The sequence below is a fragment of the Salmo trutta genome, chromosome 31, assembly GCF_901001165.1.
Source record: "Salmo trutta chromosome 31, fSalTru1.1, whole genome shotgun sequence".
Lineage (NCBI taxonomy): Eukaryota > Metazoa > Chordata > Actinopteri > Salmoniformes > Salmonidae > Salmo > Salmo trutta.
This window is the reverse complement of record NC_042987.1, coordinates 3999364-4287721: the sequence shown is the minus strand read 5'-3', so window position 1 is coordinate 4287721 and position 288358 is coordinate 3999364. Positions and strand designations below refer to the sequence as shown.

Genomic DNA, 288358 nt, shown 5'->3' with positions numbered 1-288358 from the left:
TCATAGAAAAGGTTCATTTGTATTTTTTAAGATGGGCCTCTTTTAATGCTGACCAACCAGATCCATTTTACCCCCTTAATAAACTTTTACTGCAGTGGGCTAAATTTGGGGCATACAGTGTTTCTTGGTAGTCTATACAAAAGTATACACCTCAGGGTTTAATAAAAGAAGACAACATTAACATGTCAGATATAGATTAAATGTTTTCATTTTTTATGAGAAAAAAAATTACACTTTAAATACATAAAAGATCCCAGGTCACTCAACTGCCCCTCCCTATATGTTTTTACATAGATATATATTATTTAAGACTGATATGTATTAATTGTTTTCATTGACATGTAAAAAAATGAAGGCTATTTATCCATTGAGCAGTAGCCATTGTTTTTATTCATACTGTTTGTAGACAATAGCTCCTACCCTCTTAGGGTCTATTTAACCCTCTTATTGTATCAAACCTCTCAGACTAGAAACTATGATATGAAACTATGACCAACTTTGAAGCCATGTCTGTGTGTGTGAGTGATATATTACTCTCTCTCTCTCTCTCTCTCTTTCTACTACCTCTCTCAATGTATACCAAAGTAACAAGTATTTAACAACGTTTCAATGTTTTCTATTGCAACAGCTCTGAAAGACAATGATATCTTTTGGGGGGGAATTATTAATATAATGTGTTACAGTGTGCCTCTGTGAGAACTTTGTCATTGATCCTCTCTCTCTCTCTCTCTCAGGCTATGAAATACAAATTACATGACATTGACTCCTGAGTGTTGAACTTCTGCCCACTATAGCCACCCTGGTTATTATTTGACCCTGCTGGTCACCTACAACGTTGGAACAGCTTGAATAACAATAAGGGGCCATGTACTCTTAAATGTGCACTCAGCACAGCCCTCGGAGCATGGTTCCTCTCTAGTTTTAATCCTAGCTTTATGACTTCTCGCTAGTGTTTCCTAGATGCTGTGCTTTGGCATATGATTTGATTGGTCTTAGGTTTTTAGACTGGGTATCTGTAAAACCTTTGTGACAACTGCTGATGCAAAAAAGGTTTTTTTAAGAAATACATTTGGTTGATTGACAGATTTGTATTATTATAAAAATAATAACAATATTATGTTACAAGTGAGGCATACTCAGAAATGTCAACGTCTTGTCAAGTGTTCAAACCCGGGCCTCATGGATAAAACTTTAAATTAAAGGATGCTCTACAACTTCTCTGTACAGCAGCCCCAGACAATCATGTACAGTCGCTCCAACTTACAAGTTTTACATGGCAGTGATGAAAGCAGCTTATATTATCGCTAATGATATACATTTGATATACATTTTGATATAAATGATTTATATTTGATACAATTACCCTTTCAAAACTGTTGTTACAAAATCACTTCTCATTGTGTACATTTCAATGTTTCACAAACATAAAACAACTATATAGTTAATGTTTCTCAGACTAACACACAGTTGAGTTTCCTATTTACTAAAGAACAGTCATTGAGACAAAACACAAAAAGGTGTAATATAATCTGTATACATGTCATTCTATACTGAAAACAGGTACATTCTGAAAGATTTTTGTTTTTGTTGATGTGATAACAATTTGTATTCATGTCTCAATTTAGGATAATACAGTTTATTTTTATTTTACTTAAATTGTATTATTTATCTTGTCTCATACCATGCTAATACACTACCAAGCAATGCAAGCAGATGTGGATTTAACGCCAAAACAGTGTCTTTTTGGATCAAGAATTGATCCAGAATACCAATAGGCTTGATTCAGATCCTCTTTCCTATTCAGACATCATAGCCACATGCAAATCCATAAACTCTAAAAATAAAACATTGAAATACTGGCAATGTCATTATTTTTGTCACCGTCCATCAATGGATGAATTGCATTATTTTTCTTTGTACATGCACCGAGCTTCCATTGGCTGGAGCTAATCAACATTGTAAATGAAAAAGACTCAAATAAAACATATGTGAAAAGATGTGGTCAATGTAAAGCTTTGCTGTTTTTAATAATTTTTTGTATTTTTCTTTACAACAACCAGGTCTTCCTAACATTTGCCATAACTAGTAAGCCTTACATCCTTACTGTATATGGGCTATCAAATATGCACCTGGGCACACATGGGAGGGGTGGGACAACATGAACTTCTAAGTCTCCTGCCTCGTCTCCTGCCTCAGATAGAAGAGGCGCTCACCCTCGGGCGGATGGTCGAAGACTGCCTGGAAACAGCGGGTGAACTCCTCAAACTGGTCCAACGCCGCATCTCCCTCTTTCCATACGGCGTTGGTCCAGGGCTTTCCCGGTGAGGCACGAGACGAGGGCGGACACCCTCTCACGATCCGACGGAGCCGTATAGGTCCAGTTGGAGAAGGAACCCCTGGCAGTTCGCAGCCTTCCCGTCGTATTTCTGGGGCAGGGAGAGACGAATCCCACTGGAACCAGGATGAAGAGGGGCACTCAGTGGAGACCCCGGTTGTGCTGGTGGAGGTGTTGGAAGAACTCCCTGTCTCTCCCAGTGGTCCATTGTCTGGACAACGCGGTCCATGGCGGTGCCAAGATGTTGGAGCATTGCTGCGTGCTCCTGGACGCGCTCCTCCACCCCTAATACCGGGGTACCTGCTCCTGCTGACTCCATCGTAGTGGACCGTAATTCTGTCAGGGGTGCGTACTGGCGGCAGAGAAGTCAGATGCAGGAGAGCAAAATTGTGTTTCCAACGGCTCAGTTTAATCATCAAAACCCACCAGATACAGAACAATGAAAATAAATGGGTACATAACCAGACGCACACCAGAACATAAGGTGCACAAGCACTGACGACAAACAATAACAGAAAAGGACATGCGGGGAACAGAGGGTTAAATACACAACATTTAATTGATGGAATTGGAACCAGGTGCGATGGAAGACAAGACAAAACCAATGGAAAATGAAAAGTGGATCGGCGATGGCTAGAAGTTCGGTGACGTCGACCGCCGAACGCCGCCTGAACAAGGAGAGGGACCGACTTCGGCGGAAGTCGTGACAATACTGCCTGTATTGTAAGGCTGATTTCTACGCCAAACTTAGTGATGTAAAAAAACACATGACAACTCAAAAACATACTCAAAAGGCAAAGCTTTATAACAGTTCCACCCAAAACAAGCTGCCATTTATGGTTAAAAAAAGGGACTCTGCAAAGAAGGCTGAGGCCACCATGGCATTAGCTATCGCTGAACACTGTTCCATGCTGGCATGTGATCACATTGGAGAAGCATGTAGAGCTGCTTTCTCAGACTCCACTGCTGCTACCCACTTCAAAATGCACAGGACAAAGTGCACAGAAATGATTAATGGTGTTCTAGCACCATACTTTCTGAAAAAGTTGGTCGCAGATGTGGGTGACCAGCGTTTCAGCCTCCTCCTCAATGAGTCCACGAATGTAAGTGTTTCTAAGTACCTGGGGGTTGTGATAAGGTACTTTAGTGACACCAAGCAGACAATTGTATCAACATTTCTGGGGCTTGTTGAGTTGGAGGGAGGAGATGCCAAATCTATAGCCCGTGCTGTTGTGGCTTTCCTCGAGAAGTATTGTCTTATAAAAGAGAAACTCCTGGGGATAGGGACTGACAATGCCTATGTTATGACGGGGATTAACAATGGAGTCCATAAAGTGCTGAAGGAGGAGTATGGCCTCAAATATCTGGTTCTAATTCGCTGTTTGTGCCACTCTCTGCAGCTTGCTGTAAGTCATGTTTCCATCCCTCGTAGTGTGGGGTACTTGGTATGAGAGACTTATAACTTGTTTTCAGTGTCTCCAAAGCGCAGGGAGGCCTACAAGGCCATATATGAGACCATCAACTGTGGGGAGAAACCTTTACACATAACCAAGGTGTGTGCCACACGTTGGCTCTCCATTGAACCCGCGGTTTTATGCATTTTGGACCAGTGGGAGGAGCTTAGGCTGCATTTCGCAGTCACCAAGTCCAGTGAACACTGCTACATGGCTGAGGTTTTATACTCCATGTACAGTGATCCTCAAAACATATTGTATCTGACGTTTTTGAAGTCAGTGCTGGGTGAGGTACAGTTGGCCATCAAGGCTTTTGAGGGAGAGCAAGTAGATCCTCTTAAGCTACTTGACAGCTTGGTTAGCCTGATCAAGTCTGTGAGCAGCAGGGTGCTGAATCCACTGGCAAATGTTGATGTACTCAAAGGGCCAATAGATGGATACATCAGTCCCAAACCGTACCTTGGTTACCTTTTTGAGTCAAAGGCAGCTGAGCTCCACCTTGCGCCTGAGGATGAAAACAATGTCCGAAAGCGGTTTGTAGCCTTCACCATCTCCCTCACTAATGAGTTGAGGGTGAGACTGCCGGTCAACATTGAAGCATTGCAGTACATGTCAGTTTTCAATGTGGAGGAAACTCTAAAGCACAATAAGAGCCCTGGAGAAATAGAAAAATAGCCAAGCTCCTTGGCTACTCCCCTGCAGAGATAGACAAGATTGTCTAGCAATGGCGTGCCATCCATCTTAGTAAATGGAATGAGACAAAAAACACACTGGGCTTCTGGAGTGAGATTTGGAAGTTCAGGGATGCAGCTGATATCAACCCGTTTCAAGAAGTTGCCATGGCTGCTGTGTCTGTGTTGTCCTTGCCACACCCGAATGCTGAAGTCAAGAGAGTATTCAGCCAGATGACTGTGGTAAAAAGCAAACTTAGAAATCGGATGTCCTTGCAGACCCTTAACTCCATCCTGTATATTCGATATAGACTGAAGCTTTCTGGTGAGATATGCTATGAGCACCAGCTGCCTGATAATGTTTTGCAGCTTACTCATTTAAGTCAGCTCCCTCAGTTACTGAACCTGCCATAGACAGTCTTGACCAAAATGACGATGACCCACTCTTTCTGTGAGCCAGCACAGCCTGTGTGTGTGTGGAGGGGGGTCTGGAAAAAAAAACTATTAACCTGAATTAGGGCCAGACTAGTTACCATAATTTTCTCACGTTGCCATTGACAGTTTTTTCTATTGTCTCTTTTTGGTCCATTTAGATCGTTAATGTAGATTGTATACAAAAATATGTAAAAAATATTATGGTTAAAAATGTTCATATTTTACTGTGACTTGTTGTAGGCTCCTAAGTGGACCATAAGGTTAAAAACCAAACCAAATTAAGAAAACTAAACTAAAAAACAAAAACATTTAATAAAATAAAAAAATAAAAAAAAAATAAAGTAACTCTGCCAGAGTGTCTCTTTTGGGTCACTTTTGCCGGTCCCAAGCCCGAATAAAGGAGGACGGTTGGAATTGTGACATAAGAAAAACAAGAATCGACAGAAGAAAGTTCCTTTCTAGTTCTGAACATATTTAGGGTGTTTTTTACTCACAGTTTTGTCTCTCCTACGACGTTATTCCTCTCTCCTACAGCGTCCATCACAATTACATGCACATGGCCAATTATGTAAATTAGGTGATGACGTCATTTAGCGACTTTTAGGACAGCCAATAGCTACTTTCCTTACTGAGGAGCTGGCAACACTGAGTGAAAGAGGTCCCAGCAGGCTCAGACAGCCAGGGAAGACCCGTCTTCAGAGCTCAGGTGAATTTTGCAGTATATTAACAATATCAGTGAATGATACAAAGTTCCATCTTGAATTGATGGCTAGACCCACAGTAGCTACAGGACAGCAGTTGAAGCTTAAAGCTACAGTCTGGGATCTGGGAATAATGGTCATTTCAATTATTGAACCATTGATTCTGTTCTTGGATAATTTACTGAACAAAAATATAAACGCAACATGCAACAATTTCAAAGATTTTACTGAGTTACAGTTCATATGAGGAAATCAGTCGATTGAAATAAATAAATTAGGCCCTAATCTATGGATTTAACATGACTGGGCAGGGGTGCAGCTATGGGCCTTGGAGGGCATAGGCCCACCCACTTGGCAGCCAGGCCCACCCACTGGGGAGCCAGGTCCAACCAATCAGAATGAGTTTTTCGCAACAAAAAAGCTTTATTACAGACAGAAATACTCCTCAGTACCAACATGTAAAGTGTTGCCACAGATGTCTTAAGTTTTGAGGGAGTGTGCAATTGGCCACCTCCAACGTCATTTTAGAGAATTTGGCAGTACGTCCAACTGGCCTCACAACCACAGACCACATGGATGGCGTTGTGTAGGTGAGCGGTTTGCTGATGTCAACATTGTGAACAGAGAACCCCGTGGTGGCGGTGGGGTTATGGTATAGGCAGGCATAAGATACGGGCAACAAACAGAATTGCATTTTATCGATGGCAATTTGAATGCACAAAAATACAGTGAAGAGATTCTGATGCCCATTGTGATGCCCATTTTATTAAGGTATCTGTGACTAACAGATGCATATCTGTGTTTCCAGTCATGTATAATCCATAGATTAGGGCCGAATGAATTTTATTCAATCAACTGATTTCCTCATATGAACTGTAACTCAGTAAAATCAATGGAATTCTTGCATGTTGCGTTTATATTTTTGTTCAGTATAGTATAAAGAATTGTGTCAATTCCATATATTGTATTTCTATCGGCAATGTTTTATGTTGCATATGGACTGCCGCTGCACCCTACATAAAAGCCAACTTATGCTTGATCCGCAAATGTGGCCAGAGGCTCCGTATGGAGGGTGTGATTCAGTTGCGGACCCTCCCAAATGTTTTAACAATGTGGCCAGAGGCTCCGTATGGAGGGTGTGATGCAGTTGCGGACCCTCCCAAATGTTTTAACAATGTGGCCAGAGGCTCCGTATGGAGGGTGTGATTCAGTTGCGGACCCTCCCAAATGTTTTAACAATGTGGCCAGAGGCTCCGTATGGAGGGTGTGATTCAGTTGCGGACCCTCCCAAATGTTTTAACAACGTGGCCAGAGGCTCCGTATGGAGGGTGTGATTCAGTTGCGGACCCTCCCAAATGTTTTAACAACGTGGCCAGAGGCTCCGTACGGAGGGTGTGATTCAGTTGCGGACCCTCCCAAATGTTTTAACAACGTGGCCAGAGGCTCCGTACGGAGGGTGTGATTCAGTTGCGGACCCTCCCAAATGTTTTAACAACGTGGCCAGAGGCTCCGTACGGAGGGTGTGATTCAGTTGCGGACCCTCCCAAATGTTTTAACAACGTGGCCAGAGGCTCCGTACGGAGGGTGTGATTCAGTTGCGGACCCTCCCAAATGTTTTAACATCGTGGCCAGAGGCTCCGTACGGAGGGTGTGATTCAGTTGCGGACCCTCCCAAATGTTTTAACAACGTGCCCAGAGGCTCCGTATAGCTCTGCACTGACATGATTGATTGACGGTAGGTAGGGGTGGGATTTCCTGTTGTATAAACACAACAGCAGTATGAATGCCCTGACATCTGCAGAGGTCGTATCACCATAAATATTGCACAGCCAATGCAGACGTTATGTTGACCATGTAGCATCTTTAACCCTCATCATATGCAGTGGGTATAGTGCAGGTACAATCTGTAAGCCTGTTCCACTTCAAATACTTTTAGGTGTCAGTCCTGTAATATATCAACCATTGAAGGTATGGTAAGTGCAAAAACATATTAGATCAGTGATTACCAACAAGGAGGGAAATGGGTGCATAATAAAATGATGATTAGGCCCTTAGTAATAGGTTGGGGATTGTTATCTACAGTATAACATTTCTACCTGCAGCCTTCTGTGACACTGGAATATCTCCCAACTCCCCAATTATTCCTGTCAATATGCTCACTTGGATAATAGTATGTATCATTGACCATATTTACATGCACACCAATATACCATTATTATTCGGGATACTCAAGTATTCTGTTTTTGAGTTGACGCATATAAACGTCATGTCCCATTTACAATAACCCAAAAAAGCTTGTATCCCGGTTATGAGAAACCCGGATAAGATGCCTGGGATATACTGATCTTAGATGGGATACTGTGGCATGTAAAAGCTTGTTTCCCGGTTATGAGAAACCCGGATAAGATGCCTGGGATATACTGATCTTAGATGGGATACTGTGGCATGTAAAAGCTTGTATCCCGGTTATGAGAAACCCGGATAAGATGCCTGGGATATACTGATCTTAGATGGGATACTGTGCATGTAAAAGCTTGTATCCCGGTTATGAGAAACCCGGATAAGATGCCTGGGATATACTGATCTTAGATGGGATACTGTGGCATGTAAAAGCTTGTATCCCGGTTATGAGAAACCTGGATAAGATGCCTGGGATATACTGATCTTAGATGGGATACTGTGGCATGTAAACATCTCATCCCATTTACTGTTGTTTTTGCAGTCTGCGCAGGCTACGTTTCATATATCATGGGTGCCGTGTGATGTTTTCATCTGATTGTCAAACAGATCACTTAAAAGATTTGGCTACTTGCGTAGTTCGATCCACCATAATTCCATACAAATGTATTTTGCTTGTATGTCGTACTTGACCATATAGCCTACTGACTATTTTTACCACTAATTTAGATAACTTTCTGCTTATAATTTCCAACATGCGGTAAGCCATATTATAATTTCCAATATTTGGTAGGCCATATTACAGTTTCCGACATTTGGTAGGCCATTTGTTTGTCAACTATAGTTGGATACATGCAGTGATGTGAAGTACTTAAGTAAAAATACTTGCAAGTACTACTTAAGTCGTTTTTTGGGGTATCTGTACTTTACTATACATTTTATTTTACTTTTACTTTTACTTCACTACATTCCTAAAGAAAATATTGTGCTTTTTACTCCATACATTTTCCCTGACACCCAAAAGTACTCATTTTGAATGCTTAGCAGGACAGGAAAATGAACCATGTCACGCACTTATCAAGAGAACACGTGGTCATCCCTACTGCATCTGATCTGGCGGACTCACTAAACACAAATGCATCTTTTGTAAATAATGTCTGAGTGTTGGAGTGTGTCCCTGGCTATCTGTAAATAATGTCTGATTGTTGGAGTGTGCCCCTGGCTATCTGTCAAGATGTCTGAGTGTTGGAGTGTGCCCCTGGCTATCTGTAAATGATGTCTGAGTGTTGGAGTGTGTCCCTGGCTATCTGTAAATAATGTCTGAGTGTTGGAGTGTGTCCCTGGCTATCTGTAAATAATGTCTGAGTGTTGGAGTGTGTCCCTGGCTATCTGTAAATAATGTCTGAGTGTTGGAGTGTTCCCCTGGCTATCTGTAAATAATGTCTGAGTTTTGGAGTGTGTCCCTGGCTATCTGTAAATAATGTCTGAGTGTTGGAGTGTGCCCCTGGCTGTCTGTAAATAATGTCTGAGTGTTGGAGTGTTCCCCTGGCTATCTGTAAATAATGTCTGAGTGTTGGAGTGTGTCCCTGGCTATCTGTAAATAATGTCTGAGTTTTGGAGTGTTCCCCTGGCTATCTGTAAATGATGTCTGAGTTTTGGAGTGTTCCCCTGGCTGTCTGTAAATGATGTCTGAGTGTTGGAGTGTCCCCCAGGCTATCTGTAAATAATGTCTGAGTGTTGGAGTGTTCCCCTGGCTATCTGTAAATGATGTCTGAGTGTTGGAGTGTTCCCCTGGCTATCTGTAAATGATGTCTGAGTGTTGGAGTGTTCCCCTGGCTATCTGTAAATAATGTTTGAGTGTTGGAGTGTGTCCCTGGCTATCTGTAAATGATGTCTGAGTTTTGGAGTGTTCCCCTGGCTATCTGTAAATGATGTCTGAGTGTTGGAGTGTGTCCCTGGCTGTCTGTAAATGATGTCTGAGTTTTGGAGTGTTCCCCTGGCTATCCGGAAATGTTAAAAACAATAAAATGGTGCAGTCTGCTTTGCTTAATATAAGGAATTTGAAGTGATTTATACTTTTACTTTTAATACTAAAGTATATTTTAGCAATTACATTTACTTTTGAAACTTAATTATATTTAGAACCAAATACTTTTAGACTTTTACTCAAGTAGTATTTTAATGGGTGACTTTTACTTTTACTTGAGTAACTTTCTATTAGGGTATGTATACTTTTACTCAAGTTCACAATTGTGTCACGTCCTGACCTTAGAAAGCTGTTATTTTCTATGGTAGAGTAGGTCAGGGCGTGACGGGGGTTTTCTAGTTTAGTTTTTCTATGTTGTCAGGTTCTAGTTTTATATTTCTATGTTGGGTTTTGTTTGGGATGATCTCCAATTAGAGGCAGCTGGTCCTCGTTGTCTCTAATTGGAGATCATAATTAAGTAGGCTTTTTTTCCACCTGGGTTTGTGGGAGATTGTTTTTGAGTAGTGTATGTTTCACCGCTGCGTCACAGTTTGTTTTGGTCTTTAGTTTATGTATTGCATAGTTTCACAGTGTAAATAAAATGTGGAACGACACACACGCTGCGCTTTTGTCTGCTTCTCCTTACGACAGCCATGACAATTTGGGTACTTTTTCCACCACTGGATACATGCAGCTTCTCTTCTATCATGACTTGTTGCTCTATAACACTAAATAAAGTACTGCTCACCAGAATATCAACTTACATTGGTAGAATGAATGCATTAGTAATCTAGGGGACACTTGTAAATTTGTCTGTTTCATTTAGGGACTGGGGAGAAAATGCAATAACTCCAAAACAGTGAAAAGATTGGTCCTGTGCAAAATGTCCAAATGTCATCAGTTTGACCGGTTTTAAGGAAATGAAAAGCTGACTTCAGTTTGTCTTGAGTGCATATTTTATGTGGTTGAAATACTGTCTGCTTGCATAACAGTGTCATAGCACATTACACACGCTTTTTCTCAAGAAATGTTGAAAAAAAGAATCATATTTCTCCGCTCCTGTTCACAAGACAAAATTAACATTGGTATCATTTTACTGCAAGAAATGCCTAATTATGTATGAGTTAATATTATATTAAGCTAGATTACTATATTAAGCAACATGTGAGAGGTTATAGGCCTATAGTCAGTGTCCATTTTTCCATTACTATTCCATTTAACCCATATGAACTCAAATAAGGAATATTCTTTTTATTCAAGGATACAGGGATACTCATGAGCAGGATATCAAAGGTGCATGTAAAAAGCTTTTCCCGAATAAGACCTTAAGCGGGGTATGCGCTACTACATAAAATACTGTGTGCATATAAACGTGGTCATTGAGGCAATTCAATGTTGATCTACAGACCTTATATAGTAAAACTACTTTTGACTGATTTGGCCCAGAGAGTGATAGTTCTACACAACCTTGACCACTGCTATCAAGGTGTTCCAAGAATTAGACAGTGCCTTCACATAACAAACCTGACCAGATTTACAGGTCCTATATGCACATTTTTATGGCGAGAGAGTAGGGCATTTTTATGAATTGCCAACTTTGTAGTACAACTGTTTATTAGAAACAATAAATACGTGGCAAAATCAGGAGCCCATGTTGTATTATAACCATATAGAGTTAAAGTTTGTGTCTGAGGTCATGCTGTAATCGGGATATTTTCAACGAACCTTGACTTGGTGATACTTTCTTTGTTATTGGTTCGAAAGGTTCCAGTGTATGTAGGAAACGCCTGGAGTGTCACAGGAGACCCCTGGAGTAGGTTAACACACTTCTGTGTCTAGAGGAACTAAAAAACCCAGAGAATATTCAGAAAAATATTATATCCACCTTTGCATAGATTGAGAAACGCCTCTTGCACGTGTGTAGATCTTTGTTTTGGTCGCACTGTGTGACATGCTGTCAGCCGCGGCCACGGCGCATAGAAACGACTAGTTCCTGCAAAGATGTTGGGAATTGCAAGATGTCTGGCAGCTAAAATCGGGAGGCAATTCCTCACTTGGTGCAAAAAGTGGATTTAATATCTTTATGAATATTCTTAGATTTTTGGAGTACCACCGGCAACTGGACACGGACGTTTATAAGAGACAAGTTTCTTCTAAATCAAGAACAAAGAAAGTATCTGCAAGAAAAATGCTATTCAATACCTCTTCTGTAACGGGTATGGAAGTACGGAGTACATTATTTCATACCCAATTACAAACTGTAGCTGGTTGAATTAGTGGTCTGAAGGTCAGACAGGCTTTTTGTCAACCAGGACCACTTCTCCACTGGAGACCACAGCAGTCTGTATAGTCTTCCTCTGAGCAGCAGCAACATCTCTCCCTGAAAAACACAACGGAACCTGGGTCATATTCACAATCACAAAGCATCTGAACGTAGAAGTGTTGATCTAGGATCAGTTGTCTGTTAAATCATAATGATTAATATTATGGACAGGGAGGATCTGATTTTAGATCAGCACTCCTACTCTAAGACACTTTAAATATGGGCCATGGTGCCCAAGCAAGGCCTTTATAAAGGGAGAACCACTACCTACTTTGCCTGTTGCATTTAGGTTCACAGGAGACCCCTGGAGCAGGGTAGCACACAGATGTACTACAGTGGATGAAAATCTGTCAAGAGAGTACAGAATAAAATAAGTTAGAGAAAGGTAAATAGTATATCAAATAAAGTTTCTATTATAAAAAAGGCAGCCAATTACCCGATCCTTCTGGGGAGACAGAGTGTGATCCGCAAAGGTGAACATCTCGAGGGTAAAGCGTTTGTAGTGATTGGGGTACAGAAGGCCAGAGGAACGTTCCACAGGGACCATGGTGGTCAGGTAATTATCATTCGGGTAGGAACAACTGGGAAGACAGAGAGGAAGAATAGATAGTTCATGTTGCAAAATTTCATCCAACCCTTCCTGTCCAAAGCACTTTACACTGAGTGTACAAAACATTAGGAACAACCGCTCTTTCCATGACATAGACTTACCCCAAAACAAATCAAATTTTATTGGTCAAATACACATGGTTAGCAGATGTTAATGCGAGTGTAGAGAAATGCTTGTGCTTCTAGTTCCGACAATGCAGTAATATCTAACAAGTAATCTAACAAATTCACAACAACTGCCTAATACACACAAATCTAAAGCGGTGAATGAGAATATGTACATATAAATATATGGATGAGCGATGGCCGTGCGGCATAGGCAAGATGCAGTAGATGGTATAGAACAGTATATACATTTGAGATGAGTAATGTAGGATATGTAAACATTATTAAAGTGCCGTTATTTAAAGTGACTAATGATACCTTTAATAAGTCCATTTATTAAAGTGGCCAGAGATTTGAGTCAGTGTGTTGGCAGCAGCCACCCTATCTTAGTGATGGCTGTTTAACAGTCTGATGGCCTTGAGATAGAAGCTGTTTTTCAGTCTCTCGGTCCCAGATTTGATGCACCTGTACTGACCTCGCCTTCTGGGTGGTGGCAGGATGAACAGGCAGTGGCTCAGGTGGTTGTTGTCCTTGATGATCTTTTTGGCCTTCCTGTGACATCGGGTGGTGTAGGTGTCCTGGAGGGCAGGTAGTTTGCACCCGGTGATGCATTGTGCAGATCGCACTACCCTCTGGAGAGCCTTGTGTTTGAGGGCGGTGCAGTTGCTGTACCAGGCTGTGATACAGCCCGACAGGATGCTCTCGATTGTGCATCTGTAAAAGTTTGTGAGTGTTTTAGGTGACAAGTCAAATTTCTTCAGCCTCCTGAGGTTGAAGAGGCGCTGTTGCGCCTTCTTCACCACGCTGTCTGTGTGGGTGGACCATTTCAGTTTGTCCGTGATGTGTACGCCGAGAAACTTTAAACATTCTCCACTACTGTCCCGTTGATGTGGATGGGGGGCTGCTCCCTCTGCTGTTTCCTGAAGTCCACGATCATCTCCTTTGTTTTGTTGACGTTGAGTGAGAGGTTGTTTTCCTGACACCACACTCCGAGGGCCCTCACCTCCTCCCTGTAGGCTGTCTCGTCGTTGTTGGTAATCAAGCCTACCACTGTAGTGTCGTCTGCAAACTTGATGATTGAGTTGGAGGCGGGCATGGCCACATAGTCATGGATGAACAGGGAGTACATGAGAGGGCTGAAAACCCTTGTGGGGCCCCAGTGTAGAGGATCAGCGGGGTGGAGATGTTGTTTCCTACCTTCACCACCTGGGGGCGGCCCGTCAAAGTCCAGGACCCAGTTGCACAGGGCAGGGTCGAGACCCAGGGTCTCGAGCTTAATGACGAGTTTTGAGGGTACAATGGTGTTAAATGCTGAGCTGTACCAGGTGAAAGCTATGATCCCTTATTGATGTCACCTGATAAATCCACTTCAATCAGTGGAGATGGAGGGGACGGAACAGGTTAAAGAAGGATTTTTAAGCCTTAAAACAATTGAGACATGGATTTGTATAGTTCCCTTCCATGGGTGAAAATGTTTAAGTGCCTTTGAACGGGATATAGTAGGTGCCAGGCGCACCGGTTTAGTGTGTCATGAACTGCAACGATGCTGGGTTTTTCACTCTCAACAGTTTCCTGTGTGTATCAAGTATGCTCCACCACCCAAACACAACTGTGGGAAGCACTGGAGTCAACATGGGCCAGCATCCATGCTGAATGCTTTCGGCACCTTGCCGACAAATTGAGGCTGTTCTGAAGGCAAAAGGGGGTGCAAATCAATATTAGGAAGGTGTCCCTAATGTTTTGTACACTCAGTGTATATATAATTTAAAATACATAGTGGTACATGATGCCTTCTGAGGTCACATAACGAAGAGATCTCAAACATAGTATTCAAAATACATACAGTATTAGTAAAAAGAGCAAGACGTATAATCAGGGAGCAGCAAACATGGAAATCCGGATGATATTACTGTAGTTACTCACTCTTCAATGATGAGATCCCACTGGGGCATGCTGGCAGGGCTGGGGGCAGAGGTGGTCCAGCAGTGCTCCAGCATCAGGAACAGGTTGGGATCCTTCCTCTCCAGGATGCGAACCTCAACGTTCACTGGCTGCCTCAAGACTTTAGTGATAGGGTATTCTTCCTCAGTGTAATACAATGTGAAGGATCTCGACCCTGGAAGTCAGACAGGATTGGAAAAACTTTTGTAAAAGTAAAAAAACATTTTTTTAAATCACTTCATGCGTTCAAATATTCCAAATTGACAAAGAACAAGCCTGAAATGAAATGCACGTTACCGTCATTACATCCCTTGGTGTCGCATGTTCCTTTGGCCAGTCTGAGTTCCACTCTGAGGGGTCCTGGAGCAGCAACAGGAGCGGGTGCAGGAACAGTGTTCACCTCAATAACCAGAGCCTCTACTGCAGTGGCAGAGTACTTACACTGGAACAGCAGCCTGGATAGGGAGAAGAAAGCAGTGATACAATAGGATCTTTAAGCATACTGTATCACTACTTTATGGGCTAAATCAAAGTCCTTACACACCTGGGATGTTCTGAATTCCCTCTGGGGAATCAATAAAGTCAATTCAATCTTACAGAGAGAAGACTCACTCAAAATGGCTGTCCCTGGTGATAGAGCCTCGAGGTCCCATCCTCACGTTATAGGAAGATGCCATCCTGTTCTCATAAACCACATAGCCACTTTCTTCCTGCAGGGGAGAGTCCACAGTTAATACTGAGCCAGTGTAATACATTTATATTATCTCTACTCACCTTTAGAGTGGTGCCACAGGCAGTGACAGGGAACTGGTATATGGCAAAGGCTAAAGTGATGCCAACAGGACTGCAGGGGCTGTCATTTCCCCCCAACAGACTGATGGAATCGATGTCTATTTTGGGCGAAGTGGCATCCCTGGCCACCACCACCACAAACTGACCATCCCTGGTACACTGCACAGTCACTGGGGAAAGAGAGGAAAAAGTGAATGTTTTTGAGCATTACAATATTATCTGAGCATTACAAGACAGAAACAATATCAGACACTCACCTGCCTTTCCATAGTAACACTGCTGTCCATTGAAGCAGCAGTTGATAGCCTGACATTGAGATGGAGTAATATCTGGGGTTCCACATTGCACTGTATCCTGAACCTGTACTTGACATCTCTGATCTGGAGTTGTGTTTACTGCTGGCCTCTGGGCTTCTGACCTCTGGGGAGTCTGCAGCTGTGGCCACTGGGGCTCTGGCCTCTGTGGAGTCTGTAACTGTGGCCCCTGGATCACTGGCCTCTGAGGAGTCTGCTGCTGTGGCCACTGGGGATCTGGCCTCTGGGGAGTCTGCAGCTGTGGCCTCTGGGGCTCTGGCCTCTGTGGAGTCTGTAACTGTGGCCCCTGGATCACTGGCCTCTGAGGAGTCTGCTGCTGTGGCCACTGGGGATCTGGCCTCTGGGGAGTCTGCAGCTGTGGCCACTGGGGCTCTGGCCTCTGTGGAGTCTGTAGCTGTGGCCCCTGGATCACTGGCCTCTGAGGAGTCTGCTGCTGTGGCCACTGGAGTTCTGGCCTCTGGGGAGTCTGCTGCTGTGGCCACTGGAGCTCTGGCCTCTGGGGAGTCTGCTGCTGTGGCCACTGGAGCTCTGGCCTCTGGGGAGTCTGCTGCTGTGGCCACTGGAGCTCTGGTCTCTGTGGAGTCTGTAGCTGTGGCCCCTGGATCACTGGCCTCTGAGGAGTCTGCTGCTGTGGCCACTGGAGCTCTGGCCTCTGGGGAGTCTGCTGCTGTGGCCACTGGAGCTCTGGCCTCTGGGGAGTCTGCTGCTGTGGCCACTGGAGCTCTGGCCTCTGGGGAGTCTGCTGCTGTGGCCACTGGAGCTCTGGTCTCTGGGGAGTCTGTAGCTGTGGCCTCTGGGGATCTGGCCTCTGGGGAGTCTGTAGCTGTGGCCCCTGGATCACTGGCCTCTGAGGAGTCTGCAGCTGTGGCCACTGGAGCTCTGGCCTCTGGGGAGTCTGCAGCTGTGGCCACTGGGGATCTGGCCTCTGTGGAGTCTGCAGCTGTGGCCTCTGGGGTTCTGGCCTCTGGGGGGTCTGCAGCTGTGGCCCCTGGGTTTCTGGCCTTTGGGGAGTCTGCAGCTGTGGCCACTGGGGATCTGGCCTCTGTGGAGTCTGCAGCTGTGGCCACTGGGGCTCTGGTCTCTGGGGAGTCTGCTGCTGTGGCCCCTGGATCACTGGCCTCTGCGGAGTCTGCTGCTGTGGACTCTGGGGAGTCTGTAGCTGTGGCCACTGGGGATCTGGCCTCTGTGGAGTCTGCAGCTGTGGCCCCTGGTTCACTGGCCTCTGCGGAGTCTGCTGCTGTGGCCACTGGAGCTCTGGTCTTTGGGGAGTCTGTAGCTGTGGCCTCTGGGGATCTGGCCTCTGTGGAGTCTGCAGCTGTGGCCCCTGGATCACTGGCCTCTGAGGAGTCTCCAGCTGTGGCCACTGGAACTCATGCCTATGGGGAATCTGTAGCTGTGGCCACTGGGGCTCTGGCCTCAGGGCAGTCTGTAGCTGTGGCCCCTGGGGCTCTGGTCTCTGGGATGTTTGCTGCGTTGGCCTCTGGGGAGCCTGCTGATGTGGTCTCTGAGTCTCTGGTCTCTGGGAAGTCTGCAGCTGTGGCCCTTGGGGCTCTGGCCTCTGAGGAGTCTGCAGCTGTGGTATCTGGGGCTCTGGTCTCTGGAGAGTCTGTAGTTGTGGTCCCTGGGGCTCTGGCCTCTGGGATGTTTGCTGCGTTGGCCTCTGGGGAGCCTGCTGATGTGGTCTCTGGGGCTCTGGCCTCTGGGGAGTCTGCAGCTGTGGCCCCTGGGGCTCTGGTCTCTGGGGAGTCTGCAGCTGTGGCCTCTGGGGCTCTGATCTCTGGTGAGTCTGCAGCTGTGGCCTCTGGGGCTCTGGTCTTTGGGGAGTCTGCTGCTGTGGCCTCTGGGGCTCTGGTCTTTGGGGAGTCTGCAGCTGTGGCCTCTGGGGCTCTGGCCTCTGGGGAGTCTGCTGCTGTGGCCACTGGGGCTCTGGCCACTGGGGCAGCCTAGGCGTAGAGGTTGTAATTTGGAGTTGGGGGTTGTTGTATGAAGGAAACCTCAAGTTACGCTGTGCATCAGCACAACATGCAAACACTACCAACAACACAAACCCAAAGGAACACCACCTCACTGCCATAGCTGCTCAATAAGATATAAGCTATCTTCAATAATACAGGTATCTGCAATATTGCCTATACAACCTATACTATCTAATACAGGTTTATACCTGAGTATAATGGAATGCTAGAAACTGCCTCCTGTATTCAAAATGAATCCCTTTCCAACCCTGTGCAATTAAATGGTCAGCACCGTATTGTCTAGACTAGTCAGTGGACTTATCCAGAAACAACCACTAGTAGTCTGTGAAAATAAGAGTAAAATACAAGTTGCAAAAATAGGTCGCAACAAGGAAACAAAAACCAGCTTCAGTGCAGAAAAATTGTTCAACCTCCATTAGGAAGAACACAGCTTATATACCCTGAGATATATGATGTAATACATCACTATGCGTGTACATGTTCCTGTGTGTCCTCAGTCCTTGTACTACGACCTTTAGCGAGACGCTGACTCAAATTCCTATCATGTGCGAACACATGGGCGCAACTTTGGTTTTAGAAGTGGGGGGGACATAACGTTGCGGGAGTCTGGGGGTCCTCAAACTTTGGGGGGCATCTAAAGCTTTTTTCCTGCATTTCTACACAAATATAATATGACCCTTCTAGCTGTCTCTATTTAGAACAACAAAAAGTAAGCAAAAATGCCCACAGTCATCAAGCTAGGTAAGAGATTGTGTTTAAATATGCTTAAGTGGTTAACTTATATGGGCTAGGACCCGCGGTACACACTATCAACAGCCAGTGAAATAGCATGGCGCGAAATAAAAAACAGCAAAAATCTCATAATTTCATTTTCTCAAACAATCAACTATTTTACACCATTTTAAAGATAAACTTCTCGTTAATCTAACCACATTGTCCGATTTCAAAAAGGCTTTACGGTGAAAGCATAAAATTAGATTATGTTAGGACATAAACTTCACAAGAAAAACCACACAGCCATTTTCCAAGCAAGGACATGCATCACAAAAAACAAAAATACAGCTAAAATATTCCCTAACCTTTGATGATCTTCATCAGATGGCACTCATAGGACTTCATGTTACACAATTCATGTATGTTTTGCTCGATAAAGTTCATATTTATATCCAAAAACCCCATTTTACATTGGCACGTGATTTTCAGAAAATGTATTCCCACCAAAACTCCCGGTGAATGAGCACATCAATTTACAAAAATACTCATCATAAACGTTGATAAAATTTACAACAGTTATTGAAAGAATTATAGATATACTTCTCCTTAATGCAACCGCTGTGTCAGATTTTAAAATAGCTTTACGGAGAAAGCACATTTTTCAATATTCTGAGTGCATAGCTCAACCATCAAAGCAAGCTATACAGATCCTGGGGTCAACTAAACTCAGAATTAGTATTATAAATATTCTCTTACCTTTGCTGATCTTCGTCAGAATGCACTCCGAGGACTCCTACTTCCACAAGAAATGTTCTTTTTGTTCGAAATACTCCATATTTATGTCCAAATACCTCTGTTTTGTTCGGGCGTTCAGATCACTATCCAAAGGCATAACGCGCGAGCGTAAATCCAGACACGAAAAGTAAAATAGTTCCATTACTGTTCGTAGACACATGTCAAACATTGTTTACAATCAATCCTTAGGGTCTTTTTAACATAAAACATTGATAATATTCCAACCGGACAATAGCGTATTCATTACAGGGGAAAAGAAGGAGCGGCGCGCCAAATGTGCCTGCGCAGTAAACAACTCACTAGTCCCAGGCAGTCCACTCATTGACTGAGCTCCTATTTTCTGCCCAGTAACAGGAGAAGGATGAAACACGTTTCTAAAGGCTGTTGACAGCCAATGGAAGCCTTAGGAAGTGAAACGTGATCCCACAGACACTGTAGTTTTGATAGGGATTCAAAAGAAGAACTACAATTCTCAGATTTCCCACTTCTTGGTTGGATTTTTCTCAGGTTTTTGCCTGCCATACGAGTTCTGTTATACTCACAGACATCATTCATACAGTTGTAGACACTTCAGAGTGTGTTCTATCCAAATCTACTAATAATATGCAAATATTTGACTCTGGGCCCGAGTATTAGGCAGTTTACTCTGGGCACGCTTTTCATCTGAAAATGAAAATACCCCTATACCTTAAAAAGTTAACAAGACTGAACTAGATCTTTGATAATTTAATATTGTATTGCACCTTTAACCAATAGCCTAACAAATGAACAACTCTTACAAATAAAGTACAAAGACAACTTTTGATTGTCTTTATTAAGACTCCCTCTACATCAAATGTCAGCCAGACCGCCCAGCCAACCCGATCGCCACCACTCTAGTCAATAACTCAACTCTTTCCCCAACACAACTTCCTTCCCATCTCTTTTTATATGACTCAAGGGAAAGTTTAAGAAAACTAAAGCTTAATAATAAAACCACATACACCTACACATTAACGTGCAGAAACACTACGTCCTCCATATAATTCATATCGTTGGCCTAATAGTACTGTAGAGGTATTTTTACTTGCACACAATATAGCTGGGTCACCCCGCCCTGTCCCTAGGGGTCCACGGCTCGGCAGCTCCCCAACCCAACACACCCCACTCATCTTTAGGATCTTAGTGAAACATTCATTATTTTCAGGTGTGTTAGGCCAAGGCCAGAGTGACAACCAACAGTACGGCAGACCACCAGGGCCAGGTCTGCGCAGCCCAGCAGCTAGGATTGCCTAAATAGATATCTCCCATGATGTGGGCATGTTTTCAATACAGTCTCCTTTTGTTGTACAGTATTACATATAAGGCATCCACACCTTATGAAAGTTGCACAGTATACCCATAATCTTGTAATAAATCAAATCTAGTGATACATAACTTCCCATTTTTTCCATTCATTGTGGGAGGATAACCAACCTTCCAATTAATGGCAAATACATTTCTTAGCCGCTGTAAATGCTAGGCTACGCAGTTTCTTCAGATAACAGTCTCCGGTATAAAATTTTTCAAGGAAACAAAAACAGGAAGACGGGAGAATCTGTAGACATGCTGATATAAAAGAACATGCTCTTTGCCAGAATTCAGCCAGCCTTCACAAGACCACAACATATGCAAATATGTCTCCTTTTGTGTTTTACGCCTCCAGCAGAACAATTCAACTTCTATGTGCATGATATTCAGTTTCACTGGCATATAGTACATTCTATGGTCTTAAACTGCAGTAATTTATGTCTGAGAATATATGAACATGACTGGGCATTCTAACATATCTGTATCCATTCATCATCATCAATAGCGTCTCCCAGGTCTTCCTCACATTTTTGTTTTACATGTTTTGTGTCGTCGGGAAAAGCCTCTATCAACCCTTGATGCAGTTTGGAAATCAACTTTAGAGGTTTGTCAGACTGCCTTAAAATAGTTTCAATCTTTGAAGCTTCTTGCTTGTCCAGTGTATACTACACAGAGAGAATAAAGTGTTGAACAGTGCATTCGGAAAGTATTCAGACCTCTTGACTTTTTCTACATTTTGTTACGTTACAGCCTTATTCTATAATGGATTCAATTATTTTCCCCCCCTCATCAATCTACACACAATACCCCATAATAACGAAGCTAAAACAGGTTTTGATCATTTTGATCAAATGTATCAAATTTAGGAACTGAAATTTCACATTTACATAAGTATTCAGACCCTTTACTAAGTACTTTGTTGAAGCACCTTTGGCAGCAATTACAGTCTTGAATCTTCTTGGGTATGACGCTACAAGCTTGGCACACCTGTATTTGGGGAGTTTCTCCCATTCTCCTCTGCAGATCATCTCAAGCTCTGTCAGGTTAGATGGGGAGCATCGCTGCACAACTGTTTTCAGGTCTTTGGCTGGGCCACTCAAGGACATCCAGAGACTTGTCCCGAAACCACTCCTGTGTTGTCTTGGCTGTGTGCTTAGGGTCGTTGTCCTGTTGGAAGGTGAACCTTCGCCCCAATCTGAGGTCCTGAGCGCTTTGGAGCAGGTTTTCATCAAGGATCTCTCTGTATTTTGCTCTGTTCATCTTTCCCTCGATCCTGACTAGTCTTCCAGTCCCTGCCGCTGAAAAACAGCCCCATAGCATGGAGCTGCCACCACCATGCTTCACCGTAGGGATGGTGCCAGGTTTCCTCCTGAAGTGATGCTTAGCATTCAGGCCAAAGCGTTCAATCTTGGTTTCTCACGGTCCTTTAGGTGCCTTTTGGCAAACTCCAAGTGGACTGTTATATACCTTTTATTGAGGAATGGCTTCCCTCTGGCCACTCTACAATAAAGGCCTGATTGGTGGAGTGCTGCAGAGATGGTTGTCCTTCTGGAAGGTTCTCCCATCTCCACAGAGGAACTCTGGAGCTCTGTCAGAATGCCCATCGGGTTCTTGGTCACCTCCCCCGATTGCTCAGTTTGGCTTGGCGACCAGCTCTAGGAAGAGTCTTGGTGGTTTCAAACTTCTTCCATTTAAGACCTTTGTTCTGGGGGACCTTCAATGCTGTATAAATGTTTTTGGTACCCTGCCAAAGGTCTGTGCCTCGACACAACCATTTCTCAGAGTTCTACGGACAAGTCCTTCGACCTCATGGCTTGGTTTTTGCTCTGACACCTTATATAGACAGGTGTGTGCCTTTCAAAATCATGTCGAATCAATTGAATTTACCACAGGTGGACTCCAATCAAGTTGTAGAAACATCTCAGGGATGATCAATGGAAACAGTATGCACCAGAGCTCAATTTTGAGTCTCAAAGCAAAGGGTCTGAATACTTATGTAAATAAGGTATTTCCGTTTTGCTTAAATTTCAACTCAACCTGTTTTCACTTTGTCATTATGGGGTGTTGTGTGTAGATTGTTTTTGTTTTATTTAATCCATTTTAGAATAAGGCTGTAAAGTAACAACATGTGGAAAAGGTCAAGGGGTCTGAATACTTTCCGAATGCACTGTATCTGCAAAAGTTCACCTCTGCGCCGTCAGACTGGTCTTCTCTGGCTGCCTGACCCTGATGAGACCCCTATCACCATCTGATCCTGCTCAGATGAGGCATGACAAAGATTTAACTTGGTGTACATTTATACATTATATTATCCAAGAATATAAATTGTTTCATAATTCAAATGACCATTATTCCCAGATCCCAGACTGTACCCATCAATTCAAGATGGAACGTTGTATCCATTCACTGATTGTTATAATACACTGCAAAATTCACCTGAGCTCCGTAGACTGGTCTTCCCTGGCTGTCTAACCCTGCAGAGACTCCTGTCACCACCTGATCCATCTGACATGATGAGCATAGTGTTGTGTACTGACTGTGCACAATGACAGTGAAGCATGTAGAGCTGTATATACCATGTCACCGTGAAAAGTAGGGAATTAGCTAGGGAAACGGACAGATCAATAAGGTTACGTTGCTATACTGACTCATAAAAACTAAATCGTTTGGCCACTGGTTTCATCATTTGATTCAGGTCTAGTGTGATTGAGACAAAATAATAGCTATAGCTAATGAGCTAGCTAGCTAACATTAGCCAAGCTCTAGCTAATCGTACATCATCAAATTTACTTCTGTTGAAATGGGACAAACATTTCCATACACACAACAGCTTTTAGATACTGCTACCTGACAGATAGCTAAAGGCTAACTAGAGCTGAACTGGCTGTGGTAGCTACTAGCCAGCTAACTAGCTGCTAGTAGTTCATTCACTTCCGTCGAGAGGGGATGAAACATTAGCGAACGTCACATGACAGTTACACTACAAGCTCAGCACAATTTTGTTCTGTCAAACAGCAGTTACCTTGCCAGCTAGATCAGTCAACTAAAGAGTAACCAGTTTCTGCTCTGCTTGCTTTTACAACTCGGTGGAAGAGTGCAACACATACACACTGAACTATGCGCAACACAGACAGCAACTGCCTATGTTCATCTCTCCCGTGCTGGTCCTATACGCCAGCCTTTTAGAAGCTTTGCCTTCACATAGCCTGTCCTCACGCTCTGTGGTGTCCGTGTGGTCCTAAATCCGGCCTGCTGAAAACGGAAAACAGTCCACCCAACTGCTCAGAGGCATCTGCATGGTCCTAAAGTACACTGCGTTTTGTATCACAGTGCAATGATTAAACTGGGGGAGGGGACAAAAATGCAATTTCAGAATGTGGGGGGGAGGTCATGTCCCCCCCGTCCCCCCCGTCCCCAGTGAAAGTTGCGCCCCTGTGCGAACAAGAGAAATGTAAAACCATTCCAAATATTCATTCGACACCCTGAGTGTGTGTCTGGAGACTACAGAATTGACTAGTATGTGAATCATGTTGAGTATCTTCTGTATTTTGACAAGCACACTCATTCTAAATATGAACATGAGTAGCCACTTTTCCCATCCACAGTTTTTATGCGAGTAAAATCATACTGTATAAAAAAAAACAAGACAGCTGTGACGGAAACAGGGATTTTCGGATAAATTTTATAAATGCAGACACATCATTTGTTCATTCTACATGGTGTGTTATCTTTTTGTCTATAAATTAATTATGCGAGAAATGGTGGTGGAAACACCTTTATGCTCAAATATTGATATAATAACCATCATATCGAAGTAAACTTGGAGTCACGCATATGGTGTGTGGTCCTCCCACTAGGACTCGGGAAGCCATGCAGTTTACTAGGCTACAGATGAAATAAATTATGACTTCACAGGGTGGTGAAAGTGCATGGTGATCTTGATGCTCCTTTCCAATAAATATCTGCGGTCTTATTCTGGTGACATGATCGATGCTTGACTGCTATTTGACAAATAAAAATATTCTTGCTCTAATCCATAATAATCTCATCACGTAGACTAGCCTACCCGCACAGACTAACCGCACAGTATCTGCCAGCTATTGGATAGAGCAAGTGCCGATTTTAGCATGTATATCTTGGTGGGGGAAACAAAAAATGTTTTTAGATGCATGCCAGCAAAGCCACAACACAACACAAGACTAAACAACACATGAATTGCACTATAACGGTGACAAACTGTGCCCACAAACTGTTAGGGCCTACATAAAGCTGTCTCAACAGCAGCGCTTTCTTTTCAACACCATGGAGTGAATCCGTACCACTTCTACACCTGGCTATCAGCAGAGCCTTATCTGGCAGCAAAACCATTCATTCAGCCTCATTTACTGCCTTTAAAAAACATAACTGATATGGCTGACTTGCTTAAACAAACGTGGTTTCTACTGACAACTGAGATGTACAAACTATGGCATAAGGGGACGAAGAGCAGATAAGAGGCTATCTGTAATTTTGATTAAGACATTAAAGAGCGAACTAGGACAGACGTAGTCAATATAATTCTTTGTTCAGCACTTTTGAAATGTGCAGCGACAGAATTCAGAACATGGGCCATTCTTACAGTATTCTCCCTGTACAAATCAAATCAAATCCAATTTAATTGGTTGCATACACTTGTTTAGCAGATGCTTTTGCAGGTGTAGCGAAATGCTTGTGTTTCTAGCTCCGACAGTGCAGTAATATCTAACAAGTAATATCTAACAATTTCCCAACATATTCCCAATACACACAAATCTAAGTAAAGAATGGAATTAAGAATATATGCATATTTGGACGAGCAATGTCAGAGCGGCATAGACTAAGATACAGTAGACTTGTATAGAATACAGTATATACATATGAGATGATTAATGCAAGATATGTCAACATTATTAAAGTGACTAGAGTTCCATTTATTAAAGTGGCCAGTGATTTCAAGTCTATGTATGTAGGCAGCAGCCTCCATGTGCTAGTGATTGCTATTTAACAGTCTGATGACCTTGAGATAGAAGCTGTTTTTCAGTCTCTCGGTCCCAGCTTTGATGCACCTGTACTGACCTCACCTTCTGGATGATAGTGGGGTGAACAAGCAGTGGCTCGGGTGGTTGTTGTCCTTGATGATCTTTTTGGCCTTCCTGTGACATCGGGTGGTGTAGGTGTCCTGGAGGGCAGGTAGTTTTCCCCCGGTGACGCATTGGGCAGACCGCACCACCCTCTGGAAAGCCCTGCGGTTGCAGGCGGTGCAGTTGCCGTACCAGGCGGTGATACAGCCCACAGGATAAAAAGTAAAAGTTTGTGAGGGTTTTAAGTGTCAAGCCAAATTTCTTCAGCCTCCTGAGGTTGAAGAGAAGCTGTTGTGCCTTCTTCACCACACTGTCTGTGTGGGTGGACCATTGCAAATAGTCAGTGACGTGTACGCCAAGGAACTTGAAGCTTTTCACCTTCTCCACTGTGGTCCCGTCGATGTGGATAGGGGGGTGCTCCATCTGCTGTTTCCTGAAGTCCACAATCATCGCCTTTGTTTTGTTGACGTTGAGTGAGAGGTTATTTTCCTGGCACCACACTCCCAGAACCCTCACCTCCTCTCAGTAGGCTGTCTCATCATTGTTGGTAATCAAGCCTACTACTGTTGTGGTGTCTGAAAACTTGATGATTGAGTTGGAGGCATGCTTGGTCACACAGGCGGTAAGCAAATTGAAGTGGCCTAGGGTGACAGGTAAGGTAGAGGTGATATGATCCTTGATTAGTCTCTCAGAGCCCCTCTTGATGACAGAAGTGAGTGCTACGGGGCGATAGCCATTTAGTTCAGTTACCTTTGCTTTCTTGGGTACAGGAACAATGGTGGCCATCTTGAAGCATGTGGGGACAGCATACTGGGATAGGGAGAGATTGAATGTGTCCATAAACACACCAAGTCAGAACCGTAATATTAATAAAGGGGGCATATAAGCAGACAATGAAAACTCTTAAAATATTTGATGATTACATTTCTCTAAAACAGCCACCACCAAGTCAGAACAGTAAACTAAGTTATGAGGGGGAAAGGGACCAAATTATTAGAGTGAGGCACCTGGGCTACTAACAGCTTACTACACAATATACACTTAGTATTACTTTCTTAGCTACAGTATGCAGTGCATTCGGAAAGTATTCAGACTGTCACGCCCTGACCTGAGAGAGCCTTTTTATGTCTCTATCTAGGTTTGGTCAGGGTGTGATTTGGGTGGGCATTCTATGTCCTTTTTTCTATGTTTTTGTATTTCTTTGTTTTGGCCTGGTATGGCTCTCAATCAGGGACAGCTGTACATCGTTGTCGCTGATTGGGAGTCATACTTAGGCAGCCTGTTTTCCTTTGGGGTTTTGTGGGTAGTTGTTTTCTGTCTTGTGTGTGTTTACCTGGCAGAACTGTTGGCTTTCGTTTTCTTGATTGTTTTAAAGTGTTTCATTAAATATAATTATGACCACTTACCACGCTGCATCTTGGTCCCCTCTTCCAGACGATCGTTACACAGACCCTTTACTTTTTCCACATTTTGTTACGTTACAGCCTTGTTCTAAAATTGATTAAATAAATAAAAATCCTCATCAGTCTACACAAAATACCCCATAATGACAAAGCAAAAATATATATATATTTTTGCAAATGTATTACAAATTAAAAACAGAAATACCTTATTTACGTAAGTATTCAGACCCTTTGCTATGACACTCGAAATTGAGCTCAGGTGCATCCTGTTTCCATTGGTCCAACAGTTGACAGTGCATGTCAGAGCAAGCCATGAGGTCAAAGAAATTGTCCGTAGAGCTCAGAGAGAGGATTGTGTCTAGGTACAGATCTGGGGAAGGGTACCAAAACATTTCTGCAGCATTGAAGGTCCCCAAGAACACAGTGGCCTCCATCATTCTTAAATGGAAGAAGTTTGGAACCACAAAGATTCTTCCTAGGGCTGGCTGCCCGGCCAAACTGAGCAATCGGGGGGAGAAGGGCCTTGGTCAGGGAGGTGACCAAGAACACGACGGTCACTCTGACAGAGCTCCAGAGTTCCTCTGTGGACATGGAAGAAACTTCCAGAATGACAACCATCTCTGCAGCACTCTACCGATCAGGCCTTCATGGTGGAGTGTTCCAGATGGAAGCTACTCCTCAGTAAAAGGCACATGACAGCCTGCTTGGAGTTTGCCAAAAGCCTCTCTGACCATGAGAAACAAGATTCCCTGGTCTGATGAAACCAAGATTGAACGCTTGGCCTGAATGCCAAGTGCCACGTCTGGAGGAAACCTGGCATCATCCCTACGTTGAAGCATGGTGGTGCCAGCATCATGCTGTGAGGATGTTTTCCGGCAGCAGGGACTGGGAGACTAGTCGGGATTGAGAGAAAGATGAACGGAGCAAAATACAGAGAGATCCTTGATGAAAACCTGCTCCAGAGCACTCAGGACCTCAAACTGGGGCAAAGGTTCACCTTCAACAGGACAATGACCCTAAGCACACAGCCAACACAGGAGTGGCTTCCGGACAATTCTCTGAATGTCTTTGAGTGGCCCAGCCAGAGCCCGGACTTGAATACGGTCGAACGTCACTGGAGCGATCTGAAAATACATGTGCAGCGACGCTCCCATCCAACCTGACAAAGCCTGAAAGGATCTGCAGAGAAGAATGGGAGAAACATCCCAAATACAGGTGTGCCACGCTTGTAGCGACATACCCAAGAAGACTACAGGCTGTTATCGCTGCCAAGGGTGCTTCAACAAAGTACTGAGTAAACAGCCTGAATACTGTGTAAATGTTTTATTTCTGTTTTTGTTTTTTTATCAATTTGAAAACATTTCTAAAAACCTGTTTTTGCTTTGTCAGTATGGGGTATTGTGTGTATACTGATGAGGGGGGGAAAAAAACAATTTAATCAATTTTAGAATAATGCTGTAACGTAACAAAATGTGGAATAAGTCAAGGGGTCTGAATACTTTCCGAATGCACTGTACATCCCTGGCATATTACATCATTTATGCAGCAGCATACAAGACATTTTTGGACTCACCTTGTTGTGCTGTGCCCACTTGGCGCGGTGGTCCTACTTGTGGGTAAATTTTGTTATCAAACTTTGTTATCAAGTCTGGCATTCTCTGGATTGATGGTGCTTTCAAGACACCTGGGAACTCTGAAAAAAAAGATTGAATCATGACGTCAGTGATCTTCAGGTTGGAGCTCTAGAAAGAGGCCTGAGTTCCCGACTTGGAATTCCGAGTTGGATGACCGTTCAAAATGTATTTTCCCAGTCGGAGCTCATTTTTTTCGAGTTCCCAGTTGTCTTGAACTCACTGAAGTCAGAGATTTCCCAGTTCTGAATTTCCAGTTGTTTTGAATGTGGCAGAAGTCATGCTGCATTGACAGCATGGCCAATGTAATCAACCTTTTCTGGCCCATGGTGTTGAATGTTTATCCTTTTAAGAGTGGAAAGGAGACCCTTAAACCCAGACGTGGACCACACACCCACGCCACTGAATAGCAGGCTACTGATTGCTTTGCAATGCTTGCAGTTAGCCACTGATTCCTTCCAAACCACTCATCATTGAATTTGCGATTTCCAACTTGTGTAATGTTTATGTCCCAATGGCCGATGAGCACTGATACGTTTTATCTATAATTTCTAAATCCAAAATCAAATCAATCTAAATTTGCGATTTCCAACTTGTCTAATGTTTATGTCCAATGGCCAATGTGCAGCGATATGTTTTATCTATAATTTATCTTAATATAACAAGGATTGAAAAGGATTTGCCTGTAGATGGTCAACTTGATTCATGATGATGACTGCTTGTCTAGCTTGCTACCTAAGATTTTGAAAGTATTATGTTGACATGATCAGTCCAATCAAAGCTACAGTATTTATAACATGATTTGACGTCAATTTATCTGTGTCAATGACCTTGAGCCTTCTTGGATGGGCACTTCTAATGTAACTCTATGGCAGTACCTAAGGGGCTTGAATTTTCGAATTCTCCCCGTATAGTTTGCGGTGACGTAATGTCCCCATGAGCGACAGAACACTGAGCCAATCACTGCACAACTAGAGAACATTACCAACACCTGCGCTCCGTATTTTCCGCTGGCTGCCCCACCACCACAGAAAGCACTGAGCTAGGCTGAAACACCTGCATTTTGGAGCTGCCTTACTGAAGAAAGCAAAAAAGAGAACATGTTTGTATGCGGCTATATTAACAGATTTTTTTTTTTTTTATTGTTCGCAAACTGATATGTGACACGTATTAACGCCCAAACAACATGCATAACAGGCAACAACAACAAAATATATATTCTTTTTTTGCTTAATTAACAAGTGGGTCTCAAAACAAGTGGGGCTCTGACCTGAATGACAGGTCACCACTGGCTAGAGCACAAGTGCCAAGACCAGAGTAGTCACTTGATATTTAAAGCAACTGTCAGTAGAGTTGAAAATGCAATGGAAACACATTAAACTTTCGATGTTGATTTGGTACATTTGGTACAAGCGAAAAAGTACATTTGTGCAATATGTCATCATGTCCTTTATTTCATGGCCACTTGTGCAGCTGGGCCAGCGCACTTTAATTAGGTCAGGTGGAAATGTCCGACAGATCTCAACTCATTAAAAACATGAAATCGCCACCGAAAAGAGAGCATAGAACTCGCAGATAGCATTCAGGCCATTGCAGCAGTAGGCCTATAACTTCCATCATCAACTAAGTAAAATACATAGGCCTAAAGCTGACAAATTAAAACAGTAGAAAATATTCAGATGAAAATTCTTTCAATCACAATCATATCTCTTCTCCACCTGTCGGCCTCCCTTGTTATCTGTCTTGACTTGAGCTATTACTAGTGAAGTACAACATTGTATCAAATAGTCACAGGGTCCAGCCCGAAACTGTCACTAACGAACTTACAACATTGTATCAAATAGTCACAGGGTCCATCCCGAAACTGTCACTAACGAACTTACAACATTGTATCAAATAGTCACAGGGTCCAGCCCGAAACTGTCACTAACGAACTTACAACATTGTATCAAATAGTCACAGGGTCCATCCCGAAACTGTCACTAACGAACTTACAACATTGTATCAAATAGTCACAGGGTCCATCCCGAAACTGTCACTAACGAACTTACAACATTGTATCAAATAGTCACAGGGTCCATCCCGAAACTGTCACTAACGAACTTACATTGTATCAAATAGTCACAGGGTCCAGCCCGAAACTGTCACTAACGAACTTACAACATTGTATCAAATAGTCACAGGGTCCAGCCCAAAACTGTCACTAACGAACTTACAACATTGTATCAACTAGACTATTCTGGGCCCTCAAAGTTTATTGTGCCAGTGAGCTCGGAACCGAAAGCAGTTTTTTTATGACATTTCCACTGGATACAGTATATGGGATCATCTGATCATAATATTTTGCTCTTTCCCACCAAGGCTTGGTGATTATCTAGGCCGGGAGTGATGGAAAGACTTTTCAAATACTGAGGAACTATCATTTGCAATGGATGTTAAAAAAACATGGGTGGTGGGTGTTGTACGTGGTGAGTTAAGACAATCAGAAATAAGACACTGCCAAATGGGCACTCTCCTACATATGCATATATTCTGGAGACACACCATATCTTCTCCACACCCCCTTTTTTCTTTATGCAACATTGATAATTATACTCAAGACACATTATCTTCACACATAACTAAATCAGCTAGACCTATTGCCATGCGCACTACTCAAATTTGTATTTTATTTATGTTTTATTTCATTTTTGCCTAAAATGACATACCCAAATCTAACTGCCTGTAGCTCAGGACCTGAAGCGAGGATATGCATATTCTTGATACCATTTGAAGGAAACACTTTGACGTTTGTGGAAATGTGAAAGGAATGTAGGAATATAACACAACAGATCTGGTAAAAGATAATACAAAGACAAAAACAACTATTTTTTTGTATTTTATTTGTACCATCATATTTGAAATGCAAGAGAAAGGCCATAATGTATTATTCCAGCCCAGGTGCAATTTAGATATTGGCCACTAGATGTCAGCAGTGTATGTGCAACGTTTTAGTCTGATCCAATGAACCATTGCATTTATGGAAAAAAATGGTATCAAGACTGCCCAAATGTGCCTAATTTGTTTATTAATAACTTTTCATGTTCAAAACGGTGCACTCTCCTCAAACAATAGCATGGTATTATTTCACTGTAATAGCTACTGTAAATTGGACAGTGCAGTTAGATTAACAAGAATTTAAGCTTTCTGCCAATATCAGATATATCTATGTCGTGGGAAATGTTATTATTACTTAGAACCTCATGCTAATCACATTAGCCTACATTAGCTCAACCATCCCATGGGGGATCCACCAATCCTGAACAAATTCGTATTTACAATGACATCCTACCAGGGAACAGTGAGTTAACAGCCTTGTTCAGGGGCAGAACAACAGAGTTTTACCTTGTCAGCTCGGGGATTCGATCCAGCAACCTTTCGGTTACTGGCCCAATCCTCTAACCACTAAGCTACATGCCGCTACCTGCCACCCCAAATTGCAGGCTTCCCAAACACACTTGTGATTTGAAACAGTCCACACCGATTCTTTAAAAAAAAAAATAAGCTAATGATCCTCTGTGGCTAAGTCATGCTCCCTGGTGAAGTATTTTGAATGATTTTATTTAGACAGGAGGAATTATACAATTTTGGCAAAACATCAATTTACTTTAGGGCAATCCAGCATCTTAACAGTGCACTCTGCACCTGCCAACTTTCCTTTCCAATTTGCAAGAGGCTGAAATCAGAGATCTGTAGGCTATAAAAAGATGAGATGCTCATGTCTCCGCCCTAACAATGGGAGTCTTTGTCCCAAAGGTGGGAAGACAGGCAACAAGCTTTTACGGCCCATGTACACTACTAGCGGCACCGCGCGGTGAAAACCCGCTACCCATTCATTTTCAAAGGAAGGAGAGAAATGAGAAGCTGAGTGGGCGGGGGACCATCGGGCGGCTCGAACGTGGCGTGGGAGGCGGTGAAAAAGTTCAGCATTTCCCAACTTTATACAAATAATTTGTGACCCAACACTGAAGACTTTCTTCAGCAAAGATGGCTGACAAGAATACTAGGATGGAAGCAAATGTAAGTAATTCTAACATCATAACGAATCATGCGAAAAATGTTGATAGGAATAAGTTAGCTAATGTAGAGACAAACAATTATACATATTTTTTTGTCATGAAGTTCATTTACAAAAAGCACAATTTAGCAAGCTGGCTGACTAGCTAACATTAGCCAGCTACAGTAGCTAGCTATCTTTATGGGTGTTGTGATATGAGTATGAAATTGTAATTCATGTTGCTTAATGTTTTAGGGACTCCTGAGAAAACCAGCATACCAGGCTGTCGTCTTGTGAAACAGTGGATATAAATAATCTAGCTAAAGCATTTAATGCAAATTTAATGTACAATTTTGTAAGCTTGCCTTGCTGATATTTGCCATGCAATGTAGCTGAAGTAACATAGATAGCTAAATATTTTCTTGCTTATTGTATAATGGAGGATAAAAATACCTGTATGCCTATGGATGTGTAGCTAGTTATGTAGCCGATCTGTGCATGGACAGTGGTTTTAATTGCTTCCCACAGTTAATCATTGATCCCCAAGAAATTGCAGATAATTGCTGTTACATGTCAATATTATAATGTCAATATCAGCTAGCTAGCCTAACTATATATACAAAAGTATGTGGACAACCTTTCAAGTTAGTGGATTTGGCTATTTCAGCCACACCCATTGCTGACAGTTGTATAAAATCGACCACAGAGCCATGCAATCTCCATAGACAAACATTGGCAATAGAATGGCCTTTGGCCTTACTGAAGAGCTCAGTGACTTTCAACGTGGCACTGTCATAGGATGTCACTTTCCAACAAGTCAGTTCGTCAAATTTCTGCCCTGCTAGAGCTGCCCCGGTTAACAGTAAGTGCTGTTATTGTGAAGTGGAAATGTCTAGGAGCAACAACGGCTCAGCCACGAAGTGGTAGGCCACACAAGCTTACAGAATGGGTCTGCTTAGTGCTGAAGGGCGTAGCGCGTAGAAATCGTCTGTCCTCGGTTGTAACACTCACTACCGAGTTTCAAATGGCCTCTGGAAGCAACATCAGCACAAGAACTGTTAGTTCAGAGCTTCATGAAATGGGTTTCCATGGCCAAGTGCCGCACCCAAGCGTAAGATCACCATGCGAAATGCCAAGCATTGGCCGGAGTGGTGAAAAGCTCGCCGCCATTGGACTCTAGAGCAGTAGAAGCGCGTTCTGAGTGATGAATCACGCTTTACCGTCTGGCAGTCTGAAGGACGAATCTGGGTTTGGTGGATGACAGGAGAGCGCTACCTGCCCCAATGCATAGTGCCAACTGTAAAGTTTGGTGGAAGAGGAATAATGGTCTGGGGGATGTTTCATAGATTGGGCTAGGCCCTTTAGTTCCACTGAAGGGAAATCTTAACGCTACAGCAAACAATGACATTCTAGACGATTCTGTGCTTCCAACTTTTTGGCAACAGTTTGGGGAAGGCCCCTTCCTGTTTCAGCATGACAATGCCCCCGTGCACATAGTGAGGTCCATACAGAAATGGTTTGTCAAGATCCGTGTGGAAGAACTTGACTGGCCTGCACAGAGCCTTGACCTCAACCCCATCAAACACCTTTGGGATGAATTGGAACGCCGACAGCGAGCCAGGCCTAATAGCCCAACATCAGTGCCCGACCTCTCTAATGCTCTTGTGGCTGAATGGAAGCAAGTCCCCGCAGCAATGTTCCAACATCTAGTAGAAAGCCTTCCCAGAAGAATGGAGGCTGTTATAGCAGCAAAGGGGGGACTAACTCCATATTTATGCCCATGATTTTGGAATGAGATGTTCGCCGAGTAGGTGTCCATATACTTGTGGTCATGTAGTGTATGAACCTAGCTATGAACCTCAGCTATCCTAGCCGGTTGTATTGACTTCAAAACAGTCTGAATAGCATCAGTGAAGACTATGGGTTGAGTAGAATATAATATAACTTTGTGTCAGGGCTCCCGAGTGGCGCAGCAGTCTAAGGCACTGCATCTTCACTACAAACACCCTGGTTTGAATCCAGGCTGTATCATTAACTGGCTGTGATTGGGAGTCCCATAGGGTGGTGCACAATTGGCCCAGTGTCGTCTGAGTTTGGCCAGTGTAGGCCGTCATTGTAAATAAGAATTTGTTCTTAACTGACTTGTCTAGTTAAATAAAGGTTCAATTAAAAAAAATATTACCAAGCATGAGTTCCCCCACATTGTAGCCTGTACATTGAATATATTCTACCTTGGCAAATAAATTAAAAAATTTAAAAAATAAAGGTGCGGTTCAGGTATGAATGTAGTGAGACATTCTTTTTCAGTCATATCCAATACCAGGAGTATCAAACTCCAGTCTTTGAATGATGCTGTGTCTGCATGTATGTATTACAATTATACTCTTCGACAGTGTTTACCAATCCTGGTCCTGGGATATCAGTAGTTACACATTGTAACTATGCAATAGACTACAACACATGATTTAACTAGTTAAAGGCTGATTTGTCATTCATATGTACAGAAACAGAATTTAAAAAATAGTACACCACACTTCCTATGCATCGTGTAAGTACTCTGAGGTTTATCTCAATATCTAATTTCCTTCATCTGCACTGATCTGAGGACACAGGCTAGGTGTAGTATTTCATCAAATGAGAGACATAATATCAACCAGTAGAGAATGTGAAAGCCTTATTGAAAGAAGTTCATTATCCAAGTGTTATAAATACATTCTACATGCATTATAAATATTAGAATTGTAATATTATAAGTACAAGTTCAATTTGTACTTCAATGCACATCTGGTGTGCATTATAAAAACAGAGGAGGTGGCGAGAGAGGTGTGAGAAAGAGTGTAAAAAACAGAAAGGGAAAGAGATAAGAACAGACGAGCAGGGAAGACAGCATTTGTTTAATGAATTACAGTGCTACTGAACTTCATAGTCTCTCAGGTCATCCCAATTACATAACAGTGTCTCTAGAGGTGTCTCCTAACCAGCCTTGGGCCCCCAGTTGGCCCCAAGTTTATCTTAAGAGCGGGTGAGGTGGCGATGACGGGTCTGGGGGTTGGCATCCTCTCTCACATCAAAACATAACTGCAAACGAGAGACAGATGGAGAGAGAGAGAACATGATTAAGTCTTGTGTTTTTTTTTTCTAAAACCCATCAGTCTTCATAATCATCAGGAGATGAAATGCAAAACTGACCATGGATAAAAAAATCCACAATTTTGTGATATCCAATCTTGTCTCATCAATGCAACTCCCCAATGGGCTCGGGAGAGGCGAAGGTCGAGTCATGCATCCTCCGCACCAAGTGTCAGAGGAAACACTGTTCAACTGACGACCGAAGTCAGCCTGCAGGCACCCGGCCCGCCACAAGGAGTCGCTAGAGTGCGATGAGCCAAGTGTAGTCTATGGTGTTGCCAGAAAACAGCACCCTCTTCGCACACAGATTGCCTACCGTGCTGCGTTGTTGGTCCCCATCCTAACCGCATCCTGCAAAGCAGCAGACATCTCCTCTGGCACATTGCGGAGAGCTGCAGGTCCCCTCCTGGTCCTCCTGTCCATCCTAATGAAGCTATGCAGGACACAGGTAGCCTTAACACATGCCTGATTTCCCCCACAAGGCAGTCCCAGATGGCCCTTGTCACCCAACCGTGCCCAACACGATAACTGTAGGCAATCGTTTTGAAGGAATCTCCAGTTACAAGGTATCTAGGAATATGGAAGATAATGTCATTATTAGACTGTTACATCACCAGGTCATTGTGGATTACTAAAGTATAATATCCCTTATAACAAATCATGATAACATTGGATTGATAGATGCATGTGCACACACGTGCATGTGTAGCATTTGACAAAAGCAGGATCATGTATTAAATAAAAAATACTCATCAATCTACACACAATACCCCATTATGACAAAGAGAAAACAGGTTTTTAGATTTTTTTGCAAATGTATTAAAAATAAAAAACAGAAATCCCTTATTTGCATAATTCCTTTGAACTCTTGGCTTGGTTTTTGCTCTGACATGCACTGTCAACTGTGGGACCTTATATAGTCGGGTGTGTGCCTTTCCAAATCATGTCCAATCAATTGAATTTACCACTGGTGGACTCCAATCAAGTTGCAGAAACATCTCAAGGTTGATCAATGGAAACAGGATGCACCGGACCTCACTGTTGTGTCTCATTACAAAGTGTCTAAATACTTATGTAAATAAGGTATTTCTTAAAGCTGTTTTTGTTTTGTCATTATCGGGTATTGTTTGTAGATTGCTGAGGATTTGTATTTATTTAATCAATTTTAGAGTAAGGCTGTAATGTAACAAAAAGGTGGAAAAAGTCAAGGGAATGAATACTTTCCGAAGGCACTGTAAATTAGGGTTATTATAATGGCCGCAGTTCTACAGGACATAACATGCTTTCCATGTCCTCTGTTGCTAATTATGACAGGGAGGGCCGGAACACTAACAGACCCGGACCATTAGTCTCTAAAACAGTTGGGATTGTTGCTGGAAATAAAAGGTGCTGGGGTATCATTTATAAATGTTGTGTACATACAAAATATACCCCAAACATACGTGTGCTAGTTTTTACGCAAAAGTTGCCATTTATAAAGACTGAACTTGACTTAAGAATGTGATTAGCTTTCCGCAAACTGTAGACCATGTGTATGCACAGTTTATAGTGGTTTAAGTATTATTGCATTGAAAGCAGGCAAGTAGCCTAGTATTTTGTGCAATGGGGGACATGACGACAGCCTTATTCATAAAAAAAACAGGTAGGTCTAAATACAGTACTAGTCAAAAGTTTGAACACACCTACACATTCAAGAGTTTTTCTTTATTTTTACTATTTTCTACATTGTAGAATAAATGTGAGGACTTCAAAACTATGAAATAGCACATATGGAATCATGTAGTAACCAAAAAAGTGTTTGAGATTCTTCAAAGTAGCCACTCTTTGCCTTGATGACAGCTTTGCACACTCATGGCATTCTCTCAACCAACTTCATGAGTTAGTCACCTGGAATGCATTTCAATTAACAGGTGTGCCATGTTAAAAGCTAATTTGTGGAATTTCTTTCCTTCTTAATGCGTTTGAGCCAATCAGTTGTGTTGTGACAAGGTAGAGGAGGTATACAGAAGATAGCCCAATTTGGTAAAAGGCCAAGTCCATATTATGGCAAGAACAGCTCAAATGAGCAAAGAGAAACGACAGTCCATCATTACTTTAAGTCATAAAGGTCAGTCAATACGGAAAATGTCAAGAACTTTGAAAGTTTCTTTGAGTGCAGTTGCAAAAACCATAAAGCGCTATGATGAAACTGGCTCTCGTGATAAGTTCATTAGAGTTACCAGCCTCAGAAATTGCATCCCAAATAAATGCTTCACAGAGTTCAAGTAACAGACACATCTCAACATCAACTGTTCAGTGGAGACTGGCCTGTGTGAATCAGGCCTTCATGGTGGAATTGCTGCAAAGAAACCACTACTAAAGGACACCAATAAGAAGTAGAGACTTTCCTGGACCAAGAAACACGAGCAATGGACATTAGACCGGTAGAAATCTGTCCTTTGGTCTGATGAGTCCAAATTTGAGATTTTTGATTTCAACTGCCTTGTCTTTGTGAGACGCAGAGTAGGTGAGCGGATGATCTCCGCATGTGTGGTTCCCACCGTGAAGCATTGAGGAGGAGGTGTGGTGGTGTGGGGGTTTGCTGATGACACTGTCAGTGATTTATTTTGAATTCAAGGCACACTTTACCAGCATGGCTACCACATCATTCTGCAGCGATACGCCATCCCATCTGGTTTGTGCTTAGTAGGGCTGTCATTTGTTTTTCAACAGGACAATGACCCAACACACCTCCAGGCTGTGTACGGGCTATTTGACCAAGAAGGAGAGTGATGGAGATCTGCATCAGATGACCTGGCCTCCACAATCACCCGGCCCAATTGAGATGGTTTGGGATGAGTTGGACCGCAGAATGAAGGAAAAGCAGCCAACAAGTGCTCAGCAAATGTGGGAACTCCTTTAAGATTGTTGGAAAAGCATTCAAGGTGAAGCTGGTTGAGAGAATGCCAAGAGTGTTTAAAGCTGTCATCAAGGCAAAGTGTGGCTACTTTGAAGAATCTGAAATATGAAATATATTTTTTTTAATTGTGGTTACTACATGATTCCATTTGTGCTATTTCATAGTTTTGATGTCTTCACTATTATTCTACAATATAGAAAATATTAAAAATAAAGAAAACCCCTTGAATGAGTAGGTGAGTCCAAACTTTTGATTCGTACTGTAATAACAAGATGAAGTCAGTTGCCTTTAGTGAGAAGAAAACATTTAATACAAATTGCATCTTTTCATTCTAGTTAGAAATGGGCATATATTTATTTTTTCATATCCATGATCATTTTAGAATAAAATAATTGTAGAGTGGGATGGTTGAATGTTTTTTAGGCTTACTGTTTATGTCTGAAAGCCTACTATAATTTCTAATGTCTCAAGTAAACAATCTAGAATTTCTAAACAAGATACATGTTTTCATACCCATTGCAGAATAAATTCCTCACCACATTTTCTGTCCATGGAGGGTTCATATTCCCGAAGAGCTTTAACCTACAACACATTTCCATGTGCTGACGGGTTGGTTTTTAGCAACAAAAATGACTCACAACTATTCGGGGCAAAACAGACATGGTTGCAATAGATTGCTGACAACATGTAAACTATATTTAGTCTCCAAATGTTTATAGAAAACATAAATACATTTGCACAATGCCTAATGCCTGCTGTAGTTTTTGAAATATTTTTTATCGTTAAGACATAGACAATGTTTCAGAATTCGAGGGCGGTGCAGTATATTCGTAGTAGCCTAAATGCATAACATTATTGCATTCAAATGATTTGTTTACAGGGCCACAACTGTTTTTTTTTCTTTCAGAAACTGTTAGAGAAAATGTCACTGTAAAAGTTTAAAACATTCTGCCAACACCTCCCAGAGACATTTGATCAAGTTCTCCATTGCTATTTCCTTTAGAAATGACCTTGGCCTAATTCCAATACTTCCAAAGTACACAGCAAATAACCCAGCTAGCACAGAACATTCCTGTAACGTTCCCTTAAGGGTCTCCTTTGGTTCTTAGAAAAATAACTTTCACAGACATTCTGGGAACGTTGTGGGAAAGTTGTTATTCTAAGAACCAAAGGAGAACCCTTAGGGAACGTAGCTATTTTTGGTATATTAAAAACCCATTGTTCTGAGAACGTTAAAATAACCTCATAAAATAACAATCTTTTTTTGGTGAATTAGAACCTTTCCGTAATGTTCCCCTGTGGTTCCCGTTTGGTTATTGGAATAAAAAAAGTTCTGGGAACATTCTGGGAATGTTGTATATGTAAAGGCCAATTGATCAAACTGCTGAAAGATGAGATAAAGTGTGTGTGGAGGTGAGTGCATATAATTTTGTAAATAGCTTAATAGTTTTTTATCCCCCCCCCCAAAAAAACGTTTTGAGCTCTCCTTTAGAATGTATTTACAAGACAATTGGTCAATTGGTCATGTGACACCTTGGTCACCATAGCAACTTTTGACAGTTGGGGAAATTACTGCCAGGCAGTTTAGCTTGTTTCAAGTACTGCTAATATTGCTATTTTTATTGGGTTATAATTTTGGATTATTTTGAAACGGATGGCGATATATTTGATTTGTTGAATGACTAGATTACTTGGCTAGTACCTGATGATGGTAACCAAGTCACATGATCCATCATGTAAATAAGGAAGTGATTGCAATTAAATAGTAAAGAGAGGTTTAAAAAAAATCTATGGGATATCACATTATTTCCACTGAAATACATTAGTAATTAATTAAATCGGTCACAATTGAATAAAAAAAGTTACATTTATATAGAAATGTATTATTTTAACATCACTTTCTGTTTTACTTTTAGCTTACTTGGACAGTTTCTCCACCTGCAACATGTGAGTTATCACTGTAATTCTCTACCTTGTATTTTTAAGCAGTTTAGCAGAAGGCCATCACAGAGTTGATAAGTGCGTGAGAAAACAATACATTTATTAAGAGATTAATCCATTTCTGATTCTTTGTCTCATTTGCAGCTCAAGGTGAGCAGGTTTACTTTACTAGTACAATGTACACTCACCAGACAGTTTTATTAGGTATTGCTCCTACAGATACTAGTCCGCTTATCTAATCTGTTGGCTACCGTTGTTCCTTTTCTACAAATGGAGCAATTGTGGGACACCACCACTTGTGAACAGCTACTCAACCTCTAAGGTAAATGTCTTACAGTAACTTGATAGCATTGAAGCATTCACATCAAAACAATGGACATTATTTTGTTGCCATAGGCCCGACCCCTATACCCTATGCACTTGTGAAGACCAGAGATGATTTGATGGGTCTAAACAATATGGTGAAACAATATGGTGAAACTCTATACACTGATCTTTACAGGAAACCTTCTGATCGTAACAGTTTGTTGAGGGCTGACAGTTGTCACCCACTTCCCTTGAAAAATAGTTTGCCCTACAGCCAATCCTGTTGAATCAAAAGAATTAGCAAAAAAACAATTCGATTTCGACAGAAATATGGCTGAGACGCAGAGACGTCAGATTAATACTGCCATTGAGAAAATTCTAAATTAAACGAGACATGACCTTTTTCAAGGTCAGTCTCACAAAAATAAGCATTCTTGCGTTCTAACTACCCGCTATTCAAAGCGCTCTGAACAAATTAAGGGAATTGTTCACAAACATTGGCACATTCTAAAATCCGATGATCTCGGTAATGTTTTCGGACCTTCCCTTGGTCGTATTCTCGCGGGGCAGAAATCTCAGAGACCAATTGGTACACTCTGATTTATCACCCTAAGATATCCCTGAACAACGTCTATTTGCGCCCCTACTGGAGGAAATTACAAGTGTAATGGCTGTGCTCAATGCAATGGCACTTATAAATGTAGATCCTTCAAACACCCCCAAACAGGGAAACAGATCCCAATCAAAGGTGTTATCACGTGCTCCACTAAGCCAGTTATTTATCTTATAACTTGTCCTTGTGGTAAAAATGATGTGGGTAAAACAAAGCGTGAATTAAAAGTACGTATCTCAGAGCATCGTAGTACCATTAGGTGCAAAAACTTGACTTACCCAGTTGCGGCCCACTTTATGGAAGCAAACCACTCGATTTCGTCTCTGCGTTATATTGGCATCGAACATGTCACCCTCCCTAGGAGATGGGGTGACCTTGATAATTTATTGTTAAAACGAGAGGCTGCCTGGATCTTTAATTTAAAGACCCTTGCTCCCTTCGGTCTCAACGTAGACTTTGATCTGAAGCCATTCTTGTGATTATTGTGACTTTGCCATTGTAATTGTTTGTAAGCTTGTGTAGTCTAAATTGAATCTATGATCGTATGCTATCTATTTGTTCTTATTTTAATATTTCTTCTCATTTTAATATTTGAGAATTAACCAATGATATTAGGCCATACTTGGCCATGATTACAGACACCTGTGTGTGTCTTTTGACACTATATAAACGAGTCACCCTGCAGTGTTTGTGATTATACCCTGATGAAGACAGCTTGCCTGTCGAAACGTTAGACATTACATTTTTGCATCTGAGCTCTCAGAGTGTGCGGTTCTCCTTTATTTTCAAGTTTTCCACTCCGCTAGCCAGCACCTCGTCTAAATAGGTGTGCGTTTCTTTTTCCTCTAGAAACTTCCACCTAGCCTATCAGAGGGCGAATTGGAATTATTACCAAATTGCTTACACCTGTCAAATCAAATCCTCTCAGATCTCCTCAAGTGCATAGGGAGTAGGGTCTAGGTTATGGGGTATTCAACTCTTACCCTACGAGGGTCAGAGCCTGCTGGTTTTCTGCTCAATCTGATCAATAATTGTACACACCTGGTTTCCCAAGTCTAAATCAGTCCCTGATTAGAGGGAAACAATAAGAACTGGCTTTGAGGTCCAGAGTTGAGTTTGAGGGGTCTAGGAGTTGATTTGGGATTGGGCCATACTTTTGGTATCAAAACTTTGAAATGAAGTCTGACATACATTAGACATCTGTTAATAATGTTAACATGTAATTCATTTTCTCTCTGACATCTTTCAACCCAACTGTACCGCAAGACAACAGAGGTAAATGGCTTACAGTAACTTCATATATTTAAAAACAATGAAGCATTCACATCAAAACAATAGACCTTATTTTGGTGCCGTCAACTTTCAAATGAAGCATGACATACATTAACGTCTGTTAACAGACATCTCTCCATCCAACCGTGTGCAACAGTCCCAGTCTCTCCACTCATCCCGCAGTCTCCCCGCCCGGAAGAGGAGGACCTGCCCTCTGTGACTGTAAATAAACACTGAAGCATACAAATTGAGTAAAAATATGATGTTCATTGTTAGATTAAAGCTAGAATAGAAATAATAAAAAAGTGGTCTTCCCGCCTCCATTTTGGTAAAAAGCTGAGAGATGGGCCTGTCATAGACAGATTATCTTTTCTGTTGCATTTCTCTTATTTGTTCCTACAATCCTGTCTCTATAATTCCCCTTTTGTATGTTGTATTTTTCACAATGCAGTTAAAAAGTACAAAAATGAACAATAAATACAAATAAAAATAGTAACACAATAAAATAACAATAACGGGGCTATATACAAGCTATATACAAGGAGTACCGGTACCGAGTTAGTGTACTGGGGTACGAGATAGTTGGGTTGATTGATTGAGGTAATATGTACATGTAGGTTTGGTTAGGCGATTGAAGTACTATGCACATGTAGGTAGGGGTAAAAAGCAGAAAGTCTGGGTAGCCGTTTGATTAACTGTTCAGCAGCCTTATGGCTTTGGGGTAGAAGCTGTTCAGGAGCATTGTGGTCCCAGACTTGATGCTCTGGTACTGCTTACTATGAGGTAGCAGAGAGAACAAACTGTGACTTGGGTGGCTGGAGTCTTTAACAATTTTTAGGGCCTCCCTCTGACACAGTGATGTACTGGGCCACACGCACTACCCTTTGTAGCACCTTGCGGTTGGGTGCGAGCAGTTACCATACCAAGTGGTGATGCAGCCAGACAAGACGCTCTCAGTGGTGCACACAGGGCAGGAGATGCTGTGCGGATACAGTTGAAGTCAGGTCACAGGAAGGAAGGGCATTGGTGAATCAGACACAATCGGGTGGGCTCAAGCACATCTCTGTCCCTTAGGTAATAGTTACGAAAGAGATAAATTATTAGTGGCAGCATATCCAAGATCACAAAGTACACCAGCTACAGTATTCTAACCCTGGCACTTTTTAAAAAACCCTTTATGAAGTTTGAGAGTCATGAGTCCGGGTCGACTCCAAAATGCCTCTGCCTTTGTCCCATTAATCTGTGTGGATTTGTTAATTTTTCTTCATGGATTTGTAACAAAGTTATTGAATATGGTAGAAAACACCCTCAAGAGTATGCCTATAATATTGCAATGATTTGGATCATCCGTCCACATGGTGTCTCATAAAAATGTAATTCCACATCCAATCTTTGGATAAGTGGAACACCACGTTCACATCCCACCAGTTGCACATTTCACTCACTCATCTACACTTTTTTAATTAACATGCAAATCTCAATCACATAATGCTGAGACATATGCCAATTGCTTAAAATAAATAAAATGCATCAATAACACAGTACATTAAGACAGTGTGCTGGAAATTGTTTTTATCAGAGGTTCCCTATCCCTACAAGTTCTGGCCTGGTTTAGATCTTATCTGTCATAAAGATATCAGTTTGTCTCTGTGGATGGTTTGTCCTCTGACAAATCAACTGTACATTTTGGTGTTCCTCAAGGTTCCGTTTTAGGACCACTATTGTTTTCACTATATATTTTACCTCTTAGTGATGTCATTCGGAAACATAATGTTAACTTTCACTGCTATGCGGATGACACACAGCTGTACATTTCGATGAAACATGGTGAAGCCCCAAAATTGCCCTCGCTGGAAGCCTGTGTTTCAGACATAAGGAAGTGGATGGCTGCAAATGTTCTACTTTTAAACTCGGACAAAACAGAGATGCTTGTTATAGGTCCCAAGAAACAAAGAGATCTTCTGTTGAATCTGACAATTCATATTGATGGTTGTACAGTCGTCTCAAATAAAACTGTGAAGGACCTCGGCGTTACTCTGGACCCTGATCTCTCTTTTGACGAAGATATCAAGACTGTTGCGGAAACTTTCTGTCCAAAAATTATGCAGAAACATTTATCCATGCTTTTGTCACTTCTAGGTTAGACTACTGCAATGCTCTACTTTCCGGCTACCCGGATTAAGCACTAAATAAACTTCAGTTAGTGCTAAACACGGCTGCTAGAATCTTGACTAGAACCAAAAAATGTGATCATATTACTCCAGTGCTAGCCTCTCTACACTGGCTTCCTGTTAACCTCTCTTGGGTAGGGGGCAGTATTTTGACGTCCGGATGAAAAGCGTGCCCAAAGTAAACTGCCTTTTACTCAGGCCCAGAAGCTAGGATATGCATATAATTAGATTTGGATAGAAAACACTCTAAAGTTTCTAAAACTGTTACAATTATGTCTGTGAGTATAACAGAACTGATATGGCAGGCGAAACCCCGAGGACAAACCATTCCAAAAAGAAAAAAATCAGCCTACCCCAATTTCGATGGCTAACACTTTTATTATAAGGCCAAGTCCTCCCAGATTGCAGTTCCTAGGGCTTCCACTAGATGTCAACAGTCTTTAGAAAGAGTTTCAGGCTGGTTTTTGGAAAAATGAGCCAGAAATTGTAATTTTTCTAGGTGGCTCACATTTTGGCTGTATTGTTTCCAAGCGTGTGGAAGAGAGCGCGTTCTTTGGTATTTTTCTCCGGTAAAGACAATAACGATTCTCCATCTTCAATTTGAGCATTTATTTACATATTAGGGTACCTAAGGTTTGATTATAAATGTTGTTTAACTTGTTTGGAAAAGTTTATTAGTAACGTTTGGGATTCATTTTGTATGCATTTTGATGGAGGGAAACTGGGTGGATTATGGACTGAAGCGCACCAGCTAAACTGAGTTTTTAAATATATAAAGAAGGACATTATCGAACAAAAGGACCACTTGTGATGTAACTGGGACCTTTTGGAGTGCCAACAGAAGAAGATCATCAAACGTGAGGCATTTTTTATATCGCTATTTCTGACTTTCGTGTCGCACCTGCCTGGTTGAAATATGTTTTTCATGTGTTTGAATGCGGGACGCTGTCCTCAGATAATCGAATGGTTTGCTTTCGCCGTAAAGCCTTTATGAAATCTGACACGGCGGCTGGATTAACAAGAAGTTACGTTTTATTTTGATGTATTACACTGGTGATTTTATGAAAATTCAGTATTTATAATACTGTAGTTTGAATTTCGTGCTCTGCAATTTCACCGGATGTTGGCCAGGTGGGACGCTACCGTCATTGACGTGATCTTCCTGTCTGGGTTGGCGCCCCCCCTTGGGTTGTGCCGTGGCGGAGATCTTTGTGGGCTATACTCGGCCTTGTCTCAGGATGGTAAGTTGGTGGTTGAAGGTAACCCTCTAGTGATGTGGGTGCTGTGCTTTGGCAAAGTGAGTGGGGTTATATTCTGCCTGTTTGGCCCTGTCCGGGGGTATCGTCGGATGGGGCCACAGTGTCTCCCGACCACTCCTGTCTCAGCCTCCAGTATTTATGCTGCAGTAGTTTATGTGTCGGGGGGACTAGGGCCAGTCTGTTATATCTGGAGTATTTCTCCTGTCTTATGCGGTGTCCTGTGTGAATTTAAGTATGCTCTCTCTAACTCTCTTTCTTTCTTTCTTTCGTTCTTTCTCTCTCTCGGAGGACCTGAGCCCTAGGACCATGCCTCAGGACTATCTGGCCTGATGACTCCTTGCTGTCCCCAGTCCACCTGGCCGTGCTGCTACTCCAGTTTCAACTGTTCTGCCTGCGGCTATGGAATCCTGACCTGTTCACCGGACATGCTACCTGTCCCAGACCTGCTGTTTTCAACTCTCTAGAGACAGAAGGAGCGGTAGAGATACTCTGAATGATCGGCTGTGAAAAGCCAACTGACATTTACTCCTGAGGTGCTCACCTGTTGTACCCTTGACATTACATTTACATTTACGTAATTTAGCAGACGCTCTTATCCAGAGCGACTTACAAATTGGTGCATTCACCTTATGATATCCAGTGGAACAACCACTTTACAATAGTACATCTATATTTTTTTTGGGGGGGGGGGGGTAGGGGGGGTTAGAAGGATTACTTAATCCTATCCCAGGTATTCCTTAAAAGAGGTGGGGTTTCAGGTGTCTCCGGAAGGTGGTGATTGACTCCGCTGTCCTGACGTCGTGAGGGAGCTTGGGGTGCCAGAGCAGCGAACAGTTTTGACTGGGCTGAGCGGGAGCTGTACTTCTGCAGAGGTAGGGAGGCGAACAGGCCAGAGGCAGTGCCCTTCTTTGGGTGTAGGGACTGATCAGAGCCTGAAGGTACGGAGGTGCCGTTCCCCTCACAGCTCCGTAGGTAAGCACCATGGTCTTGTAGCAGATGCGAGCTTCAACTGGAAGCCAGTGGAGTGTGCGGAGGAGCGGGGTGACGTGAGAGAACTTGGGAAGGTTGAACACCAGACGGGCTGCGGCGTTCTGGATGAGTTGTAGGGGTTTAATGGCACAGGCAGGGAGCCCCGCCAACAGGGAGTTGAAGTAATCCAGACGGGAAATGACAAGTGCCTGGATTAGGACCTGCGGCGCTTCCTGTGTGAGGCAGGGTCGTACTCTGCAAATGTTGTAGAGCATGAACCTACAGGATCGGGTCACCGCCTTGATGTTAGCGGAGAACAACAGGGTGTTGTCCAGGGTCACGCCAAGGCTCTTAGCACTCTGGGAGGAGGACACAATGGAGTTGTCAACCGTGATGGCGAGATCATGGAACGGGCAGTCCTTCCCCGGGAGGAAGAGCAGCTCCGTCTTGCCGAGGTTCAGCTTGAGGTGGTGATCCGTCATCCACACTGATATGTCTGCCAGACATGCAGAGATGCGATTCGCCACCTGGTTATCAGAAGGGGGAAAGGAGAAGATTAATTGTGTGTCGTCTGCGTAGCAATGATAGGAGAGACCATGTGAGGATATGACAGAGCCAAGTGACTTGGTGTATAGCGAGAATAGGAGAGGGCCTAGAACTGAGCCCTGGGGGACACCAGTGGTGAGAGCACGTGGTGCGGAGACGGATTCTCGCCATGCCACCTGGTAGGAGCGACCTGTCAGGTAGGACGCAATCCAAGAGTGAGCCGCGCCGGAGATTCCCAACTCAGAGAGGGTGGAGAGGAGGATCTGATGGTTCACAGTATCAAAGGCAGCAGATAGGTCTAGAAGGATGAGAGCAGAGGAGAGAGAGTTAGCTTTAGCAGTGCGGAGAGCCTCCGTGACACAGAGAAGAGCAGTCTCAGTTGAATGACCAGTCTTGAAACCTGACTGATTTGGATCAAGAAGGTCATTCTGAGAGAGATAGCAAGAGAGCTGGCCAAGGACGGCACGCTCAAGAGTTTTGGAGAGGAAAGAAAGAAGGGATACTGGTCTGTAGTTGTTGACATCGGAGGGATCGAGTGTAGGTTTTTTGAGAAGGGGTGCAACTCTTGCTCTCTTGAAGACGGAAGGGACATAGCCAGCGGTCAAGGATGAGTTGATGAGCGAGGTGAGGTAAGGGAGAAGGTCTCCGGAAATGGTCTGGAGAAGAGAGGAGGGGATAGGGTCAAGCGGGCAGGTTGTTGGGCGGCCGGCCATCACAAGTCGCAAGATTTCATCTGGAGAGAGAGGGGAGAAAGAGGTCAAAGCATAGGGTAGGGCAATGTGAGCAGGACCAGCGGTGTCGTTTGACTTAACAAACGAGGATCGGATGTCGTCAACCTTCTTTTCCAAAACGGTTGACAAAGTCGTCCGCAGAGAGGGAGGAGGGGGAGGAGGATTCAGGAGGGAGGAGAAGGTGGCAAAGAGCTTCCTAGGGTTAGAGGCAGATGCTTGGAATTTAGAGTGGTAGAAAGTGGCTTTAGCAGCAGAAACAGAGGAATAAAATGTGGAGAGGAGGGAGTGAAAAGATGCCAGGTCCGCAGGGAGGCTAGTTTTCCTCCATTTCCACTCGGCTGCCCGGAGCCCTGTTCTGTGAGCTCACGAGTCGTCAAGCCACGGAGCAGGCTGTGATTATTATTATTTGACCCATTTGAACTACTTGACCAAGTTCTGTTATAATCTCCACCCGGCACAGCCAGAAGAGGACTGGCCACCCCTCATAGCCTGGTTCCTCTCTAGGTTTCTTCCTAGGTTCTGGCCTTTCTAGGGAGTTTTTCCTAGCCACCGTGCTTCTGCACCTGCATTGCTTGCTGTTTGGGGTTTTAGGCTGGGTTTCTGTACAGCACTTTGAGATATCAGCTGATGTAAGAAGGGCTTTATAAATACATGTGATTTGATTTGATTTGCTTGATAGAGGGAGAATGTCCATCAAAAAAATGGGGAGACTGGAATAGGATCATGTGCGCGAAACTACCTGGATCAAAACAAGCATGCAAACACTGGCCCCAGAACTATTCCCCAGAACTATTAGACTGTTGGTTTACTAGCTCGTTGAAAGTTTCCTCTAATGTTTCTGCACATTTGCCAAAAGAATCTCTCAAAAACCTATTATAATATTAAAATTGTGTATATATTTAATCGTGTGTTGAGTGTATATTGTGTATTTGTGAGAAGAACAAAATTAGGAGTTTTGTATTAGCTAGCTAGCTTAGCCGGGCTAGCTAACAGCAAGCGTTAGCAGCCACTAACGCTAGCTAACCAAAGCAAGAAGGATGAAGGTAATTCATTATCTTATTACTATTGAGTGTCACTGAATGTAGCTAACTAACTACTATACTAACGTTGGAAAGCACAAGAATGTTTAGTTACATAATGCTAGCTACATAAATAGCATCAGTCGTCAAGCTAAAGTTAACGTTAGTTTGGATAGTCCCAGCTAGCTAGCTACTGTAGGTAGTTCTAGCTAATGGTAGCTAGCTAGCCATTTGGCTACAAATTAAGCAAACATTAATGTTACCTACCAAACTAGTATCGGCATAGACAAAAGTTATCATAATTGTTGCTATCGGTTTGTTTTAATGTTAACGTTAATTGCTTTTCGTTGGCGGAGTTGTAGCTGACGATAGCTACTTAGCTTACATTATTTGCATTTTACAGGGTGTTCACTCACTGCTGTACAACACTATAGAGAAAAATGGGGCAATTCAAGAGGGTGTTACGAAATGAATGTCAAAACGTAGTTTTCGTTGCCCTATGTCATTATAAATTACATAGAATTAATAATTAGCTAGATTGTTCTCTACAATATTATAACCTTAATATACTTGCCTAACACTATAAGGTCATTTTTTTATAATTTAGCTAGTCATGTTGGCAATTGAATAAGCTTTCAAATGATGCCCACCTGACCCAGATTTCTATTTATAATGGACCGTTTTTTGGTTGCGTAAACAACAACAGTATGATGGTGGGGATGCAGAGCTGTGTTCCAACAAGTTAATAAATAAATACAAGCAGGGCATAAAAATAACACCCAGCAAATACGGGGAGATGTAGGTATTGGCGGGTAAGAATGTCTATTTCACCAGCCACATAGGCGTGTGGTCAATTTGTAGGGCTCTACAGTGCAAGCATTATATTCGCATTGAGAATAAAAATGCTGCAGTAGATGTTTTTCAAATGCTGCAGTAGATGTTTTCAAAGTATTTCAGTATTCCTGTTTTTTTTTAGCTGCTAATCGCACAAAGAAATACCAATATGTTTTTCCCCTTTTCTTTTCCCTCTTGAATGAAGCATCTGTATGCAGAATTTGAAGGAGTGAAACATGTGACGGTCGTTCCAACCACTTGGACTGTCAAAACCGATTTAGTAAGTTTCTACTCTGACAACCAAAGCTTGTGTTCTGACCTTTAAAAAAAAGATTATAATATATATTGTTTATTGGGTTATAATTTAAATACACCCCTTCATCAGAGTGTGTATTGCTAATGGGCCAAAAAAGGTAACCCCAAAAAAGTGAAAAACTGTGAACGACCCGGCAAGACATGGAAAATGCAACAGGCCAGAATTCTTGAGACTACAGGTAAAGTGAATGTTTTGAGAGTGATAGCATATATAAAATCTCTATTCAGTATGACAATCTAATAGGGCATGTCTAGTATGGGACTTTACGTTGGGGTTTGGCCTATCATTTCAAACAAGTAACCATTGTAGAATTATTTTGTAACCAGATTATTAGGAAGGAATAAAGCTAAAGGTTGTTTTTCAATGTTTGAGTTTCAACTGCTAGGGATGAGAAGCAACAGGGATACTCGTCTGACTCAAATCTCACAAGGCACAAACATGATTCAAGTTTCATTACCACGGCAACATCCCGCCCTTAATGGGGCAGGTGAACATTTTTGTCTCATCTGTCATATTTTGGTTCAAAGAATGAGGTCACAAAAAATTTAATTAAATTAAACAATATACCACGACTTCTTCTGATACATTTGTCTCACAAATGTTTCTCCACCAAGCTCACATGGAAGACCGTCCCCCAGCAGAGGTAAATGGCTTACAGTAACTTGATAGTATTTAAAACCTCTACAGGATTGGTGTCCCCCCATGGGACGGTTGAGCTAACCTGCGCAAATGTGATTAGCATGACCTTGTAAGTAACAAGAACATTTACCAGGACATAGACATATATGATATGACCAGAAAGCTTAAATTCTTGATAATCTAACTGCACTGTCCAATTTACAGTAGCTATTACAGCAGTGGCAGAAAACCATGCTATTGTTAGAGGAGAGTACACAGTTATGAACATGAAAATGTATTAATAAACCAATTAGGCACATTTGGGCAGACTTCATACAACATTTTGAACAGTAACAATGGCGCCGGAGAAGAAGGCCGGAGAAGAAGGCTGACGTTTTACGTGTCCCCAACCGATTGTGTTTTTTGTTTGTTTATTTGCGTTGTTTGTAACTTAATTTTTTACTTATTTTGTACATAATGTTGCCGCTACCATCTCTTATGACCGAAAATAACTTCTAGACATCAGGACTGCGATTACTCACCACGGCAGAATCCTTTTTTTCCTTTAACGAGTCTGACGAGCCCGACGCGAATGATATACTGCTTTCTCGGGGGCAGGCTGCCTTCTGAGAATTCGTAGGCGATCGAATAAACCTACACTTCCTTCCATTCTGCTAGCAAACGTGCAATCTTTGGAGAATAAAATAGATGACCTACGCGGAAGATTAAACTACCAACGGGACATTCAAAACTGTAATAACTTATGCTTCACGGAGTCGTGGCTGAAAGACGACACTATCAACATACAGCTGGCTTGTTAAAAGCTGTACCGGCAGGATAGAACAGCGGCATCTGGTAAGACAAGGGGCGGCGGACTATGTATTTTTGTAAATAACAGCTGGTGCACGATATCTAAGGAAGTCTCGAGCTATTGCTCGTCTGAGGTAGTGTATCTCATGATAAGCTGCAGACCACACTATCTACCTAGAGAGTTTTCATCTGTATTTTTCGTAGCTGTTTTACATACCACCACAGACTGAGACTGGCACTAAGACAGCATTGAATGAGCTGTATTCCGCCATAAGCAAACAAAAACGCTCACCCAGAGGCGGCGCTCCTAGTAGCTGGGGACTTTAATGCAGGGAAACTTAAATCGTTTGACCAAATTTCTATCAGCATGTTAAATGTGCAACCAGAGGAAAAAAACCTCTGGACCACCTTTACTCCAGAAACAGAGACGCATACAAAGCTCTCCCTCGCCCTCCATTTGGCAAATCTGACCATAATTCTATCCTCCTGATTCCTGCTTACAAACAAAAATTAAAGCAGGAAGCACCAATGACTAGATCAATAAAAAAGTGGACAGATGAAGCAGACGCTAAGCTACAGGACTGTGTTGCTAGCACAGACTAGAATATGTTCCGGGATTCCTCCGATGGCATTGAGGAGTACACCACATCAGTCATTGGCTTCATCAATAAGTCCACCAATGACGTCGTCCCCACAGTGACCGTACATACATACCCCAACCAGAAGCCATGGATTACAGGAAACATCCGCACTGAGCTAAAGGCTAGAGCTGCCACTTTCAAGGAGCGGGACTCTTACCCGGAATCCTATAAGAAATCCCACTATGCCCTCCGATGAACCATCAAACAGGCAAAGCGTCAATACAGCACTAAGATCAAATCATAATACCAACATGTTTTAAGCAGACCACCATAGTGCCTGTGCTCAAGAACATGGTGGTAGCCTGCCTAAATGACTACCGACCCATAGCACTCACGTCTGTAGCCATGAATTGCTTTGAAAGGTTGGTCATGGCTCACATCAACACCATTATCCCAGAAACCTTAGACCCACTCCAATTTGCATACCGCCCCAACAGATCCACAGATGATGCAATCTCTATTGCACTCCACACTAGTGATGGGTTGTTCGCGAAGGAGTCGGCTCTAAGAGCCAGCTCTTGTAGGTGAATGTTGGGAGCCGGCTTGCATAACAGAAGAGCCAAATCTATTTATGAAAATATTTTAAAAATTAAGATATGAATAATCGAAATATTTAAATGAATAGAATTAATTAATTCAAAGAACGAATAGATGCTGTTTGACGAGAGAGCAACTGGGGATGCAGCATGAAGGAATCCCTCAGCAGATGCCATAATGGAGGTGCGGTCCTATTTGGAGGAGCCCCTGCAGATCCTGCAGCTCCTCTAAGCTCGTGGAAGAACAAGGCCTTTGTCTGTTGTAACTTTAATGTGTTACAAAGTTAATGTTTAAGTTAATTCATTGAGCTGTATCTAAAGATATTTTCTTTACAGTTATTTACATATGTAATTGTATTAGAATTTGTGTGTTGGAGATTGAGAGAACTACATACATACTTTGTTGTATTGGTTAGTATTGAATTACGCTTTTGACTGCAAGTTCCAGAATGCCTTGCGACAGGAGGTAAAGCGAGAACGCGCCAGTTATGTACAAGTGACAAGTGATTATCTTGACCTTTCGCTAGCAACTTACTTTTATTGTTTTATAGAATCTAAAGTTGTTAAATGTAACGTGAACAAGTGTTATTACTAAAATAAGCTTTCATCTCAAACCCGACGTCCCGAGTCATTACTTTGAAGATAGTTATTCTATACTGTCTACCCACGGCTTACTAAAGTCATGACAGGGAGACTCTGCATAGTGGCCACATCCGTTCCCTCTGAGAGGGTCTTCTCGAAAACGGGACAAATAATTACTGAGAGAAGAAACCGCATCAGCGCCTCGAAAGTGAGGCAGCTTGCATTTCTGAATGCAAATCTCTCATAAAAGCAAAATATGGTCAGCATTGCTGTGTGCTGCTGGTTATAACATGGCAATAAAGAAGAGAGAGAAAAGAGGGACCAGTTTAATGTTTTATGTAGGATGCTGCAGTTTTCTTTGATATGGAGCAATATTCTATTATTATGTTGTTCAGATTGTATTCGTTTTGAATTGTTACATTTATATGCACTTTGTTTATATACAATAAAAAAGTTATACTTTAAATGCACATGTGTAATAGCATCCTGCTTTTTTACATTTATTTAAATTTGTGGGATGCTGCAGTTTTGCAAATTGTTATTTATTTTTCTTTGATATGGTGCAATTTTCTATTATACTGTTCAGATTGTATTCGTTTTGAATGGTCAGATTTATATGCACTTTGTTTATATACATTAAAAAGTTATACTTTAAATGCAAATATTTAATAGCATTCTTTTTCATAACAAACCAATGCATTTTTTAATACATTGTGGTTAAGGTAGAATATGATTTCATTTAATAATTTAATTAGAATTGTTATAACACCTATCATAGTAAAACTATCGCAAACGTTTTGACTTGAAAAAATACCAAACTTATTTTTTTTAAAGAGCTGTTTGGGAGCGAAAAGAGCCGGCTATTGTTGATGAGCTGAGCCGAACGAGCCCACTGAAAAGAGCCGGATTGCCCATCACTACTCCACACTGCCCTTTCCCACCTGGACAAAAGGAACACCTATGTGAGAATGCTATTCATTGACTAAAGCTCAGCGTTCAACACCATAGTGCCCTCAAAGCTCATCAATAAGCTAAGGACCCTGGGCTAAACACCTCCCTCTGCAACTGGAGCCTGGACTTCCTGACGGGCCGCCCCCAGGTGGTAAGGGTAGGTAACAACACATCTGCCACGCTGATTCTCAACACAGGGGCCCCTCAGGGGTGCGTGCTCAGTCCCCTCTTGTACTCCCTGTTCACTCATGACTGCATGGCCAGGCACGACTCCAACACCATCATTAAGTTTGCCGATGACACAACAGTGGTCGGCCTGATCACCGACAACAACGAGACAGCCAATAGGGAGGAGGTCAGACACCTGGCCGTGTGGTGCCAGGACAACAGCCTCTCCCTCAACGTGATCAAGACAAAGGAGATTATTGTGAACTACAGGAAAGAGACGACCGAGCACGCCCCCATTCTCATCGACGGGGCTGCATTGGAGCAGGTTGAGAGCTTCAAGTTCCTTGGTGTTCACATCACCAACAAACTAACATGGTCCAAGCACACCATGACAGTCGTAAAGAGGGCATGAAAAAACCTATTCCCCCTCAGGAGACTGAAAATATTTGGCATGGGTCCTCAGATCCTCAAAAGGTTCTACAGCTGCACCATCGAGAGCATCCTGACTGGTTGCATCACTGCCTGGTATGGCAACTGCTCAGCCTCCGACCGCAAGGCACGACAGAGGGTAGTGCGAACAGACCAGTACATCACTGGGGCCAAGCTTCCTGCCATCCAGGACCTGTATACTAGGCGGTGTCAGAGGAAGGCCCTAAAAATTGTCAAAGACTCCAGCCACCCTAGTCATAGACTGTTCTCTCTGCTACCGGACGTCAAGCGGTACCGGAGCGCCAAGTCTAGGTCCATGAGGCTTCTAAACAGCTTCTGCCCCCAAGCCATAAGACTCATGAACAAATGGCTACCCAAACTATTTGCATTGCCCCCCCCCTCTTTTACACTGCTGCTACTTTCTGTTATCATCTATGCATAGTCACTTTAATAACTACCTACATGTACATATTACCTCAACTAAACGGTGCCCCCGCACATTGACTCTGTACCAGTACTCCCCTGTATATAGTCTCGCTATTGTTATTTTACTGCTGCTCTTTAATTACTTGTTACTTTTATTTCTTATTCTTATCTGTATTTTTTAAATTGCATTGTTGGTTATGGGCTCGTAAGTAAGCATTTCACTGTAATGTGAAGGTAACCTGTTGTATTCGGCGCATGTGACTAATATCATTTGATTTGATTAGATGTTTTAATGCAATGGATCATTGGATCAGTCTAAAACTTTGCACATACACTGCTGACATCTAGTGGCCAAACTCTAAATTGCACCTAGAGTCCTAAGTCATATAATGGCCTTTCTCTTCCATTTCAAAGATAATGAAAAAAAGAAAAAAAAGAAAACCCATGTTGTTTTGGTATTATCTTTTACCAGATCTAATGTGTTATTTTCTCCTACATTCCTTTCACACTTCCACACACTTCAAAGTGCTTTCTTTCAAATGGTATCAAGAATATGCATATCCTTGCTTCAGGTCATGAGCTACAGGCTGTTAGATTTGGGTATGTCATTTTAGGCGTCTGATCCTTAAGAGGTTTTAACATGTGATTCATTTTGCCTCACAGCAGTTTCTCCAACATGCTCACCTGCAAGAGAGTCATAGAGCAGAGTTAAATGGCTTACAGTAAGATAGTATTTCAAAACATTGATGTATGCACATCGAAACAATGGACCTTATTTTTTAGTGTCATACTGTAACGGTCGTCGTATATAGTGGACCAAGGCGCAGCAGGTTGAGTGCTCATATTACCTTTTATTAGAACACTTAACGAAACAGAACACAAACGAACTCACAGTATTACAGGCTAAACACAGCAGTGCAAAAACAACTTTCACAAAGGACAGGTGAAAACAGGGCTACCTAAGTATGACTCCCAATCAGCAACAACGATGTACAGCTGTTCCTGATTGAGATTCATACCAGGCCAACACAAAGAAATACACAACATAGACAGAGCATAGAAATACAAAACATAGAACATAACCAAAAACCCCGGAATACTCTAAACAAACACCCCTCTACATAAACACATATCCCCACAAACCCCGAACCACATAAAACAAACCCCCCCCTGCCACATCCTGACCAAACTACAATAACAAATAACCCCTTTACTGGTCAGGACGTGACACATACTTTGGAACTCAAACTTTCAAATGAAGTCTGACATACAGTACATTAGACTTCTGTGTCACGTCTACTCCCGCTCCCCCACTTCGGCACTCAACTCAACCATCATTACGCACACCAGCGCCTCATCATCAGGCACACCTGGAATTCATCTCTTCCCTGATTACTTCCCCTTTTTTTAGCAGTCCGTTGTATCACCCATCAGGCAGTATTGTTTCTATGTTCATGTTACTCTTGTATTCGCTCTATGTTCGTTTACAATAAACTCACCGTTCTGCACCTGCTTCCTGACTCCCTGCGTCTTCGTTAGAGAATACTGCCTCACAAAATGGAAGCAGCAGCAAACCGAGACATCTCCCAGATGGTCGGCGAACAGGAAGATTTACTTCGCCAACAACACGACCATCTGGCGCAACTGGGAACGGCAATGGATGAGGTCCTCCAAATTCTTCAACGTCTAGATCCACGGTTATTTCCCTGCTTTCCGGACGGGCTTTGGAGTGGGCTATGGCTGTCTGGGAGAGAGGAGAGGAGGAGCTGGGTTCCTATGAGAGGTTCATGGCTATGTTCAGAGGAGTCTTCGATCATCCACCGAAGAGCAGAGAGGGGGGTAAGTGCCTACTCCAACTACGGCCAGATGGCCAGACTGCTGTGGAATACTTCCTCACCTTCCATACAGTGGAAGCATCCAATGGATGGAATGAACCTGCGTTCCGCACCTTATTCAGAAGAAGATTGCGCGATGAGGTCCAAACAGAGTTGGCATAACGAGAAGACACCCTCTCCTTGGACACACTCATCACGATGGCCATCCATCTGGATAGCCTTCTTCGGGAGCGTCGGTACCCCCATCGTCTCCCTCCCTCCTTCATTGACCATTCTGATTCAGAGCCTGAACCCATGGAGGTAGGGGCCAAACAAACGCCTCCCTGCGGCTGAGCGACACCGTCGGAGACAGCTGAGGCTCTGTCCCTATTGTGGTCAGGAGGGGTACCAGCTTCAACGGTGTACACTACGTCCCAACCCGGGATCCACTAGAGCAGAGGGACGGCCCCGTGATCTTCCGTCTCCTGGGGTAAGTGTGAGTATTCCATAATCATCACTTTCTGCAAAACCCTTTTTAGTACAGAGTTCACTAGCTGGCTGTCCTTTGTGTTGTTTCTACAGCTTTAATGGATACCGGTGCCACAGGGAATTTTATTGACCAGGCCCTTGCTTCCTCCCTTAATCTCATACCCACTCTCCTTTCTGGTTCAAGCGCCGGATAATCAACCACTAGGATCTGGGACAATCACACACATCACAGCACCACTCACCATCACCGTGGGATCCCTGCACCAAGAAAGCCTTCCCTTACTCATCATCAAGGCACCCATACACAAAGTCATCCTCGGCCTCCTGTGGCTCCAACGCCACGACCCCACCATCTCCGGGAGGTTTTCTCCAAGAGCCACGCCACCTGTCTCCCTCCTCATCGCCCCTGGGACCGTGCCATCGACCTGCTAGCAGACTCTGCGCCTCTGCGCAGCCACGCCTACCCCCATTGTTTGCTGAAACCAAGGCTATGGAGGAGTACATCCAGGAGGCTCTCCAACAGGGTTTCATCCGCCCATCCACCTCTCCTGCATTGGCAGGCTTCTTCTTGTGGCCAAGAAGGAGGGTGGTCTACGTCCGTGCATTGACTACAGAGGTCTTAATTCCGTCACCACCAAGTACCGCTACCCTCTCCCGTTGGTGCCGGCCGCCATCGAACAGCTCTGTGGGGCCCGTTTTTTTACTGAACTGGACCTGCGGAGTGCCTAAAACCTGATCCGCATCCTGGAGGGGGATGAATGGAAGTACTTGGTGATGCCTTATGGATTAGCCAATGCTCTGTCTGTGTTCCAGGCATTCGTGAACAATGTTTTCCGGGACATGCTTGGGCGTCAGGTAGTCGTGTATATCGACGACATCCTAATTTACTCGGCCACCTTGGAGGATCACATCGCCCACTTCCGGGTAGTCCTGGAACGCCTCCTTGAGAACCACCTGTACGTCAAGATGGATAAGTGCCAGTTCCATCAGGCCGCTGTCTCCTTCCCCGCAAGGAGTGGTTATGGATGAAAGGAAGGTCGATGCAGTCAGGTCATGGCCAGTCCCAACCACCATAAAGGGACTACAATGATTTTTGGGGTTTGCTAACTTCTACTGCTGCTTTATTAAGAACTTCAGCTCAATCACCTCTCCTCTCACCTCTCGCCTCACCTCTCTCCTGAAGAGACGTTTCACCTCCGACCCGTTGCTGAAACACCCAGATCCTACGCTGCCCTTTGTGGTGGAGGTGGACGCCTCCGATGTAGGCGTGGGGGCTGTCCTGTCACAATGCCAAGGTAACCCACAAAAATTGCATCCATGTGCATATTACTCTAAAAAAAACTGTCTCCTGCAGAGAGGAACTATGACGTCGGCGACTGGGATCTCCTGACGGTGAAGTTGGCACTAGAGGAGTGGATACACTGGCCGGAGGGCGCCAGGACCCATTTCTCATCCTCACTGACCATCGGGAACCTGGAGTACATACGGACAGCGAGGCAGCTGTACCTGCACCAAGCAAGGTGGGCCGTTTTCTTGACTAGATTCAACTTCACTCTGTCATACCACCCAGACTTAAATAACATCAAGGCCGATGCCCTGTCTCGTCTCCACGAGTTGGGAGAGGTTCTTGTCCTGAGTGCCCCCATCATTCCAACCTCCCAAATCGTTGCCCCTGTGCTTTGGGACATAGATATGGACATCCACCAGGCTCTCGAGAGGGAACCCGTGCCTGCTACCTGCCCTCCGGAGCGCACCTACATTCCCACGGAGGTAAGGGATCAGCTGTTGACCTATCACCCGCACCATTCAATCCATCTCCGCTAAGTACTGGTGGCCCACCTTGGCGCAGGACGTCGCTCGCTACGTCAACCCCTGCTCCGTATGTGCCCAAACCAAATACCCCGGCAAGCTCCAGCGGGGAAACTCCTTCCCCTTCCCCTGCCTCAGCAGCCTTGGTCTCATATGTCCATTGATTTCATCACTGATCTCCCATCTTCTGATGGTTACACTACTATTATGGTTGTTGTGGACAGATTCTCTAAATCCTGTCATCTTATTCCCCTCTCTGGTCTCCCTACCACTCTCCAGGTCACTAAGGCACTGTTATAGCAGGTCTTCTGGCACTATGGCCTTCCGGAGGACATCGTCTCAATTCACATCACGGGTATGGAGAGCCTTCATGGAGAAGCTGGGGGTCACGGTCAGCCTCACTTCCGGGTACCGTCCTTTGTCCAACGGGCAGGTGGAGTGGATGAATCAGGAGCTGGGGATGTTCCTTAGGATTAGCAGCCACACATATAAACAGCATGATCACTTTGCTCATTGTATATATAACTGCTTACATTTACATTACATTTAAGTCATTTAGCAGACGCTCTTATCCAGAGTGACTTACAAATTGGTGCATTCACCTTATGATATCCAGTGGAACAACCACTTTACAATAGTGCATCAAAATCTTTTAAGGGGGGGAGGTTAGAAGGATTACTTTATCCTATCCCAGGTATTCCTTAAAGAGGTGGGGTTTCAGGTGTCTCCGGAAGGTGGTGATTGACTCCGCTGTCCTGGCGTCGTGAGGGAGCTTGTTCCACCATTGGGGTGCCAGAGCAGCGAACAGTTTGGACTGGGCTGAGCGGGAACCGTGCTTCCTCAGAGGTAGGGGGGCCAGCAGGCCAGAGGTGGATGAACGCAGTGCCCTTGTTTGGGTGTAGGGCCTGCTTCTTGCAAATGTTTGCTCCACCTCTCACCTTTTCCTATCGTTTGTGGACTTCAGTGCACAACATATCAGCTGTCTGTGACCAGGCAAAAGAAAATATTCCAAGCCAAAACGTCATACCATAACCGCTAAACACTACATATAGCCTACATCATAGTCACCATATTAACATCATAGTCAACATAGCTACTAGAACTAACGCATTAGTAAACCCGCTACAATCATGCAGTACAGTGTACAGTAAGCAGTTTAGCAGTTACACCCCGGGCACAATAAATTCATAAAACCAAAAGCTAACCTTGAATTGGAAGAGTTCCAGTGTTGGACAGCCATAGCCAGCTAGCTAACATAGCATCCCTCTCTGTTTGAACCGGGTGTTTGAGTAGGCTAAACTAGCTTGTTGCATTCACTAGCAAAGTGAAAGTAAAAAATAAACTAAACTACGAAATATAGCTCTCTCTCTCTCTCTCTCTCTCTCTCTCTCTCTCTCTCTCTCTCTCTCTCTCTCTCTCGCTTTTATGCATGGCAGTGTTAGCTAGCTGTAGCTTATGCTTTCAGCAGTAGCGTGTATTCATGGATGCCGGGCTTCCCCCCCAAAATAAAAAAACACATACAAATGAATCATCTTTGGTCTCTCTGTGTTTCATAATGTTCCTTCAATTCGCAAAAGACTGAATGTATCTCACAGGAGAAAGCATCAGAGCGAGCGAAACAGCGCCCCGCTGTCTCTCCATGTGTAGGCCGTCTATCTGATACTGTCTGGTCCAAACGAGTATGACATTGTTGCCACCTGTAGCATTGAATGAAGGGAAGCCAGTTAGCATTTGGCCTCCATTGACAAAAAACGTACACAAAATTTGCCAATCAGCGTTGAGCTAAACTGAGCAAGCTCAACTGTGAATGGTCCTGGCAGGGGAAAAAAGGGTCAAGGGAACCCAGCTTGGATTTGGCGTCTCTCCTATCAAATCACTTTGAGAGCATACATCATTAACAGAAACAGCTTTAATTTTTGCATCTCGTTGTGTTGTTGCCCTCTGATGGCTAGCTAGCTAGCTAAAACTGTCTGTTTCCGAAATTATCCATGGATGGAGCTGGCGATTTGGACTTGGTTTTACTTAATTCTCTGTACTGGTCAATGATTATAATGGAGATTCTAATCCAACCATTAATTCATACATTGTTGTGCCCCTGGCCTGAGAGGATGGAAGTTCAATATGTGTGATAGCTAGATGTAGAAGGCTAATGTTAACTAGCTAACGTTGCCCATGAATGGAAGTTAGGCTAGCGAGCAAGCATTTTAGCTAGGTAGCCTAGGACAACTAAAAATAAAAGTGTGTACTGTATGACAGAATGAAAGAGAGGATGGCATTGGCAATTCTCTACACTTTGGATGAGTCAACAATGTTTTTCTACTTGCGTGCATGCACACACATACGTGTGCACAACAGAGAAATCAGAACCATGGACAGCCACATCATATTTAGCTTATGTTGATTGGAGAAATTGTTTTTGGTATCTTTTAGTTGTCACTGAATTAGACTAAGCAGAGGTGATTTGATGATGTTGAAATGGTGCTGGAATAGTGGAGGCAGCTGCTGATTTCTTTGCGACTTGTGGTAACTCTCTGTGGTCCTAAATCAATAGTGGTTTAGTGGTCCGAAAATGTCGGAAAGATTAACTTGCTTAACCTTGCTGTAGGTCATGTAACTGTCTTACACACAAAGTGTCAGTTCATGCTGCAAGAGCGCTGATAGGTTGGAGGACATCCTTCGGAAGTTGTTATAATTACTGCGGCAGGTTGCCTAGTGGTTAGAGCGTTGGACTAGTAACCGTAAAGGTTACAAGATTGAATCCCTGAGCTGACAAGGTAAAAATCTGTCATTCTGCCCCTGAACAAGGCAGTTAACCCACTGTTCCTAGGCTGTCATTGAAAATAAGAATTTGTTCTTAACTGACTTGCCTAGTTAAATAATGGTAAAAAATAAAACTGTGTAAGTCTATGGAAGGGGGTGAGAACCATGAGCCTCCTAGGTTTTGTATTGAAGTCAATGTACCTAGAGGAGGAAGAAACTAGCTGTCCTCAGGCTACACCATGGTGCTACCATACAGAGTGCTGTTGAGGCTACTGTAGACCTTCATTGCAAACAGTGTGTTTTAATCAATTATTTGGTGATGTGAATATATTTGATTATAGTTTTGTCTAAAAAGGATAACTTTTTAAATGATTCACTATTTTTATGAAATTCACTGAAGAGGATGGTCCTCCCCTTGCTCCTCTGAGGAGCCTCCACTGCGCTCAGCCACGAGGTCTGGATAATGCTTTGCCCAGCATTTTTCATTTCCTTCATTACCGTTCTTTTAATTAGGCCTATCTGTTGTATTTATTTAGGCTACCCCACCACGAATGCGCAGAGACGTTGACATGAGTCGACCAAGAAATACTGTATTTAGATTGTGTGTGATTGACATAATGCATAACATAGTCAGAGTCTCTGTAACCCACATGATTCACATATTATTTAGTCTCCAGACATACACTCAAGGTGTCGACTGAATATTTGGAAAGATTTTACATTTCTCTTGTTCACTGATGATAGTAATCGGCATCAGTTAATCGCTGAAGGTCGTAGTACAAGGACTGAGAACACAGGAACACGTACACACATAGTGATGTATTACATCATATATCTCAGGGTATATAAGCTGTGTTCTTCCAATGGAAGTTGACATTTTTTTTCTGCACTGAAGCTGGTTTTTGTTTCCTTGTTGCGATCTATTTTTGCAACTTGTATTTTACTCTTATTTTCACAGACTACTAGTGGTTGTTTCTGGATAAGTCCACTGACTAGTCTAGACAATACGGTGCTGACCATTTAATTGCACAGGGTTGGAAAGGGATTCATTTTGAATACAGGAGGCAGTTTCTAGCATTCCATCATACTCAGGTATAAATCTGTATTAGATAGTATAGGGTGTATAGGCAATATTGCAGATACCTGTATTATTGAAGATGGCTTATATCTTATTGAGCAGGTATGGCAGTGAGGTGGTGTTCCTTTGGGTTTGTGTTGTTGGTAGTGTTTGCATGTTGTTCTGATGCACAGTGTAACTTGAGGTTTCCTTCATACAACAACCCCCAACCCCAAAATACAGACTCCTCGCCTCGGCAGCCCCAGTGGCCAGAGCCCCAGGGGCCACAGCTGCAGACTCCCCAGAGGCCAGAGCCCCAGGGGCCACAGCTGCAGACTCCCCAGAGGCCAGAGCCCCAGGGGCCACAGCTGCAGACTCCCCAGAGGCCAGAGCCCCAGGGGCCACAGCTGCAGACTCCCCAGAGGCCAGAGCCCCAGGGGCCACAGCTGCAGACTCCCCAGAGGCCAGAGCCCCAGGGGCCACAGCTGCAGACTCCCCAGAGGCAAGAGCCCCAGTGGCCACAGCTACAGAATCCCCAGAGGCCAGAGCCCCAGTGGCCACAGCTGCAGACTCCCCAGAGATGAGAGCCCCAAAAGCAGACTCCCCAGAGGCCAGAGCCCCAGGGGCCACAGCTGCAGACTCCCCAGAGGCCAGAGCCCCAGGGGCCACAGCTGCAGACTCCCCAGAGGCAAGAGCCCCAGTGGCCACAGCAGCAGACTCCTCAGAGGCCAGTGATCCAGGGGCCACAGCTACAGACTCCACAGAGGCCAGAGCCCCAGTGGCCACAGCTGCAGACTCCCCAGAGGTCAGAAGCCCAGAGGCCAGCAGTAAACACAACTCCAGATCAGAGATGTCAAGTACAGGTTCAGGATACAGTGCAATGTGGAACCCCAGATATTACTCCATCTCAATGTCAGACTATCAACTGCTGCTTCAATGGACAGCAGTGTTACTATGGAAAGGCAGGTGAGTGTCTGATATTGTTTCTGTCTTGTAATGCTCAGATAATATTGTAATGCTCAAAAACATTCACTTTTTCCTCTCTTTCCCCAGTGACTGTGCAGTGTACCAGGGATGGTCAGTTTGTGGTGGTGGTGGCCAGGGATGCCACTTCGCCCAAAATAGACATCGATTCCATCAGTCTGTTGGTGGGAAATGACAGCCCCTGCAGTCCTGTTGGCATCACTTTAGCCTTTGCCATATACCAGTTCCCTGTCACTGCCTGTGGCACCACTCTAAAGGTGAGTAGAGATAATATAAATGTATTACACTGGCTCAGTATTAACTGTGGACTCTCCCCTGCAGGAAGAAAGTGGCTATGTGGTTTATGAGAACAGGATGGCATCTTCCTATAACGTGAGGATGGGACCTCGAGGCTCTATCACCAGGGACAGCCATTTTGAGTGAGTCTTCTCTCTGTAAGATTGAATTGACTTTATTGATTCCCCAGAGGGAATTCAGAACATCCCAGGTGTGTAAGGACTTCGATTTAGCCCATAAAGTAGTGATACAGTATGCTTAAAGATCCTATTGTATCACTGCTTTCTTCTCCCTATCCAGGCTGCTGTTCCAGTGTAAGTACTCTGCCACTGCAGTAGAGGCTCTGGTTATTGAGGTGAACACTGTTCCTGCACCCGCTCCTGTTGCTGCTCTAGGACCCCTCAGAGTGGAACTCAGACTGGCCAAAGGAACATGCGACACCAAGGGATGTAATGACGGTAACGTGCATTTCATTTCAGGCTTGTTCTGTGTCAATTTGGAATATTTGAACGCATTAAGTGATAAAAAAAAAAGATTGACTTTTACAAAGTTTTTCCAATCCTGTCTGACTTCCAGGGTCGAGATCCTTCACATTGTATTACACTGAGGAAGAATACCCTATCACTAAAGTCTTGAGGCAGCCTGTGAACGTTGAGGTTCGCATCCTGGAGAGGAAGGATCCCAACTTGTTCCTGATGCTGGAGCACTGCTGGACCACCTCTGCCCCCAGCCATGCCAGCATGCCCCAGTGGGATCTCATCATTGAAGAGTGAGTAACTACAGTAATATCATCCTGATTACCATGCTTGCTGCTCCCTGATTATACGTCTTGCTCTTTTTACTAATACTGTATGTAGTTTGATTACTATGTTTGAGATCTCTTCGTTATGTGACATCAAAGGTATCATGTACCACTATGTATTTTTTATTGAGGCTTGCATGTAAAGTGCTTTGGACTGGAAGGGTTGGATGACATTTTGCAACATGAAATTTCTATTACTCCCCTCTCTTTCCAGATGTTCCTACCAGAATGATAATTACCTGACTACCATGGTTCCTGTGGAACGTTCCTCTGACTTTCTGTACCCCAACCACTTCAAACGTTTCACCCTCGATGTTCACCTTTGTGGATCACACTCTGTCTCCCCAGAAAGATTGTATAATTGGCTGGCTTTTTTTAATAATAAATACTTTATTTGATATACTATTTACTTTTCTCTAACTTATTTTATTCTGTACTCTCTTGACAGATTTTCATCCACTGTAGTACATCTGTGTGCTACCCTACTCCAGGGGTCTCCTGTGAACCTAAATGCAACAGGCAAAGTAGGTAGTGGTTCTCCCTTTATAAAGGCCTTGCTTGGGCACCATGGCCCATATTTAAAGTGTCTTAGAGTAGGAGTGCTGATCTAGAATCAGATCCTCCCTGTCCATAATCTTAATCATTATGATTTAACAGACAACTGATCCTAGATCAACACTTCTACGTTCAGATGCTTTGTGATTGTGAATATGACCCAGGTTCCGTTGTGTTTTTCAGGGAGAGATGATGCTGCTGCTCAGAGGAAGACTATACAGACTGCTGTGGTCTCCAGTGGAGAAGTGGTCCTGGTTGACAAAAAGCCTGTCTGACCTTCAGACCACTAATTCAACCAGCTACAGTTTGTAATGGGGTATGAAATAATGTACTCCGTACTTCCATACCCGTTACAGCGGAGGTAGTGAAATGCACTGGTACTCATTTTTCAACAAACCTTTAATTGGCAATACTTTCTTTGTTCTTGATTCGTAAGAAACTTGTCTCTAATAAACACCCGTGTCCAGTTTTTTTTTATTTTACCTTTATTTAACTAGGCAAGTCAGTTAGGAACAATGAAGGCCTAGGAACAGTGGGTTAACTGCCTTGTTCAGGGGCAGAACAACAGATTTTTACCTTGTCAGCTCGGGGATTCGAACTAGCAACCTCGTTGCAGGTGATACTCCAAAAATCTGAGAATATTCAGAACTATTAAATCCACCTTTTGCACCAAGTGAGGAGTTCCCTTGCCATTTTATCTGCCAGACATCTTGCATTTCCCAACATCTTTGCAGGAACTAGTCGTTTCTATGCGACGTGGCCGTATCACACAGTGCAACCTAAACAAAGATCTATACACGTGCAAGAGGCATTTCTCACTCGATACAAGTATTTTTCTGAATATTCTCTGGTTTATGGACTTCTACCTGCAACTAGCCACAGAAGTTGAAGAAGAAAGTATTGCAAAGTAAAGGTTAGTTGAAAATGTCCTGATTACGGCTAAACAGCAGCTTATGCACAATCTCAGACGTCAACTTTAGCTCTGCCACTAAGATTCATGTTTACATGGCTATAATTTACATTTACGTCATTTAGCAGACGCTCTTATCAGATAATACAACATGGGCTCCTGATTTTGCTACATATTTATTGTTTCTAATAAACAGTTGTACCACAAAGTTGGCAATTCATAAAAATGATATATTTACTTATTTGTGCATATTAAAGCCTACTCTCTCGACATAAAAATGTGGATATAGGATCTGTAAATCTGGTCAAGTTTGTTATGTGAAGGCATTGTCTATTTTTTGGGACACCTTGATAGCAGTGGTCAAGGTTGTGTAGAACTATCATTCTAGGACAAAATACAGAACAGTTTTAGTAGTTTTACTATATAGGGTCTGTAGGTCAACACTAAATTGCCTCAATTATCCATACTATTATCCAACTGAGCATATTGACAAAAATAATCATCACATCAAATGTTATTGGTCACATACACATATTTAGCAGATGTTATTGCCAGTGTAATGAAACACTTGTGCTCCTAGCTCCAACAGTGCAGTAGTATCTAACATTTCACAACAATACACTCAAATCTAAAAGGAATGGAATTAAGAAATATATAAATATTAGGATGAGCAATGTCTGAGTGGCATTGACTAGAATACAGTAGAATACAGTATATACATATGAAAATGAATTAAACAGTATGTAAACATTATTAAAGTGACTAGTGATCAATTATTAAAGTGACCAGTGATTCTATGTCTACAGTATGTACATAGGGTTGCAGCCTCTAAGGTGCAGGGATGAGTAACCGGCTGGTAGCCGGCTAGTGAAGGCTATTTAACAGTCTGATGGCCTTGAGATAGAAGCTGTTTTTCAGTCTCTCGGTCCCAACTTTGATGCACCTGTACTGACCTCGCCTTCTGGATGATAGCGGGGTGAACAGGCAGTGGCTCGGGTGGTTGATGTGCTTGATGATCTTTCTGGCCTTCCTGTGACATCGGGTGCTGTAGGTGTCCTGGAGGGCAGGCAGTGTGCCCCGATGATGCATTGGGCAGACTGCACCACCTCTGGAGAGCCCTGTGGTTGCGGGCGGTGCAGTTGCCGTACCAGGCGGTGATACAGCCCGACAGGATGCTCTCAATTATTTCTGGGGGTCTAAGGAGCCAAGCCAAATTTCTTTAGCCTTTTGAGGTTGAAGAGGCGCTGTTGTGCCTTCTTTCCAACACTGTCTGTGTGGGTGGACCATTGCAGATTGTCAGTGATGTGTACGCCAAGGTACTTGAAGCTTTTCACCTTCTCCACTGCGGCCCGTTGATGTGGATGGGGGCGTGCTCCCTCTGTGTGTCCTGAAGTCCATGATCAGATCCTTCGTTTTGTTGACGTTGAGGGAGAGGTTATTTTTCACACACCTCCTCCCTGTAGGCTGTCTCGTAATTGTCGGTAATCAGGCCTACTACTGTTATCATCTGTAAACTTGATGATTGAGTCGGAGGCGTGCGTAGCCACGCAGTCATGGGTGAACAGGGAGTACAGGAAGTGGCTGAGCACACACTCTTGTGGGGCCCCTGTGTTGAGGATCAGCGTAGTGGAGGTGTTGTTTCCTACCTTCACCACCTGGGGGACGCCCGTCAGGAAGTCCAGGACCCAGTTGCACAGGGCGGCGTTCAGACCAAGGGCCTCGAGCTTAATGATGAGCTTGGAGGGTACTATGGTGTTGAAGGCTGAGCTATAGTCAATGAACAGCATTCTTACATAGGTATTCCTCTTGTCCAGATGGGATAGGGCAGTGTGCGGTTCGAGGGCGATTGCTTCCTCTGTGGATCTATTGGGGCGTTATGTTAAAATTGAAGTGGGTCAAGGGTGTCAGGTAAGGTGGAGGTGATAGGATCCTTAACTAGCCTACCAAGCTCTTCATAATGGCAGAAGTGAGTGCTACAGGGCGATAGTCATTTAGCTCAGTTACCTTTGCTTTCTTGGGTACAGGAACAATGGTGGATATCTTGAAACAAGTGGGGACAGCAGACTGGGATAGGAAGAGACTGAATATGTCCGTAAAGAGTCCACTGAAAAGAATGACAATCAGAAACAATACCACTGTGTACTCTTTTACTTCCATTTCAAAATGGCCTCTATTGGAAAATACGATGCAGCGTCCTCTTTCCTCAAGCATCAAAGGATTTTCTTGACAACAGCAGAAGCATGTTTTGTTAGTAGTGGAGAATGTGAGAGGGCCAGCCTATCGGTATCACTAGACTGAGACAGCCGGGATGGTAGGCCGAGATGGACAGACGGGGGCTTCAGGCTAATAGTGTGTGTGTGTGTGTGTGTGTGTGTGTGTGGTCCTCTCCCTCGCCTCCATCTGGCCTCACGCTCACATTATCTTCTAGCACATCCAAGCATGGCAGCATGAACAGAATTGTCTTTTTCTGGCCAAAGGACCTTCCCTCTAGGCCTCCACTGTGGTTTGCTCACTACAGACACCCAAAACAAAATGTGAAGTGCAACAACATGCCTTAATCCCCGATACTTGGAAGATGAAAATACGATGATACAGATAGAGGCGAGGTGAGTGAACAAACCGCCTCTACCCTCTGTTTTATTGGCGAATGTACAATCACTGGAGAACAAACTAGATGAGCTCTGTTCAAGACTATCCTATCAACGGGACCTCAAGAACTGTAATACCCTATGCTTCACGAAGTCGTGGCTGAACGAGGACATGTTTAATATAAATCTAGCTGGTTTTTCTATGCATCGGCAGGACAGAACGGCAGTGTCTCATAAACTCAAGGGTGGGTGTGTGTCTCTTTGTTAATAACAGCTGATGTGCAATCTCTAATACAGGTATTAAGGAAGTCTCGAGGTTCTACTCGCCTGAGTTAGAATACCTCATGATAAGCTGTAGACCATACTATTTACAGTACCACCACAAACCTATGCTGGCACTAAGACCGTATTCAACGAGCTATATAGGGCCATAAGCCAACAAAAAAATGCTTATCCAGAGGCAGCGCTCCTTGTGGCTGGATGATGTTAATGCAGGAAAACTGAAATCTGTTTTACCTCATTTCTACCAACATGTCACCTGTGCAACCAACCTGGTCTCAGAGCATTTCGTACTATTCTGTATGTAAATCCGAGACACTCCATTTACATTTACGTCATTTAGCAGACGCTCTTATCCAGAACGACTTACAAATTGGTGCATTCACCTTATGATATGCAGTGGAACAACCACTTTACAATAGTACATCTATGTCTTTTTTGGGGGGGGTTAGAAGGATTACTTTATCCTATCCCAGGTATTCCTTAAAGAGGTGGGGTTTCAGGTGTCTCCGGGAAGGTGGTGATTGACTCCGCTGTCCTGGAGGGAGCTTGTTCCACCATTGGGGTGCCAGAGCAGCGAACAGTTTTGACTGGGCTGAGCGGGAACTGTGCTTCCGCAGAGGTAGGGAGGCGAGCAGGCCAGAGGTGGATGAACGCAGTGCCCTTCTTTGGGTGTAGGGACTGATCAGAGCCTGAAGGTACGGAGGTGCGGTTCCCCTCACAGCTCCGTAGGCAAGCACCATGGTCTTGTAGCAGATGCGAGCTTCAACTGGAAGCCAGTGGAGTGTGCGGAGGAGCAGGGTGACGTGAGAGAACTTGGGGAGGTTGAACACCAGACGGGCTGCGGCGTTCTGGATGAGTTGTAGGGGTTTAATGGCACAGGCAGGGAGCCCCGCCAGCAGCGAGTTGCAGTAATCCAGACGGGAGATAACAAGTGCCTGGATTAGGACCTGCACCGCTTCCTGTGTGAGGCAGGGTCGTACTCTGCGAATGTTGTAGAGCATGAACCTACAGGATCGGGTCACCGCCTTGATGTTAGCGGAGAACGACAGGGTGTTGTCCAGGGTCACGCCAAGGCTCTTAGCACTCTGGGAGGAGGACACAATGGAGTTGTCAACCGTGATGACGAGATCATGGAACGGGCAGGCCTACCCCGGGAGGAAGAGCAGCTCCGTCTTGACGAGGTTCAGCTTGAGGTGGTGATCCGTCATCCACACTGATATGTCTGCCAGACATGCAGAGATGCGATTCGCCACCTGGTTATCAGAAGGGGGGAAAGGAGAAGATTAATTGTGTGTCGTCTGCGTAGAAATGATAGGAGAGACCATGTAAGGATATGACAGAGCCAAGTGACTTGGTGTATAGCGAGAATAGGAGAGGGCCTAGAACTGAGCCCTGGGGGACACCAGTGGTGAGAGCACGTGGTGCGGAGACGGATTCTCGCCACGCCACCTGGTAGGAGCGACCTGTCAGGTAGGACGCAATCCAAGAGTGAGCCGCGCCGGAGATGCCCAACTCGGAGAGGGTGGAGAGGAGGATCTGATGGTTCACAGTATCAAAGGCAGCAGTTAGGTCTAGAAGGATGAGAGCAGAGGAGAGTTAGCTTTAGCAGTGCAGAGAGCCTCCGTGACACAGAGAAGAGCAGTCTCAGTTGAATGACCAGTCTTGAAACCTGACTGATTTGGATCAAGAAGGTCATTCTGAGAGAGATAGCAAGAGAGCTGGCCAAGGACGGCACGCTCAAGAGTTTTGGAGAGAAAAGAAAGAAGGGATACTGGTCTGTAGTTGTTGACATCAGAGGGATCGAGTGTAGGTTTTTTGAGAAGGGGTGCAACTCTCGCTCTCTTGAAGACGGAAGGGACGTAGCCAGCGGTCAAGGATGAGTTGATGAGCGAGGTGAGGTAGGGGAGAAGGTCTCCGGAAATGGTCTGGAGAAGAGAGGAGGGGATAGGATCAAGCGGGCAGGTTGTTGGGCGACCGGCCGTCGCAAGATTTCATCTGGAGAGAGAGGGGATAAAGAGGTCAAAGCATAGGGTAGGGCAACGTGAGCAGGACCAGCGGTGTCGTTATACTTAACAAACGAGGATCGAATGTCGTCAACCTTCTTTTCAAAATGGTTGACAAAGTCATCCGCAGAGAGGGAGGAGGGGTGGGGGAGGGGGAGGAGGATTCAGGAGGGAGGAGAAGGTAGCAAAGAGCTTCCTAGGGTTAGAGGCAGATGCTTGGAATTTAGAGTGGTAGAAAGTGGCTTTAGCATTTAGTATATGTTAAGTTTCGTATGGTATGTATTCAATTGTGGATGTCCATCATCCATTTCGTATGATATACAAATTGTAATTCGTAACATATGCTTCGAATTTGCAAAAGGTACAATATATTACGAATTTGCAAAATGTATGATATGTTCCAAATTCTAATTTGTGTTGGCTAACATTAGCTAGGTAGCTAGTTGGTGAATGATTAGGGTTAGGGGTTAGGCTTAAGGTTAGGGTTAAATTTAGGAGTTGGGTTAAAGGATTAGGGGTAGGGTTAGCTAAAAGGATTACGGTTAGGGTTAGCTAACATGCTAAGTAGTTGCAAAGTAGCTAAAAAGTAGTAAGTAGTTGAATAGTTGCTAATTAGCTAAAGTTGTCCGTGATGACATTCGAACACACAATCTTTGGGTTGCTAGACGTTTGCGTTATACACTCACCCATCCACCCCGACCAACCATCCTACTTTTGTATTTGCCTTAAGTAACCTTGTGTCTCATGTAACCATACCAAATGTAATATTTCATACTAATTTAAGTGTCCCGGACATACATTTACTATGTTATGTATAGTCTGAGACCAGGCTGGTGCAACTAGATGAAAAGAATGAACTCTAGATCATCTTTACTCCACTCACAGAGATGCGTACAAAGATCTCCCTCGCCCTCCATTTGGCAAATCTGACCATAACTCTATCCTCCTGATTCCTACAAGCAAAAACTCAAACAGGAAGTACCAGTGACAGGCTCAACTCGGTAGTGGTCCGATGATGCGGATGCCAATCTACAGGACTGTTTTGCTAGCACAGACTGGAATATGTTTCGGGATTCGTCCGATGGATTCAGCCGATAATTACTCATCTCAGAGTCATCTGTTCTGATCTTCAGGTCTTGCAGGCTCCGATGAAGTTTGTGCCACGATCCAAGCGTAGTTGCTTTGCAGGTCCTCGGATAGAGAAGAATCTTCTCAAAGCATTGATGAATCTGGGGGTAGACATAGACGGCCCAGCGTTGACTTTCAGCGGTGCCTCTTCTGGTCCGAGGGGAGGTGATGCTCAGTCCAACATGAGTGAACGGAGGATCAGAGGCAAGTCTGTCTGCATGTAGTCTGACATCTTTTTCTCTTCTAATTTTCCTCTAAGTTTTCTGCAGATCACACACTTGTGGATTATGCTGGATACCAGTCTTTTACTTCCAATGATCCACAATCCAGCTGACCGGACTGCGCCTTCAGTGAAGTGACGATCCTGATGTGCAACTTGCTCGTGGTATTTCCTCACCAACAGAATGGTGATGTGGTGGTTCTTGTGCATGATGAGAGGGTGTTTCTCTTCCCATGACATATCAGATGCCGCTGTGTGTCCTCCGATTCTTATCAACCCGTCCTTATCGATGATAGGGTCCAGCTTCTTTAGTGAACTGTGTTTGGTGACCTCTTCTCTTTTGGTGAGGCACTTGATTTCTTATTTGAAGACTTCTTGCTGTACACATCAAATCAAATTTATTTATAAAGCCCTTCTTACATCAGCTGATATCTCAAAGTGCTGTACATAAACCCAGCCTAAAACCCCAAACAGCAAGCAATGCAGGTGTAGAAGCACGGTGGCTAGGAAAAACTCCCTAGAAAGGCCAGAACCTAGGAAGAAACCTAGAGAGGAACCAGGCTATGAGGGGTTGCCAGTTCTCTTCTGGCTGTGCCGGGTGGAGATTATAACAGAACATGGCCAAGATGTTCAAATGTTCATAGATGACCTGAAGGGTCAAATACACTGAGGGAAAAAAGTATTTGATCTCCTGCTGATTTTGTACGTTTGCCCACTGACAAAGAAATTATCAGTCTATAATTTTAATGGTAGATTTATTTGAACAGTGAGAGACAGAATAACAACAAACAAATCCAGAAAAACGCATGTCAAAAATGTTATAAAGGGAAATAAGTATTTGACCCCTCTGCAAAACATGACTTAGTACTTGGTGGAAAAACCCTTGTTGGCAATCACAGAGGTCAGACGTTTCTTGTAGTTGGCCACCAGGTTTGCACACATCTCAGGAGGGATTTTGTCCCACTCCTCTTTGCAGATCTTCTCCAAGTCATTAAGGTTTCGAGGCTGACGTTTGGCAACTCGAACCTTAAGCTCCCTCCATAGATTTTCTATGGGACTCCCGTACCTTAATGTGCTTCTTCTTGAGCTACTCCTTTGTTGCCTTGGCCGGGTGTTTTGGGTCATTGTCATGCTGGAACACCCATCCATGACACATTCACAATGCCCTGGCTGAGGGAAGGAGGTTCTCACCCAAGATTTGACGGTACATGGCCCCGTCCATCGTCCCTTTGATGCGGTGAAGTTGTCCTGTCCCCTTAGCAGAAAAACACCCCCAAAGCATAATGTTTCCACCTCCAGGTTTGACGGTGGGGATGGTGTTCTTGGGGTCATAGGCAGCATTCCTCCTCCTCCAAACACGGCGAGTTGAGTTGATGCCAAAGAGCTCCATTTTGGTCTCATCTGACCACAACACTTTCACACAGTTGTCCTCTGAATTATTCAGATGTTCATTGGCAAACTTCAGACGGGCATGTATATGTGCTTTCTTGAGCAGGGGGACATTGCGGGCGCTGCAGGATTTCAGTCCTTCACGGCGTAGTGTGTTACCAATTGTTTTCTTGGTGACTATGGTCCCAGCTGCCTTGAGATCATTGACAAGATCCTCCCATGTAGTTCTGGGCTGATTCCTCACCGTTCTCATGATCATTGCAACTCCACGAGGTGAGATCTTGCATGGAGCCCCAGGCCGAGGGACATTGACAGTTCTTTTGTGTTTCTTCCATTTGCGAATAATCGCACCAACTGTTGTCACCTTCTCACCAAGCTGCTTGGCGATGGTCTTGTAGCCCATTCCAGCCTTGTGTAGGTCTACAATCTTGTCCCTGACATCCTTGGAGAGCTCTTTGGTCTTGGCCATGGTTGAGAGTTTGGAATCTGATTGACTGACTGCTTCTGTGGACAGGTGTCTTTTATACAGGTAACAAACTGAGATTAGGAGCACTCCCTTTAAGAGTGTGCTCCTAATCTCAGCTCGTTACCTGTATAAAAGACACCTGGGAGCCAGAAATCTTTCTGATTGAGAGGGGGTCAAATACTTATTTCCCTCATTAAAATGCAAATCAATTTATAACATTAAAATTATAGACTGATCATTTCTTTGTCAGTGGGCAAACGTACAAAATCAGCAGGGGATCAAATACGTTTTTCCTTCACTGTAATAATAATCACAGTGGTTGTTGAGGGTGCAACAGGTCAGCACCTCAGGAGTAAATGTCAGTTGGCTTTTCATAGCTGACCATTCAGAGTAACTCTACCGCTCCTGCTGTCTCTAGAGAGTTGAAAACAGCAGGTCTGGGACAGGTAGCACGTCCGATGAACAGGTCAGGGTTCCATAGCAGCAGGCAGAACAGTTGAAACTGGAGCAGCAGCACGGTAGTCCTGAGGCATGGTCCTAGGGCTCAGGTCCTCCGAGAGAGAGAGAAAGAAAGAATTAGAGAGAGCATACTTAAATTCACACAGGACACCGGATAAGACAGGAGAAATACACCAGATATAACAGACTGACCCTAGCCCCCCGACACAGAAACTACTGCAGCATAAATACTGGAGGCTGAAACAGGAGGGGTCGGGAGACACTGTGGCCCCATCCGATGAAACCACCGGACAGGGCCAAACAGGTAGGATATAACCCCACCCACTTTGCCAAAGCACAGCCCCCACACCACTAGAGGGATATCTTCAACCACCAATTTACCATCCTGAGACAAGGCCAAGTATAGCCCACAAAGATCTCCGCCACGGCACAACCCAAAGGGGGGCACCTACCCAGACAGGAAGATCACGTCAGTGACTCAACCCACTCAAGTGACGCACCCCTCCTAGGGACGGCATGGAAGAGCACCATCTGATTATGGTGGTTTTGGCTTGTTCAAGATGGTTGCCCTTGTCAATGTTTGGAGCCCTGGAGAAGGATTTGGCCATTTGGAGTAGTTTTGCGATTGCTTGGGTGAGCGACTTCCAGCTGGAGAACTGTTCAAACCTGTGTGAGCCAAGTTGGACTTCAGTAGCGAAGGTTGTGACTTGCGAGCCAGTCTCGACTTTCCCATGATGTACCCAACATGACTTCTTCTTTCGACATCGACCACTCTGACGTAAGCTACAGCTGATGTGGATGAATCTGAGAACACGCACAGTTCTCTTCGCTGCATGGAAGACAAGGAGACAGGGACATAGGGCCTTCGGATGGTGAGCTGTTCGAGTTCAATCGGTGAGTCTTTCCACATTTTCCACTGCATCTCTTTCTCTTCTGGTAGAGGGGTGTCCCATTCACATTGTTCATGTTTAGTAGAGATTTCTCTCATTAGAGCCTTGCATTGCATAGTGATAGGTGCTACAAAACATCTAGGCTGTTGACCTGGGACAGGACACCTCGTCTTGTGAACGGCTTCCCTTCTCGGGATACATGAAAGGTGAAGCTGCCTGTTTCCTGATTCCAACTGATGCCTAAGCTTCGCTGAAAAGGTAATGGATCTAACCCTAGATCGAAATCTTTGAGATCTTTGCATGATCCTCTGGAAGAAATACTTCCATGACTTTTCTGCTGTTGGAGGCTATCTTGTGCAGCCTCAAGTTTGACTCGACTAACATTTCTGTTGTTCTTTTCAGGATGTCAATTGCTTCTTCATCGCTGGAGAACAAGGTAAATCCATCGTCCACATAGAAGTTCCTCATGACAAACTGTTTTGCATCTGTGCTGTGCTCTTCTTCACCCTTCTGCCCTCCTCAGGCCGTAGATGGCCACAGCTGGAGAGGGGATGTTGCCAAACACATGTACTTTCATCCTGTATTCTGTTATATTAATGCTAAGGTCGTGGTCTTCATCCCACAGGAACCTCAGGTAATCTCGGAGGTCTTCTCTGACAAAGAAGCAGTAGAACATCAGCTGTGACTGCAATACGTTCTTTTCGGAATCAGATGAGAACTCCGAGGAGTGTTTTTCAGGTCCGGTCCACTGAAGAGGACATCGTTGAGGAAGACGCCTTCATGCTTAACGCTGGAGTCAAAAGCTACTAATATCTGACATGGTTTTGGGGGATGATTCAGACCAAAGATGGGTAAGTACCAACATTTTTGTTTTCCCTTCAACGGTGGAGCTTTTTCAACTTGGTCATTGTTGAAGTTCTTCTGCATGAAGTCATGAAAGTGTTCTTTTGTGTCTGGCTTTCTCACTAGAGTATGTCGCAGAGAAGTGAGTCGTTTTAGTGCCTGTCCTCTGTTGTTAGGGAGTTTATGCTGGGGTGAACGGAAAGGTAGAGGAGCTACCCAGCTTTTAGACTTGTCCATTAAGACTTCTCTGTCCATGATCTCAAGGAAGATGCTATCTTCAATTGATGGGGCTGGCTTGTCATCGTTTTGTGTTCTTTCAAACACTTTGCCTCAAGTCGTCCGTTTCTCCAGCTGGGACAGCGCCCTCTATGCAACTCTGAGCTTCCTGAAGTTGTGTTATTCAGTCTCATTTGTTCTGTAAACGCTAACTTTAGCTGGCTTATGAGATACGTTCAGACATACATCACCGATGATGACCCATTCGAAGTCAAGGCATTGTGCGTAGGGTGCGTTTTGAGGCCCGTTGTATTGCTCTCTGACTTTGTGCACTCTTAGTATATCTCTTCCCGAGCAGGAGAAGGGTTGTTGCACCCGTGTCGAGTGCTGGAATCTTGTCTGCAACAGGCATCAGATGAGGGTGATGACGTGCAATTTCAGGTGAGGGAATCTCTGATCTATCATCGGGCATCATGTCACATTCTATGAGAATGGTAAGTATAAGCTGTGTTTTTCCTTTGAATGACTCCACAATGTAGTTGCTTGCTCTTCTCCCAGATGTCTCCATAACGCCTGAACATGTCTTCAGAGTGTAGGGAGCTGAACCTCCTCTGACAGCGAAGAGGTCGAAGAACTCAGTTCTGGCTAACAACTTGTTGCTCTGTTCATCTAAGACGACATATATTCTGACTGCCTTCTCTCTGTGACCTGCGGGATACACTTTGACTAAGCATATCTTGGAACACGATCTAGAGCTGACTGCCTCTCCACAGATCTCAGTGCACTTTGAGGTTACTGCAGGTGTTGCCCTTTCTCTTTGCTTCCCTCCATGGTCTTAGTTGGCTGCGGAGTTCTCTGTTCTCCATGGGGCTGGCCCCGGATGCAATGCAGATGGATGTCTATCACTGTCGCACTCTTTGCACTGCACTACTGTCTCAGTCTTTTGCGAGATGTTTGGTTGAAGCACAGCATCTGAAACAGATGTGGTTGTCCTTGAGATAAGACTTGCGTTCATCCAGTGCCTTGCTCCTGAAGCTGCAGCATTTTTTCAGAGGGTGAGGCTTGTTGTGTAATGGACACTGCTTGTTTAGGTCCTCAAATGTCTTTCCTGAGGGATGAGCCTGGTTAGCTTTAGACAGATGAAACGTCTGTCTTCTGTACGGACACTGGAGTTCTGTGTTCTCTGTTGTGCTTCTCTGGTGATTGTTTTCAGTCTTTGTGGAGCTTTAACCTCCTATGTTTAGGAAGTTGAAGCTTGGCTCGTTGCGGGTCCTCGCTTGGTTGACAATAAGACTGGCGAAGAAGGAGAACGATGGGAATGCAACCCGATGATCTTCCTTGTATTTTGACGCTTGTGAGATCCATCTTTCTTGTAGGCTGTAGGGAAGCTTCTCTATGATTGGACTGACACCGCAAGATGTGTCCAGACACGAGAGGCCTGGGACGTGTCCACCAGATTTAGCTGCCTCCAGCTCTAGAAGCACTTATTCGGCAAGTCTTCAAATCTCTGCCATACCACCGTGAGCCCTGCTGTTGCGTTGTGGACGTGTACTGATCTGATCCTCTTGGCCTGCTCAGATGACTCGGGTCCAAGCTATTTGGAGAGTAGGTCCAGCTCTTCTCCGGTTGTCAGATTTAGATATTGGGTGTTGCTAAGAAAGGATGATTTCCAGGCCCAGTAGTTTTCTGGATGGTCGACATACTTCAGTAGTGCGGAACTCACCATTTCACGACGTATCAGGTATTTAGTTACATCTGTAGCTCCTGATGAATCAGGAGGATCCTCTCTGAGGGCAGTTACAGGCCGTGGTTGTGGCTGAGGAGACGGCAGGTGAGCTTGGTTGGACCGCCCAGTGTTGTGGGATTGTTCTCCTACAGACATTTTCTCTCCTCTGTAGCTTTTAATTGTGTTCTGGAGAGGGGGGAATATGTTGCCGTTCTGCTGGTTACCTGAAGGACTGACAGGTAGACCTCTGTGCTCATGTCTCATGACCACTTAGTTTGTCAAATCGGAGGACTGGTTCAGTTTTGTAGCATCTGGCTGTATCAACGGTGACCACTGCTGGATGGACCTCCAATGACCTTGGGTCATGATGAGATGGAGCAGTGTACATGGTTGTGTGCGATTGTACATACTCACTGATGCGTTGAGCTGTGCTGAGAGGTGTCATCTGTGTTTCTATCAGACGATGTGACTCCATGTTTTCATCTTCGGCGGCTGCTTCCAGAACCTCAGCTTCCGCTATGGCTGCACTAGCAGCTTTCTCCTGTTTGAGAACATGCAAATGTACTTTTACCTCTGCTTTCCTTCTAGCTGACAGGGCAGCTACTTCAGCAATAAGCGTTTGCTGACCTTCTTCTATGCAGGCTTGTTCTCTAATGATATCCGCTTCACGTATAGTATAAGAAGTCAGTGCCCGTGCTGCCTCTGCATTAGCACAAGCCTTGGTGGCTGCAGCACTAGCTGATGACAGGTTAGAGTGACTTGAATGCCTAGAATTCGTGCGTTGTGACATGGCAGCTTCAGCACTAGCTGATGTCAGGTTTGATTACCTAGAGTCTCTAGAGCTTGAGCACCGTGACCTAGCCTCCAGCGTGTTCTATGGGCTGCTCTCTACATCTGGATGCTGAAGGAAGGTTGGGGTTTTACCTTAATCCTTTGGTTGTTGCACGATGAGCTTGGGTTACCTCCCTGCGATGATGTCTGATGGCTGAAGAGTCTGGCTGGACAGCGACAATACACTGTTAGTCTACACCTGTTATCTACGAAGCATGTGACAAATAAAATTAGATTTAGATTTTATATTTGATTCATTAAACAGTGGATATGTTTGTGATGCATTTAATGTCTCTGGATAGATTTGAACAATCTAGACCTGTATTCATAATATGCTGATCTAGAATAAAATGATATGAACAGCGGGGACCTGATCCTAGATCAGCACTTCTACTCTGAGACACTATGAATATGGACGCAGATTTCCATCAGGATTGCTTACTTTATCATCACATCATTGACTCAAAATGATTGAGTTGGTAATTGTTTGTCCCTCAGCTACATTAAATAGAATATTTATATTGTATCTCATTACTCATGTAGCTCATTCGGATGGGTGAGGATAACATTTGGCAATTATTTTAAATAGAATGTTATTATGTTATAACAGAGAATTCAAAAAAAATGTGTAAAACTAGAAGCCATACAGGAAGGGGGAGGGAGGAGGAAGATAAAGAAAAGTTGAGGACATCTAAAGACCTAGAAAATTTCAGCTTTTCATACTGTCTGCCAGCAGATGGCCCTGTTCCACCATTTGGGGTATTGAGAGGAACACTTTCATCATGTACTTTGTAAAAAGAGAAAGGAATGGAAAAGTTCCACATTCCACATGTAAAGGATTCGATAGATTATTCAAACGGATTTAAATACTTCAACACTGTCCCTCATGTTCCACCTATAGCCTGCCCTTAACCCCAACAACTTTACATTTACTGTGTATTCTGTGGAGGTTTTGTTGCTAATGTAAACGCCGGCCACGTGGACAGCATTGTCTCATTTCCATTCACACAATCAAGAGTTGACTGTGAATGGGACAGCCATCCACCCCAGTGTGTCTCACATTGTATTCAGTGACGTGGGGGATGGTCCTGTCTTTGTTGTTCTAGATGGGAGGGGTAGATCTTTCACCAACAACCAACTGTCACCCCTGTAGGGACACTTATCCAAAGTACAGTCATGAACCTGAAGGGACCAACCTTCCCTGGTGGGGTGTAGAACCTTTCACACTTCCAAACAAAACCAACTTATCTCTTCCAGTGGCTATTTTAGCATGTAAATCTTGGTGGGGCAAAAAACTCATTTGGGATACATGCCAGCAAAGCCACTACACAACACTAAACAATACATTAATTGCACTATAACGATGACAAACGATGCCCACAAACTGTTAGGACCTACATAAAGTTGTCCCAACAGCAGAGTCCCAACAGCAGTCCCAACAGAAGTCCCAACACCTTACCACGTAGTCAATATAACTATTTGTTCAGCACTTTTGAAATGTACAGTGACAGAATTCTCCCTGTACACCAAGTCAGAACCATAGGATAAATAAAGGGGGCATATAAGCAGACAATGAAAGCTCTACAATGTTCAATGATTACATTTCTCAAAAACAGGTTATAGGCTACATGTGCACCACCAAGTCAGAACAGTAGGTGAAATTAAGAGGGGAATGGGCTACAAACAGCTTACTACACAACATACACTTAGTATTACTTTCTAAGCTACGGTATACAAATCTCCCTGGCATATTACATAATTTATGCAGCAATATACAAGACTCACCTTGTTGTGCTTTGCTCACTTGAACAGGAAGGTGGCACAGAGGTCCTTCGTGGGCAAATTTTGTCATCAAAGTCTAGAATTCTCTGGATTTATGGTGCTATCAAGACAACTTTGAACTCTGAAAGAAACAATGTTGAATCATGATGACGTCAGTGATCTTCAAGCCGTAGCTCTAGAAAGAGGCCTGAGTTCCCGACTTATAATTCCAAGTTGGATGACCGTTCAAAACTTATTTTCCCAGTCTGAACTCTTTTTTTCCCCCCCGAGTTCCCAGTTGTCTTAAACTCACTGAAGTCAGATTTCCCAGTTCCAGAGTTAACGGTTGTTTTGATAGCGGCAGAAATCATGCTGGATTGTCAGCATGGCCAATGTTGACTGTTTATCATTTTAAGCTTGGAAAAGATACCCTTAAACCCAGACTTGGGACCACACACCCACTCCACTGAATAGCAGGCTAGTGATTGTTTTGCCAAGCTTTCATCCACGCCACTGATTCCTTCCAAACCACTCATTGTTGAATTTGCATTTTCCAACTTGTTGTGTAATGTTTATGTCCAATGGTCGATGAGCATTGATACGTTTTAACTATAATTTCTCTTCATTATTTCTCTTCATATGACGAGGATTAAAAAGGACTTGCCAGTACATTGTCGACTTGATTCATGATGATGACTGCTAGCTAAGATTTTGAAAGTATGATGCTGACATGATCAGCCCAATCAAGCTACTGTACGTATAACGTGATTTGACATTATTTTATCTGTGGACAATGACCTTGAGCCTTCTTGGATGGGCACTTCTAATGTAACTCTATGGCAGCACCCAAGGGGCTTGAATTTTCAAGCTCTACTCTTAGATTTGGCGGTGACGTAGTGTTCCCATGAGTGACAGAACACTGAGCCAATCACAGCGCAACTAGAAAACATTACCATCCCCTACGCTCCGTATTTTCCGCTGGCTGCCCCACCACCACAGAAAGCACTGAGCTAGGCTGAAACACCTGTATTTTGGAGCTGCCTTACTCAAGAAAGCAAAAAAGAGAACATGTTTGTATGCAGCTTTATTAACTCAATGATTTTTTACAATTTTTTTTTACAATGTTTGCAAACTTATATGTGACACGTATTAATGCCAAAATAACATGCAAAACAGGCAAGCCCACCTGCCCTGAATGATGGGTCGCCACTGATCGATCTCTTCATCTTTCCAATGTAATTTTCCCCCTCAAAAAGGCAGAATAAAGAAGGTGATATAGAGGATCTCAGAGTAGGCAAGACAGAGATTTAAATGGCTGAATTTTGTATATTGTCTTCTGTAGGCTAAACCCCCATCACACACGGAGACAACTAAAAAAGCTTATGTGCTATATGCAGAAAAAGTCCCATGCTTGCAGAAAAAGTGGACTGTGGGATAGATACATGGACACAATTATCATTATTTGTCTCTTTTCCACTTTAGTACAAATGTTTTGAAAAGTTGCCTAAATAAAACTAGTGTCTGCTTAATTGATAAATAGCAAACTCATATATTATTGAATAGCTGTTATAATTTCATCAATTCGTTTGATCAGGACATTTTCAATAGAAGGTTACCGCCAAAAAGATGTGTCCATATTGAAATAAGACAAGATCCCGCCCCCCATTTTAAACACTTAGCCAGCACTCCTCACAGAGAGTACGACCTTCCATTTGTTCTGCGACGACGTGCCTCTTCAAGCACCAGCTCTTCGCGTTCGGGCTGTAAAAAGGTACATTTTATACAAGTTCGTATTTATCTCAATATACTATTTTGTTATATTATTCTTTTGGTATTCTAAGTAATAGTTAATGTGTAAATTACCAGACTTTATTTATTGTGAATAAACATGGTTGGAATGCGGCTTTAGCTGTTATCTAACATTAGCTATAGTAGCTATTCTTCACACGCACCAATTTGCCAGTTTACTTATACTGTGAACATTTGTACGGGCGATAGTAACATCTATTAAACACACGGCGGGTGTGTTTAATAATATAATTAAACTTATGTACCTACGCTAGTTATCAACTTCATTGTAAAGATTGCTGCATCCGCCTTTAGCCAGTTAGCTTAGCACCAAGTGGCGAAGCAGGCCAACGTGGTGCAAAATGGCGCTTATATTCTTGGCCTGCTTCCACCCCCAACACGCATTTAGCCAGACTCATTTACTGGGCTTAATCTGTTGTCCAGACCGAAACACGTTATTCCAAATAACATTGAAATTGTTATTCGCCTGAATTCGGTTGACTATGTACAGCTAGCTAACTACAGCACCTTGGTTGGCCTAACGCTAGCTATCTGGCTAATTCTGTGCGCATTGTGTCGGACAATAGCTCCCGCACACGACGTGACTTGCGTCTACAACTCCTAACTACAAGTATCGTGTACACAATGTAAATAAGTAGCTGCTTTTACTTGACCCGGATTTATCCCTTGCAGACAAAGAATCATGTCCGACGAAGGAAAACTTTTCGTCGGAGGCCTGAGCTTCGACACCACAGAGGAATCTCTGGCGGAAGCTTTCGCCAAGTATGGAAACATCGCAAAAGGTGCGTTCAAGACATTTATTTTATTTGTTAAGTGAGAGCTGGCTACTTCCAGAAATATTATTCATATCCGAAATGTTTAATTTCCGTTTATCTCTCTCAGTTGATGTCATCAGGGACAAAGAAACGGGAAGGTCTCGTGGATTCGGCTTCGTGAAGTACGATAATGCCGAGGACGCGAAGGACGCATTGGAGGGAATGAACGGCAAGGTATATCGGTATCACTACTTATATTTACCAAGTATTGTAAATACTTTTGTTTAAATGAACTTAATGACATAACTGACTAAATAACTAAAAATACATCGAGGTGTAGCTTAATGAACCATAAAGTTATTTCTGGTTTATCATATCGAAGTTAGCCAGGTAATTTATTAATCCGGTTAACTCATTATCCCATTATGAAAGGTCACATGTTTATGGCCCATGCTGAGTAACTCTCCTGTCCCTTGCAGTCTGTTGATGGCAGAACCATTCGTGTGGATGAAGCCGGCAAGGGTGGCGGTCGCTCAGGAGGTGGAGGCGGCGGTGGATTCAGAGGTTCCAGAGGCGGTGGCGGATATGGTGGTGGAGGTGGCTATGGAGGTGGGAGAGGAAGAGGTGGGCGAGTTTACTCGCGAGGTATGGGCAGGCAATCTGCAAGATGGTGTGCTCCCCATCATCCATTAGCGTTTTGTCTTGCCCTCCCTCTTAGCCGTAGTTACATTTCAGTGTGAGTTTGCTTTAACCATGAGTTTGTTTTTGAAGTCTTGTGGTGTTTGTTCCCAGGTGGTGGAGGATATGGTGGCGGTGACAGGGGATATGGTGAGAGGAGCTATGGTGGGGGTGGAGACCGCAGCTATGGGGGTGGAGACCGGAGTTACGGGGGTGGCGGTGGATACAGGAGCGGCGGTGGCGGAGGGTACTCTTCTGGTGGCGGAGGATACAGAGACAATAGGTGAGGCGACACGTCTGATTACACATTTCCTAAATTGGTGTTTGTTGACATTCCCCTCTTACATCCTTTACAAAGAACTGTAGTGGTGAACAATTAACTGATGTTATAAATTCCATTTAGCTCAGGTTTTTGAGCCTGATGTCAAGAACTGTGGGACGCTGGGCTGAAGGGAGTTGAGGTTTTCATTAAGCAAGTTTTCAGCCTGGTACGGCGTGGTAATTAAATGCAAAGAGTGCTCAACTGGGTTTTTTTCCCCCCAGCTCGGCGGGAGGTGTTTAACCTCTTACATCTACACGTTCCGCTAGCGGAACGTCTGCTCCAATATCCAATGATGGGCGGGGCGCGAAATTCAAACTCCTCTAAATCCGAAAACTTACACTTTTCAAACATATGACTATGTTACAGCTATTTAAAGACAAGACTCTCCTTTATCTAACCAAACTGTCCGATTTCAAAAAGGCTTTACAGCGAAAGCAAAACATTAGATTATGTCAGCAGAGTACCCAGCCAGGAATAATCACACAGCCATTTTTCAAGCTAGCATATCATGTCACATAAACCCAAACCATATCTAAATGCAGCACTAACCTTTGATGATCTTCATCAGATGACACACCTAGGACATTGTGTTATACAATACATGCATGTCTGTTCAATCAAGTTCATATTTATATCAAAAACCAGCTTTTTACATTAGCATGTGACGTTCAGAACTAGCATTCCCACCGAACACTTCCGGTGATTTTACTAAATTACTCACGATAAACGTTCACAAAAAGCATAACAATTATTTTAAGAATTATAGATACAGAACTCCTCTATGCACTCGATATGTCCGATTTTTAAAATAGCTTTTCGGATGAAGCACATTTTGCAATAATGTAAGTACATAGCCCGGCGTTACAGGGCTAGCTATTTAGACACCCACCCAGTGTAGCCTTCACCAAAATCACATTTCCTATAAGAAAAATGTTCTTACCTTGCTTGTTCTTCATCAGAATACACTGCCAGGACTTCTACACTTCAATAACAAATGTAGGTTTGGTCCCAAATAATCCATCGTTATATCCAAACAGCGACGTTTTGTTCGTGCGTTCTAGACACTATCCCAACGCTAAATCTCGGCCACGAGCATGACGCAAAATATGACAAAAAATTTCGAAATATTCCATTACCGTACTTCGAAGCATGTCAACCGCTGTTTAAAACCAATATTTATGCAATTTATCTCGTAGAGAAGCGATAATATTCCGACCGGGAATCTGCCTGTCTGTAAACTGAGGAAAAAACCGAAAGCCGGGGGCGGGGCGTGTCACGCGCCTAAGGCTTAGTCCATTGACTGACCACTCAGCTTTTGCTCTCGTGTGCTTCAGCCAGGGCTTTGAATGACATCATTCCTGTTTTTCCCGGGCTGTGAGACTCCATTGTTGACGTGAGAAGTGTCACGTAAGAGCAGAGATCCTTTGTAAACGATAGAGAGAATCAAGAAGGGCAAGAAATGTTCAGACAGGGTACTTCCTGAACAGAAGCATCTCAGGTTTTTGCCTGCCATAGGAGTTCTGTTATACTCACAGACACCATTCAAACAGTTTCAGAAACTTTGGAGTGTTTTCTCTCCAAAGCTAATAATTATATGCATATTCCAGTTTCTGGGCAGGACTAATAATCAGATTAAATCGGGTACGTTTTTTTATCCAGCCGTGAAATTACTGCCCCCTAGATGTAAGAGGTTAAAAGCAAGGTTTCACACCCGCCAAAAACAAGCCCAATGCGTATTTATGGGATCACCTATTGTTGGGGCATAGACATGATCATCACGTCATTGTGTACAGCTCTCTGGGTGCATAGGCCTGCATGTTAGGTTGGATGCACACATGAGGGGGAGCAGAGACGGGACTATTACTTTAAGGAATGGAAAATGAAGTCATCAAACTACGTACTATACACCTGTTATCTTATTTCATAGTAACTTTCTATTGTCTAGGCAATGTGGACCTGCCAAACAATTGAATGTTTGGCTTTGGAATATCCATTTTTTTAAATGCTAAAGCCATTTCATGTTAAATAATTCAAAGTGATTTATTTTTTAAATAATCGCACTGAAACCGAACTGACCTCAAAGCACTAATGAACAGGGACCTTACCTATATTTTTTCCCTTCCAATGTTAGGGGCCAGGGAGGCTACGGGGATCGCTCTGGAGGTTCCTATAGAGACAGCTACGACAGTTAAGGTATGTGCTAATGTATTTGTTTCTTGCTTCATAGGCCTAGGCTGCGTTAGACCACTTCCTCATTCCAAGGTTCTGGACTTGAATCTTTTACTAGGCTGCTGCTGAATAGTTTAGGATGAGATCTAGTTCTCTTCGGTGTACCTTCCCTCCTACTTTGAACTCATTCATACCAATCTACAGGATCATACATTTCATGATCTTACACCAGCACAGTTTATACAGGAAGATGACCCCCCCCCCCCCCCCCCCCCCCCGTTGTAACTATTTGGGACTGTTTAGTGCAAGGCTCTCAACCCTTTTCCTGGAGAGCTACTATCCTGTAAGTTTTTGCTCCAACGCTAATCTAGCACACCTGACTCTAATAATTAGTTACAACTTGTTGGAGTGAACCTACAGGGTGGGTAGCTCTCCAGGAATATTGTTTGGAGAACCCTGGTTTAGTGGGTAACTGGGGATGTTATCAAGCTCTAATGTTCGTGAAACTTGTTTCCTAAACTCAGTGTCTTTACCTGTGTGCCCAATTCTTGTCCTCAGCTGCACACGAGTAAAAATCCACCCCCGATTCAAGATCATCCCTTGGCTGGCTGTATTTAAAAAGCTCCTCAAGAAATTTGTCCACATGTTGACCTGATTTTTGTAGTCCTATTCTGTGTTTAAGTAGCTCGAGCGTCTTTAAATTTAGCCATGAGGTTTGGCCATTAATTTACAAACCATGTTTAAAAAGTTAATTATCTCTAAAGGATGCATCTCAATTTGCTCTTAATGGCATTTAGTTAAATTGATAAAGCATAATGTCTGACTTGTTGGTGCTGTAAAAACCAAAACGTTGCTTCACATGGCTGTTTGTATATAAACGCCCACTGTTCTTTACATTCTACTCCCTGTCCCTATCAGCACTGACATGTCCATTTAAATCCTTGATATTGGTATTGTGGATATCAATGAGGCTTGTTTACCTTCTTGTTTTCCTTTGTTTTAAACGACAATGTCCGACCTACCTCCTGCCAAGTTTTAAACTGAGCGAGAAATAAAATTATTCCTTTGATGACCTTTATCTATACAATTGAGATTCTTAAAATAGCTGAGGGTCCTGTATGTTCAGTTTCCAAAAAGAGTGAATTCCTTTCAGACTGGTGAAACTGTTCATGAGGTTGCAAATTGCAGCATGCTACAGTCTGCTCACGGTATTTTGTTGTTTTGCTCTGCTCAATGCCTGCATTTTAAATGTGCTTGTTATAATGGACTGAACACAAAGATCAACATCAATGTTACTACTTCTTGCCCAATAATATTCCATCTGGGAACGATTTTGTACTTTCTGTTCTTTGTATCATCAACATTGAAGATTATTTTGGCTTCATGGAGCCTATTAAAACGATTTGTTGAAAATACTTTCTTGTGCCTTGAACATGCTTATGGGGGAATTGGCTGGTTTATTGTCAGTGATCTTAATAGTTCGGTTATCTTCATAGCGTTGGCTTGTTTCCCTTATGTGGGGCTCTAGAGCTAATTTCTATGGTTTAAACTTCCCAAAAGTGAGAACAAGAACTTTGAAATTTTACAGAGATTCATAGGAAGTGAAATGGTTCCAGTATTTGTCTGGTCTTTGGCCTATTTAAGTGATGCTTCTCTGGTGGCTTATGTTGCCACTGATGCAAGTGTGGTGTTTGCCTTTATAAGCAAAATTTCACTCAAGTATTGTTCTCATTTTCTGCTGGCTTGCCACCGCAGGGCAAAGCAGTGGTTGGTAAATGGTCATATAATCCTCTAGTTGGAGTCAATGGCAGTTCAGTATAACTTGGTATGTTTCAATAGTTTGTCAAACAGTGCTAAGAGACATGCATATGACAATTGAGGGGTACATTTCAACCCCTATTGGGTTGACTAATCTTCCATGACTTAAGTGGGGCCTAATAGTGGGGAGTAGATGGTGGTCCTGTTAATGCTCCATTGCTCAGCTACAGAAAATGCCTACAAGTCCTTGGAGAATGAAGTGTTGCGCCTACCAACAAGTGCTCGTCAGAAGTGAAAGCTGCTCTCTTGCCTAGTTCATTTGTGGAGAATCGATAGGCCAGTTCACGTGAGGTAAACTCCTTTTGCTCTCCTGCTCATATCCTTCAAACTGAGTTCTCATTTTATTTCCAGAAATATGTTATCCATTGTCCCCCTCTGCTGCAAAGATTGCCACAGTCCAATGTTCCTTGGCCACTTCTGAATTTCAGAACTACTCTTAAATCCACATAACTGCCCCCCCCCCTCGAAATGTGCCTTAGCAAAATTACCATTCACCTGGCCTCAGTCTGATTACGTTTGCATCATGTCCATCAGAAATTCTCTGATCACCTCAACTGGCTCAATTGTCCCTTCCTTCAGGCCTGATTTTTACAACCACTCCCCCCTCCCTCTTTTATAGTGTGGTTCTAAGCATTGTGTATAAAGTCTGGGTAGATGAACATGTAATGAAACGGTTGCTTGCCAAAGTATTGCTGTTTTTGTGAGCTTCTGTTCTAATCTCATGAATGTCTTTTCGTTAGGATGAATTTACCCTCTGGAGACTTACCTGTCCTGAACTCTCCAGTGTGTCAGATGGTGATGAGCTGGAATTGCAGTTACTGCGGCAGCTAAATTTACCAGGTTTGTGTCTCTTGTTCCCGTAAAGTCTTTTTTTTTTTTTTTAATCCCACGATCGGAAATTCACTTGTCTGTCTTTTCAGTGACAATGCCGTGCTTTACTATTTGATATGTGCTAGTACTTTTGTCTTTATTTTCAGTGCTGGGTTTTATTTGAATGTTACCACTCACCAGCATTGTTTATTAATCAGAAAGAAACACCTTAAATTCTTTGCGACTAATCCAAACAGCTTTTTGTCGTAGCCTACACTTGGTTACCTGAGCCATGGAGCAAATTAAAACGGGGGGTAGCAAATATGTTTTTGCCCCTCTTTCTATTATAATTTTTGACATGAAAGACAAATGGTTTTGCTTCACTGAGACTCACAGCTTTGGTGCAGCTATACCACGTCTATCCTACAATAAACAGGCATCTAAGAAATAAATTCTAGGAATTTGTAACTTTTGTTGTGCTGTTAGATTTGTATTACATACAATGTAGAACTCATGCCTGAGCCATGGCACAAATTAAAATGGGGGTTGCAAACTTGTATTTGCACCATTTTTACCAGCAGTTGTCATGACTCTTGTGGTCCATTAACTTCTTGGTGCTATGTGGGACGTTAGCGTGCCACCCGTGGCGCACCCTATCAACAGCAGGTGCATTTCAAGAGCGGCAAATTTGAAACCAAATAAATGTCAAAATTCAAATTTCTCAAACATACAACTAACTTACAGCCTTTGAAAGATAAACATCTTCTTAATCTAACCACGTTGTCCGATTTCAAAAAGGTTTTACGGGGAAAGCATAAAGTTAGGTTATGTTAGGAGAGTACATTGACAATAGCTGTGTGTAATGCATTGTCGATTCAAAGACAGGCGTCACCAAAACCATAAAATCAGCTAAAATTATGCACTAACCTTTTACAATCTCCATCAGATGACACTCCTAGGACATTATGTTAGACAATGCATGCATTTTTAGTTCTATCAAGTTCATATTTATATCTAAAAACAGCGTTTTACTATGGCGTTGATGTTCAGGAAATCGTTTCCCTCCAATACCGACAGTCAAGTCATGACAACAAAATAATTAATTAATATTAGAAAACATTGGTAAAATATTATATTGTCATTCAAAGAATTATAGGTTTACATCTCTTGAACGCAATGGACTTGCCAGATTTAAAATTAACCTTACTGGGAAATCACACTTTGCAATAATCTGAGCACTGCGCCAGAAAAATACGCATTGCGATACAGACTAACCGCCATGTTGGAGAGATCTAAAATCGAAAATACTATGTAAATAATCCATTACCTTTGATTCTCTTCATCAGATGTCACTTCCAAAGAATCCCAGGTCCATAACGAATGTAGTTTTGTTCAAAAAAGCTCATCATTTATGTCCAAAAACCTCCGTGTTGTAGCACATGATCTAAGCCAGCCGGACTTCACTTCACTTCAAGAACGAAAAAAATATATTTACGTTCGTTCAAACATGTCAAACGTTGTATCGCATAAATCATTAGGGCCTTTTTTAACCAGAACATGAATAAAATTCAAGGCGGACCATTGGGTTCTCTTTTAAAACGTTTCGGAATGAGTACCCACCATCAACTCGCGCAAGGTGTCTAATGGGCCATCGCCGTTCCAAGGCTCTTCTTCAGTCAGATCTCAGAGTAGAAGACTCAAAACACTTTGTAAAGGCTGGGGACATCTTGTGGAAGCAATAGGAAGTGCCAAAACATTCCTCACCCCCTTTGTTTTTCAATGGTATAGGCTTAAAGTCAATTCAACACATCAGGTATCCACTTCCTGTCAGAATCTGTCTCAGGGTTTTGCCTGCCAAATGAGTTCTGTTATACTCACAGACACCATTCAAACAGTTTTAGAAACTTTAGGGTGTTTTCTATCCATATATAATAAGTATATGCATATTGTAGTTACTGGGTAGGATTAGTAACCAGATTAAATCATTTTTTTATCCAGCCGTGAAAATACTGCCCCCTATACCCTAACAGGTTAAAAAATCCCATGGCACTTAATGTAAGAGTAGGGGTGTTAGCCATGACCCCAGGGTTAAATTCTTAACCTGCCACCATTCCATCATTGTCACCTAATCATCCCCCTCATTCCTAATTGGCGTCACTCCTCACCTCCATCTGATAACTGTGGTGAGCGTTCTGGCACAATGGTTGCCGTGCATTGGTGGATGAGGTGAGTTTCCCCCTTACTATGTGTAGTGCTTTCCGATTACCTCAGTTGGTAGAAAAGCACAATATTAATCCAATCTATTAATACTTATGGAAGATGCAAAACATTTGGAAATTACAATAAATAGATGGCAAAGTCAAAGATACTGGTTTCCATCTGTAGCAAAGTTTTCCCTATTATTATTGACAAATCCAGCTCCAGAACCAGCCTAATCTCCACTACCCAAAAGGAAAATTCTTGCGAAAGTTTAATTTTGTTTTTGTCTGGGGAATGCAGTTAACAATTGATTAACCGTTGTGTGAAGGAAGCTTAGGCTCCTCTTTCGTGAAAGGATACTGAAGGCCAAACCCCTTCCTTCTGCAAGTTTCAACTGTTTATCATGGCCAAAAAGGTCATTTCTGTTCATGACTTAAAATATAGACAATTTTGACTGGTTGTGGAAACTTTATCTGCACACAGGCTTGAAAAATCACCACACCCGTTTAAGCACCGCCTTCGCCCAGCCCTGATTCGTCCAAATAATCAATGACAAACCACATTACTGCTGCTTGTAATCACAATTCTACATAAGGCTTGACAGATTCTCGCGGTTTAATCTGTCCCGTGAGATTAGAAACAGTCTAGCCAATCGTAATACGGTGTGGGGAAAAATTAAAGGTCAACAATTAAGGTTAACAAGATGGCTAGCCGTGGTTAGCATGCTAGCTAGCCATACTAGCTACATATCCATCGAATTGGCAACAAATATTATATAATCAAAGAATGTGTTTTCCCACCAAATGGATTTGGTGCGGATGAATATCAGTGCATGATGACGTAATGCGCACAATGTACTTTTTTGCTCAAGTGTTCATGTACCCATATCGCATTTTCAACTCTACCAATTTAGTTTTGTTACAAACTGTTGCGTTAAATAGCAAATGTGCCCCCTCTGGTCTTGGCACCTGCACTCTAGCCAACTGCTAGCAGATACAGTGCAGGTAGGCTGTGAGGATTGGCTAGTCTACGTTATGAGATTATTATGGATAAGAGCGAGAATATCTTTATTTGTTAAACAGTCAAGCATAATTTCACCAGAATAAGATGCTCTGTATTTATAGGAAAGCAGCATCAAGCTCATTACTGCTCATTTTCACCACCCTGTGAAGTTAACTTATTTCATCTGTAGCCTAATAAACTGCATGGTTTGAGTCGTAGTGGGAGGACCATATCATCGTGTGACTCTTACTTATCCCAAATATTAATATAATAATGGTCAAGTTTCCACTGCCTTTTCCTGCATAATACATTTTACTGACAGAGCCCACCATGTCATACGAACAGATTGTCGGCATTTATAAAATTACACCGACATTTTTCCTTCACAGCTGTCATGATTTTTGACTTGACTCTCATAACTGTGGCTTGAAACGTGGTTGACAGCCTAGCCAATAGGTTCCCTATTTGATGTTTCTCAAATGGGTATCTTCAGTCAGTATCTCGTGTGACCACCATTTGCTTCCATAATACGTGACAGAGTTGATCAGGCTGCTGATTGTGGAATGTTGTCCCAGTCTTCAATGGCTGTGCGAAGTTGCTAGATATTTATGGGAACTAAAACACTCATAAACATTGATCCAGAGCATCCAAAACATGCTCAAATGGGTGACATGTCTGAGTATGCAGGCCATGGAATAACTGGGACATTTTCAGTTTCCAGGAATTGTGTACAAATCCTTGTGACATTAAGCCATGCATTATCATACTGAAATGTGATGGTGAATGAATGGCATGACAATGGGCCTCAGGATCTTGTCACAGTATCTCTGCATTCAAATTGCCATCTATGAAATGCAATTGTTTATTGTCCATAGTTTGTCTGCCCATACCATAATCCCACCGCTACCATGGGGCACTGTGTTCACGACGTTGACATCAGCAAACCTCTCGGCCATACGATGCCACGTGGTCTGCAATTCTCTAAATTGACATTTGAGGGGGATAATGTTACAGAAATGTATATTAAATTCTCTCGCAACAGGTCTAGTGGACAAAACTGCATATTTTAGTGGCTTTTTATTGTCCCCCAGCACAATGTGCATGCATCTGTGTAATGATCATGTTTAATCCACTTGATATGCCACCTGTCAGGTGGATGGATTTTCTTGGCAAAGGAGAAATGCTCACTAACAGGCATATAAACCAATTTGTGCACAACATTTGAGAAGCTTTTTGTATGTAGGGGATCTTTTATTTTAGCTTATGGGACCAACACTACATGTTGCGTTTTATTGTTCAGTGTATTAGTAGCCTGCGTCATTCTTCGGGGGTGGAACCTAAACAAGCATTTCCGCTCTAAGGCAGGAATTGTCTACGGTTGACATTGCCTTCTGGTGGTTGCCTTTTTTTAAAGGGGCATAATCTAAAATGAAGTCTCCTAATGGAAGCTAGGGTGAATTGTATCTACTGAATTCAAGTGTTCCCCTCCCCACAACCTCGTTGGAGACTCACTTTTTAGTCTTCTGCTTTTGGTTTTGTCTAACAGCTGAACATATAATTTTTTTGATATTGAAAAGATGCAGCAATTTAGATGGTACAATGATTCTTTAAGCTTGCTTTTGTCACAAACTGAAATTAGGCTAATGTAGGATTTTGGTTACCAGGAAATGGCAGTGATATCTTTTGAACGCTTGCTCGAAATGCCCATGCCTCAGAGTGACTGATTTGAAGAGAGGGATGGTGCGGCCTTCCAATTTGATAAGAGACAGACCAGCTTTGGTTGAGAAATCAGAGGGCTGCACAGTTAAAGGCAATTTTTCATTAGAATGTAAAAGTATTGAAACAATATTACTGCAGATATTAAGGACAATTTTTTTTTTTTGAACCTTCAATGCAAAAAATATTACGTTGAGCCTTTAAGTGTATCCATTAAGCTGCCACTTCTAATGCTCTGACAATACATTGATTCTAATTGGTTTCTTTCATTCCTTGGTCTCAGGTCCAGTGTATGGAGTTGATGTGGGTGTGTGCAGAAGTGGAGTCTACACCAGGCCAGAAATCTGCATTAGTCTGAAGATTTTTGCGTAAATGTTTTTAAATAAAAACCCAACGAATGATCATTAACAATTAAGGTCCTACAAGCTGCCCCTTATTTAGGAAACTGCCGTTAGGTAGTGATTATCACTATACTGACATGTTACAGAATAAACAAATGCGGTTCTGTTTTAATTTGAGTTTCAACATTTTACGGCTCAGTTGTGTTGCAGGTGTTCATGGCTCTTGAAACATATTGGAGCATATGTTCAACTAGTAGTTTTTATGTGACGTGTTTGTACATGATGTATTGTGAATTCAAATCTTCAATAAAGGTTTAAATCATTACGTGCCCAATCCCATATTGCTTACTTATCCAATTATTTCTCTAAGGAAATAGATGATGGTGTCAAACCTCTTGAGTCTTTCAATTAGACATTGAATTAATGTTCAGTTAAAACCCCTGAAAGACGGCAAGCAATGTTTGGTTATCCCAGCTCAGACAGTGTGCTGCAGTACTCTGGAGCATTTATCATAGGGCAAGATGTTTACCCAGTGCAATGTGCTGCAGTACTCTAGAGCATTTATCATAGGGCAAGGTGCGTCCCACCCAGTGCATAATTTGTAAATTGGGAGGCGAGCCCGAAAGGGGGGTGACCTAGGGAGCTCTGAGGTACCGGAACACATGAAAGAAATCACATATAGAGCGTTGCATGCATTATCGCTTTTGTGTACTAGCGTAAAGGTGCTTGCAGAAGTTGCACACATGGGGAACATCTTTGATTTCACACAATTCAGATGCCTGGAATATTTTTTCATACCTCACAAATGATTGAAATGACAGGCTACTTTGACACTGACAATCTGAGATCAATGAAAACAGCCTTGTCTTGAATCAATCAATAGCCTAGGTCTGTGGAGACATTGTACAATATGAGGAAATGATAACCCTAAAAAAAACTTTCCAGTTTCGCTGACAGCCAATGACGTGCAGCTCACCCACCGGCGATGGCCAATGCGCTCTTGCCTAAAGCTTGTCTCATTTTACTTTGTAAAACAATTCTCTTCACTCAGGTCTATTTGGAAGTTGATTACTTAGCCTACAAACAGATTCGTCTTCTCTTTTCCGGCAATTGTATTTGAAATGTCACGAAAGGCCTGATTTGGCTGACTGCAGTAATTATATAACTTTGGCAAATGTATTTGAATTATCAGAGGTGCTGCGGCACCCTTCCCACGGCTATCATTATTTCCTTACAGAATCAAGTGCAACGCTAGAGAGAGATGTCATTGTAGTTCTGTGATAGATACAGGTGCACTTCTCTCTGGCCACACGTTGGTCTATATAGGCTACAATGTTGCGCTGCGCAAACCATGGGCCAGCCCAACGCAAATCAATTCTTAGAATATAAGGCACTTTTTTTTGGGGGGGGGGGGGGGGGCAGCCAGGAAAATTACAGAAAAGCAATTTAATGAACTGATTGCTTTATTTTTACATTGCAAACAGTGAAAATGTCTCATGTCAGGAAAGGTACCGGATCCTGGCAAATGGGTTCCTGAACGAAACGGTCCAAAACAGAGATGAACAGGATCCGGCTCACATTAAGCACTGGTCTCACCAGGTAATGTGTCCCACTGAAACTGACAGCACACTTCTTTGGTGCCATGAGGGAGATAAGCATAGTCGACATTGGCCTCGTCCCCCTGATATCACACAAATTAGAGGTAATCAAATACAACGGGTGTAGACCTGACCGTGAAAGGCTGACTTACAAGCCCTTAACCAACAATGCAGTTCAAGAAAGAGTTAAGATAAATAAACTAAAGTGAAGGGAAAAATTACATCAAAAAGTAACAAAATTACACTATAAATACATTTTATTAATTGTTCAGCAGTCTTATGGCTTGGGCGTAGAGGCTGTTAAGGAGCCTTTTAGTCCTAGACTTGGCTGTGCGGTAATAGAGAGAACAGTATGACTTGGGTGACTGGACAATTTTTTGGGGCCTTACACCGTTATAGGTCCTGAATGTCAGGAAGCTTGGCCCCAGTGATGTACTACCCTCTGTAGTGCCTTACGGTCGGATGCCGAGCAGTTGCCATACCAGGCGGTGATGCAACCGGTCAGGATGCTCTCGATGGTGCAGCTGTAAAACCTTTTGAGGATCTAGGGACCCATGTTAAATTTTTTCTGTCTCCTAAGGGGGAAAAGGTGTTGTAGTGCCATCTTCACAAAGGTCTTGGTGTGTTTGGACCATGATAGTTTGTTGGTGATGTGGACACCAAGGAACTTGAAACTCTCGACCCGCTCCACTTCAGCCCCATCGATGTTAATGGGGGTCTATTCGGCCCTCCTTTTCCTATTGTCCACAATCAGCTCCTTTGTCTTGCTCATATTAGGGAGAGGTTGTTGTCCTGGCACCACACTGCCAGGTCTCTAAACTCCTCCCTATATGCTGTCTCATTGTTCTCGGTGATCACTGTTGTGTCGTCAGCAAACTTAATGATGGTGTTGGAGTCGTGTTTGGCCACACAGTTGTGGGTTAACAGGGAATACAGGAGGGGACTAAGTACACACCCCTAAGGGTCCTCAGTGTTGAGGATCAGCGTGGCAGATGTGTTGTTGCCTACACTTACCACCTGTGGGTGGCCCGTCAGGATGTCCAGGATCCAGTTGCCCAGGGAGGTGTTTAGTCCCAGGGTCCTTAGCTTAGTGATGAGCTTTGTGGGCACTATGGTGTTGAATACTGAGCTGTAGTCAATGAACAGCATTCTCACATAGGTGTTCCTTTTGTCCAGGTGGGAAAGGGCAGCGTGGAGTGCGATTGCGTCATCTGTGGATCTGTTGGGGCGGTATGCTAATTGGAGTTGGTCTAGGGTTTCTGGGATGATGATGTTGATGTGAGCCATGACCAGCCTTTTAAAGCGCTTCATGGCTACAGACGTGAGTGCTACGGGTCGGTAATCATTTAGGTAAGTTACCTTCGCTTTCTTGGGCACAGGGACATGGTGGTCTGTTTGAAACATGTAGGTCGTTCGGAACAGCTGGTGCTCTCATGCATGCTTCAGTGTTGCTTGCCTTGAAGCGAGCATAAAAGGCATTTAGCTCGTCTGGTAGGCTCGCGTCACTTGGCAGCTCGCGGCTGGGTTTCCCTTTGTAGTCTAATGTTTTTCAAGCCCTGCAACATCTGACAAGCGTCAGAGCCGGTGTAGTTGGATTCAATCTTAGTTCTGTATTGACGCTTTGCCTGTTTGATGGTTCATCTGAGGGCATAGCGGGATTTCTTATAAGCGTCCGGATTAGTGTCCCGCTCCTTACAGTAGCTATTACAGTGAAATAATACCATGCTATTGTTTGAGGAGAGTGCACAGTTTTGAACATGAAAGTTATTAATAAACAAATTAGGCACATTTGGGCAGCTTGTGCTAATGTTGCCTGTAATCCATGGCATCTGGTTGGGAAATGTACGTACGGTCACTGTGAGGACGACGTTGTCGATGCACTTATTGATGTAGCTGGTGAACGAGGTGGTATACTCATGGATGAATCCCGGAGCATATTCCCGGCTACGAATAATATAGATGAGAACTCTCTTGGTAGATAGTATGGTCTACAGCTTATCATGAGATATTCTACCTCAGGGGAGCAATACCTCGAGACTTCTTTAATATTAGACATTGCGCACAGCAGTTATTGACAAATAGACACACACCCCTGCCCCTCGTTTTACCAGACGTAGCTGCTCTGTCCTGCCGATGCATGGAGAAGCCAGCCAGCTCTATATTATCTGTGTCGTCATTCAGCCACATCTCAGTGAAACATAAGATATTACAGTATTTAATGTCCCGTTGGTAGGATAGTCTTAATCATAGATCGTCCAATTTGTTTTCCAATGATTGCACGTTGGTCAATAATACGGAGGGAAGTGGTGGTTTACCTACTCATCGGAAAATTCTTACAAGGCATCCCGGCCCCTCCTCCCCCCTTTCCTCATGCTGATGACGGGGATTTGGGCCTGGTCTTAGGAAGCAGTAGATCCTTCACGTTGGACTCATTAAAGAAAGAATCTCTGTCCTGTTCGAGGTGAGTAATCACTGTTCTGATGCCCAGAAGCTCTTTTCAGTCATAAGAGCCGGTAGCAGCAACATTATGTACAAAATGAGTTACAAACAATGCGAAAAAACAAACAAAATAGCACAGTTGGTTAGGAGCCCGTAAAACGGCAGCCATCCCCTCCGGCGCCATTATCCAACAATATCATATGTCTTATCTTATACTGTACTGGCAGTAAAAGAACACATTACGGCATCATCAGTCCAACCCTATCAAATAACACTAACCTTGGATAGGTTTTTAGCCCTTGGTAATCCAGCCACATCTCAGGTGCATATCATATCAAGCATTTTATTATTGATGCTTTCATCCAAGTGTGTGTGTATACGTTGTGGTCACATGAGGGGATGTCCACGCTGGCGATGGGGATGCCTCGGTGTCTGAGGGAGAGCAAGATGCTGCTGTAGGACTGAACCTTGGTTAGTATTCATTGATTCATAGTAGTTCCCTTACCTCTGCTGGGAGAAATGAGAGGAAAGGGATGTCAGTTCTCTCACATGGCTGTAAAGTCCCGGTGCAGGGCAAGAATCGAGCGCTGAGGGTAGCACACCATGGGTATATAGTCCTGACACAAAGACAGATAAGTGGAGAAGAAGAGGGACTGAGTGTCAAGGAAGTGCCTTTTAGTTAGTTCAGAAAAACACTCCACTGGCAGGTTACTCACAAACATGCGTAAGCGCAGGCCAGACCAATACAGCTGTTCTGACTGGGACCACAGATCACCAAGACTGTAGGATGCCTCTTCAGGGAACTCAGGGGGAAGGCCTGTACATGAGAATTTAATTCCCTAGTTCAAAACTACCCTAAGAAGGGAGAGCACAGACCTTGTTGATAGCGATGGCACAGGCATGGCCCCAGATCTCCATCAGCTGCTGCGGTCCAAAGGGATACTCTCCCAGCAACTGCTGCCTCCTCATTACTGACATCAGGAGGAATAGTTGGAGAAATAGAGATCACTTAAAAGTGTCCTTTAGGGGGTAAAACTCTAGAGGAGGGTGTTACAGTAAATCAAATCAAATTTTATTTGTCACATGCGCCAAATTCAACAGTGTAAGTGAAATGCTTACTTACAAGCCCTTAACCAACAATGCACTTTTAAGAAAAATACCTAAATAAAAGTAACAAATAATTAACAGCAGTAAAATAACAATAGCGAGGCTATATACAGAGGGTACCGGTAGAGTCAGTGTGCGGGGGCACCGGTTAGTCGAGGTAAATGTACATGTAGGTAGAGTTAAAGTGACTATGCATAGACTAAACAGAGAGTAGCAGCAGTGTAAAAGAGGGGTCTGGGTAGCCCTTTGATTAGCTGTTCAGGAGTCTTATGGCTTGGGGGTAGAAGCTGTTAAGAAGACTTTTGGACCTAGACGTGGCGCTCTGGTACCGCTTGCCGTGTGGTAGCAGAGAGAACAGTCAATGACTAGGGTGTCTGGAGTCTTTGACAGTTTTTAGGGCCTTCCTCTGACACCTGGTATAGAGGTCCTGGATGGCAGGAAGCTTGGCCCCAGTGATGTACTGGGCAGTACGCACTACCCTCTGCTGTCTAATCAATGGCCACTGTGTGAGATCAGGAAGCAAGGAGCTGAACTTTCAGTGCATCCTACTCTAATACACACCTCTATTAACAGCATATACAATGAGTGTACAAAACATTACGAACAATTTCCTAATATTGAGTTGCACCCCCTTCTGCCCTTAGAACAGCATCAATTCGTTGGGGCATGGACTGCAAGGTGTCGAAAGCGTCCCACAGGGATGTTGGCCCATGTTGACTCCAATGCTTCCCACAGTTGTGTCAAGTTGGCTGAATGTCCTTTGGGTGGTGGACCATTCTTGATACACAAGGGAAACTGTTGATCGTGAAAACCCAGCAGTTCTTGACACACTCAAACCAGTACGCCTGGCACCTACTACCATACCCCGTTCAAAGGCACTTAAGTATTTTTTCTTACCCATTCACCCTCTGAATGGCACACATACACACTCCATGTCTCAAGGCTTTAAAATCCTTCTTTAACATGTCTCCTTCCCTTCATCTACAGCAGGGAAACATTATTTCAAACCTTGCTTACATTTGTATATGATCTCTCTATTATGCATGGAAACAGATTTCCGCTTGGGAACAGCTGAATTCCTGGTGTTCAATTTTTTTATTTTTTATATCCAACATTGAAAGAAACAAAAAAACTTTGCGGAGCTCAGAAAACATGGGGGCAAAATAAAACCACCAGCAGGCAGCCAGTTGGGGAACCCTGATCTATACTGATTGAAGTGGATTTAACAGGTGACATCAATAAGGGATTATAGCTTTCACCTGGATAGTCTATGTCATGGAAAGAGCAAGTGTCCTTAATGTTTTGTATACTCAGTGTATATCCATTATGAATGAGTGATGCTGGAGGGTGTCTAGCACTGCCTCTTTGCCCCAGATTGGAAGCTGGTGGTGGGTAGGGGAAATGAGGGGGAGTGTGGCATGGAGGGCTGGACTGCTGCAACTGGTTTCTCAAAGTTTTTTCTTCATCTGATGCACTACATTTGCTCTTTTATGGGATTTAGAGGATTGGTTAGGAATTCTATGAGGAAATATTTTAAACACTACTAAATTTCAATTAGATTGATGGTCTGATTTAAAAGAGAACATCAAAAAGCAGGTAAAGACCTCCCAACCCCTCTACTAATCCCTATGGGGCCACAGTAATCCTCAAATGTCACACAGCGGGATTATTCATAACATACGATCAATCTGACACCGGTCTGTCACAATTTCTACAAGAATATTTACATCAATACTTGTAACAGGAATGTGAGAATTTTGAGAGAATGACAGCAAATCATAATGTGGAAACACTATTTTTCAGCATTGTGGAAGGAGAGAGAACTTCCTCAAACACTACACATGAAAAAACATCATCCATTGACAAGAATGCCTTAAGAGTAGCTACATGAGTGAGATGGTGTTCAGTCTCACCTGAGAGGCTTTCTGGGCATTTCCTCCAGGTCATCTTCAGAATCTGTCACAAATTGGTATTTTTGTTTGTCTCGTCTCTCAAACTCACAGTGACGCACACCTCCTGTGTGAGTGATGCCCTTTCAGGACTCAATGTGGGTGAATCTGATTAGTTCAAAGTAAACATCTCAATCTAACTAAGCTAAAGTAAAGGGTAACACACCACTGGAATGCAAAGCAGCTGGGAGGGGTATATGGGTGTGTGCCAGATGCAGGGACCTAGTAACCAATTTTCAAGCTCCCACCGATGAACTGGACATAAAAATCAAAGCATTGAGGCCTCTCACTCCATCTGCACACATAATGAAGCAGTGTTTCATCCAGAGACAGCAAAAGGCTGAAAGGAACAAGGAAAGGGCAAGTCTCTTCATCTGTCACAGTTTTTCTTTCAGTGTTGAACATAGTCTGGGTGTAGTGACATGTGTTGGCCCCCTTTGTTGAATGGGACAAAATAATTGCTGAAGACATTACCACTGAATCAGGATCAGCCTTTCTTGCCCCAAACTTTTTTGGGGGGACATTTATTGTATTTTATAACATACAATCTACCTGCAGTGAAGCCGCTCAACGTTTACATTGCATTCAGTCATCTAGCAGACACTCCCATCCAGAGCAACCCACAGGAGCAACCAGGGTCAAGCGCCCCACCCAAGGGCACAAGGACAGATCTCCAGCCAAGTCAAATCGGGGACACGAACCAGCGACCTATCGGCCACCGGCCCAAGCTCCCAACCGCCAGGCCAACCATTCAAGATTCCCCCACAGTTCCCCGAGAGCTGCCCCTCAACCGCCCGAAAAACCTCCCCTTCCACAGCTGTCAATATACTGATCCTCAAATGAAACTGGTATACTTTCCTATTTATGCTATTTTTGTTCCTCCGCCAGTTGATCTTTTATATTGGGCAGATAGACCAGTTCCCTACCTCTTGCCCCAATCTTAACCATAACAGAATAATAAATAACATGCACAACTGACTTAAGATCTGTGGCCTGTTTGGACTGGATTTTGGTTGCAAATAGAGAAGTAATGTGTAGTTGACACAGTTCTCCACATGACAGAGGCATGTCTGTTCTACACAACACATTTCTATCATGCGGCTGGGCATTCTTTTATATAGAGCACTCCTGAATAGGCTTGGTGATGGTCCTTGCCTCCACTGACCGCTGCACAGTCAGGCTTCCTGTTGTAACAGGTGCCAGCACAATGAAGAGCAATTGAACCTGACTGCATCTCACTGAATAGCAGGCTAAAAGGAAAACAACTTTATTTGGTTGAAATTCCCCAACAAGGCTCAAAGGAGTCTGAAGAGTAGCCTGTTTGGCACCGCTCAACAGAATCACTCCGTCCATGAGGGCTGGAAGGCTGTGTTCGGGGCTGCACAGACAGCCATTGTTAATAAAGGCAATCCACATTGCATTGACAACATGTTTGCCTATTCTATTGCATATTGTTATAAGGGAAGAATTCAGGCTTGTGCTTTGAAAATGTGCTTACATGTTGGGTAGACTACACACTTTCACTAACCTGGAGGTAAAAAAAAAAAGCAGGAACTCGATGACATAACCATGTAGGCCTGGCTATAGAATAGAATACATTCAAGATCCTGTAATATTCCTTCAGTAATTAAAATAAACAAAACCGACAGAATCAGTATGGGGTACAGAAAAGATCACTTTAATATAGAACATTTACAAGCTGTGTGGAGTTGTGGACTCCGGTCAAAAGGGTACTGGCTGTGGCTGGTATGGTAGCTGAGGTGTACTGGAGTGACACAGTTGGACTGGGGGGTGGCTACACGTACCACAGGAAGCCAAAGCGCTTGTGGAGAAGCTCTTCACGGGGTCGAAGGTTAAACAGCTCCTCGGTGAGAGGGGCCACCCAGCGATCTGTGTGGAAGACATTCTCGCCCACCTAGACGGAAACAAATAGGAGCTTAGTATTCATCATCACCGTAGAATAAGCAGCATTGCAGAGTTATTTCCTTTTCTTGCTTCCATTTTAGTGCATATTCTAGAACATTTAGAACTACCATTTGCCGCTTCATGACAATTGACAAATAAAACAGATGTTTGTCTGTCTAGACTGAAATGGAATCAAGCTTCTCTTTACCTTCCAGCCTGGGACATCTTTCATTACAACTGCTTCCTCCTCCAGATTCTCCCTCAGCATCCGTAGTTGCCTAGAGAAAAAAATAAAATAAATCAGCTAAATTCAGAGCTCCTAAAACAGATAATTCATGGGCAGTAACTAGGTTTCCATTCAATTGACGACAGATGTTCATGTGAATATTCTAAATTCTGCATGAAGAAAATATTCACATTTTCCCAACAGTGTTGTTTCCATTAAACTGACTTATTGTGGATCACATATAAATAAATTGCGTGATGTAGTCCACAAAAAAAATATACTTTTCCCACTTACATTTTTTATGTAATGAATAAAATGTTCAATGTGCTTCCCTCGCATTTTTATCTGTACTGATAATTTTGTCACAAACACTTAAATAGTAAATGTGCCTACTCCGGTCTTGTATTAACTACTGATAGACCTATCACAGAGCTAGTTATACTGTATTAACTACTGATAGACCTATCACAGAGCTAGTTATACTGTATTAACTACTGATAGACCTACCACAGAGCTAGGTATACTGTATTAACTACTGATAGACCTATCACGGAGCTAGTTATACTGTATTAACTACTGATAGACCTATCACAGAGCTAGTTATACTGTATTAACTACTGATAGACCTATCACAGAGCTAGGTATACTGTATTAACTACTGATAGACCTATCACAGAGCTAGGTATACTGTATTAACTACTGATAGACCTATCACAGAGCTAGTTATACTGTATTAACTACTGATAGACCTATCACAGAGCTAGTTATACTAGTTGTAGCTCTAGTCAATAGCTCGCAGATAAACTGCAGGTATGTGCAGGTAGGCTAGTCTACATGATGACATTATTACAGTGCCTTGCAAAAGTATTCATCCCCCTTGGCGGTTTTCCTATTTTGTTGCATTACAACCTGTAATTTAAATGTATTTTTATTTGGATTTCATGTAATGGACATACACAAAATAGTCCAAATTGGTGAAGTGAAAAAAATAACTTGTTTCAAATAATTAAAAAAAAATGTAAAACTGAAAATTGCGTCCATAGTGCGTCCATATGTATTCACCCCTTTGCTATGAAGCCCCTAAATAAGATCTGGTGCAACCAATTACCTTCAGAAGTTACATAATTAGTTAAATAAAGTCCACTTGTGTGCAATCTAAGCGTCACATAATCTCAGTATATATACACCTGTTCTGAAAGGCCCCAGAGTCTGCAACACCACTAAGCAAGGTGCACCACCAAGCAAGCAGCACCATGAAGACCAAGGAACTCTCCAAACAGGTCAGGGACAAAGTTGTGGAATACAGATCAGGGTTGGGTTATAAAAAAATATCAGAAACTTTGAACATTCCACGAAGCACCATTAAATCCGTTATTAAAAAATGGAAAGAATATGGCACCACAACAAACCTGCCAAGAGGGCTGCCCACCAAAACTCAGACCAGGCAAGGAGGACATTGTTGCCTCTCTGAATAAAGAGACCAAAGATAACCCTATAGGAGCTGCAAAGCTCCACAGCGGAATTAGAGTATCTGTCTATAAGACCACTTTAAGCCGTACACGCCATAGAGCTGGGCTTTACGGAAGAGTGGCCAGAAAAAAACCATTGCTTAAAGAAAAAAATAAGCAAACACGTTTGGTGTTTCCCAAAAGGAAACACTCCCCAAACATATGGAAGAAGGCACTCTGGTCAGATGAGACTAAAATTGAGCTTTTTGGCCATCAAGGAAAACGTTATGTCTGGCGCAAACCCGACACCCCCACCCTGCTGTGGGGATGTTTTTCCATCGGCAGAGACTGGGAAACTGGTCAGAATTGAAGGAATGATAGATGGCACAAAATACAGGGACATTCTTGAGGGAAACCTGTTTCAGTCTTCCAGAGATTTGAGACTGGGGCGGAGGTTCACCTTCCAGCAGGACAATGACCCTAAGCATACAGCTAAAGCAACACTTGAGTGGTTTAAGGGGCAACATTTAAATGTATTGGAATGGCCTAGTCAAAGCCCAACCTCAATCCAATTGAGAATCTGTGGTATGACTTAAAGATTGCTGTACACCAGCGGAACCCATCCAACTTGAAGGAGCTGGAGCAGTCTTGCCTTGAAGAATGGTTAAAATCCCAGTGGCTAGATGTGCCAAGCTTATAGAGACATACCCAAAGAGACTTGCAGAAGTAATTGCTGCAAAAGGTGGCTCTACAAAGTAATGACTTTGGGGGGGTGAATAGTTATGCACGCTCAAGTTCTGTTTGTCTTGTTTCACAATAAAAAATATTTTTGCATCTTCAAAGTGGTGGCATGTTGTGTAAATCAAATGATACAACAACCCCCCCCCCCCCCCCAAAAAAAATCAATTTTAATTCCAGGTTGTAAGGCAACAAAATAGGGAAAATGCCAAGGGGGGGTGAATACTTTCGCAAGCCACTGTATGTATTAAATATATTTATATTTTCCCAAACGGTAGTCAAGCATCGACCATCATGTCACCAGAATAAAACCCTTGATATTTATTGGAAAGGAGCATCAAGCTCATAACCATGCACTTTCACCACCCTGTGAAGTTCATCGTAACTTATTTCATCGGTAGCCTAAACAGCATGGTTTCCCCGAGTCGTTAAAGATAGGTTACTTACTAACTCAGGTTTGATCACTAGTTTCTCCTTTCATCTGTGGTGCTGCTTTCCTGTGCTAGTCTACAAGTGCAGCTCTAATAATGGGCTGCTTAATTATCTACAGTATATATACAGTGCATTTCATTACATTTAACAAAGATGGGCTACTTACTAACTCAGGTTTGATCACTAGTTCCTCCTTTCATCTGTGGCGCTGCTTTCCTGTGCTAGTCTACAAGTGCAGCTCTAATAATGGGCTGCTTAATTATCTACAGTATATATACAGTGCATTTCATTACATTTAACAAAGATAGGCTACTTACTAACTCAGGTTTGATCACTAGTTCCTCCTTTCATCTGTGGCGCCGCTTTCCTGTGCTAGTCTACAAGTGCTGCACTATCATATCAGCTGCTTAATTAGCCATATGTACTATAAGCCAAACAGCTGGACAGACTGTAATAATATTACTTAAGAATGCTTTACTTCAATCCCTACAGTAATCTGATTATGTAATGCGTTACCCCCAACACTGTTCATTGGCAAAATTGGCACATCACCTTTACCCCTGTTGAAGTAGCCTTTGACTCTCTCTCTCTCCCTCTTACCTCCGGTCCTGCTCTGCTTGCAGCAAAGGCAGAAGAGCTATCCTCGCTTCCAGCTCCTCAATCTGCAACCGCCTACAACACACCAGCAGAACATAACATAAGGACATTGACCAACAATAACTCATCACAATGATCTGAATTGGTACAATGAATCAGTGACATTAACTGGATTATGACAATTCTTACCTCCTCTCCCTGTTCCATTTGAAGAGTCTCCAATAACCGAAACACATGACACCAACTCCAATGGTGAGCATGCTATACCCTGAAAATAAGAATGTATGTTAATTGTCAGCCATTTATTTCAGCAAGATAAGAATCACCACAACCAATTTGACCACTAATGCAAGTTACTAATCAGAGTGAAAAGGTTTGGGAACACATGATGTAGGCTATCCTACCTGCACTGTATCGGCGAGCTGTTGGCTAGAGCTCATATGCCAATATACCAGAGTGGGCTCACTCACCATTTAAAATTCGATGGAAACTCATTTAACTTATATTGTTTTATTCGGTACATGGGAATTGAACCGCAAAATGTATGTTTTATGTGCACTACTTCATCATGCAAATACTTTTATCCGCAACAAGTCAATTTGATGGAAACGCATCTCTGATGGGAAAATGCACATTGTTTTTATGATGAGTTTTGACATTTCGCATGAAAGTTTCGCCAATTGGATGGACACCTAGCTACTAGTGTTTTGTTGTTAGATCTGTTACATTGAACTTGGACTGACCTGTTAATCGTTTACATTACTGCGCCATGCATGGCATACATTCTAATAAAGCCAACACAACCCTAATTTTCAAACGACTAACAAGGTGGAATGCACATGTACAAGATGTTTCACTGATTAGACCTCACCATAAAACTAGGCAACTGATTCGTTTGCCAGCTAAGCTAGCAAGCTAAACGAACCAACTATAGTTGGTAGCAACTACACTTCGCTACATCGGTTTGCATATTTATAAAGTACAATAGTGGGATAATAAACATGGTAACAACTATTTAATGTGTAGAATAAATTGCTAAAATATTAAACTTGTTAGCCACTAGCATTGGCGTAATTGTTTGACTGTAAAATGATCTAGTCAGAACTTCGCCCATTCCAACTGTAACTAGTACACTGACCAGAAAGGCCCCGTTTCGGGAGGTTTCTCTTATAATCGACAGGTCCATAACCTCCCGGAGGAGGCATGTCCTGCTTCACCTTGGACGCCGCCATCTTCCACTCCTTCCCTTCTCCAAAACAGACCGGAGCGGTTTTCACTCGGTGGTATACAGCTACGACCGGAAGTGACTTTTTCGTAGGAGGTTACTCCTCGATCGCACCCAACAATGTGTTGCGTTTAGGAACACCAGAAGTACATCCGTTTGCCTTTTAGTGTTGCGTTGCAGAGGCAGTTGCAGTTTATTGAATGTATACATCAAATTGTGTCATGGAAAGTCAAGTCCTGAAAAATAATACTATGACTGGCAGAATCAACAATTTAATGACACATTGCCACTAAATGGAAGGGTTCAAATTACTTCGTCTTTTTATTGGTACTTCTTGGAGCTGGGAAACATTAAACCAAACAAATTGGACAATCAGTTTCCATGAAGGGATGGGAAGGTTACCGTTTGACAGTGAAGAGCCCAAACTACCCTAAGTAACAGGGTGGCTGCTGGCCGTCAGTGTTGTGTAGTGGTTCTGTGGCCCAACTTCAGTTCTTGCGCTAGGTGTCATGTTTTTCATATTTCTCAGCGATGGCATCTGAACTAGCACTGAAAATGATTTCCTAAACAATTTTGACAGCAGTAGACAGAAACCCAAACAGAGATGTTAATTCATTTATAAACCACATAGCAGGCCTATGGAACTTTTACAGAAGAGAATTACAATAGAAGAGAACAAAAGTGAAAAGCGAGTATGAGACTACTTGAGGAAGTAAAAGGAGCCTACAGCAGCACTGTAGTAAACCCAATTACCTCACCACAGGCCTGTCTGGGATACAAGTTATTGGTCCTGATGCCAAGCATACAAAATCAATGAGTGATTTCAATATAAGACATGTTTATTCTCTCCTCTGTCTTTTGTACATCCTCAAACTTCACCAAAAAGTTGCTGTACCTAACCAAGCTTCATGACATGGCAACCAAAAACCTAAACTTGAAATGTACCTAAGCAGGTGACAATACCTGCAATGTAAACTTTTTTTCTTATCACCAGATGAGAACATTTTGTAAAATGATCTGGGATATGACTCCTTTGAGTCTAGAATCTTATGTCTTCCACTGAAACTTTGTTTGCATGTAATTCAGACAGTCTTTATTATGCCACTAGTTCTCTTTACAGACATGTTATTACACATATGAAGGGACAACTCGGAATTAAATAATGTAAAACCAAAGCAGAGGCTACAGACAAACATATAATAAAGATATCCTCTCTACTTGTTCTGCTTATGTGAAAGCTCTGTCAAACTCTGTAAATAGCTGAATAACACATGGTGGGGAAAAAAACCTTCACTTAAAAAAGACAACAAATGTGTATGAGGCTAGTATTAATTGTTCAGTTTTTAAAACCATAACAGGAATTGTTCATTTATACATCAGTCCCCAAAAAATAACCAATAACTTACTGTAAATACCCAACAAATCTAAATCAACTGTTGCTGAGTTTATGCACTGAAAACTTCACTGCTCAGTTTTTGTTTAAAAGGAGAATTTTCCTTTTCTATAAGCAAATAGCATGTTATAGAAAGGTCTAGACACTTTTTTTTCAGTTTCACTTGTTTTTAAGAAACTTACCCCAAACAGCCATTCACTTCCTCATCCTCGTTGTGCCAAAAGGGGGGCTCGGAAAAGACATGAACAAATGCTCCAAAAACACCCTTTTAGAAACTGAAATGCTCTATTGCGATGCAGGTCTTTAGATGTTGTACAAAATGGAATATAACGTTTGGAATGACACAATTGCATGTGTACAACATTAAAGACCTGCATCACTATACTGAGAGTGTTTCTGTATTTAGGTGTTTTTGGAGCATTTGTTCATGTTTTTCAGAGCCCCCGTACTGCGCAATGAACATGAGGAAGTGAATCGTTGGTTCAGGTAAGTACAACTTTTTTAAAGGGAAATCGCAAAAAGTGTGTGGACCCTTCTATAACATGCAATTTACATCAAAAATAGAGATTTGGTTGTAAAAAGCTAACTTCTCATTTAAAGAGGATGTTTTTTGATCATATTTTTTGTCTTATATCTTTTTTTACGGTACTCTTGAATATAAGGCAAACAGTTCAAGCTAGTCAGTCATTTAATCTTGAACACACCTCGACAGTTTGTCTGCATCCCATTGCTGAGTCTATGATGACAGAAGGCCAAGGCTCATTGTTCCGTCCAATAGGTAAAGCTCCATACATCGTTTTCATGGTCGGATATCGACGCACAGTTGGCAGAACGCCATCTCATGAGTTGTTGAGAGAAAAGCAACATTCTCAAACCATCATGAACTCGCAGACATCATGGCTGACGAACATACGGAAGGAAGCCCTTTAGGCACATTTAGTTTTTTCCTTCGAAGTAAATCGCTGTTTATGCACACTGACCAAACATCGGTGAACTTCATAAGAAACAATAGACATGAAAAATAACATAAGAGAAACAAAAAAACTCGGCAAAAAAAAGGAGAAAAAAAAATGTTTGAAGACTGCGTTTCCTTAACTGTAGATTGCATTGTTTGCATTGACAACAGTAGCTATTGGTAAAAGGTTATTGATAATGAGTATGAGATTATTATTTCCACGTGTTAGCTGTCTGGGAGATGGAGCGTGAGGGGATCATGTCCAGGAGGTACTCTCTCTGGCGGGCGTCCACTGTGGACGAGGTCTTATGGACTGGCAGGTTGGGGTTCACATAGGCCATGGTCACACCTGGAGAGAAAGAGGGGAGAGGGGTCAGTCTCTGAATGGGAGGGTGCACTGAGCAGAATAAAACACACGCACAAATAACATTGATATCATAGCAGGGAAATCATGGACTAACTACTATTGGGGAGGTGAGCTAGCCATGGAGTCAAAGGAGAATGCCAGCCACCAGAGGGACTGAAGCAGAAAGAAGGAAACAGAGCATTGGGGACACAAAGAGCAGTCAGATGCCTAGTCCAAAAACAATCCCTGGCCTCTTACGCAGGTGTAAGCAATATTGTGATCCATCTAACCCTCTGATGGGCGTAAAGGAGCTCCAGCCATATTGCTTAAATACTTGTACTTATTCATTGAGACCTGCAAACACCACGGTGGAGGTGACGAGTAAAAGGGGCTACGGGATATTTTTTGGACAGGACAAAAGTTCAGGGTGTAGAGGTAGAGGTTTGGGGGGGGGTAAGTGAGGTGTGGTGGTAGGTTGAGGTCCAAGACGGTATTAGTCTACCTGTGTTGATGTTGTTCTGCTTCCTCCATGCAGTGGCTTGGGCGCTACCACTGCTGCTGTTCCCACTGGAGCTGCCCTTTGAACCCTGGGCAGCCAAGCGTACATGGGCATGCTTACCTGGCCGGCTGACCAAGCCTGCAGCGGCCACTGCACTCTGCAGCTGAGAGGAGGAGAAAGAGTGGGACACCCCCACAGACGGGACACCGCCACGGGAGAGATGGCCCTGAGGTGGAAGGGAGGGAGGGAGAAGGAAAAAGAAGATTGAGTGACAAGATCTGTGTGACAAGAACATACAACACAAGCCAAGGGAACCATTGGGCTATTGCAGATGGGGAGGTTCAAGTCCCTAGTGAGACACATGGTAGAATGTAGGGATGTATTGCAAGAGGAAATGGTAGAATGCTGATCTAATGGGAAAGATGGGATGATCTGTGGCTGAATGTTGGAATGAATGAGTGATGGGATAAATACATACACACATGCACAGTGTAAAGGTTTGAGGTCCTCTAATCAGGGGTGATGGTGGGGGTGCGTTTAGTTATGTATGTTTTGTGTTTTCGTTTCACGCTGTGAGCGAAGTGTGTGCCGGTCCTGGTGGTTATGGGTGCACTTGCTTCCATGCCTGCCCGGGCGTCGGCGGGTCTTGGTCCTTCCCGCCCTTGGAAAATCCCTTCGAGCCGGGGGCTTCGCCCTGCCAGCATCTCAGGCGGGTGGGGGCGAGCGTAACCACTGATCAGAACACCCACTGATGGGAGCAGCCATTTGTATTAAGCAGCCATTTATATTGATTTGTATTGTAGTTGTTAAAAAAATGGAAAAGGGAACCATATGTACGTGAATATTATAACCGTCTATATCTAATTGAATGTGACAGGGCCTGGAGTGGCACAGGTGATGATGTGACAGTTTCAGGGAACTGCTGAGTAGTGTGTCACCCCTACCTGTTTGATGTTGGTGGAGTGGTGGCGTGCAATGCTCTGTCCTCTGTTGTGCTGTTGGTGATGGTGCTGGTGATGCAGAGAGGAGGCCCTAGCCTGGGCCTGAGCCTGTTTCAGCTGCTGGGACACTAGATGCTCCGCCTTCACCGACAGAGAGGTGGATGAGGAGGAGAAAGAGGAGGAGGGGGTGTGAGAGATGGGGGAGGCAGCCTGCTGGAGGATCTGCTGCTCTATCTCCTGTTCCTGCTGCAGGGCCTTGACAAACGCAGCCTTCAGCCTATTGGTGTGCTCGGCCTTCAGGGCCTTCTTCTGATTGGAGGACATGCAATCTGCACAGAGGATGGTCCCGCCCTTGGCCTTGTCTTGCCTCCAACGGCAGGTAAAATCGGTGATGCACTGGGCGCAGGTGAAGGGCTCTTTGATGGAGGGCTTGACCGGGGGCTTCCCTGTTTTAGCTGGGGAAAACAAAAAGGATAGCGCGGAAGGGGGAGGGGTGGGGGTAAGAAAGTGATAGTGATATTATTGTGTAAATTAATTGTACGTAATTTGATGGAATACTGTATGTAGTGTTTGCACCTCTGATGGTATAGTGTTATATAGTGTTTACACAAGCATAATATGTATAGTACCTCTCATCATGGAGTCCAGCAGGTTCTGCACCACATCTTCCAGGCCCACCAGGTAGATGAACTCGTTGTTGGCTGCCGAGGGCAGGAAGTTTAGCTCTGGGGTGGGAAGTTTGGGAGGAGGGATCTCCAGAAGGGTCTTCTCCAGCTGCTTACGCAGGGCTAGCTTAGCTGCGGCCTGACAGGCGGCAGGAGAGTCGTTCACATTGACCACAGACACACTGCTGTTTCCAGACTGGGAGGTCATAGAAGGAACCTTGATGTTAGTTGGGGTGGCCTGGGGGAGAGAGGAATGAGAAGGGGTTGAGAGGGAGAAAGAAGGGGGTAAGATCTTTTTATTTTATTTAACCTTTATTTAACCAGGCAAGTCAAATTCTTATTTACAATGACAGCCTTCCCCGGCCAAACCCGAACGACACTGGGCCAATTGTGCGCCGCCTTATGGGACTCCCAATCACGGCCGGTTGTGATACAGCCCGGGATCGTCCCCGGGTCTGTAGTGACGCCTCTAGCACTGCGATGCAGTGCCTTAGACCGCTGAGCCACTCAGGAGACAAGTGGGGAAAGGTGTCCAGTTGAGGTTGTCACGCATGACAGATCAGATTCATTAAAACGGTTGCACATTCAGGGGGAAAGGATGGCTGAGTTCGAGTGGTTCAATATATCTGAAACATGAATGGAACTGGGTTGATTAATCAAATCGGCAAGTCTCAATTGCACCACTTTATGATTCTGCACAAGCCAGAGATTCTGCTTCTGCACAAGCTAGCTGGCTACAGTTTGTATGCACACCACAGGGAAGGCCAGAAAAGGTGCAACAGTATTGAGTGGCTAGCTAGCTAATTAGAAATTGCTAAAAGTATACATGCAAAAAGTTATTTTGTGCAATATTCTGATATCATAGACAGTAGGTTGAGACGTGATAAATATTGTTTTGACTTGCTACATGACATACACAAGTACTGTATCTTGCCAGCAAGCTCACACTAGCAATGAACAAGTTCAGATGACATCATGCTATGAGTTTATTAAATGCATTGCGTGTGTGTTCTAATTTATAATTATATAAATTATCATATTTGAGGTAAATTCACCATAACCACATTTGACCATCCTTTTCAGTGAAAAGAAATAGAGATTGGTAGTTGTGCCATTTTTAAGATTAGTCAAGTGTGAACCACATCTAGTGGGCACCAGCTGATCAAAACCAGAATGTTGCAAAGAACTTCATGCATTTCATCTTTCATGAACAAGAGCCGTTTTCACATGCACATTCAATGCACTTATCATCAAATGAGTACTACTACTACTACTACTACTATTAGAGCTTCCTCTCCAACTTCACTAAATTATTGCTAGTAGTTGCTAAAATGATGTATCCAACGTTAAAAGGGAAAATCCACACCCAACAAATGTTAGTATTTTTTCCCCATTAGTCCACTGATACAGTTCTAAAATGTTTTGCATGTCAGCAGTCAAGTTTTCGAGATACTGAACTTTCAAGAACAAAAGTGTCACCTGGCACGTCATAAGTACTTTCGTCCTCCATAAAAGATTTTTGCTATGGAGTTTAAAAAGTTTTACTTTAATATTTAAAGTAAAGCAGTTACATATAGTCAAAGTTAAATTTAGTAAAATAATTGGTCTGATTACTTTGATAGACTACTTTATCAAACTTTATAACTTTGACATGTGGGGCAGTTAGATCACAAAAATGTCTAAACAACAATTGAAAGAAGAAAGACAAAAGTGATCTTCTGTCAGAAGATGGCAAGAAAGGGCACGATGTGGACAACATCCTTAGGAAAGCAAAGCAACAATCATATTCATGCTGTGGGTTTCAGATAAATAGATACACCATACACTTTTGTAAAGCGTTCAGTGTAAATTAAGTTTGATTTTAGTTGAATGATGATGTAATGACTGGAAAGTATTAGGCTATTATTTTGGGAGAGAAATATGATGGTGCATCTGGTGATGACAGCTCATTAAAAGTATTTTTGTGTTAGTTGAAGAACTATGTAGAATAGGTTCGTATGTAGACCTACTGATAACTAGCTATAATTCTATCTAATAAATAACTTCTTTAATCTAATAAATAACCTCTCACAATTACTGAACCACACAACTACTGACCAAAACCACTGACCACAACCACACAACTACTGACCTCACATCTAATCACCACAATTACTGACCACAACCACACAACTACTGACCACAAATCTAATCAATCACCACAATTACTGACCACAACCACAAAACTACTGACCACACATCTACTCACCACAATTACTGACCACAACCACACAACTACTGACCACACAACTACTGACCAACACCACACAACTACTGACCACACATCTAATCACCACAACTACTGACCACAACCACACAACTACTGACCACACATCTAATCACCACAATTACTGACCACACAACCACAAAACTGACCACAACCACAAAACTGACCACAACCACACAACTACTGACCCAACAACTACTGACCACTTCCACACATCTAATCACCACAATTACTGACCACAACCACACAACTACTGACCACACATCTAATCACCACAATTACTGACCACAACCACACAACTACTGACCACACATCTAATCACCACAATTACTGACCACAACCACACAACTACTGACCACACAACTACTGACCTAACCTACTGACCACAACTACTGACCTAACCTATTGACCACAACTACTGACCTAACCTATTGACCACAACTCCTGACCACAACTCCTGACCTAACCTACTGACCACAGCCACACAACTACTGAACCAGACATCAACTGACCACAACTACTGACCCCAACCACACAACTACTGACCCAAACTACTGACCCCAACCACACAACTACTGACCCCAACCACACAACTACTGACCCCAACCACACAACTACTGACCACAACCACTGACCCCAACCGCACAACTACTGACCCCAACCACACAACCACTGACCACAACCACAAAACTGACTGCAACCACAAAACTACTGACCTAACCTACTGACCACAACTACTGAACACAAAGACAAAACTACTGACCACACAACTACTACTGACCAAAGACAAAACTACTGACCTAACCTACTGACCACAACTACTGACCTAACCTATTGACCACAGAAACACAACTACTGACATCAACTACTGAACCAGATATCAACTACTGACCCCAACAACACAACTACTGACCCCAACCACACAACTACTGACCCCAACTACTAACCTCAACCACACAACCACTGACCCCAACCACACAACCACTGACCCCAACCACACAACCACTGACCACAACCACACAACTACTGACCCCAACCACACAACTACTGACCCCAACCACACAACTACTGACCCCAACCACACAACTACTGACCCCAACCACACAACTACCGACCACACAATTATTGACCACAACCACACAACTACTGACCACACATCTAATCACCACAATTACTGCCACAACCACTGACCTCAATCACACAACTACTACTGTAGACACCATTACTACTGTAGACACTACCACTACAATAACTATAACCAGTCACCACCATTACTACTGCAGACACAACCACTACTATAACCAGTCACCACCATTACTACTGCAGACACTACCACTACTATAACTATAACCAGTCACCACCATTACTACTGCAGACACTACCACTACTATAACTATAACCAGTCACCACCATTACTACTGTAGACACTACCACTACTATAACTATAACCAGTCACTACCATTACTACTGCAGACACTACCACTACTATAACTATAATCAGTCACTACATTACTACTGTAGACACTACCACTACTATAACCAGTCACCACCATTACTACTGCAGACACTACCACTACTATAACTATAACCAGTCACTACCATTACTACTGTAGACACTACCACTGCTATAACTATAACCAGTCACCACCATTACTACTGCAGACACTACCACTACTATAACTATAACCAGTCACCACCATTACTACTGCAGACACTACCACTACTATAACCAGTCACCACCATTACTACTGTAGACATTACCACTACTATAACTATAACCAGTCACCACCATTACTACTGTAGACACTACCACTACTATAACTATAACCAGTCACTACCATTACTACTGTAGACACTACCACTACTATAACTATAACCAGTCACCACCACTACTATAACTATAACCAGTCACTACCATTACTACTGTAGACACTACCACTACTATAACCAGTCACCACCATTACTACTGTAGACACTACCACTACAATAACTATAACCCGTCACCACCATTACTACTGCAGACACTACCACTACTATAACTATAACCAGTCACCACCATTACTACTGTAGACACTACCACTACTATAACTATAACCCGTCACCACCATTACTACTGTAGACACTACCACTACTATAACTATAACCAGTCACCACCATTACTACTACAGACACTACTACTACTATAACTAGTCACCACCATTACTACTGCAGACACTACCACTACTATAACCAGTCACTACCATTACTACTGTAGACACTACCACTACTATAACTATAACCAGTCACCACCATTACTACTGTGGACAGTACCACTACTATAACTATAACCAGTCACTACCATTACTACTGTAGACACTACCACTACTATGACTATAACCCGTCACCACCATTACTACTGTAGACACTACCACTACTATAACTATAACCAGTCACCACCATTACTACTACAGACACTACTACTACTACTATAACTAGTCACCACCATTACTACTGCAGACACTACCACTACTATAACCAGTCACTACCATTACTACTGTAGACACTACCACTACTATAACTATAACCAGTCACCATCATTACTACTGTAGACAATACCACTACTATAACTATAACCAACCACCACCATTACTACTGTAGACACTACCACTACTATAACCAGTCACCACCATTACTACTGAAGACACTACCACTACTTTAACCAGTCACCACCATTACTACTGTAGACACTACCACTACTATAACTATAACCAACCACCACCATTACTACTGCAGACACTACCACTACTATAACTAGTCACCACCATTACTACTGCAGACACTACCACTACTATAACCAGTCACTACCATTACTACTGTAGACACTACCACTACTATAACTATAACCAGTCACCACCATTACTACTGCAGACACTACCACGACTATAACCAGTCACCACCATTACTACTGCAGACACTACCACTACTATAACTATAACCAGTCACCACCATTACGACTGTAGACACTACCACTACTATAACTATAACCAGTCACCACCATTACTACTACAGACACTACTACTACTTTAACTATTCACCACCATTACTACTGCAGACACTACCACTACTATAACCAGTCACCACCATTACTACTGCAGACACTACCACTACTATAACTATAACCAGTCACCACCATTACGACTGTAGACACTACCACTACTATAACCAACCACCACCATTACTACTGTAGACACTACCACTACTATAACTATAACCAGTCACCACCATTACTACTGCAGACACTACCACTACTATAACTATAACCAGTCACCACCATTACTACTGCAGACACTACCACTACTATAACTATAACCAGTCACCACCATTACTACTGTAGACACTACCACTACTATAACCAGTCACAACCATTACTACTGCAGACACTACCACTACAATAACTATAAAGAACCACCACCATTACTACTGCAGACACTACCACTACTATAACCAGTCACCACCATTACTACTGCAGACACTACCACTACTATAACTATAACCAGTCACCACCATTACGACTGTAGACACTACCACTACTATAACCAACCACCACCATTACTACTGTAGACACTACCACTACTATAACTATAACCAGTCACCACCATTACTACTGCAGACACTACCACTACTATAACTATAACCAGTCACCACCATTACTACTGCAGACACTACCACTACTATAACTATAACCAGTCACCACCATTACTACTGTAGACACTACCACTACTATAACCAGTCACTACCATTACTACTGCAGACACTACCACTACAATAACTATAAAGAACCACCACCATTACTACTGCAGACACTACCACTACTATAACCAGTCACCACCATTACTACTGCAGACACTACCACTACTATAACTATAACCAACCACCACCATTACTACTGCAGACACTACCACTACTATAACTATAACCAGTCACCACCATTACTACTGTAGACACTACCACTACTATAACCAGTCACCACCATTACTACTGTAGACACTACCACTACTTTAACCAGTCACCACCATTACTACTGTAGACACTACCACTACTATAACTATAACCAGTCACCACCATTACTACTGTAGACACTACCACTACTATAACCAACCACCACCATTACTACTGTAGACACTACCACTACTATAACTATAACCAGTCACCACCATTACTACTGCAGACACTATCACTACTATAACCAGTCACCACCATTACTACTGTAGACACTACCACTACTATAACTATAACTAACCACCACCATTACTACTGTAGACACTACCACTACTATAACCAGTCACCACCATTACTACTGTAGACACTACCACTACTATAACTATAACCAGTCACTACCATTACTACTGCAGACACTACCACTACAATAACTATAAAGAACCACCACCATTACTACTGTAGACACTACCACTACTATAACTATAACCAGTCACCACCATTACTACTGTAGACACTACCACTACTATAACCATAACCAGTCAACACCATTACTACTGTAGACACAACCACTACTATAACTATAACCAACCAACACCATTACTACTGTAGACACTACCACTACTATAACCAGTCACTACCATTACTACTGTAGATACTACCACTACTATAACTATAACCAACCACCACCATTACTACTGCAGACACTACCACTACTATAACTATAACCAGTCAACACCATTACTACTGTAGACACAACCACTACTATAACCAGTCACCACCATTACTACTGTAGACACTACCACTACTATAACTATAACCAACCACCACCATTACTACTGTAGACACTACCACTACTATAACCAGTCACTACCATTACTACTGTAGATACTACCATTACTATAACTATAACCAACCACCACCATTACTACTGCAGACACTACCACTACTATAACTATAACCAGTCACTACCATTACTAATGTCGACACTACCACTACTATAACCAGTCACCACCATTACTACTGTAGACACTACCACTACTATAACCAGTCACTACCATAACTACTGCAGACACTACCACTACTATAACTATAACCAGTCACTAACATTACTACTGCAGACACTACCACTACTATAACTATAACCAGTCACCACCATTACTACTGCAGACACTACCACTACTATAACCGACCACCACCATTACGACTGCAGACACTACCACTACTATAACTATAACCCGTCACCACCATTACTACTGTAGACACTACCACTACTATAACTATAACCAGTCACCACCATTACTACTGCAGACACTACCACTACTATAACTATAACCAGTCACCACCATTACTACTGTAGACACTACCAATACCACTAATATAACCAGTCACTATCATTACTACCGTAGACACTACCACTACTATAACCAACCACCACCATTACTACTGCAGACACTACCACTACTATAACTATAACCAGTCACCACCATTACTACTGCAGACACTACCACTACTATAACTATAACCAGTCACCATCATTACTACTGTAGACACTACCACTACTATAACCAGTCACCACCATTACTACTGCAGACACTACCACTACTATAACTATAACCAGTCACCACCATTACTACTGCAGACACTACCACTACTATAACTATAACCAGTCACCATCATTACTACTGTAGACACTACCACTACTATAACCAGTCACCACCATTACTACTGCAGACACTACCACTACTATAACTATAACCAGTCACCACCACTACTATAACTATAACCAGTCACTACCATTACTACTGCAGACACTACCACTACTATAACTATAACCAGTCACCACCATTACTACTGTAGACACTACCACTACTATAACCAGTCACCACCATTACTACTGTAGACACTACCACTACTTTAACCAGTCACCACCATTACTACTGTAGACACTACCACTACTATAACTATAACCAGTCACTACCATTACTACTGTAGACACTACCACTACTATAACTATAACCAACCACCATCATTACTACTGCAGACACTACCACTAGTATAACCAACCACCACCATTACTACTGTAGACACTACCACTACTATAACTATAACCAGTCACCACCATTACTACTGCAGACACTATCACTACTATTACCAGTCACCACCATTACTACTGTAGACACTACCACTACTATAACTATAACTATAACCAACCACCACCATTACTACTGTAGACACTACCACTACTATAACCAGTCACTACCATTACTACTGTAGATACTACCACTACTATAACTATAACCAGTCAACACCATTACTACTGCAGACACTACCACTACTATAACTATAACCAACCACCACCATTACTACTGTAGACACTACCACTACTATAACCAGTCACTACCATTACTACTGTAGATACTACCACTACTATAACTATAACCAACCACCACCATTACTACTGCAGACACTACCACTACTATAACTATAACCAGTCAACACCATTACTACTGCAGACACTACCACTACTATAACTATAACCAACCACCACCATTACTACTGTAGACACTACCACTACTATAACCAGTCACCACCATTACTACTGTAGACACTACCACTACTATAACTATAACCAACCACCACCATTACTACTGTAGACACTACCACTACTATAACCAGTCACTACCATTACTACTGTAGATACTACCATTACTATAACTATAACCAACCACCACCATTACTACTGCAGACACTACCACTACTATAACTATAACCAGTCACTACCATTACTAATGTCGACACTACCACTACTATAACCAGTCACCACCATTACTACTGTAGACACTACCACTACTATAACCAGTCACTACCATAACTACTGCAGACACTACCACTACTATAACTATAACCAGTCACCACCATTACTACTGCAGACACTACCACTACTATAACCGACCACCACTATTACTACTGCAGACTACCACTACTATAACCAGTCACCACCATTACGACTGCAGACACTACCACTACTATAACTATAACCCGTCACCACCATTACTACTGTAGACACTACCACTACTATAACTATAACCAGTCACCACCATTACTACTGCAGACACTACCACTACTATAACTATAACCAGTCACCACCATTACTACTGTAGACACTACCAATACCACTAATATAACCAGTCACTACCATTACTACCGTAGACACTACCACTACTATAACCAACCACCACCATTACTACTGCAGACACTACCACTACTATAACTATAACCAGTCACCACCATTACTACTGTAGACACAACCACTACTATAACCAGTCACCACCATTACTACTGCAGACACTACCACTACTATAACTATAACCAGTCACCATCATTACTACTGTAGACACTACCACTACTATAACCAGTCACCACCATTACTACTGCAGACACTACCACTACTATAACTATAACCAGTCACCACCATTACTACTGCAGACACTACCACTACTATAACTATAACCAGTCACCATCATTACTACTGTAGACACTACCACTACTATAACCAGTCACCACCATTACTACTGCAGACACTACCACTACTATAACTATAACCAGTCACCACCACTACTATAACTATAACCAGTCACTACCATTACTACTGCAGACACTACCACTACTATAACTATAACCAGTCACCACCATTACTACTGTAGACACTACCACTACTATAACCAGTCACCACCATTACTACTGTAGACACTACCACTACTTTAACCAGTCACCACCATTACTACTGTAGACACTACCACTACTATAACTATAACCAGTCACCACCATTACTACTGTAGACACTACCACTACTATAACTATAACCAACCACCATCATTACTACTGCAGACACTACCACTAGTATAACCAACCACCACCATTACTACTGTAGACACTACCACTACTATAACTATAACCAGTCACCACCATTACTACTGCAGACACTATCACTACTATAACTATAACTATAACCAACCACCACCATTACTACTGTAGACACTACCACTACTATAACCAGTCACTACCATTACTACTGTAGATACTACCACTACTATAACTATAACCAGTCAACACCATTACTACTGCAGACACTACCACTACTATAACTATAACCAACCACCACCATTACTACTGTAGACACTACCACTACTATAACCAGTCACTACCATTACTACTGTAGATACTACCACTACTATAACTATAACCAACCACCACCATTACTACTGCAGACACTACCACTACTATAACTATAACCAGTCAACACCATTACTACTGCAGACACTACCACTACTATAACTATAACCAACCACCACCATTACTACTGTAGACACTACCACTACTATAACCAGTCACCACCATTACTACTGTAGACACTACCACTACTATAACTATAACCAACCACCACCATTACTACTGCAGACACTACCACTACTATAACTATAACCAGTCACCACCATTACTACTGTAGACACTACCACTACTATAACTATAACCAACCACCACCATTACTACTGTAGACACTACCACTACTATAACCAGTCACCACCATTACTACTGTAGACACTACCACTACTATAACCAGTCACTACCATTACTACTGTAGACACTACCACTACTATAACCAGTCACTACAATTAATACTGCAGACACTACCACTACTATAACTATAACCAGTCACCACCATTACTACTGTAGACACTACCACTACTATAACTATAACCAGTCACCACCATTACTACTGCAGACACTACCACTACTATAACCAGTCACCACCATTACTACTGTAGACACTACCACTACTATAACTACAACCAACCACCACCATTATTACTGCAGACACTACCACTACTATAACTATAACCAGTCACTACCATTACTAATGTCGACACTACCACTACTATAACCAGTCACCACCATTACTACTGCAGACACTACCACTACTATAACTATAACCAGTCACTAACATTACTACTGCAGACACTACCACTACTATAACTATAACCAGTCACCACCATTACTACTGCAGACACTACCACTACTATAACCGACCACCACTATTACTACTGCAGACTCTATCACTACTATAACCAGTCACCACCATTACGACTGCAGACACTACCACTACTATAACTATAACCCGTCACCACCATTACTACTGTAGACACTACCAATACCACTACTATAACCAGTCACTACCATTACTACCGTAGACACTACCACTACTATAACCAACCACCACCATTACTACTGCAGACACTACCACTACTATAACTATAACCAGTCACCACCATTACTACTGTAGACACAACCACTACTATAACCAGTCACCACCATTACTACTGCAGACACTACCACTACTATAACCGACCACCACCATTACTACTGCAGACACTACCACTACTATAACTATAACCAACCACCACCATTACTACTGCAGACACTACCACTACTATAACTATAACCAGTCACCATCATTACTACTGTAGACACTACCACTACTATAACCAGTCACCACCATTACTACTGCAGACACTACCACTACTATAACTATAACCAGTCACCACCACTACTATAACTATAACCAGTCACTACCATTACTACTGCAGACACTACCACTACTATAACTATAACCAGTCACCACCATTACTACTGCAGACACTACCACTACTATAACCCATCACTACCATTACTACTGTAGACACCACCACTGCTATAACTATAACCAGTCACTACCATTACTACTACAGACACTACCACTACTATAACTATAACCAGTCACTACCATTACTACTGCAGACACTACCACTACTATAACTATAACCAGTCACTACCATTACTACTGCAGACACTACCACTACTATAACTATAACCAGTCACTACCATTACTACTGTAGACACTACCACTACTATGACTTATTTCAAAACAAGCTAGCAAGCACACATTTTCTTCAGGAAATTAACTTTTCAGTACAGTGCCTTGCAAAAGTATTCATTCCCTTAGCTTTTAACTAATTTTGATGCATTACAACCTGTAATTTAAATGGATTTTTATTTGGATATCATTTAATGGACAGACACAAAATAGTCCAAATTAGTGAAGTGAAACGAAAAAAAAAGACTTGTTTCAAAAAATTCAACAACAACAAAAAAATTGCAAAGTGGTGCGTGCATATGTATTCACCCCATTTGCTATGAAGCCCTTAAATAAGATCTGGTGCAACCAATTACCTTCAGAAGTCACATAATTAGTTAAATTAAGTTCACCTGTGTGTAATCTAAGTGTCACATGATCTCAGTATACAGTTGAAGTCAGATGTTTACATACACCTTAGCCAAATACATTTAAACTCAGTTTTTTACAATTCCTGACATTTAATCCTAGTAAAAATTCCCTGTCTTAGGTGAGTTAGGATCACCACTTTATTTTAAGAACGTGAAATGTCATAATAATAGTACAGTGATTTATTTCAGCTTTTATTTCTTTCATCACATTCCCAGTGGGTCAGAAGTTTACATACACTCAATTAGTATTGGTAGCATTGCCTTCAAATTGTTTAACTTGGGTCAAACATGTTGGGTAGCCTTCCACAAGCTTCCCACAATAAGTTGGCTGAATTTTGGCCCATTCCTCCTGACAGAGCTGGTGTAACAGTCAGGTTTGTAGGCCTCCTTGCTCGCACACGCTTTTTCAGTTCTGTCCACAAATTTGAGGTCAGGGATTTGTTGTCCTGTGATGGCCACTCCAATACCTTGACTTTGTTGTCCTTAAACCATTTTGCCACAACTTTGGAAGTATGCTTGGGGTCATTGTCCATTTGGAAGACCCATTTGTGACCAATCTTTAACTTCCTGACTGAGGTCTTGAAATGTTGCTTCAATATATCCACATGATTTTCATTCTTCATCATGCCATCTATTTTGTGAAGTGCACCAGTCCCTCCTGCAGCAAAGTACCCACACGACATGATGCTGCCACCCCCGTGCTTCACAGTTGGGATGGTGTTCTTCGGATTGCAAGCCTCCCCCTTTTTCCTCCAAACATAATGATGGTCATTATGGCCAAACAGTTATATTTTTGTTTCATCAGACCAGAGGACATTTCTCCAAAAAGTACAATCTTTGTCCCCATGAGCAGTTGCAAACCGTAGTCTGGCATTTTTATGGCAATTTTGGAGCAGTCGCTTCCTCCTTGCTGAGCGGCCTTTCAGGTTATGTCGATATAGGACTCGTTTTACTGTGGATATGGATATTTTTGTACCTGTTTCCTCCATCATCTTCACAAGGTCCTTTGCTGTTGTTCTGGGATTGATTTGCACTTTTCGCACCAAAGTACGTTCAACTCTAGGAGACAGAACGCATCTCCTTCCTGAATGGTATGATAGCTGCGTGGTTCCATGGTGTTTATACTTGTGTACTATTGTTTGCACAGATGAACGTGGTACCTTCAGGCGTTTGGAAATTGCTCCCAAGGATGAACCAGACCTGTGGTGGTCTACAATTATTTCTTCTGAGGTCTTGGCTGATTTCTTTTGATTTTCCCATGATGTCAAGCAAATAGGCCCTGAGATTGAAGGTAGGCCTTGAAATACATTCACAGATACACCTCCAATTGACTCAAATTGACTCAAATTATGTCAATTAGCCTATCAGAAGCTTCTAAAGCCATGATATAATTTTCTGAAATTTTCCAAGCTGTTTAAAGGCTCAGTCAACTTAGTGTATGTACACTTCTGAACCACTGGAATTGTGATACAGTGAATTATAAGTTAAATAATCCGTCTGTAAACAATTGTTGGAAAAATTGTGTCATGCACAAAGTAGATGTCCTAACCAACTTACCAAAACTATAGTTTGTTAACAAGAAATTTGAGGAGTGGTTGGAAAACGAGTTTTATTGACTCCAACCTAAGTGTATGTAAACTTCTGACTTCAACTGTATTGACACCTGTTCTGAAAGGCCCCAGAGTCTGCAACACCACTAAAGGGCACCACCAAGCAAGCGGCACCATGAAGACCAAGGAGCTCTCCAAACAGGTCATGGACAAAGTTGTGGAGAAGTACAGATCAGGGTTGGGTTATAAAAAAATACCTGAAACTTTGAACATCCCACAGAGCACCATTGAATCCGTTATTAAAAAATATAAAGAATATGGCACCACAACAAACCTGCCAAGAGGGCCGCCCACCAAAACTCACAGACCAGGCAAGGAGGGCATTAATCAGAGAGGCAACAAAGAGACCAACGATAACCCTGAAGGAGCTACAAAGCTCCACAGCGGAGATTGGAGTATCTGTCCAATGACCACTTTAAGCCGTACACTCCAAAGAGCTGGGGTTTACGGAAGAGTGGCCAGAAAAAAGCCCTTGCTTAAAGAAAAAAATAAGCAAACACGTTTGGTGTTCACCAAAAGGCATGTGGGAGACTCCCCAAGCACATGGAAGAAGGTACTCTGGTCAGATGAGTCTAAAATTTTGTTTTTTGGCCATCAAAGAAAATGTCTAGCACAAACCCAACACCTCTCATTACACCTTCCCCACAGTGAAGCATGGTGGCAGCATCATGCTGTGGGAATGTTTTTCCATCGGCAGGGACTGAGAAACTGGTCAGAATTGAAGGAATGATGGATGGCACTAAATATATGGAAATCTTGAGGGAACCCTGTTTCAGTCTTCCAGAGATGTGAGACTGGGACAGAGGTTCACCTTCCAGCAGAACAATGACCCTAAGCATTCTGCTGAAGCAACACTCGAGTGGTTTAAGGGGAAACATTTAAATGTATTGGAATGGCCTAGTCAAAGTCCAGACCTCAATCCAATTGGGAATCTGTGGTATGACTTAAAGATTGCTGTACACCAGAGGAACCCATCCAATCTGAAGGAGCTGGAGCAGTTTTGCCTTGAAGAATGGGCAAAAATCCCAGTGGCTAGATGTGCCAAGCTTATAGAGACATACCCAAAGAGACTTGCAGCTGTAATTGCTGCAAAAGGTGTCTCTACAAAGTATTGACTTGGGGGGGGGGGTGAATAATTGTGCACGCTCAAGTTAGTTTTTTTGTCTTATTTCTTATTAGTCTTATTAGTTCACAATAAAAAATATTTTGCATCTTTAAAGTGGTAGGCATGTTGTGTAAATCAAATGATACAAACCCCCCAAAAATCTATTTAAATTCCAGGTTCTAAGGCAACAAAACAGGAAAAATGCCAAGGGGGGTGAATACTTTCGCAAGCCACTGTAAATCACTGTTAGCCTAAAGAGGTTATTTATTAGATTGATAACTAGCTGTAGTTCTGTAGGTCTACATACAAACCTATTCTACATAGTTCTTCAACTTCAACATTTGAACATCTTGGCCATGTTCTGTTATAATCTCCTGGCACAGCCAGAAGAGGACTGGCCACCCCTCATAGCCTGGTTCCTCTCTAGGTTTCTTCCTAGGTTTTGGCCTTTCTAGGGAGTTTTTCCTAGCCACCGTGCTTCTACACCTGCATTGCTTGCTGTTTGGGGTTTTAGGCTAGGTTTCTGTACAGCACTTTGAGATATCAGCTGATGTAAGAAGGGCTATATAAATACATTTGATTTGAACTACCACAAAAACACTTTTAAAGAGCTGCCATCACTAGATGCCCCATCATATTTCCCAAATAATAGCCTACAACTTTCTAATCATTACATCATCATTCAACTAAAAACTGAACGTTTTACAAAATGTAAATTATTTCTCTGAAACCCACAGCATGAATGATTGAGTTACTTTGCTTTCCTGAGAGTGTTGTCCACATAATCCTGCTTTTTATTCCCATCTTCTGACAGAATATTTTTCAATTTTCACCCGCAACAACAGTAGTTTAGACATTTTGTGATTGAACTGCCCCCCAATCAAAAGTAATAAGGTTGACAGTGTGGTCTATCAAAGTAATCAAACCAATTACCAATATTTAACTTTGACAATATCTGACTGCTTGGCTTAACTAAAACACTTAGAATTTCTTCCATTACAACAAAGACAATTTTAAAAGAGTTGTCCCACCAATTGTACTTCATGTACAATTACCATGTAGTTATTATTATTATTTTTCTTAGGAACACTACTCCCCTTACGGCGTTTAAATTAGAAACGCCATTCAAACTTTAAAAATGTACAGACTGGTCTGGAATAGTGTGCTTGCATACAACTTTTTGATACTATCTATACTTATTAAACTACTAAAAACTTCATCCACTTTTATGGGATTTCTTCAATATTCTAAAGCTTCCATTGTGACATCATGACTTCCAACATTCCATTCGCTGTGAATGCAATAATGTAAATTTGGACATAAATCAGAACTTTGACCACTTTCCCAACAAGTTAGACAAAAGGCATTTGAAATCTTCCTCTACTTCTCTTCTATTCAAATCTGAAATTGTAACAAAAATATATCATATAGCTGTTTTACTAACCAGGTCAATTACATTTCCTTTAACTTTTTATATAAAAAAAAATGAAATTTGACCACTTTCCAAACAAATTAGCCAAAAATGTATGCATCTTGTTCTACTTCACTGCTATTCAAATCTGGAATCAGAACATAATTATCTTCTACCAATCAAAAGTTACAGCTGTTTGTCACTGTTTAGAGTGATGAAAACTTGCTAACTAACGCCAGCTAACAGCACTCTCATGTCTCGTCATTGAGCAGCACAAACGGAGCCATTGTTATGGATACCAATGCATTTCAATGGCAAAAAAGGGCCATAGACTAGAATGTAAAAAACAAAAATCTAATTCTAGATCTCTCCTCTTTCACCATCTAAGCTATCAACTCCAAACCAACATTGAGATGTTCATACAGATGCTACTTAGATTGCTTGTCAAAAGATTTTTGATACTAAACTCAGCAAAAAAAGAAACATCCCTGTCTTTCAAAGATAATTCATAAAATTCATAAAAATCCAAAGAACTTCACAGATCTTCATTGTGAAGGGTTTAAACACTGTTTCCCATGCTTGTTCAATGAACCATAAACAATTAAATGAACATGCACCTGTGGAACGGTCGTTAAGACACTAACAGCTTACAGACGGTAGGCAATGAAAACGTAGAACACTAAAGAGGCCTTTCTACTGACTCTGAAAAACACCAACAGAAAGATGCCCAGGGTCCCTGCTCATCTGCGTGAACGTGCCTTACATGGAACCCAAACCGGCTGCGCGCGTGCGCCATCGGGCAATACATTTATTTTGTCCCCCCACACCAAACGCGATCACGACACGCAGGTTAAAAAATCAAAACAAACTCTGAACCAATTATATTAATTTGGGGACAGGTCGAAAAGCATTAAACATTTATGGCAATTTAGCTAGTTAGCTTGCACTTGCTAGCTAATTTGTCCTATTTAGCTAGCTTGCTGTTGCTAGCTAATTTGTCCTGGGATATAAACATTGAGTTGTTATTTTACCTGAAATACACAAGGTCCTCTCCTCCGCCAATTAATCAACACATAAAACGGTCAACCAAATCGTTTCTAGTCATCTCTCTTCCTTCCAGGCCTTTTCTTCTCTTGACTTTATATTGCGATTGGCAACTTTCATAAATTAGGTGAATTACCGCCACTGACCTCGTTCGTCTTTCAGTCACCCACATGGGTATAACCAATGAGGAGATGGCACGTGAGTACCTGCTTCTATAAACCAATGAGGAGATGGGAGAGGCAGGACTTGCAGCGCGATCTGCGTCAGAAAAATAACTGAATTCTATTTTAGCCCTTAGCAACGCAGACGCTCATTGGCGCGCACAATATTTGAATAACATAGATTTCAAAATGTATTTTGCAACGCGAGCGGTGTGGTCAGCCTGTTGGGTATGCTGCAAGGAGGCATGAGTACTGCAGATGTGGCCAGGGCAATAAATTGCAATGTCCGTACTGTAAGATGCCTAAGACAACGCTACAGGGAGACAGGACGGACAGCTGATGGTCCTCGCAGTGGCAGACCACGTGTAACAACACCTGCACAGGATTGGTACATCCGAACATCACACCTGAGGGACAGGTACAAGATGGCAACTACAATTGCCCGAGTTACACCAGGAACGCACAATCCCTCCATCAGTGCTCAGACTGTCCTCAATAGGCTGAGAGAGGCCTGTTGTAGGCCTGTTGTAAAGCAGGTCCTCACCAGACATCACTGGCAACAATGTCGCCTATGGGCACAAACCCACCGTCAATGGACCAGACAGGACTGGCAAAAAGTGCTCTTCACTGACAAGTCACGGTTTTTGTCTCACCAGGGGTGATGGTCGGATTTGCGTTTATCGTCAAAGGAATGAGTGTTACATCAACTTGGAGGTGGAGGGTCCGTCATGGTCTGGGGCGGTGTGTCACAGCATCATCAGACTGAGCTTGTTGTCATTGCAGGCAATCTCAACGCTGTGCGTTACATGGAAGACATCCTCCTCCCTCATGTGGTACCCTTCCTGCAGGCTCATCCTGACATGACCCTCCAGCATGACAATGCCACCAGCCATACTGCTCGTTCTGTGCGTGATTTCCTGCAAGACAGGAATGTCAGTGTTCTGCCATGGCCAGCGAAGAGCCCGGATCTCAATCCCATTGAGCACGTCTGGTGCAGTCCATGAGATGCACTGCAGTACTTAATGCAGCTGGTGGCCACACCAGATACTGACTGTTACTTTTGACCCCCCCTTTGTTCAGGGACACATTATTCCATTTCTGTTAGTCACATGTCTGTGGAACTTGTTCAGTTTATGTCTCAGTTGTTGAATCTTGTTATGTTCATACAAATATTTACACATGTTAAGTTTGCTGAAAATAAACGCAGTTGACAGTGAGAGGACGTTTCTTTTTTTGCCGAGTTTATATATACTTTTGGAACTATAACCATTTAAAATGTGCATAAACACAGCAGACATTGTGGGATTGAATGAGAACCATAGGAATACAAATGGTTCTGCTCCTTGGCCAATTCAGCTACAAAGACCATCTTCAAAACATTCAGGCTATGCTAACTTCAAGGTCTTTCGAATCTTTATCAACTACATACACATACATTTGCATAAATTAGCATAAAGCAACGTACCAACAGTAGCTCCTGAACCGTTCAAGCTAGATACACCAAACCAACTTGCACATGTTCAGGCTATTCTAACTTCAAATTCTTTAAGACATTAATCAACTATAACTATATAAATTAGCATAAAAATGTCCCACCAACAGTAGATTAAGGCAGCCCCCCGCACCTCTCTGATTCAGAGGGGTTGGGTTAAATGTGGAAGACACATTTCAGTTGAATGAATGCATTCAGTTGGTCAACGGACTAGGTATCTCCCTTTCCCTTCCCTAACTCTTGAACTGTTCAAGCTGGAGACACCAAAGCAAATTTTCACATGTTCAGGCTATTATATCCACTGCCACAAAAATACTGAAGGAAGTCACAATTTTTATTAATGGAAAAAAACATCTAGTTGCTATTATTATCATCATCACAAACTTGATGCTCTTAAAAGAGGCAGTGTACAATTTACAATGCAATGCATCTCAATAGGAAAATAGTGCTTTTAAATAATGTAGAAACCTAATATTCCACAAATTACTTTTTAATTTCAATGACAGATAAACAAATCTATTTACAGGGTTACATATTAGGTGAGAGCACAACATGTGCTTCAGAAGTAGCTAGAATTCATAGGCTGTATTTGATTCGATAAAAAAAATAAAAAATTGGAGCCCTGCCTCTGACCCACCTGTGAGATGTTGACCAGCAGGCTGGTATTGTTGACGTTTCCCACCCTGATGAGGCCAGACTGCATGAGGCCTCTCTGGGCCTGGGTGCCGGATACGTTGGCCCTGGAGGCCAGCAGCAGGGGAGGGGGGCCAGAGCCAGACCCTGACCCTGACAGTTGCTGCTGTTGCTGCTGCCGGAGAGACTGGATCTGCTGAGGAGACACAGCAATTGGCTACAAAGGGGGTCAGGGGAGAGAATTGGGAAAGATTGGACCGAGGAGGAGAAGAGGGACAGGGAAGGGATAAAGAGGGCCAACATTGGACAGAGAGAGAGGGCATATAGAAGAGAGCATCGGACAGTCATGCTCATGGGACAGAAGAGGATGAGGGACACAGCAGCAATATGTGAGGGAGGGTGGAGAGATAAGGGGGGAATGAGAGAGACCGAGACAAAAAGAGAGAGAGAAAAGAAAAAACAGGTGAGTGTAGTCAAAAACACAAAAGTCAGTCATTAGTAGTGAGTATTGATATCATCTGATGACCAGTTTGGCAGGTAGATTGTGGTCTCTCTTACCTGTGCCCCTCTAACTAGGGGTGGCATGATGATCTGGGAGTTGTGGGAGCCATGTTTGGAGGAGATCTGCTGCCCGCCCCTCACCAGAGGAGGAGGAATGACTGTGCCTGAACTCCTACTTGACCCCACCTGGGGATGAAATAAAGTCTTCGGACTTAAAGTAAATTATGAAATGAACAGAAACGTGGTAAACATAAAAAACCTGTGTGTGCATACAAGCTTGTTTGTGTGAGAGAGATGTCTGACCTGCTGGGAGCCTTTGCTGGCTGTAATGGATCCCCGGATCAGAGATGGAGGAGCTGCAGAACCTAACAACACTGAGGGCTGTGGAACAAGACAGAGATGGATAGAATGAGCTGGGTATGTGTGTGTCTATTTGTACGTTTGAGGAAGTATGCATCTGGGTGAATGTATTTGTGTTTACCTGTGTGGCTTTTTCTGTATTGTGTGTGTGTGTGTGTGTGTGTGTGTGTGTGTGTGTGTGTGTGTGTGTGTGTGAGAGAGAGAGAGAGAGAGCGCAAGAGAAGTGGGATCTGAACTCCAGTTTTCTGCTTTGGGAAACCAAATTCCTTCTTGGGCAGAGGGTGACACTGATTTTGTGTCACAGGCAGGGATACCCCATCACGACAACTCACCTTGGCTATATGCGTCCATACCTTCTGCAGTGTGTCCTTCTGTATCTGGCTCTGTCGTAGTTTCTTCAGCAGCACCAGCTTGGCCTCCTCCTGCCTCAGCTCCTCTTTCAACTGCTTTATGATGCGATCCCTGTCCTCTGGACTGGTCTTCTACACACAGAGACCAGATAAAGACCAATTAGACCAGAGCGAGCGAGAGCGAGAGAGAGCGAGAGCGAGAGCGAGAGAGAGAGAGCACGAGACCAGCATGAGAAAGGCCAGTACAGCAGACAGAGAGAAGTAGCTAAAAAGTATTAAATAGTTGCAAAGTTGTTAATTATCTAAAATGCAAAAGTTGTCTGTGACGAGATTCGAACACACAGCCTTTGGGTGGCAAGACCTTCGCGTTATACCTTGCCTTAAGTAGCATTCTATCTTATGTAACCATACCGTAAAGTAACATATCATACTAATATGAGTGTCCCGGATTTACATTTACTACGCTACGTTTAGCCTCAGTGTATGAATAGAAAAGGTGTATACAGCAGTAGTTACATAGCATGAGCCTTATCTAGAATACAGTGCATTCGGAAAGTTCAGACCTCTTGACTTTTCCCATTACAACCTTATTCTAAAATGGATTAAATGTTTTCCTCATCAATCTACACACAATACCCCATAAAGACAAAGTGAAAACAGGTTTCTAGAAAGTTTTGCCAATTTATTAAAAATAAAAATAGAAATACCTTATTTCTATAAGTATTCAGACCCTTTGCTATGAGACTTGAAATTGAGCTCAGGTGCATCCTGTTTCCATTAACCATCCTTGAGATTTTTCTACAAGTTGATCGGAGTCCACCTGTGGTAAATTCAATTGATTGGACATGATTTGGAAAGGCACACACACCTGTCAAAATAAGGTCCCACAGTCTATATAAGGTCCCACAGTTGACAGTGCATGTCAGAGCAAAAATCAAGCCATGAGGTCGACGAAAGGGTACCATTTATGCAGCATTGAAGGTCCATAAGAACACAGTGGCCTCCATCATTCTTAAATGGAAGAAGTTTGTAACCACCAAGATTCTTCCTAGAGCTGGCAGCCCTGCCAAATTGAGCAATCGGGGGTTGAAGGGCCTTGGTCAGCGAGGTGACCAAGAACCCGATGGTCACTCTGACAGAGCTCCAGAGTTCCTATGAGGAGATGGGAGAACCTTCCAGAAGGACAACCGTCTCTGCAGCACTCCACCAATCAGGCCTTTATGGTAGAGTGGCCAGACAGAAGCCACTCCTCAGTAAAATGCATATGACAGCCCGCTTGGAGTTTGTCAAAAAGCTCCTAAAAGGACTCTGACCATGAGTAACAAGATTCTCTGGTCTGATGAAACCAAGATTGAACTCTATGGCCTGAATGCCAAGCATCACTTCAGGAGGAAACCTGGCACCATCCCTATGGTGAAGCACATCATGCTGTAGGGATGTTTTTCAGCAGCGACTGGGAGACTAGAAAGATGAACGGAGCAAAGTACAGAGAGATCCTTGATGAAAACCTACACCAGAGCGCTCAGGACCTCAGACTGGACGAAGGTTCATCTTCCAACAGAACAACAACCCTAAGCACACAGCCAAGACAACGCAGGAGTGGCTTCGGGACAAGTCTCTAAATGTCCTTGAGTGGCCCAGCCAGATCCTGGACTTGAACCTGATCGAACATCTCTGGAGACCTGAAAATAGCTGTGCTGCGACGCTCCCCAACCAACCTAACAGAGCTTGAGAATATCTGCAGAGAAGAATGGGAGAAACTCCCCAAATACAGGTGTGCCAAGTAGGGATGCACGATATATCGGTGAACATATCGGAATCGGACAATATTAGCTAACAATGCCAACATTGGTATCGGCCCGATGTCTAGTTGACGGCGATGTGCAAAACCAATGTCAAAGCTGACGTGCAGACCTATATAACATAGGTACATGACGTAATGATGCCACATAACATTTTGCGCTACACATGCAACACAGCATTCCTAACCTAGCCCACAATGTCTGCTGTGTGGATCGAGCAGTCAACAAGTCCAGCAGTCATTTGAAAGAGTAACAACATTTCAGCGAGACAACTCAATGGCGAAATCCATTAACTTCAAGATAATGGAATTCATTGCCCTTGACAATCAACCATTCTCTGTCGTGGGTGACCAAGTGCGCTATTTTTCAGATGTTGCCCTACCGGAGTTACACAGTAACAGCGTCACTGCTATTAGCATCACGACTGACACTTGGACCAGTGATATCAGCCCCATGAGCATGCGGAGTCTGACAGCACAGTGGGTCGTAGAGGATTTCGTACTGAGGAAAGTCATATTGCATGCTCATGAATGTGCTGGTTGTCATACCGCTGCTGCCATTTAAATGGCATTTGAGAACATGTTTGAAACTTGGAAACATGAACACACTAGTTAGCTCCATTCGAACAACTGACTGGAGAAATAAGCTCATCAACTGTGCCTGCCGCAGACGTGATACCCTCTGTCATGGCATTGAAACGCCTGCTCAACAAAACTGCCGACACAGGCAGTGAACCATGCTCGATGTTATGTACAAGGACCGCTATTCTGATGCAGACAAGAAACAGGGTTTACGTGAAATGTTACATACACAGCTGGACAAGATGGAAACGGACACAGTGACAGTGTGCACCGAGGAAGAGAGGCCATGGACAGACAGAGCTGAAACTTCACTGCTTGACATGTTTGATGAAAACCTGGTTGTGAATGAAACGACTGAACAAATGAACAACGAAACAGCACAGCAAGTAAGTGAAAGAAATAGGTTTTGATGATGTTTTACTGGTAATTGGGACATACGTAAATCCTAACAAAATAACTTTTGGTCAGTGTGGTGTGTGTGTGTAACCTTTATTTAACTAGGCAAGTCAGTTAAGAACAAATTCTTATTTACAATGACGGTCTACCCCGGCCAAACCCGGACGATGCTGGACCAATTGTGCGTCGCGCTACGGGACTCCCAATAACGGCCGGATGTGATACAACCTGGATTCGAACCAGGGACTGTAGTGACGCCTCTTGCACTGAAATGCAGTGCCTTAGACCGCTGTGTCCATGTGTGTACGTTAACTATTTAAACTATACTAGAATGCTTAAAAGGCCGCTAAAAGTTTAAATATCGGTATCATTTTTTTTTGGGCAAGGAAAATATTGGATATCGGTATCGGCCAAAAATGTCATATTGGTGCATCACTAGTGCCAAGCTTGTAGCGTCATACCCAAGACGACTCAAAGCCATAATCACTGCCAAAGGTGCTTCAACAAAGTACTTAGTAAAGGGTCTGAATACTTAAGTAAATGGTATATTTCAGTTTGTTATTTGTAATATATTTGCAAGAATTGTCATTATGAGGTATTGTGTGTAGATTGATGAGGGGAAAAAAACGATTTAATAAATTTTAGAATAAGGTTGGAACGTAACAAAATGTGGAAAAAGGGAAGGGGTCTGAATACTTTCCGAATGCACTGTACATATGAAGTGGGTAAAAAACGATGTAACATTATTAAAGGGACCAGTGTTCAATGACTATGTACATGGGGCATCAGTCTCTAAGGTGCAGGATTAAGTACCGGGTGGTAACCGGCTAGAAACAGTGACTAAAGTTCAGGGCAGGGTACTGGAATAATTCTTTCACTAACCATAAGTAGGTCTGTGTCCAGCTCCTTGAGGTGGTTCAAGCCATTCATCGGCGGACTGCAGGAGTCATTATCCGACAGGACAATGACATCATCGTCTGGGGACAGGGGACATTTCTCCCTCTTTAAAGTGCTAATCGAAGAAGAAAAGAGTGATTAATTCTACACACAATACACTATAATGACAAAGCAAAAACAGGTTTTTAGAAATGTTTGCTAATTAATAAAAATAAATAAACTGAAATATTACATAAGTATTCAGACCCTTTACTCAGTACTTTGTTGGTGCACCTTTGGCAGCAATTACAGCCTTGAGTCTTCTTGGATATGACGCTACATACTTGGCACTGGTCCTGAGCGCTCTGGAACAGGTTTTCATCAAGGATCTCTCTGTACTTTGCTCCATTCATCTTTTTCTCTATCATAACTAGTCTCCCAGTCCTTGCCACTGATAAACATCCCCACAGCATGATGCTGCCACCACCATGCTTCACCGTAGGGATAGTGCCAGGTTTCCTCCAGACGAGATGTTTGGTATTCAGGCCAAAGAGTTCAATCTTGTTTTCATAAAACCAGAGAATCTTGTTTCTCGTGGTCTAAGAGTCCTTTAGGTGCCTTTTGGCAAACTCCAAGCGGGCTGTCATATGCATTTTACTGAGGAGTGGCTTCCATCTGGCCACTCTACCATAAAGGCCTGGTTGGTGGAGTGCTGCAGAGATGGGAGAACTTTTCAGAAGGACAACCATCTCCACAGAGGAACTCTGGAGCTCTGTCAGAGTGACCATCGGGTTCTTGGTCACCTCCCTGACCAAGGCCCATCTCCTCTGATTGCTCAGTTTGGCGGGGCGGCCAGCTCTAGGAAGAGTCTTGGGGGTTCCAAACTTCTTCCATTTTTTAGAATGATGGAGGCCAATGTGTTCTTGGGGACCTTCAATGCTGCAGGAATGTTTTGTTACCCTTCCCCAGATCTGTGCCTCGACACAATCCTGTCTCTGAGCTCTACAGACAATTCCTTCGACTTCATGGCTTGTTTTTTGCTCTGACATGCACTGTCAACTGTGGGACCTTATAAAGAGAGGTGTGTGCCTTTCCAAATCAGGTCCAATCAATAGAATTTACCACAGGTGGACTCCAATCAAGTTGTAGATACATCAAGGATGATCAATGGAAACAAGATGCATCCGAGTTCAATTTCGAGTCTCATAGAAAACGGTGTGAATACTTATGCAAATAAGATATGTTTTTTATTTTTAATAAATGTGCAAAAATGACTAACGATCTGTTTTCACTTTCTCTTTATGGGATTTTGTGTGTAGTTAATGAAGGAAAAAGTAAATTCATCCATTTTAGAATAAGGCTGTAACGTAACAAAATATGGAAAAAGGGAAGGGGTCTGAATACTTTCTGAATGCACTGTATGTATAGCACATTATCAAGTCATTGAGTGTTAATGAAAAAAAGGTTTTTACGACGGGGGAATAGGTGAGGATATTAAGAAAGGAGGATCAATTATCCAGTTTTAGACCATACCGTGAAATGCTACCTTACAAGCCGATTTCTCTACTTCCTGAACTGCATTGTTGGTTAAGAAAATATTTACTAAATAAACTAAAGTAAAATATTCAATAAAAAGTAACAAAACAACAAGGATATATACAGGGTGTTACGGTACAGAGTTAATGTAGAGACTATATACAGAGGGTACCGGTACAGAGGCAATGTGGAGGCTATATACAGGGGGTACCGGTACAGAGGCAATGTGGAGGCTATATACAGGGGGTACCGGTACAGAGGCAATGTGGAGGCTATACACAGGAGGTACCGGTACAGAGTCAATGTGGAGGCTATATACAGGGGGTACCGGTACAGAGGCAATGTGGAGGCTATATACAGGGGGTACCGGTACAGAGTCAATGTGGAGACTATATACAGGGGGTACCGGTACAGAGTCATTGTGGAGACTATATACAGGGGGTACCGGTACAGAGTCATTGTGCGGGGGTACAGGTTAGTCAAGGTCATTTGTACATGTAGGTAGGGGTAAAGCAACTATGCATAGATAATAAAACAGGGGGGGGGTCAATGAAAATCATGCAGGTGGCCATCTGATTAAATGTTCAGCAGTCTTATGGGGCTTGGGGGTAGAAGCTATTATAAGGAGCCTTTTGGACCAAGACTTGGTGCTCTGGTACTGCTTGCTGTGAGAAAGCAGAGAGAACAGTCCTTGACTTGGCTGACAGGAGTCTTTGAAAATATTTTGGGCCTTCCTCTGACACCGCCTAGTATATAGGTCTTGGATGTCAGGAAGCTGGGGCCAAGTGATGTACTGGGCCGTACGCACTAGCCTCTGTAGCGCCTTACGGTCAGATGCCGAGCAGTTGCCATACCAGGCGGTGATGCAACCGGTCTGGATGCTCTCGGTGGTGCAGCTGTAGAACTTTGAGGATCTGGGGACCCGTGCCAAATCTTTTCAGTCTCCTGAAGGCGAAAATATGTGCCATCTTCATGACTGTCTTGGTGTGTTTGGACCATGATAGTTTGTTGGTGATGTGGACACCAAGGAACTTCAAATTCTTGACCCGCTCCACTGCAGCCCCGTCGATGTTAATGGGGGCCTGTTCAGCCCTCCTTTTCCTGTAGTCCACGATCACCTCCTTTGTCTTGCTCATATTAGGGAGCGGTTGTTATCCTGGCACCACACTGCCAGGTCTCTGACCTACTCCCTATATGCTGTCTCATCATTGTCGGTGATCAGGCCTACCACTGTTGTGTCATTGGCAAACTTAATGATGGTGTTGGAGTCGTGAAAAGGGAGTGCAGGAGGGGACTGAGCACGCAACCCTGAAGGGCACCAGTGTTGAGGATCAGCATGGCAGATGTGTTGTTACCTACCCTTACCACCTGGGGGTGGCCCGTCAGGAAGTCCAGGATCCAGGTGCAGAGGGAGGTGGGCACTATGGTGTTGAAGCTGAGCTGTGGTCAATGAATAGCATTCTCACATAGGTGTTCCTTTTGTCCAGGTGGGAAAGGGCAGTGTGGATGGAGTGCGATAGAGATTGCGTCATCTGTGGATCTGTTGGGGCAGTATGTGAATTGGAGTGGGTCTAGGGTTTCCGGGATGATGTTGATATGAGCCATGACCAGCCTTTCAAAGCACTTCATGGCTACCGACGTGAGTGCTACGGGGTAGTAGTCATTTAGGCAGGTTACCTTCGCTTTCTTGAGCACAGGGACTATGGTGGTCTGCTTGAAACCGGTATTACAGACTCGGTCAGGGAAAGGTTGAAAATGTCAGTGAAGACACTTGCCAGTTGGTCTGCGTATGCTCTGAGTACACGTCCTGGTAATCCGTCTGGCCCTGCGGTCTTGTGAATGTTAACCTGTTTAAAGGTCTTGCTCACATCGGCTACGGAGAGCGTGATCACACAGTTATCTAGAACAGCTGGTGTTCTCATGCATGCTTCAGTGTTGCTTGCCTAGAAGCGAGCATAAAAAAGGTATTTAGCTGGTCTGGTAGGCTTGCATCACTGGGCAGCTCGCAGCTGGGTTTCCCTTTGTAGTCCGTAATAGTTTGCAAGCCCTGCCACAGATGCCGAGTGTCAGAGCCGGTGTAGTAGGATCCAATCTTATTCCTGTATTGACGCTTTGCCCGTTTGATGGTTCGTCTGAGGGCATAGCGGGATTTCTTATAAGCGGCAGCTCTAGCCTTTAGCTCGGTGCAGATGTTGCATGTAATCCATGGCTTCTGGTTGGGATATGTACGTACGGTCACTGTGGGGACGACGTTGTCAATGCACTTATTGATGAAGCCGGTGACTGAGGTAGTATACTCCTCAATGCCATTGGATAAATCCCGGAACATATTCCAGTATGTGCTAGTAAAAGAGTCCTGTAGCGTAGCATCCGCGCCATCTGACCACTTCCATATTGAGCGAGTCACTGGTACTTCCTGCTTTAGTTTTTGCTTGTAAGCAGGAATCAGCAGGATATAATCATGGTCAGATTTGCCAAATGGAGGGCGAGGGAGAGCTTTGTATGCGTCTCTGTTTTTTCCTCTGGTTGCTCATGTGACATGCTGGTAGAAATTAGGTTAAACGGATTTAAGTTTGCCTGCATTAAAGTCCCCGGCCACTAGGAGCGCCGCTTCTGGATGAGCATTTTCTTATGGCCTTATACAGCTCGCTGAGTGCTGTCTTAGTGCCAGTATCGGTTTGTGGTGGTAGATCGATGGCTACGAATAATATTGATGAAAACTCTCTTGGTAGATTGTGTAGACTACAGCTTATTATGAGGTACTCTACCTCAGGCGAGCAATACCTCAAGACTTATTCCATAATAGACATCGCGCACCAGCTGTTATTGACAAATAGATACACTCCTGCCCCTCGTCTTTCCAGACGAAGCTGCTCTGTCCTGCCGATGTACGGAAAACCTAGCCAGCTCTATATTCTCTGTGTAGTCGTTCAGCCACGACTCGGAGAAACATAAGATATTACAGTTTTTAATGTCCCGTTGGTAGTATAGTCCCGATCGAAGATCATCCACTTTTATTTTCCAGTGATTGCACATTGGCCAATAGAACGGATGGTAAAGGCGGTTTATCCACTCGCCAATTAATTCTCACAAGGCACCCCGCCCCCTGTATTCCCGTCATTTCTTCAAGCTAATGACGGGGATTTGGGCCTGGTCTCGGGAAGCAGTAGATCCTTCGCGTCGGACTCATTAAAGAAAGAATCTTCGTCCAGTTCGAGATGAGTAATCACTGTTCTGATGTCCAGAAGCTCTTTTCAGTCATAAGAGCCGGTAGAAGCAACATTATGTACAAAATGAGTTACAAACAATGCGAAAAAACAAACAAAATAGCACAGTTGGTTAGGAGCCCGTAACGGCAGCCATCCCCTCCGGCGCCATTATTCATTACGCTGCTGCTACTGTTTATTATCTATCCTGACTGCCTAGTCACTTTTACCCCTACCTACATGTACACACAGTATTACCTCAATTACCTCATAACCCCAGCACATTGACTCGGTACCAGTACTCCTTGTATATAGTCTCGTTATTGTTATTTTTTTGTGTTACTAATCTTTTTTGTTGTTGTTGCAAATTGTCATACATCTTAACTCTGCATTGTTGGGAAAGGGCTCATAAGTAAGCATTTCATGGTCAATTCTACACCCATTGTATTCGGCACGTGACAAAGAAATTTGATTTGATTTGTTAAGGAGCAGCAGTGTTTGCATTGGAAGGCTACCAGTTTATATCTGTTGTATGTTCGTGGGTCCAAAATCTTCTGTGGGCTTGCCAGTTGCCGCTAGTCTAATGACATTCTGTTTGAGTTTGATCAGCATCAATGAAATGTGGATTGCTGTAAACCTTTATGGATATGAATAACCCAGTTCAGATTGGAAAATGAAAGTTAAATGTAGAGTAAATGATGAACTCTGATGAGACAGATTGTCAATCCTCAGAAGTGGGCATTACAATACGCAGCCTTCTCCTCCTCAGGGCTTAGCACCTTGAGAGTGTGTGTGTCGCCCCATTACCACTTCCTGTGGGTTAATCACTCATCCAAAGCAGGTCACATGACCCTCCACTCAGGCATCATCACGTGACCCTGCCTCTCACGCCCCCCCCTTCCTTCCACAGTGGAAACCATGGCAACGGCTGGTTGGAACCGGTTTGTGACACACAGGCTTCATTTTGTGGAGGGGAGTTTTAGGGTTCAGGTGGTGACAGGGGAAATGGAGGGAGGGCCAGACACTGGAAGTTTTGAAGGACAGTTTTCTTTCGAAAAAAAAAATAATCAAAAAACTGCACCCCCCCAATAGTAGGTACTCTGTTCAATAAATCTATTTAGACTATAATTACAAAATCTTCTTAAAAACGTACTCTCATTGATCTCACACTATGCCCCCCCCCACACACCAAACAGGTTTTAAAGACTTGACTTCCGTCAGAACCGAATTCTAAAACTAACTAAGTGCCATCTTGAAACTACTTGAGTAGTCAGGGAAACTGACCTCAAGCCAGTTTTGAATGGCATAGAGTAAATGGTACTAGAAATACAGTAAAAGGAGCTGATCTCACATCAGTTTTCAGGATAATAAATAGAGTGCGGCTCACCCTCTAGAGGTGCTCATGTCCAGCACCTGCTCTCCTGTCTGGACCTCCACTTTAATGGTAGCCTTCACCTCTGTTGCCGCCATCATACCACTAGCCACCATCGGTTCCGACTTCACGGTCCTGTTCCGCCCATCTAGAGGCACCTCACTCTTCACCCTGACCTGGTCGCTGTGGTCATTCCTCTCAGTCCGGTTGTCTAAACTCGGATCTGACCATTTCGGGGCCCGGTCCCGCTCTGGCTCCTTTGCTGGTTGGGATGGTAACACTAGCGATAATTTTAACTTCGGTAGTTCTGGTGCCTTCTCAGGCTTGACCACATGTTTAAACTGGTCTAGATCATCTTTTGTGGTTTCGGGTTGTGGTTCCGGTTTAGTTGAGCTCTCATCATCCTGGTCTGGAGCTCCAGTCTCTGCCCGGTCTTGTTTGGGCTTCTTGCGGTCAGACTCAGTGGGAGGGACTTCTCTCCCTAGTGCCCTCTTCTGACTGCGCGTCTGGCGAACAGCCTCCTCAGACATCCCCCTACAAAGAGACAGAAGAAGAAGACTTGGTCAGACATTCACTTGAATAGACAAAGCTGACGTCAATAGACAGTAAAGCATATAGCCTTGGACCAGGATGGGTATAGCTGACCTCAAATCAGTTGTAAAACATAAAGTCTATAGAACTTGGTCAGGCATAGCTGACCTTGAATCCATTTTTAGAGATAAAGCGCAGTTGACCTTGAAGCATTTACTAAGGACAGAGGCAAAAAACAACGCCAGATTCAGTCCCTCTCTATTAAGCTAGCTAAGTGGGCACCAGATTCAGTCCCTCTCTGTTAAGCTAGCTAAGTGGGCACCAGATTCAGTCCCTCTCTATTAAGCTAGCTAAGTGGGCACCAGATGTTGTCCTGTGGGACAGAATGGAGACAGACTTACAGTAGCTAGTTCTCTCTCTCTCTCCTCTCCCTTGTCTGTCAATGGGACCGATGGCTATGTGATTGGAACACACATGACCACCTTGGTGCCCACTACCCAGATGCTAGCGGGTCTTAATCCCTACCTCCTGTTTACACACACACACACACACACACACACACACCCCCCCCCCCCCCCCAATAGGGAAACCGACAGACAGAGGAGGTGCCAGGAAACAAGATGTTGAGAGACTTGACAAGACTGAGACAAGACTAGACTGGCTGTAGGAGGTACTCCAAGACTAATCACAGTCATACTAAGAAACAGACAGACAGTACAGTAAGGAGTAGTGTCCTGCGTCACACATGTGGACTGGGGTCCCACTGCTGTCCTCCATAAATAAACAGAACACTCACTTACTCAGGCCCCTTGTCTGCCCAGTGACGCACGGCAGGAAGCTACGGCTTCGGGAAAGAAACGCCACATTAACCCTTTCACCACCCTCCTTTTTCCTTTTCTCAGAATAGGGTAGTAATGGCGGCAAATATGCAGCACACACTGCCACACTCATTACTGTACCTGGGCCACACACACATGCTCACACATCTCATCTGATAAAAGAAAGCTGACTCAAGTTTATTTTTTTTTTCAACCTCTGACATCACTGAGGCACACATGACCCTTCCCAGGATTCATAGGGAGACACAAAGCACTTTTTCTAAGAACCAGTCTAAACCGGTTGGCGAGTGATTGTGTGTGTGTGTGTGTGTGTGTGTGTGCGAGAGGCTGAAGCAGTTTTTAACCCTTTGAGGGCTGGAACGGAAACTCAGTTTCTACACTAACAGACGCTTGTATAAGGAATATGGAGTGAGGGAGAGACGAGAGGAAGGGGGAAGGGGGGGGGGGGTTGAGGGAGGTAGCATTCCAAAACACACGTCTGCCGGGAAGATGAGGGAAGAAGAAAAAGAGAGAGGGAGGGAGGAATAAAACGCCCGAAATACTGAAGCACACTCATGTCTGCTGCGGTCAAGACTACAACTCTGGGTAGAACTTTTCTGAAGGCACTAGGCAGTAGGGCCTACAAGGCACAGGTCTAGGATCAGCTCACCCTCCTCAAATCCTAAGCTCATCTATTCGGGCAAAAAACGCAAAACTTACTTTCAATTAGATTAGTGTCTTAAACTCATTTTCGATGCTCCCTGACTGTCTATGAACGTGGGTCCATTATCATTCCTACACAGTTTGGTTTCAGTCATTTTAAAGTATATTTAGTTCCTTTCCCACCCCTGGTTTAAAGGCTACTTGATCCTATTGTTACAGTGAAAAGTGCAGTGTCACTGTCTATAGAGTGTAGTGGAAGTTGACCCGATCAGCAGCCGGTCCAAGGGCAGTTCAGCTTTTTAACAGGGAAGGTCAGGATCTGAACGACTTAATGGCAGACAGGTATCAGGTTACATCTCTATGGCAGCTCACACACATCCACCAAGATGATCGATCCATCAGAAAGCTCTCCCCCTTCGCTACACACAGGAAAGGGAAAGGGGGATACCTGGTCAGTTGCACAACTGAATGCATTCAACTGAAATGTGTCTTCCGCATTTAGCCCAACCCCGGGGGGCTGCGGGGGGCTGCCATAATCGACATCCATGTCTTCGGCGCCCGGGGAACAGTGGGTTAACTGCTTTGCTCCGGGGAACAGTCTCTATTGCACTCCACACTGCTCTTTCCCACCTGGACAAAAGGAGCACCTATGTGAGAATGCTATTCATTGACTACAGCTCAGCGTTCAACACCATAGTGCCCTCAAAGCTCATCTGTAAGCCAAGGACCCTGGGACTAAACACCTCCCTCTGCAACTGGATCCTGGATGTCCTGACGGGCCGCCCCCAGGTGGTAAGGGTAGGTAACAACACATCCACCACGTTGATCTCAACATGAGGTCCCCTCGGGGGTGCGTGCTCAGACCTCCTGTACTCCCTGTTCACCCATGGCTGCATGGCCAGACACGACTCCAACACCATCATTAATTTTGCCGATGACACAACAGTGGTAGGCCTGATCACCGACAATGATGAGACAGCCTATAGGCTGAGAGGTCAGAGACCTGGCAGTGTGGTGCCAGGATAGCAACCTCTCCCTCAATGTGATCAAGACAAAGGAGATGATCGTGGACTACAGGAAAAGGAGGGCCGAGCATGCCCCCATTCTCATCAACGGGGCTGTAGTGGAGACCTTCCAAGATACTTGGTGTCAACATCACCAACGAACTAACATGGTCCAAACACACCAAGACAGTCGTGAAGAGGGCACAACAAAGCCTATTCCCCCTCAGGAGACTGAAAAGATTTGGCATGGGTCCCCACATCAGATGACTGGTTGCATCACTGCCTGGTATGGCAACTGCTCGGCCTCCGACCGCAAGGCACTACAGAGGGTAGTGTGTACAGACCAGTACATCACTGGGGCCAAATGTTCTGCCATCCAGGACCTCTATACCAGGCAGGGTCAGAGGAAGACTCCAAAAATTGCCAAATTCTCCAGCCACCCTAGTCATAGACTGTTCTCTCTGCTACCAAGTCTAGGTCCAAAAGGCTTCTTAACAGCTTCTACCCAAAAGTTATTTTTCTATTTCCTTCAAAAAAAATATATATTATTATTCTATATATATATATATATATATATATATATATATATATATATATATATATATATATATATTTTTTTTTTTTTTTACTTCAGTTTATATTTTAGTAAATACTTCAACACTTATTTTTCTTAAAACTGCATTGTTGGATAAGGGCTTGTAAGTAAGCATTTCACTGTAATGTCACTGTTGTATTCAGCACGTGACAAATACAATTTGATTGATATGAAACGCCTGAAACTACACGCCCCACATTCTGGTCATGACGAGGGGGAAAAAAACTGGTCGGGGGAGGTAACCTTCTGCATTGTTCAAACAATCCAGTAAATGTGGAGGAGGAGTTAAGATGGAGTGTCACAATTCAGGATGGAAACAACTTTAGGGAGCCAGCTAGCAAATGTGCCGTCGCTAGCTGCAATATGTTTCACCGGGGACTGTAAACAGCGAGGCACGTCCAAAAGCAGAAGTTGCGTTACAGGGTCTCTTCCTTTTTCCCTGAAAACCATACTTTTGCAGATTCCGCTGAGGGTGTCTGCACAAGCACCACCGACCAATAGGAGTTAACACAGTGACTCCGTCTGCATCACTGCATCTGTTTGTTTTGTGGCATTTCAGTCCTTTGTCTCCGTGACATCTTGTCCTTCCTGACCAAATTATACTATTTTTGTTTACTCTGCTATTCACCCAATCTCTGTACGTCCCTGTCCAACTAGGCCTAATTGTATACAAGATGTTGAAGATAAATAAAGCAAGTTTTGTTTTATTGAGTATCATATCTATATAATTTTTTCATGATATCCAAGTATCAACTTTAGGATATCATCAACAAACAACATGGAGAAAACAGGAAAAAGGCTACTTGACAGGTTGATTCCAACAATTGGAAACAGATATACAGTTAGGGAAAAAAGTATTTGATCCCCTACTGATTTTGTACGTTTGCCCACTGACAAAGAAATGATCAGTCTATAATTTTAATGGTAGGTTTATTTGAACAGTGAGAGACAAAATAACAAAAAAATCCAGAAAAACACATAAAAAAAAGTTAGACATTTATTTGCATTTTAATGAGGGAAATAAGTATTTGACCCCCTCTCAATCAGAAAGATTTCTGGCTCCCAGGTGTCTTTTATACAGGTAACGAGCTGAGATTAGGAGCACACTCTTAAAGGGAGTGCTCCTAATCTCAGCTTGTTACCTGTATAAAAGACACCTGTCCACAGAAGCAATCAATCAGATTCCAAACTCTCCACCATGGCCTAGACCAAAGAGCTCTACCAGGATGTCAGGGACAAGATTGTAGACCTACACAAGGCTGGAATGGGCTACAAGACCATCACCAAGCAGCTTGATGAGGTGACAACAGTTGGTGCGATTATTCGCAAATAGAAGAAACACAAAAGAACTGTCAATCTCCCTCGGCCTGGGGCTCCATGCAAGATCTCACCTCGTGGAGTTGCAATGATCATGAGAACGGTGAGGAATCAGCCCAAAACTACATGGGAGGATCTTGTCAATGATCTCAAGGCAGCTGGGACCATAGTCACCAAGAAAACAATTGGTAACACAATACGCCGTGAAGGACTGAAATCTTGCAGCGCTCGCAAGGGCCCCCTGCTCAAGAAAGCACATATACATGCCCGTCTGAAGGTTGCCAATGAACATCTGAATGATTCAGAGGACAACTGTGTGAAAGTGTTGTGGTCAGATGAGACCAAAATGGAGCTCTTTGGCATCAACTCAACTCGCCGTGTTTGGAGGAGGAGGAATGCTGCCTACGACCCCAAGAATACCATCCCCACCGTCAAACATGGAGGTGGAAACATTATGCTTTGGGGGTGTTTTTCTGCTAAGGGGACAGGACAACTTCACCGCATCAAAGGGACGATGGACGGGGCCATGCACCGTCAAATCTTGGGTGAGAACCTCCTTCCCTCAGCCAGGGCATTGAAAATGGGTCGTGGATGGGTATTCCAGCATGACAATGACCCAAAACACACGGCCAAGGCAACAAATAGTGGCTCAAGAAGAAGCACATTAAGGTCCTGGAGTGGCCTAGCTGAAAAAACCCTTACCAAAGTCCAAAACAAACAAAAACGTCACAAAATGTCATAACACAGTGGCTATAAAAAGTCTACACACCCCTGTTAAAATGCCAGGTTTTTGTGATGTAAAATAATGAGACAAAGATAAATCATGTCAGAACTTTTTCCACCTTTAATGTGACCTATAACGTGAACAATTCAATTGAAAAACAAACTGAAATCTTTGAGGGGGAAAAATAAAAAACTCACAATAACCTGGTTGCATAAGTGTGCACACCCTTAAACTAACAACTAACAAACCTGTTTGGCCATAATGACCATTATGTTTGCAGGAAAAAGGGGGAGGCTTGCAAGCCAAAGAACACCATCCCAACCGTGAAGCACGGGGGTGGCAGCATCATGTTGTGGGGGTGCTTTACTGCAGGAGGGACTGGTGCACCTCACAAAATAGATGGCATCATGAGGATGGAAAATGATGTGGATATATTGAAGCAATATCTCAAGACATCAGTCAGGAAGTTAAAGCTTGGCTGCAAATGGGTCTTCCAAATGGACAATGACCCCAAGCATACTTCCAAAGTTGTGGCAAAATGGCTTAAGGACAACAAAGTCAAGGTATTGGAGTGACCATCACAAAGCCCTGACCTCAATCCTATAGAAATTTTGTGGGCAGAACTGAAAAAGCGTGTGCGAGCAAGGAGGCCTACAAACCTGACTTGGCTACACCAGCTCTCTCAGGAGGAATGGGCCAAATTCACCCAACTTATTGTGGGAAGCTTGTGGAAGGCTACCCGAAACAATTGCCGCACGTTAAACAATTTAAAGGCAATGCTACCAAATACTAATTGAGTGTATGTAAACTTCTGATCCACTGGGAATGTGATGAAAGAAAAAAGCTGAAATAAATCATTCTCTCTACTATTATTCTGACATTTCACATTATTTTTATTAATCAGTATATTTGAGTTTAACCATAACATTTGTTGTAATATTTGTTCTCTATTCTGGGGATAAAACTGAAATTGTAACCAGCTTTGAATGGCTTGTTTAAGAAAGGGTGATACTTTAAACAAAATTTCATTTTCAATTAGTTGGAAATGAGAAGTTGTAATCTGTATAAAGGCAAAAAGGCCATTTTTGAACAAAGGATGAGCCGTTCTTAATAATCTACTGGAGAACCATTTTGGGTTTAAGTATAACTTATGTATGAGTGAAGCTTTGTGTGAGGTTTAAAGCTTTAATATTTAATCATTTTAGCCCCCTCAAACTCTTATTCATTATATAAATAGGCACGTAAAATTTTGTCTGGCTCAGCATTCCAAATAAAATGAAATATTTTTTGCTCATATGATTTAAAAAACGCCTGTTCTGGAGTAGGCAGTGCCATTAGTAAGTAAATTAACTGTGATAGGACCAAAGAGTTAATCATGTGATTTTCCATAAATAAACAAGTAAACTCAGCAAAAAAAGAAATGCCCTCTCACTGACAACTGTGTAAATTTTCAGCAAACTTAACATGTGTAAATATTTGTATGAACATAACAGATTCAACAACTGAGACAAACTGAACAAGTTCCACAGACATGTGACTAACAGAAATGGAATAATGTGTCCCTGAACAAAGGGGGGAGTCAAAATCAAAAGTAACAGTCAGTATCTGGTGTGGCCACCACCTGCATTAAGTACAGCAGTGCATGTCCTCCTCAGGGATTGCACCAGATTTGCCAGTTCTTGCTGTGAGATGTTACCACACTCTTCCACCAAGGCACCTGCAAGTTCCAGGACATTTCTGGGGGGAAGGCCCTAGCCCTCACCCTCCAATCCAACAGGTCCCAGACGTGCTCAATGGGATTGAGATCCGGGCTCTTCGCTGGCCATGGCAGAACACTGGCATCCCTGTCTTGCAGAAAATCACGCACAGAACGAGCAGTATGGCTGGTGGCATTGTCATGCTGGAGGGTCATGTCAGGATGAGTCTGCAGGAAGGGTACCACATGAGGGAGAAGAATGTCTTTCCTGTAACGCACAGCGTTGAGATTGCCTGCAATGACAACTAGCTCAGTCCAATGATGCTGTGACACACCACCCCAGACCATGACGGACCCTCCACCTCCAAATCGATCCCGCTCCAGAGTACAGGCCTCGTAACACTCAGTCCTTCGACACTAAAAGCGAATCCGACCATCACCCCTGGTGAGACAAAACCGCGACTCGTCAGTGAAGAGCACTTTTGCCAGTCCTGTCTGGTCCGGCGACAGTGGGTTTGTGCCCATAGGCGAAGTTGTTGCCGGTGATGTCTGTGAGGACCTGCCTTGCAACAGGTCTACAAGCCCTCAGTCCAGCCTATCTCAGCCTATTGCGTACAGTCTGAGCACTGATGGAAGGATTGTGCATTCCTGGTGTAACTCGGGCAGTTGTTGTTGCCATCCTGTACCTGTCCCGCAGGTGTGATGTTCGGCTGTACCAATCCGGTGCAGGTGTTGTTACACGTGGCTTGCCACTGCGAGGACGATCAGCTGTCCGCCCTGTCTCCCTGTACCACTGTCTTAGGCGTCTCACAGTACGGACATTGCAATTTATTGCCCTGGCCACATCTGCAGTCCTCATGCCTCGTTGCAGCATGCCTAAGGCACGTTCACGCAGATGAGCAGGGACCCTGGACATCTTTCTTTTGGTGTTTTTCAGAGTCAGTAGAAAGGCCTCGAGTGTCCTCAGTTTTCATAACTGTGACCTTAATTGCCTACCGTCTGTAATAGAAGTCGACCGATTAATTAGGGCCGATTTCAAGTTTTCATAACAATAGGTCATCTGCATTTTTGGATGCCGATTATGGCCGATTACATTGCACTCCACGAGGAGACTGTGTGGCAGGCTGACTACCTGTTACACGAGGGCAGCAAGGAGCCAAGGTAAGTTGCTAGCTAGCATTAAAAACTTACCTTATAAAACAACAACCAATTTTAACATAATCACTAGTTAACTACACATGGTTGATGATATTACTAGTTTAACTAGCTTGTCCTGAGTTGCAAATAATCAATGCGGTGCCTGTTAATCGAATCACAGACTACTTCACAAAACGGGTGATGATTTAACAAGCGTATTCACGAAAAAAAGCACTGGCGTTGCACCAATGTACCTAACCATCAACGCCTTTCTTAAAATCAATACACAAGTATATATTTTTTAACCTGTATATTTAGTTAAAAGAAATTCATGTTAGCAGGCAATATTAACTAGGGAAATTGTGTCACTTTTCTTGCGTTCTGTGCAAGCAGAGTCAGGGTATTTGCAGCAGTTTGGGCCGCCTGGCTCGTTGCGAACTGTGAGTAGACCATTTCTTCCTAACAAAGACCGTAATAAATTTGCCAGAATGTTACATAATTATGACATAACATTGAAGGTTGTGCAATGTAACAGCAATATTTAGATTTATGGATGCCACCCGTTCGATAAAATACGGAACGACTCCGTATTTCACAGAAAGAATAAACGTTTTGTTTTCGAAATGATAGTTTCCGGATTTGACCATATTAAAGACCAAAGGCTCGTATTTCTATGTTTATTATATTATAATTAAGTCTATGATTTGATAGAGCAGTCTGACTGAGCGGTGGTAGGCAGCAGCAGGCTCGTAAGCATTCATTCAAACAGCACTTTCCTGCGTTTGCCAGCAGCTCTTCGCAATGCTTGCTTCACAGCGCTGTTTATGACTTCAAGCCTATCAACTCCCGAGATTAGGCTGGCAATACTATAGTGCCTATAAGAACATCCAATAGTCAAAGGTATATGAAATACAAATGTATAGAGAGGTATAATCCTATAACTACAACCTAAAACTTTATTCACTGGGAATATTGAAGACACATTTTAAAAGGAACCACCAGCTTTCATATGTTCTCATGTTCTGAGCAAGGAACTTAAATGTTAGCTTTTTTACATGGCACATATTGAACTTTTATTTTATTCTCCAACACTTGGTTTTTGCATTATTTAAACCAAATTGAACATGTCTCATTGTTTATTTGAGATTAAATGGATTTTTATTTATGTATTATATTAAGTTAAAATAAAAATGTTCATTCAGTATTGTTGTAATTGTCATTATTACAAATACAAAAATATACTGCAAAAAAAAATTAAGGGAACACTTAAACAACACATCCTAGATCTGAATGAAAGAAATAATCTTATTAAATACTTTTTTCTTTACATAGTTGAATGTGCTGACAACAAAATCACACAAAAATAATCAATGGAAATCCAATTTATCAACCCATGGAGGTCTGGATTTGGAGTCACACTCAAAATTAAAGTGGAAAACCACACTACAGGCTGATCCAACTTTGATGTAATGTCCTTAAAACAAGTCAAAATGAGGCTCAGTAGTGTGTATGACCACCCTACAACGCCTGGGCATACTCCTGATGAGGTGGCGGATGGTCTCCTGAGGGATCTCCTCCCAGACCTGGACTAAAGCATCCGCCAACTCCTGGACAGTCTGTGGTGCAACGTGGCGTTGGTGGATGGAGCGAGACATGATGTCCCAGATGTGCTCAATTGGATTCAGGTCTGGGGAACGGGCGGGCCAGTCCATAGCATCAATGCCTTCCTCATGCAGGAACTGCTGACACACTCCAGCCACATGAGGTCGAGCATTGTCTTGCATTAGGAGGAACCCAGGGCCAACCGCACCAGCATATGGTCTCACAAGGGGTCTGAGGATCTCATCTCGGTACCTAATGGCAGTCAGGCTACCTCTGGCGAGCACATGGAGGGCTGTGCGGCCCCCCAAAGAAATGCCACCCCACACCATGACTGACCCACCGCCAAACCGGTCATGCTGGAGGATGTTGCAGGCAGCAGAACGTTCTCCACGGCGTCTCCAGACTCTGTCACGTCTGTCAACATGTGCTCAGTGTGAACCTGCTTTCATCTGTGAAGAGCACAGGGCGCCAGTGGCGAATTTGCCAATCTTGGTGTTCTCTGGCAAATGCCAAACGTCCTGCACGGTGTTGGGCTGTAAGCACAAGCCCCACCTGTGGACGTCGGGCCCTCATACCACCCTCAGAGTCTGTTTCTGACCGTTTGAGCAGACACATGCACATTTGTAGCCTGCTGGAGGTCATTTTGCAGGGCTCTGGCAGTGCTCCTCCTGCTCCTCCTTGCACAAAGGCGGAGGTAGCGGTCCTGCTGCTGGGTTGTTGGCCTCCTACGGCCTCCTCCACGTCTCCTGATGTACTGGCCTGTCTCCTGGTAGCGCCTCCATGCTCTGGACACTACGCTGACAGACACAGCAAACCTTCTTGTCACAGCTCGCATTGATGTGCCATCCTGGATGAGCTGCACTTCCTGAGCCACTTGTGTGGGTTGTAGACTCCGTCTCATGATACCACTAGAGTGAAAGCACCGCCAGCATTCAAAAGTGACCAAAACATCAGCCAGGAAGCATAGGAACTGAGAAGTGGTCTGTGGTCCCCACCTGCAGAACCACTCCTTTATTGGGGGTGTCTTGCTAATTGCCTATAATTGCCACCTGTTGTCTATTCCATTTGCACAACAGCATGGCTCGTTGCGAACTGTGAAGACTATTTCTTCCTAACAAAGACAGCCGACTTCGCCAAACGGGGGATGATTTAACAAAAGCGCATTTGCAAAAAAAGCACAATCATTGCACGACTGTACCCAACCATAAACATCAATGCCCTTCTTAAAATCAATACAAAGAAGTATATATTTTTAAACCTGCATATTTAGCTAAAATAAATCCAGGTTAGCAGGCAATATTAACCAGGTGAAATTGTGTCATTTTACATTAATATGGTCGAATCCGGGAACTATCATCTCGAAAACAAAACGTTTTTCCTGTCAGTGCAATACGGAACCATTCCATATTTTATCTAACTGGTGGCATCCCTAAGTCTAAATATTCCTGTTACATTGAACAACCTTCAATGTTATGTCATAATTACGTAAAATTCTGGCAAATTAGTTCGCAACGAGCCAGGCGGCCCAAACTGCTGCATATACCCTGACTCTGTTTGCAAGAGAAGTGACACATTTTCCCTAGTTAAAAGAAATTCATGTTAGCAGGCAATATTAACTAAATATGCAGGTTTAAAAATACATACTTGTGTATTGATTTTAAGAAAGGCATTGATGTTTATGGTTGGAGCAACGTGTACCTAAGCGATTATATGCAACGCAGGACAGGCTAGATAAACTAGTAATATCATCAATCATGTGTAGTTAACTAGTGACTATGATTGATTGATTGTTTTTTATAAGATAAGTTTAATGCTAGCTAGCAACTTACCTTAGCTTCTTACTGCATTCGCGTAACAGGCAGGCTCCTCGTGGAGTGCAATGTAAAGCAGGTGGTTAGAGCGTTGGACTAGTTAACCGTAAGGTCGAAAGATTGAATCCCTGAGCTGACAAGGTAAAAATCTGTCGGTCTGCCCCTGAACAAGGCAGTTAACCCACCGTTCCTAGGCCGTCATTGAAAGTAAGAATGTGTTCTTAACTAACTTGCCTAGTTAAATAAAGGTAATATATATATATATAAAAATATAAATAAAAAAATAGGCCAAATCGGCGTTCAAAAATACCGATTTCCGATTGTTATGAAAACTTGAAATCGGCCCTAATTAAATCGGTCGACCTCTAATCAACACAACTGAAACAAATATGAGATTGCAAATACAAAGTTTGGATTGCAAATTATTGTGATTTAAGTGTAACTTCGCGTAAATGATGGATGACAAAACCAAAAAAACTGACTAAGCTTATTGGCTCTCATCAGTCTATCAAATGTATTTATAATCAAATGTATTTATAAAGCCCTTCTTACATCAGCTGATGTCACAAAGTGCTGTACAGAAACCCAGCCTAAAACCCCAAACACACCACACAGCCATTAATGTCTAAACCGCTGGCAACAAAAGTGAGTACACCCCTAAGTGAAAATATCCAAATTGGGGCCCAAAGTGTCAATATTTTGTGTGGCCACCATGATTTTCCAGCACTGCCTTAACCCTGTTGGGCATGGAGTTCACCAGAGCTTCACAGGTTGCCACTGGAGTCATCTTCCACTCCTCCATGACGACATTACGGAGCTGGTGGATGTTAGAGACCTTGCACTCCTCCACCTTCCGTTTGAGGATGCCCCACAGATGCTCAATAGGGTTTAGGTCTGGAGACATGCTTGGCCAGTCCATCACCTTTACCCTCAGCTTCTTTAGCAAGGCAGTGGTCGTCTTGGAGGTGTGTTTGGGGTCATTATCATGTTGGAATACTGCCCTGCGGCCCAGTCTCCGAAGGGATCATGCTCTGCTTCAGTATGTCACAGTACATGTTGGCATTCATGGTTCCCTCAATGAACTGTAGCTCCCCAGTGCCGGCAGCACTCATGCAGCCCCAGACCATGACACTCCCACCACCATGCTTGACTGTAGGCAAGACACACTTGTCTTTGTACTCCTCACCTGGTTGCCGCCACGCTTGACACCATCTGAACCAAATAAGTTTATCTTGGTCTCATCAGACCACAGGACATGGTTCCAGTAATCCATGTCCTTAGTCTGCTTGTCTTCAGCAAACTGTTTGCGGGCTTTCTTGTGCATCATCTTTAGAAGAGGCTTCCTTCTGGGACGACAGCCATGCAGACCAATTTGATGCAGTGTGCGGCGTATGGTCTGAGCACTGACAGGCTGACCCCCCACCCCTTCAACCTCTGCAGCATGGCTGGCAGCACTCATACGTCTATTTCCCAAAGACAACCTCTGGATATGACGCTGAGCACGTGCACTCAACTTCTTTTGTCGACCATGGCGAGGCCTGTTCTGAGTGGAACCTGTCCTGTTAAACCGCTGTATGGTCTTGGCCACCGTGCTGCAGCTCAGTTTCAGGGTCTTGGCAATCTTATAGCCCAGGCGATCTTTATGTAGAGCAACAATTCTTTTTTTCAGATCCTCAGAGAGTTCTTTGCCATGAGGTGGCATGTTGAACTTCCAGTGACCAGTCAGTATGAGGGAGTGTGAGAGCGATGACACCAAATTTAACACACCTGCTCCTCATTCACACCTGAGACCTTGTAACACTAACGAGTCACATGACACCGGGGAGGGAAAATGGCTAATTGGGCCCAATTTGGGCATTTTCACTTAGGGGTGCACTCACTTTTGTTGCCAGCGGTTTAGACATTAATGGCTGTGTGTTGAGTTATTTTGAGGGGACAGGAAATTTACACTGTTATACAAGCTGCACACACTACTTTACATTGTAGCAAAGTGTCATTTCTTCAGTGTTGTCACATGAAAAGATGTACTCAAATATTTACAAAAATGTGAGGGGTGTACTCACTTTTGTGATATACTGTAAATGCGCTCATGGTTTATAAAGAAAAGGTTGACTAAGTGACTTTCTTGCAGATAGGTTTGAAAGTATACTGAATGAATTAATGATCTCTCTAAGGCGTTTGATACAGTTGTTCATTCTATACTGAGGCAGAGATTGTCGAGTGTAGGTATTTCGGAGCATGCAGTTGCATGGTTTGCTAGCTATCTGTCTGATAGAACTCAATGCACTCAATTTGATGGGCTCATGTCAGTTAAATTGTCTGTCTGTAATGGTGTGCCCCAGGGCTCTGTACTTGGTCCCCTCTTATTCAGAATTTATATAAATAATTTAGACAAAAGTTTGCAAAATGCGCAACTTCACTTTTATGCTGATGATACTGTTATTTATTGTTGTGCCTCGTCTATACTCTTCAACATACCTTGTGTCAATTGAAGCTGATCCTCAATAATGACAAAACTAAACTAATTGTGTTTTCTAAAGCAAGAAATAGACCTCTGAACCTTTCACCTATTACTACCTGTCAGGGCAATGAGATTGAGACTGTAACCTCATATATATCTTGGAATTTTAATTGATGACGGCCTCTTAAATTGCATATTCAACAACTTACACATTTTTTAAATCTGAAATTGGGATTTTATTTTAGGAATAAGGCCTGTTTTTCTTTTGAAGCCAGAAGGAGGCTAGTATCAACTACATTTATGCCTATACTAGACTATGGGGATATTTTATATATGAATGCTTCCGCTCAGTGTTTTAGATCAATTGACACCCATTGAGATTTATTTTAAACTGCAAAACCCTTACGCACCACTGCACTTTATATACCAGGGTTGGTTGGCCTTCTCTAGTCAATCGTAGGCTCAGTCACTGGTATACATTTATTTACAAAGCCATTTAGGGTTAAGTACCATTTTATTTGGGCCTTTCTGTTGTTCAGAAATGTGGTGGGTACTCTCTTCGTTCGCAGGACTTTATCCTGCTAACTGTTCCAAATGTCCGAACTGAACTTGGTAAAAAGGGCTTTTATGTACTCCGCGCCATCAGCTTGGAATGCCTTACAAAATACTTTTAAACTGGAAGAACTTGTCCCGATTGGTGTTTTTAAATCATTGATGAAGGATTTTGAGGCTGATTCCCTGACCTGTCAAAGTTTTTAAATTTGCTGTTTTATTGTTATACTCTTGTGAATTCTATAGTTTTTTTTACTAGATTACCGGTAGTTTTTCATGTTGTCTGTCTGTAATTGTGTAATGACTTGGTGCTGCTTATCTTGGCCAGGACGCTCTTGAAAAATAGATTTCAAATCTCAATGAGCCCTTCCTGGTTAAATAAAGGTTAAATCAATTTAAAAATGTTTAAACAAAAATACAGCTTCATAAATCTGTTCAAGCTCTATTATCGGATGATAACGGGTGGGGATCAAATTGATTGGTTTGACCCAAAAATGATAAGGTTTGATGAATTTATGGATAAATGGCTTGGTTCTGCAAAATCTCTGATCACTGAACATCACCCTGAAATAGATGCCGATGACAGTGCGTCAAAAAACTCTAGGAGATCCTCAAAGGCTTCCTCCACAACTTCAAGTAGGATAAGAGCTGCTCTCTTGGCCAAGGCAGAAGCACTCAGAAGCAGAAATACTAGCTGAGCTAAACGCCAAAAAGGAAAACCTGGAAATGCAAGCCCAAATAGCAGCATCTAATGCCAAAGTAAAAGTTCTGGAAGAACATGAAGATTCCTTACAAATGGGACCAAAGACAAAAGGATTTGCATGAATTTATATCATGAGGAGTCCAGAATAATGAGGCCTCTTAGAACCTTGGAAAAGGTCAATCTGTCTTCTGTGGAGAACTCAACAGAGGAGGATGAAATGTACACTAGTCCTCGCCTGAACCCAAAGCGCAGTCAAGATGTATGGCCTAGGAGTAGCCACCAGCATATATCTTCATTGCCAGCAGGTGGCACCAATATGCCAAACAATTCTGAGCAGGTTATATTTGCTGCTGTTCTACACAGACAAAGCAAAGTGACTGAACTCATTGTCAAGCAGCAAAGGTTGTCACTACTTCCTGTCAGAGAAATTCCAGTCATTCATAAGAGCCTTTGAGCACAGTATAGACAGCAAAGCTGACAGGAGTCAAGTCAAGCTTTATTTCTTAGAGCAATATACAAATGGTCAAGCAAGAGAACTGGTCTGCAGCTGTCATCATGTGGAAGCTGGGGTGGGTTACAGGGAAGCTAGGAGGCTATTAGAACAGCATTTTGGAAGTGAAATGAGAATATCAACTGCTTACATGGAGAAAGATTTGGGCTGGTCTGCCATTGAAACTGAGGATGGTAATTGTATTTATTTCATTTAACTAGGCAAGTCAGCTCTTCACGCATACGCACTTTTCTTGCAAGTATGCTGCAATGCTATACAACATATTGGATTTATGGATGAAATGAATAGCACCTCAAACATGAGAATAATCATTTTAAAATGACCATTCAAACTTGAGATCTGTAGCCTGTGATATTCAAGAATGAACTAACCAACGAGCTTGTTTCAGACGCCTTGTGCTTTTCATTGAGAGGCAGATATCCAATACCCTTTCACTGGGAATAGAACTCCAAAACCCAAACTCTCAAACCAAAGCTTCAGCTGAAGTCAGGAAGCTATGCTACACTTGGTCACTCCTGTGACTGAAAAAGAGAAACCTCATCAAAGTGAAAAGGAAGCAAGTCAGAAAGTTGCTACACACACTAGAGGAAAGGGTTGAAAGCTTCCAGAGAGTCAGCTGGAGAGACAACAGAGGACACTGTGTGCAATGCTATGGTTTCTCTTTCCACAAGTGGCCACACTGGGGTCGGCAACGAAGGCTGTAGTCTCGCCATCGTGCCTGTGCAAATCAAACATTCTAAAGAAAAACTAAATCATACAGACCTATGAGTTTTTATATACCGGCAGCTCAGCAACATTCTGTACGGAGAAGCTTGTCAGATCTCAACATCAGGAGAAAGAGAACGGGCATTCTGTTAAAAAAAACTATGGGACAGAGGAAACCAGTGGGCTGTTACAAAACAAATGGACTTGAGGTATGTGGTCTTCGAACTTCCAGAGGTATACACTCATAGCAAAAATCTCATCACAAAGGAAATCAAGATCGCATCAGCAATGGTCAAACAGTATTGATGCAAATGTGGGACTTCTCATTGGTGTAACTGGTGTCTTACGACCGAAAAGAGCTTCTAGATATCAGGACAGCGATTACTCACCCAGTACTGGAGGAATTTACTTCAGACGCCCGACAGGGCCCTCATCCCCATCATTCACAGGAGAAAGAGACATCGGGGGCAAAGGTCTGGGTGCCTTGTAAGGAACCGACGGCGAGCGGGTAATCTCCCTTTATTTATTTATTTTTTATATTTAACCTTTATTTAACTTATTTTAACCTTTTATTTAACCTTTATTCTTATTTACAATGATTGCCTACCGGGGAACAGTGGGTTAACTGCCTTGTTCAGGGGCAGAATGACAGATTTGTACCTTGTCAGCTCGGGGATTCGATCCAGCAACCTTTCAATTACTGGCCCAATGCTCTAACCACTAGGCTACCTGCCACTCCTTTATTAAATCGGTCCTATTAGCCAAAGAACAATCCATGGAAAATAAAATAGACAAACTACGATCACGTATATCCTACCAACGGGACATTAAAAACTGTAATGTCTTATGTTTCTTCGAGTCGTGGCTGAACAACATACAGCTGGCGTGTTTTAAGCTTTTCGCCAGGACAGAACAGTGTCCTCTGGTAAGACAAGGGATGGCAGTCTATGAATATTTGCAAACAACAGCTGGTGCACAAAATCTAAGGAAGTCTCGAGCTTTGCTCACCTGAAGTAGAATATCTCATGATAAGCTGTAGACCACACTATTCACCAAGAGAGATTTCATCTATATTCTTAGTAGCTGTCTATTTACCACCACAAACCGATGCTGGCATTCAATGAGGTGTATACGGCCATAAGCAAACAGGAAAACACTCATCCAGAAGCGGTGCTCCTAGTGGCCGGGGACTTCAATGCAGGGAAACTTAAATCCGTTTTGCCTAATTTCTACCAGTATGTTAAAATGTGCAACCAGAGGGAACTCCAGACCACCATTACTTCACACAGAGACACGTACAAAGCTCTCCCTCCATTTGGCAAATCTGACCATAGTACTATCCTCCTGATTCCTGCTTACAAGCAAAAACTAAAGCAGGAAGCACCAGTGACTCATCAATAAGGAAGTGGTCAGATGAAGCAAAGCTTCATACAGGTCTGTTTTGCTAGCACAGACTGGAATATGATCCGGGATTCTTCTGATGAAATTAAGGAGTACACCACATCAGTTACTGGCTTCATCAATAAGTGCATCGATGACATCGTCCCCACAGCGACTGTACATACATACCCCAACCAGAAGCCATGGATTACATGCAACATCCACAATGAAAGCTGCCGCTTTCAAGGAGCGGGACTCTAACCCGGACGCTTATGAAAAAATCCCGCTATGCCCTCAGACGAACCATTAAACAGGCAAAGCATGAATACAGTACTAAGATTGAATCGTACTACACTGGCTCCGACGCTAGTCGGATGTGGCAGGATTTACAAACTATAACAGACTGAGCTGCCCAGTGACACGAGCCCACCAGACCAGCTAAATTACTTCTATGCTCGCGTTGAGGCAAGCAAAACTGAAGCATGCATGAGAGGCATGCATGAGAGCATCAGCTGTTCCGGACGACTGTGTGATCACGCTCTCCGTAGCCGATCTGAGTAAGACCTTTAAACAGGTCAACATTAATAATTCATACAGTGAGGGAAAAAAGTATTTGATCCCCTGCTGATTTTGTACGTTTGCCCACTGACAAAGAAATGATCAGTCTATAATTTTAATGGTAGGTTTATTTGAACCGTGAGAGACAGAATAACAACAAGAAAATCCAGAAAAACACATGTCAAAAATGTTATGAATTGATTTGCATTTTAATGAGGGAAATCAGAAAGATTTCTGTCTCCCAGGTGTCTTTTATACAGGTAACGAGCTGAGATTAGGAGCACACTCTTAAAGGGAGTGCTCCTAATCTCAGCTTGTTACCTGTATAAAAGACACCTGTCCACAGAAGCAATCAATCAATCAGATTCCAAACTCTCCACCATGGCCAAGACCAAAGAGCTCTCCAAGGATGTCAGGGACAAGATTGTAGACCTACACAAGGCTGGAATGGGCTACAAGACCATCGCCAAGCAGCTTGGTGAGAAGGTACAACATTTGGTGCGATTATTCGCAAATGGAAGAAACACAAAAGAACTGTCAATCTCCCTCGGCCTGGGGCTCCATGCAAGATCTCACCTCGTGGAGTTGCAATGATCATGAGAACGGTGAAGAATCAGCCCAGAACTACATGGGAGGATCTTGTCAATGATCTCAAGGCAGCTGGGACCATAGTCACCAAGAAAACAATTGGTAACACACTACGCCGTGAAGGACTGAAATCCTGCAGTGCTCGCAAGGTCCCCCTGTTCAAGAAACACATCTGAAGTTTGCATATGAACATCTGAATGATTCAGAGGACAACTGTGTGAAAGTGTTGTGGTCAGATGAGACCAAAATGGAGCTCTTTGGCATCAACTCAACTCGCCGTGTTTGGAGGAGGAGGAATGCTGCCTATGACCCCAAGAACACCATCCCCACCGTCAAACATGGAGGTGGAAACATTATGCTTTGGGGGTGTTTTTCTGCTAAGGGGACAGGACAACTTCACCGCATCAAAGGGACGATGGACGGGGCCATGTACCATCAAATCTTGGGTGAGAACCTCCTTCCCTCAGCCAGGGCATTGAAAATGGGTCGTGGATGGGTATTCCAGCATGACAATGACCCAAAACACACGGCCAAGGCAACAAAGGAGTGGCTCAAGAAGAAGCACATTAAGGTCCTGGAGTGGCCTAGCCAGTCTCCAGACCTTAATCCCATAGAAAATCTGTGGAGGGAGCTGAAGGTTCGAGTTGCCAAACGTCAGCCTCGAAACCTTAATGACTTGGAGAAGATCTGCAAAGAGGAGTGGGACAAAATCCCTCCTGAGATGTGTGCAAACCTGGTGGCCAACTACAAGAAACGTCTGACCTCTGTGATTGCCAACAAGGGTTTTGCCACCAAATGCTAAGTCATGTTTTGCAGAGGGGTCAAATACTTATTTCCCTCATTAAAATGCAAATGAATTTCTAACATTTTTGACGTGCGTTTTTCTGGATTTTTTTGTTGTTATTCTGTCTCTCACTGTTCAAATAAACCTATCATGAAAATGATGGACTGATCATTTCTTTGTCAGTGGGCAAACGTACAAAATCAGCAGGGCATCAAATACTTTTTTCCCCTCACTGTAAGGCCGGGGGGGCAGATGGATTACCAGGACGTGTACTCCGAGCATGCGCTGACCATCAGGCAAGTGTCTTCACTGACATTTTCAACCTGTTCCTGACTGGGTCTGTAATACCAACATGTTTCAAGCAGACCAACATAGTCCCTGTGCCCAAGAACACTAAGGTAACCTGCCTAAATGAGTGCCGACCCGTAGCACTCACGTCTGTAGCCATAAAGTGCTTTGAAAGGCTGGTCATGGCTCACATCAACACCATTACCCCAGAAACCCTAGACCCACTCCAATTTCTATACAACCCCAACAGATCCACAGATGATGCAATCTCTATTGCACTCCACACTGCCCTTTCCCACCTGGACAAAAGGAACACCTATGTGAGAATGCTATTCATTGACTACAGCTCAGCGTTCAACACCATAGTGCCCTCAAAGATCATCAATAAGCTAAGGACCCTGGGACTAAACACCTCCCTCTGCAACTGGATCCTGGACTTTCTGACCGGCTGGCCCCAGGTGAAAAGGGTAGGTAACAACACATCTGCCATGCTAATCCATAACAGGGGGGCCCCTCAGGGGTGCGTGCTTAGTCCCCTCCTGCACTCCCTGTTCACCCATGACTGCATGGCCAGGCACGACTCCAACACCATCATTAAGTTTGCAGACGACACAACAGTGGTAGGCTTGATCACCGACAACGACGAGACAGCCTATAGGGAGGTGGTCAGAGACCTGGCAGTGTGGACAACAGGAAAATGACGACCGAACACGCCCCCATTCTCATCGACTGGGCTGTAGTGGAGCAGGTTGAGAGCTTCAAGTTCCTTGGTGTTGACATCACCAACAAACTAACATGGTCCAAACACACCAAGGCAGTCGTGAAGAGGGCACGACAAAGCCTATCCCCCCTCAGTAGACTGAAAAGACTTGGCATGTGTGCTCAGATCCTTAAAAGGTTCTATAGCTGCACCATCGAGAGCATCCTGACTGGTTGCATCACTGCCTGGTATGGCAACTGCTTAGCCTCCGACCTCAAGGCACTCAGAGGGTAGTGCGTATGGCCCAGTACATCACTGGGGCCAAGCTTCCTGCCATCCAGGACCTCTATACCGGGCGGTGTCAGAGGAAGGCCCTAAAAATTATCAAAGACTCCAGACTCTCTCTGCTACCGCATGGCAAGCAGTACCAGAGCACCAATTCTAGGTCCAAGGGGCTCCTTAACAGCTTCTACCCCTAAGCCATAAAACTACTGAACAATTAATCAAATGGCTATCCAGATTATTTGCATTTGCCCTCCCACTCCCTCTTTTACGCTGCTGCTACTCTCGGTTATTATCTATGCATAGTCGCTTTAACTCTACCTACAGTTGAAGTCGGAAGGTTACATACACATAGATTGGAGTCATTAAAACTAGTTTTTCAACCACTCCACAAATTTCTTGTTAACAAACTACAGCTTTGGGAAGTCAGTTAGGACATCTACTTTGTGCATGACACACGTAATATTTCAAACAATTGATTAGACAGAATATTTCACTTCTAATTCATGGTATCACAATTTCAGTGGGTCAGAAGTTTACATACACGAAGTTGACTGTGCCTTTAAACAACTTGGAAAATTCAAAAAAATTATGTCATGGCTTTAGAAGCTTCTATTAGGCTAATTGATTTGGGTCAATTGGATGTGTACCTGTGGATGTATTTCAAGGCCTACCTTCAAACTCACTGCATCTTTGCTTGACATCATGGGAAAATCAAAAGAAATCAGCCAAGACATCAGAAAAAAAATTGTAGACCTCCACAAATCTGGTTCATCCTTGGGAGCAAATTCCAAACGCCTGAAGGTACCACGTTCACCTGTACAAACAATAGTACACAAGTATAAACACCATGGGACACGCAGCCGTCATACTGCTCAAGAAGGAGAAGCGTTCTGTCTCCTAGAGATGAACGTACTTTGGTGTGAAAAGTGCAAATCAATCCCAGAACAACAGAAAATGACCTTGTGAAGATGCTGGAGGATATAGATACAAAAGTATCTATATCCACAGTAAAATGAGTCCAATATCAACATAACCTGAAAGGCCGCTCAACAAGGAAGAAGCCACTGCTCCAAAACCACCATAAAAAAGCCAGACTATGGTTTGCAACTGCACATGGGGACAAAGATCGTACTTTTTGGAGAAATGTCCTCTGGTCTGATGAAACAAAAATAGAACTGTTTGGCCATAATGACCATCATTATGTTTGAAGGAAAAAGGGGGAGGCTTGCAAGCCGAAGAACACCATCCCAACCTTGAAGCAAGGGGGTGGCAGCATCATGTTGTGGGGGTGCTTTCCTGCAGGAGGGACTGGTGCACCTCACAAAATAGATGGCATCATGAGGATGGAAAATTATGTGGATATATTGAAGCAATAGCTCAAGACATCAGTCAGGAAGTTAAACTTGGTCACAAATGGGTCTTCCAAATAAACAATGACCCCAAGCATACTTCCAAAGTTCTAGCAAAATGGCGTAAGGACAACAAAGTCAAGGTATTGGAGTGACCATCACAAAGCCCTGACCTCAATCTTATAGAAAAATGTTGGCAGAACTGAAAAAGCGTGTGCGAGCAAGGAGACCTACAAACCTGACTCAGTTACACCAGCTCTGTCAGGAGGAATGGGCCAAAATTCAGCCAACTTATTGTGGGAAGCTTGTGGAAGGCTACCCGAAACGTTTGACCGAAGTTAAAGAATTTAAAATCAATGCTACCAAATACAAATTGAGTGCATGTAAACTTCTGACCCACTGGGGATGTGATGAAAGAAATAAAAGCTGAAATAAATAATTCTCTCTACTATTATTCTGACATTTTACGTCCTTAAAATAAAGTGGTGATCCTAACTGACCTAAGACAGGGAATTTTTGCTAGGATTAAATGTCAGGAATTGTCAAAAACTGAGTTTAAATGTATTTGGCTAAGGTGTATGTAAACTTCCGACTTCAACTGTACATATTACCTCGACTAACCTGTGCCCCCGCACATTGACTCGGTATCGTTACCCCCTGTATATTGCCTCGCTACTGTTATTATACTGTTGCTCTTTAACTATTTGGTATTTACATTTTAACTTTACACTTATTTTTCTTAAAACTGCATTGTTGGTTAAGGACTTCTAAGTAAGCATTTCACTGTAAGGTCTACACCTGTTGTATTCAGCGCATGTGAGATATAACATTTCCTTTGATTTGAATAAATGTCTTCCTTATCTTGTCACACAGAGTCACATTTGTTTATTTTGCAAGCTATAGCACAATATAGGCCACACTGCTAATTGACACACTGCTCGCTTAACCCGGAAGACACACCAACATGTCGGAGGAAACACCATCCAGCTGGCGACTGAAGTCAGCTTGCAGGTGCCCGGCCCGCCACAAGGAGTCGCTAGAGCACAATGGGACAAGGAAATGCAATGTGACACAGCCTGGGATCAAACCTGGGACTTTAGTGATGCCTCAAGCACCACCCGGGAAGCCCTTCAGTTTTTTCTTTTTAATAAATTTGCCAAAGTTTTTGAAACTGTTTTTGCTTCATCATCATAGGGTATTGTGTGTAGATAGTTTTTTCCCCTGAACAATTTAATACATTTTAGAATAAGGCTGTAACATAACAAAATGTGGAAAATGTCAATTGGTGTAAATACTTTTCAAACGCAAGATATATACTGTATTCTAGTCATTGAACACTGGTCACTTTAATAATGTTACATACAAAACTAATATATATATATTTATTTAACCAGGTAGGCTAGTTGAGAACAAGTTCTCATTTGCAACTGCGACTTGGCCAAGATAAAGCGTAGCAATTTGACACATACAACAACACAGAGTTACACATGGACTAAACAAACATGCAGTCAATAATACAGTAGAACAAAATAAAACAAAAAGTCTTATATACAGTGAGTGCAAATGAGGTAAGTTAAGGCAATAAATAGGCCATGGTGGCGAAGTAATTACAATATAGCAATTAAAACACTGGAATGGTAGATGTGCAGAAGATGAATGTGCAAGTAGAGATACTGGGGTGCAAAGGATCAAGATAAATAAATAAATACAGTATGGGGATGAGGTAGGTAGATAGCCCATCTGTAAACAGCCCATCTATGTACAGTATGCAGTGATCTGTGAACTGCTCTGACAGCTGGTGCTTAAAGCTAGTGAGGGAGATATGAGTCTCCAGCTTCAGAGATTTTTGCAGTTCATTCCAGTCATTGGCAGCAGAGAACTGGAAGGAAAGATGACCAAAGGATGAATTGGCTTTGGGGGTGACCAGTGAGATATACCTGCTGGAGCGCGTGCTACGAGTGGGTGCTGCTATGGTGATCAGTGAGCTGAGATAAGGCGGGGCTTTACCTAGCAGAGACTTGTAGATAACCTGTAGCCAGTGGGTTTGGCGACGAGTATGAAGCGAGGGCCAGCCAACGAGAGCGTACAGGTCGCAATGGTGGGTAGTGTATGGGGCTTTGGTGACAAAACGGACGGCACTGTGATAGACTGCATCCAGTTTGTTGAGTAGAGTGTTGGAGGCTATTTTATAGATGACATCACCGAAGTCAAGGATCGGTGGGATGGTCAGTTTTACGAGGGTGTGTTTAACAGCATGAGTGAAGGATGCTTTGTTGCGAAATAGGAAGCCGATTCTAGATTTCATTTTGGATTGGAGATGCTTAATGTGAGTCTGGAAGGAGAGTTTACAGTCTAACCAGACATCCAGGTATTTGTAGTTGTCCACGTATTCTAAGTCAGAGCCGTCCAGAGTAGTGATGCTGGACGGGCGAGCAGGTGCGGGCAGTGATCGATTGAATAGCATGCATTTAGTTTTACCTGCGTTTAAGAGCAGTTGGAGGCCACGGAAGGAGAGTTGTATGGCATTGAAGCTCGTCTGGAGGTTAGTTAACACAGTGTCCATATATTCCAGCCTCTGACATTGCTCGTTCTGATATTTCTTAATTTCAGTAGAGCACAGTGCAGTACAGCACAGAAGGGTAGACTTTAGTACTTGTACTTACTGTATTGTACTGTACTCTACTCACTGTACAGTATGGTGCTGTACTGGTCTGTACTCAATACTGTGCTATCCAAACATCAATGATGGGTTTGGATTTGGTCCAGTCAGTCTGTGGATGTTAACATCCAGGCCAGGGTGGACTGACCAAATGTCAACTATATTTCAACTCGGTTGGTACTCAGTGGGTGAGGATGCTGGTTACACTAAATGTAAAGAGAGGAGGCTCATGGGTAGGTGTCAGTAAGATCCAGGAGAGATGACACACACATACACTACCGTTCAAAAGTTTAGGGTCACTTAGAAATGTCCTTGTTTTCCATGAAAACATACATGAAATGAGTTGCAAAATGTATAGGAAATATAGTCAAGACGTTGACAAGTTTAGAAATAATGATTTTTAATTTAAATAATAATTGTGTGCTTCAAACTTTGCTTTCATCAAAGAATCCTCCATTTGCAGCAATTACAGCCTTGCAGACCTTTGGCATTCTAGTTGTCAATTTGTTGAGGTAATCTGAAGAGATTTCACCCCATGCTTCCTGAAGCACTTCCCACAAGTTGGATTGGCTTGATGGGTACTTCTTATGTACCATACGGTCAAGCTGCTCCCACAACAGCTCAATAGGGTTGAGATCCAGTGACTGTGCTGGCCACTCCATTATAGACAGAATAACAGCTGACTGCTTCTTCCCTAAATAGCTTGCATAGTTTGGCGCTGTGCTTTGGATCATTGTTCTGTTGTAGGATGAAATTGGCTCCAATTAAGCACCGTCCACAGGGTTTGGCATGGCGTTACAAAATGGAGTGATAGCCTTCCTTCTTCAAGATCCCTTTTACCCTGTTCAAATCTCCCACTTTACCACCACCAAAGCACCCCCAGACCATCACATTGCCTCCACCATGCTAGACAGATGGCGTCAAGCACTCCTTCAGCATCTTTTAATTTTTTCTGAATTCACGAATGTTCAGTCTTTGTGATCCGAACACATCAAACTTAGATTCGTCTGTCCATAACACTTTTTCCCAATCTTCCTCTGTCCAGTGTTTGTGTTCTTTTGCGCATCTTAATCTTTTATTTTTATTGGCTAGTCTGAGATATGGCTTTTTCTTTGCAGCTCTGTCTAGAAGGCCAGCATCTCGGAGTTGCCTCTTCACTGTTGACGTTGAGACTGGTGTTTTGCGGGTACTATTTAATGAAGCTGCCAGTTGAGGACTTGTGAGGCGTCTGTTTCTCAAACTAGACACTAATGTACTTGTCCTCTTGCTCAGTTGTGCACCGGGGCCTTCCACTCCTCTTTCGATTCTGATTAGAACCAGTTTGCGCTGTTCTGGGAAGGGAACAGTACACAGTGTTGTACGAGATCTTCAGTTTCTTGGCAATTTCTGACATGGAATAGCCTTCATTTCTCAGAACAAGAATAGACTGATGAGTTTCAGAAGAAAGGTCTTTGTTTCTGGCCATTTTGAGCCTGTAATCGAACCCACAAATGCTGATGCTCCAGATACTTACCTAGTCTAAAGAAGGCCAGGTTTATTGCTTCTTTTCAGCTGTGCCAACATAATTGCAAAAGGGTTTTCTAATGCTCAATTAACCTTTTAAAATGATAAACTTGGATTAGCTAACACAACGTAACATTGGAATACAGGAGTGATGTTTGCTGATAATGGGCATCTGTAAACCTATGTAGATATTCCATTAAAAAGAAATCTGCCGTTTTCAACGACAATAGTCATTTACAACATTAACAATGTCTACACTGTAACTCTGATCAATTTGATATATTAATGGCTAAATATTGTTTTTGCTTTTCTTTCAAAACAATAAGGACATTAATAAGTGACAACAAACTTTTGAACGTTAGTGTATGTACACACACACAGTCAAAAGTTTGGACACAACTACTCATTCCATGGTTTTTCCTTTATTTGTACTATTTTCTACATTGTAGAATAATAGTGAAGACATCAACACTATGAAATAACACATATGGAACCATGTAGTAACCCAAAAAGTCTTAAACAAATGAAAATATATTTTATATTTGAGATTCTTCAAAGTAGCCACCCATTGCCTTGATGACAGGCACACTCTTGGCATGCTCTCAACCAGCTTCACCTGGAATGCTTTTCCAACAGTCTAGAAGGAATTCCCACATATGCTGAGCACCTGTTGGCTGCTTTTCCTTCACACTGCAGTCCAACTCATCCCAAACCATCTCAATTGAGTTGAGGTCAGGTGATTGTGGAGGTCAGATGGCAATCCAAGATGGCATAGCAGTCAGACGTCCTTTGTCCTTGTCGTGTCCCGTATGTATGTATGTATGTATGTATGTATGTATGTATATATATATATATATTTACATATTTTCTTCGCATATCTTTTTAATATTTTTTTTCTCTAAAAACTCAACTTCAAAACACTCTCCTGAAACCCACAGAAGCTAGCCAGTTCACTGGCTAACGTTAGTATTCAGCTAACCACGGTTGGTGGTCATCAGCTATCCTTTAGCTCGAAAAGCTAATCGCCAGTTTTGTACAACGCGACTCAGACCAGAGCATACCGGATCTATTTTCTCTCCATATCCCCGGATTTCTACCGCAAGCTCTGGACATTTACACCTGCATCTTGTAGCTAGCTAGCTGCTATCCGAGTGTCTATTGGCTAATTTCGGTCCTGGAGCAAACATAAATTATTCCGGAGCTAGCCAGCTGAAGAGTTCCATCAGCCACTCCTGGGCAACAATCACCTATCCGGACCCGTTTTACTGCCAATGCTGAGCCCCACCGGGCCTTCACAACTGGACTACCGATGTTATCTGCCTGAGGGAGTTATCCAACTGGCCCCTCCGTCGCGACGTAACCTGAACGCCCATCTGCAGCCCGCTAATCGTTAGCTGTCTTATCGGCTGCTATCTGAATAGGTCTATCGGACAATTTTCTTGGGTCACTATAACTATAACTATTTTGCCAATTGGATTGATACCATATACCACACGGAACCCCACTAATCTACCGACGGAAACGCACGAGGTGGCTAAAAACAGACCTCCCTCCATCTTCTGCCTGCTTGCTACCCATGGCCCGGCTAGCTGTCTGAATCGCCGTGACCCCAACCAATCCTCACTACTCACTGGACCCTTATGATCACTCGGCTAAGCATGCCTCTCCTTAATGTCAATATGCCTTGTCCATTGCTGTTCTGGTTAGTGTTTATTGGCTTATTTCACTGTAGAGCCTCTAGCCCTGCTCATTATACCTTATCCAACCTTTCAGTTCCACCACCCACACATGCGATGACATCACCTAGTTTCAATGATGTTTCTAGAGACAATATCTCTCTCATCATCACTCAATGTCTAGGTTTACCTCCACTGTATTCACATCCTACCATACCTTTGTCTGTACATTATACCTTGAAGCTATTTTATCGCCCCCAGAAACCTGCTCCTTTTACTCTCTGTTCCGGACGTCCTTGACGACCAATTCTCATAGCTTTTAGCCGTACCCTTATCCTACTCAACCTCTGTTCCTCTGGCGATGTAGAGGTGAATCCAGGCCCTACAGTGCCTAGCTCCACTCCTATTCCCCAGGCGCTCTCTTTTGATGACTTCTGTAACCGTAATAGCCTTGGTTTCATGCATGTTAACATTAGAAGCCTCCTCCGTAAGTTTGTTTTATTCACTGCTTTAGCACACTCCGCCAACCCGGATGTCCTAGCCGTGTCTGAATCCTGGCTTAGGAAGACCATCAAAAACTCTGAAATCTCCATTCCAAACTACAACATTTTCAGACGAGATAGAACGGCCAAAGGGTGCGGTGTTGCAATCTACTGCAGAGATAGCCTGCAGAGTTCTGTCCTACTATCCAGGTCTGTACCCAAACAATTTGAACTTCTACTTTTAAAAATCCACCTCTCTAAAAACAAGTCTCTCACCGTTGCCGCCTGCTACAGACCACCCTCTGTCATAGACCACCCTCTGCCCCCAGCTGTGCTCTGGACACCATATGTGAACTGATTGCCCCCCCATCTATCTTCAGAGCTCGTGCTGCTAGGTGACCTAAACTGGGACATGCTTAACACTCCAGCCATCCTACAATCTAAGCTTGATGCCCTCAATCTCACACAAATTATCAATGAACCTACCAGGTACCACCCCAAAGCCGTGAACACGGGCACCCTCATAGATATCATCCTAACCAACTCGCCCTCTAAATACACCTCTGCTGTTTTCAACCAAGATCTCAGCGATCACTGCCTCATTGCCTGCATCCGTAATGGGTCAGCGGTCAAACGACCTCCACTCATCACTGTCAAACGCTCCCTGAAACACTTCAGTAAGCAGGCCTTTCTAATCGCCCTGGCCCGGGTGTCCTGGAAGGATATTGACCTCATCCCGTCAGTAGAGGATGCCTGGTTATTATTTTTAAATGCCTTCCTCACCATCTTAAATAAGCATGCCCCATTCAAGAAATTTAGAACCAGGAACAGATATAACCCTTGGTTCTCTCCAGACCTGACTGCCCATAACCAACACAAAAACATCCTGAATTAGCATCGAACAACCCCCGTGATATGCAACTTTTCAGGGAAGTTAGGAACCAATATACACAGGCAGTTAGAAAAGCCAAGGCTAGCTTTTTCAAGCAGAAATTTACTTCCTGCAACACAAACTCAAAAGTTCTGGGACACTGTAAAGTCCATGGAGAATAAGAGCACCTCCTCCCAGCTGCCCACTGCTTTGAGGCTAGGAAACACTGTTACCACTGATAAATCCACTATAATTGAGAATTTCAATAAGCATTTCTCTACAGCTGGCCATGCTTTCCACCTGGCTACCCCTACCTTGGTCAACAGCACTGCACCCCCCACAGCAACTCGCCCAAGCCTTCCCCATTTCTCCTTCCCCCAAATCCAGTCAGCTGAAGTTCCGAAAGAGCTGCAAAATCTGGACCCCTACAAATCAGCCGGGCTCGTCAATCTGGACCCTTTCTTTCTAAAATGATCTGCCGAAATTGTTGCAACCCCTATTACTAGCCTGTTCAACCTCTCGTGTCGTCTGAGATTCCCAAAGATTGGAAAGCAGCTGTGGTCATTCCCCTCTTCAAAGGGGGGAAACTCTTGACCCAAACTGCTACAGATCTATATCTATCCTACCCTGCCTTTCTAAGGTCTTCGAAAGCCAAGTCAACAAACAGATTACCGACCATTTCAAATCCCACCGCACCTTCTCCGCTATGCAATCTGGTTTCAGAGCTGGTCATGGGTGCACCTCAGCCACGCTCAAGGTCCTAAACGATATCTTAACCGCCATCGATAAGAAACAATACTATGCAGCCGTATTCATTGACCTGGCCAAGGCTTTCGACTCTGTCAATCACCACATCCTCATCGGCAGACTCAATAGCCTTGGTTTCTCAAATGATTGCCTCGCCTGGTTCACCAACTACTTCTCTGATAGAGTTCAGTGTGTCAAATCAGAGGGACTGTTGTCCGGACCTCTGGCAGTCTCTATGGGGGTGCCACAGGGTTCAATTCTTGGGCCGACTCTCTTCTCTGTATACATCAATGATGTCGCTCTTGCTGCTGGTGAGTCTCTGATCCACCTCTACGCAGACGACACCATTCTGTATACTTCTGGCCCTTCTTTGGACACTGTGTTAACAACCCTCCAGATAAGCTTCGATGCCATACAACTCTCCTTCCGTGGCCTCCAACTGCTCTTAAATACAAGTAAAACTAAAGGCATGCTCTTCAACCGATCGCTGCCTGCACCTTCCCGCCCGTCCAGCATCACTACTCTGGACGGTTCTGACTTAGAATATGTGGACAACTACAAATACCTAGGTGTCTGGTTAGACTGTAAACTCTCCTTCCAGACTCACATCAAGCATCTCCAATCCAAAGTTAAATCTAGAATTGGCTTCCTATTTCGCAACAAAGCATCCTTCACTCATGCTGCCAAACATACCCTCGTAAAACTGACCATCCCACCGATCCTCGACTTCGGCGATGTCATTTACAAAATAGCCTCCAATACCCTACTCAATAAATTGGATGCAGTCCATCACAGTGCCATCCGTTTTGTCATCAAAGTCCCATATACTACCCACCACTGCGACCTGTACGCTCTTGTTGGCTGGCCCTCGCTTCATACTCGTCGCCAAACCCACTGGCTCCAGGTCATCTACAAGACCCTAGGTAAAGTCCCACCTTATCTCAGCTTGCTGGTCACCATAGCAGCACCCACCTGTAGCACAATACCTCCTTCGGCCACCTCTCCTTCCAGTTCTCTGCTGCCAATGACTGGAACGAACTACAAAAATCTCTGAAACTGGAAACACTTATCTCCCTCACCAGCTTTAAGCACCAGCTGTCAGAGCTGCTCACAGATTACTGCACCTGTACATAGCCCATCCTTAATTTAGCCCAAACAACTACCGCTTCCCCTACTGTATTTATTTATTTTGCTCCTTTGCACCCCATTATTTCTACTTTGCACTTTCTTCCACTGAAAATCTACCATTCCAGTGTTTTACTTGCTATATTGTATTTACTTTGCCACCATGGCCTATTTATTGCCTTTACCTCCCTTATCTCACCTCATTTGCTGACATTGTATATAGACTTATTTTTCTACTGTATTATTGACTGTGTTTGTTTTACTCCATGTGTAACTGTGTTGTTGTATATGTCGAACTGCTTTGCTTTATCTTGGCCAGGTCGCAATTATAAATGAGAACTTGTTCTCAACTTGCCTACCTGGTTAAATAAAGGTGAAAAAAAAAGAAAAAAATAAGATAATCTGATGCAGCACTCCATCGCTCTCCTTCATGGTCAAATAGCCCGTACACAGCCTGGAGGTGTGTTGGGTCATTGTCCTGTTGAAAAACAAATGATAGTGGGACTAAGCGCAAACCAGATGGTATGGCGTATCGCTGCAGAATGCTGTGGTGGTCATGCTGGTTAAGTGTGCCTTGAATTCTAAATAAAATCACAGACAGTGTCACCAGCAAAGCACCTCCTCCATGCTTCAAGGTGGGAACCACACATGCGGAGATCATCCGTTCACCTACTCTGCGTCTCATAGACACAGCGCTTGGAACCAAAAATCTCAAATTTGGACTCATCAGACCAAAGGACAGATTTCCTCTGGTCTAATCTCCATTGCTCATGTTTCTTGGCCTACTACAGTCTCTTATTATTATTGGTGTCCATTAGTAGTGGTTTCTTTGCAGCAATTCAACCATTAAGCCTGATTCACAGTCTCTTCTGAACAGTTGATGTTGAGATGTGTCTGTTACTTGAACTCTTTAAAGCATTTTTTTTAGGCTGCAATTTCCGAGGCTGGTAACTCTAATGAACTTATCCTCTACAGCACAGGTGACGCTGGGTCTTCCTTTCCAGTGGCGGTCCTCATGAGAGCCAGTTTCATCATAGCGCTTGATGGTTTTTGTGACTGCACTTGAAGAAACTTTCAAAGTTCTTGAAATGTTCCAGATTGACTGACCTTCATGTCTTACAGTAATGATGGACTGCCGTTTCTCTTTGCTTAATTGAGCTGTTCTTGCCATAATATGGACTTGGTCTTTTACCAAATAGGGCTATGTTCTGTATACCACCCCTACAACACAACTGATTGGCTCAAACGCATTAAGGAAAGAAAGAAATTCCACAAATGAACTTAACAAGACACACCTTTTAATTGAAATGCATTCCAGGTGACTTCCTCATGAGAGAATGCCAAGAGTGTGCAAAGCTGTCAAGGCAAAGAGTGGCTAATTTGAAGAATATAAAATATATTTTTATTTGTTTAACACTTTGCCTACTACATGATTCCATTTATGTTATGTCATAGTTTTGATGTTTTCACTATTATTCTAAAATGTAGAAAATAGTACAAATTTAAGAAAAACACTGGAATGAGTAGGTGTGTCCAAACTTTAGACTCGTACCGTGTATATAAACTCAGCAAAAAAAAGAAACATCCCTTTATCAGGACTCTGTCTTTCAAAGTTAATTCATAAACATCTAAATAACTTCACAGATCTTCATTGTAAAGGGTTAACCTCTTACATCTAGATGTTCCGCTAGCGGAACGCCTCGCCAATATCCAATGATAGAGCGTGGCGCGAATTACAAACACCTCAAAAATCCCAAAACAATTTTTCAAACATATGACTATTTTACACCATTTTAAAGACTCCTTTATCTAACCACATTGTCCGATTTCAAAAAGGCTTTACAACGAAAGCAAAACATTAGATTATGTCAGGAGAGTACCCAGCCAGAAATAATCAGACACCCATTTTTCAAGCTAGAACATAATGTCACAAAAACCAAAACCACAGCTAAATGCAGCACTAACCTTTGATGATCTTCATCAGATGACACTCCTAGGACATTATGTTATACAATACATGCATGTTTTGTTCAATCAAGTTCATATTTATATCAAAAACCAGCTTTTTACATTAGCATGTGACGTTCAGAACTAGCATACCCACCGAAAACTTCCGGTGAATTTACTAAATTACTCACGATAAACGTTCACAAAAAACATAAATAATTTTAAGAATTATAGATACAGAACTCCTTTATGCAGTCGCGGTGTCCGATTTTAAAATAGCTTTTCGGTGAAAGCACATTTTGCAATATTCTGAGTAGATAGCCCGGCCATCACAGGCTAGCTATTTTGACACCCACCAAGTTTGGCACTATATATATACAGCTCAAAAAAATAAAGGGAACACTTAAACAACACATCCTAGATCTGAATGAAAGAAATAATCTTATTAAATACTTTTTTCTTTACATAGTTGAATGTGCTGACAACAAAATCACACAAAAATAATCAATGGAAATCCAATTCATCAACCCATGGAGGTCTGGATTTGGAGTCACACTCAAAATTAAAGTGGAAAACCACACTACAGGCTGATCCAACTTTGATGTAATGTCCTTAAAACAAGTCAAAATGAGGCTCAGTAGTGTGTGTGGCCTCCACGTGCCTGTATGACCTCCCTACAACACCTGGGCATGCTCCTGATGAGGTAGCGGATGGTCTCCTGAGAGATCTCCTCCCAGACCTGCACTAAAGCATCCGCCAACTCCTGGACAGTCTGTGGTGCAACGTGGCGTTGGTGGATGGAGCGAGACATGATGTCCCAGATGTGCTTAATTGGATTCAGGTCTGGGGGACGGGCGGGCCAGTCCATAGCATCAATGCCTTCCTCTTGCAGGAACTGCTGACACACTCCAGCCACATGAGGTCTAGCATTGTCTTGCATTAGGAGGAACCCAGGGCCAACCGCACCAGCATATGGTCTCACAAGGGGTCTGAGGATCTCATCTCGGTACCTAATGACAGTCAGGCTACCTCTGGCGAGCACATGGAGGGCTGTGCGGCCCCCCAAAGAAATGCCACCCTACACCATGACTGACCCACCGCCAAACCGGTCATGCTGGAGGATGTTGCAGGCAGCAGAACGTTCTCCACGGCGTCTCCAGACTCTGTCACGTCTGTCACATGTGCTCAGTGTGAACCTGCTTTCATCTGTGAAGAGCACAGGGCGCCAGTGGTGAATTTGCCAATCTTGGTGTTCTCTGGCAAATGCCAAACGTCCTGCACGGTGTTGGGCTGTAAGCACAACCCCCACCTGTGGACGTCGGGCCCTCATACCACCCTCATGGAGTCTGTTTCTGACCGTTTGAGCAGACACATGCACATTTGTAGCCTGCTGGAGGTCATTTTGCAGGGCTCTGGCAGTGCTTCTCCTGCTCCTCCTTGCACAAAGGCGGAGGTAGCGGTCCTGCTGCTGGGTTGTTGCCCTCCTACGGCCTCCTCCACGTCTCCTGATGTACTGGCCTGTCTCCTGGTAGCGCCTCCATGCTCTGGACACTACGCTGACAGACACAGCAAACCTTCTTGCCACAGCTCGCATTGATGTGCCATCCTGGATGAGCTGCACTACCTGAGCCACTTGTGTGGGTTGTAGACTCCGTCTCATGCTACCACTAGAGTGAAAGCACCGCCAGCATGCAAAAGTGACCAAAACATCAGCCAGGAAGCATAGGAACTGAGAAGTGGTCTGTGGTTCCCACCTGCAGAACCAGTCCTTTATTGGGGGTGTCTTGCTAATTGCCTATAATTTCCACCTGTTGTCTATTCCATTTGCACAACAGCATGTGAAATTTATTGTCAATCAGTGTTGCTTCCTAAGTGGACAGTTTGATTTCACAGAAGTGTGATTGACTTGGAGTTACATTGTGTTGTTTAAGTGTTCCCTTTATTTTTTTGAGCAGTATATATATATATATATATATATATATATATGAGAGCGCGAGAGTCCAGACTCGACTCCAGACTCAGACTGGTTTAACACTCTTGGTTTGAACACCAGACGACAGAAAGACAAAGAAAAAAGTTATGAACTGAACATAACAGTGTGGAAGTGAGGACAGTAGCAGGTGACCTAACAACGGAATTATGAGTTTTAATCACTTCATAAACAAAATTTATATTGGTAAAATCACTATAACTAATTGATAAGTCTACCATAACTTTATACTTCTGTGAACTTTCATTATTCTCCCTCCTCATGAGGGAGAGAAATTAGAAAATATCTTAAAGATAAGTGGGTTTTTGGAAATGGAATTGCAAGGCAAAAGGCAATGTTTCTTAAACTTGCAAAAATGTTATCCAAAACGAAATATAAAAAGTGTTGATATTAGTTGGCAGGGGTCTTTATCAACATTGTGTTTTGATGTATTTCTGAAGACTTTTTCTGGTAGATGTTTTCTAAGACCCTTTTCCATCGGTTTCTTCAGAAATCAAAGCCTTTACTTACTACTTTTTAAGATGTAAAATGGTTGAAAAATGTATCTAAGCCTTTTTTTCCCCAAAAATATATACTCTTAGCATTCATTTTACACACATTTTGATATGGTCCTATGAACTTCACATTTTGGTGATCATGGGTCCTTTTACATGAAAATGCCCATAGGCTATATCTAAATTGATTGAAAAAATATTCAATGTTATGTTGTGCTCCTAACTTGATAAAGACCCAGTGCAGTCAAAAACTTGATTGTCCTGTGTTTGATATATATTTCCACACTATGAGGTTGGAATAATACTGTGAAATTGATGATGCCCTTTTAGTGTAAGAGCTCTTTGAAAAGACTGCCTGAAACGTCAGCCTGTTTAGGCCTGCCAGGTGATACAAAGTCCTTACTCTGCTGCTCTCCATCCAAGTCCATATTACAATGTGCCCAGAATGTCTCACTGGCAATGTGAGGACAACTATAATTATAGTGAATAGCCTAGTGGTTAGAGTGTTGGGCCAGTGACCGAAAGGTTGCTGGATCGAATCTCGAGCTGACAAGGTAAAAATGTATCGTTCTGCCCCTGAGCAAGGCAGTTAACCCACTGTTCCCTGGGCACCGAAGACGTGGATGTCGATTATGGCAGCCCCCCGCACCTCTCTGATTCAGAGGGGTTGGGTTAAATGCGGAAGACACATTTAAGTTGTATATCCCCCTTTCTTATAAGGTCCTCTTGATTAAAGAATCCCCCGTCAGAGAGGAAGAGGCAAAGCAAGAGGTTGGACTCTCGCCAAAATCTGTCCAAAATAAGCCCAATGCGTTTCAATAGGCTTATTTTGAACCTATGCTTGTCGCCTGCCTTTGGGACAACAACTCCCATTGTTGGGACGGAAACATGAGCATCTTGTCATTGTATACAGATCTCTGCCTCCATTAGGGTGCTTATTAATGCAACCATCTGATAACACATTGCAAAGAACCCCCAAAGCTATTGCTCTGACGAACAAATGATTGACCATTCCAGAACCTTTCTTTTATATTACTCTAGAATCCCTAAGATAAACCAGTTAGCACTACAGCAGGCAGATAGCCTTATCATGCAAACCCTTTTCATATGCTAATTGTAATAAAAAAAAACAGGAACCTGTAGCGTACTACTTGGTTACACATAACTAGGGGCCTGAGTATTTCCTGACTATGTGATCTGAACAGGAAAAACTAAGGACCCATACCAGAGGCTACTCTTAGTTGACACTCTCTGGCTACAAGAATCCTCTACATGATTGGCCTATAGTTCACCAACCAAAGTGAGCCCAAAACTGACATAAGCGAACAAAAAAGCATATAAAAAAAATTAAAAAAACTGGACACACCTGAGGTGTATAGGAACCAGTCACTGACAACTGAACACAACTCACTGAATCTGTGCATGCCTTACAGTACAGTGACTGGCTCAGATAATTTTGCACTGCATCAGCCGACTCGTACCGCTAGGCAGGAGAGAAAGTGTGTGTGAGTTTGTGTAAATGTGTGTGCGTTCAGCTTTAAGAGGAGGAAGACCATGGTCGTTGCAGAAGTAGGAAGATTACCAAGGACTATTTTGATACAGTAGAACACTGGCAGCCTGTAGGGTTAAGTGCCACGACTAGGGCAGGGGCTCAAACCCCCGTCCACCATTACGCCACGGTTAAACCCACATGAACCATCCCAAGTCTCCCTTTAAAAACTAAACACAGCCCACGCTGTATTCCCGACCGGCGTCACGCTCGACCACAACATGTTTATACATCACGCAACCATGAAAATAACCTAGCTGCCAGCTAGCATGAACAATGCCAATGAATTATTATTGGGCCACCTTGCTAGCTTAACGTTACTAGCTACCAGTACCCGTCTGTCCAGTTATTTATTTGCCCCAAAAAAGTGAAACACCAACACGCAGTTCACGAAACCACAACTTGGTGCATTTAAGTTACATGAAAAGCTCAAATTGAGTTGTATTAGCGACGTTTTTTGGATTCGAAAATAAACAACAACCGGGTACCCGGACCTCCGATCAAGCCAATCCAGTAAGTTACTAACCTAACGAAGCAGGCGTAAAGAAACAAGTAGCTACTAGGACGTTAGCTAGGGCTAGCTTGCCTTCGTTCAGGAGAATGTGGCCAGAGGAAAACGTCAACTCCAAAACTGGCTAAACGTATTCGCTCTCTATTTAAATAATAGTATAACGTATTACACGTGTTAAGTAGTAGTTCGTGATCATGAATATTCGCACTGGCAAGCCATCTACCTGGGTGGACAAAAAAAGATAACTAAGTAACTAGCCATGTAACGAAGTGCTGCTCTAAAAATAATTTGAACTCCCCAGTCCACGACCAGACACTCGACAATCCAGATTGACAGTCTCCGTTCGATCGATCCCATTCTAAAATGATATTGGCCAAGTGAAATTAAAATACGAAATATTGTCAAACTATGTGTGGACATAACAATAAAGCCTGGAGATGCAACTTGTATAAACGTATGAAGCCCGTACCCAACCGTAGCGCTTTCATTCTGCGGAGAAGTGCTACTTTTCAACAGCCCATCAGTTTCTCTATCGTCACAGATAGGTGGAGGAAGAGGAGCTGGCTCTCGATAAGTCCAAATAAAAGGCTTCCCTCAATCCACTTCCCCCAAAAAACTTCGGAACACCTCAATCAACTTACTCGGTCGATTCGACAGCGATCCGTCGACTGCGCTTCGTCCAAGGTATTTAGGGTGTCAATCTGCTGCAATTATTCGATGTATTTTTATTTTTTTATCCAGGGTATACCCTGTATCTGTTCTGCCCTCCCCGCTACCGCCTCTGTTGCCAAATAATGCGCTTCTCAACACACATGGAGCTGCGGCGTCACCGCAGTGGGCATGCGCCCTTCAACACGCCAAGGGGACCAAGCACATCTATAACCACTGACCATCAAGGGGCAAAGCAGCACCAACATGCCAGGGTCCCAAGGTCTTGTGGTTGCTTCTTGCCTTCAATACCTGTAACAGGATCCGACTTGCTTTTTAGCCTACAATGGCCATAGTGAGAACTTTAATAGGTAGAACTGATCCCAGATCAGTTGCCATAGGCATGGGTCTGAGGAGCCCTATTCGCATGCACAGTGATCGAGGCCATATCCCCTTCTCTCTTCATAACAGGTCAGAAGATAATACAGAAGCAAACTGTCTCAACATCAGCAATATCATACCATCGTGAATAGCCTGCCCTTGGGCATGTATGACTGAGACCTCATCCTTGGTGTAATGTTCAATCAGTCTTCTAATCTAGTTTATCTCCAAATGGGAAATGACCACAGCTCACCTCAATTTGAGCTCTGTGTGAGAGGGAAGTGGGGAGATGTGATTTTAAGTTGCCTATCTATAAACAGATCTCGAATCAGATTAGTTTACCTTGCTCTGCCCAAATGCTAACCATACTGACCTTAGACCAGTGTCAACTTCATCCTACTCCAAAGTACTCAGGGGGAAGAAGTGTTGAGATAGATACACCAAAGAGCAGGGGGACCGGGGGAGGGATACTCAAAAAGGGAAATTCAAAGTGAATGCTTTATCAGCTAACTGTCCTGCTGTTTATCCCAAAAGACACAAAAGGAGGAGCAGGATGAAGTTGCCATAAACACTGATCTGAGGTCAGTTTTGTGTTTCCCCTCCTTAATGAAGGCGTCAGGTAGCCTAGCGCTTAAGAGCGTTGGACCTGTAACCAAAAGGTTGCTGGTTTGAATCCCTGAGCCGACTAGGTGAACAATCTGTGTGCCCTTGACCAAGGCACTTAACCCTAGTTGCTCCTGTAAATCGCTCTGGATAAGAGCGTCTGCTAAACGACTCAAACGTAAATGGAATGTTAGTTATAGATTAGGCTGTGCCTATGGGTAACTCATACCTGGAGCACAAAAGGCCCCTGATATATCCTGTAAGCTGCAGGGAAGTCTTATCTTTGGCCCTAAGTTACTACACACATCTCTATCATCTCTTTACAGGTTCCTGTGTCTGCTAGTGTCAGAGAAAAGCCCTGTTGCTTGTTTATAATGCAGTGAATGGGGCCGTTCTCCCTTTGCCTGAATGATGTCAGACCTCTCCACTCTGCCATCTCTGTTTGCCTGGTCTTTCCTTTCCTGTGAACAACCAGCATTATAGTCCTTGAGGCAATTGTGTGTGCTATGCTTTTGTGCCCACCCCAGTGACAGAGCGTACAATTTATGTACTTTTGTCCAGCTCAAATTCTGTAATGAACCGTATATGACACTCCGTTGCTCCGTTTGCGTAGAGTACTTAATGGTGGGATTTATCTATGTAGCATTAGGCAGAGACAAAAGCCTACAGCCCCCCAGGACTAGGAGCAAAGAGTAGGATATTACTATAGAAGACTACTGCAGACATTCAGGTTGCTTCTTTGTTCTGGTCTCTCAGTGAGAAACTACCTACTGCAGTCGGAGAAGCGACCCATCCATCGAAGACTGAATAGCACTCTCTTCAGACAGCAACTGGGTTTCTTTAACACTCTCAGCCCTCCCCCTAGCGCTATCGTGTCATTACATGTTTTGTCATTTAGCAGATCATCTTATCCAGAGCGACTTACAGGAGCGATTAGCGTTAAATGGCTTGCTCAAGGGCACATCGACAGATTCGGACCAGTGACCGTTCGGTTACTGTCCCAACGCCCTTAACCGCTAAGCTACCTGCTGCCCTGTCGTACGACTTTATTTCCCATACACTTGTAAGTTTGTAAATGTAGTACTACAATGGAAGTGTTGTGCTTGTGATGTAAGTTTGTTCATGCTATGGCCCCCTTTTATAAGTCCCCTTACATTCCCTGACTCCCTTACACTCTCTAACTCACTCTCTGTTTTTCTTCTATTTACAGTAAGCATTAGTGAGAAAACAGACCACATTCATTATGCGTCTTTCATAAAGACTCTCTGCTAAATATTCATCAACCACAACACATTATAATGATCAATCGATGAGAACAAAAGAACCACGTCCTAATTTCAGATGCACACTGCGTTTCTTTCACTGTGGTCTGGTCAGGACGGTGGCTTCTCTACTCTCCCTGCATGAGGTAATGGCCACCAGCAACAACATGATTCCCATTAAGTACTATAACAAAGCACAAAGTAGCTGTCCCAGTCACGATCAGCCCCACTCACTATTTGGCAGGAAGTGGCTTCCTCCTCATAGCTTTGCTAAGACACCTATTACCTAATAAGTATCAGTGGCTAGTATCACACTCGCAGCATTGCCTTGGAATATCTCCCCCCTCCTCCTTCTCTCTCTATTCCTCTCTTCCCAAGCTCACCTCTTTTCAATCTATTCTTTCAAAAACCATTGGGGGGTAAACATGTGCATTGAGATGAAGCAGATTCTATGTGGGGGTATTTGTGTTTTTCTCCTGCCCTTTCAGTGGAGCTGTCTGAGGGGGTAGAAGTGGCCTCTACACTCTGATACAGGTTCAGATATCTTGTCATCTCCCTAACAGTTAAGATTTAGATCAGCGGTAGGGTAGTCAGATCCTAGACCTGCGGTTAAGTGCACTTTCTACCTGCAAGTCAGACATAAAGAGAATGATGTGATTGAGTCTCTGAAGGACTGATCGCAGTAACTGGCAAATGTCCGCTCGAGGTAGGAGATGCCTCTAACTACAGACGTAGGAACAGTGTATGCCACCACAACCCTAGCCATAGTAGTATGGCGCCACTGGAGCAAATTAGGGTTAAGTGCCTCGCTCAAGGACACCGACATATTTTTCACCTTGATGGCTCGGGTATTCCAACCAGCGACCTTTTGCTGCGGGTTACTGGACCAATGCCCGATCCATTAGGGGATGATAATATGTATTTGGACTTCTACCAACTGCTAATGTCCCTGTGGTAGCAACCATTGAATAAATCTCAAATGTCTTTCCTTGAGTCATTGATTCCTCAACCTTCTCAAAACACATTGGGGAAGGTCTGAGGGAGGAACCTGCGTTTTGTCAAAGAGGTTGAGGAATGAAGGACACAGTCAAGGTAAGACTAGTGTCATATGGAATAAGAATTCTGTGTACAACAACCTCAGATACAGATCATACGCCACACTGGGACAGGGCAATTGGGACTTCTATACACTTCCTTCTGTTCGCATCATTATTCATTTAGGTTTGATCAATATCTGGAGGACAAAAATCAAGACCATTGAAGGGCTGGGCTCTCCCATAAGCTTCACAATATTAACATGGAAACCTCCAAAAAGGTTAACAATGTGAACATTGGTCTGGCCAACAATTTTTTTAATGTGTAATTCAAACCTTGGTCACTACACACAATTAGACCTTTGGTTTTACCGTTCTCTCAGGAAGGGGTATAGAGGGGAGAGACATTTCCAACGCAGAAACGATGTTCTTAATAGTTTCTTTCAAAGTACCATTGCCTGACCTTCAGCCATTTCCACACATCTCTTCCAGCCTAAATTGTGGGCATAAAATGTGCCCTCAAGCATAAATGTGAAAATTAGCATTTTAAGTGTCGTGTATAGCCAATTCTCATAGGATTGGGGTCAAGGTGTCTGTTACATGGGTTGAACAGAGCTGTTAGATGATCTGTTGTCTCAAATCAAATCAGGACCAATGCTCTGTAATAGCCTATTTATTTGGTCTCAAAAGAAAAGTTGAAGGTAACGTTTGTATGTTGGAGTGTTCAGATCAGCATAAAAAATAAAATAAAAAAGTGGATGCAAAATAACTATTTCCTTTAGCAATTCTATTCGAAACTTTTCTTGATAATGTGTTGAAAAAAAAATCTAAACAATACCAGCATAAAGAAAACCACCACCCTATAATAACCCCATAGTATAAAATAGACTTGATAACTGTTGTAGGCTGTCGTAGCTGGAGCATTTGATTCACAACTGACCAAACATAGCCTTTACATGTTTAAATCATTCAGAAGAAACATCTAAATACACAATGGAGAAAAAGTCTAAATGTTTACATGCCATATTACAAAAACATCTGCAAAAAGAAAGAAAAGTGAAACTGATATTGTCAAACCTGGTATATAAATAGTTAAACTTTACAAAATCGAATAAATGATTCATTTGGTAAAATAAATTGTTAAATATTTACAACACACAAGTGTCATTGCAAAATGGTTTGTAGGCTGCAAAAATAAGTCTGCATTGTGATAAATCATACAAAAAAAATTGTGACTTTCACATATAATTATACAGTGAATAAGAATTGTGGTATTCTTGAAAAACCTATCACCATTTAAAAACTGTTCCATAAAATACAACTAAAAGTGTCCTTTGCCATTTCACCAACAGGTTACTCAAATATGACTCTGCAGTGCCCCCCTCTGGTTGCAATGGGTACTGTAGTAGAGTTCAGGGGGACAATACTTTTTAGATGCCAAAAAAATTAATTTAAAAAAAAGACAAAAAAGGGGGTGCCAACACTGTTGCCATTAAAAATTTGAGTAAAAACACAAATAATAAAAATGACATTAAAATATTCACCCAATCCAATACCTTTATTGCCCACTAGGACTGTTGTGTAGGACCCAACCATTGTTTTAAGTTCTCTCACATGTGCTCCAGTGACTGTCTTCTCACAAGTTTATTGTTCTGCATTGAGCTTGGGGTACAGGTGGTGTCTTTTCTCTCTGTGTGTAAAAACCTTCTATGGAACCCTTGTTGTCAGCAATTCAAAGTCAACCATACACACCACCAGCTAGACCAAAAAGCTAGCTCTGACTGCCATGTGGCTATCAGTAAAAACTTGAAAAAAAAGATTAGATGTGAGGTTTCAACTCTAAGGTACTCTACTTTCATTAAATGTCCAGTGGCAGTCAGGTTCTCTCTCTCTGTAGTATTCCATTTCAGCATTAGTTAGGCTTCTCGTTGGCATGGTCACAACAATGTTCAAACAGACGGGCATCCAGGCTGTATGCAGATCAGCAGCATACGAGTCTCCCGCTTCTTTTCTTTCCCTTCACTGCTCTATCCTCCTACCTGTCCCTTCCTCTCTCATCCTTTCATGGCGTGGTGGTGCTCAGAGAAGGCTGGCCAGGCTGGTAGTGGGTCCGTTCTGGGCCTGGAACTGGCCCACTGGAGGTGGTCCATCCGTCCACTGCAACAACACTCAGTCCATCAGCTCACTGTCTCACATTAATTCCTCTAGCTGTGCATATACACCACTGGACAAAACGCCTACTCATTTAAGGGTTTTAATTTTTACTATGATCTACATTGTAGAATAATAGTGAATACATCAAAACGATGTAGTAGTAACCAAAAAAGTGTTAAATCAAAATAGAGTTTATATTTGAGATTCTTCCAAGTAGCCACCCTTTGCCTTGACAGCTTTGCACACTCTTGGCATTCTCTCAACCAGCTTCATGGGGTAGTCACCTGGAATGCATTTCAATTAACACGTGTGCCTAGTTAAAAGTTAATTTGTGGAATTTCTTTCCTTCTTAATGCGTTTGAGCCAATCAGTTGTGTTGTGACAAGGTAGGGGTGGTACACAGAAAATAGCCCTATTTGGTAAAAGACCAAGTCCATATTATGGCAAGAACATCTCATATAAGAAAAGAGAAAAAATCCATTACTTTCAGACATGAAGGTCAGTCAATACGGAACATTTCAAGAACTATGAAAGTATCTTCAAGTGCAGCCGCAAAAACCATCAAGCGCTATCTAACTTATCAAGGCAAAGGGTGACTATTTGAAGAATTTCAAATATAAACTACATTTTGATTTGTTTAACACTTTTTTGGTTACTACATGATTCCATGTGTTATTTCATAGTTTTGATGTCTTCACTATTATTCTACAATGTAGAAAATAGTAAAAATAAAGAAAAACCTTTGAATGAGTTGGTGTTCTAAAACTTTTGACCGGTAGTGTATATGTTGGACATTTTCGGTGGATAAATATTCACCATGGTGCAGTACAAAAATATTGGTGTATGATGACTAACTGATATCGATTGATGAGTTCTTATCCTAATGAAGTTATGCTTTAGAAGGCTGTGCATTAATGATATACACATATTGATAGCTTGATTGATGGATCCTTACACTGATGAGGTTGTGCTCAGGGAGACTGCAGGCAGCAATGTGGTCCTGCAGGAGCTGCTGGGAGAAGTTCTGGTGCATCTGAGCCGCCTCGTGGGCATCTATCGTGTTCCCACATGCCTTGTTTAGATCTACAGGGAGGAACACACAGTCCCAGTCAGTACCACACACACACACACACACACCTGTTGTCTTACCCTTGAGCAGAGCTGAGGACCAGAGCTGGACTGACATGTCGGGGATCTTGCTGGCCAACTGCATAGCTGGAACAACCATGTTGTTGCTCTCCTGGAGGAAACACAGCACCAAATGCATGGTTCAGATTGAGTCACACCTCCTAGCATTGCTCTGAGGCATTATGTGGTCTGGGAAGCACTGCTATAAAACCCTGGAGTGCCCTGTGATGTGATCTCACCCGGTGGTTCCCCAGCACATAGAAGATATGGCCCAGTAGGACCAGAGAGCATGCGGTCAGACGATTCAGGTCTTCAGCATTGGACATCTTCAGAGTCTCCCTCAGGAACCGCCTAATGAGACACAGTCGTACGCACATTTCTTTGTTTAGGCTTCACAGTTGTGCTCTTTAGGCTTTCTTTCCAACTGAGCAGGTATTCAAAGTGTGTGTGTTGAAGATATTATTTGTATGTCATGTATTGGAAACATAAACAAATTGTTAGTACAATGTCTGGTAAGTCATAGGTGAACTTACTTGGCCTCATTGTATCGTCCCTGGAAGAAGGAGAGGAGTCCACGGATGTAGAAGGCTGCTGCTCGCAGACAATGAGAGCTGGAACGGGAGGAGTAGAGGAGTCCATTTAGACTCAAACATCACAGTACTGCACTTCGAGCTGCCAAAATACATATAAAACACATTCTCTTACCTGACAGGGAAGTTGTGATCTGGGTTTATCCTCTCCAACAGGCTATAAAGCTGTTATAACAAAAAAGGGACGTTAGACCCAAGTCAAGAAGTGCCATTCATCACAACAACCCTGCGATTCTGAATGCATCCGATGCCCTCTTACCTCCTGGTGCCTGTTGCCTTCCCTGATGTAGACGCTGGCCAAGTTGGTCACGATGAACGCCCACAGCTCCTGGTGCGTCGTCAGCTGGGAGAGTGAAACAAGTATTTCAGTAAACGCACCAAGAAAAATAAAATGAAGAGGTTACTACATTTTGCCAATAGGTATCTTAGACACACTCACGTCACTCACCCGCAGGGCAGCAGTGAACTGCGCCTCTGCGTTATCCATGCAGTTCACGGAGATGCAGTACAAACCCTGGAACAGACCACAAGCGTGATAAGGGATGTGATTGGCACAACATAGAAAACCAGGACAAAATTACTACCGGTCCATTTCATTTATAATGTATAGATATAAGGAATCACATTAAAAGGCTTTTTTGAATCACTGATACTCACTAGCATGGTGTGTAGCTGGGATGCGTGGTTGGTGAATAACCTTGGGGACTGTGCGCACAGCTGACACACCTGAGAGATCTGAGAATAGGGGAAGATGAAAACTCAAGCAGGTCATGTGCGCTTCAGTCTAACTATCTGTATACATGAATGAATGTGCATGTTAAGCTCGTTCCATACCTCCTGCAGTGCCGTGGCCTTGTGACCAGTGACGAGTCGACACATGATGATGTGCTCCAGTAGGATGACTTGGAATGTGGAGAGGATGGGGCTGGAGTCCAGCACTAGACAACACAATACAATCAATAACAACAGAAAGTTACCAACAAACACATGAATACTACTACTGCTGCTGAATAACAAAAAAAACACTGGGAGCTGTTGAGAGAGGGTATGGTTCAGAGGATCACAGAGATCCTATTAAACTACCTCTATATGTAATTCTATGATGAGGATTCCATTGACTTACTTTTGAGCTTTTCCAGCTGCATGAGTGCTTTGTCTGTGTATTTCTGGGCCTTCTCCAGGTAGCCTGCTTGCATGGAGTGCATGACCGTCACCTGCGGGAGAAAAAAAAAGTTAAGTCCCTTTTTTTAACATATGTAGTGACAACAATATGACCCATAGAGGCCAAAGGTCATGTGCAGTGCCTGTATCCCACCAGGTAGACGAGGACACACATGTGCTCCTTGGGCAGCCAGTGGAACAGGTCGGCAGGGTTACTGGGTAGGATCTCATCGTCGTGGAGTGTAGAGATGGTCTGGATGCACTGCTGCAGCTGCTTCAGACACGGCTTCACACTCTTCACCTATCAGCCCAAATAAAATGCATTCATCACATCAGTTACAGTGGGGCAAAAAAAGTATTTAGTCAGCCACCAATTGTGCAAGCTCTCCCACTTAAAAAGATGAGAGGCCTGTAATTTTCATCATAGGTACACGTCAACTATGACAGACAAAATGAGAAGAAAAAAAATCCAGAAAATCACATTGTAGGATTTTTTATGAATTTATTAGCAAATTATGGTGAAAAATATGTATTTGGTCACCTACAAACAAGCAAGATTTCTGGCTCTCACAGACCTGTAACAACTTCTTTAAGAGGATCCTCTGTCCTCCGCTCGTTACCTGTATTAATGGCAACTGTTTGAACTTGTTATCAGTATAAAAAACACCTGTCCACAACCTCAAACAGTCACACTCCAAACTCCACTATGGCGAAGACCAAAGAGCTGTCAAAGGACATCAGAAACAAAATTGTTGACCTGCACCAGGCTGGGAAGACTGAATCTGCAATAAGTAAGCAGGTTTCAAGAAATCAACTGTGGGAGCAATTATTAGGAAATGGAAGACATACAAGACCACTGATAATCTCCCTCGATCTGGGGCTCCACGCAAGATCTCACCCCGTGGGGTCAAAATGATCACAAGAACGGTGAGCAAAAATCCCAGAACCACACGGGGGGACCTAGTAAATGACCTGCAGAGAGCTGGGACCAAAGTAACAAAGCCTACCATCAGTAACACACTACGCCGCCAGGGACTCAAATCCTGCAGTGCCAGACGTGTCCCCCTGCTTAAGCCAGTACATGTCCAGGCCCGTCTGAAGTTTGCTAGAGAGCATTTGGATGATCCAGAAGAGGATTGGGAGAATGTCATATGGTCAGATGAAACCAAAATAGAACTTTTTGGTAAAAACTCAACTCGTCGTGTTTGGAGGACAAAGAATGCTGAGTTGCATCCAAAGAACACCATACCTACTGTGAAGCATGGGGGTGGAAACATCATGCTTTGGGGCTGTTTTTCTGCAAAGGGACCAGGACGACTGATCCGTGTAAAGGAAAGAATGAATGGGGCCATGTATCGTGAGATTTTGAGTGAAAACTTCCATCAGCAAGGGCATTGAAGATGAAACGTGGCTGGGTCTTTCAGCATGACAATGATCCCAAACACACCGCCCGGGCAACGAAGGAGTGGCTTCGTAAGAAGCATTTCAAGGTCCTGGAGTGGCCTAGCCAGTCTCCAGATCTCAACCCCTTAGAAAATCTTTGGAGGGAGTTGAAAGTCCGTGATGCCCAGCGACAGCCCCAAAACATCACTGCTCTAGAGGAGATCTGCATGGAGGAATGGGCCAAAATACCAGCAACAGTGTGTGAAAACCTTGTGAAGACTTACAGAAAACATTTGACCTGTGTCATTGCAACAAAGGGTATATAACAAAGTATTGAGATAAACTTTTGTTATTGACCAAATACTTATTTTCCACCATAATTTGCAAATAAATTCATTAAAAATCCTACTATGTGATTTTCTGGATTTTTTGGGGGGCTGTCATTGTTGAAGTGTACCTATGATGAAAATTACAGGCCTCTCATCTTTTTAAGTGGGAGAACTTGCACAATTGGTGGCTGACTAAATACTTTTTTGCCCCACTGTATGTGCCTTTACAAGTGGGGCTACATATGAAATAATGCCTGAGAGTTGTATGATGATTTAATCTCTGCGTGCTTATTGCTCCTAATTCCTGTCGTGTTGATTAAGTCCCATTTCAAACAGGTTTCAATAACAGGCCCTTATATTTTGTGACCAGTGACCACACTCAAATACAGAACGCAGGCCTTTGTGATGATTACTCAGGCCATACCCTGTCTGTTAAGTGTATATAACTACTGTATCTAGAGTGTGAATTCCTGTCGTGTGTGTGTGTGTGTATAAATATATACACACACACACACACAGTTGAAGTCAGAAGTTAAAATACACTTAGGTTGGAGTCATTAAAACTCGTTTTTCAACCACTCCACAAATTTCTTGATAACAAACTATAGTTTTGGCAGTTAGGACATCTACTTTGTGCATGACACAAAGTAATTTTTCCAACAATTGTTTACAGAGGGATTATTTCACTTAATCACAATTCCAGTGAGTCAGAAGTTCACACACACTAAGTTGGCTGTGCCTTTAAACAGCTTGGAAATTTTCAGAATTTTGTCATGGCTTTAGAAGCTTCTGATAGGCTAATTGACATAATTTGAGTCAATTGGAGGTGTACCTGTGGATGTATTTCAAGGCCTACCTTCAAACTCAGTTCCTCTTTGCTTGACATCATTGAAAATCAAAAGAAAATCAGCCAAGACGTCAGAATTTTTTTGTAGACCTTCACAAGTCTGGTTCATCCTTGGGAGAAATTTCCAAACACCTTAAGGTACCACGTTCATCTGTACAAACAATAGTACGCAAGTATAAACACCATGGTACAACGTAGCCGTCATACCGCTCAAGAAGGAGACGCGTTCTGTCTCCTAGAGATGAACGTACTTTGGTGCAAAAAGTGCAATTCAACCCTTGAAAAACAGCAAAGGACATTGTGAAGATGCTGGAGGAAACAGGTACAAAAGTATCTATATCCACAGTTAAACGAGTCCTATATTGATATAACCTGAAAGGCTGCTCAGCAAGGAAGAAGCCACTGCTCCAAAACCGCCATAAAAAAGCCAGACTACGGTTTGCAAATGCACATGGGGACAAAGATCATTATTTTTGGAGAAATGTCCTCTGGTCTGATGAAATAAAAATAGAACTGTTTGCCCATAATGACCATTGTTATGTTTGGAGGAAAAAGGGGGAAGCTTGCAAGCCGAAGAACACCATACCAACCATGAAGCACGGGGGTGGCAGCATCATGTTGTGGGGGTGCTTTGCTGCAGGAGGGACTGGTGCACCTCACAAAATAGATGGCATCATGAGGAAGGATATATTGAAGCAGCATCTCAAGACATCAGTCAGGAAGTTAAACCTTGGTCGCAAATGGGTCTTCCAAATGCACAATGACCCCAAGCATACTTCCGAACTTGTGGCAAAATAGCTTATGGACAACAAAGTCAAGGTATTGGAGTGGCCATTACAAAGCCCTGACCTCAATCCTATAGAAACTTTGTGGGCAGGACTGAAAAAGCGTGTTTGAGCAAGAAAGCCTACAAACCTGACTCAGTTACATCAGCTCTGTCAGGAGGAATGGGCTAAAATTCACCCAACTTATTGTGGGAAGCTTGTGGAAGGCTACCTGAAATGTTTGACCCAAGTTAAACAATTAAGGCAATGCTACTAAATACTAATTGAGTGTATGTGAACTTCTGACCTACTGGGAATGTGATGAAATAAATAAAAGCTGAAATAAATCATTCTCTCTACAATTATTCTGACAATTCACATTCTGAAAATAAGGTGGTGATCCTAACTGACCTAAAACAGCAAATTTTTACCGGGATTAAATGTCAGGAATTGTGAAAACTGAGTGTAAATGTATTTGACCTCAACTCATAGATCTATCCTGGTATGTGTAAATGTTCTTGGCGAATAAAAGGCGATACTGATTCTGTACCTGTCCAGCATCCAGGTAGTGTGTGACCTGCAGCACCAGGAAGAACACCCTGAGGGACTCTTTCTGGATGGGGTTTCCCTGCCAGTTCTCCACGATGGTCCCACACAGAGTCAGCAGGGGGTGCACCTCCCCAAGCTTCCTCTCCATCAGCAGCAGCTTTAGACAAACACACAGGGTGACATTTCACTTTTCTTAAAAAAAAAGGAACATTGTGTTATTTAACACTGTTAATCTTAGGAATTAGTGGATTGGGGTGGATTATCCCTTTAAACAGCACAAAATAACATTTGTTTTGTCTATTAGGTGGGTATCGAGACTTTCATTAAAACAGTTCAGGAAGCAATGGTTCAAGTGCCTCCAGCTGAATTGAATATTGAATTTACGTCATAAGTGATCATTACTTAATTTGAATTCATCATCATGAGAGAATCTTGAGATGACCAGTATGTTTCTCAACTTACCATTCCTTTACTCAAAAGAAAGAGGGCTCTGTGCGGGAGGATAGAAAACAAGGTTCAGTAACATCGTATAACCAGACTACAACACTAGTCATCATCAGAGCAGTAAAACAACATCTTGACAATGTACGGGCGTGAGAACTGCTCAAATGGTTCAACACTACCTGGTGTATTCGGAGCCCACTACCCGGGCATACTCTGCCCCGACCCCCAGGAGGTCACAGGCTGACACTAGATCCTTCTCCAGCGTGTGCAGTTGCTGAGGGGAAGAAAAACAGGACCATTGAGGAAAGTAACTAATGATCAATATATAAAGTACAGTTCCTTCAGAAAGTATTCACACCCCTTTACATGTTCCACATTTTGTGGTGTTACAGCATGAATTTAAAATGGATTAAATTTAAATTGTGTCACTGGATTCAACCCATTTGTTATGGCAAGCCTAAACATGTTCAGGAGTCAATTTGCTAAACAAGTCACATGGACTCACTGTGTGCAATAGTGTTTAACATTTTTTCAATGACTACCTCATCTCTGTACCCCGCACATACAATTATCTGTACGGTCCCTAAGTTAAGCAGTGAATTTCAAACAGATTCAACCAAAGACCAGGGAGGTTTTCCAATGCCTCGCAAAGAAGGGAACCCATTGGTAGAAATAGAAGACATTGAATATGCCTTTGAGCATGGTGAAGTTATTAATTCCACTTTGGATGGTGTGTCAATACACCCAGTCACTATAAAAATACAGGTGTCCGTCCTAACGCAGTTGCCGGAGAGGAAGGAAACGGTTCAGGGACTTCACTATGAGTGATTTTAAAACAGTTAGAGTTTAACGGTTGTGATGGGAGAAAACTGAGGATGGATCAACATTGTAGTTACTCCACAATACTAACCTAAATGACAAAAAACATTTCCAAAACATGCATCCTGTTTGCAATAAGGCACTAAAGAATACATTTTTTTTTAATTATTATTATTTTTTTTTTAAAGCAACAATTGTACTGAGTTACAGTTCATATAAAGAAATCAGTCAATTAAAATAAATTCATTAGGACCTAATCTATGGATTTCACTTGACTTGGCCGACCAACTGGGGAGTCAGGCCCAGCCAATCAGAATGAGTTTCTCACAAAAGGGCTTTATTACAGACAGAAATACTCCTAAGTTTCATCAGCTGTCCGGACGGCTGGTCTCAGATGATCCCAGATTTGCAGAAGCTGGATGTGAAGGTCCTGGGCTGGCGTGGTTAAACATGGTCTTCTGTTGTGAGGCCGGTTGGACGTACTTCCAAATTCTAAAACAACGGAGGCGGCTTATGGTAGAGAATTTAAAATTAAATTCTCAGGCAGCAGCTCTGGTGGACATTCCTGCAGTCAGCATGCCAATTGCACGCTCTCTCAAAACTTCAGACATCTGTGGCATTGTGTGGTGTGATTAAACTGCACATTTTAGAGTGGCCTTCTATTGTCCACCATTGAGCACAAAAACAACACTTGTTACAGAATATTTTACATAGAAATAACATCTGTCAGACAAACCATGCATGACAACATGATCCAATAAGACAGAAAAATAGAAGAACATTTAAAGGCTGTGTAATGATCATGCTGTTTAATCAGCTCCTTGATGTGTCACACCTGTCAGGTGGATGGATGCACTCTGTAAAACCTTAAATTGTATGAGGCCAAGACGAGTACAAGATGTAGTCGAGCGTACTCTATCAATAGCTTCATCCCACCACTCCTGTGTAAATTCAATACCCATTTCCCGTACCCAAGCAGATTTAGTTGTTGGTGGTGTGTTTGTCCAATGACAATACACAGATAAATCTGAGAAATGACTGCTTTCTGTCGAGGTAATAGAGTCAATAAACCATCCCAGGGTTGGCAAGGGGGTGGAGCAAGGAAGCCAGAAAATTGTGAAGAGAATGCCTAATTTGATGGTAACGGAAAAAGTGAGATGGAGGCAAAGAGTATTTAGAGGCCAGGTTGGGAAAACTAGAAAAATGTAATTTACACATAAAAGTCTTGGAAAGACTTAATACCTTTCCTTTTCCAGTGAGAGAAAGCATTATTAGGGAAGCGGAGAATAAGTGACTTATCAATAGGACCCATAGTAGATGCAGAGGAGAATTTAAAATGCTGTCGAAACTGGTACCAAATCTTAAGTGAGGAAAGCGCTACAGGATTGCCAGTATAGCGAGAGGGGGATGCTGGGAGAGAAGAGCAGATTAAAGCACAAAGAGAAGCAGAAATACAAGAATTTGCCTCTAGGTGGCACCATGGGGTATCTGGAGCTTGTAACCAGAATGGCAAATTACTGAAAGTTGGCTGCCCAGTAATAATATAAAAAGTTGGGTAGTGCCAGCCCTCCACTAAACGTGCATCTCTGAAGTAAAGATCTAATGCTGGGTACCTTTTACTTTCCTTTCTTTATAAAAAAAACAATGGGATAGATTGAAATAGATAAAAGGAATTTGGGTAAACTGTTCATTTTTACAGCATCAACCCTTCCTATAAGTGATAGTGGTAAGCTAACCCATCTCTGAAAATCAGATTTCATTTGCGTAAGCAGGGGAGCAAAGTTTGCAGAAAAAGAGAGAATGAAATGAACAAGTTACGATCACTCCAAGGTATTTGAGACCAGAGAGCTTAAACTGAAAAGACAAGTCTGTCTGCTGGAGCGCTGCAGGATTGATTGGGAAGCACCAACTTCTCTGGAAATTCAGCTTGTAACCGGAGAAGGAGCCAAAGTTCTCCAGAATAGAAAGGATCGAAGGTAAACAAGTTACAGGGTTATTTACCTAGGTTATCATTATATGCAGATTATTTGTTACTATGTTCAACTCCTTCCCATGTTACACCTTGGAAAGAGGAGGATGCCCGTAAAGCTACTAAAAAGGGCCCAATGGTTACGGCAAATAATAAAGGGGACAGTGGGCAGCCTTGGCGTGTACCATGTTCCAGGGCAAAACGGGTGACATTGGTACAGACACTGGCCTGGGGAGATGTATACAAGAGACAGACCCACGAGCTAAATCTGTCCCCAAATCCAATTTTTTTTAAGAAGATCAAATAGGTACTCCCATTCAATTCTGTTGAATGCCTTTTCTGCATCTAGGGAGTTTACCACCTCAGGGGAGTTTGGAGATTTGTTTAACATAAATATTAAATTAACATCTTTCCTTTATAAAGCTGTTTTTCCTGTGATAAGAGTCCTGGTAAGACTACTTACTTCCAGACGCCTCTATCCTTTCGACAGCACCTTTACATCCACATTAAGGAGGCTTAGGTGCCGATATGAAGAACAGGAAGTAGGGTCTTTCCCTTTAAGGAGAAGCACTATTGAAGCCTGTGTTAGGGTAGGTGGCAGTGAGCCATTTTCAAGTGACTCATTATTCATAGACAAAAGTAAAGGGGCTAACTTGGTATTGAATTTCTTAAAGAACTCAGTTGGAAACCCATCAGGCCCTGGAGCTTTACTGCTCTGCATCGACTTCATAGACTAACTTCAAGGCTGAGAGGAGAATCAAGGCCATCTCCAGTTCAGCCAGAAATGTTGTCATATTGGCAGTATCTGATGGAAATGTAGACATATACAGGCCATGGAGGAATAAACATTTGAAGGTGTCATTGATCCCCATAGTGTCAGAAATCAAGCTATGAGAGGAATCTTTAATTTGGGGAATCAGATGGGTAGCAGCATGACGACTTGAACATGACGACTTGCCCTGTCGCCATGTTCATAGTAGGTACCACGTGAACGCAATAGTAACCGTTCTGCATCTGTAGAGGACAAGAGATTGAATTCAGATTGTAAGCTCAACCGTTGCTTATATAGCTCTGGAGAAGGCGTCAAGGCATTTTGGTGGTCTAAGTCAAGGATGGCTCTAGAGTTCTTCTAGTCTAGCTTCCTGAGTTTTGTTTAAATGAGAAAAATAAGAAAGGCCTGAAGTGATTCCCATAAAAGAGAATGAGAGGTTGAGCTTGTATGATTTGAAAAAAATAAAATGATCAATAGAAGTGGAGATAATGTTACAGAAGTCTGCATCAGACAGAAGAAGAGCATTGAATCTCCAGAGAGGAGTACGAATTTGTCCTGATAGGACTATGTCGAGGGCTAAAGGTCCATGGTCAGAAATTACAATGGGTAAATATTCAGAAGAGGTGACATTTGGAAGTAACTTATGATCAATAAAGAAATACTCAATACGAGAAAAATAATGGTGTCTGAAATAACAGTAGTAGAGAAATTTATGATTTTACTAACCAAAATTGCAACCCCTCTGGCTATGGAGTTAAAGTCTGAGTGGAAAACCTGACTGAACCTGGAGTTTTGTAGCCTTGAGTGATCTTTAATGCGTAAATGGGTCTCTTGTAAAAAATACCACCTCTGCTTTTAGCTTTTTCCAACTGGGAGAAGACCCTTGACAAGAGTATGCATGGTCTTAGTATAAAAAACTTAATAGGATTAGGCCTACCTATTCCCATACTACTAATATTAGCCATCTAAAATATTGAAAGGAAAAATGTGTGAACATTTGCAAAGATAAGAGAAAACTGACGAAAAAACACATTTAAAAAAAAAAGACCAAAGGTCACTCCCCTTCCCCTCCTATCCAAACCCATTGTCTCCTTTCCCCAGCGAATGGAGATAGCAGGTTGACGTTTGTGCAGCATCGGTGCATCCATTTGAAAAGGTGTTCACAAAAGAGTAAAGTAGGTCAACAGAAAAGTCTTCAATCAGTGCAACACATACAATGTGTCTTAAGGATGGCCACATGCTAAACCGGAAGCCTTGTGCACAAAATTTGAGAGAAATAAGCTTTTTCTGCATATGGAAAATTTCAGGGATCTTTTATTTCAGCTCATGAAACCAAGACTTTACATGTTGCGTTTGTTTGGTATAAAACTATAGAGAAAAAAAAAATGTTGCAAAGAAATTAACTTCATACCCTGAATACAAAGCGTTGTCGTATTGGATTTGCCCCAAACATAACATCACTGACTAACACTTCAGATTTTCAAGCATGGTGGTGGCTGCATTATGTTATGGGTATGCTTGTCATCGGCAAGGACTAGCAAGTGTTTTGGGATAAAAATAAACAGAATAGCGCTAAGCACAGGCAAAATCCTAGAGGAAAATCTGGTTCAGTCGGCTATCCAGCAGACACTTGGGAGACAAATTCACCTTTCAGCAGGTCAATAACCTAAAACACAAGGAGTTGCTTACTAAGACAACATTGAATGTTCCTGAGTGGCCTAGTTAAATCTACTTGAAAATCTATGGCAAGACTTGAAAATGTCTGTCAAGCAAAGATAAAAAAACAACTTGACAGAGCGTGAAGGATTTTTGCAAATATTATACAATCCAGGTGTCCAACGCTCTTAATAACCTGTTGGGGCTAAGGGGCAGTATTTGCACGGCCGGATAAAAAAACGTACCCGATTTAATCTGGTTACTACTCCTGCCCAGTAACTTGAATATGCATATAATTAGTAGATTTGGATAGAAAACACTCTAAAGTTTCTAAAACTGTTTGAATGGTGTCTGTGAGTATAACAGAACTCATATGGCAGGCCAAAACCTGAGAAGATTCCATGCAGGAAGTGGAAATCTGATTTGTGTTATCACCTTCAACACTTTGCCTATGAAACACACCGTGAGTTAGGATTCATTTAGCACTTCCTAAGGCTTCCACTAGATGTCAACAGTCTTTACAAAGTGGTTTGAGTCTTCTCCGGTAGAAACTGGCCGAACGAGAGGCCTGGAAAGTTGGTCATAGGGGGAGGGCCATTACTACTATGACGCGGGCGCCCATGGGTACCCTTTTGTTCCGAAACTTTTAGTAAGACAATGCAATCATCTGCCTTGAATATTATTGAAGCTCTGATTGAAAAAGGCCCTAAAGATTTGTGTTATACAACGTTTGACATGTTTGAACGAACGTAAATATATATTTTTTGCACATTCGTGACGACAAGTCCCGCGCACCTCGTACATTATGAGTAGCCTTTGGAACGCGCTAACAAGAAGGAGCTATTGGGACATAAATTATTAACTTTTTCAAACAAAACTACATTTGTTGTGGACCTGGGATTCCTGGAAGTGCCTTCTGATAAAGATAATCAAAGGTAAGGGAATATTTACAATAGTATATTTGATTTTAGATGGTTCCAAGATGGCGCTACCCTGTATCGCCTAGCCTATTTTTCTGGGCATAGCACCTCGTTTATTGCAAAGTGTGATTTCCCAGTAAAGTTATTTTTAAATCTGGCAATGCGGTTGCATTCACGAGATGTTCATCTATAATTCTTTGAATGACAATATTACATTTTAACAATGTTTTCGAATAGTAATTTTGTAAATTGTAGCGCTGATTCACCGGAAGCATTTGAGGGAAAATATTTTCTGAACGTCACGCGCCGGTGTAAAATGCTGTTTTTATGTATAAATATGAACTTTATCGAACAAAAAATGCATGTATTGTGTAACATGATGTCCTAGGAGTGTCATCTGATGAAGATCGTCAAAGGTTAGTGCTGCATTTAGCTGTGTTTTGGGTATTTGTGATGCATGCTAGTTGCTTTGAAAATGGCAGTGTGATTATTTTTGGCTGGGTACTCTCCTTACATAATCTAATGTTTTGCTTTTGCTGTAAACCTTTTTGAAATCGGACAACGTGGTTCGATTCAGGAGAGGTGTATCTATAAAATGGTGTAAAATAGTCAAATGTTTTAGAAATTGAAGTTATAGCATTTATGAGGTATTTGTATTTCGTGCGACGCGATTCCACTGGCTGTTGACTAGGATGGGACGCAAGCGTCCCACGTTCCCAGACAGGTTAAAAGACTTACCCAGAAAGACTCACAGCTGTAATAGCTGCCAAAGGTGGTTCTAACATGAGAGATCCGCATTTCATTATCTATAAATTAGCAAACATTTAAAAACATTTTTTTTTTACTTTGTCATTATGGGGTATTGTGTGTAGATGTGTGATATTGTTTTTTGTTTTAATCCATTTTGAATTCAGGCTGTAACAACAAAATGTGGAATAAGTCAAGGGGTGTGAATCATTTCTCAAGTCACTGAAGAGAGGTTATTTCAAAACTTAAATTTACAGATTTAGTTGTTAGGTTGACGTACCGCCAGTTGGAAGAGTAATCTGCAGTGCCAGTAGGGAGTCTGTTGGGAGATCTGGATGGCCTTCCGCAGCAAGGGCTTTGCAGAGTCAACCAGAATCTAAAAAAAGACCAGAGATAAAATCAGTTCAATGACATCAATCACTTTTACTACAATAGAAAAACCTACAATCAGAAGTGTTTTCTAAACAAACTACCATATGCTACTTTATCTTAGTTTCAGAGTTCACTTACATGCAAAAGCAGCTCAATGAGGGAAAAGACAATGCAAGGATTACTGATCAAGCTTATTTTGTGATGACATAACAGCCAAAAAGTAAAATGAATGAGTATGACATTGACACGAGTGTGACATTGTCTTGAAAAAACATTGAATGACTACAGAAAGGATAACAAATAAAATTGCAAAGACAAACATGTGAACAGAACTGTTTAAATACAGGAAATGGCCTAGTGCAAGGTGAAGGAAGGCCACAGGGTGCCAAGGATAACAACACTTCACTTACCTGTTGGCAATAGAGCTCTGACAGAAGACTTGCAGCCTCAAATTTGACATCTTCAAACTGAGGGATCTGGTATTATTTGTAAAGGAAAAATATGTTTCTCTGCAGTCTGCACAACCACATTACAATCAATGCAGATTAAAAAAAAGAAATAATTGAAAGCATGGTCAACACTTCTCCAGTTAGATCAGTGGTTAGCAAACCTCCCCTGGAGACCCTTCTTTAAATTTGTATTGGCGGATTGCAACCGAGAGGTGCATACTCCGCAACCTACTGTATTGGAGTATGAGGCCAGTTTACATTTTTCTTATTTAGCCCTGTGTTTCCACCTACTCTTCTGGAGTGTGAATTCATTCAACTTTGTGAAGGGGAAAAGGCCAGGGAAAAGTTAAGAAAAATAGCTTGGAGGACAGGACACTATCGTTTAACACACTCTTCTGCAGTAAAATCTTGTACACCCAAGTATACTTCTCTGCAGTTGTCACCACATCTATTTTCTGTGATTTACGTTCCATTTCTGCACTACAGTTGATAACCATGGCTTTGAAAGGGAAGAAACCAACCAAGAAACCAGCACATTATTCCTATAACTCTCTATTGGTCTCTGCCTACTAACAGGGTGCCTCTTGGGTTCAGGGCAAGGGATCCTATCTTCCTCTCTTCACTAACTCAGCATACGACAACTTCTGTAATACTCTGATCCTGGCAACCTCAACCTGCCCCTCTCTCACAGGACACTTCTGATCTCCAGCACCATGGGTACCCCTACAGTTCACACACACACACACACACCTTTTTCCACCGATACTACACATTCCTTTGTCTCATGCCCGGACTGCACACTTATCAGTTCAGCGTCTTCTGTTTCACACTCACCACGGAGTCTGCGTCGCACTAAACGGCGGGTATCAGACACCGGGAATCTTCAATTTCAGTTGATCCTTCTTAACACTACCCCAGGTATCACTCCTTTCAACGCTCCACTCCGTGCTCCAGAGAGCAAAACAAGTCACGGTTGTCCCTAGGCGCGTGGTGAAGAGCGCCCGTTCCCTCTGGACTGAATAAAACATTTTAATAAAAACAGCGCAAGTCCACCTCGAGTTCCTTTCACTGACTCAGTCCCCAAACTCTTTTCCACCCAACCTGACACCACATATGTAATCAGCCAGAAGGCAAGGATCTCTCCAACAAATCTCACTCCCACTGGGGCAGTATCATCCTTGTCATCCTTTTCTTTCTTCACAGACACATCAACCTCCAACCCTTGCAGCTCCAAATCCTCCATTATCATTTATTTTTAAAACTGCTGTAGCATGAATTCCCATTTTTGTATCTCTCCCTCTCCCCCCAGGTTCCCCCTTTGTGTCTTCAACTTTTCCAAAATATTTTTTCACTTTTGTACTTGACGCCCATCAACCTCACTTCCTTGTCCTCCATATTCGAAACCCCAGGCCTCAAACTACCAAAAAGTCCCTTGTTTCTCAGCCTTGTCTTTTCAAGAACGTAGTGCGGAAGTGGTGGCAACATTCTACGCAACATGGACCATGAAAGTACAGTGGTGTTGACACTATTTCCCCATCCCTAGCAAACACAGCTGATTAAACTATTTGCATTCTAAACTGAAAATCATGATTAGTTGATTATTGAAGTCAGCTGTATTAGCTGGGGAAAAGTGTGACAAGTCAGGCGCCCCAGGACTGGAGTTGCACATCTCTGAGATAGTCAGTAAGCATCGTTGTGTAAATACTAAGTGGCTCGCAACAACAACCATATAAACAGTCTATCCCCTCCTCCGGGAACCCCAGATGTTTCACTATTTTGTTGTAGCCCTGAACTAACTCACCTGATTCACCTAGTCAAGGGTTTGATGATTAGGAGACGTTAGAGAACGACTGAGTTAGATGCATACTCTCACACACGAAACCATTATAATGCAAAAGGATACTTGTTGTGATATGAACCACTGTGGAAGAAGAGTGCGAAAGTTAGTTTCAATGATCCGTTTTGCACATGGAATGTTGATGTCCTAACAATTAATGTAAGCTGTCACGAGATAATGTAATATTCTCACGGATGAAATCAACAACGTTGGTTCACTTTTCTGATCTGCAACACACAGACTGCTTTGCCATAACTGCGGCCTTACTTTCCCCTCCACAATATCCACGAAGTTTCCTAGGGAATGCTCACCGCTTTCTCCAAGTGGCTCCGGGCGAGTTCGGTGTTCTTGGTGTGGTGGTAGAGTACCGAGCCCAGCTGGAGATGAGTTCGGGCTTCGACCCTCTGCGGCGGTTTAAACTGAAACACCGCCTGCAGACAGTGGACGCAGAGACGTATCTTGGGGGGACTTGAGGTGCGAAAATGTTCCGCAAAGCCGAGCAGCGCCAGATACCAAGACTCCGGGGCTTCTCCGCTTGTCGCCATTTTGCTAACAAAAGCAACAGTCGCTACCACACGACTGCCGCTGTTCAGCGATAGTTTGCTCCAGGGCGCTGATCTAGGATCGATTATGCTCTCTGACTTCTGAATGTTGTGGTCAAATTGGGTAAACTGTAATTGACAAAGATTATGGATATACTGACAAGATGCATGTCTCTCCGCCCTAACAGTGGGGGGTCCAGTTTATCCTTTCTTTGACTTTGGATTGGTGGAGCGATCTCATTATTGTAATATTTTTTTAAATATTCGATAAGGGTGACGTCGACCGGCTGCATTCAATGGAGAGAGGCGCTACGCTACCAGCCTCATGACATGAATATGCATTACCATCTCGAGACAACTCCGATAGTGTTTTTATCAACGTTTCCTGGAAGTCACGTGTCCCACAGCAGTACACTCGTAACAAATTAAGCATTAAACTTAAATTCGATCAAATAAAACTCATGTAGCAAATAAGCCATTTATTTTTGTTGTTGACCCAACTTCGACACTTAATGACGTCATACAAAACGTATTGCTTGATGGGCGAAACAACAAACACACACCACCTGCTGGAGGGAGAGATTATCCGCGGAGTCGGGCCGGCACGGCAGCAGGGCCAGGGCACAGCAGGCAGGGCCAGGGCACAGCAGCAGGGCCAGGGCACAGCAGCAGGGCCAGGGCACAGCAGCAGGGCCAGGGCACAACAGCAGGGCCAGGGCCAGTGACCAGGTGTTGATGGGGTGAAATGGCTCCAAAGGGCCAGCCCTCGACGCTGGGAGACCGCGATGACTAGTCATATCGAGTGGTTCCCATGACGAATTTGACGCTACGCGACCCAAGGCTGGAGACTTTCTTCAGCAAAGTTGGCTGACAAAAATATTAGGATGGAAGCAAATGTAAGTCATTATAACGTTAACACGAATCATGTAAAAAGTGTACAGTTGAGAGGAATATGTTAGTTAATGTAGAGACAAACGATTATGCATATTTTCTTGTCAAAGTTAATTTACGAATATCGCGATTTAGCAAACTAGCTGATTAGCTAACATTAGCCAGCTAGCTGGCTAGCTTTATGGGTGTTGTGACATGAGTATGAAATTGTAATTATGGTTGTTTAATGTTTTAGGGACTCCTGAAACAACCAGCAAACCAGGCTGTCGTCTTGTGAAACAGTGGATATAAAGAATCTAGCTAAAGCATTTACTGCAAATTTAATGTACCATTTTGTAAGCTTGCCCTTGCTGATATTTGCCATGCAATGCAGATAGATGAAGTAACATAGCTAGCTAAACCATTTCCTGCTTATTGTATGCCTACGGATATGTAGGTAGCTATATAGCCGATCTGTGTATGGACTCTAAAACGTTTGGTATTGTAATGAAACAGCAGGGAGCAGGTCTCGAACCCTCGACCTTCTAGCCTGAAGTCCAGTCGATATCCGCGCTTATAAACCCAGAGTCGTTACAGTATACATATTAGTTCAGAACCTAGCTATGAATCTCAGCTATCATAGCCAGTTGTATCAACTTCAAAACATTAATGAAGCCTATGGATTGAATAGAATATAATATAACTTTGTGCCAAGGATGCAAGTCGTATATACATGTAGTTATTACCATGCATGAGATCCCCACATTGTAGCCTGTACATTTAATATATTCACTGATCATGTAACTCTACCTTGGCAAATAAAGGTGCAGTTCAGGAATGAATGTCTGAGATTATTTTACAGTCATATCCAATACCAGGAGTATCAAATTCCAGTCGTTGAATCATGCTGTGTCTGCATGTATGTATTACAATTATACACTTCAACAGTGTTTACCAATCTTGGTCCTGGGACATCAATGGTTACACATTGTAACTATGCAATAGACTAGAAACATGATTTAACTAGGTAAAGGCTGATTTGTTATTTATATATATAGAATTTTTAAAAACAGTACACACTTTGTATGCATCATGTAAATACTCTAAAACCGGTTAATCTCAATATCTAATTTCCTTAATCTGCATTGATCTGATAAACACAGGATAGGTGTAGTATTTCATCAAATGAGACTTAATTTAAACAAGTAGAGAATGTGAAACACTTTATTGAAAGAAGTTCATTATCCAAGGTTTAAAAATCCATAATGTATTATACATGCATTATAAATACAAGTTCAATCTGTACACATCTGGTGTGCATTATAAAAACAGGAAGAAATGAGGTGGCGAGAGAGGTGTAAAAGACAGAAACACAGTGCTAACCCTAAAATTCTCTCAGTTCATCACAATTACATAAGTGTCTCTAGTGGCATCTCCTAACCAGCCTTGGGCTCCCAGTCGACCCGAAGATTATCTTAAGAGCGGGTGAGGTGGCGATGACGGGTCTGGGGGTTGGCATCCTCTCTCACATCAAAACATACCTGCAGATAAGAGACAGATGGAGAGTGATGAGAGGACTGGGGGTTGGCAACTGGCTATGATAGCTGAGGTTCATAGCTCGTCTGCAGTTTCTTTGAAAGATTCTAACACTGTCAGTCATCATAATCATCAGGAGGTGAAATGCAAAACTGACCTTGGATCATTAACTCTGGAACTACTGCATCTCTATCTGTATTTCAATGTAAAGCATCTCTTTAATAATACTTCCTGTTGACCCCACCATGTGACCTCTCACCTCTGATCATGCTGTTCCCTCTATGTAGTCAGTTCAGATGCGGGAGGGGTTCACCGGCACAGCTGATATAACCTAGAGGATTTAGGGAGAAGGGGAGAGGATGAAGTTAGGGAGACTTATTGAGAAAATAAGGTAGTTAATGAGACAGTGTTCAACAGGAATCTGTGTGAGTGGCCTCACCTGGTGTCCACGCTAAGTGGCTGCAGAGTACCTTATGCTGAAAAACATGCACAGACACACGAGGACAAACAATATAGCGTGTCTTACTATTACTATTCTCCATGGTTGGCCCTCTTGCCTATTCTTTGAAGGTGGAAGGAGCCACAGTTATACACCTGAGCCTGCTTACTGCACAACACAATCCATCAATCAGATTGATACATGAGTGTGTAGATGTGGGTTATAGGGTGTCTAATTGTTCCATTTTTTTTCAATATATGTGACTTCAAAAAGCCTGTTTTGTTTTTGTACAGACATCACACCCTCACCCGAGAAGTAGAAATCAAAGGGAGAGTGGGAATTGTGGGGAGGGTGGGAACTGGGAATAGAATAACTGCAGTTGACATAGCTAAGTAAATACTCTTATTGCAATGTGGATGGCTCTTAAAAGAGCCTTTGGTTGTGCATAGTGGTGTTGCCAGGGTACAGCACCCTCTTTGAAGAAGTAGGTGAAGATCTCCCACACACGGATTGCCTCTTTTGCTGCGTTGTTGGACCCCATCCTTGAAACATCCTGCTGAGCAGTAGACTTCTCCTCTAGCACACGGTGGCGAGCTGCAGATCCCCTCCTGGTCCTCGTGTCCATTGTCAGGAAGTTATGCAGGACACAGGTAGCCTTCATACGCCTGAATTCCTCCGGGAGGCAGTCCCAGATGGCCCTGGTCACCCAACCTTGCAGTGCCCTACACGGTAACTAGGCAATCATTTTGAAGGAATCTCCAGTTACAAGGTATCTAGGAATATGGAAGATGATGTCATTATTAGACTTTGACATCACCAGGTTATTGTGGATTACTAAAGTATAATATCCCTGATAACAAATCATGACTTTTTTTTATTTAATTTAACTGTTATTTAACTAGGCAAGTCAGTTAAGAACAAATTCTTATTTACTATGACGGCCTACCAGGGAACAGTGGGTTAACTGCCTTGTTTTGGGGCAGAACGACAGATATTTGTCAGCTCGGGGATTTGATCCAGCAACCTTTCGGTAACTGGCTCAATGCTCTAACAACTACGCTACCTGTCACCCCAATGATAACATTGGGTTGATGGATGCATGTGCACATGTGCATGTATAGCAGGTGACAATAGCAGGATCATATCAAGGATAGCATAACAAATCAATACATAAATACCACTTGAAGCTTGATGATGAGTTGATCATTTGAATCAGCTGTGCAGTGCTAAGGCAAAAAAAACAGAAATATACACCCTTTTGAGTCCCCAGGACCAGGACTGAGAACCACTGCTCTTCCTTGGGACCTCTTCATCTGCAGACAGGCTTTCACAGCTCTCTGTATCTGAGGACAGAAAACCTCACAAGAAACAGACTTCATTTTACTCAAATTAGACCGCACTGAATATTATGTTAGTATTATATCCGTCCTCACTTCTAGCGACTGGAACTACACAAAAGTACCTGCCCTATCCAGAATAACCTACTCTCTCACTTTGACAGCTTGGTGCTGCTATCGTTTCACCTTCCTCCATGGCTGTTAGCTAGCTACCTACAAATGCATTTGGAGTTTGTTTTTTTACAGTGATAAATACATCAAGATAGCTAGCTAATATCAAATCAAATTTATTTATATAGCCCTTCTTACATCAGCTGATATGTCAAAGTGCTGTACAGAAACCCAGCCTAAAACCCCAAACAGCAAGCAATGCAGGTGTAGAAGCACGGTGGCTAGGAAAAACTCCCTAGAAAGGCCAAAACCTAGGAAGAAACCTAGAGAGGAACCAGGCTATGAGGGGTGGCCAGTCCTCAACTGGCTGTGCCGGGTGGAGATTATAACAGCACATGGCCAAGATGTTCAAATGTTCATAAATGACCAGCATGGTCAAATAATAATAATCATAGTAGTTGTCGAGGGTGCAACAAGTCAGCAACTCAAGAGTAAGTGTCAGTTGGCTTTTTCATAGCCGATCTTTGAGAGTATCTCTACCGCTCCTGCTGTCTCTAGAGAGTTGAAAACAGCAGGTCTGGGACAGATAGCACGTCCGGTGATGTCATCTGGATGAATACAGAAATCCTAGCGAGCTAATCCTTTGCTGCTGGAATATGTAATGCTTCACTTAGCTAATCATTCTGAATGTCCAGTTACTCTCACTCAGGTGAGGCTAGTGGGAGGAGCTATAGGAGGGCGGGCTCATTGTTACTGCTGAAATTGAATTAATGGACGGTGTCAAACGTAGAAACCACATGTTTGACTTCGTTCCGTTTGATTACAGCCATTATGATGAGCCCGTCCTCCTATAGCTCCTCCCACCAGCCTCCACTGCATTCACTATAGGGTGTGTAACCTGGTGTTATGCATTCCCATGTGTTGTGTCTTGTCCGTTTCATAACCACGTCTTTATAACTATTCAATAATGATGAGACCGAAGACAGGAATTAGTTGAACTATTTATCTGAACGTGCTCATCTCAACACACTTTACCCATGATGCTCTGCGTATACAACTACGGTAAGATTGGAGGTGCAAATGGTAAAACCTAATGCACAACAACTCCTCCCCTCCTACATGAACTGTCACGAGATTAAGTCAGTTCTCACAAGTCCAAGCATTTAGGTGTGCCCGCCTATCTCTCGTAGGGTAACGGCGATAACAATGTCTGTGTGACTGTGATGTTGACACAGGCGTAGGCATGTGAGTAGCCTGTATCATAGTCTGGTCACACACTTGTGTGGGTGCAGCTGAGTCACTGTCCTTGGAATGTGACCGTGAGCCCCTAGGTGATGACTCTGGGTCAGGATGTCACCCAGTGACAGTTAAGGGTCACTCACAACTGGTGATTCTGTCGATGTGGATTTACTCAACTAACTGATCTGTTTGCCTTTTCTATATGTGACGTCCTCTGTTGTCTGAAAGGTGTAGGACACAGGACCAGTCTGAGTAATGACTGTAGCAGGAACCCAGCTTGGTCCGTTGAGGTAGTTCCTAGCTAAGACTGTTCCTCCAGGATCAAAAGCTCCTGTGTTTGGCTCGCAGTTCACAACGTTTGACGTGACGCTTCTGTTGGTGTCGTACTGCCTTTGCAAGGTTTGAATAGGTTGAAGCTTGTACGTAGCTCTCTCTTCATGAGTAGCGACACAGGCGAAGACTTGGTGGCTGCATGCGGCGTGTTCCTGTAGGATAGCAGGAAGCTGTTAAAGCATTGGTGCAGTGTCCTTTGAACTTGAGGCGCTTTTAAGACCTGTTTCATAGTCTGTACGAACCTCTCCACCAGCCCGTTGGTAGATGAATGATACGGTCTGGACCTGATGTTCTGTACTCCATTCACCTGTAGGGACTTGGCCATTTCTCTAGTTGCGGTCCGTTGTCGCTAACGAGTCGGATGTCCACTTGGAGTGACCTTGGCGTGACCACAGGTAGTGGTAACCTGGATAGTCCATCTGTGTTGCAGTGCAATTCTGACTTGCGGTACTTGGTGTCGTAGGGGTGTACTGACAACAACAAAGCCCACATTTTGCTTTCAGCAAGTGAAGGAATCTGAGTGTGCGGTCCAAAGATGCTCGTCAGCGGATGATCTTTAAGAAGGGTGAATTTATTTTCATACAGATACTCGTGAAACTTATGCACTCAAAAAACAATGTCTAGGGCTTCTCGTTGTATCTGTGTGTGTTTACTTTCTTCTTTGTTCAATGTCCTCGATGCAAAAGCGATCAGCTTCTCTTCACCGGAAGGCATGATACAGCTTGCAGCTAACATTCTAGTTGATCGTGTTATTTTGTGAATAGTCTACAGATGAACCATTGATCGCTCACAAATTGCTTGTATTTGTCTCTGTCCTTTGTCTATCTTCGATTATGTGTTATGTATGCACAGAGCCACAACCAATATTTCCTCCACGGGGATAATAAAGTAATTATCTTATAGGACACAACTGCTCCCACACCATAAGGATTAGCATCACAAGCTAGTTGGATGGGCGATGACGGCCTGAGGTGTGTCTGCTTCAGATCTCACGAGTGTTTCCTTGGTTTTCACGAATGCTTCCTCATATTGTTCTGTCGTTGTTAAATCTTGGAATGAAGCATCAGTAGTAATTCAGTAACCCCAGGAAAGAACATAGTAGGCTGGAGTACTTTTGTCTCGGGGCTCTCAACGAATCATCTGAGGGTGATTCATCGACCAGCCATCATTATCGTAGAGCACTCAATTGATTCACTTTATACGTGTGTGTTGTATTGACCTGCTCCCTTATTAATAAGTGAATAAAGATTTAGTTTAAGTATAACTCTGACCTGTGTGATAAGTTTGTCTCTCCTCATTTGATAGTAAAGAAATTAACCACCACACTTTCTCTTGCTCAACAGCATGAACATGTCTCTCTTTCATTGGAATGTCTCTTTCTTGTTTTCAGTCTTTGACGTTTTCTCGGAGCTCTTTGTGTCCCGCTGTGCCACAGCGGAAGCCTGTGCCCTGATTTCTCTCTCTGATTTTGAGGTCAGACGACTTTCAGTCAATAGTCTCTCTTGTGTAGCTTCACTCTGTAGCCCACACAGACTAGTAGTCTGTCTTTTAATGGTGTCATTTATAACACCATTAAACTCAGTGCTCTGATGGTTTGTTTAGCAGAAACTATTGTCACTGATGCTCTTCTTCCTCATTTCTTCTGTGGAACCCAGATCTATCAGCAATAACTAGTGGCTTTGGTTTAACATTTAGAATGTAACCTAGCCAACCCTACATACCCACACTGACAAAGGCTGGGTTATCTTCCGACATGTTTTTTTTGTCCTTACGTTGGCTGCTGTGCGAGACGTCTCAGGAATGAAGTGAATGAGGACGGGGGAGAGGAGGAGGGGGATGAACTGAGCCAGTCTAGTCAACTGGACACACAGCCTCCCCCAGCTCTTCTGTTGTTTTTCTCTCTCCTTTTCCTTCTCTCTCCCTCTCTCTCTCTGTGCTGGCTGGCACATCATTAGATGTTATAACAGTATTCCCATCAGTCCGGTGTTTCAAAGCCTGTGCGCTGAACAAATAGTTTTTTCCTCAAACTGTTTGCTCCTCTAACAATAGACCTGTATGATTAGCTGGGTCAGTCTCTTACCAAGTCTGGGCCAATTTCTAATTTGTTCTGCCTGAACTGAGTGGGCAGATGTTGGCCATTTATATTATTCTTATGCAAGCCAAGCTTATTGATCTACTGCAACTCAAACGAGACTTGGTTCAGCTAGGGAGAGTCTGTGGAACCAGGGCAGGCGTGACCTGCAGTCATGCATGTAGGGATATGAAGTTGGATGGATAGCTACATTATGAAAGGGAGGGGTGGCATGCAGGCTTGGAATAAATCAATGAAACAGCTTGAAAGTGTTTGGACTTGTAGAGTTACAAGACGTGTTTTTTAAAATGTCATGTTAACCTAATTCAATAACGACATTTTGTTTTAAATGAATAAAGGAACTCCCAGACAGGGAAACGTTTTTGATCTCGTTAAATCTTGCATTTCCACCACCTCAGTCCTATGCGTTTGACTACTTATACATACATTGACTACATTGACTACTTATGCATAATGTACATGTTTTTTGTTTGTAGTCCTGCTTTCTGTCCGTCCATCTGTCTGTGCAAGGCCTGAAGCCCCAGACGCGGTCCGCTCCTCTCCAGGGCCTCAGCTGGAGCTCTGGCCACTAACTAAGATCATCTTCCAAGGTAGGCGGTCACACTTCTCACATGCTGAACAGTCAGCATTCAATTATTTATTTTTGTTATACATTTTTGTCTATTTATTTCCTTCATTATAGTGTCCTCACCGAGATTCTCTGCCAAGGTGAGTTGTTTGACCTATGTATTGTATAAAATACCTTTTGATTCATGATTCACCTTTGTGATGATGATGATGATGATGATGATGATGATGATGACTATTAACCCCATGATATGTGCACTACCTCCAGGAGGCGGGCAGGTTGATCTACCTGACCTACCTGAAGGATGGATTCCTCAGCCTGTGGAGGGGCAACTCTGCCACCATGGTACGGGTCATCCCCTATGGTGCTATCCACTTCTGTGCCCATGACCAGTACAAGAGACTGCTGGGAGGATATTGCGGCTTCCAGGGCAAGGGAGTACCCATCCATATCTTAACTCATCTAGTCCAGAGCCTAGGTTTTTTCCTAGGTTCCTGCCTTCTTTGGAGTTTTTCCCATCCACTGTGCTTCTGCCGCTGCATTGCCTGCTCTTTGGGGTTTTAGGCTGGGTATCCGTAAAGCACTTTGACAACCCCCCCCCCCGGTTACCTGCGGGCTCCATGGCCAGTACCACAGCTGCCATGCTCACCTACCCACTGGATATGGTATGAGCCAGGATGGCGTCACGCCCAAGGAGATATAAGATAACTAGCTCTACGCCCTGAGAGCACACGCGCGCACACACACACAGTCTGTTTGTGGTGCTGGGAATAACTCTCACTTTACATCCCTCCCTCTTTCTCTTCTCAGGTACAGTAACATCTTCAAACCCTCGTGAGGAGGGTTTGAAGATGCTGTACCGTGGTTTTACCCCCAACATACTCGGAGTGGTGCCTTACGCTGGACTCAGCTTCTTCACCTACGAGACACTCCAGAAAATGCATGCAGGTACTGTACTTTCTCAGCTGATTTAGCTTGTCTATTCTAGTGCGTGGCTACTGTATATTTAAATCTATGGTAGCCTACTATCATTCTGACATGAATCCTGTCCCTCTATCACTATTCCCTGTCTCTGTGTTTCTCAATATGCATACTACTTTGCTCCACATTCTCATGCTCCGATTTGGTTCTCCGAGGATTTTTTCTTGAGTACGTTCTTGAGGACGAGAGTGTGGAGAATGCATAAAACTTGAAATTTGAAAAGCGCTGCGCACTCCCCTACTGCTGCATTACCTTTGACCAATCGAGACAAAACAATATAACGGTAGCTAAAAAACTTTTGTACATTGCGCTGTTCCGTACATTTGACCTTTATTTTAGCACACCCAAAACGTAATACTTTCAGGTCAACTGTAATGTGAATACCATTGTAAAGCACAATTTCTCCCCTTTCTCATGCAAAATGAATGACAAGACCTTCATGCCCGTCTCTGCATGGTTGAAGGCAGCAATGGAGCTCCGCCGGGTTTAAAAAAAAATGGTGGGTGGGGAAGCGAAAGCTACTGAGTGATAGTGAAAGGTTGGATTCATGGTAAACTTTGAACATTGAGATATTAAAGACATGATAGATCAGACGCATAGCATATAAAGGAGTGAGAAGGTTCTCTGTAGTAAGACAACTAAGCTTGGAATGTGCTGAGTGCAGGGAAAACAATTGCATTTGACAGTACTGATAAGGGGAGAAACCGTTGAAGGCTCATATCACTTAGTTCCCTGCTTAGCAGGAAAGATGCAATGTTTAGAGATGAGGAGGAGTGGGTTATGAATACCACCACGGGGGAAGCCATGTCTTTTGTCTGAATACAGCTGTGTCGAAACTTTGGGAAGAATTAAACTTGGTTCAGCTTCTCTAGTGTCCGTGAGTTATTTACTCTGAAAAATAAGAACCTAACAGGGGAGATACGTTGTGTGGGGAAACAGCTTTTTTCACCCAATTTGTCCATCTTATCACCTCTAAAATGTACAGTGAGGGATTTATTTGAACAGTGAGAGACAGAAAAACAACAAAAATATCCAGAAAAACGCATGTCAAAAATGTTATAAATTGATTTGCATTTTAATGAGGGAAATAAGTATTTGACCCCCTCTCAATCAGAAAGATTTCTGGCTCCCAGGTGTCTTTTATACAGGTAACGAGCTGAGATTAGGAGCACACTCTTTACCTATATAAAATACCTGTCCACAGAAGCAATCAATCAATCAGATTCCAAACTCTCCACCATAGCCAAGACCAAAGAGCTCTCCAAGGATGTCAGGGACAAGATTGTAGACCTACACAAGGCTGTAATGGGCTACAAGACCATTGCCAAGCAGCTTGGTGAGAAGGTGACAACAGTTGGTGCGATTATTCGCAAATGGAAGAAACACAAAAGAACTGTCAATCTCCCTCGGCCTGGGGCTCCATGCAAGATCTCACCTCGTGCAGTTACAATGATCACGAGAACGGTGAGGAATCAGCCCAGAACTACACGAGAGGATCTTGTCAATGATCTCAAGGCAGCTGGGACCATAGTCACCAAGAAAACAATTGGTAACACACTACGCCGTGAAGGACTGAAATCCTGCAGCACCCGCAAGAAAGCACATATACATGCCCATCTGAAGTTTGCCAATGAACATCTGAATGATTCAAAGGACAACTGTGTGAAAGTGTTGTGGTCAGATGAGACTAAAATGGAGCTCTTTGGCATCAACTCAACTCACCGTGTTTGGAGGAGGAGGAATGCTGCCTATAACCCCAAGAACACCATCCCCACCGTCAAACACGAAGGTGGAAACATTATGCTTTGGGGGTGTTTTTCTGCTAAGGGGACAGGACAAGTTCACCGCATCAAAGGGACGATGGACGGGGCAATGTACCGTCAAATCTTGGGTGAGAACCTCCTTCCCTCAGCCAGGGCATTGAAAATGGGTCGTGGATGGGTATTCCAGCATGGCAATGACCCAAACACACGGCCAAGGCAACAAAGGAGTGGCTCAAGAAGAAGCACATTAAGGTCCTGGAGTGGCCTAGCCAGTCTCCAGACCTTAATCTCATAGAAAATGTGTGGAGGGAGCTGAAGGTTCGAGTTGCCAAACGTCGGCCTCGAAACCTTTATGACTTGGAGAAGATCTGCAAAGAGGAGTGGGACAAAATCCCTCCTGAGATGTGTTCAAGCCTGGTGGCCAACTACAAGAAACGTCTGACCTCTGTGATTGCCAACAAGGGTTTTGCTACCAAGTACTGAGTCATGTTTTGCAGAGGGGTCAAATACTTATTTCCCTCATTAAAATGCAAATCATTTTATAACATTTTTGACATGCGTTTTTCTGGATTTTTTTGTTGTTATTCTGTCTCGCACTGTTCAAATAAACCTACCATTAAAATTATAGACTTATCATTTCTTTGTCAGTGGGCAAACGTACAAAATCAGCAGGGGATCAAATACTTTTCCCCCTCACTGTAAATAAAACACTTTAAAGAGTTTATATAATGTGTCATTACAAACCTATTTGAAGGCTTGTGTCGAATTTGAATCAGGTTTTTGGGGCTGCGCTAAAGTTATCTTCATTAAACTTAATTTAACGGCTGTCACGGCTTTTGAGAGTCATGATGGCTCGCAGTGATTACGTAAAAAAATGTACAATTGATTTGAATTTAACAATCGATGAACTCACGAGTAATTCACTTTACGCTCCCCATTACACTCACCATTGATCATTTCTTATTTTTAATCTGCGAGAGAAGCCCTACACCTGGTGGAGAGAGGCTGTACGACACAGAATGAGTTGAATAATGCGTGCCGTACATTACGTCATGACACGTCAGCATTTAACGTACAGTGTCAGGGGTCCGTTTTTTCAACTTTTCTCCAATACTGTTGGGCCATTACCATGTCAATCAGCGCTTGAATATAACATAGTTCACACCCCGGATTTTGATGCCAACACAGTCGCTACAGTCCCATTTTTAGTTTTCATTGCTGCAGTTGTACAAATATGTATGGAACGAGGTTAGCTACCGTTAACTACATAAAGTAAACGCATGCTTGTAATTCCTCATAATCAGATACTTATATGTAATTGTATTAAACAAAAGTTATGAAAGGTAGATGGCAAACGTTAGCTATGAATTCTTTGTGGGTAGCTAGCTAGCTACCAATTCTTTCTCAGTTGGCCTGCAGTGAATATTCTAGGCAGTTAAACATGCCAAAACTGTCACGGTACGTATTTATTAACATGTCAAGATAAAATATTGTAGTCAGATGTGAGTGGGCAACTTCTCATTCCGGAGTTAATTTTTCTCTCGCTTCAGCTCAAAACCAGCCGCCATTGTTTTCAATACATTTTGTGTTCTTTTTTTACGTGGTTGAGTCATATTACGTGAACAATCCTGTGAATATTTCAGTTGAAGCGTGCATCGACGCATGCTTCGAAATGTGCACAAACGAAGTACACGTCTGAGAACTGCACTCTGCTCCGTTTCACATACTTTGATTTGGACTCATACTCAAACCGTTCTGTGCTCTAATTTGTGTGCTCTCCCTCCCTCCATCCCTCCCCAGAGCGGAGCGGTCGCCCCCAGCCCTACTCTTACGAGCCCTACTCTCACGTGAAATGTGTTTGCACAATATTTGTTGTGTTGCTTTCAGCTTTGTGTATATATACACATAGGGCTAGCAGTCTCATAAGAGGTACGTTGGGTGGATTGTGGCCTGTACGTCCAGGGTAAGTGCAATATGCTCAGTAATTTCATGCGCATAAATATTGACAGAAAATGCACAATGTTCTGCAGATGTAAAGGACAAGTCCAGGCTTCCTGTCCCTGTGTGAGAGTGAGTGTGTGTGTTTGCACTTGAATATGCGTGTGTGCGTGTATACAGTACATTCAGAAAGTATTCAGACCCCTTGACTTTTTCCACATTTTGTTTCCGTTAGACTTATTCTAAAATGGATAAAATAAAAACAAGTATTCGTACCCTTTGCTATGAGACTCGAAATTGAGCTCAGGTGCATCCTGTTTCCATTGATAATCCTTCAGATGTTTCTACAACTTGGAGTCCACCTGTGGTAAATTCAATTTTTTGGACATGATTTGGAAAGGCTCACACCTGTCTATATAAGGTCCCACAGTTGACAGTGCATGTCAGAGCAAAAACAAAACCATGAGGTCGAAGGAATTGTCCGTAAAGCTCCGATACAGGATTGTGTCGAGGCACAGATCTGGGGAAGGGTACCAACTTCATTTCTGCAACATTGAAGGCCCCCAATAACTGGGAGACTAGTCAGGATCAAGGCAAATATGAACAGAGCAAAGTACAGAGAGATCCTTGATGTAAACCTGCTCCAGAGCGCTCAGGACCTCAGACTGGGCTGAAGGTTAACCTTAAATAAAAACCCTAAGCACCTTATAAAGAGAGGTGTGTGTGTGTGTGTGCCTTTCCAAATCATGTCCAATCAATTGAATTTACCACAGGTAGACTCCAATCAAGATGTAGAAACATCTCAAGGATGATCAATGGAAACAGGATGCACCTGAGCTCAATTTTGGGTCTAATAGCAAAGGGTCTGAATACTTATGTAAATACGTTTTTTCTGTTTTTTATATTTTAAAAATGTGCAAAAATGTCTAAAAACCTGTTTTCGCTTTGTCATTATGGGATACTGTGTGTAGATTGCTGAGGATTTGTATTTAATTTATTTTTGAATAAGGCTGTAACGTAACAAAATATGGAAAAAGTCAAGGGGTCTGAATACTTGCAGAATGCACTATATATATATAAACTCAGCCAAAAAAGTAACGTAATCTCGCTGTCAACTGCATTTCTTTTCAGCAAACTTAACATGTGTAAATATTTGTATGAACATAACAATATTCAACAACTGAGACACAAACTGAACAAGTTCCACAGACATGTGACTAACAGAAATTGAATAATGTGTCCCTGAACAAAGGGGGGGGGGGGGGTCAGAATCAAAAGTAACAGTCAGTATCTGGTGTGGCCACCAGCTGCATTAAGTACTGCAGTGCATCTCCTCCTCATGGACTGCACCAGATTTGCCAGTTCTTCCTGTGAGATGTTACCACACTCTTCCACCAAGGCACCTGCAAGTTCCCGGACATTTATGGGAGGAATGGCCCTAGCCCTCACCCTCCGATCCAACAGGTCCCAGACGTGCTCAATGGGATTAAGATCTGGGCTCTTCGCTGGCCATGGCAGAACACTGACATTCCTGTCTTGCAGGAAATCCCGCACAGAACGAGCAGTATGGCTGGTGGCATTGTCATGCTGGAGGGTCATGTTAAGATGAGCCTGCAGGAAGGGTACCACATGAGGGAGGAGGATGTCTTCCCTGTAACGCACAGCGTTGAGTTTGCCTGCAATGACAACAAGCTCAGTCCGATGATGCTGTGACACACCGGACCAGACCATGAAGGACCCTCCACCTCCAAATCGATCCCGCTCCAGAGTAAAAGGCCTCAGTGTAACGCTCATCCCTTCGACGATAAACGCGAATCCGACCATCACCCCTGGTGAGACAAAACCGCGACACGTCAGTGAAGAGCACTTTTTGCCAGTCCTGTCTGGTCAAGAAACGGTGGGTTTGTGCCCATAGGCGACGTTGTTGCGGTGATGTAAGGCAGGTCCTCACCAGACAACAGGCCTACAAGCCTTCAGTCCATCCTCTCTCAGCCTATTGCGGTACAGTCTGAGGACTGATGAAGGGATTGCATTCCTGGTGTAACTCGGGCAGTTGTTGTTGCCATCCTGTACCTGTCCCGCAGGTGTGATGTTAGGATGTACCGATCCTGTGCAGGTGTTCTTACACGTGGCAAATCCACTGCGAGTACAATCAGCTGTCCGTCCTGTCTCCCTGTAGCTCTGTCTTAGGTATCTCACAGTATGAACATTGCAATTTATTGCCCTGGCCACATCTGCAGTCCTCATGCCTCCTTGCAGCATGCCTAAGGCACATTCACACAGATGAGCAGGGACCCTGGGCATCTTTCTGTTGGTGTTTTTCAGAGTCAGTAGAAAGGCCTCTTTAGTGTCCTAAGTTTTCATAACTGTGACCTTAATTGCCTACCATCTGTAAGCTGTTAGTGTCTTAATGACCATTCCACAGGTGCATGTTCATTAATTGTTTATGGTTCATTGAACAAGCATGGGAAACAGTGTCTAAACCCTTTACAATGAAGATCTGTGAAGTTATTTGGATTTTTACGAATTATCTTTGAAAGACAGGGTCCTGAAAAAGGGGCGTTTATTTTTTTGCTGAGTTTAAATATATATATATATATATATATATATATATATATATACTGCTCAAAAAAATAAAGGGAACACTAAAATAACACATCCTAGATCTGAATGAATGAAATAATCTTATTAAATACTTTTTTCTTTACATAGTTGAATGTGCTGACAACAAAATCACACAAAAATAATCAATTGAAATCCAATTTATCAACCCATGGAGGTCTGGATTTGGAGTCACACTCAAATTTTAAGTGGAAAACCACACTACAGGCTGATCCAACTTTGATGTAATGTCCTTAAAACAAGTCAAAATGAGGCTCAGTAGTGTGTGTGGCCTCCACATGCCTCTATGACCTCCCTACAATGCCTGGGCATGCTCCTGATGAGGTGGCGGATGGTCTCCTGAGGGATCTCCTCCCAGACCTGGACTAAAGCATCCGCCAACTCCTGGACAGTCTGTGGTGCAACGTGGCGTTGGTGGATGGAGCGAGACATGATGTCCTAGATGTGCTCAATTGGATTCAGGTCTGGGGAACGGGCGAGCCAGTCCATAGCATCAATGCCTTCCTCTTGCAGGAACTGCTGACACACTCCAGCCACATGAGGTCTAGCATTGTCTTGCATTAGGAGGAACCCAGGGCCAACCGCACCAGCATATGGTCTCACAAGGGGTCTGAGGATCTCATCTCGGTACCTAATGGCAGCCAGGCTACCTCTGGCGAGCACATGGAGGGCTGTGCGGCCCCCCAAAGAAATGCCACCCCACACCATGACTGACCCACCGCCAAACCGGTCATGCTGGAGGATGTTGCAGGCAGCAGAACGTTCTCCACGGTGTCTCTAGACTCTGTCACGTCTGTCACGTGCTCAGTGTGAACCTGCTTTCATCTGTGAAGAGCACAGGGCGCCAGTGGCGAATTTGCCAATCTTGGTGTTCTCTGGCAAATGCCAAACGTCCTGCACGGTGTTGGGCTGTAAGCACAACCCCCACCTGTGGACGCCGGGCCCTCATACCACCCTCATGGAGTCTGTTTCTGACCGTTTGAGCAGACACATGCACATTTGTGGCCTGCTGGAGGTCATTTTGCAGGGCTTTGGCCGTGCTCCTCCTGCTCCTCCTTGCACAAAGGCGGAGGTAGCGGTCCTGCTGCTGGGTTGTTGCCCTCCTACGGCCTCCTCCACATCTCCTGATGTACTGGCCTGTCTCCTGGTAGCGCCTCCATGCTCTGGACACTACGCTGACAGACACAGCAAACCTTCTTGCCACAGCTCGCATTGATGTGCCATCCTGGATGAGCTGCACTACCTGAGCCACTTGTGTGGGTTGTAGACTCCGTCTCATGCTACCACTAGAGTGAAAGCACCGCCAGCATCAAAAGTGACCAAAACATCAGCCAGGAAGCATAGGAACTGAGAAGGGGTCTGTGGTCACCACCTGCAGAACCACTCCTTTATTGGGAGTGTCTTGCTAATTGCCTATAATTTCCACCTGTTGTCTATTCCATTTGCACAACAGCATGTGAAATGTATTGTCAATCAGTGTTGCTTCCTAAGTGGACAGTTTGATTTCACAGAAGTGTGATTGACTTGGAGTTACATTGTGTTGTTTAAGTGTTCCCTTTATTTTTTTGAGCAGTGTATATATATATATATATATATATACATATTTACATACATATTTACTTACATACATACATACATACATACATACATACATACATACATACATGTGTGTGAATGTATATACAGTACCAGTCAAAAGTTTTGACACACCTACTCATTTAAGGGTTTTTATTTATTTTTACAATTTTCTACATCATACAATAAGTAAAGCCATCAAAACTATGAAATAACACATGGAATCATGTAGTAACCAAACAAGTGTTAAAAAAAACAATATATGTTGTATTTGAGATTCTTCAAAGTAGCCACCCTTTGCCTTGATGACAGCTTTGCACACCCTTGGCATTCTCTCAACCAGCTTCACCTGGAATGCTTTTCCTACAGTCTTGAAGGAGTTCCCACATATGCTAAGCACTTGTTGGCTGCTTTTCCGTCACTCTGCGGTCCAACTCATCCCAAACTATCTCAATTGGGTTGAGGTCGGGTGATTGTGGAGTCCAGGTCATCTGATACAGCACTCCATCACTTCCCTTCTTGGTCAAACAGCCCTTATACAGCCTGGAGGTGTGTTGGATCATTGTCCTGGTAACTCTAATGAACTTATCTTCTGCAGCAGAGGTAAATCTGGGTCTTCCTTTCCTGTGGCGGTCCTCATGAGAGCCAGTTTCATCATAGTACTTGATGGTTTTTGCGACTGCACTTGAAGATACTTTCAAAGTTCTTGACATTTTCCGCATTGACTGACTTGCATGTCTTAAAGTAATGATGGACTGTTGTTTCTCTTTGCTTATTTGAGCTGTTCTTGCCATAAAATTTTACCAAATAGGGCTATATTCTGTATACCTCCCTTACTTTGTCACAACACAACTGATTGACTCAAACGCATTAAGAAGGAAAGACATTTAGACAAATTAACTTTTAACAAGGCACGCCTGTTAATTGAAATACATTCCAGGTGACTACATTATGAAGCTGTTTGAGAGAATGCCGCCAAGATTGTGCAAAGCTGTCATCAAGGCAAAGGGTGGCTACTTTGAAGAATCTCATTTGAAATATATTTTTATTTGTTTAAAAATGTTTTGGTCACTACAGGATTCCATATGTGTTATTTCATAGTTTTTGATGTCTTATTCTAAAATGTAGAAAATAGCTAAAATAAAGAAAAACCCTTGAATGAGAAGGTGTGTCCAAACTTTTGACTGGGACTGTGTGTGTTTATGTATGTGTGTGTGTGTGTGTGTGTATGTGTGTGTGTGTGTGTGTGTGTGTGTGTGTGTGTGTGTGTGTGTGTGTGTGTGTGTGTGTGTGTGTGTGTGTGTGTGTGTGTGTGTGTGTGTGTGTGTACTGATGGAGAACCCTTTCCGAGTTGCTTCCTTGCCTTGATCCCTAGAGGGGACCTTCCAACATACAGTGGGTATAGAAAGTCACCTCCCCCTTTGAAAATGTTTACGTTTTGTTGCCCTACAGCCTGAAATGAAAACACATCAAATTTGACTTTGTACAGCTTTATTTACACACAGTAACCCACAATATCTAAATGAAAAAATATATCTATAAAAAATCAAAAATGTATTAAAAGTTTAACAGTAAAATACCCTATTTGGATAAGTGAACCCCCCCCCCCCTTAGAATTGCAATTGCAAACTTGCTGAGGTATAACCAACCACCTTCCAGATCACAAATCAAGCTAATTGGCTTGGTTCTGTAATCAATTGTAGGGATTTTGATTAGTTCAGAATAAAAGCAGTTGTGCATAGAGGACTCCACTGCTTAGTAGTGCAATTCAAAGCAAATAATCCACTATGGGCGGAAAGGTACTTTCAAAAGATACATTTGTGGAAATGCACAAGTCAGGGGATGGATATAAAAAGATTAAAGGATTTCAAAGGCACTATTATATTGAAAGGTAGCCCACGATCTTGAACATCCTCTGCTTTTTCAGTCTTTTTTTTCCTGAACTGTAGACATACGTCCATATAACATTATGCACTTATAGACCGTGTCATTGATTCAGAGCAGGGAGGCCCAATTAACGTAGAATTTCCTATAAATACCTAAACATAAATATAGTATAATAAATGTACTTGATAATGGAAACATTTAAAAATACTGTACATGAATGTCCTTTGAGAGATCAGCATTTGACAATCTTAGGTTAACAGTTGGACAAAATAAACAGGTAGTGTTAGTCTATTTTTCTGTCTTATTGGATCATATTGTCAGGCATGGTTTGTCTGACAGATGTTATTTCTATGTAAAATATTCTGTAACAAGTGTTGTTTTTGTGCACAATGGTGGATCTATTCATAATTATATAAAAGCTTTGATTTGGGAATTCTAAATTCCAACAGAACAAAGTGTATAAATCAATATAAAATATGTCAATGGTCCTAACGGGATCACCGTTAGGACCATTATTAAGAAGTGGAAGGCGCCACCCAGACCCTGCATAGATCAGGCCGGGCAAGGAGGAGACTGATCAGAGAGGCTACCAGGAAGACAAAGGTGACTTTGGAGGAGCTTCAGGCCTTTATGGCAAAGACTGGTCAATGTGTGCATGTGACCACTATATCACAAGTGCTTCACAAATCTGGGCTCTATGGGGGGGTGGAAAGAGAAAAAACACTCCTAAAAAAAAGTTTTGTTTGAGCTTTGCCAAAAAGCACATTGTAGATTCTGAGGCCAAGTGGCAAAAGGTGCTGTGGTCAGATGAGACCAAAATTGAGTTTTTTGGACTGAACTTAAAACGATATGTCTGGCGAAAACCCAGTACATCTTTCCACCCAAAGAACACCATGCCTACAAAAGCATGGCGGTGGCAGCATCCTGTTGTGGGGGCATTTCTCTTCAGCAGGGACTGGAGCGCTTGCACTGGAGACAGATTCTTGAGGAGAACCTGTAGCCCTCTGCCAGGAAGTTGAAAATGGGAAGATGGTTCATGTTTCAACATGACAATAACCCAAAGCACACCTCCAAAGCAACCGTACAGTGGCTGAAGGACAGAAGGTGAATGTCCTTGAGTGGCCTAGTCAGAGCTCCGATCTAAATCCCATCAAGAATCTGTGGAATGACTTGAGTGAAGTCCATGAGTGGTCACCATGCAATTTGACTGAGCTTGAACAATTCTGCAAGGAAGAATGGGCAAATATTGCACAGTCTAGGTGTGCAAAGTTAGTAGAGACGTATTCAAAGAGAATCATGGCTGTAATTCAAGCAAAAGGTGGTTAACCAAGTATTAACCTACAGGGGTGTTCATTTATCCAAATAGGGTATATTAGTGTTTTTAATTTGAATTAATTTCCCCCCCAAAAAATTCACTTGGATATTGTGAGTTACTGTGTAAATAAAGCTGGAAAAAGTCAGATTTTATGTGTTTTCATTTCAGGCTGTAAGGCAACTAAAGGTGAACATGTTTGAAAGGGGGTGGTGACTTTCTACGCCCATTGTACATGGATCTGGATCAGATGACTTATTCCAGTCTATTTCCTTCCATATGAGTTGGATTTGAATTGGTAGTCAGATGACTTATTCCAGTCTATTTCCTTCCATATGAGTTGGATTTGAATTGGTAATCAAGTAACAGTGTTCCCCTATCAGACTTAGTTTTGTTTGACTGCTGTTTTTTATGACTTATACCAAAGGGTTTACAAGGGGGTCATTGTAAATAATCACATTTATGACTAGAGAAGATGGATATTAAGACCATTATTAAGGCACAGTGAAGTTCTCAGAGGAAATATACAGCGAGTGTACAAAACATTTGGGATACCTGCTCTTTCCATGACATAGACTGACCTTATTAATGTCACGTATTAAATGCACGTCAATCAGAGTAGATAGAGGGGAGGAGACCAGTTAAAGAAGGATTTCTAAGCCTTTAGACAATTCAAAATCAAATCAAATGTTATTTGTCACATGTGCCTAATATAACAGGTGTAGACCTTTCAGTCAAATGCTTACTTACAAGCCCTTAACCAACAATGCTTTAAGAAGTTCAGAAAAAAAAGTGTTAAGTAAAAAATAGAAAATAAAAAGTAACAAATAATTAAACAGCAGCAGTAAAATAACAATAGCGAGGCTATATACAGGGGGTACCGGTACAGAGTCTGTGCGGGGGTGATGGTTAGGACCGAGCACGCCCCCATTTTTTGTAGACAGTTACGAAAAATACAGAAACATTGATTGTGCATGTGTGCCATTCAGTGGGTGAATGCGCGAGACAAAATATTTAAGTGCCTTTGAACGGGGTATGGTAGTAGGTGCCAGGCGCACCGGTTTGAGTGTGTCAAGAACTGCAACACTGCTGGGTTTTTCACGCTCAACAGTTTCCCGTGTGTATCAAGAATGGTCCACCACCCAAAGGACATCCAGCCGACTTGGCACAAATGTGGGAAGCATTGGAATCAACATGGACCAGCATCCCTGTGGAACGCTTTCAAAACCTGACCATACTGACCATACGCAGCTGTCGCTGTTTGATGTTTTTTTGCTAACCTACTAACATGGAATTATGCACACCTGTAGAATGAGTTTTGCTAACAGACAGACAGTCATGGGTTAACCTAACACCCAATATGTTTCTCAGTGTTGAGTCCTTATAGTGCATTCAGAAGTATTCAGACCCCTTGACTTTTCACATTTTGTTACGTTACAGGCTTATTTTAAAATTGATTAAATTGTTATTTTTCCTCATCTACACACCATAACCCATAATGACAAAGCAAAAACAGGTTTTTAGAATTTTTGGCAAATTTATTAAAAATAAAACACTGATATCAAATTTACATAAGTATTCAGAGTTTGCCTTTAGGCAAACTCCAAGTGGGCTGTCATGTGCCTCCCTGACCAAGGCCCTTCTGCTTGGTCAGGGAGGCATTGCTCAGTTTGGCCAGGTGGCCAGCTCTAGCAAGAGTCTTGGTGGTTCCAAACTTCTTCCATTTAAGAATGATGGAGGACAATGTGTTCTTGGGGACCTTCAATGCTGCAGAAATGTTTTGGTACCCTTCCCCAGATCTGTGCCTCAACACCATCCTGTCTCAGTTGGACAATTCTTCAAACCTCATGGCTTGGTTTTTGCTCTGACATGCACTGTCAACTGTGGGACCTTATATAGACAGGTGTGTGCCTTTCCAAATCATGTCCAATCAATTGAATTTACCACAGGTGGACTCCAATCAAGTTGTAGAAACGTCTGAAGGATAATTAATGGAAACAGGATGCACCTGAGCTCAACTTCAAGTCTCATAGCAAAGGTATTTCTGTCTTTAATAAAGCCATTTTGTGGGGAAAAACTCATTCTGATTGGCTGGGCCTGGCTCCCCAGCCATGGCTGCACCTGCCCAGTCATATGAAATCCATCAATTAGGGCCTAATGAATTTATTTTAATTGACTGATATGAACTGTAACTCAGTAAAATCTTTAACGTTGTTGCATGTTACATTTATATTTTTGTTCAGTATAGATAAAGAAGGTTGGAGCTGCTGGAATCTATTTCAACAGTTGGCTCCTCGTGAGTATCCCTAGGCCCCAGCACTTCCTCGTTCTGATTCTGTAGGAGCACTATGCATGCTGGCAGTCATTAATGTTCAGAACTATGAATGCATTTGTATATTATTTATCAGGCTTGACATTTGCAGTTGATCAATTGTTTCAGCACTATTAGGAAGCACGCCTGATAAGGTTCAGGTGATATCATTCAGTGCAAGCTGGGATTTAAGCACAACCTTCCTTCCGAGTAGTTTACTTGGAGACCAGTTTGAGGTTGAGGCCAGCATGCACAGTGGCCTTTCAGGACCAGGATTGGGGAGCATAACATCACAGGGAAGCTATAAAAGTCAACACCTCACAGAAAAGGCAACAGACTTCCTTCCTTCCCCCACTTTGTACAGCTTTTCTCAGTGTATTCTTCTGTGATGCTTGCACTCTTAGTCTCTTTACAACACAGTTTTTGTGGTGTGTTCTGTGCTGCATTATGGTAAGTGCTGACTATCCTACCGATCCTTGACTTCAGCGATGTCGTTTACAAAATAGCCCCCAACACTCTACTCAGCAAACTGGATGCAGTCAATCACAGTGCCATCCGTCACCAAAGCCCCATACACTACCCACCACTGCGACCTGTATGCTCTCGTTGGATGGCCCTCACTACATATCCGTCTCCAAGCCCACTGGCTCCAGGTCATCTATAAGTCTTTGCTAGGTAAAGCCCCACCTTATCTCAGCTCACTAGTCACCATAGCAACACCCACCTGTAGGCGCTCCAGCAGGTATATTGCACTGGTCATCCCCAAAGCCAACACTTCCTTTGGCCGCCTTCCCTTCCAGTTCTCTACTGTCAATGACTGGAACGAATTACAAAAATCTCTGAAGCTGGAGACTTATATCTCCCTCACTATCTTTAAGCACCAGCTGTCAGAGCAGCTTGTTGATCACTGTACCTGTACACAGCCAATCTGTAAATAGCACACCCGACTACATCATCCACATATTATTACTTACTCTCTTGCTTTTTTACACCCCAGTATCTCTACTTGCACATTCATCATCTGCACATCTATCACTCCAGTATTAATGCTACATTTTTATTATTTCGCCTCTAGGGCCTATTTATTGCCTACCGCCCTACTCTTCTACATTTGCACACACTGTACATATATGTTTCTATTGTGTTATTGATTGTACGTTTGTTTGTGTAACTGTTGTTTTTGTCGCACTGCTTTGCTTTATCTTGGCCAGGTCGCAGTTGTAAATGAGAACTTGTTCTCAACTGGCCTACCTGGTTAAATAAAGGTGAAATAAAAAATAAAGTGTTCTTGGTTGCAAAAGTGACGTGAATAAGTCCAATTGCTCTTGCGACTCATTATTTGAAGTGCCTAGAAAGGAATAGTAACTTTTTTACTATGTTTGGTAAACATATACTACTTCACTAACCTTTTGTTGACTGCTTCCATTTTCTAGCCTGGCCTGTTTTTCATATATCCTATGGGGCTCCCAAGTGGCGAAGCGCTCTAAGGCAGTGCATTTCAGTGCTATAGGTGTCACTACAGTCCCTGGTTCGAATCCAGGCTGTATCACATCTGGCTGTGATCGGGAGTCCCATAGGGCTGTGCACAATTGGGTTAGGGGAGGGTTTGGCAGGGGTAGGCCGTCATTGTAAATAAGAATTTGTTCGTAACTGACTTGCCTAGTTAAATAAAGGTTAAATACAATTAGAATATTATAGAGGAAAACTGATGACAACCTTTGAAGTTCAAGGGACAAACTTCTGAGTAGGAGTCTAGAGTTTCTGGCCCTGTTCCAATACGAAGGAGGTGTTCAACCAGGGTCAATGTCTTCTGTTGAACCCATATTTCTCAATGATGAGGGTCAGAATTGAGTACCTGACACAATTCCAAACAATCTCGCGAACCCTTTTCCTTCTTACTTGTGGACTACACATTGCAGCTATATGGGAGTCTGCAATGGTAAAGGATAGGGGTGAGGGATCGATTTGGAATTAGTACCCAAAAGTGCACTCATGGTTGCTATTAGGATAAGTCGCCTTCAAAACAGATGCTTTTAAGAAATGGTCAAAGAACCAAAACCCTCTAGACAATCAGGCACTTCCAAAGCATCATTTGTTTGGTTTGTTTTCTGAGTCAATATTTTATAAAACGAAGACTCAAGTTGTTTTTGTGATAGTTTGATGTGGCCTATACCAAGACTGAATAATCCATCAGTTTCTCAATTCAAGTGAAACTCAATTCTGAAAGAGGTGTGTGATTTTTATGACTCAGAAGAGATTTCTATGTGCCTAATGAAAACCTAAAGCAAAAATATTTGTTCCACTTTATCAGACCTGCAAACAGTATTCCTACATGTGACTACACAGACATAACCCTTAGCTGTTGTTTTTAGTGCATTGATGAACTTAACAGTTTTATCAATGTTCATGATTTGTGCCAACATAATTTACGAAACTACACATAGAATCTGTGGACAGTCTTGCTTGACGGTGTTCTTCTGAAGAGAATTGGGAAATCTCTGAAATAAAGCTGGATGGTGACGTACACACTAATGCTACAGCTGTCTTTTATTTCTCTTATCTTTGTACCGTGACAGTGGGATTCATTTCTCCTTTCCAATCCTGAAAATCAAATGGATGGAAAGGAAAAACGGATCCCCCACCTCAGTCGAAAGAAAATCATCTCAGCCACCAGATTTACTAAGCAAATACCAATAATAAAATCGTATTTATTATTGAAAAAAGGTGACATTAAAATGATCTAAACATGAGCAATATTTTAAGCAGCAAGAAAGACAAACTGGGGTGGCCACAAGAGAGCGCTATATGACTGCTAAACTGGTCGTATCCCGTATCTTGGTTTCATCATACCCAGAGTAATCAAGTTCAAAATGGAACCTTCTGTAGATGGCTAGTAGATGGCAGTGCAACACTATTATAGCAAATATGTTTTAGTATGGTGATGGCCTTGTGCTTCCTTGGTCCTGCCCTGATCTTGACAAAGCTACCATGCCTCAACTCACTACCACTAATCACACCGGGGTCCTTAGTCTCAAGTAGCCTCTCCTTCTATATAAGGATTCTGAAAGGTGTACTAGTGTGGTGAAAACCTACCCAGTCCCTTTCAAGTAATATTGGAGATGATCACAGAGAGGAGGGTGTTTTGAGAGTATTGATCAATCATGTCTTCATTTCATAATTTCTTCATTCAAACCCATACCGTGCACTGTGTCTTATGAATGGATGTTGCGTCATTTTAGTTTGGTAAACATCAGCCTTGATTCCAGGTCAAAACACAACCTGAATCTGGGTTGTGTACAGGTGAAGGCAATATGGTCGATGCGGCCTACACCAGATTTATCCTGTTTCACATCAGTGCAGATGAGACAAGGCAACGAAGCCACATTAGACTGAGACACTTGTTCCTTCCTCTTGAACTTAATAGTGGGGCGGCAGGTAGCCTAGTGGTTAGAGCGTTGGACTAGTAACCGAAAGGTTGCAAGAACCAATCCCCGAGCTGACAAGGTAAAAATCTGTTGTTCTGCCACTGTTCCTAGGCTGTCATTGAAAAAAAAATTGGTTCTTAATTGACTTGGCTAGTTAAATAAAACAAATAAATAGTGAGTGGTGGGCCACCTTGGCTTCCAACCAATCTTAAGTCTCCATTGAGCACCCGTCTTCCTAACAGAAGATTTGATTTATTAGGATCCCCATTAGCGGACGCCAATGGCGATAGCTAGTCTTACTGGGGTCCGACACATAACAAAAAATACTTTACAATTTACATGCGTTTAAAAACATTAACGTGTGTGTGCATAACGGAAGTGGAAGTGGGCTGTTGTGGGGAGAAAGGAGATGGGTATGGAAAGAAAGGGATACAAGATGTGGTTGCCATAGGTACGTGGCAGAGTGCCAGGTAGAGGAAAAAACAATTAGCATTTATTCAAAAAACACACTCTTGAACCATTCTGCCTGTCTAACCATTCCATGGCACAGCGCTTACTAAAACCCATAGAAACAACTGCAGTAGAAATCATTGGGAGCGTCCACAACCATACTCACCTCTGTAAGAGGTGGGAAAATAAATTAATTTGCCCTAGCTGTCATTAAAGGATGCGTTTCAGTATATACAGTGCATTCGGACAGCCTTATTCTGAAATTGATTAAATAAAACAATTTCCTCATCAATCTACACACAATACCCCATAATGACACAGTGAAAACAGGTTTTTAGTTTTTTTTTGCAAATGTATTAAAAATGAAAAACGGATACCTTATTTACATGTGTTCAGACCCTTTGCCAAAATTGAGCTCCGGTGCATTCTGTTTCCATTGATCATCCCTGAGATGTTTCTACAACTTGATTCGAGTCCACCTGTGTGGTAAATTCGGTTGATTGGACATGATTTGGAATATATAAGGTCCCACAGTTGACAGTGCATGTCAGAGCAAAAGCCAAGCCATGAGGTTGAAGGAATTGTCCATAGAGCTCTGAGACAGGATTGTGTCGAGGCACAGATCTGGGGAAGGGTACCAACACATTTCTGCAGCATTGAAGGAACCCAAGAACACCTGGTCTCCGTCATTCTTTAATGGAAGAAGTTTGGAACCCCCAAGATTCTTACTAGTGCTGGCCGCCCAGCCAAACTGAGCAATCGGGGGAGAAGGGCCATGGTCAGGGAGGTGACCAAGAACCCGATGGTCACTCTGACAGAGCTCCAGAGTTCCTCTGTGGAGATGGGAGAAGCTTCCAGAAGGACAACCATCTCTGCAGCACTCAGGCCTTTATGGTAGAGCGGCCAGACGGAAGACACTCCTCAGTAAAAGGCAAATGACAGCCCGCTTGGAGTTTGCCAAAAGGCACCTAAATGACTCTCAGACCATGAGAAACAAGATTTTCTGGTCTGATGAAACCAAGATTGAACTCATCGGCCTCAATGCCAAACTTCACGAGAGATCCTTGATGAAAACCTGCTCCGGAGTGCTCAGGACCTCAGACTGGGGCGAAGGTTCACCTTCCAACAGGACTACGACCGTAAGCACACAGCCAAGACAATGCAGGAGTGGCTTCAGGACAAGTCTCAGAATGTCCTTGAGTGGCCCAGCCAGAGCCCAGACTTGAACCTGATCAAACATCTCTGGAGAGACCTGAAAATAGCTGTGCAGCAACGCTCCCCATCCAACCTGACAGAGCTTGAGAGGATCTGCAGAGAAGAATGGGAGAAACTTCCCAGATACAGGTGTGCCAAGCTTGTAGCGTCATACATAAGAAGACTCGAGGCTGTTTTAGAATAAGGCTGTAAAGTAACAAAATGTGGAAGAAAGTCTAGGGGTCTGAATACTTCCAAAATGCACTGTAGAGGTAGGTTACAACAAGCAAATGATAGAATTGTATTGGAATCTGTCAGGTGCATCTGACAGTTTGATACACTACAAGGCAACAGGACTTTATTTATCCCTTGAGGGGCTATCATCAGGAGCAATAACTTATACACTGAACAAACATGTAAACACAAAATAAAACAATTTCAAAGATGTTACTGAGCTACAGTTTTTATAATGAAATCAGTCATTTGAAATAAACTCATTAGGCCCTAATCTATGGATTCCACATGACTGGCAATACAGATATGCATCTGTTGGTCAAAGATATCTTTTAAAAAAAGGTAGGGGAGTAGATCAGAAAACCAGTCAGTATTCATTCGTGAAGAGCACACTTCTCCAGTGGGCCAGTTGCCATCAAAGGTGAGCATTTGCCCACTGATGTTGGTTTCTATGCCGAACTGCAGTCAGGTCAAGACGCTGTTGAGGACGACGAGCACGCAGATGAGCTTCCCTCAGACGGTTTCTGACAGTTTGTGCAGAAATTCTTCGGTTTTACAAACCCACAGTTTAATCAACTGTCCAGGTGGCTGGTCTCAGGCCATCCCACAGGTGAAGAAGACGGATGTGGAGGTCCTGGGCTGGCGTGGTTACACGTGGTCTTCGGTTGTGAGGCTGGTTGTACGTACTGCCAAATTCTTTAAAATGACATTATGGTAAAGAAATAAAAATTATCTGGCAACAGCTCTGGTGGACATTCCTGCAGTCGTCTTGCCAATTGCACGCTCCCTTAAAACTTGAGACGTCTGTGGCATTGTGTTGTGTGACAACTGCACATTTTAGTGGCCTTTTATTGTCCCCAGCACAAGGTGCACCTGGGTAATGATCATGCTGTTTAATGAGGTTCTTGATATGGCACACCTGTCAGGTGGATGGATTATCTTGGCAAAGGAGAAATGCTCACTAATAGGGATGTAAACAAATTTGTGCAATAAACTTGAGAGAAATACACTTTTTGTGCATATGGAACATTTCTGGGATCTTTTATTTCAGCTCATTAAACATGGGACCAACACTTTACATGTTGCATTTATATTTTTGTTCAGTGTATTTGCAATACTGTATATGAATATTCCTACAGAACCATCACTGTGCACAGAATACTGCGTTGGATGTAAGATGTTTTATGCATAGTCACCCCACCTTATCACTCCACGTTAAAAGACCCGTTACTATCGTTGTTATGGTGATTATGTTAATTAGACACACCAAGGAAAGCTAAGACACACAAGGCTCCCCATTGGCTTCCTGATGTAGCGAAACTGAGCTCATACATAACGGAACTGATGCAGCGATGGAAGAGTCCAGCTCTGTGGATTCCAACAGTGGGAGAGCCCAAGTCCAATGGGAGGATTTTTTGGGGGGTGTTTTTTATAAATCTGCAGTTCATGTGGCTTTGTGCGCTTTCTGTATCACATGTAGGCTAAGGTAAACCTTTAACAATACAGTTAGAAGGAAGAAGATACATTTTTCATGTATACATCCAGGCCAAATTATGAATTTGTCTTATGCGCACTATGTGTTTTTATTTGATGTACTTGCATTTCTTAAAACAACATTTGTAGTCTATTCGAGGATTTTAATTTACTAAAATATAAACATGCCTTCTTTACCAGCCTGCAACGTATAGGCTAATAGGCCACACTAGTTCGTAGGTTATTGAGGCGGGCAAGCTCAGTGTTTGGTGTTGAGCTGTCTTATAATAATGAGGTTAACTAATTAGTTGGATGTTTGTGTCAGACAACAGTACTGGGGATGATATATTCATGTACAGTATGTGTATGGTCAACACTATTGTCAGTGGCGACAGAACTACATTAAGGTATGGAATATGACTTGTGCTTTCAGTAAACGCCAAGATGATATAAATGACCTTACATTTAGCATTTGTTTCTTGCCCCAATCGAAATGTATTTAGTCACTTAGACAATAATAACCATACTCTCAGATATTTCTCTGATCCTTCTCATGATTCGTTTTTAATAAGCGTCTTCGTTTAGCCTGCACGATAAAACGTTTTGTTTGATATGCTACTATTTGATTGACTATGAAGATTTGGTGTCTTGCAATTGATCAAACTTGCTCTTGAAATATGTCACAAATTATGACAATGTTAAAATAAATGTGATCCTTTATGGGAGCATAATTTTGCCAGCCTATGAAAACAATTTCAGCACTGTTTAAGATAAAACTTTGATGCTTAAATATTTTCAAGAGCTTTAATTTTTTTTTACTGCTAAATGTATTACTTTTTGTATACATATATATCAAACAATATTTTGAATTCACAAAGTTGATATTACAAAATAATTGACGCCAGTTGTAGCGATAACATCAACGAGCTATAAAAACGTAGTACAATAGTTAGTACAATATTATTCTAACGTTTTTATACACATTTGACAGATTATATAATAATCCGAATTAGTTTATTTTTACGCCAAAATGGCGTAAATTGTAGGCCTGGCTTAAGTATATGAGTACAATGTTGGCATTTAAACTGGACAGTAGCCTAGGCATACCCTTTTTGAAATTTAGGCTTAACACAACAACAAAAAATACTTTTTATATGTACAGTCAATTACATGATTCCCGCTAAATCAACAATTGTATCGTTGGTAAATCAATTTGTAGCCTAAAATCGTCAATAAGACTTTCCAAACCATATATCCCAATCGCAAATTGTGGTCATTTTATGACCATTGATTCTAACACGTTATTTCCCTTACAGTAGCCTACAAATGAAATATCAGTAAAATAATCTTCATAGCTTTAAATAAACTTTAATTTCTGATTCCAATTAAAAACGTTCAGACCGTTTCAGTAGAATATATTCATGAACCATGCTTTGTTTTGGGTGTGCTTGTGCTCCATAGGTTTTTAAAAATTATTTTTTATTAACTAGGCAAGTCAGTTAAGAACAAATTCTTATTTACAATGACGGCCTACCCTGCCCGACGCTGGGCTAATTGTGCGCTGCCCTTTGGGACACCCAATCACGTCCAGATGTGATACAACCTGGATTCGAACCAGGGACTGTAGTGGCGCATCTTGCACTAAGATACAGTGCCTTAGCCCGCTTAGTGTGCACTACTATAATAAGCTATAAAAATAGCCTAATATTAGCACTGGCAAGTATCAATGGGTATGGTTCTTGGCCAGAGACAGCATGTTCATCCCTGTTCTGTAGTGATGCCACCCTTGCTCAGCATGGACACTGTGTGGGCAGTCACCCAGCTCACTGAGGCTCCCCTGGGGGTGCCAGCAAAGTCTACTGGACTGCCAGAGCCAGTTCCAGAGAGATTATACTATTCCTTTCAATCATTGAGATTCTTTGTTCATTTCTATGATCTGCTCATTCTTCATGGCTTTGGAAAGAAGCTGGGTTCTATTGGATGTAGAAGTCAATGTTTCCTAGATTGGTTCTATTGTACATGATGTGTGAAGTCGAATTTGAATTCGAATCAGAAAGTAGTTTTCTTTGTATCACAATATTTGCATAATATGTACAGTGCCTTCAGAAAATATTCCCACCCCTTGACCTTACACATTTTGTTGTGTTACAGCCTGAATTTAAAATGGATTACATTGAGATTTGTTGTCACTGGCCTACACACAATACCCCATAATGTAAAAGTTGAATTATGTTTTTAGAAATGTTTACAAATTAATTAAAAATGAAAAGCTGAAATGTCTTGAATCCGTAAGTATTCAACCTCTTTGTTAACCCTAAATAAGTTCAGGAGTAAAATTGTGCCTAACAATTCACATAAATTGCATGGATTCGGTGTGTGCAATAATAGTGTTTAACAGGATTTTTGAATAACTACCCCATCTCTGTACAATTATCTGTAAGGTCCCTCAGTCGAGCAATGAATTTCAAGCACAGATTCAACCACAAAGACCAGGGAGGTTTTCCAATGGTTCGCTGGGTAAATGGGTAAAAAAAAAAGCAGACATTGAATACTCCTTTGAGCAAGGTGAAGTTATTAATTGCACTTTGGATGGTGTATCAATACACCCAGTCACTGCACAGATACAGGCGGCCTTCCTAACTCAGTTGCCGGAAAGGAAGGAAATTGCTCAGTGATTTCACCATGAGGCCAATGGTGATTGTAAAACAGTTAGAATTTAATGGCTGGGGTAGGAGAAAACTCAGGATGATCAACAACATTGTAGTTACTCCACAATACTAACATAAATGACAGGGAAAAGAGGGAAGCCTGTACAGAATACAAATATTCCAAAACATGCATCTTGTTTGCAATAAGGCACTAAAGTATCACTGCAAAAAATGTGGCAAAGAAGTTTACTTTTTGTCCTAATACAAAGTGTTATGTTTGGGGCAAATCCAACACAACACATCACTGAGTACCACTCTTCATATTTTCAAACAGGGTGGTGGACTCATCATGTTATGGGTATGCTTCTCATCGGCAAGGACAACAGAGGTTTTTGTATAAAAAGAAGCGGAAACAGGAAAAATCCTAGAGTAAAACTTGGTTCAGTCTACTTTCCAACAGACCCTAGGAGACAAATTCACCTTTCAGCAGCACAATTACCTAAAACACAAGGCAAAATATACTGTACACTGAAGTTGTTTACCAAGACTACATTGAATGTTGGCCAAGTTACAGTTTTGACTTAAATCGGTGTTAAAATCTATGGCAAGACTGGAAAATGGTTGTCTAGCATTGATCAGCAACCAACTTGACAGGGCTTGAAGAATTCTTTTACAAATAATGGGAAAATATTGTACCATCCCGGTGTGCAAAGCTCTTAGAGACTTAACCAGAAAGACTCACAGTTGTAATCGCTGCTAAAGGTTACTCAGGGGTGTGAATACTTATTCTTATGTGATTTAGGAATATTTTTACTCCTGAACTTATTTAGGGGTTGAATACTTATTGACACAAGACATTTCAACTTTTCATTATTTGTAAAAAATTCTAAAAACAATTCCACTTTTACATTTATGGGGTATTGTGTGTAGGCCAGTGACACAAAAATCTTTACGTAATCCATTTGAAATGCAGGCTGTAACACAACAAAATGTGTAAAAAGTAAAGGGATGTGAATATTTTCTGAAGGCTCTGTATTTCTTGGGAGATGATGATCATATGATGACTATCAAATATAGTACCAGTCAAAACTAAACCAAATAGATACAAAATACTTTCAGAAAACAAACCACTTTTATTGATCTATTTCTGTTATATTATAACTGCACACAGCATAAATCATACATCATACACACCTCAGCAAAAGATCAGCTTAAAAGCAGAACAAATGATCTGTGATCATTGCTAATTGTTTTCCAAACTAGAAATGCTTCAGACAGCAACAGTCAGTTGTGAGGTGAGTGTACTAATTCAATGTCAATATTGTAGAAGCAATTTCTGTATTGTTATTTTCTCCAGTTTTGCATGGCCAACATAATCCACCTTCTATGAATCTTTATAGCAAGCTTGAAGTCAAAGGACTCCCCCCCCCCTTTTTTTTCTTAGGTGAACCTATGGGAGCGCTCCACAAGGTCTCATGTGATCCGGTTGGTCCAAACAAGCAACCTTCGTTCTTTCACTCTCACATGTCGATCTGTGTGGACACAAAGACAATGGGTTAGATGATATGTGGCTCTTTCAATTGTTCAGTGCTGTTCTGTGGTTAAAATGATACTGAAACCGCACTTTGGACTGAACACATAAATGCAGTAAGATAGTATTGCTATCAGTCCAATATGCTAGTAAAGCAGCGCTGATGACGGGGTGATGATGCAGTGTGTGTGTGTGTGCACGCGCAGTGGGTAATGATTGCGGGGATGTGCATAAGGCATGTGGTCACTATCGCTGCATGTGTGTTTCTCCCATCTCCTACCATCAGTCCTGTGGTTGGCGTGCGTGTGCGTTTGTGTGTATGTGGGGGGGGAACGAACCCTTATCACCCAGGACAGTGACCCCCTCAGTCTGCACACAGACACAGGTCAGCACAAACAGCCTGTGTGTGTGTCTGTGCCCCACCCCACCCCTAAACCCTGACCTCTAGGTGTGGGATGGGGACGTCTAGAGGAAGGGCAGTCAGCCGGGACCCCCGAAATTACACCTCTGGGAAAACACAGACACACAATCCCAGACTCACTCAGAGACACACTTCTCTTGTCTGGCTTTTGCAACGTCATGGCCCTGTGACTACACTGTGACGTTCATAAGGCTAACATCAATTCCTGTTGTATAGGTGTGTTCCGTTCATTACGGATAAGGAATTGTCATAACAATTGGTCATAAAGGAGGCAGGCATGGCCAGTTTAAAACAATAACTAAATTCAGACCTATGCATTTTGATAATAAACCAATATCCAAATGCAATAAACTAGGGGATATATATACATATACAGTTGAAGTCGGAAGTTTACATACACCTTAGCCAAATATATTTAAACTCAGTTTTTCACAATTCCTGACATTTAATGATAGTAAAAAATTCCTGTCTATGGTCAGTTAGGATCACCACTTTTTTTGAAGAATGTGAAACGTCAGAATAATAGTAGAGAGAATGATTTATTTCAGCTTTTATTTCTTTCATCACATTCCCAGTGGGTCAGAAGTTTACATACACTCAATTAGTATTTGGTAACATTGCATTTAAATTTTTTAACATGGGTCAAATGTTTCGGGTAGCCTTCCACAAGCTTCCCACAATAAGTTGGGTGAATTTTGGCCCATTCCTCCTGACAGAGCTGGTGTAACTGAGTCAGGTTTGAAGGCCTCCTTGCTCACACATGCTTTTTCAGTTCTGCCCACAAATTTTCTATAGGCTTGAGGTCAGGGCTTTGTGATGGCCACTCCAAAACATTGACTTTGTTGTCCTTAAGCCATTTTGCCACAACTTTGGAAGTATGCTTGGGGTCATTGTCCATTTCGAAGACCCATTTGCAACCAAGCTTTAACTTGCTGACTGATGTCTTGAGGTGTTGCGTCAATATATCCACATTATTTTCCTACCTGATGATGCCATCTATTTTGTGAAGTGCACCAGTCCCTCCTGCAGCAAAGCACCCCCACAACATGATGCTGCCACCCCTGTGCTTCACGGTTGGGATGGTGTTCTTCGGCTTGCAAGCCTCCCCCTTTTTCCTCCAAACATAATGATGGTCATTATGGCCAAACAGTTCTATTTTGTTTTATCAGACCAGAGGACATTTCTCCTTGTGTAGTTGCAAACCGTAGTCTAGCTTTTTTATGGAGGTTTTGGAGCAGTGGCTTCTTCCTTGCTGAGCAGCCTTTCAGGTTATGTTGATATAGGACTTATTTTACTGTGGATACAGATACTTTTGTACCTGTTTCCTCCAGCATCTTCACAAGGTCCTTTGCTGTTGTTCTGGGATTGAATTGCACTTTTCGCACCAAAGTACGTTCATCTCTAGGAGACAGACAGCTGTACAGATGAATGTGGTATCTTCAGGCGATTGGAAATTGCGGAGGTCTACCATTTTTGATTTTTTTGATTTTCCCATGATGTCAAGCAAAGAGGAACTGAGTTTGAAGGTAGGCCTTGAAATACATCCACAGGTACACCTCCAATTGACTCAAATTATGTCAATTAGCCTATCAGAAGCTTCTAAAGCCATGACATAATTTTCTGGAATTTTCCAAGCTGTTTAGAGGCACAGTCAACTTAGTGTATGTAAACTTCTGACCCACTGGAATTGTGATACAGTGAATTATAAGTGAAATAATCCCTCTGTAAACAATTGTTGGAAAAATTACTTGTGTCATGCACAAAGTAGATGTCCTAACCGACTTACTAAAACGATAGTTTGTTAAGCCCATTTTTTGTCCATTAAAATAACATAAAATTGATCAGAAATACAGTGTAGACATTGTTAATGTTGTAAATGACTATTGTAGCTGGAAACGGCTGATTTTATATGGAATATCTACATAGGCGAACAGAGGCCCATTATCAGCAAACATCACTCCTGTATTCCAATGGCACATTGTGTTAGCTAATCCAAGTTTATCATTTTAAAAGGCTAATTGATCATTAGAAAACCCTTTTGCAATTATGTTAGCAAAGCTGAAACTGTTGTGCTGATTTAAAGAAGCAATAAAACGGTCCTTCTTTAGACTAGTTGAGTATCTGGAGCATCAGCATTTGTGGGTTCGATTACAGGCTCAAAATGTCCAGAAGCAAAGTACTTTCTTCTGAAACTTGTCAGTCTATTCTTGTTCTGAGAAATGAAAGCTATTCCATGCGAGAAATTGCCAAGAAACTGAAGATTTGGTACAATTCTGTGTACTACTCCCTTCACAGAACAGGGCAAACTGTCTCTAACCAAAATAGAGAGAGGAGTGGGAGGCCCCGGTGCACAACTGAGCAAGAGGACAAGTACGTTAGAGTGTCTAGTTTGAGAAACAGATGCCTCACAAGTCCTCAACTGGCAGCTTCATTAAATAATACCCGCAATACACCAGTCTCAACGTCAAATGTGAAGAGGCAACTCCGGGATGCTGGACTTCAAGGCAGAGTTCGTCTGTCCAGTGTCTGTGTTCTTTTGCCCATCTTAATCTTTTATTTTTATTGGCCAGTCTGAGATATGGCTTTTTCTTTGCAACTCTAATAGGGAATGGGAAAATGTCAATCTTCGTGGTCAATATTTGTGTAAATAAATGGGGTGGTTAGGGGGTTGTCCATCCCACCAGACCTTAGGAGAGGGGTGGTTAGGGGTTGTCCACCCCACCAGACTGGGGTAGAGGGTGGTTAGGGGGTTGTCCACCCCACCAGACTGGGGTAGAAGGGTGGCTAGGGGGTTGTCCACCCCACCAGACTGGGGTAGAGGGGTGGGTAGGGGGTTGCCCACCCCACCAGACTGGGGTAGAGGGTGGTTAGGGGGTTGTCCACCCCACCAGACTGGGGTAGAGGGTGGTTAGGGGGTTGTCCACCCCACCAGACTGTAGGTGAGGGGTGGCTAGGGGGTTGTCCACCCCACCAGACTGGGGTAGAGGGGTGGCTAGGGGGTTGTCCACTCCACCAGACTGGGGTAGAGGGTGGTTAGGGGGTTGTCCACCCCACCAGACTGTAAGAGAGGGGTTGTTAGGGGGTTGTCCACCCCACCAGACTGTAGGAGAGGGGTTGTTAGGGGGTTGTCCACCCCACCAGACTGGGGAAGAGGGGTGGCTAGGGGGTTGTCCACCCCACCAGACTGGGGTAGAGGGGTGGCTAGGGGGTTGTCCACTCCACCAGACTGGGGTAGAGGGTGGTTAGGGGGTTGTCCACCCCAACAGACTGTAGGAGAGGGGTAGTTAGCGGGTTGTCCACCCCACCAGACAGGAGTAGAGGGGTGGTTAGGGGGTTGTCCACCCCACCAGACTGGGGTAGAGGGGTGGTTAGGGGATTGTCCACCCCACCAGACTGGGGTAGAGGGTGGTTAGGGGGTTGTCCACCCCACCAGACTGTAGGAGGGGGGTTGTTAGGGGGTTGTCCACCCCACCAGACTGGGGTAGAGTGTGGTTAGGGCGTTGTCCACCCCACCAGACTGGGGTAGAGGGTGGTTAGGGGGTTGTCCACCCCACCAGACTGTAAGAGAGGGGTTGTTAGGGGGTTGTCCACCCCACCAGACTGTAGGAGAGGGGTGGTTAGGGGGTTGTCCACCCCACCAGACTGGGGTAGAGGGGTGGCTAGGGGGTTGTCCACCCCACCAGACTGGGGTAGAGGGTGGTTAGGGGGTTGTCCACCCCACCAGACTGTAGGAGAGGGGTTGTTAGGGGGTTGTCTACCCCACCAGACTGGGGTAGAGTGTGGTTAGGGGGTTGTCCACCCCACCAGACTGGGGTAGAGGGTGGTTAGGGGGTTGTCCACCCCACCAGACTGGAGTAGAGGGGTGGTTAGGGGGATGTCCACCCAACCAGACTGTAGGAGAGGGGTGGTTAGGGGGTTGTCCACCCCACCAGACTGGGGTAGAGGGGTTGTTAGGGGGTTGTCCACCCCACCAGACTGTAGGAGAGGGGTTGTTAGGGGGTTGTCCACCCCACCAGACTGGGGTAGAGTGTGGTTAGGGGGTTGTCCACCCCACCAGACTGGGGTAGAGGGTGCTTAGGGGGTTGTCCACCCCACCAGACTGGAGTAGAGGGGTGGTTAGGGGGTTGTCCACCCCACCAGACTGTAGGAGAGGGGTGGTTAGGGGGTTGTCCACCCCACCAGACTGGGGTAGAGGGTGGTTGGGGGGTTGTCCATCCCACCAGACTGGGGTAGAGGGGTGGTTAGGGGGTTGTCCACCCCACCAGACTGTAGGAGAGGGGTGGTTAGGGGGTTGTCCACCCCACCAGACTGGGGTAGAGGGTGGTTAGGGGGTTGTCCACCCCACCAGACGGGGGTAGAGGGTGGTTAGGGGGTTGTCCACCCCACCAGACTGTAGGAGAGGGGTGGTTAGGGGGTTGTCCACCCCACCAGACTGTAGGAGAGGGGTGGTTAGGGGGTTGTCCACCCCACCAGACGGGGTAGAGGGGTGGCTAGGGGGTTGTCCACCCCACCAGACTGGGGTAGAGGGTGGTTAGGGGGTTGTCCACCCCACCAGACTGGAGGAGAGGGGTGGGTAGGGGGTTGTCCACCCCACCAGACTGGGGCAGAGGGGTGGCTAGGGGGTTGTCCACCCCACCAGACTGGGGTAGAGGGTGGTTAGGGGGTTGTCCACCCCACCAGACTGTAGGAGAGGGGATGTTAGGGGGTTGTCCACCCCACCAGACTGGGGTAGAGTGTGGTTAGGGGGTTTTCCACCCCACCAGACTGGGGTAGAGGGTGGTTAGGGGGTTGTCCACCCCACCAGACTGGAGTAGAGGGGTGGTTAGGGGGATATCCACCCAACCAGACTGTAGGAGAGGGGTGGTTAGGGGGTTGTCCACCCCACCAGACTGGGGTAGAGGGGTTGTTAGGGGGTTGTCCACCCCACCAGACTGTAGGAGAGTGGTTGTTAGGGGGTTTTCCACCCCACCAGACTGGGGTAGAGTGTGGTTAGGGGGTTGTCCACCCCACCAGACTGGGGTAGAGGGTGCTTAGGGGGTTGTCCACCCCACCAGACTGGAGTAGAGGGGTGGTTAGGGGGTTGTCCACCCCACCAGACTGTAGGAGAGGGGTGGTTAGGGGGTTGTCCACCCCACCAGACTGGGGTAGAGGGTGGTTAGGGGGTTGTCTATCCCACCAGACTGGGGTAGAGGGGTGGTTAGGGGGTTGTCTATCCCACCAGACTGGGGTAGAGGGGTGGTTAGGGGGTTGTCCACCCCACCAGACTGTAGGAGAGGGGTGGTTAGGGGGTTGTCCACCCCACCAGACTGGGGTAGAGGGTGGTTAGGGGGTTGTCCACCCCACCAGACTGGGGTAGAGGGTGGTTAGGGGGTTGTCCACCCCACCAGGCTGTAGGAGAGGGGTGGTTAGGGGGTTGTCCACCCCACCAGACTGTAGGACAGGGGTGGTTAGGGGGTTGTCCACCCCACCAGACGGGGTAGAGGGGTGGCTAGGGGGTTGTCCACCCCACCAGACTGGGGTAGAGGGTGGTTAGGGGGTTGTCCACCCCACCAGACTGGAGGAGAGGGGTGGGTAGGGGGTTGTCCACCCCACCAGACTGGGGTAGAGGGTGGTTAGGGGGTTGTCCACCCCACCATACTGGGGTAGAGGGTGGTTAGGGGGATGTCCACCCCACCAGACTGTAGGAGAGGGGTGGTTAGGGGGTTGTCCACCCCACCAGACTGGGGTAGAGGGGTTGTTAGGGGGTTGTCCACCCCACCAGACTGTAGGAGAGGGGTGGTTAGGGGGTTGTCCATCCCACCAGACTGGGGTAGAGGGGTGGTTAGGGGGTTGTCCACCCCATCAGACTGGGGTAGAGGGTGGTTAGGGGGTTGTCCACCCCACCAGACTGGGGTAGAGGGTGGTTAGGGGGTTGTCCACCCCACCAGACTGTAGGAGAGGGGTGGTTAGGGGGTTGTCCACCCCACCAGACTGTAGGAGAGGGGTGGTTAGGGGGTTGTCCACCCCACCAGACGGGGTAGAGGGGTGGCTAGGGGGTTGTCCACCCCACCAGACTGGGGTAGAGGGTGGTTAGGGGGTTGTCCACCCCACCAGACTGGGGTAGAGGGTGGTTAGGGGGTTGTCCACCCCACCAGACTGGGGTAGAGGGTGGTTAGGGGGTTGTCCACCCCACCAGACTGTAGGAGAGGGGTGGTTAGGGGGTTGTCCACCCCATCAGACTGGGGTAGAGGGTGGTTAGGGGGTTGTCCACCCCACCAGACTGGGGTAGAGGGTGGTTAGGGGGGTTGTCCACCCCACCAGACTGTAGGAGAGGGGTGGTTAGGGGGTTGTCCACCCCACCAGACTGTAGGAGAGGGGGGGTTAGGGGGTTGTCCACCCCACCAGACGGGGTAGAGGGGTGGCTAGGGGGTTGTCCACCCCACCAGACTGGGGTAGAGGGTGGTTAGGGGGTTGTCCACCCCACCAGACTGGGGTAGAGGGTGGTTAGGGGGTTGGCCCCCCCACCAGACTGGGTAGAGGGTGGTTAGGGGGTTATCCACCCCACCAGACTGGGGTAGAGGGTGGTTAGGGGGTTGTCCACCCCACCAGACTGGAGTAGAGGGGTGTTTAGGGGGATGTCCACCCCACCAGACTGTAGGAGAGGGGTGGTTAGGGGGTTGTCCACCCCACCAGACTGGGGTAGAGGGGTTGTTAAGGGGTTGTCCACCCCACCAGACTGTAGGAGAGGGGTGGTTAGGGGGTTGTCCACCCCACCAGACTGGGGTAGAGGGTGGTTAGGGGGTTGTCCATCCCACCAGACTGGGGTAGATGGGTGGTTAGGGGGTTGTCCACCCCATCAGACTGAAGGAGAGGGGTGGTTAGGGGGTTGTCCACCCCACCAGACTGGGGTAGAGGGTGGTTAGGGGGTTGTCCACCCCACCAGACTGGGGTAGAGGGTGGTTAGGGGGTTGTCCACCCCACCAGACTGTAGGAGAGGGGTGGTTAGGGGGTTGTCCACCCCACTAGACTGTAGGAGAGGGTGGTTAGGGGGTTGTCCACCCCACCAGACTGGGGTAGAGGGGAGGCTAGGGGGTTGTCCACCCCACCAGACTGGGGTAGAGGGTGGTTAGGGGGTTGTCCACCCCACCAGACTGGAAGAGAGGGGTGGTTAGGGGGTTGTCCACCCCACCAGACTGGGGTAGAGGGTGGTTAGGGGGTTGTCCACCCCACCAGACTGGGGTAGGGGGTGGTTAGGGGGTTGTCCACCCCACCAGACTGTAGGAGAGGGGTTGTTAGGGGGTTGTCCACCCCACCAGACTGGGGTAGAGTGTGGTTAGGGGGTTGTCCACCCCACCAGACTGGGGTAGAGGGGTTGTTAGGGGGTTGTCCACCCCACCAGACTGTAGGAGAGGGGTGGTTAGGGGGTTGTCCATCCCACCAGACTGGGGTAGAGGGGTGGTTAGGGGGTTGTCCACCCCATCAGACTGGGGTAGAGGGTGGTTAGGGGGTTGTCCACCCCACCAGACTGGGGTAGAGGGTGGTTAGGGGGTTGTCCACCCCACCAGACTGTAGGAGAGGGGTGGTTAGGGGGTTGTCCACCCCACCAGACTGTAGGAGAGGGGTGGTTAGGGGGTTGTCCACCCCACCAGACGGGGTAGAGGGGTGGCTAGGGGGTTGTCCACCCCACCAGACTGGGGTAGAGGGTGGTTAGGGGGTTGTCCACCCCACCAGACTGGGGTAGAGGGTGGTTAGGGGGTTGTCCACCCCACCAGACTGGGGTAGAGGGTGGTTAGGGGGTTGTCCACCCCACCAGACTGTAGGAGAGGGGTGGTTAGGGGGTTGTCCACCCCATCAGACTGGGGTAGAGGGTGGTTAGGGGGTTGTCCACCCCACCAGACCGGGGTAGAGGGTGGTTAGGGGGTTGTCCACCCCACCAGACTGTAGGAGAGGGGTGGTTAGGGGGTTGTCCACCCCACCAGACTGTAGGAGAGGGGTGGTTAGGGGGTTGTCCACCCCACCAGACGGGGTAGAGGGGTGGCTAGGGGGTTGTCCACCCCACCAGACTGGGGTAGAGGGTGGTTAGGGGGTTGTCCACCCCACCAGACTGGGGTAGAGGGTGGTTAGGGGGTTGGCCCCCCCACCAGACTGGGTAGAGGGGGGTTAGGGGGTTATCCACCCCACCAGACTGGGGTAGAGGGTGGTTAGGGGGTTGTCCACCCCACCAGACTGGAGTAGAGGGGTGTTTAGGGGGATGTCCACCCCACCAGACTGTAGGAGAGGGGTGGTTAGGGGGTTGTCCACCCCACCAGACTGGGGTAGAGGGGTTGTTAGGGGGTTGTCCACCCCACCAGACTGTAGGAGAGGGGTGGTTAGGGGGTTGTCCACCCCACCAGACTGGGGTAGAAGGTGGTTAGGGGGTTGTCCATCCCACCAGACTGGGGTAGATGGGTGGTTAGGGGGTTGTCCACCCCATCAGACTGAAGGAGAGGGGTGGTTAGGGGGTTGTCCACCCCACCAGACTGGGGTAGAGGGTGGTTAGGGGGTTGTCCACCCCACCAGACTGGGGTAGAGGGTGGTTAGGGGGTTGTCCACCCCACCAGACTGTAGGAGAGGGGTGGTTAGGGGGTTGTCCACCCCACTAGACTGTAGGAGAGGGTGGTTAGGGGGTTGTCCACCCCACCAGACTGGGGTAGAGGGGAGGCTAGGGGGTTGTCCACCCCACCAGACTGGGGTAGAGGGTGGTTAGGGGGTTGTCCACCCCACCAGACTGGAAGAGAGGGGTGGTTAGGGGGTTGTCCACCCCACCAGACTGGGGTAGAGGGTGGTTAGGGGGTTGTCCACCCCACCAGACTGGGGTAGGGGGTGGTTAGGGGGTTGTCCACCCCACCAGACTGTAGGAGAGGGGTTGTTAGGGGGTTGTCCACCCCACCAGACTGGGGTAGAGTGTGGTTAGGGGGTTGTCCACCCCACCAGACTGGGGTAGAGGGTGGTTAGGGGGTTGTCCACCCCACCAGACTGTAATAGAGGGGTTGTTAGGGGGTTGTCCACCCCACCAGACTGTAGGAGAGGGGTGGTTAGGGGGTTGTCCACCCCACCTGACTGGGGTAGAGGGGTGGCTAGGGGGTTGTCCACCCCACCAGACTGTAAGAGAGGGGTGGTTAGGGGGTTGTCCACCCCACCAGACTGTAGGAGAGGGGTGGTTAGGGGGTTGTCCACCCCACCAGACTGGAGGAGAGGGGTGGTTAGGGGGTTGTCCACCCCACCAGACTGGAGGAGAGGGGTGGTTAGGGGGTTGTCCACCCCATCAGACTGGGGTAGAGGGTGGTTAGGGGGTTGTCCACCCCACCAGACCGGGGTAGAGGGTGGTTAGGGGGTTGTCCACCCCACCAGACTGTAGGAGAGGGGTGGTTAGGGGGTTGTCCACCCCACCAGACTGTAGGAGAGGGGTGGTTAGGGGGTTGTCCACCCCACCAGACGGGGTAGAGGGGTGGCTAGGGGGTTGTCCACCCCACCAGACTGGGGTAGAGGGTGGTTAGGGGGTTGTCCACCCCACCAGACTGGGGTAGAGGGTGGTTAGGGGGTTGGCCCCCCCACCAGACTGGGTAGAGGGTGGTTAGGGGGTTATCCACCCCACCAGACTGGGGTAGAGGGTGGTTAGGGGGTTGTCCACCCCACCAGACTGGAGTAGAGGGGTGTTTAGGGGGATGTCCACCCCACCAGACTGTAGGAGAGGGGTGGTTAGGGGGTTGTCCACCCCACCAGACTGGGGTAGAGGGGTTGTTAGGGGGTTGTCCACCCCACCAGACTGTAGGAGAGGGGTGGTTAGGGGGTTGTCCACCCCACCAGACTGGGGTAGAGGGTGGTTAGGGGGTTGTCCATCCCACCAGACTGGGGTAGATGGGTGGTTAGGGGGTTGTCCACCCCATCAGACTGAAGGAGAGGGGTGGTTAGGGGGTTGTCCACCCCACCAGACTGGGGTAGAGGGTGGTTAGGGGGTTGTCCACCCCACCAGACTGGGGTAGAGGGTGGTTAGGGGGTTGTCCACCCCACCAGACTGTAGGAGAGGGGTGGTTAGGGGGTTGTCCACCCCACTAGACTGTAGGAGAGGGTGGTTAGGGGGTTGTCCACCCCACCAGACTGGGGTAGAGGGGAGGCTAGGGGGTTGTCCACCCCACCAGACTGGGGTAGAGGGTGGTTAGGGGGTTGTCCACCCCACCAGACTGGAAGAGAGGGGTGGTTAGGGGGTTGTCCACCCCACCAGACTGGGGTAGAGGGTGGTTAGGGGGTTGTCCACCCCACCAGACTGGGGTAGGGGGTGGTTAGGGGGTTGTCCACCCCACCAGACTGTAGGAGAGGGGTTGTTAGGGGGTTGTCCACCCCACCAGACTGGGGTAGAGTGTGGTTAGGGGGTTGTCCACCCCACCAGACTGGGGTAGAGGGTGGTTAGGGGGTTGTCCACCCCACCAGACTGTAATAGAGGGGTTGTTAGGGGGTTGTCCACCCCACCAGACTGTAGGAGAGGGGTGGTTAGGGGGTTGTCCACCCCACCTGACTGGGGTAGAGGGGTGGCTAGGGGGTTGTCCACCCCACCAGACTGTAAGAGAGGGGTGGTTAGGGGGTTGTCCACCCCACCAGACTGTAGGAGAGGGGTGGTTAGGGGGTTGTCCACCCCACCAGACTGGAGGAGAGGGGTGGTTAGGGGGTTGTCCACCCCACCAGACTGGAGGAGAGGGGTGGTTAGGGGGTTGTCCACCCCACCAGACTGGGGTAGAGGGTGGTTAGGGGGTTGTCCACCCCACCAGACTGGGGTAGAGGGTGGTTAGGGGGTTGTCCACCCCACCAGACTGGAGGAGAGGGGTGGTTAGGGGGTTGTCCACCCCACCAGACTGGGGTAGAGGGTGGTTAGGGGGTTGTCCACCCCACCAAACTGTAGGAGAGGGGTTGTTAGGGGGTTGTCCACCCCACCAGACTGGGGTAGAGGGGTGGGTAGGGGGTTGTCCACCCCACCAGACTGTAGGAGAGGGGTGGTTAGGGGGTTGTCCACCCCACCAGACTGTAGGAGAGGGGTGGTTAGGGGGTTGTCCACCCCACCAGACTGTAGGAGAGAGGTTGTTAGGGGGTTGTCCACCCCACCAGACTGTAGGAGAGGGGTGGTTAGGGGGTTGTCCACCCCACCAGACTGTAGGAGAGGGGTGGTTAGGGGGTTGTCCACCCCACCAGACTGTAGGAGAGGGGTGGTTAGGGGGTTGTCCACCCCACCAGACTGGGGTAGAGGGTGGTTAGGGGGTTGTCCACCCCACCAGACTGGGGTAGAGGGTGGTTAGGGGGTTGTCCACCCCACCAGACTGGAGGAGAGGGGTGGTTAGGGGGTTGTCCACCCCACCAGACTGGAGGAGAGGGGTGGTTAGGGGGTTGTCCACCCCACCAGACTGGGGTAGAGGGTGGTTAGGGGGTTGTCCACCCCACCAGACTGGGGTAGAGGGTGGTTAGGGGGTTGTCCACCCCACCAGACTGGGGTAGAGGGTGGTTAGGGGGTTGTCCACCCCACCAGACTGTAGGAGAGGGGTTGTTAGGGGGTTGTCCACCCACCAGACTGGGGTAGAGGGGTGGGTAGGGGGTTGTCCACCCCACCAGACTGTAGGAGAGGGGTGGTTAGGGGGTTGTCCACCCCACCAGACTGTAGGAGAGGGGTGGTTAGGGGGTTGTCCACCCCACCAGACTGTAGGAGAGAGGTTGTTAGGGGGTTGTCCACCCCACCAGACTGTAGGAGAGGGGTGGTTAGGGGGTTGTCCACCCCACCAGACTGTAGGAGAGGGGTGGTTAGGGGGTTGTCCACCCCACCAGACTGTAGGAGAGGGGTGGTTAGGGGGTTGTCCACCCCACCAGACTGGGGTAGTTGCGGTTAAAGGGAACTGTTCTATCAGTATTGCCAGATCCACTTGCGTCTATAATATATAAAGGCAGTTTTCCATTATAAAAGATGGAACCCCTTCCTTGTCCCAACACTGGTCTCTGGTGCTATTTTATTATGAATAAATGATCACCAAGTGTGTGTGTGTGTGTGTGTGTGTGTGTGTGTGTGTGTGTGTGTGTGTGTGTGTGTGTGTGTGTGTGTGTGTGTGTGTGTGTGTGTGTGTGTGTGTGAGAGAGAGAGAGAGAGAGACTTTCTTTCTGTTACTTCTCCTGATATTGTGTCTGTCCAACAAAGACTTCCCCGTGGCCCCCTCATTATAAATACATGTCATTGGATCACACCTCGTCTGAATCACTGAGTCTGCTGTGCTCTAAGTGGCCGTGACTGAGTCCTGAATGAGTGGCTGGAGGACAGTTATGCCAATAAAGCCAGTGTGTTTGTGTCTGTCTGTCTACGGCCCCCAGCCTATGGGAACCACAGCCTCACAGCAGGCTAGGGTCAAGGGTCGGGGGCTGTCTTTTAGACACACACACATATGCATGCAAGCTCTTCTCAGACACACACACACTCCTGGAACGTCCTTTATGTAAACTTCACGAAAGCAAACTTGGACTGAGAGATGAGAATGGAGGGAAATAGATGAGAGGAGAAATAAACACAAGGTCATTTTACACATTTCTCATCTACCGCTCTACTAATTGCTTTTACTCTTTACTTGGCAATGCCACTATTGTCTACATATCATTATACTGTATATCATGCATGTAAATCCTACAGGGTTGAAATCTAACCTTTACTCTTAAAGTGTGCGATAAATAGTAGGCTGGACTAACAATGCTATTTCTGATGTTTATGAGTTTGCCAAGAGAGTACCCAGCACTTCTGTCATTTGATCCTTGAATGCATAGATAATTAAGACTGCAGCATAAATGGTTACTACAGCATGATACGGGCCTAGGTAAAATAGGAGAACGAGAGAGGCAGGTCAGCTTTCAATCTGGGGCACTGAGTTTTCTGCTGTCTCAACAGAGACCCACGCAGCCATCCCAGTCCTGACTCACTTATCTCCCTGTGGAAAATTAGAACCAGGCCGCAGAATTGTCCTCTCTCTTCCATCCCTCTCCCTTCCTCTCTCTCTCTCTCTCTCTCTCTCATACGGCTGCAAATATCAAGGCGGCTATTTCTGACTCAAGCCTCTCATCCCTTGTTCCCTCTTTGCTTCCCTGGATTGGATAGTTTCCGTCGCTTGACTTTCACTCGTCTTTTTAACTCGGGAGTGAGGTGTGACCTAGACTAAAGGACATGCAAAAGTCCCACTTCTTAGTCACAAATAAACAGTAACATAAACAAATACTAGAACCGAGTCCGTGCACGGAATCTGCCTGTGCTATTGTTACTCTGAATGTCAACAGGGGCTACACTGGAGTGCATCATATAGATTTACACTGGGCGCAACAACAACTCACACCAGATTGTTCTTTAACTTTTGAGTGATCCAGAGTGGACAATAGTAATGATATGAATGGGGCGGATGATCTTGACTGAGAAAGAGAGAGGGAGAGAACAACTTGAGATTCAGTCAAGAGAGGCTCAGGCTTAGGGCACTAGCTAAAAAAACACATTTCATTGTCCCAGGTTTGTATGTGTGTGCATGGATGTGCATGTGCACATGTGGGTATTAGTAGATATGTTTGCGGGGGCATCTGTTAGAATAGCTCTGAATGTGTTTCTAGACTAATTAATGCAGTTTGGTTACAATGAACAGAACCAGAGATGGCGGCTGGCCATGCTAATCACTGCACTAGCCACTAGCCAAATATACACAGGCAGTTAGAAAAGCTAAGGCTAGCTTTTTCAAACAGAAATTTGCATCCTGTAGTACTAACTCAAATAAGTTCTGGGACACTGTAAAGTCCATGGAGAATAAGAGCACCTCCTCCCAGCTGCCCACTGCTCTGAGGCTAGGAAACACTGTTACCACCGATAAATCCACTATAATTGAGAATTTCAATAAGCATTTCTCTACGGCTGGCCATGCTTTCCACCTGGCTACCCCTACCCCGGTCAACTGCCCGGCACCCTCCACAGCAACCCGCCAAAGCCCCCACCATTTCTCCTTCACCCAAATCCAGATAGCTGATGTTCTGAAAGAGCTGCAAAATCTGGACCCATACAAATCAGCCGGGCTAGACAATCTGGACCCTCTCTTTCTAAAATTATCTGCCGAAATTGTTGCAACCCCTATTACTAGCCTGTTCAACCTCTCTTTCATATCGTCTGAGATTCCCAAAGATTGGAAAGCTGCCGCGGTCATCCCCCTCTTCAAAGGGGGTGCCACTCTAGACCCAAACTGCTACAGACTTATCCTACCCTGTCTTTCTAAGGTCTTCGAAAGCCAAGTTAACAAACAGATTACCAACCATTTCGAATCCCACTGTACCTTCTTCGCTATGCAATCTGGCATCAGAGCTGGTCATGGGTGCACCTCAGCCACGCTCAAGGTCCTAAACGATATCATAACCACCATCGATAAGAGTCAATATTGTGCAGGTGTAGTCATCGACCTGGCCAAGGCTTTCGACTCTGTCAATCACCACATTCTTATTGGCAGACTCGACAGCCTTGGTTTCTCAAATGATTGCCTCGCCTGGTTTACCAACTACTTCTCTGATAGAGTTCAGTGTGTCAAATCGGAGGGCCTGTTGTCCGGACCTCTGGCAGTCTCTATGGGTGTGCCACAGGGTTCAATTCTCGGGCCGACTCTCTTCTTTGTATACATCAATGATGTTGCTCTTGCTGCTGGGGATTCTCTGACCCACCTCTACGCAGAAGACACCATTCTGTATACTTCTGGCCCCTCTTTGGACACTGTGTTAACTAACCTCCAGACGAGCTTCAATGCCATACAACTCTCCTTCCGTGGCCTTCAACTGCTCTTAAACGCAAGTAAAACTAAATGCATGCTATTCAATCGATCACTGCCCACACCTGCTCGCCCGTCCAGCATCACTACTCTGGACGGCTCTGACTTAGAATATGTGGACAACTACAAATACCTGGGTGTCTGGTTAGACTGTAAACTCTCCTTCCAGACTCACATTAAGCATCTCCAATCCAAAGCTAAATCTAGAATCGGCTTCCTATATCGCAACAAAGCATCCTTCACTCATGCTGCCAAACACACCCTCATAAAACTGACCATCCTACCGATCCTCGACTTCGGTGATGTCATCTATGAAATAGCCTCCAACACTCTACTCAACAAACTGGATGCAGTCTATCACAGTGCCATTCGTTTTGTCACCAAAGCCCCATACACTACCCACCATTGCGACCCGTACGCTCTTGTTGGTTGGCCCTCGCTTCATACTCGTCGCCAAACCCACTGGCTACAGGTTATCTACAAGTCTCTGCTAGGTAAAGCCCCGCCTAATCTCAGCTCACTGATCACCATAGCAGCACCCACTCGTAGCACGCGCTCCAGCAGGTATATCTCACTGGTCACCCCCAAAGCCAATTCATCCTTTGGTCGTCTTTCCTTCCAGTTCTCTGCTGCCAATGACTGGAACGAACTGCAAAAATCTCTGAAGCTGGAGACTCATATCTCCCTCACTAGCTTTAAGCCCCAGCTGTCAGAGCAGCTCACAGATCACTGCACCTGTAAATAGCCCATCTGTAAACAGCCCATCTATCTACCTACCTCATCCCCATACTGTATTTATTTATTTATCTTGCTCCTTTGCACTGCAGTATCTCTACTTGCACATTCATCTTCTGCACATCTACCATTCCAATGTTTAATTGCTATATTGTAATTACTTTGCCACCATGGCCTATTTATTGTCTTAACTTACCTCATTTGCACTCACTGTATATAAGACTTTTTGTTTTATTTTGTTCTACTGTATTATTGACTGTATGTTTTGTTTATTCCATGTGTAACTCTGTGTTGTTGTATGTGTCGAATTGCTATGCTTTATCTTGGCCAGGTCGCAGTTGCAAATGAGAACTTGTTCTCAACTGGCCTACCTGGTTAAATAAAGGTGAAATAAAAAATAAATAAAATAAAAAATACTAATCACTGCACTAGCCTGCCTCTTGCTTCCCAGGACCCTCTGCTGCACATGTCTCCTCCCACTCGCCAGACTAGGACCCAACATAGCCGTCTGCAGACAACTCCTGATGGGAAATGGAGGTGGCATAGAAGAGGGGGTGGAAGTGAAGGGGATGGGGGTCCCTCTCCACATTCTCTCTGTCACAATTGAATTATAGAATCCACTCTTCTTTGTCAGTGGGTTGATTCAGCCCAGCTGATGGTGTGTGTGTGTGTGTGTGTGTGTGTGTGTGTGTGTGTGTGTGTGTGTGTGTGTGTGTGTGTGTGTGTGTGTGTGTGTGTGTGTGTGTGTGTGTGTGTGTGTGTGTGTGTGTGTGTGTGTGTGTGTGTGTGTGTGTGTGTGTGTGTGTGTGAATTAGCTACGCTGGGCCGAGATCTTTCCTTAGGATCTGCCATTGTGCAAATAGAGAATTTGATGATGAAATGAGCAAATGGAGGAGTAAAGAAAAAGAAAGATCTGAATGTTTCAATACAACAAGGATTTTGGAGGCGAATAAGAGCAGATATAGCTACTACACACTACACAAACGGAGGTCTGGTGGCGTGTGAAAGTTGGGAGACCACACGCACCCACTTCTCAAAACTCTGGGACAGGGAGACAGGGTCTATGGGTCTATTGAGCAGACGGAGAGGGAGTTGTCCCTTTAAGCAGAGCTAATGAAGCTTACACCCCAATGTATTAAAGAAGAGAAGCGAGAGTTAGAGCTGGCCTCCTTCACACATTCACTCACTTCCTCCCTTTGGAGAGATCCTGGTGAGGTCATGATTTCCTCTCTTAAAGGCGTAGCACAGCTCATAATGCGGAGGTACAGCACTCTATGCGGCTATAGAGGTGCAGGGGAGAGGAAGGCAGAGCTAAAGTGAATGGTTTTGATGGGTGAGAGAGTAAGGGTTTGGGCTACACCTTTCTATAACGGCTTATCATAGAAACAAATCTGTTACAGGTTAATAGTGCATGTTTCAAAATGAATGAAATACCATGCGGTTAAAAGCCTTCTAAAAGCATAAACTAAGCAATGGCCTGACGGAACACACTGCATCACAAATGTTTAACATGTCATTTGCTTCCTAACATATCTTAGCTGGCAAAGAAGTTCCAGGAATGTCTGAAATCAGAATGTCAATCATAAAATAATCTCACTCTTTCAGTAGGGGAGGTCTAACTTGAGGGGGCCTGCCTGCCTGTCAGTTATTCCAGAGGGGCTGAGTGACATCCCTGCAGCAGCATCCAGTCTGACCCTCTCCTGGCCTGAAAGAGGCACTCTGAACTCCAAGGCAAACAAAAGATGGCTACTGCTTATTAAACAGGCCTGAACCTTCATTAGCATCCAGCTAGACCCAGACAGACCGAGTGGTGGCCCTACTAGCACGCGCACACTTACAACAAGAGAGGCCCCCGGTTTGGCCTTGACCCTTGAACTCTGGGGTTCTCTTTCACCTGCTGCAGAGGCATTCAGGCCTTGGTGGCCGTCTAGCCAGTGCCTGCCTGTTCTGCATGTATTTTCCTGACGTTCCCACGCTCCCAGTCCAGACATCCAGGACCAGCCTGTTCATCCCCCTCTCCAGCTCTCCATCACCAGCACACAGCAGTATTCGTATAGGACATTATGGAGATCCGCATCGTGTCTCTCTGTCTGGCTGTCTGACTTCTTTGCCATCACAACCTTTGCACTCTCTAACCCCACCATTAGTATGGGCGAGCCCCCGAAACCCCACTTGAAAGCATTGCCACTTCCTAATGAGCGATCGCTATAAATTCCAATGGCGATATCCTCACTATGTTCAGATTGTTCTGTGACTACGACTGTGACTGCGGAACTATCTCCCTTTGTCACACACCGAGACAACGAAATGTTCTATATAATGTTCGGTCTTCACTGCAGATACGGAACATCTCAGTTGAAATGCTGTCAGTTGATTTTTTTTTATTTCTATCTGTCTCTGAGGGTGTTCATTTAGTCGTGTTGTATTGTCTGTGAATTGCACAACCGCATGTTTCCGTATTGCATATTGTTTCCATCTCAACCTGCCGTAGCGCCTTCGTATTTCACCAGTACCCCTCCCCTCTCCTCTTCCCTCTCTCTCTCCGAGCTTATAGTGTTGTTGATTTCTCTCTACTTCCCTCCTCGTTGCTTCCTCTTCCTGTTCCATTATCCATTTCTATTGGCTGTAATCTGCCTTCCATCCTCTCATTGGACAGAGTGAGGCAGAATATCAATAATGTATTCAACATGAGGCTAGAGCTCTTCACTGTAGTGGTGGTGTGCACGTTCGGGTTGTGTATATGTCTGGGTCGTCGGACAGCAGATTGGCTCCCTCGCTGCGCTGAATATGTAAATGACTCACACACATGCACATATACGCAGAACAAGACATGCCAACCCCCCCCTACTCCCCAAACCCCCTAAACTCTTACCCCTTCAAACACCTCACCCCCCCAACCCCCAGATCTAGACCCCCAAATCACCTCAGTCTCCTCTTCACCCAGACTCCCCAAACCCCCAAAATACAGCCCCCCCCCCCCACCCCTCTCCCCTTCCTCGCTCCCACAACCATCAGACATACCCTATGATTCACGTGACCGCCATTTTGCACACATATAGCGAACTGTACAGGTCTGACTGCTGCAGCTGCCTGGCTGCATGGGCGAATGCAAATACGAAGACAGCCTTGTTGCTCAGCTGCTCAGACCATTCGCCTCAAATGAATTAATGGGCAAAAACTGAGAGGCTCAATCAAATGTAACTATGGGAACAATGCGCCAGAGGATTTTTTTTTTTATGTACGTATGAGAAATATTCCTCTCTATCCACCTAATTCCCAGACTTTAACATTTGAATGAATTGACAGTATCGGCTAGTTATTAGAAAACTCCGAATTCAGATGAGTAAATGTGCAGTGAAATGATGCCTCACCCAAGAGAGGTTTTTAAGATGTAGCATTTTCCCCTGTATTTCTCCCCGTCTGTCTGACCTGTCTGAAAGAAATGACACTGAGATACCTGAAAACAATAGTATCAGAGATTTCTTTCCGCAATAAGGAGAGCATCAGCTCAAAAGTGAATGACTCAATGCTATTTCCATCCCTCTCATTGTATATCTCTCATTTCATCTCCAATTTCAATGATATACTGAAATAGCAGAGTCGGTTACACCACAGCTTGGCGACTGGGTAGTATAACATACACAGATGTGTCCAATGCCATGGAAACCAGACGACCTACTATGAGAGACCAGTGTGCATGATAATGAGGCTATTATGGTCTGTCTGGAATTCGTTGGGCCTGGGCATCCCCTCTTAATTAGTCTGTGTGTGTGTCTTGCTTTTCATTTACGTGCGTCTGTACATGGGTGTCTGTATGCGTGTGTGTGCCAATAAACGAGTGTCTGTCCGTGTGTGTGATTAACAAAAGCCCCTGCCTCTCTGTACAGTGAGTGATTTGCATAGGGGCAGCATTTCCCAGACTCACACATCCCCCCATATGGCACCGCCAGATCATTCCTTTGATTGTAGACCCATTACCTCTATAAAACAAAATATTACACACACACATCACAAGGGAAACAAACAGCGGTGACAAGCCTTTCTACTTAGTGTACGCACACTCACCAGCTCTATGGCATGATTATGAGCAATTAGCCGTGTCAGCACACACGGTAACTAAATCAAGTGGATATGCAAATGCAATTAGCCTAGATTTGCATACGGCGGGTAAGGTAACAGATGGCGCTAGAACTGAGACGCCGACGGCCGCCATCTTTGTCAGAGGAACAGAGTGGGTGCCATTTTGTCTGAGGCTGTGCCCGTCTGGATGAAAACAACTGCGCTACGTCACCGTGACTAGGACGGTATCTTGGCACGAGCGCCCTATAACAGACAGCTGCTTACAGTTGGCACATACACAGGAAAAGAAGGGGTGTGAGGGAGACCCTCCATTATAGGCTGGTCGTAGTACCTAACACTACCAGACAATTGCAGGGTACAGTGCATCTATAGGGAAAGAGATGCTGTTCGAGACCAATACAGATTTGTGGGGTTGTGTGTGTTAGTTTTCTTCCCACAATACAGGTACCCCGCTACCATCTAGAAGGCGGAGACAGTACAGGTGCATCAAAGCTGGGACCGAGAGACTGAAAAACAGCTTCTATCCCCAGGCCATCAGACTTAAATAGTCACCACTAGCCGGCCTCTCCCCTTAGTCACTGTTACTAGCTGGGTACCACCCGGTACTCTACCTGCACTTTAGAGACTGCTGCCCTATGTACATAGTCATTGAACACTGGTCACTTTAAATGTTTATATACCGTTTTACCCACTTCATATGTACAAATACATCTTTTCTATACATATACTGTCTATACACACAATTATATATATAAAACAAATTCCGGACTCTGACATTGCTCTTAATTTACATTTTTTTTATTTTTGTTTATTGGTTTGTATTGCTAGGCATTACTGCACTGTTGGAGCTAGAAACACAGCATTTTACTGCACCTGCGATAACATCTGCAAATATGTGTATGCGACTAATAAAATGTGATTTGAGGTATAATTTTGCTTTATATTAGATTGTAATTACAGGGATTTGCTCAGTGTTTGAAAGAAGAGGTATTATCAGTGTGTGTAACAGTGGGAGAGTATGTTGTTACTGAGTAAGATACCTGTCTGCTGGTTCTGTGTTTTTCCAGGGAGTGTCCAGTCATCTGTACTGCTCCTGTTGTTGGCCTTGTGTTTTCCTGGATCCTTTCTGTCCTTTTTATTCTAGCTGGTCAAAATGAACGAGCTATATCGATAGGAGATCTGACCTGGGTTTTACTTTTCATGGGTTGTCGTCTTTCGTTCTATGGTCTTTTGATCGTGCCAACTGAACAATTCTATTGGAATTGAACAATAAAGAGCCTGCTAAAAAAAAATCTATTCAAGTGGTTGTTGTGGTTTGTATATCGCTGTGGAGGAAGCACGCCGGTGTAGAAAAGAAAAATAGAAGTGTAAAAATGAGACGTTACTGTCTCTTTGACAAATGTAAAAGCGTCCCCGGGAATAAGCAGTGAGTGGATCTGAAGTCTGAATCAAAAATCAGAACCCCCCCCCCACCAGCATTCACACACAGGGTGCAGGTGGGGGAGTACGTCAATCTTTTTTAAAGAAAACAGAAATAAAGAGAGAGGAAAATCCCCTTTAGCATTCTAAAAAAAAATAATAATAATAACTCAGGAGAGTGTGCATCATTTGGTGTTTGTTGGGAGGCCCCTTCCAGCAGAACCACACACACCCAGTGTGGTTAGGGACCCAGGCCCAGTCTGAGGAGCCTTGGCTGGGGCTGAGCGAGGTCAAGATGGGCCTCCTCTGGAGGTCTCCAGGCCCCTAGGCCGTGGGCTAACCTGGACAACCCCACTCTGTTCTCCACATTCTCTTCTCCATATTGATTTCTCTTGCCGTCATCTCCAGAGGTGCTGGTAACCAGCAGGGACTTATTCATGCCTCACCAGCCCACTCAGGAGCTCCCTTTTGGGGCCGCACTCGCTTCAAAGGGCCCTGGGATGGGAGGGTGGAGCAGGGGAGGAGAGACGAGGACAAGAGCCCATGGCGATGAATGGATGAACAGCCGCGTAGAGCCTCTCTCTCTCTCTCTGTTCAGTCGTCTACCCAGCCTTCATCCTTCACTCCATCCGCCCACTCTCTTTCTGTTTCACGTCCTCCATCTGTGAAAGGAAAATACAGAGAAAGTTTTAGTTTTTTTACCTCACCTTTAGCATTCGACAACTCTCCGTTTTCATGCAAATGCAAATGTGTTACAGCAGCACTTTGATGATGGAGATGTGGGAAGCAAACACCAACTAGTGCTTTGGTAACGTTGCCTCAAGACTCTACTAAACACAAAGAAACGCTCCAGAAATGAAAAGACATGCGTTGGAGACCGTATGCTCATAATAACACGTTTTATTGGCATATACAATGTATTACACAATGATAACAAAGCTTGCAAAGCTACCCTTTGTTGTTTTAGTTTAAATGATATGCTGCAATGCCATCTGATTTGTTATCGGGTTGATTTTGAATTCATCATTTCAGTAATCACACTAATATCTCTCTGATAACCTCCCCAAGGCTTCCCCAAAGTCTTCTGAAACTGTCTCCCTGACTGTCATCCCCAAGTGCATTGATGGGATATTATTCTGATGGTGTCTTGAGTCCTGTTCTGATGGTAATAGCAGAATGGACATTCCTTTATATACCCATCAGCCCTTTGTCTTTTTCCCCTACACTGTGAAAGAGTTGGCCTGGGCCTCCCACCACAACCACACACCCAATGTACCCATTTATGCCTATAAGATCCAGGGGCCAGGCGATGTCGACCTATGGGGATGGTAAGCATGAGGATGAACATAGCTATGGTTGTAAGAGACGTTTGGGAGACTTGAAAAGTAATGCAAATGTGCAGGACATTTAGGTTACAAAAAAAGCAAGGTTGGTAGCGGTCTGCAAGTTTTTGTTGACCTTGTATTTCAGTGGGAAGCTGCAGTACAGAACGCGTGTGTATCCGTGTGTCCTTCACATATCAGTGCATTCTTATGCGGGAGTGTGTTTGCTTAAGACAGAAAATAGTAGGGACCAGAGAGATCAGGGGTGCAGCCACGATGGCCTATGCAAAGGGGGGTTATGTGGAGGAAGATTCAGACACAATACTCCCATTGAGAGGGCTCAGACATGGGTGTTAACTCCCCATTCCCCCACACACAATAGTGCTCCCCACCAGAGGCGGGCTGGGGGACAATGTTAGTTCAAGGCGGCCCTCCACCAAGCACGGAATAAAGGCACTGCATTATAAAGACAGGAGCAGTGAGGGAGGGTTGAGAGGTGAAATGCAAAGGGGAGAGAGAGAGGGGGGGGGGGGTGTTTGCATATGAGAGAAAGAGGGGTGTCTGTGTGTCAGCACTGAGGGGTGAGTAGCCCAGGCTTTGGACTTGAGGAAAAATAGGAATGGGAGCCTAGGAAGAGAGAGATACAGAGAAGGGGAGACTAATAGGAGAGCTGCAGGTTCAACTGAATAGGAGTATGCAGAGTATTAAGGAGTGTAGTAATATCATCTCATCAGAAAGCTCACAGGGTTCCTCCAAAAGTCTCAAAAAACAACAAATATATCACCAGCATTGCCAGTGGCAAAACAACATATTTATTGGTCTGTGGTTACAGGGGGAGCTAGTTAATAGGGGTAGAGACCCTCTCTCTCACTGGGGGGCTAATGGACCCCTGTGGTTGGAGGGGGGGGGGGCAGCTTTGTCCTGCAGTAAAGGATTACACTTCTAAAACAGGGGAAAGACCCCACACCCTTCAACCTCCAGCGGACTGCAGTGAACCAAGAGGAACGAGAAAAGGAGAGCAAACAGTTACAGCTAATTCAACTAAAACATACTAAACACCACATAAAAACAGGCAAGAAAGCAAGAGAAAGAGAGGAAATAACAAAAGGGGAACGTGAGAGATAGAGCGATAAATGAAGAGGGAATTGAGGTCAAATCTGGAAAGAAACAGATTTCTCTCCTTTTTGTCTGTCTCCATTTTGATTGACAGCTTGTAGGCTCAGACTAGACAGGCAGCTCTCTAACTCTAACCTTCTCTCGCCTCCCCTCTTCATTTCCCTACTTTCCTCTCCCCTCATGTCTCCTTTCCCCACATCCTTCCCCCCCATCTCTTCGGCTCTCCTTTCCTCTCCACACCCAGTATATTGCCTCATAGCTGCAGTGCAGAGGAAATGTCAGATTGTCAGAAACACACAGCACCCAGAATACCAAATATTTGTGACTATAAAAATCACATATATTTGTGTGTATACTCATGAAGCTACACTTTAAAGTGCCATTTGTAAGAAACCACACAACACAGCATATGACCTACTGTGAAAGCCTTGTCGGTTTCTCTCTTCTTCAAGGCTAGAGATGAGGGAGTGTATTCTATTCAAACAGCAGGGTATAAACTCCACTAACAAACCCAATAAACAGACTATACATCCCCTCACAATACTCCCACTGCCTGTGGCACAGATCCTCTCAATGTGCACATTGACTGTCACAATACGTCTTTACACAGAGCTAATTAGGAGGAGGGCCCCGTCTGAATACCAGGGCAGGAGGGAGGGGAGGAGAGAAGGAGAGAGGGATGAGTGCTTAGTCTCTGTTCACTCTGAGGACTGGCGGGTGTGTGTCTTTGATTTTTCGGAATGTAAAGTTGGGGCGGGTAATCGAGTCAGGGGGGAGCGATATTAGTGTGACACATCCCCCGAGTAGCATGGATGCAGCGGAGGATGGCAGCGGGGAGTGATTTGAGTGCGACACCATTCTGGGTAGTGTACAGGCAGTGAGAAAATGGAGGGGGAGAAAAATGTGTGCGACACCGCTCTGGGCGTCGATGCCACTACAAGGATCAGTACACAGAAAGTCACCATTTCTGCCATCTTTATCACGGCCCAGCTCAAACAATGAAATCATGGTAGAATATTTGTGGACTGTATGAATCTGTCAATCCTATTAGGCATCTTTTAAAACATAAAACATTTGAACATGTTACAAATCATGATTAACTAAATGAAATGTGCTCTGATATAAGAGTGAGTACGAAGAGGCAGCAACACCCTCGACACTGCAAAAATGCTCTCTCCCTCTTGCTTATATCACTATTGTTATCATAGAGCCTAGCCCAGCGATAGAATTCTTCCATGAATCAAAGATGGTATTTAGTATTGTGTTTATAGCTGAATACTAAAATGTCCCCCTTCCCTCTCGCACCCATGCCCCCAATATTTGGACAGGGATTGAAGGTCACACTGAGAGTCCGCCTTCAAGACATTCCGCCAATGTTGCCATGTCTTCCACCAACACACACACATATACAGTATACACACACACACACACACACACACACACACACACACACACACACACACACACACACACACACACATAAACTGACCCCCCCCTTCACTCCTTGTTTAAATTCGCTGTCTTTTGTGTTTCCCCAAACCACATTCTCTCTCTCTCTGTGTGTGTGTGTGTGTGTGTATATGTGTGTGTATATGTGTGTGTGTGTGTGTGTGTGTGTGTGTGTGTGTGTGTGTGTGTGTGTGTGTGTGTGTGTGTGTGTGTGTGTGTGTGTGTGTGTGTGTGTGTGTGTGTGTGTGTGTGTCTGTGTGTGTGTATGTGTGTGTGTGTGTGTGTGTGTGTGTGTGTGTGTGTGTGTGTGTGTGTGTGTGTGTGTGTGTGTGTGTGTGTGTGTGTGTGTGTGTGTGTCACAACCAAGCTCACGGCTATGGGTCCCAGATCTAGCACAAGGCCAAGTTTGTCTGCAGGGGGTGAGAATGGACACCACAGCATACAACGGCTATCATCATAACAGAAATAAACTATCTCTCTGTAGTGCATCATAACATACTGTACCTAATAATAACTCAACAATTGAAAAATGTGTCTAAATAAATATATATATATATGTGCATTACAAATGCATCATATAACAATATTTAAAACCAGAGACAGTACTGTACAGTACTGTGCAGCTAAAATAAAAAAGAATCCACATTTACAGTGTTTTTGTTCTTCCAAGATAGTAAATTCAAGTTAAAATTAGGAATGATTTGTCTCCCCTTCGAACCCAGTGGCCCTAAGTGAGCTGCAGTGTGTCCTGGGAGAATGGCAGGTGTCTCCATATCAGAGTGCCTCTCAGACAGCTCGTTAATTTGCACAACTTTCATACATACATTTTTTTCTCTCTCTCTCTCTGTGTGTGTGTGTGTGTGTGTGTGTGTGTGTGTGTGTGTGTGTGTGTGTGTGTGTGTGTGTGTGTATATATTAGCGATGGGACTTGACCCTAGCGAGCTGAACTACTGTTTTGCGTCTTGCTGGGCGTGGGAAAAAGACGAGACCCCTTTTCACAGCTGCTCTGGTGGATGGGCTGTACCAATGGGGCCCCTGCCACTACCCCCCCCCCCCCCCCCCCGCCCCCCTGTCCCCCCGTCTGTCTTCCCTCTCCCTCCCTCTCTACCATTCAGTCTGCAGCCTGCTGCCTTTCAAAAGCTGCTACAAATCCCCCTCCCTCCACCCTCCTACCCCCACACACTCTTCCTTTCGCTTCATAAATACATCTCATTATTCCAGTCCTAGCTTGCATAGAGATTCCAAAGAGCTCTCTCTTTCTTTCTCTCTCTCTCTCTCTCGCGCTTTTTCTCCCTCTCCCCCAATCTGTCTCTCTCCTCAACCACACCTCACATGTGCAAATTTGACTCGCAGGCCATTGTATCGCTTTCCCTAGAATATTGTTTCTCTGTCATTTCACTCAAACACATAACTTGTTGTGAGACAATTTGTTAATTTTCAGAATATATTTTGTTGCGGTTGAAATTTGGAAAAAGACGAAAAATTTGCTAAAGGTGTGCACGTTTTTCTGAAACGTATTAATGCACTAACTACACTAGTGCTCCTCTCATGACAAACACACACACACACCACCATACACCCTCCATTCGCCTCATTAATCTGCTGATATTTATCTCCCATCAGACTGCGTAATGCTCAGGGCATAATTTACATTTACTTTTGAGAACAGCAGCAGAGAGCAGTCCTTGTACACAGTAATACGAAAGCTAGAGAAAATCTTGGCAAAGTCAAAGACCGCTCTCGCCAAATTCAAACGAGCTAGCTTCCAATTGAGTGCCCCAAGGTCAGAAGCCATGATGATTTGACCTTGGGCCTGGTCTTGTTGCTCAGGTACTATTTGTTATTTCTTCAAGCACATCTTTACATATTTGAAAAGAACTGAAGCCTGATGGCTTAACGAGCTTTATGCCCACCGACCAACTGTAATAATAGGGGAAATGCTATACTATTTCTGATAAATTTGTTAATGTAGGTCTACTCTGATAAACACATCAACAACAACACTGTCATATTCTGAAAATGCCACCGAAGAATTAAACGTGTACTAGAAATGATGACTATTCCTTAACAAGTGAACAAAATATGAACAAATCAGGGTTATATGAATAGAAAAAGGAACAGAGGAAGAATGAGAAAAAGAGGACAGTATGAGGGGTTCTGAGGGGGGAGGATTAGGGGTGAAATGGAGAGAGCCACCTGAACAGCCTTTCCACATGAGCAGTCCCAAACCCAGGGTGAGCCCCTGTCACCCTACTCACTTAAAGGGATAAGGCACTGCAGCACAGGCTCTAAAATATGAATCACACACCCAACTCCCCTGCACCAGCCATAGCAAGCCACCTGACAAATTGGATCAGAGTATTTAAAAAGGATAAAAAGAAGTGTGTGGATTTCTGTGTGTGTGTGTGTGTGTGTGTGTGTGTGTGTGTGTGCGTGCGTGTGCGCGTGCGTGTGCGTGTGCGTGTGAGAGAGAGAGAGAGAGAGAGAGAGAGAGAGGGAGGGAGTGAGAGAGCGAGATTCGAGGAGTTTGAGGAACAGTCACTGTTGAACCTACTCCTGCAGCCTTCAAATTATAACTCAAATATCAGACAGCAAAATACTGGTACATTTGGGGTGGACAGCAAATACTCTATAGGCCTATATTAATTCCTGAGAATGTCTTTATTTTAACCATGTAAATAGTATTTTCCCATGAACTTCATCTCTGAATGTTTTGAAATGAAATCTTAAATAAAATAAATATAAAATATTTAAGTACCTTTAAAATTATATTATTATTATATACTGTGTGTGGAAAGCTACCATACTGCCAAATAGTGGTATAAAGTATCTATCCATCACCTTTGTCCTCAAAACAAACATACACACACACACTCACATGCCCTTACTAGCTCCCCACAAACACTCCCCCCATCCACACACACAGCTTTGTGTTCTTACATAGCCTCTTCCCAAAACACAAGATGACATATTAACTGAGACAACTATACGACCACTAGTTAAACAAGCTTATCTCAATAACGAAATGGACTAACTTTGACTCCATTTCTGCACAATCGAAAGATATTCTGTAGCAGAACAAGACACTGGCATGACCAATGACTTGACCAGTGATTGCATTAGCTAGTAGCTACACCACAGTACCTAATGTACAAGCAAGAGCTTCATGTGCATAGCTCACAGACATCTCAATCAAAGTATATAGGCCTACTCTTAGGGCCAACGTTTTAAGTATTTGCACCTGCGCAAAGTCTGCACCTGTTCTTTCACACCATGAAAATAACACCTTAATATTATGCACCAAAATAGGAAGACCAAAAGGTAACTTGGGCAGGATCTCACCGGAGCTGAATACCAGCACATCAAATGTTCTACTGCTTGAGTTCCTGTTCCTTTTATAGGATATTAGCTCATAAGTATTGTGGCGCTCCTGCACCTAAATATACTGAACAAAAATATAAACGCAACATGCAACAATTTCAAAGAGTTATTGTTTTAGTGAGTTATAGTTCATATTAGAAAATCAGCCAATAAAAATAAATTAATTAGGCCTAATCTATGGATTTTAAAAGTAGGGGCGTGGATCAGAAAAAACACCATTTGCCTCATGCAGCGCGTCACATCTCCTTCGCATAGATTGATCAGGCTGTTGATTGTGGCATGTGGAATGTTGTCCCGCTCTTCTTCAATGGCTGTGCGAAGTTGCTGGATATTGGCAATACAGAGCATCCCACACATGCTCAATGGGTGACATGTCTGGTGAGTATGCAGGCCATGGAAGAACTGGGACATTTTCAGCTCCCAGGAATTGTGTACAGATCCTTGCGACATGGAGTCCTGCATTATCATGCTGAAACATGAGGTGATGGTGGCGGATGAATGGCACGACAATGGGCCTCAGGATCTCGTCACGGTATCTCTGTGCATTCAAATTGCCATCGATAAAATGCACTTGTGTTCGTTGCCTGTAGTTTATGCCTGCCCATACCATCATTTTACCGCCACCATGGGATACTGTTCACAAGGTTGACGTCAGCAGACCGCTCGCCCACACGACGCCATACATGTGGTCTGCGCTTGTGAGGCCGGTTGGACGTACTGCCAAAGTTGAAGGCATCTTATGGGAAAGAAATTAATATTAAATTCTCTGGCAACAGCTCTGGTGGACATTCCTGCAGTCAGCATGCCAATTGCACTCTCCCTAAAAAAAATGACATCTGTGGCATTGTGTTGTGTGACAAAACTGCACATTTTATTGTCCCCAGCACAAGGTGCACCTGTGTAATGATCATGCTGCTTAATCAGCTTCTTGATATGCCACACCTGTCAGGTGGAGGAATTATCTTGGCAAATGAGAAATGCTCACAAACAGGGATGTAAACAGATTTGTGCACAACATTTTAAAGAAATACGCGTTTAGTGAGTATAAAACATTACTGAGATCTTTTATTTCAGCTCATGAAACATAGGACCAATACTTTACATGTTGCGTTTATATTTTTGTTCAGTGTATCAACAGTACCGGCACCTATTTCAGTCAAAGTCAAGCACTGAAATTATGACATATTTTATGTTTTTATCTATAGTATTGCTTACCTGTGAATTGATGATTGTTCCTTGTAGGTTGTACTTGGGCCCTCTTCCCAGTCCCTGGTCTCTGAGACCCCCAAGTAACATGACCCACCATATTGTTTCCTGACAGGGTTGCACCTTCCAGTATGTACACTCATTTTTACTTCTTCCTGAAATAAAACATTATTGAGATTATTAGCCATTAAGCATATGGGGTGGCAGGTAGCCTAGTGGTTAGAGCGTTGGACTAGTAACCAGCAGGTAGCCTAGTGGTTAGAGCGTTGGACTAGTAACCAGCAGGTAGCCTAGTGGTTAGAGTGTTGGACTAGTAACCAGCAGGTAGCCTAGTGGTTAGAGCGTTGGACTAGTAACCAGCAGGTAGCCTAGTGGTTAGAGCGTTAGACTAGTAACCAGCAGGTAGCCTAGTGGTTAGAGTGTTGGACTAGTAACCAGCAGGTAGCCTAGTGGTTAGAGCGTTGGACTAGTAACCAGCAGGTAGCCTAGTGGTTAGAGCGTTGGACTAGTAACCAGCAGGTAGCCTAGTGGTTAGAGCGTTGGACTAGTAACCAGCAGGTAGCCTAGTGGTTAGAGCGTTGGACTAGTAACCAGCAGGTAGCCTAGTGGTTAGAGCGTTGGACTAGTAACTGAAAGGTTGCAAGATCAAATCCCTGAGCTGACAAGGTACAAATCTGTCATTCTGCCCCTGAACAAGGCAGTTAACCCACTGTTCCTAGGCTGTCATTGAAAATAAGAATTTGTTCTTAACTGACTTGCCTAGTTAAATAAAGGTTAAAATATATATATATGAAGGATAGGGGAGGATTTGGATACAACAAGCATATGTAGGACTGAATAAATAAAATCATGTCAATTATGTTGAATATTCACCTTAAAAATCATGTATTCTATCAGTATAAAACACTTCATGGATCAGCCTATGCAATACATCTGAAATATGGAGAGAATCTCACAAATATCTTCATGGATCAGCCTATGCAATACATCTGAAATATGGAGAGAATCTCACAAATATCAGCCATGTTAAGCTATGCTAACGGAAACCCATAGCATGCAGTCAGTATTGTAAATAAAAGATTATTCCATGATCATTTTAAGAAATGTATGTATATAGGTCTTAATGAATAATAGGGTCAAATCTGAACCACACAGTTTGAAACACTCCTGCATAAAATTTAGCCAACTCACATGTGTCGAAGCTAGTTGCTAAGATACTGTACCAAGCTTAAATTCAGATCATAATTCTGATAGTTTTCCACCAAATGGGCCCTGATTGTTAAATTGCATTTAAGTAGACCTAATGTAGCTTTTCTTGTGTATGTGTTCCATTTCTGAGGAACACATACACAGACTGAGGAAGAGTCAGTGTAGATCAGTCTTAATCCTCCATACATCGCCCAACGAGACTCCTGCTCTACTTCCTACATTCTCATTTCAATTCTACACCTAACATTCAACTACCCAGTAGCATATCTTATGTGGAGGATGTTCCTCATCCTCCAGATATAATATGGGTTATGATAGATCAGCCAAAGATAGATCATTATGATCATTCTAAGATTCAAATAAATAGACAAACTATTCTGTACTGTGCTTCTTTGTTCTATTCTGTTCAGAAACTGTTGTATCATCTCCTCAGAATGACAGTACTCAAACTGAGAGAGTTTTCTGCCAATTTCACTTTGCACTTGGACTTGAATACTGAATGGTTTTGTTTGAAATGGCACACTATGCACTGTATAGTATACTACTTTTGACCAGGGCCCATATGGCTCTGGTCAAAATAGTACACTATATTGCATTGGGTGCAATTTCAGATGCAGCTAGGGCTTAATAATTCTGGTAACTTCAATAAATTCCATGGCTTTTTTTGTATTTTTTTATTTCACCTTTATTTAACCCGGTAGGCTAGTTCTCATTTGCAACTGCGACCTGGCCAAGGTGAAGCAAAGCAGTTCGACACATACAACAACACAGAGTTACACATGGAATAAACAAACATACAATCAATAATACAGTTGAAAAAGTCTATATACAGTGAGTGCAAATGAGGTAGGATAAGAGAGGTAAGGCAATAAATAGGCCATGGTGGCGAAGTAATTACAATATAGCATTTAAACACTGGAATGGTAGATGTGCAGAATATATATGTATATATATATGCATATATACATATGTATATATAAAGTGGGATATAGATATATGAATGTGCAAGTAGAGATATTGCGGTGCAAAGGAGCAAGATAACTAAATAAATACAGTATGGGGATGAGGTAGTTGGATGGGCTGTTTACAGATGGCCTATGTACAGGTGCAGTGATCTGTGAGCTGCTCTGACAGCTGGTGCTTATAGCTAGTGAGGGAGATATGAGTCTCCAGCTTCAGTGATTTTTGCAGTTCGTTCCAGTCATTGGCAGCAGAGAACTGGAAGGAAAGGCGGCCAAAGGAAGAATTGGCTTTGGGGGTGACCAGTGAAATATACCTGCTGGAGCGCGTGCTATGGGTGGGTGCTGCTATGGTGACCAGTGAACTGAGATAAAGCGGGGCTTTACCTAGCAGAGACTTGTAGATGACCTGGAGCCAGTGGGTTTGGCGACGAGTATGAAGCAAGGGCCAGCCAACGAGAGCATACAGGTCGCAGTGGTGGATAGTATATGGGGCTTTGGTGACAAAATGGATGCCACTGTGATAGACTGCATCCAATTTGTTGAGTTGAGTAGCTTTAACGAAATGCCAACCAGGATTTCTGGAAGACCAGGAAATGTATTGAAAGTTCTGGGAATTTTGCAACCCTAGACGAAGCCTTTGTTTATGTGCAATCAATGTCTACTTCAAGAACTTCAACACCTCCAGCAGTATGCTGTCACCAGTTATGTGTTCAGTGTTGGTGAATATTGAGCAGGAAGAAAACACTATAGGCTACATAACATGTTGAGAATCTGTCACTGACCAGCTATATACATTAATTTCACTACTTCTCCACTCAAGGGCAACACAAACCTGGTACTGAGTTCAAAATAGTATTTTGCAACTGAAGAGGGGATATATCTCCATCTTTCATACAGTACAAAGTAGCCAGTATACACCCTGTACTTCTTGTGGAGAGAGTGATTTGCATGCATCCTGTGCCTACAGTAAACAGTACAGGAACTACCCAGCTACAACATGTCAACGTTCAACCTCACATCTGGTTTGTGTGCATTCAAAATAACCCTCCTCATCACCCTACACAGAGGCCAGGCCTGTGTCTCTCTCTCCTGAAAACATGTTGGGCGAATTCGGAAAGAATGGGATATCATATAAACTGGGACACCTTAATCCTGACGTGTTCATTTCTTGGTCTGACTAGAGGAAATCAAAAGGACTGTTAGTAAAGCCGTCACAGAGATTTCACATGCTCAAAATCACATCACTTCATTGGTGTGACATCATAGAGCGGGGCGGAGCAAGCTTCAAGCACTTGGTAAGATCAGGGACATAGCTCTTTATGGTTGTGATGTCAAGGTTATAAAATGGTCATAAACAATGCACTGGGCAGAATTGTCATGTAAATATGCATAGGGTGTACTGGTGCATCAAAATACATTTAAAAAAAGTTGCCAATATTTTGTTTCAGTTTTGTAATTCAGTCTTTTTGTTGTTGTCCCGCTTTACCGACCATAGCTAGCTAAAGTAGGACAGCATGTAGTAGCTAAAGTAGGACAGCATGGAGTAGCTAAAGTAGGACAGCATGTAGTAGCTAAAGTAGGACAGCATGTAGTAGCTAAAGTAGGACAGCATGTAGTAACTAAAGTGGGACAGCAAGTAGTAGCTAAAGTGGGACAGCATGTAGTAGCTAAAGTAGCACAGCATGTAGTAGCTAAAGTAGGACAGCATGTAGTAGCTAAAGTAGGACAGCATGTAGTAACTAAAGTGGGACAGCATGTAGTAGCTAAAGTAGGACAGCATGTAGTAGCTAAAGTAGGACAGCATGTAGTAGCTAAAGTAGGACAGCATGTAGTAACTAAAGTGGGACAGTATGTAGTAGCTAAAGTAGGACAGCATGTAGTAGCTAAAGTAGGACAGCATGTAGTAGCTAAAGTAGGACAGCATGTAGTAACTAAAGTGGGACAGCATGTAGTAGCTAAAGTAGGACAGCATGTAGTAGCTAAAGTAGAACAGCATGTAGTAGCTAAAGTAGGACAGCATGTAGTAACTAAAGTGGGACAGCATGTAGTAGCTAAAGTAGCACAGCATGTAGTAGCTAAAGTAGGACAGCATGTAGTAGCTAAAGTGGGACAGTATGTAGTAGCTAAAGTAGGACAGCATGTAGTAGCTAAAGTAGGACAGCATAGTAGTAGCTAAAGTGGGACAGCATGTAGTAGCTAAAGTAGGACAGCATGTAGTAGCTAAAGTAGGACAGCATGTAGTAACTAAAGTAGGACAGCATGTAGTAGCTAAAGTAGGACAGCATGTAGTAGCTAAAGTGGGACAGCATGTAGTAGCTAAAGTGGGACAGCATGTAGTAGCTAAAGTAGGACAGCATGTAGTAGCTAAAGTGGGACAGCATGTAGTAGCTAAAGTAGAACAGCATGTAGTAGCTAAAGTGGGACAGTCTTAGGGTTTTCCAATGGGGGAAAGAGATCCAGTTTACATTAGGGACTCCCTGTACGTAGGCTTTGGGCCTGGTTGCGTAAAACATCTTAAGCGTTTCCCTTAAGGGTTTACCTTAAGGAATAATGTTCCCTAAGGGAATTGTTTAAGGGTGTTGCATTGAACCCCTAAAATATTTCCTTAGGTAAGGGCATACATAGGGGATTTTGTGGTAGTTTGAAGGCATGTATGGAAGAAAGAGTATCTGGTTACCATGGAGATGGCCTGATTCATTGACTAAATGTCTCCTCAAAGAGATCCCTTTCATTTTGTGAGATAGAACTTCTTCAATCAAGAAAGGATAACCAAATTGCTTCAGAAGATAATAAACCAAGTTTCTTGTAGTTATTTCTTTCTGAACTTGTTAATATGACTTTCTTAAACGTCAAGCTATCATACAGAGTAGCTATTGCTAGCCAGCTAGCTGTGTAGCCATGGATTGTGCACCTTCCATTGTTTAGCTAAGTAGCTACACACAGTGGCTGCTTGATGTTTTCCTTTTGTAACCAGAGCAGATGAAAGCAACATTCACCTCCACAGATGCTGTTTACATTGATATCCATACTGAATGATGCAGTTAGGGGACCTCATGGGCCCCCTTTACTATTTCACTTAATTTAAGGGAGAAATTCACCATTTAATGTTTTGTGCAACTGACTTAAAGTTAAGGAAACTTTAAGTGAAAAGATAAGGGGAAAATGTACTAAAGGTGTTTTATGCAACCGACCCCTGGTTCTTGTAGTACTATATCCAGTAAAATGTTTTATTGTAGTATTGTTATTAGTAGTGTTATTTGAGTGAATTCAGAAAAAGTGGGACACCTTTTGGATTTCCATCATCTGTAACCCACTTTAGACATCTAGCTCAACACATGATACATTTCTAACTCACCCTACAGTAGGCTGCTATAGCCAACATTCATCTGTCACTCATTTCTTGACAGACATGAAGACTATTGTTACTGCTATAATACACAAAATGCAATTGTAATATTCCATGACTGTTCTTAAAAAGATTAGGTAGCATAGGGAGTAAGCTATGCAACTTATTTTTTCCCATGTCCCCCCCCCCATCATAGCCTACTTTTTGGCCCAAAATACAGGTAGGCTATAGAAGGAAGATACATATATTGGTTTGAATATCAAGATTATTTTAAATATATTTAAACCCACTACTGAGGCTATACATTCCATAGAGAAATCTTATATCGCTGCTTCCAGAACCACGTGATACCTCGGAATTGACCAATCGGATGAAATGTGTGTTTTAACTATTTCTTCTTTTTCTCCAGATCTAACAGCAATAATACTATCATAAAAACGGTGTATCAAGTCATTTCTATATAGGCCTACCTCATTGACCTTTCCGCTTATAAAGTAACTGAATGACCATTCAAATATTTACATTAGGCCCTTCATCACGATCCTTGAGCGTTCGCTTCCCATTGACAGCGCATCCAGCGTATAGCTCGTATTGAAGATACATCAGGTTAAACTGATTCCTTTATATAATTTCACACCTATTTGAATGCACAACATTCAACGCTGTTTTTCCTATTTTAGCAGGCAGGAATCGACTTGTCTCCCCGCGTCGGCATAGGCTTGCGCAGCATCCAGCGCCCGCGTATACCTTCTCCCCGCCCTGGCATAGTCACCTCGCCGCAGCCCCGGCTTCTGAAGTCCTTGGAATTAGTTTATACTTTCGGTTCTCTAGCTTTATGAAATTATAACTCATACAGCTAGATAACCAAAGACACAAACTAACCCGTCCTCGCTTAAAGGGTCCGCTGCGTAGACGGAGCCGCTGTTCGTGGTCACATGGATGGAGCAAGAGACTCGAGAGGCTCCCCCTCACCACCAACACACCGTATAGCGCCATAGACCACAACGCTGGGTTCCCAGCATATGTACGCATGCCATTTATATATTTATTTGTGTATTTATGTAGATATGTTATGGAATTTTCTCTACGTAGCCGACACACACACACACACACACACACACACACACACACACGCACTCGAACACACAGTCTGGTTATCGATCAAATTCAAAGACTTGAATCTTAAAAATATCACACATTTTTCAAACAATAAAATAGAGTATCCTTTAGACTGGCTTAACCTTTTAGATAAAGTACATAGGCTTAACTCCAAACTATTGGATAGGCTATGCATGCACTGGATAACCTACATTGCAGAATAACAGCCTAATTGCCTCCAATCCCCTGAAACGAACATGTTTAGGATGTTGGTATTGCTAATATTGACAAGAAAGCGAGAAAATGCCGAGGGTATACGAAAAGCTGCGTACCCAAAACCAGCAATAGGCAAAATGAACTTCTATGGGCAATCTCCGCTCATTCTCAAAATGCCATTTCACACAAGGCCTAATACAGTTCAGAATATTATCTATAGCCTATAACCTACTTTGACAATACGATAAAAAATAATACACATCTTAAAATAAAGACAGCATACTCACAGATGTACCAGTACAGTTCTTAGTTTCCGTTCATTCTCTTTCCAATGTCTAAAATGTGTTTTTAGTTAGAATGTGTAGATAGCCTATAAGGCAAATCAAAGTTTCAGTGTCAAGTTGAAGAAAGTAGACTATATGAGAATAGACCAAGGCATATATCCACAGGCTACAGAACGGTGTCTCCACCCTGACACACAGGCTACAACTGACGAGCATGAGAGAGCTCACACTATGCTCGGTGGTTAACTCCCCAGCGCTCCCAGCCTACCAATCCCATACCGCCCTGACAACCACACACACACACACACACACACACACACACACACACACACACACACACACACACACACACACACACACACACACACACACACACACACACACACACACACACACACACACACACACTCACACACACTCACACGCACACGCACACGCACCCGCACACTCACACACACTCACACTCACACTCACATTCACACTCACACTCACTCTCACACTCACACTCTCACACACACACACAGTAAAATGTAAATAGCCACCTCATGGTGCATTCCACTATGTAAATTCATTATTGTGGTGTAGTCGTATAATTGAAAGAGCCTATTATATTCTCCACAAGCGTATATAAAATTGATAGACACCTAACACACTCTCAGAATAGGCAAGTCAACCAGCAAGCCAAGGCTTATACAACCCTGACATTTACAACAAGAGCATATGGATGGCAATCGGGGATATTGAGCATTAGCTTGAGAATCCCATGCAACACTGCTAGTTTGTCAGAATGGTTTCACACCTTTACAGCTGCGGTTGACATAGGCTAAATAGGCCTATACATACCTATAGAAAATGCTCAGTGGTCTATCTTGGAAATATGCGCTGAATGAAATACATAAAACCAGGCATAGAAGCTTTATCAAAGATTTAAAATTCAAAACACACAATTGAAGAAGATAGTGTTTCAATAACGTATACACGACACCATGAAGTGCAATTTCAAAGTGGTTTTGGGGATGCCTGTGCCACCCACCGTTACGACAGTGGCCTATTTCCAGTAGAAAATAGGCCACTTTCTACTGAAAATAGGCCACTGTCGTAACGGTGGGTGGCACAGGCATCCCCAAAACCACTTAATGAAATTGCACTTCATGGTGTCGTGTATACGTTTTTACCGGGCAAAAATACAAATGTCTTTCTTAGATAATATATTTTTCAATCACTTAAATTGGCCTGCATGTGGTCTCCAATATTGTATTTTCAATACAAACGAATAGCCTACTATTTCGATGTATGCACCCCATATATTTTAACATAGTAATCACAGTTTGGTAAAATATTAAATGTTTTACAAGATTAAAGGCATGAAAATAATCAGGGGAAGTCAAGTGGAAAATATGATAGACACGTCACAACTGTGAAAATTCCTAAATTACACTGTCCAAAATACAACAAATACATAGGCTACTCACGAAACAAGGGCTACGTTTAACCAAAATTCTTGTTATTTTTAACATTTCAATTGTGAGTTTTTCTGAGGTATAGGCCTATCTACGAATTATAATAAGACAGAAAGAGACAGTGTTTGGTTTGGGCTTTAACGTCAACTTCATATTGTCTTTGAAAAAGACGCTAAGGCATAAGTAGCCTACGTTATTGAACAAAATACCCAAAAATATGTAGGCCTATTCAAAGTAAAAAGAATGCTGTAAAAACGGAGCAATGTTTTTAGGCATAGGCTACTTATAGAACTGCAGAACATCTCTTTCATGTATGCATATTCCAAACCTGTGCTTCAAAGATTCTATCCAATTAGCCTACTTGCGAAAACTTCCAAATATTCATTTCTGAGCTTCTCGTCTTCAGAGAGATCCAGCTAACAAGCTCTTGCTAATTCATGCCTCACATAAGCAGCAGTGAATTGGGTCAACTAGCTAGCTGGCTGGCCTACATTCTCTCTCACCTGTTGATCTCAAGCAGCTAGTAATGTTCGTCACAGGTGCTCCTTCACTTTTCTCACTATAGGCATGCGAATGGGATTTTCATCCACATTATTCCCACCCTAGGATCCCCTAATTCAATGCCATCAATTTGTCATTTTACACCATGACTACTTGTTATAGGAAGGTGTGCATTAACTCAAATATTCACTCTACATGAATGATTACCTGAACATCCTTTCTCTCCCTACACATTATCGAACCACAGCCAAAAGCACATTTCATTACACCAACATATACATTAGTAGCACTATGTTCATCTACATGAAAGCACCAGGAGGCCCTCACTGAAAAGCTTTGCAAAAGCAATGACTTAGAAATGGCCTCTAACTCATTTCGTTAAAGCAGATGAATTGACCTCATTCTTAGCCTCTACTCGGGCTCTCTGTCCACTGTGCAATACAGCTAGACCCATTCTATATACTTCCTCTGCAGTGCTTGCTGTAGGCATACTGCTTATAGTGTATTCAGTCCGGATGTACCTCGCTATCAAGCGTGTTAGGGCGGACATTTTAGCCTAGAAAGAGATCATGAGATTGCATGAAAATGAACAACCGACATCTTTTGATAAAGGGAACTGTCCGACGTACTGAAACGAGGCAGAAGAGAAACTCACTGTACTCATATACCCTCTAGCGCACGCGTGTGTGTGTGTGTGTGTGCTCTACGATGCATGCAAAACTACCAATAGAGAAGAGGGAGATTGAAACAGAACGAAATATACATGCTTGATTCAGATAGCGCACCTGATTATTGCACACGAGTCAAATCGTTATAACGGAGATACACCTTGGGAGGCAGGTATACTGATGTGGAGTACACGTTTTGTATAGGGTCAGAATAATTATATAGAAACGGGACTGCATCCTAAGGAATTCAAATAAAGGCATGGTATGGCTATAATCGAGGGCTATCCTGCATGGGTTGTATAACATGAGAAAGGTTGCTTGTCAATGTCTGACATGCGTAGCTCCAATCAGCATTCATCATATGCTTTGGCCTACTAAAATTCAGGGAAGACAAAGTACTTGTAACCACGTGAAGACAAAATTAGAATAACAGAGTATCACCCTATCACAAGACATCCGGTGATGGGAGCATATCAGCATGCAGCAATTTGATGAGTTGAGATCATCGTATCGAATTTTGATTGGATGAGCAAAGCCTGCAGCCCACTGAGCATGCGCTTTACTGTAACGCATAAGTGAGATTACCAGCACCAGCCTCTGAGCATGAGCATAAATATGAGAGCTCAAAGAATCAGTACGAGAGCTCAAGGTCTACTAAATTACGTAAACACAAATAATACAAAATCACTATATAAGCATAAAGCTAAATATGCATAGGCCTACTCTTTGTTGATCTACATAGAATTGAGCATGTATATGGGGAAAACATGTATTCATTTTCTTAATTTCTATCCTCCAAATTCAAAATTTCACAAAACACAAGTTTATATATGGCAAATTGCATTCTATTTGTCAATAAAGAATTTGATATTCACGCATAGGCTAATGCCATACTGTAGCCTACAATACAAAAGCTAATGCCTGCACTATCCACACCTGTTGTCGCTAAACTACATAACTGGAAATAGCATTTAAATTCATTTGATTCATCCCATGCCACGTCATAAATGCGTTAAATTAAATTCAGATGCACATCTGCCTAACGCCGCGCTCAGAATAATCATAGGATATTAGCATAATAAATTCAACGATTATCAGCTAGGGAAATACAGTTTAACTTCCATATTCAAAATCAATCCCTGTTCATTTGAAATGAGTGAAAAAGTGACGAGACAATTTCAGGTTGAGAAATTACAATAACCTCATTCAAATTAGGGCTAGAAACAAGTGTGGAGGCCTAAATCAGTCTACAGGCCTACTCAAATCCTCCTTGGCATGGTGTGCATTGTATTGACAGCCTGCAGAGCCCTTGAAGATTTTCCCACTAACAAGTGACCGAGAAAAATGAGCCGAAATGAAAGAAGTCAACATCAAGTTCAATGACGAGCTGGAACACATTAGCATAACAATAACCTCTGGGAGACTCGAGGTCCCCGGAACAAGATGGTCTAGCGACAGCACGTCACTCCGTAGGCCCGAAACAATCCCCCAACTGAACTCTGTAGCCTACCTCCAAACTGCTATATGGGGTGGCCTTTCTCATCCTTATTAGTAAGTTACATTTAGTTTAGAGAGGTAGTAGTAGTAGGCCTATTGATCACAACAATAATCACAATAATAATAATAACACTTTCTGTTGCAAATAACAACTGGACATTTTAAAATATATATTGACCCAAAACTAACCAAATTATGCCAGATGAAATGCACGTAGAAATTCATCAATCACCAGGTGAACGAAACTCTTAGCCTAACAATCTAACAATATTACCATCAGAAAATAATCATACTTACAACAGGGCCTCTTTTGATAATCCAAAATACTGCCAGAGATCCTTTTTGATAATATAGGCCTATTACAAAAGTTTCTATAGCTCATCAATCTCATCAAGGACGTTTTTCCTACTAACATTTTCCTCAAAAATGGATTGCTTGTGCTTGAATGGCGAGAGAGAGAGAGACCCTATACATAGGGTTATTGTGCTATTGAGTCTAACACATTATTCTCCCCAGCCTAGATGAGAGAGAGCGGTTGGAAACGGTCGGTCCCCTCCTCTCACGCGTCAGTGGCGAACGTGGCCAGAAACCCAAACACTGGAGCTCCACTGTTTGGGCTTTTCACAACTGACGGCTTTTGTTCCTACTCTGCGTGATCGCCTATTCTCTGCGCCTCTCAAAATGTACGTTCCCTACCGTTTTTGTTCCACTAGACACAACCGACTAGAGCGTAGAGAGAGAGAGAGAGAGAGAGCGAGAGAGAGAGAGAGAGAGAGAGAGAGAGAGAGAGAGAGAGAGAGAGAGAGAGAGAGAGAGAGAGAGAGAGAGAGAGAGAGAGAGAGAGAGAGAGAGAGCAAAGGGTGCGTGAGGAAGACAGCGATAAAGAGGGAGAGTGCAGCAAACGAGATGGAGAGGGGAGAGGAGGGGATGGATGGATGGAGAGGGGGGAGGGAGGAGCAAGGCGACGTGTCACATTTGTCAAAAGATGACTGTTTGCAGAAATATGGAACAATACAAAGGATGTTGGTCTGAAAAGAATATCAGCACCTTCACATGCTCATATACCGGACCTAATTGCCTATGCCATAGCCTACCTTGCATTCACTACAAAACAGTTCCAATGATGTATTCTTTTGCTTTCCTTAGCTTCAAAATTATCCGTTAAGATGGGAATACACGCTTGCCGGTGCTGTTGTTTATTTCGATGTGATCCTCCTTGAACTCTGGCAGGATTTAGGGACGAGACAAGAAACGCCAGCACAGCGACGGTGTTGATGCTCAAGTTCAATGTTAGTGTGATAGTTACTGCCCGGTGATGACACTTCTGCCTCTCTGCCTTCTGTTGCACAGTGAGGTGATAGGTGCAGCGCTTGTCGCGGGAAATTAGAAAACAACTAAGCTATAAATGCGCCTTATGGTACACGCATGTTGAGGGGATGCTACCCGATGAGCTTACGTGTAGGGCATATACGAATTCTTCGGCCTTGCTTTATGGAATAATAATGCTCAGGGCCTATACTTCTACACACTCGGCTAGACTTCCTACTCCTACCTACTAGCCCTACCTGAGACTCTTTCTGGATATATTAGTGTTATTTAAGATGGTTCAATGTGGGATGGAAACAATAAACAAAGGCAGTTTAAATATAACGGGGCAAACGAGATGGACACACACACACACACACACACACACACAGCTATGAAACTAATAAGTACGGAAACAGTTTTATTCTAATTATTATTCGTATAGGCTTGTTACTCCTGTTAGAAAAAGGAAAAGTATAAACGGAATATAATGTTTCTGTACATATGCAGAATCTGATAGCAATAGCCTGTAGAAACTTTACGGACGAGAATGCAGCAGCTCATTATCTTCATCATTCAAGTTTTCAAGTACAAAATATGCAGCAATGTTGTTCTATTAATCAAACCAAATACTCCAGAATGTCTCTATTCCATCAGTGGGCCTGGGACTATTTCTTCCAAAGGCTACTCATCTGAGCCTATAGGCCTGCCGTAGTCTATTTATAGGTACAGTACATTTCAATAATAAGGTATTAATGTAGGGCTAACCGTCTATATAGCCAACAAACTACTGAATGAATGTATTCAACATAAAAGGCTTTGTGAGCATCTGTTATTACAATATGAACGTACAATATGAATGTATCTAAAATAATGGATTTTATGCTAACCCTAATCCAAAGAAATTAAATACAGAACCACCTATCTCTCGGAATGAATGGAGGAAACACGACAAGGTGTGACGTCATTGTCAAAGCTAACACATGGACGAAACACATACATCCATCGAACACATTTGATTTGCATGCATTTGCAATAATTATCTGATGTAAAGGGACACAGGAATGCATCACTATGAAACTGCATCGTAGTTTAGGCTACTTTACACGAATGATAGAAACAGCGACACTCTCTGGTGAGAGAGAACATGAACACTGTCGTCTGGATTGGACTACATTGTAGTTTCAACCGTAAATCTAAATGAATTTCCTCATCACAGTATAATACAGCATGTAAACTTGTCAGTTATTTTCGTTACACGAAAAAAACATGTTAAACAGCTAGTGTTAATGAGAGACGGATATATTGTGAATATTGGTGTGAGATACAGGCTAATGCCCCCTTCACACAAATCCTAATGTATCCTACTAGCCTGAAGTATATTACACACTGTATCATCCATGGAAATATTTCATTTGCTTGCTTGCCTTCTCATTTGGAAAACGAAAGATAAGCAGCTTACATATGGTACATTTGTCAGATTACATTTCAAACACACACCTTCAAAAACTGGGTGGAGCACGGTCACAGAAATCTAAATGCTGGGTGGAGCACGGTCACAGAAATCTAAATGCTGCATTTTCTCTGTTCCCTACTTTATTCAGTGCTTCATTCAGAGTCTTTAGTGAACACTACGCCTTTGTTATTAAGTAACGATGTAAGCAAGACAAAATGTCAAAATGTCACCACAAAATGTCACCAGAGTCATATAGATATTCGATTGTGTTGGCTGAAGATCGTTTTAAGTGTTAGATTAGCACCAACTGAATTGATCCTAAGGAAAACTAACATGTTTAAAGAAATGCCCCAACTCATTTGTGCAGATCATGCTGCAATTCAGTGGCAAATTAACAATACGTCTATAGAGTCAGCAGGAGCACAGCATCGTAGTGAGTTTACTTTCATTTCAATAGGCCGTTTAAATCCTCGGACCATATTAATAAGGATGATGTTTTGGTAACCTAATTTATAACAAAACTCGTTTAGTCTGAAACTTGCATCAAACGCTTCATTTTACATTTTAAATGGTAGGCTATTTCTTTTTGGAGAAATAGACCTATTTGTTACATGACTCACAAAGTAACTAACCAGAAGGCCTGTTGGTTTTTGTTGTAAATTAACAGTTTTAACAACGCATAAAAAAACATCCTGATGAAATAGAGACGATACGTTTTTTAAATGAAAGCTTTATGCTCTACAAGGTTATAACCCTTTAGATAAAGAGAAGGTAACAAAAACGGAGACGTGTCTTTTTTAAAGTGTATTTATATAAATGCATATCGAATAAAGTTAGAATTTATGTGATTTGATTTCAGAGTATAATTTACAGATGTGACACATTTTGGAAGTTCATAATACAGAAATGATATTTCACAAAGGGGAAGAAATACCACTTCCATTACGTTGCACAGGAGTGTGTTCTATGCATCAATGCTGTTCAAATAACGTAGCGCTTGTTTTGGGGGATTATGCCACTTGTATCATGACTAGTAATATGGAATAAATTGTATAGTTAGACTGTGAAGGTATTCTGTAGGTACATGACATGCGATCGTTTCAAAAAGACGTAAAAGATAAAAGGTCATAGCCTCGACAGAGTTAAATCTGCCTTTTCAAAAAATAACCACAGATTATATGATAAATTATATGTTCAAAATAAAAACTGACAGTATACCAGAAAATTCCACATTTATTACAATGGAGTTCAGTGATTTTGCAGTTCAACTGCAAAATGTAGTTTAAATGTGTCCAAAATAATTAGTTCACCGTAGAATAACTGCAAATTGTTAAACATGATCAATGCAGCTATTTTATTTAGTTATAAGAGTATGTATAATGTGTTTAAACATCATGATGTGAAGCCTTAAAACTGTTGTCTCTGACACCTTTACTCAACAAGATTAACAGGCTAGGCTACTGTAATCTCATTTTTTTCTATTGAGGTAGAATTGATCACAATACAAGTACAAGTGTACTTAAATAGTGTACAGAATTGAAATCTTGTACAGAGAGCTAATTGATTATTATGTCTATTTTGCATGTAATAATTTGATGTGGGAAAACAGTGAAAACAATGTAACAAAAACTATGATCTATCTAGAGACAAAAAGTGTAAAGATCAGAACTAGTCCTCCACAGCAAGTTCCTCTGTCTGACTGTATAATTTACCGCAATACATTTATTCTCTTGATGGATGATAAAATGTAGACCACCAAGTGAAGAGAGAAACTACACCATGTCTATTCAATAACATTCGTGGAGGGGGAGGGCCAAACACTTTTGATTTTCATTCTCTAAATCAGGGAATTCAGACCAGGGACAACAGGTGAGTGAAGTCTCTGGCCAATCACTGAAATGAATTGATTAGCTAACTGCCAGGAAGAAAATATAAACAGCAGTATTTTGGCTCCTGAGGGCATGTAGTAATTGAATAGCCCTGCACTACAATATGTAGTATCAAAATATCAAGACAGAGTTAGCCAAACTCTGTCTATGCTTCTGGTGGTCAACAAGTCCTGATGAATTCAAGTGAGCATGTCAGGGCCTTCAATTGGTGCACCCTTATTGGTAGTAACAGTAGGCCTCAACACAGCCTCAGTTTAGGGCCACATTCACTAGGCTACTGTAACCTACCTGTTATTAACCCAGCCAAGCTTACACCTGCTATTTTCAGAGGTGAATACAATACCTAGTAGAACTGAAATGTAAAAGTATTTTTAAGACAGGTTCTTGTTTAAGTATTGGTGCCAACTTTGCTGCAGGTGTAACACTAGTTAGCTGGCTGTATAATGTAGACTGGGCTACTGTTTATCAACAATGTTGACAGAAAAATGACTCAGTGAAGCTAGAGATTGCGTAATCTCAGTATGCTCATGATTATTTATATAACGTTTATATGCAGGTATTTTAGCACTGATTTACAAGCCAAAAAGAAAGTTTGATATGCAATTTTATGATAATGATATTGACATGATAATATTAATTTTAACGATCCTGATAAGAATTTCGACCACTGAATCGTGGACTAAATGTAGCAAGATATGTGTCAAACATTTTTTGGGAGCTAATTAACAGAGGTTTATGAAGTGTATAAGACAAATACATTATTGTCTACTTTACTGTATTTTGAAATGTATACATTGAATAATTGATGTGTTGAAGATGATTAACTAATAACAACCTAATGCAAAATATGGAATATGTTCCCCTGTTTAAAAAAATAAAAAATAACTACGTATATTGCAAAGAGTGAATGCTTGTTTTAATTACCTGATGTTACGCCTGAAAGTCATCTGCAAGGAAATAAGAAAATACGTTAACGACATTTTCTAAAAGAAGATGAATAGTCGAAACGAATTTCGTCCGAATAGGCCTAGCCTACTTTTGTAAAAGTTTTTAGGATACATGCAAGCCGAACGTCACAGTCTTACAAATCATAACGATGCTCTATAAAAGTTGTCAAACTGACTATGATAGGCTAATATTTAGCATAGGGCCTACTTGGATATTCATACAATATGTTTTATAAAATACATATCTCGTTTAACGTTTCACAAGTAGGCTTGGTCAAAATATTACGCCTCAAGTAAAAATGTCTGTAAAATAAACTTTACCCAAGGGCTTCTTCACGTTAGAGAGCTGTTAATTCCTCCCCTGCCTTGAGTGCGAGAGAGACTAGCTCCCCAGCATCTCTTGTCCCTTCATTTGAAGCGGGATGGATTGTATGATAATAAGAGTTGACACCAACTTGTGCATGATAAAAGGACGGGGCAAACTCGCGCATGCGTTCCCACGACGCACATTTCGACGGTCAAGTTCAAGCTCAAAGCTCAAGCATCCATTACAGGCGTGTCGCGCAGCTCATTATACAAGAAAAACGCGCTCTCTGTCGTGGGAGAGCTCTTTTGAGATTCAGGCATTGAGGAGCTCGTCATCGTGTCAGTCGTTGCGGATGTCTAAAATGATCAAACTAAAATAGCTTACATATGAAGTAGCCATAGACTAGCCT

The 288358-nt window shown here is 43.4% G+C and overlaps 5 protein-coding genes, 1 long non-coding RNA gene and 2 pseudogenes across 22 annotated transcripts; 2 read left to right on the top strand and 6 right to left on the bottom strand.

Annotated features, from left to right (window-relative positions):
- Positions 1-11910: 11910 nt before the first annotated feature.
- Positions 11911-36359, bottom strand: LOC115169159 (proteoglycan 4-like). Its single transcript, XM_029724658.1, has 10 exons — positions 36253-36359; positions 16237-17767; positions 15768-15930; positions 15493-15680; positions 15331-15428; positions 15016-15173; positions 14701-14893; positions 12500-12644; positions 12335-12410; positions 11911-12120 (listed from the first exon to the last, which is right to left on the bottom strand). Exons 1-10 carry the CDS (start codon positions 36357-36359, stop codon positions 12029-12031), a joined length of 2751 nt encoding a protein of 916 aa, XP_029580518.1. The 3' UTR covers positions 11911-12028.
- Positions 36360-57709: 21350 nt separating this feature from the next.
- Positions 57710-66794, top strand: LOC115169158 (uncharacterized; annotated as a pseudogene).
- Positions 66795-83883: 17089 nt separating this feature from the next.
- Positions 83884-89379, top strand: LOC115169371 (glycine-rich RNA-binding protein). 6 transcript variants are annotated; one of them, XR_003870856.1, is made up of 7 exons: positions 83884-84002; positions 84713-84822; positions 84923-85029; positions 85275-85440; positions 85588-85756; positions 87923-87988; positions 88523-89379. XR_003870856.1 is itself a non-coding variant. In XM_029724934.1 (7 exons), the coding sequence occupies exons 2-6, from the start codon at positions 84723-84725 to the stop codon at positions 87985-87987; spliced, it is 555 nt and encodes a 184-aa protein (XP_029580794.1). In that variant the 5' UTR covers positions 83884-84002; positions 84713-84722; the 3' UTR covers position 87988; positions 88523-89379. The 6 variants fall into 6 exon arrangements, 5 of the variants coding, with proteins under 5 accessions (XP_029580794.1, XP_029580793.1, XP_029580792.1 ...); XM_029724934.1 differs by having other exon boundaries at positions 85275-85392; positions 87927-87988; XM_029724933.1 differs by having other exon boundaries at positions 85275-85404; positions 87927-87988.
- An 8050-nt stretch (positions 89380-97429) lies between these two features.
- On the bottom strand, positions 97430-102941 carry LOC115169156 (yjeF N-terminal domain-containing protein 3-like; annotated as a pseudogene).
- Positions 102942-104600: 1659 nt separating this feature from the next.
- Positions 104601-109593, bottom strand: LOC115169370 (NADH dehydrogenase [ubiquinone] 1 alpha subcomplex subunit 13). The gene is made up of 5 exons (XM_029724929.1): positions 109428-109593; positions 108479-108557; positions 108293-108364; positions 105057-105126; positions 104601-104858 (listed from the first exon to the last, which is right to left on the bottom strand). Exons 1-5 carry the CDS (start codon positions 109519-109521, stop codon positions 104739-104741), a joined length of 435 nt encoding a protein of 144 aa, XP_029580789.1. The 5' UTR covers positions 109522-109593; the 3' UTR covers positions 104601-104738.
- Positions 109594-110115: 522 nt separating this feature from the next.
- LOC115169368 (transcriptional repressor p66-alpha) lies at positions 110116-184503 on the bottom strand. 8 transcript variants are annotated; one of them, XM_029724926.1, is made up of 11 exons: positions 184272-184503; positions 145330-145848; positions 139207-139336; positions 135528-135677; positions 135139-135216; positions 134893-135021; positions 134339-134551; positions 114278-114551; positions 113652-114103; positions 112711-112933; positions 110116-112211 (listed from the first exon to the last, which is right to left on the bottom strand). In XM_029724926.1, the coding sequence occupies exons 2-11, from the start codon at positions 145842-145844 to the stop codon at positions 112075-112077; spliced, it is 2301 nt and encodes a 766-aa protein (XP_029580786.1). In that variant the 5' UTR covers positions 145845-145848; positions 184272-184503; the 3' UTR covers positions 110116-112074. The 8 variants fall into 8 exon arrangements, with proteins under 8 accessions (XP_029580786.1, XP_029580788.1, XP_029580784.1 ...); XM_029724928.1 differs by lacking the exon at positions 184272-184503 and adding an exon at positions 184100-184255; XM_029724924.1 differs by lacking the exon at positions 184272-184503 and adding an exon at positions 146642-146960 and having other exon boundaries at positions 134339-134527.
- A 3356-nt stretch (positions 184504-187859) lies between these two features.
- On the bottom strand, positions 187860-207287 carry LOC115169367 (MAU2 chromatid cohesion factor homolog). Of its 3 annotated transcripts, none has more exons than XM_029724920.1 (19): positions 206760-207287; positions 206515-206532; positions 204573-204638; positions 204071-204166; positions 197087-197181; positions 196926-196953; positions 196465-196620; positions 192746-192892; positions 192554-192644; positions 192265-192368; positions 192088-192165; positions 191879-191944; positions 191690-191773; positions 191546-191595; positions 191374-191451; positions 191080-191191; positions 190862-190952; positions 190668-190795; positions 187860-189715 (listed from the first exon to the last, which is right to left on the bottom strand). In XM_029724920.1, exons 1-19 carry the CDS (start codon positions 206991-206993, stop codon positions 189638-189640), a joined length of 1800 nt encoding a protein of 599 aa, XP_029580780.1. In that variant the 5' UTR covers positions 206994-207287; the 3' UTR covers positions 187860-189637. The 3 variants fall into 3 exon arrangements, with proteins under 3 accessions (XP_029580780.1, XP_029580779.1, XP_029580778.1); XM_029724919.1 differs by having other exon boundaries at positions 191870-191944; positions 196465-196617; positions 206760-207286; XM_029724918.1 differs by having other exon boundaries at positions 191870-191944; positions 206760-207285.
- Positions 207288-240438: 33151 nt separating this feature from the next.
- On the bottom strand, positions 240439-288124 carry LOC115169366 (uncharacterized). 3 transcript variants are annotated; one of them, XR_003870854.1, is made up of 5 exons: positions 287964-288124; positions 287620-287642; positions 270814-270959; positions 261952-262992; positions 240439-240860 (listed from the first exon to the last, which is right to left on the bottom strand). It is a non-coding gene; the product is annotated as an uncharacterized LOC115169366 (long non-coding RNA). The 3 variants fall into 3 exon arrangements; XR_003870853.1 differs by lacking the exons at positions 287620-287642; positions 287964-288124 and adding an exon at positions 282343-282742; XR_003870852.1 differs by lacking the exons at positions 287620-287642; positions 287964-288124 and adding an exon at positions 277923-278156.
- Between the last annotated feature and the right edge of the window lie 234 nt (positions 288125-288358).

What these genes read in the sequence shown, in the direction of transcription:
- LOC115169370 (XM_029724929.1), bottom strand. Translation starts at nt 109,521, where the DNA reads ATGGCGGCGTCCAAGGTGAAGCAGGACATGCCTCCTCCGGGAGGTTAT. An exon ending in CCCGAAACGGGGCCTTTCTG is followed by an intron (nt 108,558 to 109,427) that starts GTCAGTGTACTA and finishes TCTTATTTTCAG; the next exon opens with GGTATAGCATGCTCACCATT. An exon ending in AAATGGAACAGGGAGAGGAG is followed by an intron (nt 108,365 to 108,478) that starts GTAAGAATTGTC and finishes GGTGTGTTGTAG; the next exon opens with GCGGTTGCAGATTGAGGAGC.
- LOC115169367 (XM_029724918.1), bottom strand. Translation starts at nt 206,993, where the DNA reads ATGGCGACAAGCGGAGAAGCCCCGGAGTCTTGGTATCTGGCGCTGCTC. An exon ending in CTGCCCTGCGGGTGAGTGAC is followed by an intron (nt 191,774 to 191,869) that starts GTGAGTGTGTCT and finishes TCACTCTCCCAG; the next exon opens with CTGACGACGCACCAGGAGCT. An exon ending in GGACGATACAATGAGGCCAA is followed by an intron (nt 191,192 to 191,373) that starts GTAAGTTCACCT and finishes GTGTCTCATTAG; the next exon opens with GCGGTTCCTGAGGGAGACTC.
- LOC115169159 (XM_029724658.1), bottom strand. Translation starts at nt 36,359, where the DNA reads ATGGACAGGAGGACCAGGAGGGGACCTGCAGCTCTCCGCAATGTGCCA. An exon ending in CCTGTGGCACCACTCTAAAG is followed by an intron (nt 15,429 to 15,492) that starts GTGAGTAGAGAT and finishes TCTCCCCTGCAG; the next exon opens with GAAGAAAGTGGCTATGTGGT. An exon ending in CACCAAGGGATGTAATGACG is followed by an intron (nt 14,894 to 15,015) that starts GTAACGTGCATT and finishes TCTGACTTCCAG; the next exon opens with GGTCGAGATCCTTCACATTG.
- LOC115169368 (XM_029724921.1), bottom strand. Translation starts at nt 146,796, where the DNA reads ATGAGTGTGGCAGTGTGTGCTGCATATTTGCCGCCATTACTACCCTAT. An exon ending in CAGACAAGGGGCCTGAGTAA is followed by an intron (nt 145,849 to 146,641) that starts GTGAGTGTTCTG and finishes GTCTCTTTGTAG; the next exon opens with GGGGATGTCTGAGGAGGCTG. An exon ending in TGGACACAGACCTACTTATG is followed by an intron (nt 135,678 to 139,206) that starts GTTAGTGAAAGA and finishes CTCTGTGTGTAG; the next exon opens with AAGACCAGTCCAGAGGACAG.
- LOC115169371 (XM_029724930.1), top strand. Translation starts at nt 84,723, where the DNA reads ATGTCCGACGAAGGAAAACTTTTCGTCGGAGGCCTGAGCTTCGACACC. An exon ending in TGGGCGAGTTTACTCGCGAG is followed by an intron (nt 85,441 to 85,587) that starts GTATGGGCAGGC and finishes GTTTGTTCCCAG; the next exon opens with GTGGTGGAGGATATGGTGGC. An exon ending in GGAGGATACAGAGACAATAG is followed by an intron (nt 85,757 to 87,926) that starts GTGAGGCGACAC and finishes TTCCAATGTTAG; the next exon opens with GGGCCAGGGAGGCTACGGGG.